This window comes from Trifolium pratense, linkage group LG3 (genome assembly GCF_020283565.1).
Source record: "Trifolium pratense cultivar HEN17-A07 linkage group LG3, ARS_RC_1.1, whole genome shotgun sequence".
NCBI classification, from domain to species: Eukaryota; Viridiplantae; Streptophyta; class Magnoliopsida; order Fabales; family Fabaceae; genus Trifolium; species Trifolium pratense.
In genome coordinates this window covers 2297596-2585953 of record NC_060061.1, presented here as the reverse complement: position 1 = coordinate 2585953, position 288358 = coordinate 2297596, and the positions used below count along the sequence as shown (strand labels likewise).

General features: G+C 32.8%; 22 protein-coding genes, 2 long non-coding RNA genes, 2 other non-coding genes and 2 pseudogenes across 40 annotated transcripts in view; 13 read left to right on the top strand and 15 right to left on the bottom strand.

The window, feature by feature from the left end:
• LOC123917589 (cytochrome c oxidase assembly protein COX11, mitochondrial) overlaps window positions 1-1600 on the bottom strand; it is a 5910-nt gene extending 4310 nt beyond the window's left edge. The window contains exon 1 of the mRNA XM_045969351.1: window positions 1305-1600. The gene's annotated coding sequence lies outside the window, so the exon portion shown is untranslated. The remainder of the gene's footprint in view (window positions 1-1304) is intronic.
• A 42022-nt stretch (window positions 1601-43622) lies between these two features.
• LOC123916595 (transcription repressor KAN1) lies at window positions 43623-50319 on the top strand. 4 transcript variants are annotated; one of them, XM_045968088.1, is made up of 6 exons: window positions 43623-45226; window positions 45578-45654; window positions 46361-46406; window positions 46859-47003; window positions 49223-49322; window positions 49874-50319. In XM_045968088.1, exons 1-6 carry the CDS (start codon window positions 44305-44307, stop codon window positions 49988-49990), a joined length of 1407 nt encoding a protein of 468 aa, XP_045824044.1. In that variant the 5' UTR covers window positions 43623-44304; the 3' UTR covers window positions 49991-50319. The 4 variants fall into 4 exon arrangements, with proteins under 4 accessions (XP_045824044.1, XP_045824041.1, XP_045824043.1 ...); XM_045968085.1 differs by having other exon boundaries at window positions 43669-45226; window positions 46850-47003; XM_045968087.1 differs by having other exon boundaries at window positions 43679-45226; window positions 46850-47003; window positions 49226-49322.
• A 3375-nt stretch (window positions 50320-53694) lies between these two features.
• On the top strand, window positions 53695-55488 carry LOC123913545. Its single transcript, XM_045964324.1, has one exon. It carries the CDS (start codon window positions 53695-53697, stop codon window positions 55486-55488), a length of 1794 nt encoding a protein of 597 aa, XP_045820280.1.
• Window positions 55489-63675: 8187 nt separating this feature from the next.
• On the bottom strand, window positions 63676-65629 carry LOC123913544 (protein MAIN-LIKE 1-like). Its single transcript, XM_045964323.1, has 4 exons — window positions 65331-65629; window positions 65207-65246; window positions 64390-65106; window positions 63676-64251 (listed from the first exon to the last, which is right to left on the bottom strand). Exons 1-4 carry the CDS (start codon window positions 65627-65629, stop codon window positions 63676-63678), a joined length of 1632 nt encoding a protein of 543 aa, XP_045820279.1.
• A 516-nt stretch (window positions 65630-66145) lies between these two features.
• LOC123916673 (60S ribosomal export protein NMD3-like) lies at window positions 66146-68841 on the top strand. Its single transcript, XM_045968190.1, has 2 exons — window positions 66146-66360; window positions 67078-68841. The coding sequence occupies exon 2, from the start codon at window positions 67089-67091 to the stop codon at window positions 68655-68657; it is 1569 nt and encodes a 522-aa protein (XP_045824146.1). The 5' UTR covers window positions 66146-66360; window positions 67078-67088; the 3' UTR covers window positions 68658-68841.
• A 1172-nt stretch (window positions 68842-70013) lies between these two features.
• On the top strand, window positions 70014-71911 carry LOC123918365 (uncharacterized oxidoreductase At4g09670-like). The gene is made up of 2 exons (XM_045970389.1): window positions 70014-70539; window positions 70963-71911. The coding sequence occupies exons 1-2, from the start codon at window positions 70069-70071 to the stop codon at window positions 71581-71583; spliced, it is 1092 nt and encodes a 363-aa protein (XP_045826345.1). The 5' UTR covers window positions 70014-70068; the 3' UTR covers window positions 71584-71911.
• Window positions 71912-72030: 119 nt separating this feature from the next.
• Window positions 72031-77932, bottom strand: LOC123918364 (importin-5-like). The gene is made up of 10 exons (XM_045970388.1): window positions 76646-77932; window positions 75227-75430; window positions 74120-74230; window positions 73751-73833; window positions 73428-73494; window positions 73267-73333; window positions 73039-73175; window positions 72727-72818; window positions 72564-72630; window positions 72031-72198 (listed from the first exon to the last, which is right to left on the bottom strand). Exons 1-10 carry the CDS (start codon window positions 77930-77932, stop codon window positions 72031-72033), a joined length of 2283 nt encoding a protein of 760 aa, XP_045826344.1.
• An 18488-nt stretch (window positions 77933-96420) lies between these two features.
• LOC123918825 lies at window positions 96421-105551 on the bottom strand. Of its 2 annotated transcripts, XM_045970979.1 has the most exons (15): window positions 100966-101041; window positions 100746-100873; window positions 100374-100482; window positions 100214-100280; window positions 100041-100117; window positions 99895-99951; window positions 99621-99785; window positions 99058-99153; window positions 98726-98811; window positions 98566-98632; window positions 98404-98473; window positions 98170-98312; window positions 97029-97120; window positions 96845-96911; window positions 96421-96753 (listed from the first exon to the last, which is right to left on the bottom strand). In XM_045970979.1, the coding sequence occupies exons 2-15, from the start codon at window positions 100811-100813 to the stop codon at window positions 96667-96669; spliced, it is 1251 nt and encodes a 416-aa protein (XP_045826935.1). In that variant the 5' UTR covers window positions 100814-100873; window positions 100966-101041; the 3' UTR covers window positions 96421-96666. The 2 variants fall into 2 exon arrangements, with proteins under 2 accessions (XP_045826935.1, XP_045826934.1); XM_045970978.1 differs by lacking the exons at window positions 96421-96753; window positions 96845-96911; window positions 97029-97120; ... (8 more) ...; window positions 100214-100280; window positions 100374-100482 and adding exons at window positions 102034-102087; window positions 102183-102248; window positions 102466-102570; window positions 103409-103612; window positions 104443-105551 and having other exon boundaries at window positions 100966-101040.
• Window positions 105552-107831: 2280 nt separating this feature from the next.
• Window positions 107832-116466, bottom strand: LOC123915727 (ran-binding protein 6-like). 5 transcript variants are annotated; one of them, XM_045966936.1, is made up of 19 exons: window positions 114514-116466; window positions 113724-113930; window positions 113275-113385; window positions 113006-113071; window positions 112737-112907; window positions 112290-112364; window positions 111995-112222; window positions 111834-111900; window positions 111633-111739; window positions 111497-111553; window positions 111253-111411; window positions 110324-110419; window positions 109718-109803; window positions 109553-109619; window positions 109393-109459; window positions 109151-109275; window positions 108407-108498; window positions 108178-108244; window positions 107832-108108 (listed from the first exon to the last, which is right to left on the bottom strand). In XM_045966936.1, the coding sequence occupies exons 1-19, from the start codon at window positions 115909-115911 to the stop codon at window positions 107980-107982; spliced, it is 3375 nt and encodes a 1124-aa protein (XP_045822892.1). In that variant the 5' UTR covers window positions 115912-116466; the 3' UTR covers window positions 107832-107979. The 5 variants fall into 5 exon arrangements, 4 of the variants coding, with proteins under 4 accessions (XP_045822892.1, XP_045822893.1, XP_045822894.1 ...); XM_045966937.1 differs by having other exon boundaries at window positions 113724-113927; window positions 114514-116461; XM_045966938.1 differs by lacking the exons at window positions 111633-111739; window positions 111834-111900 and having other exon boundaries at window positions 114514-116343.
• Window positions 116467-118503: 2037 nt separating this feature from the next.
• On the top strand, window positions 118504-124085 carry LOC123917411 (annotated as a pseudogene).
• Window positions 124086-125428: 1343 nt separating this feature from the next.
• Window positions 125429-134083, bottom strand: LOC123914391 (DNA-directed RNA polymerase 1B, mitochondrial-like). Its single transcript, XM_045965522.1, has 19 exons — window positions 132841-134083; window positions 131974-132219; window positions 131757-131893; window positions 131594-131660; window positions 131280-131338; window positions 130918-131035; window positions 130705-130818; window positions 130349-130480; window positions 129833-130252; window positions 129183-129233; window positions 128791-128861; window positions 128219-128303; window positions 127817-127969; window positions 127664-127738; window positions 127496-127585; window positions 127281-127328; window positions 126722-126836; window positions 126488-126591; window positions 125429-126183 (listed from the first exon to the last, which is right to left on the bottom strand). The coding sequence occupies exons 1-19, from the start codon at window positions 133597-133599 to the stop codon at window positions 126073-126075; spliced, it is 2955 nt and encodes a 984-aa protein (XP_045821478.1). The 5' UTR covers window positions 133600-134083; the 3' UTR covers window positions 125429-126072.
• A 7196-nt stretch (window positions 134084-141279) lies between these two features.
• Window positions 141280-143758, top strand: LOC123913532 (annotated as a pseudogene).
• Window positions 143759-143929: 171 nt separating this feature from the next.
• Window positions 143930-148423, bottom strand: LOC123915845. Of its 3 annotated transcripts, none has more exons than XR_006811989.1 (3): window positions 147059-148422; window positions 146883-146953; window positions 143930-146458 (listed from the first exon to the last, which is right to left on the bottom strand). It is a non-coding gene; the product is annotated as an uncharacterized LOC123915845 (long non-coding RNA). The 3 variants fall into 3 exon arrangements; XR_006811991.1 differs by having other exon boundaries at window positions 143930-145461; XR_006811990.1 differs by having other exon boundaries at window positions 143930-146953; window positions 147059-148423.
• A 3334-nt stretch (window positions 148424-151757) lies between these two features.
• On the bottom strand, window positions 151758-160395 carry LOC123917343 (ran-binding protein 6-like). The gene is made up of 19 exons (XM_045969035.1): window positions 158953-160395; window positions 157477-157680; window positions 157080-157184; window positions 156832-156897; window positions 156579-156749; window positions 156125-156199; window positions 155923-156041; window positions 155599-155710; window positions 155443-155509; window positions 155178-155347; window positions 154927-155085; window positions 154659-154754; window positions 153479-153564; window positions 153311-153377; window positions 153128-153194; window positions 152937-153055; window positions 152318-152409; window positions 152137-152203; window positions 151758-152045 (listed from the first exon to the last, which is right to left on the bottom strand). Exons 1-19 carry the CDS (start codon window positions 160393-160395, stop codon window positions 151956-151958), a joined length of 3375 nt encoding a protein of 1124 aa, XP_045824991.1. The 3' UTR covers window positions 151758-151955.
• Window positions 160396-161721: 1326 nt separating this feature from the next.
• On the bottom strand, window positions 161722-165628 carry LOC123918068 (zinc finger protein 4-like). The gene is made up of 2 exons (XM_045970007.1): window positions 165212-165628; window positions 161722-162775 (listed from the first exon to the last, which is right to left on the bottom strand). The coding sequence occupies exon 2, from the start codon at window positions 162683-162685 to the stop codon at window positions 161915-161917; it is 771 nt and encodes a 256-aa protein (XP_045825963.1). The 5' UTR covers window positions 162686-162775; window positions 165212-165628; the 3' UTR covers window positions 161722-161914.
• An 8966-nt stretch (window positions 165629-174594) lies between these two features.
• Window positions 174595-174675, top strand: TRNAL-AAG. The gene has a single exon. It is a non-coding gene; the product is annotated as a tRNA-Leu (tRNA).
• A 4123-nt stretch (window positions 174676-178798) lies between these two features.
• Window positions 178799-180822, top strand: LOC123913563 (U-box domain-containing protein 21-like). Its single transcript, XM_045964346.1, has one exon. The coding sequence runs from the start codon at window positions 179325-179327 to the stop codon at window positions 180636-180638; it is 1314 nt and encodes a 437-aa protein (XP_045820302.1). The 5' UTR covers window positions 178799-179324; the 3' UTR covers window positions 180639-180822.
• A 698-nt stretch (window positions 180823-181520) lies between these two features.
• On the bottom strand, window positions 181521-184860 carry LOC123913565 (glycine-rich cell wall structural protein 1.0-like). Its single transcript, XM_045964347.1, has 3 exons — window positions 184710-184860; window positions 184162-184626; window positions 181521-181655 (listed from the first exon to the last, which is right to left on the bottom strand). Exons 1-2 carry the CDS (start codon window positions 184786-184788, stop codon window positions 184184-184186), a joined length of 522 nt encoding a protein of 173 aa, XP_045820303.1. The 5' UTR covers window positions 184789-184860; the 3' UTR covers window positions 181521-181655; window positions 184162-184183.
• A 3038-nt stretch (window positions 184861-187898) lies between these two features.
• On the bottom strand, window positions 187899-196686 carry LOC123918384. The gene is made up of 3 exons (XR_006812758.1): window positions 194440-196686; window positions 192827-193876; window positions 187899-188464 (listed from the first exon to the last, which is right to left on the bottom strand). It is a non-coding gene; the product is annotated as an uncharacterized LOC123918384 (long non-coding RNA).
• Window positions 196687-201011: 4325 nt separating this feature from the next.
• On the bottom strand, window positions 201012-201948 carry LOC123913528 (protein TRI1-like). The gene is made up of 3 exons (XM_045964298.1): window positions 201767-201948; window positions 201442-201616; window positions 201012-201088 (listed from the first exon to the last, which is right to left on the bottom strand). The coding sequence occupies exons 1-3, from the start codon at window positions 201902-201904 to the stop codon at window positions 201012-201014; spliced, it is 390 nt and encodes a 129-aa protein (XP_045820254.1). The 5' UTR covers window positions 201905-201948.
• Window positions 201949-207009: 5061 nt separating this feature from the next.
• On the bottom strand, window positions 207010-208388 carry LOC123916833 (agamous-like MADS-box protein AGL80). Its single transcript, XM_045968395.1, has one exon. The coding sequence runs from the start codon at window positions 207905-207907 to the stop codon at window positions 207167-207169; it is 741 nt and encodes a 246-aa protein (XP_045824351.1). The 5' UTR covers window positions 207908-208388; the 3' UTR covers window positions 207010-207166.
• A 3378-nt stretch (window positions 208389-211766) lies between these two features.
• Window positions 211767-212637, top strand: LOC123916718. The gene is made up of 2 exons (XM_045968233.1): window positions 211767-211928; window positions 212029-212637. The coding sequence occupies exons 1-2, from the start codon at window positions 211808-211810 to the stop codon at window positions 212334-212336; spliced, it is 429 nt and encodes a 142-aa protein (XP_045824189.1). The 5' UTR covers window positions 211767-211807; the 3' UTR covers window positions 212337-212637.
• Window positions 212638-218179: 5542 nt separating this feature from the next.
• LOC123913634 (nicastrin) lies at window positions 218180-227078 on the top strand. The gene is made up of 16 exons (XM_045964435.1): window positions 218180-218483; window positions 218571-218684; window positions 218795-218909; window positions 219353-219435; window positions 219533-219609; window positions 220047-220124; window positions 220956-221027; window positions 221123-221196; window positions 221769-221901; window positions 222024-222095; window positions 223315-223434; window positions 223594-223677; window positions 223833-223973; window positions 224867-224951; window positions 225062-225503; window positions 226567-227078. Exons 1-16 carry the CDS (start codon window positions 218420-218422, stop codon window positions 226829-226831), a joined length of 2019 nt encoding a protein of 672 aa, XP_045820391.1. The 5' UTR covers window positions 218180-218419; the 3' UTR covers window positions 226832-227078.
• A 1778-nt stretch (window positions 227079-228856) lies between these two features.
• LOC123917420 (NADH dehydrogenase [ubiquinone] iron-sulfur protein 1, mitochondrial) lies at window positions 228857-235472 on the top strand. Its single transcript, XM_045969125.1, has 5 exons — window positions 228857-229745; window positions 230229-230475; window positions 231922-232216; window positions 233557-233931; window positions 234260-235472. The coding sequence occupies exons 1-5, from the start codon at window positions 229325-229327 to the stop codon at window positions 235157-235159; spliced, it is 2238 nt and encodes a 745-aa protein (XP_045825081.1). The 5' UTR covers window positions 228857-229324; the 3' UTR covers window positions 235160-235472.
• On the bottom strand, window positions 235422-236924 carry LOC123917421 (centromere protein V). 5 transcript variants are annotated; one of them, XM_045969128.1, is made up of 2 exons: window positions 236811-236924; window positions 235422-236147 (listed from the first exon to the last, which is right to left on the bottom strand). In XM_045969128.1, the coding sequence occupies exon 2, from the start codon at window positions 236136-236138 to the stop codon at window positions 235725-235727; it is 414 nt and encodes a 137-aa protein (XP_045825084.1). In that variant the 5' UTR covers window positions 236139-236147; window positions 236811-236924; the 3' UTR covers window positions 235422-235724. The 5 variants fall into 5 exon arrangements, with proteins under 5 accessions (XP_045825084.1, XP_045825085.1, XP_045825082.1 ...); XM_045969129.1 differs by having other exon boundaries at window positions 236816-236870; XM_045969126.1 differs by lacking the exon at window positions 236811-236924 and adding an exon at window positions 236620-236749.
• A 715-nt stretch (window positions 236925-237639) lies between these two features.
• Window positions 237640-237712, top strand: TRNAV-UAC. Its single transcript has one exon. It is a non-coding gene; the product is annotated as a tRNA-Val (tRNA).
• Window positions 237713-251980: 14268 nt separating this feature from the next.
• Window positions 251981-257256, bottom strand: LOC123913526. The gene is made up of 2 exons (XM_045964297.1): window positions 254114-257256; window positions 251981-254011 (listed from the first exon to the last, which is right to left on the bottom strand). Exons 1-2 carry the CDS (start codon window positions 257222-257224, stop codon window positions 251981-251983), a joined length of 5142 nt encoding a protein of 1713 aa, XP_045820253.1. The 5' UTR covers window positions 257225-257256.
• Window positions 257257-262667: 5411 nt separating this feature from the next.
• LOC123913525 lies at window positions 262668-275501 on the top strand. Its single transcript, XM_045964296.1, has 4 exons — window positions 262668-262887; window positions 273804-274022; window positions 274218-274592; window positions 275176-275501. Exons 1-4 carry the CDS (start codon window positions 262668-262670, stop codon window positions 275499-275501), a joined length of 1140 nt encoding a protein of 379 aa, XP_045820252.1.
• Window positions 275502-288358: the final 12857 nt, after the last annotated feature.

The window sequence follows — 288358 nt, the reverse complement described above, 5'->3', positions numbered from 1 at the left end:
CGAAAGCAACAAAGAGGGAGTGAAGGTGAAAGGCTAGGTGCCTATGCTAAGAAAATTGGTATAGGGAGTGCTTATTTAGAGCTTTGGGGTATGTATGAGGGGATGGGATTTCGAGCTGTAGATATCAAAGTGGATTCTAAGGTCTTAGTGGAGGCTGTCAGTAGCGGAGCTAGACTATAAAATTGGGTGGGACACCAAATCAAATATTCAAATAATATTGTACTACAAAAAATTTGAAGTTGTAATAAGCACATACTTGATCATTAAAAAATTAAACTACATGATTTAAAACACCTTAAAATTCATTGCTTGGTCACTAAATCTACAATTAAACTTAACCCAAAGGAAAGACACATAAGATTTGATCTTAACCCAATTGAGAGGCAAAACAAAGATTAAACATGATCTTGTCAAGATAATCTCAACAAAGATGATCATACACCTTATTGATATCCAACTTGAGAACTATATCCCCCTTCAAAGTTCAAACCTTTTGTTTTTATATTAGATAGTGAACTATGTCACTGGCAATGACAACATTATCCACAATCAAAGCCTAGTTTTTTTGCCATCAAGCTACCACTATGGTGGTACATAGGCCAACCCCAATTTCCAAAGTTCAACTGCCTTATTAAATTAAATTATGATATATTCCACATTAAGTTTAGTTGTAATCCTGTTTTACAGGTATAGACTCTATTCATGAAAAATCAGCAAGTTTGTGATCACAATGAAACCCATGGCACAGACACTGAGGACACGACACGGGTCGACACCCATAATAATTTGAGAAAATGACATAATTCAGTGTAATCATAAGTGTCGGTATCGTGTCGGTTTCCCGACCGACACCGGGACACGCCTAATCTAGGAGTGTTCGTGCTTCAAACAAGGGCTGGCTAAATGAAAGTGAGTGCAATATGTGAAGTGATTCTTCCTTCTTTCTCTGCTCTATGCTCTTCCATTCACTCTTGTGCTTATTTCACTATATTTTATTTTATACCAATCCATCCAATAATGAAATTAAGATCTCTGATTAAAATTCCAATTAAACTAGTACTAAAAATTCTATCGTTAGAATTTTTCATAGGCAATTAATTGACAATAAAAATCAGAAAACTAGTCATAAAGTGTAAATTTCTCATAAACTTATTAACCAAAGCTACCAAAACAAAGAAAATATATCAAACGAAACAGTAAAAATAAATGAAATCAAATTCAAACCTCACAATCAATTAAACTCACAATCACATTTCAGAAATCAATAACCTCACATAAATCAAATCAAGAATGAAGAGTCTGACCTGTTATCGAACTCGAAGCGAATCAGTGATGGCGAGCGGCAGAGCAAGGTGAGACGCGAAAGAGAAGAGCTGGTGGTGCAGCAAGGTGATACGCGAGACTGACTGCTAGAGAGAACCAACGGCGGCGGAGTAGGGAGGTGAGCGGTGAGATGAGTTCGAGACGGTGAGAGCCAGGTTGAGAGAGAATCTGAGAGAGGATGGGATTTTTAGGGGGTTTTTGTAATTACCCAAGAAGTATTATACTCCTCGTAAAACAATCATTTTTTCTTCTTCAAATTAACTTTTAGGCTTTTATCATTTTCTTAGGGTCCGGTAAAAATAAGCTATAAGCTAGCTGATAAGCTAGCTGATAGTTGAAAAGCTAGCTTATAGTTGATAGCTGAAAAGTTAGCTAATTAAAATTAAAGTGTTTGGTAAAAATAGCTTTTGAAATGGTTAATAAATATAAAATGACATAATTGATAGTGGGTAGTTTATTTTTTAGAGTGGGTAGTTATTAAATTAAAGGGTAAAAATGGAATAAAGTGTAAAAAGCTATAAGCTATAAGCTTAAACGCTACTTGAAATAGCATCTGAAAAAAAACTATAAGCTAGTAAAAAAAGTTTGTTACCAAACACCTCTAATTTTTTGAAACAAGCTTATAAACTCATAGAATAAGCTATAAGCTAGCTTATTTGTGTTACCAAACACACCCTTAGTAAAAAAATTAACTTTTATTCTTTTAATTATTTTCTAAAAAATAATATTGTTTAGTACAATATATATTTATAATGAAAATAGATTTCTATCATTATCAAAAAAAGAAAATTGTCTACTATCCATTTTTTTTAAAATAAGCTAAAATAATAAATTGTTAAATATGGACCGAACCAAGGTCCAACAAGTCTGGGCAGTTGCACGGGCTTTGGCAAAAAAAATTGTATTTTTTGGAGTTAGTTTAAGGCAAAACTAGATTTTTTTTTGTTGAAAATATAAATTTTTGGGGGTTAGTTTATGACAAAACTGAAATTTTTTGTTCGGCTATGTCACATGTGAAATTTTACTTATACTCTGTAAATTTTCTGTCTCCACCACTATTGTTAATTCTTCTAATAACAATCTCTTTCTATACAAATTACAAGACGGTCATTTAACCACCGACTAATATTTTTTTAGATAGTTGACTCTTCACAAACGCTATTGGAATTCGGCCCTCCCCGTTTAGGCTTGGCCAGCTTAAGCCCGCCTAAAAACGGGACGAGCCGAGCCAACTTAGGTGGCCGATTCTAAAGTCACAGCTCGCTCTGTTTAATGGCAGACAAGCACGTTGGCGGGCTGACCCGCCAAATAATTTTTTTTGTTTTTTATTTTTATTTTGACACTTGTGTTGTTACAAAAAAAAATGCTAATATTATTTTTAAAAAACAGAAACAAACAAATTTGTGAGAAAAAACTAACTTATGAGACAAAATCATCAAAGAAGTATACTATAAAGTCCATTAATTATATACTTATAAACATGTATGTAGTCACTCTAATCATCGAAGAAGTATTTGGCTATGGTTAAGGTAATGAATCGGGAAAAAAAATATAAACCACGCTGTATGTGATGTTGATTCAAGTAACAAAATAAAAACAATAAGTTACATTAGAAATCTGGTGAAGAAGAAGAACGAGTATGAAGAGACAAAAAGAGCAAGAGCTAACAATACAATAAGAGAGTAAAACGACGTCAACTAATCCGAAATTTGGCACCGGTTTGTATGAATGAATAAAAAAAAAACTAAATTTACTTTATATAAGTGTTATATTTTATTAGGTTAAGCCTTCTTATACTATTCCTTACTAAAAAAATATTATACTTTTATGTAACTCGCGGGCCGGGCTGGCACGTGCTCGCCCCGCTTTTTAAGCGAGTTTGGCGGGGCGGACCAACTAAAGGGGTCGAGTTCAAAACTTAGGCTCAACCCGCAAAAAATGGCAGAGTAAATGGGCCGGCCCAGTGGGTTGGGCCCATTAATTTGCCACCCCTATTCATAGCTACATACGTTTCACGCAGTTGCTACCGGCAAGATTAAAGCCAAATTCAAAAGCTTATAAACCATATCAAATGTGTTGCACTTATTTATTTCAACAAGTTTTGTACAAAGATCTAAAAGTATGAAACATCACACCGAACATTTTTAACTTTGCATATTCTATTTTTTTTAGTATATATATTTATATGTATATAAAAAAATTCAAAAAAATCTGGAGTGGCTTTAGCCACACCATGTCCTTACATGCATCCGCCCCTGGTTGACACTTGATATTTTAGAAATCATTATCCCTTGTGTAATTTCGTTGTAGTTTTCTTTCCTTTGGAGTTTGGACTGTTATGCCCTCTTTGTAATATATATAAAAAACTTGATACACCATTTAATAATAAGAATAAATATGTTTTTGATCCCGATATTTTACTCGCTTTTTAACAATATTCCCTACATTTAAAAACCTTATGGTTTACTTCTGTTACCAAATTTAGTGCATCTGTATGATTTCTTAGATGGAAAGATAACGTGTACCCGATTAACTATGATTATAATCCCTTTATGTTTACGCGTCCCTTGCAAGTACAAAGTTGAAAGAAAACTTATTTTGAAGTCATAATGTGTGTTAACGCATAATATGGTTGAATTATAGTTGTATGCACGATTCAATTATTGTTTGTTGCAATATTTTGTCGTGTTGCAACTGTATTGAAGGTTTGCAAGGGGTTGATTATTTATAAGGACAATTTTGAGAAAAGATAATTGTCTAAATATAGAAGGAAGACCTGTAATTATCACTAACAAAAAGTGAAAAAAAAGTTGAATGACAGTGTTGTTGCCAATTTATAGCTAGCAATGACAAACTTGGTGTTGCTAAGTGTTGGTGAAAAGAAGACATCAAAGGAGATATGTGATAATTTGATAAAATTATATGATGTCAAATCACTTCATGACATAATTTTCTTAAGAAAAATCTTCTACACGATACTCTACTTGATATCATTGGTGCAATTCTTGAAGAAGAATCAAGACACAAGAATAAAGAGAAAAGGTCAAAAAATTCAAAGCAAACCGAAGAATTGAACAATGATAACATAGAAATCAACGAAGCGTGACCCCAGTTGGAGTCAAAATTATGGTAAATTAAAATCCTTAATTGGGTTCCAAACCTTTGGTGGGAGTATGTGAAAAATGAAAGAAAAAAAAAATTGTTTATTCTGCCTTAGTCCAATATATAAAGAAAATTTCCCTTGTAACCGCATGTTTCTTTTATATCTCCTAACTGACGTTTTTGCCCTTGCAAGGTATTTTGATTGTTACAAACTGGTTTTTTTTTTTCATCGTTTAAAAATTTCGGTTATTAGAAACCAATTTTTTTGCTTAAATGGGTCCCACTTTTTGCTACATCTATGGGTTTAACCGTCCTTTTCTCTTACCTGTTTCTTTCACGTTTTCATGAAATTCATCCCATTTAGTTTTCTTTTGTTCTTCCAGTTTCTTCATAGGCAACAATTAAATGGTTAAAAATCTCAAATTTTGTCTTCTATTTTTTGTTAAAGCAGTAATTTATTTTCCATTTCCCCCAACAGGCATCATCACCAATGTTGTTCAAAGGACTACGGTGGTTTTACGTGAGTTCTCCTCTATAATGAATGAAAATTAAATAATCAAGATTTTAACTTTTCTCTATTTTTTTAATCAAATCATAGGAAGATGTAAAGGGGGAAGGGACATAATCGATACACAGAAAATGAAAGGAGGAAGATTACATCAGAATTTCGTCCATTGCAACCTTTCAATTCCATGGCAATAGCAACAACCAACGAGAAATCGATGCAAGTCTCAACAAATAGAAAATTTAATTGGAAATTTTTAGTGACATAACTCTTATATGAGATGGATTTGAAGAATGGAGAAAGGAAACTAGGAAGAGTGGTGTGAGAACAACAAATATGTGTAAATATAATAATGAAAGACTTAATGCAACAATAATGAAGATAATAATTTCGGTTATCATAAACCGAAAAATTTTGTATTCCAATTTTTTCGGTTTGTAAAAACCAAAATTTGGTGTTCCAATTTTTTCGAATTTTGAAGGGCAAAATGGGATTTTCAGAAGAGAAATTTTCATATACAAATCCACTTCTAGTACTATCATTATTGGGCTCATATATATTATCTACAGACCATAATAGATCTTTTTTTCTTCTTTTGGGCCATTTTCTCTGATAGGCAGTAGATACACAAGGTTTTAGAATTTTCAACTTTGTACTGGACTTTGACTGAATACCCCTCCCATCAAACCTAGTGAATTTACTAAATACTAATTTCTCACTATTATACGAAAGCTTTTATTTCATTTTCAGTAGTAGTTCGACAAACTTAACTTATTTCATTGATCATTTGAATTTTTTAATATAAAAAAGATATACTCAAATAAACATCAATTAATCCAAAAATTGGTTACTTTAACTAACTTATGAATAACTAAATTCACTTGACGCTTAACAAACTTCACTTCAAAATTAAAATATAAAACTAACAAGTTCTTAATACTAAAAATCAACAAACTAAATTCGGAATTATCAATGTGATTAGAATGGATTGCTCCCACTACAATCTGTAAATCACTCTAAAAAATATTGTAGTAAAATTGATTAACTGTTACTCTATTTGTAAATATATATTCCTTCATAAAGTAAAACGTGGATAACTTGTAATTAAGAAAAAATGGATAACAGAGTCACATTGAAAAAAATACAAAATTGTAGTTCCCAAATTAAAGAAAGGTAAAAAATAAAAAATAAAAAAATTATGAAATATTTATGAATGTGAGAAGGACTGATCAGAACGATTCCTTATATGCCAAAACCCTATATGTAGTTATAGGTTTCTATCAACAGGGACCATTACTTCCGGTGCACCCTAGTCCCAAGGGCCATATATTATAAACCAAATAACAAAAATAAAAAGACAACAATTATTTTGGTAAATGAGTACGTGTGCTTAAATGTATCAAACTTATAAAAGTATATTCATCAATATATGGGTTAATTAATTTGGTGTTCAAATATGTCTTTCCAATACACAATATCACTTAGATGAAATGACGTGAATCTCTTATAGTTTAATTAATGTTATAGGTTCGATTATTGACTTGAGTATATAGCAGTGTTAAAATTCTTAAGGAAAATTTGTCACTCATTTACGTCCAATAAAGCTTAAGACATTAGTCTTCGCAGTTGCGTGAAAAGGTCGCCGTTTATGCCAAAAAATAATATCTTTCCAAAACGAAGTTTGGTTGTCAAGTGTGTCATTCATTTATTATTACTACTTTATTTAATAATATTACTAATGGAAGACAATATTTTACTAGTGAGCTTGGATCTAGTGGAATGGATTAGTCATACAAAATAAATTGCGTTTGATCCGATAAAAAAAGAAAAAAAGAAATTGAATAAGATAATTTAATTTGTATTGTATTTAATATTAAAATTGTTTATGGAACTGAACAACTCGGGAGAAAAGAGACAAAATAAAAATAAAATACAAAAATAATATTTTATTCATAAAATATCGTACAAAACAAAAAGTTATTCAATATTTTAAAAATTTATTTAATGTTTAACATTATTAATTAATCTTTGCAAATCAAATGGACCAACAATATGGTGAGCAAAGTTTCAAATAGAATTATTTGTTGCGAAATGAAAAGAAAAACACACATTATATTTTTTAGTTTTGAATACATTTAGAACTATAGTGACAACAAAATTGTCTCGTTCATTTTTTTTTTTGACGCAAAATGTTACCAAAATGAATATTTACTACATACAAAATTAAAAGAGTTAGGTATTGCTAACGAGTATCTCAAGTCACTCTTTAACCATTCCCCCAATGAGTTGATTGTTTCATGCCTTATTCCATTCTCTTATGATCTGTAATTGATACATTGCAGTCCCCTTTCTTGACCTTATTATGTGGTAGACATAATGCATTGTTGATATTAAATTTTCCAACAATTTGAGGGTAAGACACTAAGTAGAGACATAGAGTATAATTTAGAGATATACCCTTTATTGGTATATACCATTACCAAGGACAAATCTCACTCTATTTAAGATGACCCCTGCAATATAGCTACATTCAAAGTAATAGGGACTGATGAATATTAATCTTTGATGGCTAGTGTAGTGTAGAAATTCTAAGTCCGTTATAATTGTTGGGTCTGAGTCCAACGCTAAATTGGACCACCCTATCTGTTCTCTACATACCTTGTTGGTCCCAATTATAATTTTTATATAGTTTGGTTTAATAACAAGGTGTGAATACAAAATTAAATTATTTATCTTTTTTTTATGCTGAAGGTTTTTTAATGAGAAAATAATATATTAAAAAATAAAGGAGTATTAAGAGCAACAAATTACTAGAAGTACTAAAAAAAAGAGCTAATCAAGTAGAGAAAAAAACATCAATAAGAGAAGACAATAAGGGAACAAAAAAATACTAGAGAACCCATGAGCATCTTAGTGTTGAGAAAAGCCACATGGAACAAGTAATCACCCAAACCAAACACCAAGAGATCCATCTTATATATTTTTAAGAGGTTGAGTGCACAAATTTTAAGATTTTTTTTTTATTATATTTGTTGTTTCTTTAATAAGTGTCTTATAATTTGTTAGCATTTTTCTTATTTAAATTATGACTAAATTATATACTACCTATTTTCCTAAATACAAGACTCCTTTGAGAAAATTATGGATATTAAGAAAGATGATTTATATTTGTTGACAATTGATATTATTTGTACAATTTTATTATTTAAGATAGAGAATGTGTTAATGTTGTTTTTAGAATATTTATTACAGATAATAGAAAAATTCACTATAATTTAGTCTTAAAGAATCTTTAATTTGAAAGATGTCTTATAAAAAAGGACTAAGAAAAAATTCAAAAGAGTCTTATAATTAAAGACATGTATTTTTATCGATTAAGTCTTTTTTTTTATTACTTCAATAGCTTTTTTTTTTTAATCAAATATAGTAGTTTAATAGCTAGAATTCCACGAAAACTTACTTCAATGGCTTTAATAATGTGGAAATTCGCATGGAAAATTTACTCCTATATATAAAAGGACATAACACACATAAACATGTGGGAAATGCTAGCTACTTTCTCAATACCATGGGCAGTTGGGCCTATGTATAGTGAGAAACATAAAAGAGAGGCCAAGTCTAATACAATGGGCGATAGTGTTATGTTATCAATTACTTAAAATAAATTCAGTCTTTAATTCTTGAAGAGAAAGGCATAATAGTTTTTTTTTTTTTTAATCAAGTAGTTTAGTGGCTAAAAGTCAACATTTTTGTTTCTGTGAACTTAACTCAGTTGATAGGGATATCGCACTATATGTGCATAAGCCTTTAAGGTGAATTTTCTATCATGTCGGTTTTTTAAAAGTATACTAATATATTGCATTTAAATTAAGGGTCATGTTAAACAGTGCACCTGATGCACTTGTTAAGCATACCAAAAATAGAAATAAAACATAAAATTAATGTCGATAAAAATAACTTTTTACACTTCCAATGCATTGAATGCACGAATTTCAAGACAAAATTTCCTTTTTTGTATGCTTAACTAGTGCACCGGGTGCACTATTTAACATTTTCCTTAAATTAATAATCAAAATATTCAACATAAAAAAAACTTCATATATATATGCCTTTTATAATAATAAAAAAAACTTCATATATGCTGAGGTAGAAGAGTCCAATTGATAAGAATCCAATCAAATCAAACATTCCATAAGAATTTGTGTTCGAATCCCACCGCCAATGAGAGTATCTCGTTGGTTGATACATAATACTCCCTCCGTTCTAAAATATAAACAAAAATTTGTCAACAAATGCAAATGTATTTGTCGAAATTTCGAACCAAATGCATTAAGTTTCTTTTTCTCATTTTTACTTATATTTTATGATGGAGGGAGTAATTTGTAAATACCTCAGGCAATATTCTATAAATCTTGGAACTCATCACAACTTAACGAATTTATGATATCCAACTTGTTTAAACTTTAAATTATAAATAAAAATAATTTAAGTAAAATTTGAATTAATAAAAAAGTAGGTAGCATTGTTTGTAGAAAAGAAGTAGTACTAGTATTAATATGTATTACATAGAAATAGAAATTCATTGAATAAGTTGGGTTTTGAAAAAGAGTGGGTGGGTAGAGAAGTCATTATCAATAGAGCATAAAAGATGAAATATTGATAGAATGGTATGTAGCAGAGAAGTATATGAGAGAGAGAAAGAGATGAAAATGTATATAAGGCACAAAGTTACAAAGAGTTGGACATTACAGAAACAGAGCGCGCTTTAAATACGGGGCAGACAATAGAGTCAGCCACTTTCGTCAAGGACATTGTCACACTCCCTTCTTAGGGCCCTTAACATGCCATGATGTGAAAGCTCAGTCACTTATAATATTCATTTATCCCTTTCATTCTTTTTCTCTCTCTCTCTCTCTCTATCTATCTATCCCTCCCACACACATGTGTGTACATACGCTCGCAATACGGATCTCGATTTTTTATTGTAGAGATTATACGTAGTTTTGTGTTGTACTGCATTTTAGCCATTGATTTTAAATCGGATAGTTCAGATTGTAAATTTAGTTATAAATTAAAAAACAATTTTGACCGTTGATTTGAAATCATAAGACTCATATCAGTTACTGTGTCATGCAGTAACATTAGAAAACCAAGTTTGCTCTCAATACATAGTCACTTTTTTTTTTCACTAATTAATTTTGTGTTTGTTAATTAGAAATCCATTATTATCAAATCCAACGCCAATTAAAGATTGGAGTACGTATTAGTAATTTTTTTTTTGTTTTCATAACTGGTATCCGACCTACTGGACCGCCTACTTTGGTTTGAAATCAATTTTAACATCAAGTGGTTTTAGTCTCCTCCTATCGCCAATTAAAGATCGAGTAAGTATTAGTATTTTTTTTTTTTTGGTTTCCACAACTGGTATCCGACCTACTGGACCGCCTACTTTGGTTCGGAATCAATTTTAACATCAAGTGAATTCAGTCTCCTCCTAATCACAATTGTCTGAAATTAAACTGTAATTCTCTCTATCAAGTCCAACGCTAATTACTATTGTACCAAGTAACTATTGGTAAGTATTACTAGTATTACTCCATCAATTGTTTTAGTAAAAGGAGTAATAAGAAGAAAAAGAAAAAATTACTACTCCAAGAGAAAGCATATAGTAGCAATATTATGTCCTTTAGAGGCAGAGTACAAAAATGTACAGCATGCATTAAAACAAGCCAACTAAACCTCCATGCATGGACTGTATTGTTGATCATATGGTCATCATAACCTCATAATTAATTTCTGATCACTTTTCTTGATATGTCAGAGTTGAAAAAAGTAAAGTTAAAAAATAAAGAGCTCTTAAAAAAAGGAACTTTAATTTTTCAATTCTCTCTCTCTTTCTTTATCTCACTGTCATATTGCACGCTTTTTCAATGTTCATCAATCATAAAGCAATCGATTACAAAATCATTTCCTCACCTCTCACATCAAGGACTTACATTTCAGTTCTGCCAAAGTAGTACTGTATCCTTCTGGCCCTTTGCATTTATTATTCTCCTTTCGAGGAATGGGCCATTATTGTGTAATCAACCACCCCACTTCAAAAAATATAACTCTACTATAGTACAGTACATTCATCAATTTATATTGAATTTTTATTTTCAACAAAAAATTAATTAAAGTTTTAGAAGATAAAAATTTTGTTTTAAAAGTTTAGAAGATTAAAAATTTGGAAGATACAAATAAAAGTTTGATAATTTTTTTTGGTATTAAAGTTTGATAAATTTAGAAGATAAAAAATTTTGCAAAAATTTAAACTATAAATTAAGTTAATGAATATTGTCATTAATTTTTACTTAAGACATGACACCGAAAAAAAAAAAGATTTACTTATGAAAAAATAGTAGTAATAAGTGAGAAAATTAGCAATGGAATAATGTGTATTTTCATTGGGCTCAAGTGGTTAATGAGCTCCTCTATAACAAATTGTTCGGAAGAACCTGCGTTTGATTTCTGGTGGAAATAATTATTGGACAGACTTACTTACTTCCCGACCGAACTTTGGATTACTGCGGTCTCATTCGCTTGAAAAACAAAATTTTTACTTAAGACATGACACAAAAATAAAAGGTTTAATTATGGAAATAGTAGCAATAAGTGAGAAAATTACCAATGGAATAATGTGTTAATTTTCTACAACAAAAAAAAAAAGATAAATTCAATGGTCTAAATTTATACTATATAAAAAGGAGTATATATAGCATGTCACTAATTTTTAGTGACCGGTGAGAAAAGTATCAATAGAGAAATTTTTACCATGCCTAAAAAATTTGACCTTTCTTTCTTGGGAAAAAGCCCTAGTGAAATAATGTTGACCAACCTAGGTACATAGTTGACGACAGTGGGAGTAGGCAACATCAATTGTGATTTCCCCATGCAAGTGATTTTGAGCAATGAGACAGATTCTCCATCATGTCACAATGAAGGGAAAATTAGGGGTTTATTTATGGGGTTATTCACTAGTCACTATATGCATGGGAATTTCCAAATAGCTCGAGAGTTTATAGGTGAGGGAAAGCCATTGATGTAGGGGGCTAATAGCATTGAGTCAAAGCTGGAAAGTAACTTGAATTCAGTGGACAAGAAAGTGGCAGGGCTAAAATTATTAAAAAGTGAAATCAATTTATTTAACAAACAGTATACTAGTATCAATTACAAACACTAGTAGCATAAAATTTTAATATTGGTTATGAGTCATGTTAACTAACGGGTAAAAATGCCGAAATTATTAGGTCGGACATCGTGATTTAGGTTCGAACGCAAGATCTCATTATTATCTGTGAGGTTATTTTCAGTAGATTACCACTTCATTCAAGACAAAAAAAAAAAACTAGTGTTCCGCTGATACTTGTTAAAGAAACATAAAAATCATATTATTGTAAATTTTTTTTTTTAAAAAAAAAAATATTGATTACACAGATTTTAAAGATAATTTTTTAATTTAGGTTTCTTTAAGAAACACAAATTTTAAACACAATTTTTTTTTAAAAAAAAAATATTGATTACACAAATTAGATAATTTTTTTTTTTATTTTCCATGTGGAGGACGTCATGAAACCATTTGGGCAACCACTAAAGTGAGGGCGGGGAAGTAACGAGCCATATCTCGCTAAAATAATTTCTCTCCAAATTCTCACACCCGAAATAATCCTCCAACCAAGAAGTGACAATGGCAACCTACAACTAAACAGTCCAAGAAACATTAATCAACCAAGAACAAATCTAGCAACTTATGTGTAAAGAAAAACCCACAATAAAACCATATAAATAAAGAGAAAAGAGGAAAAAACACATCAAAATTATTTAGCTAGTTCGACCCAAATTGGCTTATTTTTGGAGGAGAAAGCAACTCTCTAATTCAATTAATGAGTTTTTTTACAAGATATACCAAAAATTTAGAATAAAATAGCTTCAAGAGTTTTCCAAGAACAAGCCATAAATTTTACGATTTTCTCCCAATCTCTCAAACAAAAAGACAGGTATAAAAGTAATAAAGAATTTGCTCTCTTGCTCAACAAGACCAATCCCCAATTTCTCTCATTTTCTCTCAACCCATCAAATTGATAGATTTAACTTAAGAACCCATTAGAGAAAAATTTGATCCTTCCTCCATTTATTTCTAAGCTACCCACAATATTTCACAACTCTAAAATCTCTCCCAAGAGGCACCAATCCTTAGCCCTAAAGGATCACCCTTTTGGTTCCCTTAAGCATTCTTATAAAAAAGATTTAAAAAAATAGTTTTTACACTCGATTGCGTCAGGAAGGCTTGAATTTATTATATCTTGTGTTGGAGGACTGCTGCAAATACCTGAACAGTAAGAAGATGAAGTTGGACATGATGATGATGGCACAAATAAATTCTAAAGTGTGTTAACACACTAAGTGTTAGGTTTGATTCTCCTCCGGTAGTTTAAGTAAATCAAATATCACTACAAAAAAACTTTCTAATGGCGGCAAACTTTTGCGGCGGTTATTTGAACCGCCGCAATTAATTAAATAATTGCGGCGATTTTGTAATGCTAACTGCGGCAACTACAAACTGCCGATAAATATAAACCGCGGGAAAATGCTCTTCCGACACCTATTCCAACGCTTGGTTCTAATCGCCGCGAAATACTTACGACGCTTAAATTTCGGCAACAAAATGCTTTTAACGGCATTTTTAACCGCCGTAATTAGCAAATATAACCGCCGCAATTTTTTCTATTGGTTGTAGTGTATGGAAATGGATAAACCACCAAATCCTATTGAGGAAAGTTTGACGAAATTTTTACATGAATTGCACACTTATTTCAAACATATCAATAAATAATATTTTACAACATAAAATTCCTTTAATTATTCTCGTGCACTAGAGAAAAGAAGAAATTAAATAGAAATATTTTAACATAAATTTGTCTCCTGAAGTCGTGTTCTTTGTATGCCTTTAGAGTGTCTATATTTATCGATAAATTCATGTCATTTAATGTAAGAAAACTAACTTGAAATATTTTCTGCAATGTTATAGTCTGAAACAATACCTATAATTGACCAAGAGACACATTGTTTCGAATTAATAATATTCTATTAAAATAACCATTGTATCATTTCAAATATATTTTAAAAATTCTACAAAAAAAAATAAAAATTCACCCACCTTGTTGCTTGAATTTCGCAAAGCTGCGAAGTTTACCCGCAAGACTAAAATTCTCACAAAAAAACCCGTGTTTACACATAATATGTGTGTACACATATTTTTAATGTTAGCTAGCGTGTATGAAACTCCAATAGCTAAAACAAGCATATGCACATACTAAAACAATTACTACTAGAGGACATGAAGGTCACATTTTACGACTATATAGTATCCAGGTATTTGACTTTGTAAATCACATTTCGCACGACAATGATAATTATGGTCCCTGTTAATTGTCTTTCTTGGAGAATTAACAAACCATATTATACTCTTTGTTGATTTTAATTTCCAGCTTTAGTAATTGGGCATTGACATTCGTGTTATGTTGTCAAAATAATAATAAAATGATGTAAGTGTAACCCAGAGAATATTGGGAATGGCTAAATCCATAAAAAATTATTTTATATATTGCCACGTGAAATCAATAAAAATGTCACAAATTTTATAGACATCCCTGCCCACTTCTTTACTTTCATATTTTAATATCCCTACTTTCTCCTTGATCAAATTTTTTTTCTTTATAGGTGAGTTCGAGATCAAACTTGTGATCATTTGTTTAAAAAGTCTAAATCTACACTTGAATTAGTATTTTGTTAATTAAGATATTATTCTCTACGGATCGTTTGGAATCGTTTGGAAAATACGTTTGCACTACAACATTTTTGCTTTTCAGCAACGGTTGAAAATTGTAGCCTAAACTACGAAAAATGTTGCCTATCTCTTTAAGCGACAGTTTTCAACTGTTTTGTAAGCGAGCGTTACCTATTTTCTTAGGGAACAGTTTTTTTGCTTTTGGGGCACAAATTCGATTCATGTAAAAATGATTTTTGCTCATACTTTAGTTAACTCGCGACCGAACTCTGAATTAGTGAACTGAATTTTCTTTGCCTAGAAACCAAATGTTTATAAAAATAAAAAAAATAATCCATTGTTGATCACATACATTAGTTATGATGTGTTGATGGTATAATTTTTTTTTTTACACAAAGTGTGCATATAATGTAGTCGTTTATAAATTGTACTAATAATTCCTTTTTTTGGTAATAGTACCTTAGACAATTTCAAGTCATCAACATCAATTTTGTCCTTTAATTTTTAATGCATGCCAGTATATTGTCCTAGATAACAAGGGTACATTCTGTAAGTGACCAAATCCACACATGAGGTGTTTATTTTATTATGGCATGCAAGCATGGGCGCATATATTATTGATTACAGGATCAGTGGTAAAATATTTATGTATCATACTTTTTTTTGACGAAAAAATATTTATGTGTCATACTTAGCTTCTCCTTTTTTTTTTTTTTTTGGTCAGGTTAGCTTCTCCTTTTTTTTTTGGGTACAAATTAGCTTCTCCTTTTTTTGTTTTGTTTTTGGGTACAAATTAGCTTCTCCTCTTTAGTGATTGATTCTTTTAAAATTTTAGTTGGAATGCCAAAACTTCAATTCTTAATGCTCTAAAATTAGCAAGATGCTCTCCTTAAGATTAGGAAGCATAATATTCGATTTTGAAATCATAAACACAGCTCAAATCATAAAACTGTCACGTACGACCAAGTCAAATATTTTTTTTAAATCTTATCGTTAACTACAACATAGCCAAATTAACTAATTTTTGTTCTAAATAATTTAGGAGTAAATGTAATACATTCTTATAGGGAGTCTTTAGCTAGTATTGGATGGTCGTTAGATTATCATACTATTTTTTATGAATCTCCTTTCTAATCAAATTAGACATTTATTAGATGCTGAAGGTACGAAGATTACTACGTTTTTTTTTTTTTATTTCCTTTTTTTCGGGTTTATGCCTTCTTTTATATATATAAAAAAAAAGAGTTTATGAGTAAAACTAACATACATAGTCCCGGGAGAAGTGAGAAATTGCGAATTCAAGTCTTCGTTGCAACATATTAAATGTCCTTTTGCAACATTTCATTACTATCTGAAATGTTTTTACGTGACTTGATAAATTATTTATTCAATTGTCGTAATTTTTTTTGTGCACGCCTCTTTTATTTAGCAGATAAACTTTAAATTTAATATTTGGGCCGGTGAACATTGTCCAACATTTTTTTGAAGAAAGAAAAATATATCATATACTACAACATTTATTGTCTCTAACAACATTTGAAAATAGTTGCCAGAACCAAAAATGTTGCATAAATGTTTCCAAAGACCAAAAATGTTGTAGTGATACATATAAGAAGTATATTTTCTTTTTGTGGGTAAAAAAAGGGAGTAAAAGAAATACTTCAATCCATTTCAAGAGAGAATTATTGACAAAAATTATGTTTCTAACTCTAATATTAGTCATAATAACTTTCCTAGCAATGCATTCAAAACATGAACATCACTTAAAACAAACTTTTTTTTGAGTGAGTTTCTACACATACAAATATAAAATTTCACTTGTAATAAAAAAATATATATAAAATTTCACTTCAATTAATTGAGCTTTAACCTAATCAACTTTACCAAACAAATTTATACAAAAACATGTTTGACTAAAGTTTGCCCAAACATACAGCTAAAATTTTAGAAGAGGAAGCTATTAATACTAGGTGGTAATGTTTCCTAAAAAGTGTGCCTAATGGATGTTATAATGGAATTTCTTTTAAAAGAAAGTGGGGAGAGTACTAGTTTACCCAAAAATAAAAGTAAATTAAAGTTGGGACTTTTAAAAAATTATTATTGCTTGACTTGTTACTTAGGCATTTTATGCGTAGTATTTAGCTTTATCACACATGCAGAACAAAAGACAGATTGAAAATATTCCCCCATGCAAAAGATTAAAAGTTAGATACATCAAATGTTGAAATAAATAGGTATATAACTTTAGCCTTTAGGGATAAGAAAATGACGTGAATTAGGTAGCTTTTGTCTTAGTGGTGGCTTGGTAAGCAATATTTATGATTTTTTTTTTTTAATCTTATCTCTCTAAATTTTAGTTATTAACCATTTGATTTTCAGAAGGGAGTTCGAGTAATTCATAGTTCGACGGCGAGATAAGTAAAGTCTTACTAAGAATTATTTTTACTAAAAATCGAACTCAGGTTCTCCCGAACAATTCATCTTAGAGAAATCTCATTAACCACTTGAAACTAATGTCTTAGTTTTATCCCTCTAATTTTAATGAAAAGGAGACCATGTAAACCTAATTTCAGTCGACAAATTAGAATTTAAATTCGGATTCTCTTAAACAATTTATTCTGGTGTGAAACTAATTACCTTAAATTACACACACACACACATATATATATATATATATATATATATATATATATATATATATATATATATATATATATATATATATATATATATATATATATATATTTTCATTGTCAAAAGAGGAGGCAGGTAAAGAATAAGGACCTTCCTATAATGCACTTTGGTTTTGGGAATTATATTAAAGCTCTTTAGTTCTCTTTCATTGTTTTTTTATTTCTTTAATGAATGAGAGGAAGAGAGCACAAGAAGCAAAGTTATTTCCAAAGTGACATTAAGAAACAGGACAAATGTAGGACCAAAATGAAAAGTGAGTATAAATTACTTAGAGATTGGAATAGAGACAGCTGTTGGAGACCATATACATGTGTGACTTTCAGTTCATAAGAACAAGAATGTTGAATTGAAATTCTTTTATTATATGAATATTTTGCATTGCATGGAGAAACACAACACAATGGATTGGAATGGAGTATTGAATATATATTTCTCTATCTATGCTATATGCTATTAATTTCAAGTTGGAAGAGTCAGAAGGTAAAAGTAGGGTCCGGCAGAATCATCGGAGACTTTCATTCCCCAATATATTCTTTTCATCTAATTTCTTTTTCTATTTCCCTCTCAAGATTTGAGACATATTAATACTAATAATTTTAAATCTAACATTAAGGCATTTGTCATACCACAACTAAAGATTAATACTGTTAGATGATGAGATGACGCATATGTTTTTTTAGTTTAATCAAGGTCATGAGTCTGACCTCTTCCAGGTTTGGGTTAAAGTAGCATTACAACTCTTAAGAAGTATTTGCCGTTTATTTTATGTCTCACGGGACTCAAGTGATTACTCTCTACAATTGCGATAAGAGGATATCTAGTTTACACAAAAAAAATTAAATATTAATTTGTCAAGGCAATATTGGCTAACCTTGTTAAAACTCTGAGAGCGTTGAAAGAAACATCTATCTATGAGATTTCTACACCAATAAAAAAAGTTGAACTCGCTTATTTACGAAATATGAATTAATTCTTTGTCAATTGAACTAAGTTTTATTGGTTTTATACAATTAAATTTGAATGAAGATATATAAATTAGGGGTTGTTTATTTTGTGAAAATATTTTCTGTTTTCATTTTAACTTGTAAAAATAATAAAATCAATATTTTGACATTTTTATTGTTTCTTAAAAATGCACACAAGAGTATAGTATCTCTTTTTTGTTAACAAGTAAAAATTAACACTAATTTTAAGAAATGCAAATAGAAAACATTTTCATAATAATGTAATAAATGAGTCCTTGTTTATTTAAAAAAGTTTAAGTGAGTTGAGACTCAATGATTCACCAAATAAAAGTAGATCTCAAGGATAAAAAACACTTAAAAATATAGTAATTATAAATTATCCACTAAAAATATCTGCATTTACTGACAGTGGTCGAATAAACTATCCCGGATTCGAATTTGGATCACGATGTCCGGTCTAACAATTTCGACATTTTTTCTCAATTGAGCTAGGACTTATGAGATTTTTTGGTACATTGGTGAATATTTATTTATCCACTTAACATTATGTTAATGATTGTTAATACAATGACATTATAGATTTTGTGACCCTTTCTCTTTCACACATGACTTCCGGGAATCTAGCTTCTCATCAATCTTAAAATCTATTAATTCTACCCTTACTATAAATATGATTCCTTATGTCTTTAATTAATTTTTATTAAACAATTTGTCCTTCCAAACAACACTGAAAACCATCTTTCTTTTATTCTTACAAAATTCACTACACATTCTCATATCCCAACAAACAAATACAATTCTCTTTTCCCTTCTTTCTTTTGACTCTTATTCTCATCATCACTCAATTATTACTCTCTCTCTCTCTCTCTCTCTCTCTCTCTCTCTCTCTAACACAAAAAACAAACACAGTCAGCTAGCATTCGTGTTCAGCTTTACTTTGTTCTGTTTTTGTACACTTTATTTCCTTTTACATAATGTTTCCATAAGCACTTTCTTGGAACAGTTATTTTTCATTTGTGGATTCATATAATACATGGTAAAAAAGAACTCATCCTTTTATCAATTTTGGACTATTGTGTTTGTCACACACTTTATTTATTTTTTATCCTTTCTTTCACTTCATTAGTGCCTCACATGAGGGGACCAATGTTAAAATTGGGTTACTTTTTTTTTCCTATGCTATACATCATATTCAGAATGTGTGTCTCTGTGACCTTTGTTTTTTATTATGTCTTTGATAGAGAAAGTCAATTCTTACCTATACAATGGTTTCATTAATTTAACAGTTGCTTTCCATTAGTACATTCATTCATATCTATAAATGAAAAAAATAATAATACACTTACTCTCTTATAATAAGTTAATAACATATTTTTTTAATGGCAAATCCATAATATAAAGGCGTACCAGAAGTACACCATGCCAACAACTTGCGGGGTTTAAAACCCCCAAATATGAAGGAAAAATTCTTAAGTTTGTGGGTCATTTTGTAGTATACTGGGTGGTTAAACGTGGTTAAAAGGCAAAAATTTTGTAGTGTAACAATCTCTAAAAAAGACACATATCTCTACAAGAAGACACATCCAAAAGCTAAACACTTCTAACCCACTGCCACAAGAAGATCCGAGGACTCCTTAGAGAGAGAGACAAGAATCAACGATCAAGAAGCACAAACACAAGAGGCCTCCAATCAACCAAGCCTCACGAAGACCCAACTCAACATTCCGGCAGACTCTACCGATATAACTAGTTATAATTAAAGTCAAATATTTTTAATGATTTTAAGAATTAAGATTGACTGACAATATTATTGTTTTACACCGACAATATATATGAAAGAAACTCTTTAATATTGATGTGTTGTATGGATAAGTCTTAGAAATATATTTTCTTATTCTTTTTCTTTTCCTATTCAAATTTGTAACATTGTTTCAATTATAATTTTTTGTTCTCAAATAATTGTACTATAGAAACAGTAAATATCTAACAAACTGAAAACAATTACTACAGTTTTATAATCATAAGTAAAAGGAGGAATTGAAATTAGAATGATTATGATGTTGTCCCAATATAAAAAGAATGAAGCATATATTCAAATTTACATTTAAGTCATTGAAGTTGTACCATGTATGAACATAATTTAAAAAAGTACAATGTACAATGTCTAATTGAATTTAGAGGATGAAAATACAGCTCAAGGAGACCCATTTTAGTAATGTAGATTCCAAACTTGTCAATGGTGGCATATAGTATTTATCCTGACCATTAATGTCTTATATGGGGTCCATTATTGTCATTTCAATAAATTATGCTTTCTGCGTGTCTCAATTCTGTAATTCCACATTTATTTTTGTTTTTTATATCTAAGGTTTTTGTTGCTCTTAAACATATTAATAATGTTCTGAGGAGTGTTAGCAACACATTTTTTAAAAAACATACTTTAACACACTTTCTTTTATTGGTTAAAATTTATATGGGTCCCATAAAAGTTATATGGGTTCACATTTTTTTATGGGACCCATGTGAATTTCAACCAATAAAAGAGAGTGTGTTGGAGTGTGTTTGTTAAAGAGTGTGTTGCTAGCATTATTCATAATGTTCTTCCAAGCGTAGCCCAGTTGATTGGAATATCATATATATTATGCAGGAGTTGGATTTGTATGCAAAACAATCCATTTATTTATGTTTAAAGTGAAATTTCTAGTAAAAAAAAAACATGTGAATAATACTAAATCCTCTCTCTTATACTATATAAACGAGTTGACTTATAATTTTTTAAATGTCTTGAATTAAGATGTGATATTTAATTTATTTATATAAAACTACTAATGCCCAATTAAAATCGCCACAAAATACCTATACCATTAGTTAGTTTGCCTTCGAAAAAGAAACGTCGGTAGATCATACAACGGCAGTTCTGAACAATCGATGCAATAACCACCAGCATGCTTTTAACGGCAAATTCATTGCTATTTGCGGCAGTTTATGGTTGAAGTTCCAAAACAATAAAAACTTTAGTGGCGGTTACAAACCGCCGCTGTTTTCTAGAATTTCAAGTTGCATTTTTATGATGATTTGCACGCACACACATGACCTAACATGCTCAACCATAGACCACCGATAAATAGGAGTAGTATATTCTTCACAATGTTCCAAAATGGATATTACTCTCTCATTTTAAAAAAAAAAAGGAGATTTAGAAATTTTTATTAATTCAATTGTACTAATGATAATTTTACTAGCACATCAAGTGTATAAGAAAAAGTAGAATAAAAAAATTATGTATTAAAACAGGAGTGATCATATTTCTACTAAATAATTAGCTTAGTGTTCTGTTCAGATTCTCTATTAATTTTGCACCTTAAAATATCAGAAAAATAAAATAAATTTGGAAAAGTCTATGATTAATTATGGGCGTCTAATAAGGACCCTATTAAGGTTCACCTAAAATCATATACATGAATTTTCTCCAATGCTTAAATTTCTTTAAGCCGCCAAAGCTGTATTTGTATTATTCCAAAATGTGAGACCCAGAAGATTTTGTATTTTACAAGATTTTGGATATAAAATTTGAGCACTCTCATAAATATAAGACAAGGTAGCAAGACAAAAAAAAAGTAATTGTATAATACGAATTTTCTTAAATAATTAAATAATATGCGTCAAAAAAAAATTAAATAATATGTATTTTTTATATTTGTCTGAACAAATCCTGTATCATTTTTTTTTTGTCAATTCAAGTTTTTTTATTTTGTCAATTTAAGAATATTTTTTTTAGCCACTTGGATCAACAATAGTATATCCATAAAAAATCAACTACTTAATCTTTACAAATGAGAAAAATCATGCAGCCCAACAACCTCATAGTATATTCATTGCACATTTTTACCCCTTTGATCAATCAATGATATCAAAAGGGTAACATATATATACCGTTGAAATGCACGATGGTTCACTATCACTATGGGGGTAGATTTCTTTTGGGCCATATGAATATACACATACACATATATATTGCAGTGACATATCATTAATTTGGTTAACATATGCCATAGAGTATTGGGACCCTTTGCAGTATAATTCCCCTTAAGAAAAGAAATATCTTTAGACTAATGTCCAAAACTTAGAATTGGACAACTCCTGATATTATTATCATCAATAGTACTATTATATAGTGAATGTCGTGACTATGAAATTATACAACTATCAATTTATTTATTTTTAAAAAAAGGACACATATTGTTCATCTTCTTTGTTTTCTTTCTTAATTTTTCTCAATTTTTTTTTCTTATTATATGTATGTACTAGTATTTGTTATGGACTTCTTGTAAAAGTCAATGGTTGCATGAATATAGAAAGCGAAAGCTCTAAACTAAATTGGTGGTGGTTGGATGTGGGGTTTGCATATATATTGTTTTTCAATTATATATATTTTCTAAATCACATGTCTTCATAAGATTCAATTAGTCATATATTCAGACATAGCATATGCTTAATTATACTAAAGCTTAAAATATATACAGTACTACGTCGTACAATCAAAAAAATTTAAAGCTTAATCAAAATATTTTAAATTCCGTGCAGAATTAATGTGTATTTAATCAGCATATTATTATTTAGCCAGCGCAATACAAATTCAAAATTGATAAAAAAATGAAAAATGATGAACGTGCGAATAAATTCACAATACTCACATTAATATAATACAACAGAAAAATCCCTACAAATATAACAAATTTATAGCTTATAAATATGACGGAATTGAAGTGCATGAAATACTCATGCATCCGAGTTCGCAACGTTGATTACACCAAAATCATCGATTGAATATGCGTTGGAGTTCGATTCTTTGTCAATCTGAGTCGAACAAAAACTGCCCCATGCTCCAAAAGGGGAAAACAAAATAACGCCGTATCAAGACGATGATCATCAACGTCACACAAAAATGACAAAATCACGAAGAAAAAACTATTAAGTGGGTGTAAATTAGCAAATGAGTGCACCAACATTTAATAAAATTTACTTAACTAACCCTCAATTTTCTAGTGTAAAATAACTAAATGTCAAGAGTGAAAATGCGCACCTTGCTAACTTAGACCTTCATGTTTTTAGGTGGGACTAAAGTATATATGAAAATCATTTATTTAAATAAAAGAAAATAAAAAACTATTTTAAGGGGTAATTTCGAGTAAGAACTTAACTTTAGAGTCAGAATTTGGCCTTAAACCATTCCTCGTAATTAGTGGATGAAGATGAAGAAAAAACTGAGGTTAAAAAAACAAGGGGACGACGGCTGTGTTTTTAGCTAGCAAAGTTTGTTGCATACAAAAATAAGTTACATTAAAGAGTGTGTTGTACACATAAGATTGATTCTCTTTTTTCAATCGACCCACAATAACCAAGATTACATAAATCAAATATTTTTACATGTAACTGCAGAAATTAATTACTCGAATCTTATGGGACTCATATAGACAGTAAACTCTTCCTCAAAAATTTAACATTGTTACATATCCAAATAAAAAATTAAACCTAAAATTTTGATTAACCTTGAAGAGACCCGCAACATCTCTTCTAAACTCTATTAAGTAAATCGTTGTTGTTTTGTTCATACTTTGTCGGCACATTTTGATATATTTACATAGTTGGAGAATCTAGATATCCAATTGATGCATATGTGGAGTCATTATCTTATATCATTGTCTACAATTAATCAGTCAGTCCTATTCTAAAAAAATTTAATCAACCAGTCTTTACTTAAATGTTGATTGTAAATATTAGTGGATTTCTTCAAATTGAAATTCGAGGTATATGATGTTGGCTCAAATTTGACTTTATAACAAACACCATACTTTTTAATTTATTTTATAAGATCAAACAGTACTATACTCCTTAAATTATTCTGCGCGTAATGCGGATACAATAAATCCATTATGTTGTACAACTACAAAGTATGACTCGAGCTTGAATGGTCAATACAAAGAGCTTATATAGTCTAGTCTCTAGTCATCTTACAATCCCGTTTGACTCAGTATTTTTAATTTTTATTTTATACTTATTAAAATTAATCTTTTATTAAAAAAAAACTACAAATAAAATAAAATAACAATAGCTATCTTTTTTATGACTCTTGAAATCATTTTTAATTTTCTATTGTTTTTATAATATTTTCTTTTAAAGAATTAATACGTTTTTCCGTTTAAAACATACATATAAAAGAAATATGCACCGATACTATAAAATAATATCCAATAGAAATTAAACATTTCTCCATGTGCTTATAAAAAAAAAAAACCGTTTCTCCATGTCAGATAATTGAAATGGGGTGTGGTGGGATCATTAGATAGAATACACGATTGTTATTGAATGACCGTGTAAAATGGCTTGAATTTGTCTTCATGTTGTTTTTGATATTTTGGTGATGTTATTGTTCTCAGGAAAATGCTACCCACTACCTCTAGAAGGGCACTAGTAAAGGAATTTAAAATAGTAAATAAGTCTCCAAACTTGTATTTTTACTTTATAAAAGTATAAATAATATTTATTTGAATGTAAAAATTACTACTATTAATTAGTACGTTGATGACACTAGTTAGCATGACCCTTATTCTAATTGTCCACAACTTTGATTGTTGATATCGATATTATTTAAATAGTGGTTTGCCCCTGACTTCTGCCACTAGTGGTGGCGATTGTGGTGGCTCTGTTTCAAGTTCAAAAACCTTAAAGATGATGGTGGGAATATTGTTTACCGTTGCACTTATAAGTTATGTCGTTGCTAATCCAATGACAATTTTTGTAGGAAATAGATGTAACTTGTTTTCAAGGATAAAGACTTGACTGAACTAGGTTTGGGATACATTATATTTTCAAAATTTATTTATGGTATTAATAATTAAGCGAGCTGAAAATTAAGAATATTAAAATAAATTTTCATTAATACGGTTGAAAGTAAAGACATCATAAGTATGTTTCTCTCTTCTGTCTGCTAAAAATGTTTTGTTTAAAAGCTAATCAAAATAATTATTTAATTTTCAACGTAAAAATAAATAAATTACACATAAACATAACTGAAACATAAAAAATGATACAAATAAAAAAAAACAAATAATTTCCAAAGATTTTTTTAAATGGCAACATATACTAATATAAGATGTGAATTCATATAAAATAAAGAATCTAAAATATACAAACCCTAATATGATTGATGTAATAAATCATTTTCAATGATGTTTGATTCATATAAAATTTATATTTAAAGAAACATGTGAATTACTTGTGGCTAAAAAATATCACTCTACGCATTTTTATAGAAAGCTATATATTTTTAATGTATGAAATTCCAATTTTTTTTCTACATAAACAATATTTATAGCCATGGTTAAGATGTCATAAAGAATTTACTCATTCAACACAACATAGTGATGGTGGTTGGGAGCGCATTTGAAAATGAAGAAGGTACGAAACTAGTGACGTATATTACATGGCAAAGGAAAAAGAAAAAACTCTCAAGACTGAATCAAGGAATTAGATTAGGCTTAATTAGTTTTTTTGGTCCCTTAAAGATATTTTAGGTTTCACAATGATCCCTTAAAGAAAAAAATGTCCGGATTGGTCCCTTAAAGACACATCCGTTTCTCAATTGGTCCTTTTCGTCAATATTTTACAAAAAACGTTAGTTTTAGTCGACTGAATTGTGGATGTCATTAAGTGTAAGTGGTCCACCAAAAACCTTATTAATTTTTAAAATTTTAACCATTGAAATTTTTTGTTATATTTGAAGTTAAAATTTAACGAAAATGACCAATATGACAAACATATATGTCTTTAAGGGACCAATCAGGGTCTTTTTCTTTAAGGGACCATTGTGAAACCTAAAATGTCTTTAAGGGACCAATAGACTAATTAAGTCATTAGATTATATTCCGTCGGTCAGTGGTTCTAAGTTGTCTGATTAAAATTAGACGGTTCAAATTTTAAGATAATTTTTTATTTTTGTTTAATATAAAATTCTCGGATGACATCTTAACCGTTCAATTAAGATTGAATCGTCTGAAACTTATTGACGGTATGACTGCACCTGTTCTTTACTACATAGAATCCGGGTTCATGAATCAATTGCATAGTCTAAAGATCCTTTAGAAGTACTTTTCAAGAACGTAAAGACCATCATTTGTAAAAGGTAATGCCATTCTAAGGATGTAGGAAAAGGTAGATGGGGGATCACCAAAAACTATATTTAAAGCATGAAAAAAGCATTAACTTCTTGAGATGAGACGTTTCAGAATGAATTTTTGCCAATTAAAGAGAGAAAGATGGATGTTAGTTTCATGTGGTTTGGTTGCTCATATTAAGCTTCAAAAAGGCATAATGATATATTTCTCTCTTTTATACTCCTTTTTGAGTTGGGGTTGATTTAAATTTGTTCAAATCACAAATTTGGGAGAGCATAGGGGCCAGATGACCATACTATAATTCAATATTTTCTATTTTTGTAGTGTTGATTTTATGTGGCATAAGTTACTTGGAAATCGATCTTACCCTTTCTTTTTATTTCAATTCTTTTAAGTTGTCAACTCCCACAAGAAAATGTGGATGCCGAAAGACACACATAAATAACCTTTTTCTTAATTTTAAGATGTACAAATTATTCACATATAAAAATGAATTCCATGTTAACTCGAAACCGGCATGAAAAGCGATTAAAGAAATAGCCGAATCAGGCGTCGTTGACACACAAGGAAGCCGAATCTTTCTCAAACCTACCAAGGTTCAATATGATCACCAAGACTTGAGACTTGGTTGCTAGAAAGGCAGTGGGACTTAAGAATTAAGCGTTATAATTGTTCAAAAATTCCAACATTTGTTGCCGTTTATTATTCTATCATAATTAATTTGTGTCCAATAAAATAGCCACAATTTTTTTTCCTTCAAAAAATTGACATTTGTAATCATTTATTCTGTCACAAATAATTTAGCCACGGTAACATTTGTGTTGAATAAAATGGACAAAAAATAAATTGTTAGAAATTTGATATTTATGGCCATTTTTAACGTCATAAATTTCTATTACACTTCATTCTTCTCCTCTTTCTTCATTTCTTGCTTCTGTATGAATTGCTGCAAATGTCTTCACTTAGAAGAAAATCAATTATATACATTTATATGGTCATTTAATATTATTTTTTTTTTGACAATTTATGGTCATTTAGATGGCCACAAATCCTTATTTTTATTGTACCGAAAAGTGAATATGTGTCAATAGAGATTGATAAACTTTATTAAGAAGTAAGAACTATAATGTTGTATGTACCCAAAAAAAAAAAAAGGATTATAATGTCGTTCTATAAGATCTCAACAACATTATAGAATTGCAACATTCCAAAATATTATACTAAATAAAGAATATAAAAAGGAACTATACATGGACCAACCCAAACTCTAGACAAGATGAACAAAATCTTTAATTAACTAGAAAGACAACTCCTATTACGAAAAAGTCTTAATTGAAATTTCAGAAAAATACAATAAAAATGAAGATTTGAATTGTGTTAGATTAAGAAAAACTTAAAACATCTTATTTAGGAGTATTTTCAAAATATGCTAAGATAGATATTGAATTTGAAGAATCAATAAGTATTTTAGCTAATAAAAAATACCACAAACAACTAGATGCGCAAGAGAGAGCCGCCACCCCCTCCACCCTCAACCCTAGTTTTCTCTTTTGTTCATCCACAAAGGAGGAGTGGTTTTAGGATCAATTTTTTATCCAAAATCACCCATCTTAATTATTTTTTCTTTCATTTTCATTCAAATAAGTAATTATCCACACATATCTACCTCAACTCATTACAGATCTGATGAAGACTTGGACGTCAACGTTGCAGATCTGGGAGTATGAAGATTCCGGTTACTTTTATTTTGTCATATTTGTAGGCACTTTCATGATGTCGTTGTATGCTATTAACCTAGGTGTTGCAAGATTGTTTGTGGACTCACCTTTTTCAGTTTTTAGCAATCTTGAATTTGTAATAATCGATGTACTTTCAATTTGAATGGATGAATCCATATTTTTTAATGAAAAAACTAGATGCTAAATTAGTTTAGGTTTTGGAAACTTAAACTGCATTTTTTTTGTCTAATATAATGACTAGAAATTTCACTTTTAAGATGAATAAATTGAGTGTTTAGAGTTCGAATTTTAACCTCTACATATATAATACAATATACCAATCAACTAAGTTAAGTTCACTCGAACAACTTAAATTGCATGTCAATTATATTTTGAATTTCACATTTTGCTTTCATCGTGGATAAGTAAATCTTATCCCATTTTATGTTAGGTGGGACCCTGTTGATCAAATGGTCTGTGATTGTTGAAGGAAGCAGCAAAGCATCGTTTTAATTGTGTTGAGTCTGCACCGAATACTAATTAAGTTCGATGGTACAGGCTATTCCATATTCTCCACCATACATTCTTGTCAACCTGACAACCAATAAATGTCAAGCATGTGTGGAAAAAACATGTTATTACTATAGATAATTATGATGTAACTATATTCTTAGAATTTTGAGTAGGATATATGTCATTAATTCAAAATTTGCTCGTAAGATAAAAATTGTCTTTACTTATAAATTTATAAGTTCACCTTCTAATGTTTAATAATATTGTGTTTGGTACATAAATATAAATGATGTGTGATTTAATAGTGAAAACCTAATAGTAAATGCAGAATATTACACGCCGATCTTAGAAAAGACTTCATAGTATCTTAGATTTTTTGAGTGAATTGTCAAATATCCTCATGAAATTTTAAAATTTGTCAAATACCCTCTGAAATTTAGAAATAGGCAAATACCCCATGAAATTGTAAAATGTCAATCAAATTGCCCACTACTTCGTTTACTTTGTCTATTTTCAGCCTTCAAAAACATATTGTTTGACCTTTCAACCTCCTTGCAACCAGGTGAATAACAAAGAACCAAAACAACAAAACTATCATCACCAGAATCATCCTCATCATCATTATCATTGCTTTCAAAATCAGAACCAAGATGTTTTAACCACTTAATAGACCAATCTAAGTCATTAGATTCAGAACCAGACAAGAAACACCATTCATCAACATCATACTATTTATCAATTCTTGTCTCATCCATCTTTTTCTCTCTTTTCTTCATCAAAATAGACAGAGTAAACGAAGCATGAGGCAATTTGATTGACGTTTTACAATTTCAGAGAGTATTTGCCTATTTCTATATTTCAGGGGGGGTATTTGACAAGTTTTGAAATTTCAAGAAAGTATTTTGCATTTCACTTTAGATTTTTTGTTATATCTAGCTAATGCAATCCTATAAAACTAAGTTGTAAAGTAAAAATTGTTTTTGCTTATAAATTATAAACTCATTGACATCATCTTACCTATGATGTGAAAGTCTTAAACAATATTAAGAATGACATATTTATGAAAGATAATACTAGTATTACGTTTCTTTTTTACTATAGTATTCGTATAAAAAAAAATCTTTTTTTCTTACAAAAAAAGTGCTCATAACACTTCATTAATTAATATATGTTCAATACGAATTAGTATAGTACTAGTTTATAGATGTGTGTTTGATTCACAAAATAATAAGCACCGGATAAAACAATACATGACAGAACAAAAATCTCATGTATAAACTAGCCGATAATATAGCCATCTTAACAAATTTATGGACAACCTCATTTACTTATTTCCGCACAAACTCTAAGTTTCTATAATAGCAGGAATATATCTTTCTTACAAACTAATCATGCAATTTGTCAAAGAGGATCGAAGTCAACAAAAAGCTAACATTCCTATAATTCTTTTATAACCTAGCAAATTTGTTGAAAGACGCAATGATTCGACGGAAACCACAAGTTCGAAGAAGGAAAGGTCAAGAGAAGTGGTTTGGGCCATAGTGCATTCTCCATATGAATACGAATAGTGGAGAACGTGGTAATTAAACACATGGTGAATTGAAGTGCTGCAATCTTTGGCTTGTCACTGAAGTGACTGTCACTTAGTTTTCTAAAATATTTTAACGGCTTGTATACGGTGTCTAATTAGGTGATGTCAATTTTTGTATTTTTATTGGTGTTCCGTTTATATACGGTATCTTTGTTTTGTAATCTTTCTTTTATGGATTTTTATCTGTCTCGTGCAGATATCTGATTATTAATAATAATATATTTGTCGTTCAAAGAAAAATTAACGACTTATATTTTTTAAAGAGAGTGTGGCGAAAAAGAAGTTGTTGCGAGAGAGTAATAAAAGTATATCCTTTTTTTCATCAAATTCTTGTAATTTCTTTTAGGCTTAATTAATAAAATGGTCCCTTAAAGACATTTTTGGTTTCATATTGGTCCCTTAAAGAAAAAAAGATCTAAATAGGTCCCTTAAAGAAAAAAAGGTCCGAATAGGTCCCTTAAAGACATATCCGTTAATCAGTTTGGTCCTATTTAGACCTATTTTTAGGGACCAAACTGATTAACGGAGATGTCTTTAAGGGACCTATTCGGACTTTTTTTTCTTTAAGGGACCTATTTGAACCTTTTTTTCTTTAAGGGACCAAACTGAAACCAAAAATGTCTTTAAGGGACCATTTTATTAATTAAGCCTTTCTTTTATGTTAACTCTCTGCTTCTTATAAGGGAGGGGTACAGTAACTCGAATATGTTCCTTAAAGAAAAAAATTTCTAAATATGTCCCTTAAAGATATCTCCGTTAATCAGTTTGGTCCCTTAAAGATATCTCCGTTAATCAGTTTAGTCCTCAAAAAAATGGACGGAAAGGACCAAACTGATTAACGTAGATGTCTTTAAGGGACCTATTCGGACTTTTTTTTTTCTTTAAGGGACTATTTTATTAATTAAGCCTAAAAGAAACAAGAAGTATATCTTTTTTTTCATCAAATTCTTGTAATTTTTTTATGTTAACTCTCTGCTTCTTATAAGGGAGGGGTACAATAACTCGAAATTCGGCCATGAGGTAAGTAAAGTCTGGGTCTGGCAAGTAAATGTTTCACCTAGAAATCAAACTCGGATACTTCCGAACGATCCGTCATTTAGTAAAGTTCATTAACCACTTGAGTCTAATGGACTTTTTTATTTAATTAGGTCATTTATTTCTTAAACATGCAACCTTTAAACCTTCCTGTTACGATTGACAGTGGTTTATTAATACTAAGAAGTGATATTTTTGCACTCCAGCAGAATTGTGGGTTCTCACTTAACAAGTTTACGATTGCTTCGAATTGAGGGTTTAATCGGCATATTTGACAAAGGATAATCTAGGTGTATATGAACTTGAAATTAAATAACAAAAAAGGATAAATTGCTGAAATGTAAATTGTGTTCATACATCAATCGAGAGTTTATAGTCTATGTTAAGAAGTATCCTTATGGATTTTGTGTGTTAGCGTGCATATGTTTTTCTATTTTAGACAGTATATTTCTCTTTTAGAAACGAATTGAACTCCCTAAAACAACTTAAATTTCTCATATTTATAAGAAAACAAGAAAATTCGAGTAACCACCTTCGATCCATGCATGTATGCCAGGTATGATGGTAACATGAATTGGGACATCACAAAGAATTTGAAGAAAAAACCCAAAAGAAGGCGATTTTTTTTGGAAAAATTGCTCCACGAGCCATCAACATTGTGGCTTGATTTTTAGCTGCCAGAAATTGAAGATATTATAACATAAATCATATATATAAATAATATAACATTAATCGAAAATCATTTGATACGTCAATGAGATACATCAAAATTAGCTCATTCTTTTGGGTAAGGTTTGATCCCCCATTATAATTTCACTTTTATGAATACTTGATAGAGGATTATAAAACACAGGTTCCAACATAGTTGGGATGTCTTCTGTTTTTTTTTATTATGTCATTTTGCTCTTAGTTCAAAAAAAAGGTTGATATTGTATTTATTTTATCACTAATTATGATTTAAAATGCTAGTATTTTAGTACAAGTGTTTTGAGAAATAATATTTTTAGTTGAGTGAGTAAAATAAAATAACCATAAGTGTGTACTAGTGATTGGAGGGTTTAAAAATAAATAAAAGTGGGTTTGGCAAGCCCAAGTGTGGAGTTACCATAAGAAAAATAATAATATAAAATATCTAGGTACACACAAGTGAATATATAGTAGCTAGCGGAGAACAATGAACGTGAACAGTAGAAGGGAGGAAAATAGGTTTCAGTGCCGATCAGCTGTGAAATAAACTTTTTCCGTTTTATTCCAAATTTTAGTATGAAGTATCTAGTTCGAGTTAAAGTCCGTTTGGATTAATTTATTTTTGGGTTTATACAATTAGCTTATGCAATATAAATTAGATTTTATGTTATTTTATAAGTTTACATTAGTAAAAATTGTATTTTTATAACCTATTTTATCCTAAACTACCTTGACAAACTCAAAAATTGCATAAGTCATTTGCATAAACTCAAAAATAAGTTAATCCAAACGGGACCTTAGTGAATTTAATTTATTCATTTGATTTTTTTAGCCATTCTATTATCTTTTTCAAAACCTCTATTTTCTCCATCGATGAATTTCACTTTTTTGCTCCGTTCTTTCTTCACTGTAACTCCAATTTGAGTGAAACCAACTCATAATGACTGCAATATTTTCACAACTAGGAGTAGTGATAAGCCTCCTTTCGAAAGGGTCATTATCGTATCACACTCTAGAGAATCGGCATACTTTATCAAATTATTCAAATATTTCTCCTTAGGAGAGCACTCGTCACTCTTATACAAGACTCCGAAGACACCGCAAAGTGACCACGAGACCAAATCGTGTGGAAACGATCAACACAACGACGTCCGCTCACAGTTGTCCCATCTTCATCCAAAGGAGGCATTGTGCACAAGAACTTGTTGGTCCTTTAAGTTTTTTAAGTTACAAATAGGTTCTTTAAGTTTTATGTTGATATGTCCTTTAATTTTTTTAAGTAACAAACAAGTCCTTTAAGTTTGAAATTTGTATCATCTAGGTCCTATTTTTTTTTTAAAGAACTATTTGTTACAAATGTAAAATTTAAAGGACCTATTGGTAACAAACCTAAAATTTAAAGGACCTATTTGCTACTTAAAAAACTTAAATGACCTATCTCATACAAACGTAAAACTTAAAAAACCTATAGATGCATTTTGCCTTTTTTGAGCCTAATAAGACCAACTTTGTCTTGAATTAAGTCGCAATCTTCTCACTTTAAAATTATCATATATATTTACAAAAAGAAGTTACATATAGATTTTATACCAATATATACCCGTTTTTTTAGTAAGTTACACTCCTCTCATTTGAGAGATACTTAAATCACACTATTTTTCGCTCTTATGTTACATATCAATTTATACCTTTTTTTCTTCTTTGAGTAAATTACACTCCCCTAGCTCCCTTGAGAGGTACTTAAATCACACTATCATCCTCTCTTATGTTAGAATATAAATTCTCCTAAATTGCATTATCCTCTTTTGATAGAAGTTTAAATTTCATTCTTTTCCTCCTTATATTAAAACCTACATTTTTCTCCTTTAATAAACACTTCTCTAATATAATCAAAACTTGTATGTTTTCATACTTTTTTACTCACATCATTATCATTAACATGTAGTTCTAAACGATGTCATAAGCTAAAAAATACTTTAAATTGAGCTTTATATTCTAAAAAAATCATATCATTAATAAAAAAAAAGTAAAAAAAAAAAATGAAATTTTATTTCTTAAATGATAACTCAAAATTATATTGACTTAAAATAGTGGTTTAAAGTTAATTATTATCACAAAAATATTTATTTTTACTAAAATAGACTAAAATGTATATTTTAATATTAGATGAGAGGGAATTGTGTAATTCAAACTTCTGTCAAGGAGGGGAGTGCAATTTACTCTTTTTCTTTTTTACACTTCATTAAATAAGGGGTTATTTTTGTATTTTCAATCTAAATTATAATAAAACATAATTATTATAATCATTATTTTTTTTGTTTTTTTATACTAAATTATAATTAAATAATATTATTATAATCATTATATTCTTTTATACATTGCTTTTATATATTTTATTTCTACTATTTTTACGAGATCTATATTGTTACTCACATATTAATAAGGTTGTCTATTTTTTTATAATTTTTACGAAAATTATATTTATACTCATATATTAATTAATACGAAGACCTATTTTTTTTTAAAAAAAAATTATGATTTCTACGAGACTTATACATATAAGGGTGTGTTTGTTTGGGGGATTAAAATTATAATCCTAGGATTATTATTCCTTGGAATATTATTGTTGGGAATATTATTCCTATCAATATGTTTGGTAAATAAATAAAGTTCCTTGGAACATTTTTAAAATAAATTCAATTAATATTTTAAAATATTAAAACAAAAAAATAAATGAGTTAAAAATAATGGGAGAGTGGGGAGTTATGGGTGGTTACCTCTTATTCTCATGGGAATGTAAGATTCCCACCATTTAACATGGGAATAAAAAGTGGGAAAGTCATGTGTAATTTATATTCCAAGGAATAAAAAGTTCCTAGGCATAATTTTTTAAAACTTGAAACAAACATAGGAATTAAAGATTCCCAAAGTCACATTCCTGGGAATAAATTTATAATCCATGAAACAAACACCCCCTAAAATCAATCCATATATAACATTCTTTGAACACTGCGACCTGTACATAATCACATGTATTTTTATAAGAAAATAATAGAAAACAAATAGATATATTTGGTTTGTTAAATCGTGTGTTCTGGGTGATTTTATTTTATATACTGAATTTTTGTACTTGTGTTATATTATTGGTACATCTTGCATTTTTTTTTTGAAGAAGCTAAATTAATCAATTCAAATTGGTATTAGAGAAAATCGAACCTTAAACCATAAGAAGGAGCACAACTCTAAGTCCCAAGCCAATACCACCGGACCAACCCAAATGGGTACATCTTGCATTTTGAATAGGTTTTAATGAATTTCAATATATATGATTTTTCTAAACAAAATAATACATACATACATTGAAAATGGAGGATGAAGACCTTTCACTAAATCATCAACAATACGAAGAGTACTATGATATAAGGACGGGTCATTAGCTATGAATAGAAGAACTTCTATAGCAAGCTCATGTGGAATCACATTTTTAGTATGTGTACATGACCCCATGTCGATACAAGATAAGGCTACTAAATAAATCACTTTAAACCTTTAAAAATATAAATTTTTACTTAATAAACACTACAACAAAACAGGGCCTTTAATAGCGCTTGTTTTGACTTTTAATAGCGCTTTAAAACGCTATCACTGATACCGCTATTATAGGTATGGTGCCTATAATAGCGTTTTAAAACGCTATCAAATATTAACCTTTAATAGCGGTTCTGTAAAAAAGCGCTTTCGTATGTACACTTACGCGACCTACAAGGACTATGGAAACGGGTTTCTATATCGCTTTATTATGAAAACGCTATTATAAGTCAGTTATTTAATAGCGCCCGAGTGTAAAGCGCTATTATAATTCTTCAAGCAAACAACTTATAATAGCGCCCGTGCTCAGAAACGCTATTATAAGTCCATTTTCAAATAAAAAAAATTCCCTTTTTTGTCCATATCTTCTTGTTTTTTTTTTTTTGACAATTTGTCCATATCTTTTTAAATTATGCTTTTTTTTTTCTTCTTTCTAAACAGAGAGCTCAGAGGCATATTTTTCACAATTATGCTATACTTGGATAAGGAAAAAAAACTAAACAAATTTTATTAATCATAAAATCAAACAACACATAAGAAATAAGTTACGTGCACTACAATATAACCAAGTATATGCAATTCTACATAATATATAAAGTCCCCTAAAATGTCTACACATGAGTGCAACTTGGACCATTTCTTCCCATTTAACTAAGTCACTCTCCCATCAGATCTTTATCTACTATTTGATTTAATCTTCTCGCTAGGTGTAGAGCGTCTTAACCTGAAAGTTATTCAATTCACAGTATTCAATTCAAGTGTTAAATTATTTTTAATACCAGTGAAGTACTCAAGTGAAAAAGAGAAAGAGATACCTGCTGGCTGCAATTTGATTCTTGACTCCCTAGGGATTACAATTGAAGAAAAATCATTGTCACTGAAACAATGTTGACATACCTCTAAAAAATTGTAATACAATTATGAGTACCTCTAAAAAAATGTAAAACAATGTTGACATACCCCTAAAAAATTGTCATTGAACTACCCATAAAGAATTACATCAAATGTCATTTGACCTTCATCACATCAAACTAATTCTTTGAAAGCTATAAGACAAGCTTGTAACTCTTTTCAATAACATCTAATTTGAAAACTATTACGAGTACCTATTTATGTATGTGCAAACACAAGTATTTATTGACAGCTTGGTTAATTTGTATGTTGCCATGTACTCTAGATATAATCCAAGGGACCTGCGATTTTAGGAACATGTTTTTCATAGCATCTATATAGAGAAATAATAAAAGGTATATTGATGTTCAAAATCAAATGAAAGAAAAATAAGGGAGTGTATCAAACTAACTATATGCATAAATAGTTCTACAGGAAAATCCAAACAATTAACTTATCCTCAACCAAACCCAACACGATGCATGCATACCATGTCTCTTTGGTCCAAGCTAAACAATCAAACAAATTTTCTCTCTTTTTGATTTTTTTTTCCCAATTTTCAATAATCCAAAATTTTGAAACTAGCATGCTTTGTCCCTTTCCAATTGAGTAACTATAGCACAACTATACTAAAATACATGCTTCACAAGGTTAGATACTACATCATTAATAAAATAAGACCAAAAACAAAAGTTTAAATATTGCATGAAGCAATCAAAACAATCATTTTCATTTTCAATAATCACAATTTTATTCTACCATCCTCACCTTCTCCAGCTTCAGTAACTCCCAATTGTAATGGATAATCCGACATACATTCAATTATGGATGTTTTAAGTTTTAACCACCAAAAAACACAATTATCCTTTATCCACAATGACAACTTTTGGGTTGTCGTATATATTTCCAATTTTAACATGCTACATAACAAAGTCAATTCCTCAATCTAACAAGGCATACATTACTAACTTAAATAAATAGAATTATTAATTTAAATAAATTGAACACCACTAGCCAAATAGCAAACAAACAGTAGTAGAAGAAAGAGAGACTACCTACTCTATCAAACAGAAGCTCAAAACAAGCTTTGCGATAACCGATGATCATAGCAACCGTACCAAAAGTTAGAACAGAAACACCGTACTCCTTCCTTGCAGACACAGATCAAAGACACAAATGCTACTAGAAATAAACCAAAATAAAGGCAAATCGGTAGCAAAAACTAATAACAACTGTATAACTAACCTTAGTTAAGTATCCACAGCAAAAGGCATCACGCCGAATGACTTGTTCTTCGATTCCAATTTATGAATCAATTTCTCCCCAATTTTCCAGATCGAATTCTTTTCTATCAAATTTAAGGTCTATGGCTTATGACTGACATGTTTACATGCACATTCAGACTACAAGACAACCAAAATGTTAAGAGTTAAAACATATCAATAGGAGAGAGTTCATTCAAGGCCGCCATTTCATAATAATCATGTCCATATATAACACTGATCATAGCAACAAAGTCAGATGACATTTGAAGTAATAGCTATTGAATTGGACAATTACCATTCCAGTAATTCAATACAACAAAGCAAGTCAATTAAGAAAAATAAAATAAATATTAGAGAGATCATGATGCCTAATTAAGATGCAGCATTGTGGTCTGAATCTGGTAAAAGTCTTCTATAGTAGAAGCATAATAATATTATATCAAAGGTATCAAATCCTGAAAAAAGAATCATTCACTTGTTTGGAATGTAGACAGAACAAAACCAATTATACATATCTAAGAATCAAGTTATCTCAATTGAATTCATTTATAAATTGTAGTTCCCAGTTTCCACGCCATTAGATATAATAGCATGTTAAAATGAGCTTAAGCTACACATCTAATTTAAAGTTAAACTAGTGCAAATAAACCTTTAATTTTGATTCACTTCACTTGTTATTCAATCTTTCATCGCCTAACTACAATTTCAGATTGATTTCTATCATGTATACCAGTATTAGAACCTTATTATTAATTCTTGAACTAAACAATAAAAAAAGATACCGCGCGCGCAACTAAATCAATTATATACTAGTCATAGACAAAATATCATACCAAACTAATGCCAACAAATCAACATCAGTGACACCAAATACTATGATATTAGTAATTATACACTCTCTTCAACCTACATGTTATCCATTTAAGTTAAACGTAATGGACATGATACATGCATCATCATTGCCATTTAATCTTTTCAATTTACTACAGTTGAAAAAATCATAGCTGAATAGCCAACACCTAAAAACAATTTTGTCTTCTAACTTAAATCAATTTTGAACTTATAAATACATCCTAACAAACAAAAACCATAAGCTAATAGACAAAAACATTTTGAACAACACCCAAAACAACTTTGTCTTCTAACTTAAATCAATTTTGTAAATTAATTTTTCTCAAACATTCCTAAGCCTACCTTCATGATGGAGGTTTGAGTTGTGATGAGCTCGGCGAGGAACGAGTTGTGATGACCAAGGCAAAGAACGAGCTCGAGTACGACTTCGGACAGTTAAATTGCTAGGTTCTGGGTTCACAATATGGTGGAGAAAACAGGATTTATGGGATTCACAGTGATTTCTGGGTTCTTGCATATTAGGGTTCACAACGATAGGAGAAGGAAATTGATTGCAGGAAATCAATTGGAGGAGAGGAACGATTTATGGGAAACGATTGCTCTGAGTTGAATTTCTCTGGGGAAACAGTTGCACCGAGTTCGATTGATTTGAGTTTGATGGGAGAAGAGGAACAATTTCGTTTCTAGGGTTGTTTAATTTGCTGGGAATCGATTGGTTTGAAGAAACTGTGATTGCGAGATTGGGTTTGAAGAAACCGTGAATTCAGAATTTTGCATCGTGGGTTCAATGTTTAATTTCTCTGTTTTTATTTTGTTTTTTGATAATTTCTGTTTTTTATTTTTAATTTTTTTTAAAAAGAAAGAAAAAAAGGTTCAAGGGGTCAAGTGTTCGATACTCACCCACCACCCTTTTTAATTAATTTCAAGCGCGCGTGTTATCCTTTAATAGCGTTGTTTTAAAAAGCGCTGTCATAATGCTTTGCGTTTTGGGATTTAATAGCGGTTTTTTACAAAACGCTATTATAGTATTTGCTGGTTGAAGGCTTTAATAGCGTGTTTCATAACAGCGCTATTATAAATGCTGCAGTTTGAGTTTTAATAGCGCTTTTTAAATAAGCGCTGTTAAAAGGGCGCTATTGAAACTCATTTTTGTAGTAGTGAAACATGGTTTAATATTCTATTTTTTTTAAAACTAAATTTAATAAAATTAAATCATATTTAAAATTAAAATTGTCTTAATAAAGATTGATCAATGGGACTTTGTTATTAATATTTTTTTGTCAAATAATTTAGTTGTTATAGATTTCTTATTTCAGGTGTTTACACTCAATGTTTTTAGGCCTAACATTCGGGTTATGCCGGTGGTTATTGTAAAAAAAAATAAAAAAATTTAAATGCAAAATAGGTACAAATTTCTCCTTTCATTTTCTATTAAAACAAAATTTCATATTTTAAATTAATTGAATAACTGATATATATAGACTATAAACATAAGTTTATTTTATTTTTATGTTGCTCTTGCTATGATTATTTTACATATATTAATATTTTATAATATGTTAATGACTTTTTATCGAAAACTATATGTTATCGACAACTTGTGCTGATAGTTTTTTTAATGATAAAATCTATATATTATAAATGAGAAATGAGTAAAAAGATGTTTACACCCAATTCAGAAAGAAAAGTAAAAACTAAAGAATAAAAAGAACATCCCAACCAAAGGGACACCAAAAAGAACTTAAAACACCAATGTAAAGAGAAACAGACCAACAAATCTAAAAATAATATATTTTTTTAGGTCTATAGAAGAATTAGAAATGACCTTAACTTTTTTTTTGGTAAAAGACCTAAGCCCAAATAACCTTAACTTCTTTGTTATGAAGTAACTAGTCGACTACCCGTGCGTTGCACGGGTTCGACGGAACGCCATATATATGTCAATCATAGACGTTGTCAATCATGAATATTGATATTAAAATACTTATTAACAAAGTTATGCTACACAGTTATATGAGCAAAACCCGTGCATTGCATGGGTTCGACGGAACGCCATATATATGTCAATCATGGACATTGTCAATCATAGATGTCGATGTTAAAATACTTATTAACAAAGTTATACAAACCCAAATATATGAGCAAAGCCCGTGCGTTGCACGGGTTCGACGGAACGCCATATATATATGTCAATCATGGACGTTGTCAATCATGAATGTTGATATTAAAATACATATTAACAAAGTTATACTACCCAATTATTGAGCAAAGTGATACATTAATCAAATTTAACACGCGAATGAGTCTCATCATATTCAAAGACCAACAATGGAATGGTGATAAATAAATGAGATGGAAAGTAATACGGAAATGATATAAGTTAATCGTAAAACATAAGTTGGAATGATATAAGGTAATCATAAGTTTGCGGAAATCAAATTCAATTTGTGTGGTGAGATGGGTCATTGATTTCCAATAATTATCATTTTTCTTTTATTTTACAAATCTAATCACCTCTTGTAAGAAAATAGTATTTAGATAATAAGGCGAAAAACTTAAATTCTGTAACTAAAAATATGGAAAGATTTAGATAGAGATAATTTAGTTTTCAACCCTCCCTAAAAAATAGCCTTCATAATTAGTCCCTTAAAAATAGCATTCATAGGGGTACATTTTTTTTTCTCTCTAGGGATATTGTCATATTAATTATAAATAATTGATCATTGAGTAATTGGTATAGCATTCATAAGGGTACACATTTTTATTTTTATTTTTTAGGATTAAGGGTTGACACAACCAGCTTGAAATTTTTTTAAAGTCAATTGATTTATATGGAAATTAGTTATACAACCTTGATCTGATAAGGGGAGAAGCACCTTGGGCTATTTGTTAAAGCTCAAAGGCCAGGATGGCGCGGGTGCACGCTTCTACCATAGCCGCACGTACACCAGATCTAGTCCCTGTAAATACCCAAAAAACCCAAATTTGCTCATTTTCTCTCTCTTCTTCTCTCTCTAATCCGAAAACTCTTTCCTCTATCTTCTTTCACCTTCACCAATTTTGTTGTTGTTAAGTTTCACTAAATCATGCTTAGAAAAACATATATTATTACAACATGTTTATCACATTTCTTGATAGTGCTCTCAAGTTTAAACAAAATAAACAACATTTATAAGTATTTTAATCTCATTTTCTTCAAAATCAATCTCTTAAACAAAGTGCTTGAATCATCTACTTTTTCTTATAGTTGCATGATTTTTGCTCTAACTTAATGCACCTTAAATAGATGGGTTGCTTGAGCAAGCCCTTAAACAAAGTGATTGAATCCTCTACTTTTTTTTTTTTTTTTTTGTAAAATTTTTATGTAAAAATTTGTGTTGTTGCGGTGGTGATGGTGGTGGTTTTGAGAATAAGATGAAGATTTAATGTGATGTAGGTTGTGAAAGAGATAAAAAATTGATGTGTGTGGTGTGTGTGGGTGAGAGTGGGGGTGATGAATGAAATGTTAAGTTAGTGTGTGTATTTGATTGATTGAAATGAGTTTATATAGAGTGTTTGAAAGTGAAGAGGATAGATGGATGCTAAGTGAAGCTTTTAAAGTCAATGAAATTCTTACACTTGCAATGCAATGAGGATATGTGAGAAACATAACAAATAGTATTATGCAAAACTATAGATGGATAGTAGAGAAGAAACATAACAAATGGTATTATGCAAAACCATGGATGGATAGTAGAGAATGAAGTAGAAGCACTACTCGTCACCTGATTAAAATGTCATTTGGCTTGAAGAAGATATATGTGGTCAATGCATGCATGATGGAGGTTCCAAAAGCTTCTTGAGTAATTATCATGACACAATTGTCACATGAGTATTGGACTTATTGCATCACATATGACATAAGGCACTAAGTGCAAAGATCATGACACACTTGTCATATCACTATTGGACTACACATGATAGGCTCACACATGCTTATAGGTGTCAAGAGATGGTTGGTCATGATGGATAAGGTTTTTTAAGGAGTTAGGATTTTCAATGACAACATGTATATATGGTGTCATTCAATTAGGGTTGCAACTTCAATCCATCACACATGACATAAGGCACTAAGTGCAAAGATCATGACACACTTGTCATATCACTACACACATGATAGGCCCACACATGCTTATAGGTGTCAAGAGATGGTTGACCATGATGGATAAGATTTTTTAAGAGTTAGGGTTTCCAATGACATCATGTATGATGTCATCCAATTAGGGTTGCAACTTCTATCTTTTATAGTAAGTAAAGAAGTAAAGATAAATATCGTTGACCAATAGATTCTTTTTTAGTGTGTAAAAAAAAACCAATAGATTCTTTTTTTTGAAATATAATCACATGTCATAATATCTATATTCTAATTTTTTCATAGTTATGAAGTCATTTAATTACCTCAAGAAAAAAATAATAATGTCATTTAATATATAAAATTAAAGATTTCGTCTAAGTTATGACCCTACTATATAAATTTGGTGAGTCCTTGACTACCTATAACTCAATTCAATTAAATTTATTTACAAAAAAAAAATAATAATTAAATATCACATACATGTTTATAAAATTCAAACTCCATCTCTCTCTCTTATTTTATTTGGATTCCTATCATATGTACAATTTAATATATATATTTTTCTAAGATTGTAGTTTACTAATTGTCAAAAAGAAAAAAGAATGTAGTTTATTAGTCTTCATGATTCTAACTTATATAAAAAAAATTATAAAGTCTTCTTATCCTCTAAATTCTAATGGTCTGATTTGTAAATATTATTAATATTCCTAAAACATTTAAAAAAATGTTTGTTTGTTTGTTTATCATTCATACGTCTCACTAGTGTCATTTTCCAAGATATACTCTCGAGGAAAACAAAACTCAAATCCACCTGTTTTCTTTTCCATACCTTTCTGGAATATTTTAATTCTTTTCCATTTCATTTCTTTCTCACCAAAAAAATAAATAATAATTTACTAATTTCCTTCCCTTCCATTCCTTTCCATCCTTCTTCTCTCCCCTAAACATTTCCACAACACTAGTCTCCTCTCTCTCTCTCTCTCTCTCTCTCTCATCAAACTTTCTTTCACTGTCTCTTCTTCTTTCTCTTGACTCTTTCTCTTTTTTTTTTTATTTGCTAAACATTGCTATGACATATTCTTCTTTTTCAACTTAACTTTCTCTCTCTAATCTTGTTTTTTTTTTTTTGCTTCAAATTTTTCTATCTTATTTTATTCAAAAGCTATAGCACAAGGTTTTCTTCTTAGATATATATTATATAGCTAGAGAGTTAGCTAGCTTTCCAGATTCTTTCCAAAGGAAAGCCTAAAAAAAGAAAACAAAGAACAAAAAAAGTCCTTATTGTGTGTGTTGAAGAACAAAAACAAAAGGATTGCATAGTTTCTTGCTTGTGAATATTGCACTTTAATTTCTTTCTTTTTTTTTTTGTTTATTTTAATAAAAGGAAGAAAAAAAAAAGCTATTGTTTTTCATCTATATATATTTTGCAACCATCAAGGTAGAAAATTGTTTCTAAAGAAGATGCCCTTGGAAGGGATTTTCATTGAACCAACTTCAACACCACCTGATCTTTCTCTTCATATAAGTCCACCAAGTACTTCTTCTTCTTTGATTTGCAACAATAACTCAACTCATCAACTACTTAATTATGATGCTCACAATTCATCAAGTACTAATTTCATTTCTTCAAGAACTTTGGCTCAAACTCAGGCTCAGGCTCAAGCTCACACTGAACTATCTCTTGGAAGAAATTTTAGCGGCGGTGTTGGTGGTGGAGCTCAAGAACAACCACAACCGTCACCACAACAACAACCACATAACCCTTACTTTCCTCACCTCCAACATCACCACAACTCTACAACTTCAACAACAACACCAATTAGTACAAGTCCTAATTCATCTCACATGAATCACATAAATTATGGTGTTTCATTGCTTGATATGTCATCATCATCGGAAGCTTTGAGACCAATTAAAGGGATTCCGGTGTATCACAACCGTTCATTTCCTTTTTTACCGGCCATGGAACATTCAAGAGAAAAAGATCCCAAGATGTGTTTATATCACCATATGCCTAATTCACCAACACCGTCTCCTTCTTCGTCTTCTTCTCCTCTTTCCCCCTACATCACTCCAGGAGGTTTAGATCCTATGTCGTTTTTAAACTCTAGTGGCTCTGCAGCGGCTTACAGAGCCGCTGTAGCCACAAGGTTTAATAACGAACCTTTCAAATCACATCAATATCCATTGCACCATCATCATCATCACCATCACTCACACTATGGTAGTGTTGGACTTGGAGCCTCAGAAGCATCTATGATGAGATCAAGGTTTTTGCCAAAGTTACCTACAAAGAGAAGCATGAGAGCTCCAAGAATGAGATGGACGAGTACTCTCCATGCTCGATTCGTTCACGCTGTTGAGCTCCTCGGCGGTCATGAAAGTAAACATTTCTTCTTCTTTTTTTCTTCCTTTGAGAAATACAATTTTTTTCATTAATAATCTGACATTAACGATCATTTTACAATTGATTTTAACTCAAATTTTTTAGAATGTTCTATATTATTTTTTTTCGAAAAAAAAGATTTAATTTTGTTAACATTCTTTTAATGAAAAAAATAAATAAAGAGTTTTTGTTTGATATACTACTAGTATAAGTACTAGTTAAGAGAGTGAGACTATTAGGTGGGTGTTATCTTATCTTAAAAAAAAAAAAAAAAATAGATTTTTGTTTTATTGTGTTTGATGATGTTATAGGCATTTGGGCTAATGTTATTTAGATGTTGAATTTTAGGAGCAACACCAAAGTCAGTATTGGAACTAATGGATGTGAAAGATCTCACATTAGCTCATGTAAAAAGTCATTTGCAGGTAAGGTTTTGTTTCTCTATCTTGGTGTATAAATTGAATTAAAATGAAGGGCACAAAAGCCAATGAATTATAAAAGCAGTGAATGAGTGAATGAATGAATGAATGTGTTGGAGTGGATAGTAATTAAGTATAGTAAGCTATGAAGAAGACTTTATCATCTGAGACGACCAGACATGACACAGTCTCTGATTATAGTCATAGAAAGAAAGAAAGAAAGAGAGAGAAACTGACAATAACAAAAAAAAGTCATCATTTTCCAATAATGCAACAATCTCTTATTATAACCTTATTATCAAACCAGACAATCCATATGAGATAAGATGATGGTGAGACCTAGCTAGAGAGAAAATAACATGAAAATTTTGGGATCTAAATGTGATTTATTTAATTTATTTATATTTTTTCTCTCCGGTGAAAAATAGTATTCCTATAATATTTCATCTGATTTTAAATATAAGAAAAAGTTAGATCAACAGAAATTCATATATCAGGTGGTCCAAACTTTGGACCAGATGACAGATGTAACGATTTTTGTTAGACAAAATTTTGCTTACAGACTAATATAGGTTCATAATAATTTTTGGATATATGTGTATGCTAATTTCATGTGAGTTTATTTCATGTTTTGCATTGTGGAAATGGGTTTGTAATTAATGTATACTATGATGTTTTGTTAATTTTGTGATTTGTTCTTCTTAATTAACAGATGTATCGAACTGTTAAGACAACTGACAAACCTGCAGCTTCTTCAGGTAATTCGTATTGCTCAATCTTCAACCATTTCTTTCCCTTAATTAATCCTAAGTTGGTATTAATTTCTATCTTTTAGTCAATTATTTTTTTCTTTAATTTCTTTCTTTTTTATTTAGGAGAATGTCATCACTTGTGACTTACTACCTTATTCTTTTCAGACCTTTTTTTTTTCCACGGTTACTTTTTATTTTACCGTAAATACCCTTCTTTCTATGCTCTCTGAATTACTTACCTTTAAACTGTTCTTCTAGTATATGGTTAACTACTTTTAAGGCTTTTCCCTTAGACATATAAACAAAAACTTAAAAAAAAAATTAAAAATTGCTCTAATTTTTTTTAAAAAAAAAAGAAATTACTAGATGTGTGTGCATGCATGTACTCTAACTTTCAATTAAATAAGTTAATTTTGGAATAATTATAATTAAATTAACATTTGGATTAGGCTTTTCAGATGGATCTGGAGAAGATGATGTGCCTCAAATTGGAAGCAATGGTGGAATTCGTCAATTTTCAGACCAAAGAGGATTAACAGATAGGCCATTACAACAAGATATGGATTACTCTTCCACCACTACTTTATGGAGTAACTCTTCAAGGTAACATTATTTTCCAATGTTCCAATTTCTCTAATGTGCTTATATAGATAATTAATTGATTAATTTAAATTTTTAGACACCGACTTTGTTGATTTCTATCAAGCACAGACGCAAACACGACATCAAAAATAATTTTAATAAAAATGACATAATTCAATGTTTATCGTGCATGTCAAATACTGAAACATGTCTAATCTAAGGAGTGTGTGCGAGTTGATCGATTGATTTACTTTTGGTTTTGCATGAATCACTTATTGAAATCAAATCAATGCAAACCCACGTCCACAACACTCTTTTTTATGAAGAATAAAAAGGGTTCTTGTGGCAGCTTTTGCTTTAAACTTGTGTGTTTCATTTTCTTCTTTCTTTTTTCTTTGTACCTTAGAGAATTTTTTTCAACTTATTTATATGTTACACCTTTGGTGGATTCATATAACAAAAGTATGCTACAAGACATAATGAAATCTTAATTAGTTAAGATAAAAAGGAAAGCAACCCAAAGCTTCATAATTCACTTTTTTTTTTCTCTTCTCCCTTTGACTTATGTGTGTATGTTTGTCTCCTTCTACATATTTCAAATTTCAATGCTTATTTGATTTATGTTTTTGAGAAAATGCTTATTTGATCATAATTAACCATGATATTGTTAAATATATATAGCTCTTGATTTCTGCACCCGTTGATTACATAAAACCCAAATGATTAATTAAGTCCTTCATATTGACCGTGTATTCCTCCAAGTTACATTGTTATTAGCAATATCTATAAGAGTAATAGTATATTTTGATAATACATTAATTGCTATACACTTGTATATTTTACTGCCACTCATCAACTCTCTTACTTCAGACACCAAGTCGATCTTATAATATGTTAGATCTCATATATAAATAAAAATTTATTTTTTAGATTTATTCGATAACTAATATATATTGATTTAAATTATATATAAATTAAATACATTAGTTATTAAATGAACCAACAAAAAATTCTTATATATAAAACTGGAAAGAGTGTATCTTAAATTTCACGGTCATGGTTCATAGAAAAGACATAAGCAAACAATTGTACTTACAATTTTTCTTCCAAAGGAATAAAAGCAAAATATTGATTTAAAATGAAATGGGTAAACAAGTTTAATTAATTTGAAATAAAGTAGTATGTAAATGTTATTGATTTAATTTATTTTGTCCTCAAGCTGCTTTATGTAAAAATCTTACTTATTGTTAACTATTTTGATGTTGACACTCGACATTCTCTGCAATAATCTAAGTTCATATGCATGTCCAGTTCTACCTTTATGGTAAATTGGTAACCATGATTTTTGAAAAATTGAGAGGCATGTCTTTCACTTATTTGGTAATTAATTTCTGAATATATTAAAAAATTTATTAACACATATTGGCTACTTTCTATCATGATTGAAAAACATTACCTTAAGTAAACATGAAATATCTCATTGTTACTCAAACAAATTACCACTTACAAGTCTCATTAAGTAAACAATAGTGGTAGTGCAATTGGCAATTTGGCATGTGACTTGCCTAACCATATTAATATTATAATATGAATGGTTTTTTTCATTCTTCACCAAACTAGAGATTAAAAGAATAATGACTCGTTTATTTTAATTAGAAAGAAATGTATAGTATGTTAATTTGTTTGATGCCATTGCAACTATATATGTGGAATGTGACTTAACTATTATGTGAATCAACTTAAATTGTATGATTTCATGATGGAAATCAATAAATTATTATAATAATCAATTCCTTTTATTTTTAGCTTTTTCTCTAAATTCTGAATTGTGATCCTTTCTCGAACTGGGTCATAGTTTATCGGATTTGGGTTTAGGGCCGTCAGCAATTTAGTGACTGCAATGCAGTCGGCCATGTCCAGTCCGTCTGATTAAGATCAGACAGTCCAAAGTTTAAGATCAGATTTTATACTGAGCCGTCTGATCTTGATCGGATGGTCCAGATTTAGTGACTGCAGTGCAGTCAACTTCACAGAATTGTTGTTGAGAACTTGTGATATATAATGGAGTTTCTTTTCATTGCCATCAACGCGTGTTAAATCACTTCTCTTTTTGCTTGGCTTTGTTATTCATCTTGTTGGTATTCGTCGTTGCAAAAAAAAAAAAAAAAGATACGGGATATTGAACTGATGCAATTTTTCTTTTGGTTGTGTTGTTTTCATCTTAATTAAATTATGACCAGTAGTAGAGAACCATGGCCACCAACTAGTTCTAACGACGTAGAAGGTTTCAGACCAACTATCTTCCAATCGCAACCTATATCAGGAGGGCATCAAATTCAGGTATAAATAATGGATTTAGTCTCGTTGTTTCAATAAATATTTTCATATGTGATTTTCATTTCTATACATTGTGAGTGTTAATTAAGTTGTTTTGTATATGCATTTAATTATGTATATGCCACTTCATTAACGAGTATAACAAGTTATGATTATGAAAGAATTTGGATTCTCTACAATCGAGATTTCCCACATCATGGATTTGGGATATCAGTGATTGCTCGATCAAGATTGTATTTAATTCAAGCTCAATTTTTTTGAATTATAAGAGAAAATGTGAATTTGTATATTTTGGACTGGCTACCAATGTTCTGAATGCGTTAATGCTAAAAATCTCCGACAACAGGAAATCTAAGTTCGTTATAAAGTTTTTTTTTTTTTTGGTACAAGTTCGTTACGAAGCTTTATTCATGAAATAATGTGACAATATATATATTAAATAATTAACAAATACATATGTAAATTAGTATTTTAACACTACCAATTAATGCATATACAAGTTAAATTATTTTTATATATTATATTTGATTTACAAATGATTGTTTCCTTTACAGGAATGTGATTCAAATCAACTGAAGAACAATTTGTCAGGATCTAATTTAGAGTGTAAGAACCCAAGCTTGGAGTTCACATTAGGCATACCAGATTGGAATGGCAAAGGACAAGCCTAATTAATTTCCTTTGTTTCCCATATTAATTAACTAGTTGTCTCTATTTTACTTTTGCATTCATTTAATTACAATCCACAATATGACATAACTTCATCATGCAGAGATGTATTAGCTATATATAAATTGGTGTGAAGGAGAAGAAGAAAAAAAAAAGCCCTACATAGTTTCTACTAAGTTCCATAATTTCAGAAGTAATTTTCTGAGTTCATGAACAATTTTGTTTAGCTTTTTTCTTGTATTTATTTTTTATTTATTGGTGAGGAGAAGGTGATGATGTAGCTGCATATGTAGTAGAACAAGGAAGAGAGATATAAAGGAGGGGAAGAAAATTAATAGTAAACTTTTATTTTGGTTAAACTAGTTTTATCATTTTCCTCTTGCTCTATCAATTACTACAATTTTGCGTATATACTATCTCTCTTTGCACTTACTATACTATTTTCATGTAATAAATAATCAAAACTTCAATGTAACACTCTGAAAATAAAAGTATCTCCAACACCAAATTCTTACTTGGTTCGTCTAGTTAAGAACCTATTTTTGATTAATAATACTACTCCCTCCGTCTCATTTTATAAGAACTCATTTGACTAAATGTACTATTCGTATGACTTGTTTTGATCGTATTTTTATAAAAATATATAAATGTAAATATTATCATATAATTTGTATAATTTTCAAAATATCAAATTTCTATAATTTGTACTAATATACAATTAAAGATATTCGTAATCAAAATTAAGTATTTGTATGTGTGCAGTTGTCAATTAGTCCTTATATTTTGGGACAGAGGGAGTATTATACTAGAAAGGAGATAATTAGGATCTTAATTCTAATGGTTAAAAAGAAAAAAATTGCTAGTGTTGGACGCCATGATTGGAGTTCGAACATCGGTCTCTCCACTTTGTGTATGAATTTTCAATGGCTTTGTCATTTCGTCTATGTAGTATGGGAGGCCGATCAAAAGAAAGTTACAATTTTTTACAATAATAAAAAGAAATTAACAATAACACATGGGATTTTTTACAATTTTTTACTATTCTAAGAAAAAATTAACAATAACATATGGGATTTGTTACAATTTTTTAGTTGATGTAGCATGGAAGGTCGATCAAAAGAAAATTCAGAATATTGCATAGTTTTACTATTGAATACTCCCTCTGGTCCTATATATAAGAAACACTTTGGAAAATTTTTTTTGTCTTTTTTTATAAGAAACACTCTTTAAATTTATTCTTTATTAAATAGATAATCCCTTATATATCCTTATTAAATTGTGTAAAATGCAACATATTCCAACGTTATGCATTAATTACACAAACACATTCTCAAGGTTAATTTTGGAATAACACATATCATTTTAGAAATTTTAATAAAAAAATAAGTCTCCTTGGTATGTGTGTTTTTCTCAATGTGTTCCTTATATATAGGACCGGAGGGAGTATTATGTAAAGATATGACCTAATTCTTTGTGTTTTTTTTTTCTTTTTTTCCCACCAATAAACATCATATATTTCTTTATTTTGGTCGCCTTTAATTATCTTATTAATACTATTGTACTCTGAAGAACCAATAGTTAAAATGGCTTAATTAATATGTACCGTTACGTTGATATGTGGTTGCATGTATCAAAGGAGTATTCCAATTGTTTTAAAAAAAACAAAATTTCGAGTACGTTATCGAGTACGCCATCTGATAAACCACGGATATGATTATGATCATTTATTTTGAACGACTCACCAATCTCCGTAGCAGTTTATTCTTGTTGTTGGAAGCATATTCAAGTGGTTACGTTACTTCTTAGTAAAGTCGGTTTACTTGGTCATTCGTCAGTCCACAACTGATAAGCTGTTTTTCTCTTAAGATGAAACATGGTTACTCCCAAAAGTGTGGAAAACGTGAGCCCATTTAAAAGTTGCGGTATTCTCTTGGAAACTTCTTCAGGATAGGGTGCCATTACATATGTTGGTGCTTACATTTGTGTTTTATGTGGTTTAGAGTTTGAGTCAGTTGATCACTTGTTCAGTTCTTGCTACCAAATCTCATTTGTCTAGCATGATATCCTTAGTTGGTTGGTTGGTTGTTGAGTGAGTGTCTCCATGTGGTATCCTAGGTGTTTTGAGGTTTTCTTGGGCATGTGTATGAGTAGGAAAAATAGACTGGGGTGGATGTTAATCAACTATTGTGTGGACTATCTGAAACTTCCTGATAAGTGCTAAATTTCAGTGATTTTACCTATACATTTTAAGCACTTATTGACTTATTTTATAAGTCATTTGATGTAAAACCTCCAACTATTTGTAAATATTAGTCTTTACTAGCAAATTAGTATTTTAGCTATTTTCACTTATTAACTTAAATATATTGATATATCTCCTGATGTATAATAGATACTATATTTTATTATATTAGTTATATTTATATAACAGGTTTTAAAAAGAAAAAGAAAGAAGACACAAGTGGCTTAGCTAGAGACCAAGAGCAAGAGGCGGTTAACTAAGTCAAGTGGCACAAATTCTTAATGACAAAGAAAGTAAGAAAAGAAAATGGGTAACAACATAGCAGTCAAGTGGCAGCATAGCAGTCAAGTGGCACCACTTTATGAACCTTATGTTTCTTAAACCAAGTGACAAGGCACGGTACTATACTTAAGTGTGAAGTTTTGAAGGCTTATAAAAGGGCAACACATCGGCCATCCAATTCATTCTCACACACACACCAGAGAACAACACGCCCAACATTAGAAGAAACAGGGGAGGAGAGCTTAGCGCGTAGCTTCAGGGAGTGAAGCTCGGAACGACGGAGGAAACTGCGGTGGATGCACACCAACTGTTTGAGAAATCAACCGGTGTTGTTATTTCATCTCTTTTCTTCTTATTTGTGTAAAACTATCATGGTAATGAGTAGTTAAAGACACTTTTGTTGGGATTAGGTGTAAATTACTCTACTAGTATGTGTTTCTATTGATATGGTTTTATATATGGTTTTAGTTGTCTCTCAATATTGATGTTATCTTTGTTTTCATTGTTTTAATCTTTGATTTGAATTGTTATAGACATATGCCTTTTGAATCTAAGAACTAGGATAATATCTATTGAACTCTAAATTCTAGACATAAATTTAGGTTTAATATTCACTTAGAGTATCGAATCTTAATGCTATTGTATTGATTGACGATCCGAGACATCGGAGGTTAATAGATGCAATAGATATCTCGGCGTTATCTGGACACGGAAACGTTCGACGAGCGATACGTGATAATATTGATAGATGACTAGAACCTGTGTAACTGATTAGGGGAATATGTATGAATGAGTGATTGAAATCTAATCCCAGCAATTTAATCTCTCTGTCAAATTAATCATCTTTACTATTTTTATGTATTCGCAACTTTCGTAATTAACCATCTTTGAAATCCTTTACTTGAAATTATATTAATTGTTGAACGGCATCGATATCGCATCAGTCCCTGTGGAGACGATAAAAACATACTTACTTTTGTACTTTCAACAAAATGGCGCCGTTGCCGGGGACTGGCGTTTAGATATTGGAGTACCGCAACAATTTATATTCTTTTAAGTATTTGTACATATTTGTTTATATTGTATATAATCTGTGTTTTTTTTTATCCTAACCCCTCTTTGCTAGACAAAGTAGTTCTTGTTAGCTATTTCTATTTCAGATTCTCCAAAGTGACATAAACCATGACTGACCATGGTTATAACAACAACAAAGGTGGTGGTGTAATGCCTTGTCACAACAACCCAAGACGGCTAGCCCACATTGTCGGACCTCTGAAAAATACCAGACAAATAGAGATAAAACCTGGACTCCTTCAAATCTTATATACTAACCCTTTTGCAGGTTTAGACCATGAGGATCCATACAATCATCTTGTCAAGTTTTATGAGATCGCTGATACGCTCGGAGTAACTGAAGCGGAAGAAGAAAATGTGTTCATGAGAATGTTTCCTCATTCACTGACCGGGAAAGCAAAAGATTGGTACTTGGACCAACCGGCTCAGATTATGACCGATTGGAACGCACTTGAGGAAACATTTCTGAACAGGTTCTATCCACATAGTAAGTTCATGGAAGCCAAGATCGCTATTGTTGTATTTTCCCAAGGGTCCAATGAAACACTTTGCGAAGCATGGGAGCGGTACAAGTCTATGTTGAGAAGATGCCATAACCATGATTTCAATGATCTTACTCAAATTCATATGTTCCGCAACGGACTTCAACATCAATCAAAACTTTTCTTAGATGTAGCTGCTGGTGGTTCCTTAATGTCAAAAGGTGCTGAAGACGCAATAGCTATTATTGAAAAAATGGCACTTAGCGATCGTCAAGGTGAATACAACATGAATCCATCACAAAGGAAGCCAGGAATCCTTGAACTTGATACATCGGATGCTATGTTGGCTCAGAACAAGCTTCTTACAAACACTGTGGAAGAACTTTCAAAGCAGATGTCTAAACTGATCACCTTGCAGGAAGGATCAAGTAAAGCCAAGCAAGTTGCATATTGTGAGCCGTGTACGGGAGACCATCCAACAGGTCATTGTCCTCCATCAAATGAGGAAGTGAACTTTATGGGAAATCAGCAGAGACATGGACAGTACCAGAACAACACTGGTTATCAGAGATGGAATAATTCAAATTATGACCAGGGGTGGAGGCAAGGTGCTGGACCGTCTAACATGCAACATCAGTATGAGAACTACAACCAGTATCCTCCGCAACAAAACCAACATTACCATAGTTGCAATGATGCCGCAATGAGAAATGTGGAGAATCAACTTGGTCAGATGGCTAATATGCAAGGAGGAACATTTACTGCCAACACTGAAACTAACCTGAAGGAACGCTGCAAATCCATTTCAACTAGGAGCGATAAAGTGATTGGTGACAATTTAGAAACCGAGACAGATGATGTTGTTGAGTTGAAAGAAAAACCAGAGGGGGAGAAAGAAGAAAGTGAGAAGGAAATAGAAGAAAAGAATAAAGAGGAAGAATTAGTTGAAAATGAAAATGAAAAAAAAGCAAATGTTGATAATGGAGAGGAACAAGGAAATGAAGAGGTGTTTGAACACAATGTGGAGAAATTATTTAGTGAGGAAGGAACTTGTATGAATAGTCCTTATAAAATAAAGCTTCCTGACCCACCTGCTCCTACCAAGAAAATAGTCATTGAGGAGAAAGTCATTGAAGAAAATGAAAAATTAGAGAAAGTTGTTGTTGAGGTGAAAGATCAGGATGAGGGAGAAGAAAAAGAGAAATTAGTTGAAAAAGAAGAAGAAAATAACCAAGAGAGGGTTAAAGTTAACAAGGCCGAAATTGATGAAGTCGTAGAATCCTTTCGTGCCTTGTTCAATCAAAATCAGCTCGGGAGGACATGGACTCCACATCATCTCTACTTCAAATTCATGGAGTTCCTTCCGAACAAATTGAAGACTATGGATGATGTTCTTTCCGTTTCGTTTTGGCCACCCTAACATATCAGGCGTCGAGCTACCGACGTTAACCAAGCGCTTATTGGGAGGCAACCCAATTTTCTATCTTTACTATTTAAATTCTGCAAATTATAATTTTACTGCACTTAGGCATATTTTGAAAGGTTTTAAAAGATCCAAAAATTGGAACCATTACTTCTGGTGTGAAAGTTCTATTTTTTTTTGTCATGTGTGTTGCATTTGCTAAGCTAAATTTCCATGGCTAAGTGAATTGTGCAATTCTGAATTTTTAAAGCAGCAACATTCATAGCTTCCACATTAGAACATTAAACCACCTATCCCTTTATCTCATTTTCTGATTTCATTGATATTGAAGGCATTGTGAAGTTTTGTTGCTTATCTAGGAAACACCATGTTTATGAATTTGAGGTTGCTGCCTTTAAGCAGATTTTGAAAGTGTATTATGCTTCAACTGGTCTTTGTTGATTGTGGAAATATGCACTTATGACAGGGTTACTTTCACTAAGCTGGAATGTTGATTTGGTTGCTTTAACTTGTGCTATTTTAAAGTTGAATTTGACAAATTTCTTTTGTGCTATGTCTTGACTTTCATGAGTTATTTTAAAGGCATGGATACAAAACTCTTAATCTTGAACTGACATTAGAATCATGTGACAACTGTGTTTCATTGTTGCTTATTTGAACATCATGTTTGCAATTCCTAAAAGACATGAACTGTTAAATCTTAACTTAGTGGTCATCACTTGTTGTCTTACCATTATTGCTTGTTGAAGTTCATGACTTTACTTTCAGTAAGCTCATAATTGCAAATCTTTCTAAGCTTAAGGGATGTGGAAGGTAAGTGTGTAAAGAAAGTGCCCTGTATACCACTTGTTGACTTCTTAAAAACTGTTATAGAAACATAGAATGCAGTATGTGCAAATTCTTTTTCACCCATTCTGTCTGTAAATTTCGCTAAGCGAAATTCCTGTGGCTTAGCGAAAGTACCAGTTTCTGAATCTATTCTGCTGTGTTCTTGAGAGACATGTGTGTGGTGTTATTTGCTATATTAACATTTGTTTCAGAGATGGCACCAAAGAGGCATTTGATACCTGATTAGGAATGGCCTATGGAAAGGCCATTTTACTTGGAGGAGGTGAGACAGGCTGTTGTTGGTACCAAAGAAGTGGAGAAGATCAAGACAACTGACAAGAGAAAGATTGACTGAAAGCTCTCCAAAACTCTGTGAACTTTATTTTAATAGCTTTCGGTCAAATTTATGTTTTTTTTTGTGAATATCTTAATATATGTTTCTCTTGTGGTCTGAACATGTTTGATGGTTAAAAAAATGGTTCAATTTTTTGATTTTTGAATATCATGTGCATATGAATTGAAAAGCTTAGGTTTGTGATTAATCAAATTCAAATGCATGATTAGAATAATTTTTTTCAAATTGCATTGTTTGAGGTCAAATTTTTGTGATTATCTTTGAATGATAGGATGAATTTGAACTAAGTAGCTTTATTCAATTTGATTTCATCCATTCCTTTTGAACATGATTAATTGATTATGAATCACTTAGACCTAGCCGGGTGAGATTGTGTGAACCTTCCATTGTATATATATTTGAGAGCCGACAATTGTGTTTAACTCTGTTGATTTTAACTGAATCTTGCTATTACTTGATGTGTTTGAAGTCATGGAAATGATCAAGGCCATGTTTCTATTTGAGTGCAACTACTTAAGCCAAAATAACCTACCTTGTGAGTTAGTGTGATCCTTTGCTACCCCCCTTAAGCCAAAAAATTTGAAATTTTGTTTGATTTTGAACCCTTGAATCACAATAAAGAAAAACAATGACTTAACCCTTGTCTTAGGATGATTGAGCATTGAGTTTAAGTAGGGTTGAAAACAAGTTGGGGAGAAAGAGGTTATTTGTAAAAAAAAAAGAAAAAAGAAGTTGAAAAATATGAGGTGTTGAAGATGGTGATTGAAAAAGAAAAAGAAAAATATTGAAAGTCATTTGACACACAAATGAAAATCAAATAAAATGTGTTACAAAAAGAAATGAAAAGAAATTGTGTCAAAAGAATCACCAAAAGTAAAGAATGGGAAAAGTGAAAGCGGATGAATAGCTTATGTAATGTGATGAAAATTCTCAAGAATTATGCTCTCTTATCCTTAAGGCTTTTTGAATCCAAAGAAAAACAATGATTTCTTGTAGCCTAGCCCCATTACAATCTTACGAAAGACCTTAGTGATCCATGATTGATAACATGTTTTGTGATTATGTTGAGATGCATGTTTAAATTGATTTGTTGCGAACACATTGTTTGGATTGAGAGAAACACTACACCCTTGAGTTGAAACACTTGTGAGAATTGTGATTCTAGTTGATTGTCTTGTTGATTTGGAAAGTTTGAAATCTTACTTGAATTTTGAAACTATTTCACATTCATGCTTTGATTCTTTGATGATTATGAATGATTGATTTTGAACTTGCAATGCATTGAATTATGCCAACTTGAAATGATTTAAATCCAAAGTTTTTGATTGATCATAAATCTTGATTGAATCATGCACCAATGAGGTTTGAACCATATTTTGAGACTTTTGTTTGAGGACAAACAAAGTTCTAAGTTGGGGAGAGTTGATAAGTGCTAAATTTCAGTGATTTTACCTATACATTTTAAGCACTTATTGACTTATTTTATAAGTCATTTGATGTAAAACCTCCAACTATTTGTAAATATTAGTCTTTACTAGCAAATTAGTATTTTAGCTATTTTCACTTATTAACTTAAATATATTGATATATCTCCTGATGTATAATAGATACTATATTTTATTATATTAGTTATATTTATATAACAGGTTTTAAAAAGAAAAAGAAAGAAGACACAAGTGGCTTAGCTAGAGACCAAGAGCAAGAGGCGGTTAACTAAGTCAAGTGGCACAAATTCTTAATGACAAAGAAAGTAAGAAAAGAAAATGGGTAACAACATAGCAGTCAAGTGGCAGCATAGCAGTCAAGTGGCACCACTTTATGAACCTTATGTTTCTTAAACCAAGTGACAAGGCACGGTACTATACTTAAGTGTGAAGTTTTGAAGGCTTATAAAAGGGCAACACATCGGCCATCCAATTCATTCTCACACACACACCAGAGAACAACACGCCCAACATTAGAAGAAACAGGGGAGGAGAGCTTAGCGCGTAGCTTCAGGGAGTGAAGCTCGGAACGACGGAGGAAACTGCGGTGGATGCACACCAACTGTTTGAGAAATCAACCGGTGTTGTTATTTCATCTCTTTTCTTCTTATTTGTGTAAAACTATCATGGTAATGAGTAGTTAAAGACACTTTTGTTGGGATTAGGTGTAAATTACTCTACTAGTATGTGTTTCTATTGATATGGTTTTATATATGGTTTTAGTTGTCTCTCAATATTGATGTTATCTTTGTTTTCATTGTTTTAATCTTTGATTTGAATTGTTATAGACATATGCCTTTTGAATCTAAGAACTAGGATAATATCTATTGAACTCTAAATTCTAGACATAAATTTAGGTTTAATATTCACTTAGAGTATCGAATCTTAATGCTATTGTATTGATTGACGATCCGAGACATCGGAGGTTAATAGATGCAATAGATATCTCGGCGTTATCTGGACACGGAAACGTTCGACGAGCGATACGTGATAATATTGATAGATGACTAGAACCTGTGTAACTGATTAGGGGAATATGTATGAATGAGTGATTGAAATCTAATCCCAGCAATTTAATCTCTCTGTCAAATTAATCATCTTTACTATTTTTATGTATTCGCAACTTTCGTAATTAACCATCTTTGAAATCCTTTACTTGAAATTATATTAATTGTTGAACGGCATCGATATCGCATCAGTCCCTGTGGAGACGATAAAAACATACTTACTTTTGTACTTTCAACACTTCCGAAATGACATGTTCTTTTCGGAAGAAACTTTTTATGTTGAGTGGTTGATCGATAAGGTGAAACTTTCATCTTGAAAATGGTTCTTAGGTAAAAACTCTGACTCCCTCTGTTCCTTACGAAGATGGGTACCATAGTACCCTACTCATCATTATCCCTAGGCCAGTAGAGAAAGGGAATTGTGTGCCCCTTAAACAATTTTGATTCCTTTAAACACGTGGTCAAATACCCGATTTTTGTCTCTTGTGTATGAAGTAAATTCAGTTGAAAATTGATAACTCACCTCGAATATTCCACATCCTGACAGAGATTAGTCACCATTAATTAATAGTAAAAACTTCGTATAATTCAAAATTGGCTTAAATGCAGTTTTACCCCTCCTGTTTTGAAAAATGCGGAATTTTACCCCCCCTATTTTAAAATGCGGAATTTTACCCCCCCTATTTTATAATTTGTTGGATTTTGCCCCTTACCAAAATTTTGCACAAAATCTGCTTCTGAGCCTCAAGTTCAAAGCTTCTCACAGAACTCAATTTGGATCAATAATTCACTAAACTGGTACCGAAACGACCGAAATCGAGTTAGTTTTCCACAGAATCAAACTCCACTAAATTTGGAGTTACAGAGAGAGATTAATTACCTTTTTAGTGAAGGTCTGTTCAAATTAATTATCGTATGAAACTACTACTGGTATTTTTGTCATGCCTCTCACCCTGTAGCTCATTTTTTAATACTATTTACATGTATGGAAAGCTAACGAAATTACCCTTGTTGTCATTTCAATTTCGTCGAATTTGGAATTACGATGCGTTCGGTAGACGATGTTGAATTTGAAGATCACAAATAGATTTCTGCATAATTAGTAATTGGACAGACCTTCACTAAAACGGTAATTAATCTCTCTCTGTAACTCTAAATTTAGTGGGGTTTGATTCTGTGGAAAGATAACTCGATTATGGTCGTTTCGGTATCATTTTTGTGAATTATTGATCCAAATTGAGTTCTGTGCGGAGCTTTGAACTTGAGGCTCAGAAGCAGATTTTGTGCAGAATTTTGGTGGGGGGCAAAATCCAACAAATTATAAAATAGGGGGGGTAAAATTCTGCATTTTAAAATAGGGGGGTAAAATTCCGCATTTTTCAAAACATGAGAGGTAAAACTGCATTTAAACTTTCAAAATTAAAAAGGAAATTGAAATCCATATCAACATATAATCAAACAAAACCTAATAAGATGGAAATACTTTCTAATAATATACTCAAAAATTTTCCGGTGTTAAAAACCCTCCACAGAAAATAAGGTCGCAAAAAGCCTCAAAAGCTCTAACACACCAAAACTTTTTTATTTTTTTAAAAATTGTTTTTCCATTAAAAAATTACTTTTCAAATTATTTTCAGATAATGACTTGCTTCCCACCTACTGCTGCTTGCTATACACACTCATTGCTATTTGGAAATTGTGAGTATTTGTTGGAAAGTGAATTGTTCTTTGTTATCATACTTGAAATTCATTGAATTTATATTATTCTATACGAATCTGTTTTAAAATTCTGTTTTGGTGTAGGTTTACTTGTTTTATCCAAATTTTCTCTTGCTGCAATTCTACAAATACTGCAGGTATAGTAGTTAAATTGGATCAGTTTTAAAAATTCTACAGTTCTTATTTTGACTGAGTTATTCAATCAAATTTATGCAATTTTGTTTTGAGTGAATTGAGTTATGTATGCAGTTTTGATTACTTTGCCTCAAATTATGAGATAGGAAGATCAAAGAAAGGAAGCTGCAATTGTGCAATTATTGCTGCCCAAATTGGTATAATTTTTATTATTAAGTTAACATTAATTGGCTATTTTAACAATTATGTATGATATATTTGATTTTAGGAGTTTAATAGTTGCATGTGTATTTTATTTATTACAGAAGGTGGAGGTAGATTGTTGGTGAACTTGATGAGGCAAATCAAAGGACTATTTGTGCCTTTGTGGATTGCATTGAGCATGGTGGATTACTAGATGTTTGTCTTTTTCAATTAAGAATTTGTAACTTATTAGTAATTACTCTTGATGTGGGTGTAACTAAAGTCCCCTAGACTGTGTGATCAAGCCCAAGCAGGTGTCCACATCCTCTTTCTATGAAGGATTGTTATTAATCATGTACAATTACTAATGATTATGACATTATGTAATCCTTTATTATTATTATTATTATTATTATTATTATTATTATTATTACTATTATTATTATTATTATTATTATTATTATTATTATTATTATTATTATGTTTTTAAGTGGCTTAATTAATAAAATAGTCACTTAAAGATATTTTTTGTTTCACATTGGTCCCTTAAAGAAAAAAAGGTCCGAATAGGTCCCTTAAAGAAAAAAAGGTCTGAATAGGTCCCTTAAAGACATCTCTGTTAATCAGTTTGGTCCTTTCCGTCCATTTTTTCGAGGACCAAACTGATTAACGGATATGTCTTTAAGGGACCAAACTGATTAACAGAGATGTCTTTAAGGGACCTGTTTGAACATTTTTTTCTTTAAGGGACCTATTCGGTCTTTTTTTTCTTTAAGGGACCAATGTGAAACCAAAAATATCTTTAAGGGACCATTTTACTAATTAAGTCTTTTTAAGTTTAATCTGTTTGTTATGATAGTTTATAAAATTTGACATGATTAGAATTTTTTTATAGGTTTCGGCTCAACCCATTTTTAAATTTGACAGGATTGTTTTTTTTTTTATGTGACCCAAAACCGAGTTAACCCATTCGGTTAACCCGCAAACCGTATAAACTGAAACCCGGTAAAACCGAGCATACAGTTGGGCGGAATTGGGCCTAATAATTGTATGTTCGGTTTCATGTCACCCGACTTTTTTGGACCCGAAACCGACCGAACCCAGCCAATGCTCAGCCCTAATAGCGCAGCACACAGCAGCAAAACACCATTTTCCATTTCGCATTGCGCATGGCGCAAGAACCACTGTGCATGGCGCAGCTCTCTGTTTTTCATCCCCTGTTTTTCTGCTTCTTCCATTTTAAAGGCAATTCCAACAGAAGGCATAAAACATTCGGGTCCTAAAACCCGCTCGCTTCCTGCTTCGGTTTCTGTAACCCGAAGTTAGCCTATATAGAAAGTAACCCATCATATCTTTCATCACTTCCAGTACTTCATCACCACACTACCAAAAGTGATCCACAAATCAAATCTGTTTTTCCCTCAATTCATGGCTTGAAATCAAGATTGGAACGTATGCTAAGGGTTGGAAAGCGATTTAAAGCTCAATATTACGGTAATCTTTCGTTTAATTTCGGTTATTTCCTTGTCATAGGTGCTAGTTTTCGTAGGTTTTCTGACACCTACGAAAGATCTGTCGAAGCCATCCTTGCTAGCCTTGTCCGTCCGGAAGATCCAAACTATGTTCTCATTTGATGTGTTATAACTATTTGATTCTGATGTGATACTTAGTTTTCGTTTATCGTGTTTAGTTTGTCTAAGTTTGTTTCAATGTTAGTTTTTTATGCATGCCGAAATCTTCTAATTAATATATGTGTTTGTGGATAAGAATTAAAAATAAGTGTCAAAACATATCGATTTAATGAAACAATTTTAATAAATTTTAAGTCAAAATCATATCTCTTTCAATAAACGTAGGAACGCAAAAATCGGTTCACATAAACCGAAATCCTTTATTCGGGTAGTAAAACCCGAAACAATTGAACGTTTGATTATTTCGGTTAGTATAACCCAAAATAATTCAGGTAAAAATCAGGCAAGTCAGACACTGACTTGCAGCACCACCTCATCACATTTGAGGTCCAAACCTGTTTATTTTTGTTTTTGTGCACATTTGAAATATGTCATAACACAATTGAGTATTTTATATATGTCAGAACATGAACATTAAGATTGAATCTAAAAGCATTTTAGCGAATAACAAAAATGTAACAACCGGTAACAAATTACGAATTGAAAGATACTAAAATACGTAGTCAAATACATCATATTGTCATAATCAAATTACATCAAAATGCTATACAAACGTCAAAGTTACTAAACATCCACATCAAGATCAAAGTTACAAAATTATCAAAGTCTACCCCGAGTGTTGTAGCGTGTCCCCCACCCCCGCTTAATTCCCTTATACGCAAGTATCCGATTAAGCACATTGAGAATCTGCCGTAAAGTACCATGAATAGGAGTTCCTTCCACCGCCTCACCTTCGCGAAGTGCCCTTTCGACCTCAACCTTGATAGTCCGGCAAACGTACATTAGATTAGGGTCATTCTTGCTTCCGCCGCCTCTATTAACACCTCTAAATTAGGTGGCCTTGGTGGTGATCCAGGAGCTTGTACGGATCGCATTATTGGATGCGACACTCTATAGAACCATGACATATATCCAGGTTCAGTGTCCCGAAGGCTAGCAACAGGCTGACCCCTCATCTCTTCATCAAATATCCTCAATTCCAACTCTTCCATAAACACACAATCTATCTCACACAAGTTCATTCCCGACGTTGCAGACGTATTCGGGTATATTGGAATGCATTGCACATGTTGAAATTGCCTCAGCACACATTCCGGCAAATGCTTGCATTTCAATTTACCACACCTTAACCATCCAGAAAACCAACATGCATTTATCAAAGATCGCACTTGTCGGTGGGCATCATACGGACTGAACACACAATCGTAAGTTTGAATGTTATCCAAACTGCTTCTATATACAACTGCATCCTTATGTCCTTGCCCAGGAACAACCTTTGCATTTAGTGGCATGTTCTCTGCATAATTAGGAGCGTCCACCCACACACTAAGTCTCGGAAAGTGCGCAATTATCCATCCCTGAAAGTATGACAAACAAGCTTCATTATAGGCAAACATACTTATGTAATATATGTCTATGTGACAAATTAGACAAATACAAATAATATCTTATATAAAACAATTGAATAATTATGGTAAACACTCATATATTTTTACCTGAGGAAATGACATGTAGCCAGCCATCTGAGTCGTGCTCACCGCAGACCCGTGGTCCAGATAATGTTGCAGATGAACAAGAGCAGCAGCACCCCAATTCCATTCATGAACGCATGATAAATCATGAAAATACTGCAGATAAACAACATCCGCGTAATAATTGCTCTTGTTGTTGAATATGGTACAACAGACCAAGTGTAGCATAAAAGCCCTTACGCTCCTCTCCCTGTAGAGCTTAACCACATGCATCGGCTTATTTTCAGCAATCGCTTTTTCGGCAAAAGTCTGTTTTTCTTTATAAATAGTTTGCAGGAAGTTATCCTTCAAATGTACCTCGTTGGTGGCGGCGAATGTAAGGTCAATCTCTTCCCGGACAACTCCTAGATATGAACTAACCATGTCAGCCCCTTCTTCCCTTGACATCTTCGTATGGTTCAGAAACTTTCCTTGGATTGGAAGATGTAACAGACATTGGGGATCGTCCAATGTGATGCCCAGCTCACCTAATAGAAGGTGGAATGTACTTGTTTTTGGATGCCATATTTCAACAAATGCCCATATAACCTCATAGTCAAGTACGCTAAAATTGACACGGGTAAGCAGCTCCAATCCCGATGCTTCAAGTGGATCCCAAAACCACCTCTCACTACGAGGCAGTTTGTGGATATTTATAACCTTCTTCCTGCTAGCTTGGCAACGTAAATTCCTCTTTAAAACCTGAAAAATTCCAACAACACAAAACGTTGTAAAGTTAACATAATCACGATATTTAACACAATTAATACATTTAATAAAATATGAACATACCACTTGGTACCTCGTGATCATTTTCTGCTGCATCCCATATCAGAACCACCCTATGATTTTCGTATTGTGTTAATAAGGACATATCACTTGGTCCTCCTCCGTAACCCTCATTTGCTGCATCTCGTCGTGGTTACTGTGGTGGTTGTTGTGGTGGCTGTTGCGGTGTTTCAGGTTCGCCATACTCGACATCTTGATTTAGAAATTGATCCGCGTCAAAATCATCTTCAGCATCAGCCATCGGTGCTTGGCCTAAACGTGACCGTGATCCTGTATGCGAACCACCCGCCTCAGCATCATGTGTTTGTTGCGCCGGAGTTGGTCCTTGCTTACTACGACCTCGTTTGGCAGGGCGAATTGCATCAAACTTTTTACGAGCGGAAGCATTTACATTGCTTGCCTTTCCATGCCTACCTCTCCCAATATTTTCTTCCATATCTATCTAAACATAGAAAAATATTTTCACAATCAATACAATCTTATAATATATGATAAATTCAAACTATAATTCAATCAACATTTAATCCTAATACCTATGGAAATATTATTCGTATGGAAGCACATTTAATTTAACTTAGACATTTTGTCAAACACGTAGTGAGGTTGAAGTTTTCCTCAAAATTGCACAAGAGAGGTTGAAGGAGTAGTGTTGTTGGTGTTTAGAACAAAATACGTAACTTATATCAGAATTTGAACTTCTGTTTCTATATCAGTTAACTTCGGTTAACAAAACCCGAAGGTAAAGGCGAACGAGTTTTATTAACCGATTTTTTATAAACTTCGATTCGTATAACCTGAAACACCGTGCAGGGGCAAAAAAGTCAGTTAGGAGGGTGTAAAAGATTCGTGGGGGGCCTAAAGAGAAAACATCATCCCTTGGCAATCAGAAAAAATTATTTGATTTAAATTTTGAAGAGGCCCATAAAAAGTATTTTTATCCTGAGCCCAAACCATACGAGGCGGCCATCATAATCATTCACTGAAGACAAAACAAATAAACCCATTTTTACAATTACAATTTAAAACTCTAATTCAACAAAATCAAGCAGCTCCATCAAAACCACAAAGCTGGAATCGCACCGTTGCCTCTCAGAAACAAATTGGAGTCTCACCGACCTCTACTCGCCGGAAAATCTAACCGGAGTTAATCGTCGATCGCCAGAAACAGTGAGAAACTTTTACAACTTTTCCTTTTCTAATTTTTGTTTTTACGACTTCAATCAATGTTCAAAATCATGAAAAACTTAGAAATGATAGATGGAACCGCTGTAATTTTTGTTGTAATAACTGTTCATACTTTATGCTATAAGATTGATGTTACTGTTATGCATATATATGAATCATGAACAATTAATTTTATGAAAATATCAATTAATTTGATATTTTATGAAAATATCAAATTGTTACAAATTTCATGAACAATTGGATGATACCTAGGAATTATGTAATAAGGGTCTGTTTGGATTGTCTTATTTGAGCTTATCTACTAGTATAAGTTTTCTGAGCCTGTTTGGAAGAACTTGTAAAAAACAACTTATGACAATTTTCATAAGTTTGTTTCAGCTTATTTTTATAAGTTCTCTGGTATAGCTTATGGAAACAGCTCATAGTACATATAAAGACAAATTATCTTCATTTTATCTTTTGCGATAAAAATAACCTATATAATCTTATACATGAGAGTTTATCATAATAAGCACTTGTGTTATTGAAATAAAATATTGGTTTAGGTATGAGGTTTGTATTTATGTATGTAAATCTTATGCATGATTTTACATCCTGATGCATAATTATGTTTTTTAATTTGATTTTTATTTTTTTTGCTTCTTTATACTTTCTGACAGTGGAATAATTAATACTATTTTCTGTTCTATACCATGTCAGGTATATTAGGGATGGCACAAGATGCTGGTATGTTCACGGTTCACCAAACAATTGGCAGTGTTTTGTGTTGCAAATGTGGGATACGAATGCAACCAAATGCAGCCAATATGTGTGTGAAGTGTTTGCGCTCAGAAGTTGATATTACTGAAGGGTTACTGAAGCGTCTGGTGCTTGTTCATTGCCCCGAGTGTGAAAGTTACTTGCAGCCACCGAGAACTTGGGTCAAACTACAGTTAGAATCAAAGGAGCTGCTGACATTTTGCTTGAAAAAATTGCAGAAGAATATGAATATCAATAAAGTAAAGTTGGTAAATGCTGAATTTATTTGGACCGAGCCCCATTCCAAGAGGGTGAAAGTCAAAGTAAGTGTTCAGAAGGAGGTTTATAACGGTGCAATTCTCGAACAGTCTTACCTTGTTGAGTATGTTCAACAGGATCACATGTGTGAATCTTGTTCCAGGGTTGCGGCCAACCCTGATCAGTGGGTTGCTGCTGTACAACTCAGGCAGCATGTCTCTCATAGGCGTACTTTCTATTATTTGGAGCAGCTAATTCTGAGGCATGGTGCCGCTGCTCGTGCTGTCAGAATCAAACAGATGGATCATGGTATTGACTTCTATTTCTCTAATCGTAGTCATGGTAACAAGTTTGTTGAATTTATAGGGAAAGTAGCTCCTGTAAAGAGTCGCAGTGATAAGCAACTTGTTTCTCATGATTCAAAGAGTAATAACTACAATTATAAATACACATTTTCCGTTGAAATCAGCCCCATTTGTCGTGAGGATTTAATCTGTTTGCCTCCTAAAGCTGCTGCAATTTTGGGAAATATTGGTCCTATTGTGGTTTGCACCAAGGTTACTAACAGCATTGCTTTGCTTGATCCACTTACCTTGAAGTTCGGTTTCTTAGATGCTGAGCAGTATTGGAGGACATCCTTCAAGTCTTTACTTACCAGCAGACAGTTAGTGGAATATATAGTGTTTGATATTGAACCTGTTTCATCTGAGATTACTGTCGGTGGCACGAAATATGTTTTAGCTGATGCTCAAGTGGCTCGTGTGTCTGATTTTGGAAGTAATGACACACAGTTTTCTATCAGAACTCATTTGGGCCATCTTTTAAAGCCTGGTGACCATGCTCTTGGTTATGACTTGTATGGTGCTAACACCAATGACATGGAATTGGACAGGTACAAAGGATATATTCCTGAAGTGGTTTTAATAAAGAAGAGTTATGAAGAGAAACGCCAGAAGAAACGCGCGAAGGCTCGTTCATGGAAGCTTAAATCACTTAACATGGAGGTTGATGATAAGATTAAAGTTGATGAAGATAAGAGGGACGCAGAATATGAACATTTCTTAAAAGATCTAGAAGAAAACCCTGAACTGCGATTCAACATATCATTATACCAAAATAAAGACTATCAGCCATCAGAGGTGGCATCTGTAACTGAGGATGATGGTGAACCGATACCTTCTGTTCCAGATGATGAGTTGCTGGCTGCTAATTTGCTGGCTGCTGAGTTTGACGATCTTGATCTGATTGAGGATGGTGATGGGGAGGATAACATGGTAGAATAAGCAAAAGTCACTTCTATCCTAAAATAGAAATTTATATGTTGAATCTCAGTTTTGTTGATGTCATGGGTACTCCTTTTTCGTTTGTGCTGTTTTAATTTTCAATCTGTGTTTTTATTTACTGCAAGAATGATAGAATGGTTGTTTTTCAGATATAGTAATAATTCATATAATTATTTTATTGTGCTAGCTGTTGACGCTTTTATCAATCTTCCACTAATTCTAAGGTGTTCTTGTTTTGTAGTATTTTAGTTTTGAGTAATTTATGCTTTTGTTTCTTAAATTAAAACAAAAAAAAAAAAAAAAACCATTGTTTTCATGGAATGGACTGGAGGATTACCTTGATAATGCTTAGCCTGAAGGTTAATCGATTAATCTTTGTGCTACCATTTTTGGCATGCAGTTTATAATTCAATCTTTGCTGTCTGCATCTTAGTCTCGTTTATAATTCAGTTTGTAAAATTTTCATTACATGGCAAAAAATAGATAGTAAGATGCAGAGAAAAGAGATAAAACCAAATTAATGGTGATGCATCAGTTGTGTTGAAGTTGGTGTATGACTTCTCTTGATACACCAATAATCTATCTTTAATGATCTGTTTAGGAACAGTCCAATCATCATCTAGCTTTTTCAAATGAATATATAGACGATGCACAGATTGTGTCAAACTTTGGGCAAATGAAACCATATTTATTAGGATGGATTTCTCAGTCTCTTCGAGTTTCAGTTCCTACATACTGAGTGCAATTGTTAGACATTCACATAATAATATTCATAATAATGGAATTTTTTAACTCATCAATGCTTTGCTTAAAGCTCAACAATTTGTAGCAAGATTAAGGCCACGTTCATTTTGTTTTGTTGAATTTTCAGAGACTTCTTGAGAAAGTGATATTTGTTGTATACTTGTATGATCCTGAAACTGCTATGTGAGTGATACTGATGAACATCCATTACATATACTATATATTGTCCCTATTTATAATAAATTTTATTTTAAATTAGTAGATATAATAGTTATTCTTTTTTCTAAATATACCCCTAGTTAATATTGATATATAGTATAAACAACTTTTCCACACTTAAGGAGTCTAGTCACTAGACTTCTTTACTACAAAAAAAAAAACCTACACTATTTACATCTAGTTAATATTGCTCCTACCACTTGGGTTGGTCTGGTGATATTGGCTTGAGACTTGGGAGTATGCTCCTCCTTGAGGTCTCGGGTTCAATTCTTTCTGGTGTTAATTTTGATGAGCTAATTTAGTTTTTTCAAAAAAAAATATTGCTCTTGCCACATGACTTTTGGTAGTAGCTTAATGAGTAGGGCCTATCTTATCCACAAACAACTGAATTATTGATGATAAAAATATGTATGGTTGCTAGCTTTTCCAAAATCTCAGTACTGATAAAATGGCCAAGAATGATACGGTGCGTTTTGGCATCTTAGGCTGCGCCAACATAGCTAGAAAAGTAGCAAGAGCCATTTCTCTTTCTCCCAATGCCACCGTCTACGCCATTGCAAGCCGTTCCATACAGAAGGCGGAGAAATTTGCCACTGAAAACAGTTTACCGGCGAGTGTGAGGATCTATGGTAGCTACGATGAGGTTGTGGAGGATTCAGGTGTGGATGCAGTGTACATTCCTCTCCCCACCAGTCTGCACGTGCAGTGGGCGGTTACTGCTGCGAGTAAGAAGAAGCACATTCTGGTTGAGAAACCGGCCGCTCTTGATGTGGCGGAGCTTGATCGGATCTTAGAAGCATGTGAGTTAAATGGTGTGCAGTTTATGGATGGTTCTATGTGGTTGCATCACCCTAGGACTGCTCATATGGAACACTTGCTCTCTCTTTCTAATTCCACTGGTATTGGACCCGTTCATTTTGTAAGTGGAACACTCTTTCATTTTTAATTTTCTATTCCAATTGACATAGTTTTCACAAAAAAAAAATTAAAAATTAAAAAATTAATCGACTTATGTCATTTTTTTAGTAGTAGTATATTCACCAGGTATATCTTAATCCTCTTCTGTTCAACTGATTAGTCTATATAATTCAACACATATAATACTTAATTTACATCAACAACAAAAAATACTAGGTAAATTACACGAGTGAAATACAAACGGCAACAAGCTGCGCTGGTATCATTTATCATTTGAAAAACAATATTTAGGTAAATTTGAATATAAAACTGAGTAGTATTAGTATAGAAGAATAATTTATAACTTGATATTTATTCGTGTGCTAGATTCAATTTATATCTATATTTATGAATTTTCCTTTGCATAATGTGCTGTGTTTTGAAGATTCATAGCACATCAACAATGCCAACAACACAAGAGTTCTTGGAGAATAACATTAGAGTAAAGCCAGAGTTGGATGCTCTTGGTGCACTTGGTGACTTAGCATGGTACTGCATTGGTGCATCCTTATGGGCAAAGGGCTACAAACTGCCAACCACCGTCACTGCGCTTCCCGACGTCACCCGAAATGCGGCTGGAGTCATATTGTCAATCACAGCTTCTTTGCAATGGGACCAACCAAATCAAACAGTTGCAAATATTCATTGCTCATTTCTTTCTCACACGTCGATGGATTTAGCAATATGTGGTTCCAATGGTTCTATGCATCTTAGGGACTTCATAATTCCATATAATGAGACTAGTGCAAAATTTGACTTCACATTTGGTGCAAAATTTGTTGATCTTCATATTGGATGGAATGTGAGACCAGAGGAAGTTCATGTGGCTAATAAGCTCCCACAAGAAGCTTTGATGGTACAAGAGTTTGCTAGGCTTGTTGCAAGTATTAGAGATTGTGGGTCTCATCCTTCTATCAAATGGCCTGAAATTAGTCGAAAAACTCAAGTGGTAGTTGATGCTGTGAAGAAGTCTTTAGAGCTTGGCTGCAAACCTGTTGCCTTGTAGCTAGGTAGCTGCAAAATCATTGCACAATTTATAGATATGTATCTAGATAAAAATTGATGAAATATACAAAGTGTATGTTTGGATTCGTAGTGCATTTGACAAAATCATAACACGGTGACGCTGTGATTTTGTTGAAACTCCAAGGCGTAAGTTATGGCAAAACCAAATGAGTCGCCGCGATTTTGCCAAATTTACGGTGATGAGAGTATTGGATGAAAAATCAGGATGAGTTAATGTGATTCTGTCAAATTCACGGTCAATATATATTATGTGTACAAAACAACAATAGATAACTATTACAAAATAACTTGCAAACAACAATTATCTTCGGTGGTCGATAAGTTGCACGGTTTCTAAATCTTAGTAAAGTAACAAACACAAGCCCTGTTTGTAGCAGGACTTATGTACTGGTATGGTATATACATACATGATACATTGGTACTAGAACTAGAATGATGATACAAATGGCAATAATAATTCTCGTTGTTGAGGATTCAACGACAGTAAGATCGTCTCAAACACACTAGGAGGAATGTTCTGACCAAACTGTCTCAGCAAATTATTAATATGGTTGATTGTTTGTGTTGTAGCCAATTTGTCACCCTTCTCAATAACCTGAAAATATGTAAAAATTCTAGCAGTTACAAAGTAGCACATAAAGTTACCAATATTCATTAAAATTTTCAAAGATAAGCTCAACTCAATAACATTAAAGCATCTCTAAATCAACAGAAAAATGAGATGGTTGTTCTTTGCCCCTCCTGAATTGCTCACACTAGAAAACACGCTAACGGAAGATATCTTTCGGTAAAATTTACACTACCGGAGATATCTCATGGTAAGATTTACACTGCTGGGAGATATCTCCCGGTAGATGGAGGGGACACGGAGGGAATTCTGATCAATTTATGTGGGGCGAAGAGCAACCATTGAAAATGATATAATTCCGACAAATAGGCCTATGGATGTGGATAACTTACTTCAAGAAACACTGTTATAATCTTAACAAGGTTTTGATTTCCAGGTCCTAAAAGATCCTTATCTAACCTGAAAAGCATAAATAAATCATTCCATTAATACAGCTGCATGTTATCCTGAAAAAACTTAATTATAATTCAAAAAGATTTTTTTAAACTTCCTTACCTTCCAACCATCAAACATAGTTGATCATGCATTATTTTGGCTTCAACCAAATCATCTTTAAGTGGCAAGAAACTTAACCAGACAGGAACAATCTGCAAGAATGAAATGCGTAAAAAAATTCCATCATTTTGTAGCTGTTGTCACCAATCGAAATATGGTTAAGATTATAAATTGCAGTCCGCAACAGAAATTGCAGCCGCATATCAAGGATTTTGAAGTCTCTGCATCAGTTACATTTATCTTCATTTTGGCGTACTATATAGAATATGCATAGGATCCATACACCAATACAGATTAGAAGGGAAATGTTACCAAAGAGCGATCGATGCTATCACGATGGCATTCACAAATTCTTCCTATAGCAGAAACTGCAACATCACATGCTTTTGCATTCTCTGAAATTGATCGACTGGGATCTTTCATTAAATTGCTGAGTTCCGACAATATCACTGAAAACCACAAAAAAATAATAAAAGATTTAGTTGTAAAATTATTATTGATAATTCAGTGGGAGAAAGAGATACAGAGAAAACAACATACTATTGATAAAAGGCTTGAAACTTGGTGATCCCAACTCGGCACAAATTCGAATTCCCCTTGCTGCCTCCTAAAAAAAGCCAAAATAAATAATTTAATTATTATATACAAAAATTGCATTAAGAATGAAATCAAGCGGTCAAAAAAGATATGAAGAAACAAACCTCTTTGATTTCAGAACTTCTGTCACTGCATGCTTCCAGTAAGATCAGAAGGTAATTTGCAAAATACCTACCGAACAATGAAAATTGAAAAATTAAATCAAATATAAACTTTAAATGTATTATCGAATACACGGTGATGGTACTACATTGCAGTTCATGGCCATAATTGTGGCTGCAGTATAACGGTTTTAAAAATCCCTGCAACGGCATCACAATTGGAATTGTCCGCATTTTAGCACAATATAAAGATTTGCAGCACAAACGCGATCTAAAACCATGATTGATTGTACAAGAGGAGAGAAGATGAAGATCAAAAAGGTTACTTGTGAACTACTTCATGACATCGTTGTGCAACTAAATTAAAAGTTGACAAAGCAATACTTCTTTGCTTAGCATTTCCTTTATCCTGAAAGCAAAAAGATGAAAAATATTATGAGGTAATGCACTCTGGTTCTTATTAGAAGAAAAAATTTGCTTTTTAAGTTCATAAATGTTTGATGTATTTAGTCCATATCATGAACCAGATACATCAAACATTCTATGAACCTAAAAAGCAAACTGAACGAAAAATCTTACAAAGAAAATGTAGGTATGACGAATTTCTGACCAGGTTAGTATATACTAAAATTATGTGGTATCTTTTCCATGGATATATATTGAAATCCAGCATATTATAAGAGAATAATTTTTACCTTAATCATTGATAACAATTTGTTCATTAAAGTATCCACATTCGGGAATAATGCTAGGCTATCTGGAAGAGTATTCTTTAGAAAGAATAACATTGCTGAGGCAACTTGTTCCTAGAAAAGAAACATAAGATTATTCAATTTCAAGACATGTTTGAAAATGTGTTAAAGAAAGACACACATGACACATGTTTATCATAACATTAATATTGTGTTTCCCTGGGATTGAAATGTAAAGAAACAAATAGGTGGGAATTGAAATACATAAGTAAAAATATCTAGATAATGTTTACAAGTTCAAATCAACGTTGTTAAACAGTGACCAATGTTTTAAATTCTGCATCCACAATTGCGGCAGCAGTATTGCTGATGCAGTAGCCTCTGAAACCACATCAGACGATTTCAATCGTGTTTGTTCAAATTTTCTCACAAAAACAATAAAATTTATAAACCTCAAATCCTAATTTACGTCAAATCTAATGAAAAAACTTACTTTTAACAATCTCTCAATCGTGTATTACAAGCACCTTTGAATTAGTACTTATGGAATAAACTAAAACTTTGCGATGAAGGGTAAAAAGTGTAGTGGCATAATGGTGTCATTTTATATAATTTGTGAAAATCTAAAATGATTTCACGCTTCAACTGCACGCTGTAGCAATCACAATGACCACAATCGCAACGACCGCAACCACTATAGCATCCGCGACCGCAACCGCAATTCATGGTTTTAAATTGTGGTAGCCACTGCAGCGCACTACAATTGCGGTGTGATTTTCAATCACATGTATGACTGCAACATACCCGTATCAAGAACCGCATCAGATGATTTCGAGCATATACGTTCAAAAGTTCCCGCCAAAAATTAATATTTCTGAACCTAAATCCCAAATTAGGTAAGATTTAATGAATAATTTCGATCACAAGTCACAACCCTTCTCCCTCTTTTTATTATAAAATCCACTATTTGACTAAAAATGTTAAAAGTTCACAAAGTAAACAAAACAAATCTGTTGGAGGTGAAGAAACTATTTATGGATTATGGAAGTTCTATTGATTAAAGGAAAAAACAGGATGTGTATGTTATCAGTCAGTTAACATCTACTATACCTTCACTTTATTGTCCTGATCACTACCAAGTGCAATGGTAAAAGCATGCACAAACCTATGATGATAAAGAATTTGAGCAGCTTGGACAAAGTTTATAGGCATCTCCATCAAAGTAAAAGCTGCCAACCGAACTTGAACATGGGAGTCTTGGAATAGCTTCAAAATTTTGGTTACTATTTCACCTAGAAAATTTTCCATCAATACCTGCACAAATGTATGTAATATAGTCAATATTCCAAAGAATCAACATACAATTCAATTCATCCCTCGATATAGGACTACACACATTTCAAATTCGAAACTGCATCATAGGAAGCGACCGCAATTTAATTTGGTAGTTTCCATAACGCTCTATAAGCTATAGCGACGCAATAGCGATATAGTGTAGCTGAATTTGAATAAATCATTATTGTTCAACAATACATTATTCAGTACAAAATATTGTCAAATAGCTCTATTGCGTGACAGAATTTGAACAAACTGCTATTTTTTGTAATCCGTGATTCTCACAATATTGATTGCATTTATAAATTAGGGAAAAATGTGAATTGCAGCGTCTCAACATAGTGGATGCAATGGCAGGATCTGACCTCGATTAGTGATAATCTACACAAATTTTTTCATAACTTCCTCTTTTTCTATAAATTTATAATGTATTTTAAAGGGATATATGTGGTTTTTAAGATAAGTAATAATAATAATAATAATATTTGATCGAAATCAAGACATTTTTCATAATAATATTTTGATGCAAATAAAATATAAATTCACACTATAACGATAGTAATATGAATTACAATTGTCACAGCCGCCACAAAGTGGATATGCGATAACTTAAAAACAAAGAACAAAAATATTGAATCGAGTATGTTTGGATGAAGGATTTTGAAAGAGAAATTTGCCTTTCTTATTTAAACTAAGCAGTCTATCAAATATTTTTTAAAAATCAAGTATGATGAAATGTTATATGATCATCTATAAGACTATAATATTATTATTTTATGTTGGCGAAGGCATAGGTCACCCTTAAAAAATTGTGGTATAAATCCAACAACTAATGAGAATTAGTCATATAAGTAAATTTACAAGTGGTGGTATACCTATAAACAAACTTTTACCCCGCTTACAAATTTGCTTATAAGACTAATATGGTTGTTGGGTATAAACTAACCATAATTCTTTAAGCATAACTTAAGAAAACCGGAAAAACCCTTCTAGGGTTTGTAAAAATTAAAACATACATAAAATATAAACTTACTTCTCTAAAACCCTACATCTAAATATATACCCTAACTAATGCTAGTGCAAGAACTATGCATAAAATTATGTCCTACGTCTTGGTGCAAGAACTACTAGCAAGTACACTATCAATATCACATGCATGATAATAACAAGAGATTATAGTTAAAATGAAGTCACCATTTCATCAGAGATCTCTTTAGCAATCACAGTAAGCAATGTAATCCCTGCATGTCTCATTTTCCAATCTGCTGAATCCAAGTAATGTTTCATCAACAATTCATAACAAACATCCACAACTTTTCTCTCTTCAAATGAAACACAAAGTTTCTTCAAACACTTTATTCCAAATTCATACACATCATCATCATCATCAACAACCTTTTCATTCTCACCATCTGTAACACCTTTTCCTTTCTCTTCTTTATCGAATTTATCTTCAACCGACAAAACCAACGTCTTCACCGGAACAATAAATAACCTAACAACCGTCTCATAGGGCAAATTCATCATCATCTGATCACATTCCTTCAACTCCGTCATCGCCATAACCAATTCAAAAGCCAACCGACGTGTTTCATCGCTAACACCATTATTCTCGGCGATCTGAAGAGAATCAAGAACCATATCACTCATATAAGGCTTCAACAAACCAGGTTCAGCAGAAACAAGCTTAATCAATTCACCAAACGCGGTTTTGAAATAGCTTTTTTCGTAACCATGCAACAATGAAAACACAGCAACCATCATCGCTCTTAAAAGTTCGTGAAAAAGCGAAGGTTCAGAAAAAAATTGAATCAAATTCACAACTGCACCAAACGACGCAACTTGAACGTTAGGGTTTGTTGAATTCGCAAGTGAAGATAAAAACGATGAATGAAGAACTTTAACGGCGTCGTTTAGATATTTTGATAAATTTAAACGGCAATCTTGTGAAAGTGAAGCGAAGACTAAAAGAGAAAATTCTAGAAGCTTCTCGTCGTTAGAATTAACGGAAGAGAAAAGAAAATCGAGAATTTCTTTCCAATGTTGATGATGATTTTGATTTTGATAAATAACGGAAATCGTTTGTGAGAGAATTAGTGACGCAAGTCGAAGGACTTGAATTGAAGTTTCTGACGTAAGATATTTTATGAAATGGGCCTGGAGACGAGATTGGGCCTGAGGGCGAAGTTTGGGCCAGAGATGGGCCGGGTTGATGAAATTAAGAGCGCGTGCGGCGTTTGTGCGCGTGGGGATTTGTGGGGAAGAAGTTAGAAGGTAAAAAAGTTTGATCATGAGAAGATCAGGGTGATGGTGTTTACAACATTGGAGAAATGTGAGTGATTTAGATCGGTTTTGATTTTGGTGATGTTGATTGTTATTGTTGTAGAGGTTTGTGAAGAGAGTTTCCATGGCGGTGTCATCGTTGGAACTTAGGACTTTGAATGTTTCGGATTGTAATTCCAGTGGGAATTCAGATTCCATTTTGATGGGATTAAGGTTTTGGGTTTGTTCTCGTTTGTTTGTTGTACTTTTGTGGTAATGTTGTAACGAAATATGGCGGCTGTGATGAATGAAGAATGATAACAAATAACAATGTTGGAAGTTAAGTAGTATTTAATTTATTCATTTTGATGCTAAAAGTGCGTTGCTTTCAGATCGCTATACAACTCTCAATGAAAATCTTGTTCACATAAATGAAATTTATATTTTTGACTAATTTAAATAAATGAAATTTATAAACATCCTTTTCAGATTATCTTAATCTTAATACTATTATTTTACGGTCTTATTAATTTGTGTTTTAAAGACATACGAGTATTTTTTTTTGAAGACATATATGTTAAAGAATTTAAAATAAAAATTTGTATTAAAAAAGTAATATTATAACTTTTGAAACATATTTTTTACATTTATTTAATTTATTAAAGTGTGCACTTAGATACTCCTTACGAACATAAATATAAGCAAAAAAATTGTTTACGCGGTGTTTAAAAAATTTAGTTAAGTGTAAAAGTGTAAAAGTGAAAAAAATGCCTAAAATAAAATAGAATTAAATAAGATATATTAAGAATAGTAGTATTAATTAGTTTAAAAGTAGTTAATTTTTGCTTATAATAGTGACCAAAATTTGAAATGTTTTTTATACTTATATTTGTGTCCAGATAGAGTAATTGTTAGCATTTGTCTTTTTTGATAAAACAAAGGTCATTCTACTAATAACAAGTCCCGTTGTTATCTCATATTTTAGCTCAAGGTAAAATATGTTATAATCTTTAGTTCCAAAGACATTTATTATTATAAAAACCTGTTAAATGGCTTTAAATAGCCTCAGGCTTTAATGTCTTTAAGAACAAGAGAGTTCTAATGGAAAAAACTTCATATTTCAAGACTGAAGAATGTTTCGATGGAAGCTAATGAATCGAAGTAATCAGGAATTGTGGACTTAGAGTATGTTTCATTATTTAAGTGTGATTCGACTTCGACGGTTACAACGGTCTAAGGCCTTGGTTCAGTTCAAATACAAAGGACGCGTGGCCAAATTTAAGTAGTTTAACGTTAAAGTTGCAGTTACTTAGTTTTCTATAAATAGAAGTCTGTATAGTCGAAATAGTGGTCACAATTCATTTACACAAACTCTCAAACACTCAAAGTATCCATGTTAAGGCGAGAAACGAGTTACTCGAGAAAGATGTATGAATCAGTGAACCTTTATACTTTCTTTGTAATTTTTACATTCTAAATGCAAATTTACTTTCCATAAGTCTTTATTTTCTAAAGCATTTACAAATTCTGCATTTTATTGGTTCTCTCGTTCGAGTGAACTTACTTTTGTTCGTATTTAATATATGTTTCAGAAACCAAACATATTGTTCTTTTGCAAAATAAGGATGTCTTTAAAGATAAACTTCCAAACTTCTTTTAATAAAATGCATGAACAATTGTCCCAGGATTTACTAGTTGGTCCTTCAAGTAATTAATTTAAACTAGCGGTTGTTTACCAAAAATCAGTGTAAACAAATTGGCACGCCCAGTGGGACGGGTTGTTTTGTGCAATTTACATTTTTGAAAGAAGTTTATTTTCTAAAAATCCTTTTACAAATACTAAGACAGTTAGTATTTATAGTTTGTGTTTTGATTTTGTATGCATTTGAGAAGTGGTAAATCTTTACCAAATTTAACTAGTGTTAAATCTAGATCAAAAATGGTTAGACCACCAAATAACAATCAAAACAATAACAACAATGTCCCAAATCCTGAAGGACAGCCAACACAAGCGTCAATTAGTAACGCTACTATCATGGCTCAAGGCTCTGGAACATCTGCTTCGAGCGTTCCTTCAGTCAGTTTTGGGAATATAGGGGTAACAATGCCCTCAACGAGTTCGACTGTATCGGGGTCGATATCTTCGTTAGTATCACATGGTATAGGGGGCAGTCAGCCTGGTGCTGAAGATGTAAGGAGCCCCATTCGATCATTTCTGTTGAACCAATCAGGATTAGGAATGCCAGAATCTTTAATGGCAGGCTTACATAATTCTAATCAAAATCCTGAAAGGAGTACCATGCCTTCCCCAGCAGCCTCTGTTGTGGGAAATAGGACCAGAGACATTGCCTTACAAAATTTAACCAATGTAACTATGATGTCCTTTCGACAACAAATGGACGAGAGTAATCATGAAATGGTTAATACTCTGACTTCGCAATTGGGAACTATTTTGAATCCCTTGATCAATAATACAAATAACAACTATCAGTTGTTAGCCCATCAGATGGGGCGAATTGCAGATTTCTTTGGTACTCCTGCAATGCCTAACCAAAACCTTCAGCCCATTCGAAACCAAACACAGGTTCAGAACCAAGGGTTTCATGTGAACAATGAAGTTCCAAACAATCAAGTGCCACAAGTGGTACAAGAGGAACCACCGGCTCCAGTAGCGAACCATGTGCCAGAGCCTGAAGTAATTTTGGTTAATAGAAATCAGAATGCTGACGAAGTAGTTAGAAATGTGCAAAGAAATAATTTTGCGCAACAAGATAACTTGGCAAATTTAGTCGAAACTATCTTAACTCAAAATGGTTTCAATGTTGGCCTACATAGGCCTAACTTTATTTCCCCATTATCTGAGTATGTACTACAAACTGAATTGCCAAGGGGATGGAAAATCCTCAAATTCACAAAGTTTGCTGGGGACACAACTGAGTCAACAGTGGAACATGTGGCAAGATTTTTTGCTGAAGCAGGAAATTTGGCAGATAATGAAAATTTAAGGTTGAAATATTTCCCAAATTCCCTTACAAAAAATGCTTTCACTTGGTTCACAACTCTTCCCCCTCGTTCGATTCAGCATTGGACTCAATTGGAAAGGGCTTTCCATGAACAGTTTTATATGGGCCAATCTAAGATTAGTTTGAAGGAATTGGCCAGTGTGAGGAGAAAGACACCAGAGTCCATAGATGATTATTTGAATCGATTTAGGCTACTCAAGGCCAGATGTTTTACTCAAGTGCCTGGACATGAGTTAGTCGAAATGGCTGCTGGAGGCCTAGATTATTCAATTCGAAAGAAATTAGATACACAACATCTAAGAGACATGGCACAATTAGCAGATAGGGTAAGACAGGTCGAACGCCTTAAAGCTGAAAAGGCTAGATCGTCAAAGTTTCAAAAGAGGGAAAAGATTGCTTATGTCGAAACTATGGATGATGATGATGAGGAATATGTAATAAACTATGGAGACATAGAGGATAATGAAATTAATGTGGCCGAACTAAAACCTGGCCCTCCTTATGTCTGTAAATTACTAAAACCTTCAAATGGAAAGAATCCTGTCGAACCAAAGAATGATAAATTTGTTGCTAAAACTTATTCATTTGACATAACTAAATGTGATGAAATATTTGATTTATTGGTTACTGATGGCCAAATTGTTGTCCCAAAGGGATTGAAAGTGCCTCCCCTTGAACAACAAAAGAAAAGAGGTTTTTGCAAATTTCATAATTTTTTGGGTCATAAAACCTCACAATGTGTTCTTTTCAGGGATTTGGTTCAAAAGGCTTTGAAAGATGAAAGGTTGAAGTTTGGAGAGAAATCCAGACAACATATGAAAATTGACGAAGATCCACTACAAATATCATATGCTTCCTATGTGGAACCGGTCGAATGCTTGATGATCGATGCCATGGACTTATCAGGAGGCGCTCAATTGGTTTCTATTCCAGAGAATGAATACTACGAGAAAATGAAAGTAGTATATCCTGGGGCTGAAGAGGAACTGATTGACTTTCTGCAAAGGTGTAAGCTTAACAAGTCTGAAGTTATGCTTTGCCCAAGGTGCAGTGTTGTATTCGACAAGAAGGCTACTGAGGGCCTTAACAAGTTTATACCATTCAGAAGAAACAAAGAGAATTGGCCAAAGTCAAGGCCAATGAAAAAACAGAACATGGCGCATGCCAAACCAATACATCAAAGGTTGGGCAACCCAAATACTTTTGTGCCATCCAACAACTCACCAATGAACAAATGGGTTCATGGTCATGCATCAAACTTTGTCAGAAATTATGTTGACAAGGGAAGTTCAAGTAAGAATCATTCGAGTCATTCTGTTGATTCGAAGAAGTATGCTTACAGAAACAATTACATGGGAAAGAATCCCATGACCCGCACACAATGGCGTAGGCATCAGCGCCAACAAAGACTCTCCCTTCAAGAGGCTCAAAAGACTGAAGACAACAAAGGAAAACAGGTTGTCGAAGTGACCAGAAGGCCTCTGAAAGAAAGATTGTCTCAACCATTGGCTGATCAAAATGTTGATGACAAGATCGAAGAGGAAAACTTGGAGGATGAGGATCTTCTTGATTCAGATCCTGAGTTTGATGTGCTGGTGAACGTAGTTTCGATCCTCCCTGCTGAATATGACGTGTGGTCAGAAGTGACCGAAGGGGAGGATGAGTTAGATGAGTCTGAATTGGCTTTGCACAAGCCAATGTGTTATTATGTGATGAATAATGGCTGTTTAGAGGAATAGATGGCCAATTTTGAGAGGCCAACTGAGGGAATGAAGAATCATTTGAAACCCCTCTTCATTCAGGCCAAAGTAAACAATGTGGGGGTCAACAAAGTGTTGATTGATGGAGGAGCAGCAGTAAACCTGATGCCAGAATTCATGATTACCAAGATTGGTAAATTTTCTACTGACTTGCACCCTCACAACATCGTTCTTTCGAATTACGAAGGTGAGACTGGTTTCTCACTGGGGGCAATTCAAGTCGATGTGGCGGTTGGCAGCACTGTTAGGCCAACTCTGTTTTTGGTTGTAGCATCGAAGGCCAATTATAATCTGCTTCTAGGAAGGGAGTGGATACATGGTGTTGGAGCAGTGCCTTCGACTCTCCATCAGAGGGTAAGTATTTGGAGAGATGATGGTGTGGTAGAAAATATCGAAGCCGATCAAAGTTATTTTAGGGCTGAGACACACCACATAACTAAACATTCATTTGATAAGAAGTTGGCGAATATATCGCCATGTACTGAACAGGGATATGCCTATGCCCCTGCCGATAATGTCTACCATTCTGTCAAATTAGATCCAACTCATGGATTTATTTGGGAGAGAGAGGAGATAGATGATGGTCCTTATGAGGATGAAGGCAAATTCCGCCCAACTGGGTGGGACTTCGAAGAGGACCACAATGACTAAGCCCAATGCTTGGGCCAAGATTTCGACTTACATGGCCGAAAACAGAATAAATATGGCTTTAGAAGCCACAATGCTGCAAGAAAATATGGCTGTCGAAGCCAATAACTGTGAAAATGGCAAATTATTGCCAATGACTCAAAAATTGGACTGCATCTATGATGAAGAACCATTAGGATTTGAAAAGGATCCTTCCAGTTCCAGTCAAAAGATGCAGGCCCAAGACCCTTTGGAAGAAATAGATATTGGAGATGGCTCGATCAAAAGGCCAACGTACATAAGTGCTAATATCCCAAAGGACTTGCGTGATAAACTGGTTGAACTCCTTAAAGAGTTCAAAGATTGTTTTGCTTGGGATTATAATGAAATGCCAGGTTTAAACAGAAATTTGGTCGAACACAGATTACCCATTCGACCAGACAATAAACCAGTTAAACAATCACCAAGAAGATTTGCACCAGAAATCCTATCTAAGATCAAGGAGGAAATTGAAAGGCTGCTGAGAAGCAAGTTCATCAGGACTGCCAGGTACGTCGAATGGTTAGCAAATATAGTTCCTGTCATTAAGAAAAATGGTTCTCTTAGAATATGTATAGATTTTAGGGACTTAAATAATGCTACCCCTAAAGATGAATATTCGATGCCTGTAGCAGAAATGCTAATAGATTCAGCAGCAGGGTTCGAATATCTTAGCATGTTAGATGGGTATTCTGGATATAACCAAATTTTTATCGCTGAGGAAGATGTGGCAAAAACAGCTTTTCGATGCCCAGGGGCTTTGGGCACCTATGAATGGGTCGTAATGCCGTTTGGATTGAAAAATGCTGGAGCCACATACCAAAGAGCAATGAACTCAATTTTCCATGATTTTATAGATACTTTTATGCAAGTATATATTGATGATATTATTGTAAAATCATCATCACAAAATGATCACTTGGTTTGTTTAAAAAAGTCATTCGAAAGAATGAGGAAATATGGATTGAAAATGAATCCATTGAAATGTGCTTTTTGTGTACATGCAGGAGACTTCCTTGGATTTGTGGTGCATAAAAAAGGCATTGAGATAAACCAAAACAAGACAAAAGCTATTTTGGAGACTAACCCTCCAACAAACAAAAAGCAACTTCAATCCTTGTTGGGAAAAATCAACTTTCTGAGAAGATTCATTTCGAATCTAAGTGGTAAAGCTCAAGCTTTTTCACCATTGCTTCGACTCAAGAAAGAAGATGTTTTTACTTGGGGGCAGGATCAGCAAGAAGCATTTGATGAAATCAAAAAATACTTGTCTAATCCTTCAACTCTGATGCCACCAATTAGAAATAAGTTTATGAAGTTGTATATTTCAGCATCTGATACCACATTAGGTAGTATGTTAGCCCAAGAGGACGAAAATGGCGAAGAAAAGGCCATTTATTATCTAAGTAGAGTCCTTAATGATGTTGAAACTAGATACAGTAGTATTGAAAAGCTTTGTCTTTGTTTGTACTTTTCTTGTATGAAATTGAAGCATTATATAAAGCCTATTGATGTTTATGTTTATTCTCATTATGATGTTGTTAAACATATGTTGCTAAAACCAATTTTACATAGTCGAATTGGAAGATGGGCTTTAGCTCTTTCTGAATACTCACTTTCATACAAACCTTTGAAAGCAATTAAAGGCCAAATAGTGGCTGACTTTATTGTTGATCATTCAGCAATCGAATCACCTCAGAATTATATTGCTCTAGAACCATGGACTTTGTATTTTGATGGGTCTAGACATCAACATGGTACTGGAATAGGTATTTTGATAATTTCCCCACAAAAAATTCCTACTAGGTTCAAATACAGGATTAATGGTATTTGTTCGAACAATGAAGCTGAATATGAGGCTTTGATAGCAGGTTTAGAAATATTGTTGAGCCTGGGGGCAAAAGATATTAAAATAAAAGGTGATTCAGAATTAGTTTTGAAACAATTGACAAAAGAGTACAAATGTATTAAAGAGCATTTGATTTGTTATTTTGTTATAACGAAGCGGTTACCTTTTAAATGCCATGACATCATCAGTTCGAAATAAAGGGATGACGTTTGGAAATGCGGAGGTACTTTAAAAAATGCTCATCTCTTATTTCATTCGAATCATTCAAATCGAAATAGGCATTTTTGGGGGCAATTTGTTATCCCATATTTTAGCTCAAGGTAAAATATGTTATAATCTTTAGTTCCAAAGACATTTATTATTATAAAAACCTGTTAAATGGCTTTAAATAGCCTCAGGCTTTAATGTCTTTAAGAACAAGAGAGTTCTAATGGAAAAAACTTCATATTTCAAGACTGAAGAATGTTTCGATGGAAGCCAATGAATCGAAGTAATCAGGAATTGTGGACTTAGAGTATGTTTCATTATTTAAGTGTGATTCGACTTCGACGGTTACAACGGTCTAAGGCCTTGGTTCAGTTCAAATACAAAGGACGCGTGGCCAAATTTAAGTAGTTTAACGTTAAAGTTGCAGTTACTTAGTTTTCTATAAATAGAAGTCTGTATAGTTGAAATAGTGGTCACAATTCATTTACACAAACTCTCAAACACTCAAAGTATCCATGTTAAGGTGAGAAACGAGTTACTCGAGAAAGATGTATGAATCAGTGAACCTTTATACTTTCTTTGTAATTTTTACATTCTAAATGCAAATTTACTTTCCATAAGTCTTTATTTTCTAAAGCATTTACAAATTCTGCATTTTATTGGTTCTCTCGTTCGAGTGAACTTACTTTTGTTCGTATTTAATATATGTTTCAGAAACCAAACATATTGTTCTTTTGCAAAATAAGGATGTCTTTAAAGATAAACTTCCAAACTTCTTTTAATAAAATGCATGATCAATTGTCCCAGGATTTACTAGTTGGTCCTTCAAGTAATTAATTTAAACTAGCGGTTGTTTACCAAAAATCAGTGTAAACAAATTTTTGTTAACACCAAAATTATAAGATTTATGGTATTGAGAAAGTCTTGGTGTTTGAATTTAAAAGAAGGAAAAAACTAATTTCGATCGGCATGTGTATTTCGACTAAGATTAATTTATATATGTGTACTTGTCGAATTATTGGTTTGAGGTTCCAATTGCCAAAATGTTAATTGATACATGCATGCTATCAAGTATTAATCCAAGTACATATATGTTATTCAAAAAAGTGATCGAATTGGTATATTGTGTTTCACTTTAATCCATTGTTAATACCACAAATATATATATATATATATATATATATATATATATATATATATATATATATATATATATATATATATATATATATATATATATATATTTGGTCGAAAAAGGTTAAGATATATATAATAGAAGTTATTAAGTTGGGAGGAACGTGGCAGCATGTTAATGCCATGAGGTCGAATTCTATCTTGCTCTTTCTCAATTTAATACAGACTTATATATATATATTGGTTTAAGTTGAAAAATATAGAAGTTATCAACGTGAAGCAAGGCAGAAGCATGCAAGTGGGAGTTATCTTTATTTGTCTTGTAATTATGCCAAGTGTAAGGCTACTATTAGAAGTTATTTCCTGTTTTAACTTAGACCGTAGGATCTAGTGGTAGTTTTTCCTGCAAGGTCTATATCTTTTATATTATAAGCTTGTATATCCAAGCAAACTCTAAACCCTAATTTGTTTTCCCTGTTTTCCCTCCATTTTATCTTGCAATTTTTATTAAAAAATAATACAATTTTGTCTTGACTAGGATTCGAACACACGACCCTTCAGTGAAAGGCAATATTTTCAACCACTATGACAAGTATACCAATTATGAGTAAAATTATGTGCAATAATTGATAAGCACCATCGATTTTCATAGGAAAAATTTCATACAACAATTAAACACCATCAAATTACGTTGCACAGTTTAAACAATTAAAAACCGCTAATTATAAATCTAGCAAATCATCAAATCATACATTTTCTTAGGGTTTTGTTTTTCGAAAAAATTTACATTTTTTATCCTAATTCAATATTTTTTTACTAATTAACTAAACATGTTAACCATTTTCTTGGTGTGTTTTTTTTACGGAAAGAAAAAAATCATTGGACTTAAAAGTTACTTTTTTAACTAAACATGCTAAGAAAAATATACTTTTTTTTTATATCTTTCTGAATTTAAAAGTTTGTTCATGTTGAGGGGTATGGTTGATCGTATTACTGCAAATATATCAAGGTGATATTTATGCAAATAGTAGTTGACTCCAAATATATATCAACGTGACTATATTATTAATTACCAAAAATATCACAGATTCACATTTGATTATTTTGCTAACAATGTATCATAACCTTTCAGGATCAAAGAAGATTGTTTTCTGAATGAGTTTTGGTGTTGACGATGGAGAAATTGAAGATGACAACAACGATTATTTAGAACTTGACATTCCATAAGATTTATTGATTCCAAATTCAGGTGATACTCTTGCTTCTATCGTTGAAAGCACATATCCCCAAATTTTACAAAACATAACGTGTTTCCAAAATAGAGTTATATTCGCTCCTAAAAATTCAATAGTCGACACAATAAATGAATGATTATATGTTGGAACATATTTGAGTTATGATAATTCACTCGCACAGAATGTATATGGTCAAACAGTGGATGATGTTCATACTCCCGAATTTTTTAACATGATTTCTACGTCGAAACTCTCAAATCACAAGTTGAGACTTAAAGTTGGAGTTCCTGATATGCTATTAAGGAATTTGAATAAAAAATTAGGATTATGCAATGGAACAAAACTTATTATTACCAGATTTGGAAAACGTGCTCTTGAAGGAAAAATTATTTCTGGAAGTAATATTGGTGATCATGTTTTCATACCTAGATTTTCTCTAACACCATCTGACGTAAGAATTCATTTTAAATTTCAACGGAGATAATTTTCTTTAATGATTTCTTTTGTGATAACTATTAATAAGAGCTATGGACGATCTTTAAAGCATGTTGGGATATATCTTTCGTCGCCAGTGTTTTCACATGGTCAGCTGTATGTTGCGATTTCAAGAGTTACTTTTAGAGAAGGATTAAAAATATTGTCATCGACGATGACGGCGAAGATACGACTAAGACTTCGAATGTGGTCTATAAGGAAGTCTTCCGTAATATACATTTATTTGTATGAATATTTATCCAAAATTATTGTTGAACTATCGTTTAATGTTACTAAAAAAATTTCATATACCTTATATTATTACAATTATCATATCGTAATTTATAATTACATATCTTACGGTTAATTAGACCCATGCACTGCACGGGTCGATGTTCTAGTATATATATATATATATATATATATATATCTGTTTGTAATAAGAACAAAGGGTTGAATCCTATTTTATGAAAGTCTTGCAACACCCACGCCGCGGTGGCAAACGGGTTCAAGGGACGGACATAGATGGATTCCAACCACTATTTACATTCAAATGCAATTTAATCTTTCAAGTCCTTTAAAGTTTCTGCACTTTATCATTTCATTGCAATTTATCTTCAGGTTTTTAAACTTTTATTTGCAAATCATTTAACAAGTTTATGCAAATTTACTTTAATCCTTTTTGTATTTTAATTTGATCATTCGACTTCGTCGAATCAGTTTGTTTTTAATGCATTTAATGCAAATCAGACAATAAATGTTCAAGTAAAAGATGATGAACATTCATATTTTTCTAGAAAATAACACACAAATATGTTCCGAGATTTACTAGTTGATCTCTCAAGTAATTAATTTAAACTAGCGGTTGTTTACCAAAAATCAGTGTAAACAAATTGGCACGCCCAGTGGGACTGTTTTGTGTGTTATTTTCTTTTTGAAAAATTTTACAAAGATTGAAATATGAAAAGTTTTAGTCTTTGAGTGGCCTCTAATGATTGATCATGGTGATTTAATTTCTATGGTTAACAATTATTATGAGAATATTGATATTTTTGGGCAAATTGCGAATCAAATTGTGGCTATAAAAAGCGGTTTTCGAAACCATAATTTTTGAGAGGCCATATTATCTTAGCAATTTGAATTGTTTACGTTCATCATGTAAAGGTTGAATTGCTTTTAACTCCAAGTGGTATGGAGAAGTTTTAATAAAATTAAATTCAAGAAAACAATGATCGAAATTGTTTTCTAATAATTAATGTGTATATACTTCATTTCATGAATCAAATTTGGTTGGGTACGGTTAAGCCAATATTTAGAAGATTCAAATTAAATTTTGAAGAAACACTTTGCCATGCATGATGCTAACATGGAAGTTGTTTTAAAATTGGTAAAGTGGTCAAAATTTTGTTGATCATATCAAGTATGAAAAGATGAGTGAAATATTGGTCAAACACGGTTCGAGGGATGCCGTAAAACTGATTGAATTTTTATATTTTATCTCATTCTAAGAATAATGTTCTCGACCAAACATTTTATTAAGATGTAGACTCTATTGTTGACCAAAACAATGGTAAAGTATTACCATGTTTCTTTCGACAAAAAATAAAAAAAAATGTGGTGATGATGTCGGAATCATCTTCTCTAAAATTTGGTCATGTTTCTTTTAAAAGAGGTCATTAAGTGTTTTCTCTAAATTGGTGACATGATTAAAAATGTTATTCCTCTCATTTCATTCGAGAAACAACATTTTTGGGGGCCTCTGTTAACACCAAAATTATAAGATTTATGGTATTGAGAAAGTCTTGGTGTTTGAATTTAAAAGAAGGAAAAAACTAATTTCGATCGGCATGTGTATTTCGACTAAGATTAATTTATATATGTGTACTTGTCGAATTATTGGTTTGAGGTTCCAATTGCCAAAATGTTAATTGATACATGCATGCTATCAAGTATTAATCCAAGTACATATATGTTATTCAAAAAAGTGATCGAATTGGTATATTGTGTTTCACTTTAATCCATTGTTAATACCACAAATATATATATATATATATATATATATATATATATATATATATATTTGGTCGAAAAAGGTTAAGATATATATAATAGAAGTTATTAAGTTGGGAGGAACGTGGCAGCATGTTAATGCCATGAGGTCGAATTCTATCTTGCTCTTTCTCAATTTAATACAGACTTATATATATATTGGTTTAAGTTGAAAAATATAGAAGTTATCAACGTGAAGCAAGGCAGAAGCATGCAAGTGGGAGTTATCTTTATTTGTCTTGTAATTATGCCAAGTGTAAGGCTACTATTAGAAGTTATTTCCTGTTTTAACTTAGACCGTAGGATCTAGTGGTAGTTTTTCCTACAAGGTCTATATATATATCTGTTTGTAATAAGAACAAAGGGTTGAATCCTATTTTATGAAAGTCTTGCAACACCCACGCCGCGGTGGCAAACGGGTTCAAGGGACGGACATAGATGGATTCCAACCACTATTTACATTCAAATGCAATTTAATCTTTCAAGTCCTTTAAAGTTTCTGCACTTTATCATTTCATTGCAATTTATCTTCAGGTTTTTAAACTTTTATTTGCAAATCATTTAACAAGTTTATGCAAATTTACTTTAATCCTTTTTGTATTTTAATTTGATCATTCGACTTCGTCGAATCAGTTTGTTTTTAATGCATTTAATGCAAATCAGACAATAAATGTTCAAGTAAAAGATGATGAACATTCATATTTTTCTAGAAAATAACACACAAATATGTTCCGAGATTTACTAGTTGATCTCTCAAGTAATTAATTTAAACTAGCGGTTGTTTACCAAAAATCAGTGTAAACACCTGTAAAGAAAATAAATTGTTTAAGACATATATAAAAGTAATATAAATTTTAAAGAGTGACTCGATGGAAAGAATTATACCTGCAAAAATCTTGAGAAAGGAAAAAGAGTAAACCAACAACGAAAACATGACAGATTTAAGTAAGACTAACAAATCATCCATTTATAAATGTCTACCATTCCACCTAGATAACCTCTTTCGAATTCTCTCAGTCAAAGGCAACCATAAAGAACGACGACGAGAAGACCAAGATAAAATTAACAACCAAAGAAGTATCAATCAAACAAGCATGCGCCACCATCAACATTAACTCCCACCAACATACTCTTATGAAAATTACTCTTCTCTCCACAATCAAAATATCATCCGTCAATTACAAGTGAGAAATGCGAACCTGAGAACCTGGATTATCACCAACTAAATAACCCTTAAATATAGTCGCCTCAACAGAAGCCTTCAACCCCTCGACAACTAACCATAAAAAAAAAAAGGAAAGGAGAGAAGATTCCCCTTTTGTAAGCTTCTACCAAACCTAAACATGTGTACACATCGGTCAGACTACCATTTACCAAAACATAGGTAGATGTAGAACTCACACAATCTGTAATCCACTGTCGCCATTTAACAGTAAACCTCATTTTAATTATCACTGACTCTAGATAACCTCAGTCAACAAAATCATAAGCCTTTTAAAGTCGACTTTTAACAATATCATCTCTTTTTTACTTCTCCTGGCATCATCCACCAACCCATTTGCTATCAAAATGTTATCCAAAATTTGACGGCCCTTCCCAAAAGTAGATTGAGGGTCATAAATAATTTTACATATAACTCCATGTAAGTTATTGGCCAACATTTTAGCTGAAACCTAATTTAAATAACCAGCCAAAGAATGGGTCGAAAGCCAGACATCCTCACCAGATTCGAAATCTTCGAGATCAAGACTATGAATGTACAATTCGATGCATGAACTAATTTACCATGAGAATAAAACTATAAAAAATCTCATTAAATCGCCCTTAAGTTCTAAGAAAAGAATCTTTCACAAATCAAAAATTAACACCATCTGATCCAAGACTTTTAAAGTTGTCGCAGTCGCTAACCGCTTGTTTTCACCTCTTCATCAGAAAAAAGTTTCTCCAACTCAGCCGCATCCACAAAACTAAGAGATTGAGACTGCAGATTCTCAATGTCTAATCTATCTACATTAAGTGCCTGAAAATGACTTTCAAAATGATCAAAAATGGAACCTCGAATTCCTTTAACCGCCTCCACCTAAGCTCTCTCCACCACAAGGTTATGAATAGTGTTGCCACACTTCCGATTAGACATTGCACCATGAAAAAATTCGGAATCAACATTGCCGGCCATCTCGCATCAACCTCAATATTTGTCATTGGTTACTACAATGCAATTTGGAAAAAGACAACGCTTAAGAGGATAAAAAACATATTTCCTCCTTGTCTTCATCATTAAGACCAAGGTAATTAGAATCGGAATGGACATTGAACCGATATGGTTATTGGTTAAAGGTTCAATTGATTCAACTGGGTTCATCCAGTTGGACCGTTTTTAATCAAATACATTTTTTATTATTATTTTCTTATAATATAATAATAGATAATTAAGAAAAAAAATTGAAAAAAAAAATGTTAATGTGCAATTAAGCATCCATATACTACGGTTGATGTAATTTTTGTTTTTTTTTTTGACACAAAGTAATTTTTGTTTTAGAGCTATAACTTTTTGCAAAAAAAGAAAAAGTTAATATTCTAAATAAATAAAAAAGATGTTTTTCTCTTCCGACCCGAGAAAAACATAGTAGAAACAGAACCTCCAATTTCAGATCCGAGGTGTTCGGCGGCAATGGTGCGGTGGGTACTTTCTCCAATTTCAGACCCTCTTCCCATTCAATTCCTCTCTCACAACAACCTTATCATCGTCTTCAATTATCTCCTCATCAATTTCTGGTCCTTCTTCTCTCTTTCTCTCTATCTCTATCAATTTCTTTCACCTGTTTTTTCATTTTTACTTGTTATTATTATTTTCCAGAAATTTCTTCCTCTGTTTCTTTTTCTTCTATGTTTCTTAATTTCTGCTTCTTGTTGTTGCTATGGTGGTTTTGATGGTGCTGTCGGAATAGAAAGAAAACTATCAAGGTAAACTTCGGTTTGTAACCGAAAAATATAAACTTCTGTTCGTACAAACCGAATTACCCTAATTGGAAAAAAAATTGGAATTCAAGGGTAGAAAAGAAACACGGAGTGTCGGTTGAGAAATCATCAATAAAAAATTAACATGGGCTGCTTGATTTATAAAGCTCAACTCATCAATAAAACCATAAATTATATTTATCAAAAAAATAAAAAATAAACCATAAATTATAACACTAAACACTAAAGTGATATGCAACAGTCTCCTTCCAATATTTTCATCTCCAGACTTCTCACTCTCTGCTTCCATTGTTCTTTCTCTCATCTTTTTATTTTCTCCTTCCTTCTCTTGTTTTTTTTTTTTTTTTGCAAACACAAACAATGTGAATTTCCCTTTCTTTTCTTTTCTCCCAATCATTCTACTTCTTTTGCGATTTCGATTATTAAACCTAAATCTTATAATGTCAACATGACAAAACACACAATGCCATTGTTAGTGTTGGCTTGCACGTATGAACTAAAAACATATTTTATACTAAATGATTAAAATTTAACTTTAAATAATATTTTACCCTAAAAGAATGTAACTTGTATGGAGTAAAAACATATTTAACCTTAAAAAACGTGATTTTGTAAGAAGTAAGAACTAAAAAAATATTTAACTCTAAGTAATTCAAGCTTAAATGTAAGATAACATAAAAAAAAATCATTAGAAAACCCATAAGATGAAGCTTAAAAAATCTTTTGACCAAAATAATTAAAAAGCAAGTCTTTAAAATTTTAATTGAAAATCATCTTTTGACCAAAATTAATTAATAAAAGAATCTTTTGACCAAAATTAATTAAAAAAAAAAAAGAAAGTCTTTAAATTTTAATTGAAAATCAAATCTTTTGGTCAAAAAAAGTAAAAATAAAATCTTTTGGTCAAATTTTTTTAATCGTAAGGTGGCCATAGTTATTTTAGTAGCATTATAAATACAACTTACGCCTATTTTTTTTCCTCATTCATTCATTCATTCATTCACTTCACTCTCTTTCTTTTTACCTTTGTGAAATCAAAATCATGGCATCCACATAGTTATGATGGTGAGGCCTTCAAGGTCAAACAAGAAGTTGCATTGGAACAAAAGCATATGATCGAGGACAATGGCGTCGACGACACTGAAATCGCCATTGTCTAAGTTCATCAGCTTCAGAGAGTTTATCTTCGAAACTAGTAGTCTCAACATACTTCTTACATTATCCAATTATCTTCGCCAAGATCGTGCCAAATGCATTCTGAATAGGGATTCCGGTGTCATCGGCACAATTATCATTAATCATAGTTTTGATTGTTTGTGATTCCATTGCAACCGCCAGTTTGACCTCAAAGGTCTCACTGTCGTAACTTATAACCACAATGTGCCTCTAGATTATTATTATTTTTTTAAAAAATAATGTTTTACTTTTCATAAAAGAATAAATAGCTTAGAGATAGTTAAGAGACTAATGTTTTATATTTCATCAAAACATTAATCTCTTTTTTCTTTTGTTTTATTAGTCTCTTAACTATCTCTTAACTATTTATTCTTTTATTTTTTATGAAAAGATAACATTATTCTCTTAATTAAATCTAAAGTCATATTGTGGTTACGAGTTGAAATAGTGAGACCTTTGAGTTCAAACTAGCGGTTGCATTGGAATCGCAAACAATCAAGCCCATAATCAAGGATAATTGTGCTGATGACAATGGAATTCCTATTCCGATGTCAACCGGCACGATCTTGATGAAGATTATTGAGTAGTGTAAGAAGCATGTTTAGGCTGTGAGTTCCGAAGATAAACTCTCGGACGATGATGAACTTAACAAACGGGGATTACAGTGTCGTCGGCACTAGGAGTGACAATTTAATCCATCATTCATCCACTCTAAAATCATCCAATCCATCCATATAATAAAATGGATGGATTGATCTATCCAATAATTTTTAAAAATCCAATGGATCATTCCATTCCAGATAATTCGTTGGAGCGTGCCACTGTCCACTATAGCTCCGCCGCGTCTGCCGGATCTCCTTCGTGCTGGCCACCGGTGGGCCGACGTTGGCCGTCGCGTTGACCATCAGTCCTCCACCATCAGTTTTAAATATTTATTTATTAAATTATATAAATAAATTTTGTTATTAGGATGGTGTAGAAAGAAGGTTTTTTGGGCTTAGTAGAAAAATAGTTTGGGCCTAGTTAAAAATTGTTTTGGGCTAAACTATACACAAATTCAATCTGGATATTTTCTCTTTAGGCCCCCCATGGTTCTTTTTCACCCTCTGGATTTTACTTTTTTGCCCTTCAATAAAAACTTCGGTTTCTACGAACCGAATTTTTTTTGCCTTGAAAAAAAATTCGGTTTCTGTTAACCAAAATTTTCCTGAATTTGAACTAGAAAAAACTTCGGTTTCTGCGAACCGAAGTTTTTATCAAGGGCAAAATTGGAATATTTGGGGTATAAAAGATACATCGAGGGCCCGAAGAGAAAATCTTCAATCTGTTGTTTTTAAAATTATGTTTTAGAAAAAATAGTTTGGGCTTAGTAGAAAAAATTATGTTTTTAAAATAATTAAAAAATCTGTTGTTTTTTAATCAATTAATAATATGTTTTAATTTGTTTTTAAAAATCATTTTTTTGTCCCCATGGCTGTAGCCTGTAGCTCAATTGGTATATATTTTAATAGGTGGATCGGATGAATCTCCATCCATTTAAGATATCCTAATGAATGAATTGGATGAATCATATGTTTAATGGATTGATTGAATATTTTAAAGAAATTTTAGTCGATTTAGTATCCAAATTTATCCAATCCGTCCATTTTGCCATCCCTAGTCGGCACAATTGTGCTCGATCATATGCTTGGACGTTTGCGATTCCACACGTATGTTTTTTTAGGCATTGGCCATTTTGCTTCTGATCTCTTTCTATTACAATTCTTGTCATGCCTAGCCCTTTGGCCTTGAAGCATGATAGAATTTAACTGTAGAAACCAATCTTCCTTTTGCTCAACACATGCCACTATTGGTCAGTGGAAAAATACCTAAGATATGGAACGGGGTATAAGGAGCATGGCCATGAAAACTCACCTAGGGCATTGAGGTCCTATCATAGAGGCATAAAAGGAGAGGAAAATATCAACAACCTATGATTACGAACACTGTCGACAAGGTCTACTGATATATCCAATTCAGGAACAAAGATAATAGATGTTAAGAAGTGTATTGATACCACTCTTCAAAAACAAATCCTTATAACAAATTATCTTTTGTAAATTATAGGAGACGAAGCGGTCCTTGCAAAAGAAAAAAACACACATGAAACATAGTATAAGACTCAATGCATTTGTATTGTTTATATATGTGAATGTTATTGTACCTTTACATTACACATTGAAATTTTAATCTTCCTTTCTTATTATCTACTGTAAAATTCAATGAATTAACAAGAGGTTACACATCACATTATACTAATAATTCTGTAGGGAAGTTGAATCCTAATGATTAGAGGAAGGGTATCATGTAGAAATATATACATTGTGGTTGATGTCATGTGTGCTGAATCAATGTTGAGCTCTCATTCCATTCCACCATGTTGATTCATGAACTCAGTCAATTGATCAATAGCTTCCTGATCTCTCAGAAGGTCGGGTTCAGATACAATCTATAAAAAAAAAGAATTTTATATATAATGTACCAAGATAATTAAGATAAATCTACATTTCAACAACATAAAGAAAATTGGTCCTACTTACTTCTTTTACGACCGAAATAATCTTGTTCAGATTATCGTTTGCATTTCCAAATAGGTCTGAATCTGACCTGATCGATGGATACACACTTTTGATTAGCCCAGTATGTTTACCAAAGTATGAATGAATGTAATAATTTAGATATACAGTACAAAGTGTTCAAAAGAATAATTAAGAAATTTAACACCTTCTTATCAATCTAGAAAGCAGTCCATGTGCAGATCTTGCTGCATCGATATCATGCTTCAATGGCAAAAATTCTAACCAGAGTCGAACTACCTGCTTAACAACATTGTGAATGAGAGTATAATAACAAATAATAAAAAAGGAGCAAAGCAGTAAACATTGCAGATAAACAGTTGACAAAAGGAATGTTGATAAACTAATCAAATGGAACAAAATCTATTCTATCTAAGATAATAAATTTATACTAAACTGCAGTTTTGAATAAATAAAGCAATAACAGTGAGCAGTAATGTAGTAGATGTTTGAGAGAAGTTTAACAATTAATCAAATTACAGATTCTTATGAGGAATTATATGTAACATAATACTTTATAAAACTTGCACATAAATATTAGTTTCATATATTATACGTAATTTTAAACATAAGCGGAACTTACAGAACCTGTTAGAAATAAGTATTTCTAACAGAACCAATGTCCCGGTCCTGTAGTCTGCTTCAGATGCAGATCCAAATATTTTTCATTTACTTTTAACTTAAATTTTCAATAATTCTGAATATAATAGCTGCATTCTTTCCAATATTTCTGCTCCAATCGTTTGATCCTCCAATAAAATGTCCAATAACAGCTGCCCTTGTAGATAAGATTTTAGGTTCTATCTTAACCAAGACATATATACTGTCAACAACATTAATTTCTGTAAGCATCTTAATAATATGCATTTCACCTGTGTAGACCCTGCTGCATATCTATATGCACTAAAGGCTCAATTTACAAAAGCTATATAGACTGTGACAGCAATTTCAAACTAAAGTCTGTATACAGGTTGATTTATACTCAACACATATTTCTTTAACTGTTCTCTACACCCTATTGCTATACCACACTAGCTTAAAAATTAAGAAGAAAGAGAAAAAAAATCCCTCTCCTCTTTTAGCCATGTAAGGTACTCTCTTAAAAAAATTAAAATTAGATTTTTGAAACTGTAAAATAACTAGTACTAGTACATGAACTTCTCAATAAATATGACCTCGATTACAAAAAAAAAATAGAAATCTTTTAGACAATGAAAAGAGCTATTTAAATTTGAAAATATTGGTTTCTTTTTCTAAGGAAGACATCATTGGTATTTGGAAGATATTACCTTAGAGCCTTCAATCTTGTCACGATGAAATTCACAAATTCTCCCAAGAGCTTCAACTGCTGTATCACATGCTGCTACATCTCCAGATTGTCCGCTAATTGTAAATCTTTTTCTCGCCTCATTGTATAGTTTGGAGACAGACACTGCATAAAGCCTATTACTTGTTACCATATTCAAAAAAGCATGTGCCTATATATTTGTGCATTTAAGTTAAGAAGAGCTTAAAGAAGTTACCTTTAGCAAGATGGGGACTGCATTGATCTTGTCCAAACTCAGCCCAAATACCAATTGCCCGTATAGCATGCTGGAAGAATCATTATCCAAATACAGATCTTCATAATTCATAAATAATACATAAATAAGTAAAGAAAAAAAAAACTTTTGATTTGCAAATACCGGCTGAGAATGAGGAATATTGTGCTTTAAAGCATGACAGGCAGCTACAATATATTTGTTATGATTTCTGTTCAATTAGCACACAGACACAAGATATATTATTAATGGGGTACTTATCACCACAATTTAAAACGAAGTTGATAAAAGAAACTAGATTTACGGTGGTAAATTTTCTGGGAATTGTGGAACCAAAATGTTAAAAATGGAAATTGCAAAAACGATCACTCTATCTGGCATGTTAGTCTCCTGTCAAAGATCATACAGAAGCAATAATGAAATTATGAGAAAAATAGCTACCAGAGACTAATTTTAACTTAAGATCTGTAAAGTTTTCAAGTTTGTTGATTATAACAATCTTTGTTTAAGCTCGCAAAAAGAAAACAACACAATATTTTCAATAAATACAATCTTTGTTGTTTAAAAAACATCCAAATGGGAAGAAATAGAAAAGGATAACATACATGTACCGGAAAAAAAGGCTAACATACTTACCAAAAACAATGCAACATTGTTCATGAGGCGATCAATATACATCAATAATCCGTCTTTAAATGTTTCAGTTGCTGTTGCTATCAAACAACCTGCATCCTGTAACGAGTGAAAAGAGTTAGTTATAGTTAGTTCTATATAGATCAATAAATATGTAAATGAAAAGTTAGAGCATAAAATAGTGTAAATAAATTTTGCAGATATATTCAATTATTTTAATTTTAATATTTTATTGAGTAAAGAAGTCATAAAAAACAATATTTTGTAACCATGTTAATGACGCAAAGCATGAACTAGTATTCTGGTTATTAAGTTGGTATTCTGGTTGATAAACTAGTCTGCAACCAAAGCATGAACTGATAAGAAAAGTTAATCATTTACAGATAATTAGTATTCTGGTTAACACACAACAGACTAGTGTGCACTTTTGCGCACATATAATTCGAGATAATTTATAACTACTCTTTAGCGAGTGTAAGTTAGTAATTATGATAAGTGAGCATAACTTGTATAAGTGACATATTAAAGTCAAATGCACTAAAATAAGAGAGAATTTAAAGTATAACCTCAATTGTTTCTTGTGTTGGTAAAAAATCACCTTCCTCTTTTGAAGTTCCAGCTTCTCTTACTCTCTTTATTTCATTTTCCATTATCTTCTTTAGTGCTTGGTCTATCCCGTCGACAATAACACTTAATAGTTTAATCTTGTGAAAAGAACCAGAGGTCTGCATCTGTGTTATTTGCATGAGAAGAATAATGCTGATTAGTTCACAATAGTACTTAATACTGATTAGATCAAAACATAACACCAATATATATGTTTGCACAATTTTAGTGTACCTTAATGCATTTGGGAAGTAACCTAAACATTCTTTTAGACAGATCATTATCCGTTTCCTGCATGTATTACACAATGGCAAGAAATAATTAAGGCTTCCCTAGGGCTTAAACTGATAAATTTAAAAGTAAGGACAATGATCAAATACCTTCCCTAGGGCTTCAATCAGAGATACCGTAACATCTATTCCACTTTCTTTAATTAAGGATAGTAGTTTTGGAAGAGCTAGAAACAGAAAGTGAATTATTTTATCAAAAATGCATCAAACACTAAAATTTCAAGAGTTTTATTTGAAATCAAATATTCTAAATTTATATTTATCTAACACAAGAGCCTTGCGAGTTTCAAAACTAGAACAACCAATCCATCTCAAAAAAGTTTTAGCGACCTAAACATTTGAATATTCACATGTTTAGTCGAATATTTGCGTTTAGGTAGAATCCACTATGCAAATCAAAATCATCGGATGCATTAGACCAACCTCGACAGCATTGGGGGAAAATTTTTCAGCAGATCGATCTGCACAGCATGACAGTACATTACAAGCCTGAACTCTCACCTTTTCAACCAAATGCTTATCATCATCTAGTCTGCAAATGAGTAATCCATTGGTTAAATTGAATAGTTTCAGTTTCACAATATCATCACTTGAAAAGATATTGCTTGTTTCCAACATTCATCAATTTCTTGGATAGAGACATGCACAGAGACAAATATCATTGCTGTTTCTCATTCATTCGCCTTCATGTTATTTATTAAGTGGTTTGTCTCACAACACCGTGAAATATTATACATTCAATCAAACCTAATGGAAATTATTTTAGCATTGTAGTACTAAAATATAGAGTCAAACCTCAAATCCATGGGCATACTGGTTGTTAAGTCAAGATCAAGTTGAGCATATCTAAGCAACATCGGCATAATTTGATTGATAAATTTGTCAATATTCACTGTTTGACACTCACAGAAATGATACAGTGCCTGTAAAGTGGTCATTTATTTAGGAATACAAACATCAAACTAGCATTGCCATATGGGGGAGATAAATGATCTATCATAGATTTCAAATATACCTTTAAGATGACATATCATGCTAAGTGGTCTGTATTGCTTACTTTTCCTTCGATTGATGTAAGAGATTTCACAATCTTCAAACGTTACAGCATGAATTAGCATATATTGAATTTATTATAATTATTTGACAGTCTTTAATGTAATTCTATAACAAGTTTAATCGAATTTGAATGATATGTAGCAAGATCATATATAAGATACATACAAGATTAATCTTGAGCAATTGCAAAAGTATCTGTATGACCTCTAAAAGTGTATCTTTTAATTTATAATGCTAACAAATCAAAGTTTTAACATTGGTTTTGACAATACATTCTATATGATTTGAACCAATTAATCCATTGCATTAGAGATACAAATAAATTCAAGATTTATTCACAGATGCTTTAATTGTAATCCTAAAATACAAAGGAAAGTCTTCTTATCTATTTCACACTGTAAACATATCAGTATTTTTTGCGATCATTCTAGAAATTGTGACAGTGCATATATTTAAACTATCATACGCAATGATTTATTCATATTCATGTACCATTTAAAAACCAATGAGGGTTGAGTCCAGTTGAAGGGGTTAGTTAGTCACCAGTAACTTAGGGGATCATTGTTAAATTCATTGCTAGGACGTACACAAATATTTAATTCCCAATGACTTAAATAACATAATTGTCTCTGGTAAGAGGAGAAAGGTGATTCACCCAAAAAAGAAATTAGCCATTTAAATTTGTCAAATCTGCCCAGAATTCATTTTTCTGATCTATTTGAATCAAATATTGTTTCTCTTCAAATAAAATTATTTGAAGTGGTATGATTTTCTATTGCTTTTTAGATCCTAAAATTTCAATCTTTCTTAGGTGATTACTACTGATGCCTTATATGAAAACAGCTGTGTTAAATATTCATGGTTTTGAAATTGTTGTTACTATTAAAAAAAACAATACGTGTGTTGTGTATACCTCAATAAAATATTGTTATTTTAACTATATATATGTAGTCGGTATGTAAATATCTGTAAGCTTGAAACAACTTACAAGTTTGAAATTTAAATAGGAATTAGCAGAAATACTCACCACAAGAACTTCATGTTCTTTGAATTTACCGCAATGATTTTGACAAAAAGTTACCTGCATGGAAGAATTGCACATCAATTCATATTGGCATTATAGTTTACTGCAATCAAAACCTACCTAATTCTTCGATTTCAGATTTCAAGATATACCTGCATTAGAACTGCAACTGATGTTAGAGTTTCAATAATTTCTTCTTGTAACTTCTGCTTTTCATGCTGGAAAATTCAGAAAGCCCATTATTCAGCTTATTGCAAGTACATAAAATGTTAAACAATACAAAAATAAAGGGGTGAGACTCCAACAATTAATACAGTGCTCCAATATTTAGCAACTAGCAACAATCATAAAGATTACAATTATTTGCAATGATTGTATATACAGGCACAGTGTGTAAATGAAAAATTGTTATAGTGAAAACTGCATGCCGTGTACCTTGAGAAGTTTAAGCAATAATACTACAATATCTTCCCCAACAGCATTTATTTTCTCTAAGCCACAATTTGAAACCAAGAAATGAATGGCAATAACAGCATATACCTACAGAAAATATGAAACGGTTGAATAAGTAATGAGGTAACAAAAAAGGGATATCAGATAGGTATTACACAATTAAGTAAATAACACTTCAATGTATACTTGTTCAAAAAACACTTCAATGTATATAGAGAAAATTTTCATGTTAATTAGCTTCTAAGATTATTACTTTTTCCAGAATTGAGGATTGAATCTTTATGTACAAATTTTGTTATGAGTAATTTTTAGAAAGAAAACGTATAAAACATACTCCCTACGGTCCTTAATATAAGAAGAAATTCACTTTTTAGATACATTAAAAAATTGATGTATCTAGACTATATTATAGACTAGATACATTCATTTTTTAATGTATCTAAAAAGTCAACTTCTTCTTATATTAAGGACTAGAGGGAGTATTAAAAGTTAGATAAGTAGGTCCAGATCTCCTGTGCAAGTCCACAAGTATCAATCTATCAGATATGTCAGTTTAGTATGAGAAAACATGTTCTGCTTTCACATTTATTGGCGAAACTCTTACGAATTAAAAAGAGGAGATAGTTTTACAATTAAATATGAAATGAAAACAGAAAATTTATTCAAACCAAATAGACACTAGTCTCTGTAAATGATAATCATTGTATAAAGTAGTTATTGTGTCTCGTTGTATACAATGCAATAAGAGTCAATAAATTATCACTTGTGAACTGTAATTCAAGCAAGAAGGCTGATTTGGAAGCAGAGTACACACGCGGACAAAGGCTAATTTTAATGATGGGAAATAAGAAAAAGGACCTAACAAAGAAAACAAACAACTTTACATTATAACAGATGTGAGGGAGCAGAATTAATCTGTTTGTACCTGTACACGCAGACAACGGCTAATTTTAATGATGCCAACTAGTTTATTCAAGAATTTGAGATGATAATTGCAAAACTTTAATATTTCCTTGTATTCACTCAAACACTTAATTGCATGCATAGTAGCCCAAAGTACTCGATGATTCCTATCATTCAGCGACTTATGGACAAGGGTCACGGCTCGATCAATGTACAGAATCATGTCCTATGATAGCATAAGAGAATGTAAAAGAAAGAACTACATATCAATAAAATTGTTAGCATAGAAAAAGAAGAAAAGATATATGAATAAAATTAACAAAAACAGCACATCATATTGAAGGCATTGAATATACTAAGATATGATATAGGCTTTTAATTTCATAATGATCAACTTGACGCACAGGAATACAAAGATGGTCCATTAATAAATACTGTATTATCGATGACACAACTATATACAAGTAACTGACCAACAAGATTTACAAACTAAGTAGCCAATCTCTGGAATTTGGATTTATTTTTCTGATCCTAGGAAGCGCCCCAAGGTATCTCTATGGCTTAAGCCGTTTGTGCTCAGTATGAGGCTAATCCTGGAGTCGGTGGCGGAACAACCAGTTTCTATTACCAGGTCTGGACGACTTCAGGAATCGAACCCATGTTCTTTTCCAGGAGGAGAGTCATGTTGCCAACGCTCCCAACATCATGTTGGTCTGGCATCGAGATTTTAATTTGTTAAATATTATTGATATTGATAAGAGAGTCCACAAGGGATTTACCTTAATCTCGCATAACAAAAATTTAAAATACAGGAGTGTTTAAATGTTATGGGTAAAAACAGCCACGGTTATCACAACATCACACAGGTCAGATTTTAAGAGTAAATTTTTCAATCAGTTAGTCAACATCTAATAATATTACATGAGAATCATGACATCAAACAATTTCCTCAAAACAAATGACATGATTGAAATTTCTATAAGGTAATGCATCATGAAGAAAACACTTCAAAGTTCAGAATTAAAGCTTATTGAATATCAAATCATATATACATACCCCTTTGAAGTTCCTCTCAGCAATTGCGGCAATGGTAAGCATTGCTGCATAACGTATCTGCCAATCACAATGAATTGCATATTTATTTTCCATCATCTCAATTGCAACAGGAACGAACACGCATTCATTTCCATCACAAGATAGCAAATTGAGCAAAAACTTTCCACGGTTATAATTCTCTGTCAACCCCGCATATTCACAAATCTTATTATCAATATCATACCAAACAGGATCATCCACAACACATGACATCATATCCATAGCAACAGAAATTACTCTCCTCATTTCCTCATTCCCAATTTTTTTTATCACACTCTCCATTGCATCAGAATTCGTTTCATCAAGCTCCTTGATAACAATAACTGCAGCGCACTTTAACTCATCGCTCGCATCTTTTCTCTCCACAATTCGAAGCATACACCAAAACACATCACCTTCTTTACCATTAAAGGTTTCTTCGATGTGAAGCCTTACCAAATCCCCTAAGCACTTAACCATATGCAACAAATCCACATCAAGCAGATCATCTTCTCCTCCATACTGAAGATCAATCAACGAAGCATTAAACGTTAACTCGCGCAATTTCCTCAAGAGAGAATCACAAACGTCGGTTCTCTCTAAACCCCTCGACATCTTAATAACAACCAACGAAGCATTAAACGTTAACTCACGCAATTCCTGATCCAGCGAGTTAACAAAATTCAACAAATTCTTAAAGAGAACATCATAATACCCATAACCTAACCAGAATTCCCTGTTTTCAACAACTTCTTCTGGAAGTTTCGCTAACATTATGAGCGCTTTCATATGATTCAGCTTCGTAGTTCCGGAGAAGCAATCACAGACATACTGACGAAGCTCTAACCAACCGCCGAGAGAAAGTTGATACAGCCTAGCAGCAACGAGACCGATTATTTCGCAGAGAGGACGGAGTATCGATTTGTTGGATTCAATCATGAGTGAATTGAGAAGAGGCTCTTTAAGTGATATAAGCATCGTGGTGGAGTTCAATTTATCGGATTCTTTGAAAATGTTAAGAAGAATAGAAACGGTTTCGGTTCGGATTAAGAAATCAGGGTGAAGATTTAGGAGTTCCGCGAGCTTGAAAGCGAATTCGTTAGGGTGATGGTGTGCTAGGGATTTGAAAATCGTTATGAATGAGGGTTTCTTGGAACTGATGAAGTTTGTGATTGTTTCTTGAAGTGAAGAAGTGCCGTTGGATTCGAGAATCTTTGTGACGTGAGGTTGGAGATCGAAGCTGGTGGTGGTTGGTTGTGAAGTAGCTGGCGGTGACGAGGAAGGTCTCTCGGTGGCGGTGGAGGTTGACGCCATTGTTGAGGAGGATTCAAATTTGGAATGCGGAGTTTGGAGGGAAATGTAACGGTTAATTTCGTGGATTCTCGGTCCACGTCAGCAATTCTTTTGTTTTCTGTATGGTTGAGAAATGAGAATCCTATTTGAATCTCTAGCTACTAAGTTGAGAATGAGGATGCTCACTTTTTTTCTTTTTTTTTTTTTGACTAAATGAGAAAGCTTTAAGTCATAAAACTCCCAACGTAATTGCTCATCAATCCTTTGTGAGTGGGCTAATAATCAATAAATTTTTTTTGTGTCAGTTGGTTTTTAGGGTTCCAATTGAAGGAATTATATATTTTTTTTCTTAACGCCTTAACTACAAATTTGATGTCTTACGTTTATTTTAGGTTTTAGTTTCGCTTTTTATGTTTAAAACATATTAATTTGGTCCTTTACGTTTTTACCATTTGCATTAATTAGTCCTTTATGTCAGTTTTGTCACATGTGGCAACCATTTTGCATATATGGACATCCACGTGGACACTTTGATACACTGACATGTGTATAGTTCAAACGGTGTTAGTGACAAAATTAACGGAAATGACTGAATTGAAACCTAATGGAAACGTAAGAGACCAAATTGATATTTTTTAAGCGTAAGAGACTAAACTGAAACCTAAAATAAACATAAGAGATCAAATGTGTAGTTAATTTTTTTTTTTTATTAATCATCTGATTTCTAAGAAAAAGAGGTCACAGTAATACAGAGTTCAGTTGCGAGGTAAGTAAAGTTTGATCAAAAAATTTTCACCAAGAATCAAATTAGGATTCTCCAGAAAAATTCGTCATAGAGGGAGTTCATTAACCATTTGATCTTAATGTCTTGATTTAATTGAAGAAATTTTAAAGCATATAAAAATTTAAGTTTTTAATTATTATAAAACTTACATGAATTTTCATGACGTGATAGACAACTTTTTGTCTCAAATATTAGTTGTCTAAACTCTATCTAAATGAAAAAGATAGTCTTTTGGCCATCAAATATCAGTTGAGATCTATCAAGTGTGAGTTAAAGTCTTACATTGGTTGAAAGAGTTGATGTTGAACAACATATAAGGTAGATGACCCATAAACTCAATGCCTTAAGGTTTTGGGTGAACTTGTGGTGTCAAAGTCACTTGTATAGTGTCTAGAAGTCCTAGCTCAACTTACAAAAAATGCCGAAATTGTTAGGCTGAACGTCATGACTGGGGTTCGAACCCCAGCTCCTCCACTTGTGTTTGTGAGTTCATAATAGCTTTGTCATTTTGTCTATCTACCAAAATAAAAAGTCACTTGTATGGTTGCTCAAAGCTAAATATGTTGATCTAGTCCAATGAAACTCGCCCTACGATCCAACTGTGGTATAAGAGTTTGGTCGATTGAGAGACTTACACTTAAAGAAAGGATGTTGAGATCTATCAAATGTCAGCTAAAGGGCGAAAGTGTAGTGTGAAAGTGACTTATATGTTGAGATCAATCCAGTGAGCCTCCCCCATCGGCCATCACAATCCAACAAACAACATCGTAAAAAAAAATGTTCCATGCTTACAATGGCAATTTTTTTCTTTCCAAAACAAAATCCATTTATCAGAGACCAATATTTGCTGGTGTTTTACGAATTAATTACTCGACTCCTTGTATACAAGGTTTCAGATATTTTATTAATGTTGCCGGAATACCAACCATCCTTAGTCTATCATGCTTTTTTAGACTTTTTAAAGACAATAATCAACAAAACTAGATACCCAAATATGAACCACTACTAAGCCACTCAAATTGTAAATGTATGATTGAAATTTGAAAATCAAGATCGAACTACATATGTACACAGCCAGTTCAGATTGGAAAATACCACAGCTCTTTATTTAAGGTGCTCCTTCTTAACTGAATCATTTACCTATGCTTGTTATCTGATCCATTCTTCTCTAAGTATGTGAAAATATTTTACTGAAATGCAAATGCTTTTATCAATACAAATCCTCATGTCAACACTTTGTGTTTTATAATTTGTTACAAGAGGAAAATCTCAGGTTATCCACAAGAAGGCGTGCTTGCAGAAAATGAAAATCATATCTGAAAAATAGAGTTTAAAAACTACTATACATTTGTATTATTTGTACGTACAAATGTTGTTGTATTGTAAATTTACACATTGGAAGACTGAAATCTTCTTTCCTTATCGTCTACTGTACAATTCAATTAGAAGACGATGAATGTTGTACCTCTTGTACCTCCTAATTCAATTTCCATCCCACCATGTTGATCTATGAAATCAATCATCTGATTAATAGCTTCCTCAGTTCCAATACGGTCAGGTCCAGATAAAATCTAAAAGAAAATATATTAGTTAAGATAAATCCATATTTTAGCAGAGGAAATAAAATTGCTTTGACTTACTTCTTTTATGGCGGAAATGATCATGGGAAGATTCTTGTTATTGCTTCCAAATAGGTCTTCATCCGAACTGATCAATGCACACAGTGTACAACTTTTGGCTTAGCCCAATATACACATGTGCCAAAGTATGAATATAGTAAAAATATTGATATAGAGCAAAAAGTGGTCCAAAGGAGAATTTTTTTTTTTTTGAAGAAGGTCCAAAGGAGAATTAAGAACAGTTTAACACCTTTGTATCAATTTAGAAAGCAGTCCATGTGCATATCTAGCTTCATCGTAAGCATGCTTCAACGGCAAGAAGTTTAACCATTTTTGAACCACCTGCTTAAAAGAATTATGATTGGGGAACACACAAAAAAATGTGGCAAGGCAAAGCTAGCACTAGCAGTAAAAACTACAGATAAAAAAGTAATCATTGCAGATCAACAGTTGCAGTGCAGAAGTCATGTTGACAAAGTAATAATAAAAGGAACACGGTTGTGAGTCGTGACTCTCACGATCATTCTATGTATCAATTCATAAAAGTTAACAGTTTGCATCATGCATAGGTTTTATACTTTGTTACAAAATTATAGTCACAAGGACAAAGGTGTAATAACTGATATTGGTGTAATCTAATTGTAGACTCTGATGATGAATTATTGAATTATATGTTAACATAATACTTTCTAACATCTAGTTGCAATCTGTTTAAAAAAAAAAAAAAACATCTAGTTGCAATCTAATTTGTATATTATAATATGAAGCATAAGAGGAACTTGTGGAACCAATGTATTGGTCCCTGTATTCCTGTGTGTGATGCTTCGGACGCATGAAAGAATAATAGTTGTCGCAGTGAACCAACTATTATTTCTCATCTAACTAATCTTATTTTAATAATTATTTTCTCTCCTAAATAAACTAAAGTCATAAAAACGGGAAAATATTAAAGGCAGATAATCTAATTTCTATTGATATTTTGGAAGATTATTACCTTAGGGCCAATAATGTCACGTTGAAACTCAATGATTTTTCCAAGAGCTGAAACTGCGGTATCATATAATAGTTCACTAATTGAAAGTCTTTTACTGATGACTTTGTATAGCCTTAAGATACACACTGCATAAAACCTATTACTTGTCAAGTTGTCACATTCCAACATAGCACTTTAGTGCTTTTAAGTTTAAGAGCTTAAATAACCTTTCAAAACAAAAGTTAAGGGCTTAAAGAAGTTACCATTAGCAGAGGATTTAAATTGATCGCCTCCATACATAGCACAGATACCAATCGCCCGTGTAGCATGCTGGAATGATCATTACCCAAAAACTAATGTTCATTTTTCTTATATATAAATTATTGAAGAAACAAAATTAGTCACTCATATTTGATATTTTACCAGCCCAGAACAAGGATAATCTCTCTTTAAAGCAAAACAGAAGGCTAAATTATATCTGTCATGATACCTGTTCAAATAGCACACGGGAACAACACATATTATATTAATGTCGGCATTATTATTGCTATAACTTTAGACGAAAATGATCAAAGAAACTTGATTTACGTCGGCAATTTGTCTGGGAATAGTGGAAAGGTAACGTTAAAAATGGAAATTGCAAAAGCCACCAGTCTATCTGGATTGTCATCAGCCTGCCAAAGATTACATAGAAGCAATAATAAACTTTATGAAAAAAATCAGCAGGAGCAAAATTTTTACTTAAGATTATTACGTAGAACATATAGCGCTGTAGATTATAACATCCCGTCTAATTTGAATATGAATATTCCCTAATTTATTAGTGGTCGACATCAGAACAGACGTTTCTGTGGATTGGATTTAATCAATTTTTCGTAGAAATGGTTTAGATTGGATTTATTTTTCCATTTCTTTTTAGAAAAAGATAAAAATGAATATAAAATATTAAATATACAAATTAATCTATCTTATCAAACATCACATTCATATATTAATATAACTCTAACCATAGTTCAAATATGAATTGTAAGTTGAAAATAATCTTTTTTTTTTAATATTTGCAGAAGGTTGAAAATAATCTTCTCCTGATCTATATTACTCTTGTTTGAAATAAGCAGATTTTCTAGCACGATGATTATAACAAGCTCATTTAAAGAAAATTGAGATGAGAAGAAATAACAAAGGAGAACATACCAAAAAATCAACAACATTTGACATGAGGTCATCAACATGTAGCTTGCATCGGTCTTTAAATGTGATGATTGTTGTTTCTATTAACTGAACTACCTCCTGTGATGAGTGAAAAAATCTGATTATCATTCTGTTAGGAAACAATCATTTAGTGTATGTTTTCTTTTACTTTTGGAGGAGGCCAAATTAATTTTAAAAGTATAACAATTATAGGAAACAATCATTTAGTGTATGTTTTCTTTTACTTTTGGAGGAGGCCAAATTAATTTTAAAAGTATAACATTTATTTGTTCACCTATTTAGTTGTCCTAAATTATTTTGCAAAAACAAAAAAATGTACTTAAAAGTCAAATTGATTTTGGCACCAAAATTTAATTTAAATCTAGAATTTCGAGTTTTTGCCTACATAATTATTCTAAAATTTATTGCGCAATTCATTTTTTTTTTTTGTATTAACCCTCTAGTTTCTAGGCGAAGGGGGCCTCGGTAATCCAGAGTTCAGCCACGAGGTCAATAAAGTTTGGCCAAGAATTGTTCCCACTAGGATCAATTAAAATATATTAAAATATAAATAGCTTGATATTCAACAGAATTCCAACCAAAATCAATTTTAAAGGTGCGAAAAATCAACTGTGCACATTTATTGAATTAATGCATGAAAAACTAATTATGTCCAATATACATATTAAATTCATGATTGCTCTCTCATACACACAGACACACACAAATATAAATATATTTAATTAAAAAAAAATTCTTTTTTTTAATAACAAAAGTTATTTTTCCTTTAATTTATCTTTTAAATCTTTTGAATATTATGCACTATACAATATAAATAACTTTTTAATATTTGGCATAATGCATATGTGTATTCAAAAAGGCAAGATAATTCCTCATCAGAAAAAAATGGCAAGAGGATTTATAGATACAACCTGAAGTGTATCTTCTGTTGGTAAAGATTCACACCCACTTTCTGAAGCCACCACTTCTTCTGCTTTATTTATTTCAGTATCAATAATCTTTTTTGTTGTATCATCTATTCCATCAGCAATAACCTTGATCAATTGGTCACTGAAAAATGAACTAGAGGTCTGCATAATGAACATGTGTTTACTTATATGATGAAATATGATCTAAACATATCACCAATATGTATTTTGCAGAAATGTATTCAACCTGAATGCATCTGGCAAGTAACCTCATTACTATTGTATACAAATCCCTATCTGTTTCCTGCATGTTTTTTACAATGGCAAGAAATAAGTGGATCCATAAACTGATAAATTAAAAAGTAAGAACAATAACCAAATACCTTCTTCAACGCTTCAATCAGAGATTGCACAATGAAGAAAGTAAAACCTCTTTTAATCTCCATATTTTTGTCAGCTACTTTAAGTGAGAGTAATAGGTTTGGAAGACCTAGAATTATAAAGTGAATTATTTTATCAAAAATGGCTTAATCACAAATTTCAAGATTTTAAGTTGAACTCAAATAACTTGAATTTATATTCACCTAAAATAGAAGCCTTTCGAATTTGAAAACTAGAACAACCAAGCAAGCGTGTAAACATTGTATTGACCTAAACAATTAAATACATGTTTAATTAGTTGCATGTTTGTTTTTAAGGTAGAAACCTCTACATAAACCACAAATATCGGATTTATCAAACCAACCTTGCCAATGTGGGGGGGAAAGCTTCTTGATGACCGAACAGCAAAATATGACAATATATTACAAGCCTGAACTATCATAGTTTCAACCAAATCCTTTTCACCATCATCCTTGAGCTTATCGACCGTTAAGTCAAGATAGTGTTGAATGGACCCAAGCAACATTGGCATAAGTTTATCTATAAATTTGTCAATACTCACTCTTGGGCATCGGCAGATTTGTTCTAGAGCCTGCATAATGTTAAATCAATAAGGAATATAAACTTGACTCTGACATTATCATAGTTTTCAAATATACCTGTAAGATGATACATTTTGCAAAGTATCCTGTATTGCTCAATTTTCCTTCAAGTGATATTAGAGATTCCACGACCTTCAAATGTTACGAGATCAATTAGCACAAAAAGAAATTAAATTTTCCTTCAAGTGATATTAGAGATTCCATGACCTTCAAATGTTATGAGATCAATTAGCACAAAAAGAAAACTCATAATTATTTGACAACCTTTAAGATATGAGTTTGTCACAAATTTAACAAAATTTTGAATGATGTATACCAAGATCACAATGTGCATCATGATTATTGTTGAACGATCGCAAAAGCACTTGTATGACCAAAAAATTAAATATTTTCTAATCCCCTTTTAATTTAGAATTTCTACTTATCTAAATTTTAATTTTTGTTTCAACAATACATTCTATATAATTTGAGTCAATTCAAAATAGAATTAGCAGAAATACTCACCTGAACAGCTTCCTCCTCTTTGAAACTATCTGGCCCAACTTTCCTAACAAGATATATCATACATTCTAGACATTTGGCAAAGATCAACAATGCAGGTGAACTATGCTTATTAAACACAATGACTTTCAGTGTTTCCATTGTTGTATCGTAATAATTTTGACGAAAAGTTACCTGCATGCAACAATTACACATCAAATCACATCAGGGTAATTATTTACCGTAATCAAAACCTACATCATCAACTCTAGACCTCAGATGTTAATGTTTACCGGCATTGAAACTGCAAAAGATTTCAGGGTATCAATAGCTTCGACCTGTAACTTCTGTTTATCATGCTGAAAACATAGAAAAACCAGTTAGCTTATTGTAACTACATAAAACATGAAACCATAGAAAAGTAACGGCTGAGACTACACTAACACGATGTGGAATATGTAGAAACAATCATATGGATTATGTACAGTATGCAATGATTGCATATAAAACCACAATGCATGTGTAAATGAGAAGTTGATAGTGAAAATTGCAGACTATGTACCTTAAGAAGTAGTAGTACAAGTAATGATGCTACCATTGGTTCCCCAAAAGGTAATATTTTGTCTATGCCACAATTTTTTACCAAGGAATGAATGCCAATAACAGCATATAACTGCAGAAAATAGTAAACAAAGGATATCATTTATAAAACAACTTAATAAATAAAGCTTCAATTATACATGAAAACTTCAGTGAAATAAACTTTTAAGATAATTACTATGTCTAAAAATTTGGAATAAAATTATGATAGTGAAAATTGCAATATAATAGAGTCAATCAATTGTAACTTGTGAATTGTAATAATCAATCAAGAAGCAGCGCTAGCACTAAAAGCTACCTGCATTGCTGCTATGTTGTGGTGTCCATAAGTAAATAGAAACATAAATTGAAACAGAGAAAACAAGCAACTCTTTAATAACAGATGTCAAGCTGCAGCATTTATGTTTGTACCTGTACACGTACACAAGAGTTCCATCTAATGATGGGAACTAGTTTAGTCAATAACTTCTTGTGATAATCGCCATGCATTAGTTGTTCCTTAAATTCACTCAAACACGCAATTGCGTGCATAGCAGCCCAAAGTACCCGGGGGTCCAGATCATCCAGTGACTTAAGGACCAGACTCACCACTTGGTCAAAGTATTGTATCATGTCCTGCTGTAGCAAAAGGGAATAGAGAATCAGATATGAATGAAATTGTTAGCATCACAAACAACACGATATGCACGAAATCGGAAAAAATAGTAATAAATTAATAATTAATAATAATAATCATTTTCTAGCATTGTGCGTCCTCAGACAAAACTTGCAGTTGCATAATGGTCAGCTTCTCGCACAAGAATGTATGGTGCAAGCGTATGTATATAAATACCATTCTATTGACCAAATGGAAAACTTATTTTGCAGAAAGTTACACACAATCACACATCTTAACATACATATATCATGACCAAGGTTTTAAAAACTGGTCTGCAACTGTATTTGTGGCCGCGATGTAATTTTTTTTTCCTTTTTCCTACAGCCACATCGCAACTCTGCAATATTTCATAATAGTAAGGATCACGTCACAATACAGCTGCAGGCCTCATTCACATCCTTGATCACAATTTACCTTAGTTTGCATGATAACAAAATGATGTGAAAAAAATTGCAATGCTTGTCTAGAAACACATACAAGCTTCTCAAAACATGACATGACACACACACAGACACACACACACACACACACACAAATGCATACCCCTTTGAAGTTTCTCTCTGCAATCCAACCAATGGCAAGCAATGCTGCATGACGAAGCTGCCAATCAATCTTTGATGCATATTTCACTGTTATTATCTCAATTGCCGTGGGAACAAACACACCTTCATCCCCATCTAAAGAGAGTGAATTGAACAAGAAAATCCCAAGGTAGAAACCATCTGTCAACCCAACGTTCACACTGTACTCATAGTCAACATCATACCAAAGAGGATCATCAACAACACACGACAACATGTTCATAGCAACTACAAGGACTCTCTTCATTTCCTCACAAGAAACATTCTTGATCACATTCTCTTCATAGAGCTCCTTGATAACAGTACACGCTTTAATCCTCAGTTCCTCGCTTGCACCTTCTACCTCCGCTGCCCGAATCATGCACCAAAACACTTCGCCATATTTCCCCTTAAAGAAATTTCCATCATCCAATGAAACTAAATCACACAAACGACTAACCCTATTAACCAGAACCTGTTCATCTCCATGCTGATCAATGATATTCAACAAAATCAACAAGAGAGAATCATATAAATCTGTTTTCTGAAAATTCTTCGACAATAACATCAATGAAATCGATGAATCGTATGCCAGCGCCTTCAAATCCTGATCCATCGAGTAAATAAATTCCGAATTCTTCAAGACAACGAGATCAAAGTTCCCTTGATTCAGCCAGAACTCTCTGTTTTGAAAAGCATTCACCGGAAATTCCACAAACAACGTAAGCCCTTTCTTATTGTTTGATTGCGAGTCAGCAGAAATGCAATCACAAGCATACTGAAGAAGCTCCTCCCAAACAAGAGAGGATCGGTACAACCTATCAGCGAGTAAACCAATCGTTTGGCATAGCACAGGAAACAGAATTTCTTCGGATTCTACCTTAACTGAATGAAGGAGAAGGTTTCTCATTGCCATAAGGATTTTGGAGTGGAGAAAACTCGTTGGATTCTTTTGAATTGAATGAAGGATAGCAACGATTTCAGTTCGTATTTGAAACGGAGGATGCAACTGGAGGATTTTAGCAAGCTTGAATGAGAATGAATTAGGGTAATTAAGTTCGAAAGATTTGAAGATCGTCAACAACGATTCATCCTTGGTTTGAGCGTATTCATCAATTGCTTCTTGAAGCGACGATAAGTCGTTGGATTCGATGAAAATTGCAGTGTGATCTTGAAGTTTATGGCCATGAATGAGTGATTTATCTTGATTATTTTCGATGAATCTTCTCTTGACAATTCTCTGTTCAAAGAAATTGCGATGTGGCGAATTTATATCTGGATCAAACGGATTTCGTAGGGAAAATCCTGGCGGTGGTTTTGGTGGTGGTAGCGGTGGTGACCAAAATCTCGGAGTTGAGTTTGATTCAGAGGTTGACGCCATTGTTGGGACTTGAGAGCTGAGAAGATTCAAATTCAATCGCTGATTTTGGAGGGAAATGTAACTGTTTTTCTGTTGTGGCAGTTGTCCACGTCAGCTTTTATATTGAGTTGAGGAAGCGTATTTCTTACATTTGGGCTTAATGTGATGATGGGCCTCTGAACCCTGAAGCCCATTAGAAGCTTCTCGTCTTCCAGCGTCTTTTCTTCTTCGATGATTCTCCTCCGATGGCGTCGAGATTCTCGTCATCTTCATTAGTGGTTTTTGAGATTTTGATTGATTCCATGCTTCTGCTTCTGCTTCAGCTTTGATTCCAAAACCCTAGCTATGTACTATTTCGAGATTTAGATTAGATGATTTTATTTGACACTCTTTTATTTCTGTTTTTTTTTTTTTTGTAGAAATTGATTCCATGCTTCTGCTTCAGCTTTTTTTTTGTAGTGGATAAGATGAAGACGAAATGAACGGGTAATATGAAAAGTGAAAATTTCACATGAATCGATCTAGGCATGCATCTAGCAGTTGGATATTCGGGTCAAAACTATCCGGTAATGGCTTGGTCCACTTCCATTTGAAGTTTTTGTTAAATAAGGGGACAATAAGGAAAATTTTAACATGAGGGAACCTATTTTACCCGGAACCTATGTTACCCAGCTTAATACAATTACCTTATGTTTTTAGTATTGTGTTAAAATGCAAAGTGAATATATTGTATCTAATAAACTATGTATGTTGATAATATGATTTAATTGTGTTCTTATGCAATTATTTTTTTATGTTGTGTGATGATTATAAAGGAAAAATATTAAGATTGAGGTATCTTAATAAAGAAGTAAGTTGAATTATATTCACTTAATAAATGAAGAGTTATATGCTGGCTAAATGTGAGTAAATTCATGATATACATCAAGATTATCAAAACCGGACCGGACTGGCCGGTCGGACCGGTCAGACCGTGAACCGGTCATGAAAATGGTTCGGTTTTGAGCAAAAAACGGACAGGAAACCGACCGACAAAAAAACGCGTGAACCGGGGTCGAACCGGCCGAGCAGTTCAAGCGGTTTTGCAGTTTTTTTTTTAAAAAAAAAAAACAGCGCAAGACGACGTCGTTTTACCTTTTTTTTTTAAAAAAAAAAAACTGAAACAAACCAACGACGTCGTAGGAATAGGAAATGTTTTTGTTTTTCATTTGGTTTAAATTATAAATTTTATTTTATTTTATTTTGACTTGCGATATTTTATCTTTTTAATGTGTGAAATTTTGAAATATTGAGCAATTATTCATATATTTTTATTTATATATTAATTAAAATATATATATTTAATTAAAAACGGTTCGACCCCGATTGAACCCGGTCCGACCAATTGAACTTTGAACCGGTGAACTCGCCGGTTCGATGACCGGTCCGGTTCTGACAACCTTGATATACATACATGCGTTCATGAATCATATAGGATATTGGATATTCCAATAAAGAAGTATATCAGATTATATTAATCTGATAAAGAATGATATTAGAGGTGAGATACTCTAATACAGAAGATGGTACCACATGCATTAGATGTCATCGCATAAAGATGAAGCATTAGATTGCATTAGGGTATGTGTACATTGTGTGATAATTGGTATATGACACACACTTTGCTAAGTGTAATAATTGTTATGTGACACTTATGTTTGGAATTTGTTGATAATTGTCTATTTGTGATTAGACTTGCTTAATATGTTAATTGTCCAATAATTATAAATGAAATTGGTTTCAATCTCTTGTGCACTATGAATAATGTGATATGACGATGTATATTTATGATTTATGAATATGCATGAATTGTGATGTAGTGTTTAAGTATTATTACTTACACTTGTATATTTGATTATGTTATCTAACTTTCATGCTTTGTGTTATGTGTTGAACCGTTGGGGGTTCAGATACTCAGGTTCAGGATCCGGCTCAGAGTTAGAGGAGTTGCTCGTGCTTAGTGTAGCACACTTTTTGGTGAGGAGTTTAGCTTAGACTACTCCTTTAGATATATATCTTTTTGATGGGTTGTATATAATTGCCCTGATTAGGTGTAATACCGTGTCGGGATATTCGCTTGATTTGTATTCACGCCCGTGATGACTATATTTGACCTTGCTAATCCTTTTTTGTTGTATAAATGTAATATCCTTGTTGATGATATGACTTGGAGCCTTAGGATATTATATGAACAATATGGTGAATGTATGATATGCACAATGAAACTATGTTTACTTTTAATTTTCGTTGTGCGAGCATGATAAATAGTTGTCGTGTTTTCGTGTATGAAGCGTGACGCCTTTATTTCTTAAGTGTTTTATTTATTTATATTCAATAAATGAGCATTAAGGGTTTGGGTGTTACATTTCGTATGAGTATTGTCTAACTCAAACTCGTGATTTATTTAAATCAGACGTAGTTAAAACTAGTGTATCCAAAGTTGTTGCAATGTAACTTACTTTTGGGCTTAGTTCCTCCATTTTTTAAAAAAGAAAAAAGAAAGAAGATATTAGTATTTTAACTTAAATGTTTTTATTTAATTTTTAATAATTAATTTAGAGATTATTTATTTGATCTATGTAATTTAGGAATTAAGAGAATGGTATTTAAAATTATTTTTTATCCACCCCACATAACAATTCAATTCCAAATACATGTCACTATCACATTCCACTTCTTCTTCCAACCACCACTGTACATTGCTCAAACTTTGCTGCCAAACCCGCAACCTCACCAACGCAAAAAAACTCCATTGTCACATTATCAAATCCATTCCAAACCCAGAAACCTTTCTCTTAAACAATTTCATCAGCTCCTATGCAAATCTCGGCTCAATTACCTATGCCCGCAGGGTGTTTGATAAAATGCCTCACCCAAATCTCTACTCTGGGAACACCATTCTTTCCGCTTACTCTAAACTGGGTCGTGTTCATGAGATGGAATACATGTTTGATGCAATGCCAACACGAGATGGGGTGTCGTGTGGAGTTCACTTATCTCGGGTTATGCTGCTTGTGGTTCTATTTATCAGTTTGTAAAGGCTTATAATTTGATGTTGAGTGAAGGGTCATTTAATTTGAATCGGATTACGTTCTCGACTTTGCTTATACTTGCATCAAAACGAGGTTGTGTTCAATTGGGTAGGCAGATTCATGGACATGTAGTGAAGTTTGGTTTTATGTCGTATGTTTTTGTTGGGAGTCCTTTGGTGGATATGTATTCAAAGATGGGAATGATATCTTGTGCATGGCAGGCTTTTGATGAGTTGCCTGAGAAGAACGTGGTTATGTATAATACGTTGATAACAGGATTGATGCGGTGCGGTAGGCTTGAAGATTCCAAGCGATTGTTTCTAGATATGCGAGAAAGGGATTCAATTTCTTGGACATCGATGATTACAGGGTTTACTCAGAATGGATTGTACAGAGATGCAATTGATTTTTTCAGAGAGATGACACTGGCAAATCTACAGATGGATCAGTATACGTTTGGAAGTGTTTTAACCGCGGGGGTATTATGGCTTTGCAAGAAGGCAAGCAAGTTCATGCTTATATTATTAGGACGGATTATAAGGATAATATATTTGTCTCCAGTGCTCTTGTTGACATGTATTGCAAGTGTAAGAATATAATATCAGCAGAAACTGTTTTCAAGAAGATGACTTGCAAGAACGTTGTCTCTTGGACTGCAATGTTAGTGGGTTATGGACAAAATGGCCATAGTGAAGAAGCTGTTAAAATCTTTAGTGATATGCAAAAATATGGGATTGAGCCAGATGATTTCACCCTCGGAAGTGTAATTAGCTCATGCGCAAACCTTGCAAGCATAGAAGAGGGTGCTCAGTTCCACGCCAGAGCTCTCATTTCTGGCCTAAGTTTATTTATTACTGTTTCCAATGCTCTGGTTACATTGTATGGTAAATGTGGAAGCATTGAAGACTACCATAGATTTTTTAGGGAGATGAGGTTCAAGGATGAAGTCACATGGACTGCACTTGTTTCTGGCTATGCTAAGTTTGGTAAAGCCAATGAAACAATCAGGTTATTTGAAAGCATGTTAGCGTATGGTTTAAAACCTGACAAGGTTACATTTATCGGGGTTCTTTCAGCTTGTAGTAGAGCAGGTTTAGTGGAAAAAGGAAATCAGATATTTGAATCGATGATTATGGAACATAGGATTGTACCAATTCAAGATCATTACACTTGCATGATTGATCTCTTCAGTCGAGCTGGGAGGTTAGAAGAAGCGAGGAATTTTATAAACAAGATGCCTTTCAGGCCTGATGCAATTGGTTGGTCAACGTTGTTAAGTTCGTGTAGATTCTACGGGAACATGGACATTGGCAAGTGGGCAGCCGAGTTTCTTATGCGAGAAAGGGATTCAATTTCTAATCAGCCGAGTTTCTAATCAGCCGAATTAGACCCACATAACACTGCTAGCTACGTCTTACTTTCAAGTGTATATGCTGCTAAAGGAAAATGGGAGGAAGTTGCTAGATTAAGAAAAGGTATGAGAGATAAGTGTCTGAGAAAGGAACCGGGATGTAGCTGGATCAAATATAAGAACCAAGTGCATGTTTTCTCTGCCGATGATAAGTCAAATCCATTTTCAGATCAGATATATTCTGAGCTTGAAAAGTTGAACTACAAAATGATAAAAGAGGGTTATGTGCCTGATATGAATTCTGTTCTGCATGATGTTGAAGATTCAGAGACAATTAAGATGCTTAATCACCATAGTGAAAAGCTTGCAATTGCCTTTGGGTTGTTATTTATTCCTCCTGGTTTGCCCATACGAATAGTTTAAAATCTGAGGGTTTGTGGGGATTGCCACAATGCAACTAAATATATATCTAAGGTCACCCAGAGAGAGATTCTTGTAAGAGACACAGCCCGGTTCCACTTGTTTAAAGATGGAATGTGTTCATGTGGAGACTTTTGGTGATTGTGTATTGAAGTCATTGCACATGAGGTAGCCTCTATTTTCTTTTGTATTTATTAAACTTCTTCATCACCCCCCATTAATTATTTATTTCTCTTAGATTTAGGCCTAAATCAGCCTCTCAAAACTAGCATTTAGGATTAGAGATGCCCATTCTTTATAAACACTTTTCGAGGCCTTATCTCTAGTCAATGTGGTAATTGAGTTTTTCCAATAAGCCCCCTAACCCCAACGCTATTGGGCTTTGTGCTTGAAAATATAGTGGGTGGTCTGATGGATCTAGTATAGGCTATGATGCCAACTTAAATTTGAGTTTAACCCCACATAACCGGCTTTAAGGTGAGTGGTACTGATTCTCTATAGACTTCTTATTTAGATCTTATCTCTAATCAATTTTTTCAACTATCAAGTGCATCTTTGGAAATAATGATTTTTTTTTTCTCTCTAAATAAGACAATATTTCATATTCAGTTACTGTTTCCCTAAACAAATCTGTATCATTTACAAGCTTATGAATAATACATAAAAGTTTATTTATTTTCATAAGTTGTTTTGTATAAGCTCAAAAATAAGTCAATCCAAACGGGCCCTATAGAAACAGCTTATGCCATGTTCATAAGCTGTTTTCAACTTATTTCTTGTAAGCTCTCCATGAAAGCTAATGAAAATAGCTTATGGCTTATATGAAAACAGTTTGATTTTATTCTATCTTTCTATTGATGTAGAAAAAACTTATACATAAGTACTTATATGATAAACGTTTTTGAAGTACAAGTAAATGTATACTGCAAAAATACATATTGGATCCAAATTTGCTTTTGCTTATGAGTATTTATGCTTAGAAACTTCGATAGAGTTTTCTATGATTTCACTTATCATGAAAAGTGGATAAGTTGAATGTTTTAGGCTACTTGATTTTCAGGTGATGTACTTTCTGGAACAACTTCATCTGGAAGTCATCATTTCGGTGTACTTGAAGGATGGTTCGGTGAACACTGGTCGACTGGGCGTACTTTTGTTCTTCTTGTGACAACCCTTGTTGTATTTACTCCATTAGGATTCTTTAAGAGAATAGGTACAATTTTATACAATAGAATAAATTCAAGTATGCTACATGATTTACCTCATTTAGTAGGTGAATAATCAATTATTTATGTGCCTGCAGATTCATTAAGATATACTTCTGGTTTAGCAATGGCTTTGGCAATTGTTTTTCTTGTCATAACTGCAGGAATCACATTTGTTAAATTGTTCAATGGAAGTATAGAGAGTCCAAGATTGCTTCCTAATATTACTGATATCACATCTATTTGGAATCTATTCACAGCAGTTCCGGTTCTTGTTGTTAACTACACAGTCAATCAAAGAGAGAAATAGAAAGAACAAAAGAGGCTAGGGTTTCATTACATGAACAAAAACTAATATGTATAAGAGTTACCTTACAATATATATAGTAAGACTTAGACTAGTACTTAGAAACTTAAAGCCCAATAACTTATTATCTAACACTTGTCACGGCATTTGTTTGTCATTACAATGTGTTCTTGATAACAAATTTTGACAACAATTTGGATGGTAAGATGGTAAATGCAGTTCAAGTATGTGTTTATTACGTTTGGTTGATGATTAATGAATATAAGATAATGTGACAACTCACAACAAATTAATCATCGATTGAACGTAAATAATCATGATTTTGAACATCATTAACCAAGATTTTCCAGGTGTTCAACTATACATGGTATCCGTTAAGTTAACCATCGAAATTGTGTTCCAATATACAATGATATCAACTAACCACGATTAATGAGTTGATTAAAGTTCTAAATTATATATACTTGAAAGTTATGGTTAATGTCGTTCTTATTTATGGTTAATTGTGTTCAATATGGATGATTAATTTGTTGCGAGTTGTCACATCTATTTGCTTTGACTGAAAGTAATCTTTTTGCAAAGATACAATTCACACAAAAACGCTATTCTAATATTTGATTTATCAAAATCAAACAATAGTACTAAGAAATTTGAAGTACTTGAAGAATATATAAGTTTCCCTAAAGTATTGTATTTTGCAGTGCATACAATAGACAATGAACTCGGAGACTCTTCACCAATACAACCAGTTATATGTGCATCATTGGTTCTATGTTCTGGCATATACATTCTTACAGCTTTATTTGGATTTCTACTATTTGGCGAAGAAACTCTTGGTGATGTACTGGCCAACTTCGATACTGATCTTGGTTCTATGTTCTGGCTCTAAGGTTTGTTTTCTTACTTTTTTTGTAAATTTCAACTTGTTCATTTTTTTTGGACAAAACTTGTTCATTTTTTTTTTCCAAGTGTTTATAGTGAATGAACCTTTATGACTTGCTGGTTAGTTTATAGTTCCAATTCAATCCTAGTATTACAGCAGCGTTAAAACTCTTGGGGAGAGCTTTGTTGTCATTTTGTGGTTCTACCTATCTTGAGGGACTAGTCCTTGTAGTTGCGTGCAGAGAATACTCAATTTACACACAAAAAAATCTAGAGACATTTATCAACTTTGTGTTGTCTGAGTAGAACTGAGGGACTTTGGATCACATAAGTAGGGTTTCTAGTTCAAAATTTTTAGACGGAAAAAACATGTTTGAAAGTGAAGACTCCGTTAAAAGTGGTTAGTTAGGTCTCCCACCATAGATCAGTTATTGGAGAAGTGGAACATTTTTTGAACATTGTAAGCTAGTAGTAACTAAAAAATGTAGAGGTTTTTCCCATTTTGACCTTTAATTTTGATGTTTCAGGGATCCACAGAGCATTGCTACTAAGAGGGACAAAATTTTATCCATTGTGATGATTGTTCTTTTCTTGCTGTCTTTGCAAATGCCGTTGCTATATACAGTAATGCTGATGCTTTGTTCAGAAAACAACAAAGTAAATCAAATTGAAACAAACACTTTTCTTGGCCTATGAAGATCCAGCAACAGTTTTAATCAGTGTTGAAATTGTCCAAGGTTTCAGTAGATCAAATTGAACAAGTGAATGAATGAGACCATGTTTCTTGAGATGATTTGAAGAACATTTGAGAGATATACAGAAGAGTTGTGAAAGGAAAAATATAGACATATTTATATATGAAATATTATTTTTTTAGAGTATTTATGAATGGGATTGGATTCATTTTGGAGAGCAAAGTCAGTTTAATAAGTCATTCAGTTTTATTGGTTTTCTTATTTCATCATTCAATTCTCTTAGTTCCGAGATTCGAGCACACCACTGTGCCATTATACATTTACATGTGTTCGTGGTTTATAAATTGAACTGAATTGAACCACGTTAACAGTTTTGTTCAGTTTTTGAAAATCACTTTGATAAAAATGGTTAATTTTTCAAACTAGTTCCAATTTTCTCAAACCAGTTCCAATTCGGTTTACAGTTTCAAACCGGTTAATTCAATTTAAAACTGATTTTTTGTGCATATGCCCAACACTATAGATACAAAAGGTTCACATAAAAATGATGAAATCAAAACAAAGCGCAAGAAATAAAACTCGCCTACCCAACGCCTCAAAAATTTAGGCGAATAACTAAACAGACCAAAGGGTTAACCCACCACAAATTCAAGTAAAAAAATAACAAATTCAAGTTAAAAAATAGTCTTTTTTACAAGACTTCAACCACCACCAAGAAAGAGTTCTCACCCTGTCAAAAATCATCTAAACCGTTGCATGAATAATTTGTTATTTCTTTCTTTCTAGATGTTACAACAACTAATGAACCAAACACCCAAAAGGGAGGATCACACATAACCTCTCGGACGTTTGGCTGCACAAAAACATGATCCAAAACAGCACAACACTCCCTCACCAACTCTTCTTCCCAAGCAAAAGACGACGGTGCCACCACTCAAACCAACACCCATCCTACCTTCTTACTAATATTATTCTCAAACCACTTGTCAACACTCAAACCAACACCACCCTAACTTGACAAACACCCTTCCACCACCGAGACGCTTTTCAACCTCCTCCCAAAATTCTCCCATCCTCTACACCATACTTAGCTACCAAAACCTTAAAACCATGATCCCTCTTGCTACGTCAACTCCATTTCCCTAAGAAAGCTAAATTAAATTCTCTAACCGGACGCATCCTTAAAAATAAATTTCAGTTATAAAAATAAATGTATATAATTATATTTAAAAATATAGGTATGAAATTCTAAATGCAAGTTGGTACAAGAGGTTAACCATATATTTTGCACACCCATATTTCTCAGAGATCTTCTTATGGATTTTATGTTTCATTCGAATAACACTAAATCTCTCATGACTAAACCATAAAATTTGGTCAAATTGTTTAAAGAAGCTATAACAACAATGACATGTAATAATTTTTTTAAAAAGTAAAATAAACCAGAGAAGGAGAAATTACAAGTCATATTAAAGTGGCACTGGAAATTTGAACTCAATAACTTAATATAAATCTAGGGTAAACAAAAACTCAATAATAGTTGGAAAACAAATTATCATCTAAAGGTGGATGTCATGACTTTATCACAGCTCAAATGATAGGAAATGAAGAAACAAAAAAGACAGCACAAGGTTTGACAACTTCAGGTATTAATGGTTTTTATTGGTATTATTTACATTAAATATATGTTATTTCAAATAATTGAAAAAGTTTGTAAATAAATATTACAGTAACATGACAGAAAAAGACAAAAAAAAGTCTAGCCACTAAGCTACTTGACAAAAAAAAAATACAACTTATACAAAAAGCAAAACCAATTTTAGCTGCTTTACAAGAGCTTAGTGTTCACATCTGAGAAAACACCTTATATAATTACCAATGCTTCAACCCTTTTTATTATAGTCTATGTTGCACCAACCATATGGACAAAAACAGATTGGCTGCTGTATATTCTGAACCTTCTTGCTTTGCAACTGATCCAATCAAACTTCCAAATCAATCTGTAATGACAAATGTGGATCCCTCTTTAGTCTTTCTTTTCAATGACAAGATTGCTTTTCATATCTTTTATAGTGGCTTTGGAAACAAAGTTGCAGTTCCAGCCAAGAAATCTTGCTTTGAATGGTTCTTGGAGCTTTTGCAATCTCATGCAAAGTAGATATCTTACAAATTTCATCATATTGTAACTTAACTCCAATGGCTCGCATTTGTAGGTAGTGTGTTAGATAAGGAACATGAGATTTTGTGCAGTCTAGTTGAAAAAATAGGGAGACTTCAAAACTTCTTGAAGATCGAATTCTCCTCGTTCTGGTACAGGAGGAAACTTCAATTCTGGAAAAGTCTTCTCAAAATACTCCAATAACTGCATTCAGGATTAAACAATGAACTCTCATAAACAGCCAAATCTCATTTTTAATGATAAATAAAGTGAGTCAATTGAAGAGCAACATGCATCAAAAAATACAGAGAGAAAATTACGAGGCCAGTGCAATGACTGATTTTGTCAAGTAGAAAGTTAGGTTATGCAAACACAAAAAGTATAAAAAAAAATCCCACAAAAAAGGAGAGTTTGACTGTATATGATAAAACACAAATCTGTATAAACAGGAGTATAATGTGGCATTTAACTAAATCGAAAAAAGTTTGTCTAAATGAAGATACTTTACATTTTCTAATATCGGAGCCTGATAGAGTTCAACAAACTTTTCCCTGAGTATCTTGTTCATTTCATCGACATCACATGCATGTGTCCAATAAGAATCATGCACCCCTGCAATTAAGCATTGGTTTACAAAACTTGAATTCATAATACAAACAAGGAAACAAGAACACAAAAACAATAAAATACTTTATCTTGATGAATGTGTTATATAAATATAAATAAATAAATCAGTGCGCACCTGCAAAGCTCATCCCTGCTTTTTTACAAGCAACTGCAGTCATCATCATGTGACAACCATCAAGAGAGTGAACAAAATTTGGAGGAAAAGCTGTTCTCTGCCTTTTTAACATGACCTGCAACAAAAATGTATGAAATGTGCTCTTTAGTTTAAACTAAAATTGTTCTCAATAATAATAAAAAGTTCCAAGGTGTTTTTATTATTTATTACTTTAAATATCACTTATCGTTTTTTTTTTTTTTTTCCCCTTTAAGCCTCTGCCTAAAGGGGTCGGGTTGTGTTAAAAAGTTTGTAGAAAACACATAAGTTTATCAAATTTAGATAACAAGGATTAGTTTTCAAGTGAAAGATCCACTATATCGACTTGGGTGTAGTGAAAATTCAGTGAAGGAACTGATAAAGAAGTTAGTTAATGGGTGTAATTTTCATTTTGGAACTTCAAATTTAGGCAAATAAAAATGGGGCGAGTCCGATCCTATGCTGAGATACATAATCATTATGTATCTTACAAAAATTATATAAATCAAATAGAATCATACATAAATCAATCAGTAGTTACCTTATCGGTCTCCCGTTGTAATGTCAATACCTGAAGGGATGTCTTGATCTGCATTAAACCCAATTCGCAATATTAGTGATGTAAATAATTTCACAAACATCTACCAAAAAAATAATTTGCAAACTAACTACATCTGGATTATTCGACTTGTAAAAAAAAAAAAAAACAGAAAGAAAAAAGAAAGATAAAATTTAGGCTAGTGTTACGAAAATTACCAGATGTCTTCCAAATTCTCGGTAAGGCTGTACTACAGGAAGCCCAAGGGGAGTGACCCATCGCACTGCTTGGTTTGTGGAAGCTATCACCTACTCCATGTTCAAAATTCAAGCATTACAATGACTTAGCCAACTCATTGTAATGTTATATAACAAAATTATTCATACCTTTGCACATTCGCCTAGCCAATTCATAATATGTTTTGCATCCTCAAACACCTCTTCTAAGGCGTTGCCAGTGATCTAAAAAACGGTGAATAATAAGTAAAATGATAAAATATTTAGAATTGTCCAAATTCAACTCCTATCAACTTCTCTTACTTTTGCAGCATAGCAGGAAGCAGCAAACAGATCATTATCATCCTCAAACACACGACGCTCCTTAAGCTTCCTCTTAATCTGGTCTCGGGCCCCAATATATGTCACTCCATAGACCGATGTCATCACTGTCTGCTTCACCAATTTTCGGTCCACCTAATGTTGCCATTTATGAAAAATTTAGTTGATATAAGAATAAGACCGAGGTTGACAAATGAATATGCTTACATATCCAAAAAGAAAAAAATAAAATAAAACACTTTGTATACAACACACGAACAAGTCAACGAGATTATATATCGTAGCTCTAAAATTCCCTCTAGTACTATTTTCCAGTATACCACAGGCCACAGCAAAACATAAATAAAAGAACTGATGCTTTGAAACTCAAAAGTTAAAAGAAACCTGGCTGATCAAACGTCTAGCATGCAATGCGTGTGGATAAGATTTGGGATCTTTCAATGCATCATATTTCATGATTTCAAGTACTCTGCATCACAATACCAAAGTTAACGACATCAAAACAGTACCCCTAGAACAAATTTTAATGATGGTGTCAACATAAAAATTGGTTTTGGGTGGAAATACGCAATTCAGTGCTAAATGCAACAACTTATATATAAGCCTTTAGGTAATATTCACTTATCAATTAAGCACTTAATTATTTATCCATAGGCCCCCCTAATATATTTTAAAATACTCTGAAGATCTTTGGAGATATTCTAATACTTGGTTTGGTTTCACTAGGGTCAAAATTAGAAGGCAGCAAGAGTCACTTGCTTTTAATTCAAACATTGTTCAGAAGAATCAGCTAGTAGCTTTTAGCCTTCACTATCATAATCCATTTTCATTGATTAAACTTTATTTATTTGATTAACAATTTATAAAGTCTTGCCATAAAATAAAACAGGTGCCAACTTGTTCACAGTCATGTATGTATAATGCCCTCATGCACATGAATGCACCGTGATAACTACCTGGCGGCAATATCTGAGTAAACATCAGCAGGCTGGTCTCCACCAACAAGATTGACTGAAGTAGCTCCCAACTTCAAACAGAAAAATTTCAGCAAATTTTTATAATGCAGAATAGAGATATATAGTATAGAATGAGAGATAGAGAATAAGAATACAATTTTTTCAAGTCAAAAGTGCATAAGATAAGTTCACCATATGTTAGAGCATATATGGTTTTTTGAATGAAAATGATAAATTCAAAAACAAACAAAACAATGCATAAAAGATTTGTTTTTTTTACGTAAAAGACATTCCAACTAAACATTTATCAAACTCAAAACTCCCACCGCTGAAATAACAAACAAAGCAAACCAAAACTCAGAAACAAATAAAAAACGAAAGAAAAGTATTACCATGTCTCTACCAAGTGCTGCATAGTGTTGTAAGCCATTGCATGAACCATCCTAGCAAGTATGAAAAAGAACAAATTGAAATGAGAAAGAAATACTAAAAGCATGGGTCGTGCTCAATACCTTCAAGTATCAACTTTATCAATCACGCATCATGGTAGGTGACTAAGAAAAATCAGAGCAATATTAATTTGCAATACAGTTCAACATCTTTACTTTAATAATTTCTTTATTTCAGTAATTTATAAATAAATTATTTCTTTACTTCAATAATTTCTAAATAAAAAGTATACAAACTTTGTTGAGTTCCGCAATCGAATACAGGTATAATATATAAATATAATAAATATACAAAAAAAAAAATTAAAAATCTCACAACAGACACTTGAGTAACACACATATAGTATAATATTACAGGCGTTTCTCACAAAAAAAATAAAATAAAGAAATACATGCTTCATCCATATGAACATGTCATCCAAATATAATTCAAATTAAAAGGCCTTCACTTTCTTGCTAACACGTTTAGTTCTGCAAGAAATGATTTAATTGTTTTCCTATTTAGATGAAAAACTTCAACTAAAAATGGTGTTTGTGTGTGCGTGTGTGTGTTTATCCCCAAATATCTATTTTTAACATCACTGCAAAAGTACCTGGTGTACAGGCATATGAGAAAGGGTAGTCTCAGGAGTGGGGCTTCTCAACGCTTCAGCGAGATTGATACATGCTGCCAAGCACTGAAAAGGATCCTCTGCTTCCAACCACCACTGCTTTCCTTCAAGAGGCCTGTCTGCCGAATCGAAAATATCATCGAGGTGCTTCTCAGTGAATGCTATTCGACCATCAAAACTTAACTTGTCCACACCACCAACAGCATACAAATTTGCCAGATGTATTTTCAACCAACGCAAGCCTGACTTCCCCAGAGGACGTCCCTCTGCAAACTCAAGTATGCCTCGACATAGGTCAGAGCCAAGATGGTTCAAATATGGGTGCATAGGATAAGCACGCCCTCGGAAATCAAGATTGTGAGGAAAGTAGAAGCATTCTTCTTCTTTCATCTTTCGTGCAACCTACAGCAAAAAAGCCAATACAAAAATAATATAAGCAACTTCTTACGGAAACCATTGGATATAACTCAGTCTATTTAGGATTAGAAGGCTTCTTACAGCAAGTTTAAGTTCTATATCACATCGCTGTGAATGTCTCTCATTATTCTTCTTTTTGTCATTTTTAACTTTCCACTTCCATTTTCGGATTTCTGCTTCATCTTCTGTGTCTGGTTCCTCTGGGAGGGGAAGCTTTAGAAGAAAAGGACAGTCAATCAAAAAACAATTGGAAATGAAGAGGCATTAATGAACATGACCTAGATGGAATTCATTTGCTCACTTCCTAGACGGGATTATAATTTTTTTTGTCGAAGATAATCTAGTTGAAGATGATTTCTTTAAGTAGAATGGACTAATTTTTTAAGGAAGGTAGAAATTCAATAAATAACTTAGCAACAAGTTTGTTTGGTACTCACATCATCACGATCCACTAAGCCAGCCAGGCGGCCTCCATTAGCCCATATTTGATCAATCACGCTGAGTACACTTTTGTTCACCCTCCATTTGATAGCGCCAAGGGTATTAAGGGCCTGAACACAATAAATCTAGAATTAATTTCAAGAAGTATAAAGTATTAACTTGGAACCATGAACTGAGATGCAAATGCACAGACAATACAAAATCCAAACCTCAAAAACAGGGTCAAGTTGGTTCTTGGGAGCCCTTTTTACAGCATCACGTTGCTGCTTTGCTCCATGTATTCTCATAATGTATGATGGCAAAAACAAGTATGCTCCTTTGTCATACCTACCAAGAAAATTGCAATATTATGGGAAAACAAACAATTTAAAAAAAAAATAAAAATAGAAGAACTTCGTCACAACTCATTAGTAGAATTTGTATGCCAATATGATCCGATTAAAAATTAAACTTAGTAAAACATTGGAACAGCAAAGTAATATGCTTGAACATATTTTTAAGCTAACATACAAAAAATTCAATGATTTAAAATAAATTGAAAGAGAAAATATTTGAATAATATGCGTCATACCCTGTCCAGGAGTTCGGTGGAACCAACATCGGCATGTACGGGATAACCATGTGCCTGGCCTGTTAAAGTAAACACGTTTTGTGAATAGAGCCATAAGAAAGCAAAAAATTGCTTGAATGTATAGCAGTGTTGTTAAATAGCGGCGCTATAGCATAGCGGAATCTGAAGATATTGCTACTGCTATTTTCCACAATCTAAGATTGTTAACACTGATGTATAAAGCCATCAAATTTTTCTAGTAACTTACTATAGGAAATGTGAACATGAATTTAAGTACAAACAAATCCTTGGAGGATAATAGGTAGATGACTTACGGTTTTTTCAAGGCCCTTCTGTATTATAGGGTCACATTCAATAACGCCATATCTCCTCCTTCCATTGCTAATCAAGCAAAGAGACTCATTATTATTTAATAAAGTAAAAAAAAAAAGTTTAAATTTACAGATAATGATTGTGAAAGAGTAGTATCAATCTCACGGTGCATTAGCTGAAACTGTCTTCAACGTATGCTTAAATGCAGGGTAAATATGTGGTGGATCACCATCTCCAAATTGATTGGCAGGTGGTTGTAAGTAAGCTGTTTCTATTAACAGTTGTATCAAACGAGAACCAACCTGGAAAATGCAGTAACTATATCTCAACAAGAAACGAATAAACTTTCCATGTTCATAGGTACAATACAAATATTACAAACCTTTACTTGAGCTTCTTGTCCCCAAGGTTTCGCCTGATCTCTTCCCCGAACTATCCCCATAGCTTCGTGTTTCTTCTGCCTTTTTATTAAATTAGCAACTATTTTCCTAATTCTTTTCTCCTCTTTCTTAAGTTTCTCCTTCTCTTCAGCTGTCAGGTTTACAGGTGCAGGAACAGATTCACTATCAGACTTCTCAGTGGTTGTTTTCTTCACCTCTTTCTTCTGCAAAAATCGGTATATCCTACCCTAATCCACATATAAAGGTAGAGTTTCAGTTAATGAACACTTGGATATTGTGAATTCGCTCTAATAACATCAAACTTGAACAATAAAAAACTTGTAATTGACCACATTATTTACTAAACATAAATCCCATTAACCGCACAAGATTACTCGTAGGATCCATATAAATTAGCTTAATTAGATGATATATCATTTGTTTCAATCAGAATCAAATGCTTAAGATGAAGCACTTTTGAATTAATTCTAACATGAAGCTATGATTTATAGCCTTTTCCTCCAAACGTGATTTTTACACTCAAATTTATTGTTCAACTCAAATTCACATGAACATATCCAAACATAAATCATTTTACCTCAAACTCACATTTCACTAAAATTAACTTAATCAAAATCTTGTCACCATAGAACCAAACACTCACTAAAGCAAATGACAAAGGAAATATATATATATATATATATAAATATAATATAAAAGCATAAAACTATTTATTATATTGAACATAATAGTATATAGAACAAAAGGTGCATATAATAATTGAGTTCGAGCAACCGATTCATTCCTCTTTGTTCAATTTATTCTATTAACATTCACATGTTATTTATACACAAAAGCATAAACTATACCTCATGTTCAATGGCTTCACCTATTTGAGAAGCAGCTTGAATAACTCTAGTACTACCAACACCATTACTATTGGTCATCAACAAACCCATCAACTTATGCATAGTGATAACAGCCATCATATCAGGTGGCAATTCATTGAAATAAGGAGCATGACTCAACCTAGTCCTAATATCTTTACAAAGCTCTTGATCAGCCTCAATTGCATTCTTCAATGGTTCAAACCAACCAAGAAACAATGATTTCATATAAGGCAAATTAGGTGAAAGTTTCTGTTCACGCATATCTTCTAACAATTCTTGATACTCTTTGGCTGCTTCTTCCCATGCTTCAGTCTCAATCTGTATCTGTCTCTTCCTAAGCATTTTATACTTGTAACTATTATTCTTGTTCTTAGGTTTATCTAATTGAGGCGGCTTTTTCTTTTCTTCTATCACTAATTGATCTACCGAACAACAATCATCTTCTGTATCAGTTGATTGAATAGCTTCAGCAGCAGCACTACCGTAAGTTCTAAAGTGATTCAATGACATTGAAGAAAAACCAAAAGGGTGTTGACAAAACGATAAATTGGATCGACCCAGTTTGTGTTCTGATGAAAAGATGCCAACTTGACTGAAAATAAAAACTGGATGCTTCGTTTTTTGGGGCAAAATTTTCTCGGGAAAATTGGGGTGGTCAGAAAATCTGAGTGATGTAGATGATTGGGAAGATGAATTGAATTTCTTTGAGGAAGCTCGTTTGGCTAATTTGGACCACATTTTTGGTGATGCAATGGAAAATTGAGATATAAGAGAAAATAATTCGGGATTTTCCCGAGAAAATTTGAGGCTATGGAAGATTTGAAGGGTTAGTAGTGGTAAGTAGTAGCAGCCGCCATGAAAGTAAAACCCTTCATAAACCTATGTTGTTTGTCGTGTCGTCTTGCTTTCGATTCTGATCCGGGTTTATTTTTCGGCTTTTTCTAAAATTAACAACCACTAACGGTTTAGAAATCAAACCGAACCGGACTGAACCGGCAGTAATATAATTTATTTGAAGACTCGGCAAATGAAAGCCCTAAATCCCCAATTTGATTTCAGTTCCTCTTCAAGTTTCATGCGCTTACTTCTTCAGTCGTGGATTCAAATGAAAATTGCACACGGAAACAAAGGAGAAGAAGAAATTAAAGTTGCAGCAGCAGTGATGTTTTGAGGAAGAACAAACCGCAGAGAGAGATAAAAGTTTGCAACATGTTATAAAAAACAATTGGGTTTTTCTTGCACAACCCGGCTCATTAATACTCACAAACCAATCTTTTTTTTTTTTTAAAAGAATCACTTTTTTTTAAAAAAAAAAATTCACTTTAAAGAATATTACATCCGTTTGTTATAGCTTTTAAAAATAATCAGAATCTAAAAATAATCTAAAAATTAGAAGCTGATAAAAGTAGCTTCTTAAAAAATAGATTCTTTTTAGAGGAAAGCGAAAACAATGGTCAAAAGGTAGAAATATTTTTTAGACAAAAATATCCTTACATAAATTTTAATATTCCAATAATATCCTTGTGTTACCCTAGTTCTATATAAGACTTCCCGCCTTAGGGGGTGTATTGGATTGAGATTTTAAAAGACTTTTTTGGCAAAACAAAATCCTAAAGATTTTAGGGGGGTGTATTCAATTGAGATTTCAATGGATTTTAAAAGACTTTTTTATGATTAAAAAGTCTTGTGGTATTCAATCAAGACTTTTATAAAAGTTAAACAAATCTTGTGGTATTCAATTAAGACAATTATGATTTTTTTTTTAAGGCAACAAAATCTGTAGGTATTCAATTGAGATTTCTCATACTTTTTAAAATGTCTATTGGTATTCAAAAGTCTATAGATTTTTATGACTTTTTTATGGAATGGATTTTGATAGACTTTTTTGTTCAAATTACACGTAAAATACTTTTCCAACAATCCCACTCAAACCCTTGAGACTTTTCAGAATTTTCCAAGACTTTTCTCCAACCGTCAGGACTACCATCATCAGGTTCTTTCTTACAACTTTGATCAATTTTTTCATACGGATCTGTCTGAAATTTGTTCATGCTAGAATTTTTTCATATGATGATTGATTGTGTTTTTTTGATCAATTTGATATGATGATTTTTTCATACGATGCTAGAACTTTGATTGATTTTTTCATAGAGGTTCTTTCTTAATACTTTTTCCAAAAAATTTTCATATGATGATTGATTGTGTTTATTATTATACTTTGATTGTGTTTATAAGGGATTGGAAAAAAACACTATATGAAAAAATATGCCAGCATTGTTACGGTTCTAGAGACAACTTTTCAATTTTTTCATATGATTGATTGATTATGTTTATGCACTTTTTATGTTACGGTTCTTTTTCTTTTCTTTTTTTATATATCATTGTTATTATTTTGATTAAAAAAAAACACAATCTTTACGGTTCATTGTTTTTATTTTATATATTATTGTTATTATTTTGATTCAAAAAATCACTATTATTACTTGTCCTTTCATTACAATGTTATTTATTAGGTTTGATTTTTCTATTAAATTATATATTATATCGGTGTATAGTTGTTATTACACTTTCGACAATTAGAAAATCAGCTATCAAATAATTAGTTTATTATATGTATATATATTAGCGATCAAATGGGAGACTCGCAAGAAAATAATAGAGGAAAAAGTAAAGACAAAGATTATGTAACTTGGACAATGGAGGAAACCAATGAGTTGTTACATCTCTTGGTGGATGCTATGAATAGGGGGATGCGTGATGCTAATGGATCACTTAGCAAACAAACTGTAGAACGGTTAATACTTCCTGAACTAAATGCTAAGACTAGGTTCCCTAAAACTTATAGTCACTATTTGAGTCGGATGAAGTGGTTTAACTTTTAAGAACCAATATAACATGATGTCAATATTTATGCGTCACAACTCTGGTTTTGGATGGGACTCAATTTCAAAAACTTTCACCGCTCCTGAGGAAGTATGGAAAGATTACTTAAAGGTGAGCTAAGTTCACAATCTTTTAAACATATCTAATAGTTACAATTTTAGTACTTTATAATATTTGCAGTATATTAACAATGTTTTTTTTTTAGTCACACCCAAGTCACAACAAACTTCGAGGAAAGACTATGATTGATTATGAGAATTTAAAGATTGTTGTTGGGGGGTGGAGTTTCTACCGGGAATAATTCCATAGCGGTAGATCCAGATGATATAGATGCAACAACTTTAGAGCCAGAAAATGCAACAACTTATGAGCCAGAAAATAGAAGTGTTGGGATAGAAGAATTTTCATATGATCCTAATAGTGACACATTTGTACCTCCAGATAACTATGAACCACAATATCAAACTTCAGAATTGCTATAAAAAATTTCGTTTTTATTTGCTTTATTCAAACTTTAGAATTTATTTATGTAATAAATAAAAAGTTAGAATTATATGCACCAAAAAAAAAGTTATCATCCTTTTTATTCACTTTTGTAATTTTTTTTGCTTAAAATTCAATGAATTCTTCAAAATCTTAAAAAATTCAATTAGTTATTCGAAATCATAACAATCTATAAAGTAGTTTGAAATCTGAAAAGTCTGTATTGTAAATCCATCAAAATCCTGTTTAAGAATCTTGATTATAAAAAGTCATTTAAAAAAAGTCATTTACAATCCCACAAAATCAATAAAATCTCACGAAATCAATAAACTTTAGAATCAAGATTTCAATAAAATCTCACGAAAATCAATAAACAATAAATTCTAAATGACTTTTTACGTGGAGAAAAGTCTTGGAAAATTCTGAAAAGTCTCAAGGGTTTGAGTGGGATTGTTGGAAAAGTATTTTACGTGTAATTTGAACAAAACAGTCTATCAAAATCCATTCCATAAAAAAATCATCAAAATCTATAGACTTTTGAATACCAATAGACATTTTAAAAAGTATGAGAAATCTCAATTGAATACCTACAGATTTTGTTGCCTTAAAAAACAAATCATAATTGTCTTAATTGAATACCACAAGATTTGTTTAACTTTTATAAAAGTCTTGATTGAATACCACAAGACTTTTTAATCATAAAAAAGTCTTTTAAAATCCATTGAAATCTCAATTGAATACACCCCCCTTAGACTTCCCGCCGTCTTCTCTGAAAAGTGTTCCTCCATTGATTCTTGCAAGTTCTGAAGATTAGCAATTCTTTGCTTTTCTATATCATTTATTGCAGCATTCTTGTATATGTCGGTTTCGGTTTGCACTGTAAATTTTATTTTGCAATGATTAATACCTCGTAGTCTTGTAGACCATGGGTTATGTGTTATACTGGTGTGTTGGCCTTGCCCTTTGTATGATTCAGTGCTTCTATTATTTGGTCTGTAATATGTAGTTGCTTACCCACTTCATAATACTGTTATCTAATAAAATATTTGATGCATTCAAAAGAAAAAAACTAACACTATGTTTTTAATTTTGTTCTTGTGACTGAAGCCTTGTATATGTTGCAGTTTTGTTTATGGTCAGGAGGTAATGGTAGCTGCTATTTTTGTTTTGTTTGGTAGTTTTGAGTGATTTGGTTTTCGATGTTTTGTTATGAAGTAGGCTTGTTGTGTTTTTGTTTATTGCGTGGTCTATGGTTTTGTAGTTATTTAGAAGGTTGTGGTTTTGTTTATTTTTAGGATGTTGTGACTTTTGTATATCACACTACATTAGTAATGTAATGTGCCAACGATATCCACTAGCTGGATAATGGATGCTTATATGCTTATCAACACTGAAATCTCAATCTACTGTCTATACTATTCTTATTCTTTTTATCTAATAAATTGTGAGTTATGTTTATGTTTGATAAATATTAGAATGGCACCCAAAAAGGATTTAAGAGGTTCCGAGGGAGATGTAAAAGTTTCTGCAAAATGGGATGACCGAGAGAAACTTCAATGATGGAGATGATAATAGTGTACCTCAATATGATGAATGGCAAGATCCAACACAGGAAGACATCAGACACATAGAAGAAACAAGAAATGTCATTAGAGATCAATTGCCTAAAAGAGGACAACACTAAAATTTTATTTGTTTTCAGGAGACAAATACAATACGATTATAATTTGTGTTGCTCTTTTTATGATTTTGTGTCCTTTCTGGTAATTTTGTGATGAAAAATCACATTTATATATGTTGTATCCGAACAAATAAAAAATATTTTTTTTATAAAATGTAATTTTTAGCAAGGTAAACAAACACAAAATAGCTTCCGATTTTTTATAAAATCTCTAAAAATAATCTCTAAATTATTTAATGTCAAAATCACTTATTTTTTAATCTATAACAAACAGGCTCAAAATCCGGTCTGGTCAAGCATGAAAACCCGGGAGCACACGAACCGGAAAAAAACCGAGCGAATTGGCGCCAAACCGGAAAAAACAGGTGAACCGGTCATGTTTGGCGGTTGAACGGTTCTACACTTTTTTTTTTGCTCGTCAAAACGATGCCGTTTAAAATATTTTTTTAATCGAAAACGAAATCGTTTTACTTTTTTGCAAAAGATGAAGAATTGGAAAAGTTTTTGTTATGTTCAATGTTCACAGTGTTCACAGATTTCACGTAGTAATATTTAAAAAAAAAAAAGAGAAGTTAAATCTGAAAAATCTATCAAAAAGGAGGAAAGGAAAGAAGGAAAGGATAAATCATTTTCTTTGTTGACTTCTAAAAGATTTGTTTACATAACATTTTAATCGATGGACAAAACTTATGGACAGTTCCTTAAATGCAGTTTTTGTTGTTCCCCAATTAAAAAACAACACTTGTATGGGCTTAGAAAGAGATAGTAACAATGAAAGAAAGAGCAGCTGGTCTACATTAGAGGCGGCGACCGGAAAAATGAAAAGGAGGCTTTCAAAATATGTATGGGCTTTCACAATTACTTCCTTTTATTAATTTAAATGGCCCTTATTGTTTCAATAATTAAATTAAATAAAACAAATAAAATGAACCGTGAATTGCATAAATGGTGTGAATTTTTTTGAACAATTTTTTATGTTTTTTATTAAGTGTGAAATTATAAATATTTTTTTTAATAAAAAAATTATAAATATTATTATTATGTAACTATTAGTTTTTTAACTATTTTTTGTTTTATTATAATTTTAAACATCAGTTAAATAATTAAAAACGGTCCGATTCGGTTGAACCCCGGTCTGATCAATTGAACCTTGAGTCGGTAAGCTTGTCAGTTCGATGACCAGTCCAGTTCTGACAACCTTGCTATACATAAAGATGATACAAAAAATTTTGGTGTGTACTTTTCATAATACCAACAATATTTTTGACTTTTTTTTTAGCAACAAAAATCTTTTATTAACAAACTCACCATAACATAATGTATGTCTTTTTTTTAGCAACAAAAATTTTTTATTAGCAAACTCACCATAACATAAGCCATATCTTTTTTTTATTATTTAAATAAGTTTGCATAATAGACACATACATGCGCGGAACGCGTCTTGTCAGATCGCTAGTAACCAATTAATTTAGTTGTATATATTCAACCATCCAACAAATAAGTGGGAAACGAAGTGGGTTAGAGAAGTTTTTTTAATAATGGGTTAGAGAAGATTCAATTTTTTTTTTTGAAGCATAGAGAAGATTCAATTGAATGCCACGTAAACAAACTCTCCAATTGAATGCCAACAAAGTGGATTAGAGATTTTTTTTTAATAATGCATTAGAAAAGATTCAATTGTTTTAGAAAAAAAATCTTTGTTTTAATATTTTTTTTTAATAATGGGTTAGAAAAAGATTCAATTGTTTTACAAAATAATAATAATAGAAGATTCAATTGAATGTCACGTAAGCAAAATCTCTAATTGAATGTTACCTAAGTAATTTCTATTAAAAACTAGTTTGGACACTCGTGCCATGCACGGGTTAGAATTTCGTCTAAATTAATTATTTAAAATTATTTTAACTCATCACATAGTATATTATCTTTATCTATAAACTTTTAATTAATGTCACATATTGTCGACATATTTTATTTTTATTTTTTTTTGGTAAACTAAAGGTATACTCCGTACGCAACTGCAGAGACTAATCTAGTCGAAGTAACTGTGATTTATTTAAGAGACTGACATATCAATCTCAACAAATATTTCTACATATGCACCCACCGGGAACCACATACTTTTTTTTAACTATAGAAAAATAACATTTAGACAAACTTAAGACATTTGTAGATTTTATAAGAATTGAGCCGAATTTCCTAAAAAAGTAGAAAAAGAGGGATGAATAATTTAAATGATAAAAAATGAGGGTGAAAAATAACTCATTTGACTGTCAAATTGTATTACAATAAAACAAACACTATTATACATTATTAAAAACCTCACTATAAACTACATTAGTGGTCTCATTGCACATTTGATTTTCTTCTTCTAATATCAACATCTTCAGACCCTTCTTTGATGTGACTCTATACAAAGTGATGTATAATTGTCCATAAGTGAATGTCGCTTTAGGAAGATATATGCCGACATGAGAAAGTGATTGACCCTGACTCTTATTTATTGTAACTGCAAAACGTAAGGTCAATGAGAATTGTCTTCTCGTAAACTTGAAAGGTAATTCAGGGTCTCTTGGTATCAAATTCAATCTCGAAATAATGATTTTATCACCCACATTTATTTCCAGTAATGAAGGTTGCACCAATATAATATATTCCAAGAAAACTGATGATTAGCCTAGTCTCATTGCACCACCCAACATTCTCATCAATATTCCTCATCAACATCACCGAACATTCAATTTTAAATGTCAATTTGTGATTTGGAATGTCAGAACACTTAATAATATCATTTAAGAAATCGGTTGTGAACCAATATTTTCATCTGATTTACAAACTGAATCATGACTAATATATTCTTGCTCACTTATGGAACCAACGATAAAAGATAATCATTAACACGCTCGACTGCATCCAAAGTTGGGGCAAATATACCACGCTCTTTAAAAAAACCAGATTTCTTCACATTTTCTAATATATATATATATATATATATATATATATATATATATATATATATACACACACACAAAATACGGGAACGCAATGGATCGGCTAAATCTTGTATTAACAGATCATCAGGAATATTCAAACCAATTTCTCCACTCTCATTTGCATATCTATTTCCATAACCGATTGAAAGCGTTCATTCGAAAAATATTTTTATTTCTTAAACGCATATTTTTATTTTTTTATTTTTTGGTTTGAAAACGCATATTTGTTGTAAGCTTCAAAACTTTGCAATGATTCCATAGCTTGGACGAATTGACGGCGGCTGCCATTATGTCAGTAAGTTTAACAGTTGCATATAAACACACTGTGAATATAAACACATAGCAGAAATACACACCACCATCAGGTATAACCTTTCTATGGCACCTGATGCAAGCCACGTACCACCAATCAGACCCGATGTCAGTAAGTTTAACAGTTGCATACACAACATTCAATGAATCCTGATGAAAAAATAATTGTTAGCAATATGTTAAAGAACTTGGAAGTTTTTGCAAATTTAAATTATAAGTATTGCTTTTGAGACAAAAGTTTATATATATTAAGTTCATTAGCATGTGCCCTTAGAGAATATGTTTTTCATTTTCTTCGACATTAAAAAAGTTAAAAAATAAATAATAATTACTTACCACAGGAGAATTCAACAATTGAGAAACATAAGATATACATATTGATGAGATCCAAAAGATAATAACCTCTTCTTCAGTTCCATAACATCGCTAATTTCAGGATTGAAGACTATCTTGGTAGCATTTTCTATGGTAGAAACTTTCTTAAAAAAAATTGTGATGCACGAAAATAATAATATAATTGACTTTAAAAATTATTTAAAATTGAAACAATAATTATATGAAAATTTAAAAGAATTAGAATTATTTGAATTTGAATTGTTTCCATTATCCTCTCTCATACAATGGCTTCTATGAGTCATATCTAGTATCATCAGTTTATTCAGCTAATGATGTTCCAATCAATGTAACCAAACACTTCTCCTTCCTAGATTTTAGCAAATGCAAAGTTCTCAAATGAAAAGGGTTCACTTCAAATTCCAATTGAATCACAAGAAACAGATATTCCTTTCCAATTCGTTTGTTAGATCCAATTACCAAAACACCAGCTTCTTTTCAAACCACCTTTTCTTTTCAGCTTAATAATTTAACTACTAATTCTGATTTAAGTGATTATGATGGTGATAGTGGACTTACCTTTATCATTGTACCTGATGAATTCACTGTTGGAAGGCCAGGACCTTGGCTTGGTATGCTTAATGATGTTTGTGAGAACGATTATAAAGCGGTTGCAATTGAGTTTGATACGCGAAAGAATCCGGAATTTGGTGATCCAAATGATAATCATGTTGGCATCAATTTAGGTAGCATAGTATCTACAAAAATTATCAATGTTTCTGATGTTGGAGTTTCACTTAAAGATGGTTTTGTTCACCATGCGTGGATCGATTATGATGGTCCACGAAGGAGAATCGACATTCATTTAGGACTTGCGAACGAAGAAGTTTATCCTATCAAGCCTATCTTCTCAGAGTTTATGGATTTGTCACCTTACCTGAATGAGTATATGTTTGTAGGATTCTCAGCTTCAACCGATAACCACACACAAATTCACAACATAGTCTCTTGGAACTTCACTTCAAATAGCCAAGCTTTTCTTCGCTACCCTTCATCTGAAACATGCCAAGGTAAGATCATGCTTGAGAATACTACAGGAACAACAGCAGCTACCGATAAGAACTCTAATAGGAACAAAATTCCGCGAAGCTTTTTGATTTTTGTGGCTGCTGTAGTGTTGGCTTTGGTTGTTTTAGTTGGTTTTTACTTTATCAGCAAACACAGAAGAAGTGTTTCTAAATCAAGGACTTCTATAGAGGAAGATATTCATAGGCCAAGGCCTCCTAACAAACCACGTCGCTTCGCTTTCTCTGCAATTTCCTCTTCGACTAGATCATTCAGTGAGATATAAGTACTTGGAAGCGATACTAGAGGAGTATACTACAGAGGAAAGCTTAGTAATGGAAGCCAAGTAGCTGTGAAAAGATTCTCAACTGAATTTCTCAGCACACACGGATCCGATAAGAAGCTTGTTGAAAGAAATCAAAGTCATTAGTCATGTTCGTCACCCGAATTTGCTTCCAATAAGGGGATGGTGTCAGGACAACAATGAAATCATTGCAGTCTATGATTTTGTCCCCAATGGAAGCCTCGATAAATGGCTATTCGGAGCTGGTGTTCTTCCGTGGACACGCCGGTTCAAAGTCATCAAAGATGTAGCCGACGGCTTGAGTTTCTTGCACAGTAAACAACTAGCTCACAAGAACATGAAATGCAGCAGTGTGTTTCTAGATGTCAGCTTCCGAGCTGTTTTGGGAGATTTTGGATTTGTGCTATTGGGAGCAGAATCAAAACAGTTTGAGGCAGTAGTGTGTAATGGTGCTGATGTGTTTGAGTTTGGTGTGATTGTGTTGGAAGTGGTTGGTGGAAGGCCAAGGGTGGAGGAAACAAATGAAGGAAATTCGGAAGAGAGGAACCTATTAGATTTTGCATGGAACTTGCATGAGACTGATGAGTGATGAGAAAGTGAAGCTGGTTGATAAAAGAATGGGATCGTTGATCAATTTGCATTATTATTCTTGGGGGAGTGTAAAGATAGGTTTGTGAATATGGGATAGTGCAGGAGAAATGATGATTATAAAGTTTTCATTATCAGTATGCTTTAGCATTTCTTTGGAACCTTCTTGTTATGTTGTGTTATTTTGTAAGTGAAAATTGGTAAACAAGGGAAAAGAAGTATATTCTATTCTTCTTTATGATGTTTGACAGGAAAAATGAGCCTGATATGGATCTAACTCAGAGAATATAAACTAATGATGAATCAAATTAGATTCTCTTTGAAAACATGGTGTATTCACCCCGAACAACATGCACTTAATCTCCAATAAAAGGAGACAAAATGTCATATTATATGGCAAATGTGCACAAGTTAAGAAACTAAAAATAGGAAAATAATATCATTGTATTGTATTAAATAATCTGTTTTTAAAACTATACTTCAAATTTTATTGATATGAAGCATCTTTAAATACAAAAATTGATAACAATCTCCTAAAACAGAATATCTTAAATTCTTAATCCACTACTAAAACACTTCATTATATTGGTCTCTTTCCATAAAACACTGGATTGTTGGAATTTAACTACTATCCACATAAACACTTGAACATCTTTTAACAACTTCCTAATCCACAATTCTTCATTAACTGCTTCAGCTGCTGCTAGGAACTCTTGCCTCTGCTGTTAATTGAGAAACAATATCTTGCTCTTTTTAGCACCATGAATACATTCCAGAACCAAATGAAAAACAGTAGCCAGAGGTGCTAGGCATATAATCGATAGATCCAACCCAATCATTATCTCAGAAACCATGAATATCTTGTAATTCCATTGTTATTATATCTCAACACTCGTTGCTACATTGAGAAGCTCCTCACTAGCATAATGCAGAAATCTTGAAAGGATGCTAACAGCCTGACGTAAGGCACCTTAATTAAGCATCCAACTAAGCGTCGTCCATATTCTTCTTCAACTCTTCTTAGGCGTACTTTTCTCGTATAGCAAGAATCGAGCCATTTCCATCAGGGTCCTATGTTCTTCCTTTTACTCACACTATTCTGCTGCAATGAGTATGGAGCAGTGAGTTGATATGTAATTCCACCCTCTTCACAATGCTAATTGAATTTTTGAGGTTATTCAATTCCATTATCTGATCTTAACACTTGAATTTTTTGCATCCACTCTGATTTTCAACCAAATTTTTGAATTTACAAAAAATATCAGCAACTTCAAATTTCAAAAATTAAATCCAGCATAACCTTGTAAATTCATACATGAAGAGTATGTAATATATGCTGAAGATCTGTATGTATCAACTGCAACCTTCTCTGCCTGATTAAAATGGCACATACTCTAGTGCCAAACTTCGGTATCAGAAATTGATTTTAAAACAGCAGCTTCCTCACATTGCAACAACTCTAATGAAAATCTTTTTACCTTCATCGGTATACTGAACAATTCTTAGGCATCAGCAGATTTAATCACACACATACTATTCTTAAAGATAATGTATGACCCCTTTTCAAGTAACTTCCTACACTTAATAAGTTTTGATGGAATTATTTTCTGTTAGGGCCAGAGATAGATATTTCTCTGTGTTGGACCTTTCCTCTGGAAGTAGCTACTAATAGAGAGATGTTCTACTACTATTTTCCTTTACCATAATATACATATTTGTACCTCAAAGGGATTAAAGGAAAAGGGCTCAAAGGGGAAGTTGATCAATGAATCTGACTAACAGCCTGATTGAAGTATGTTAATTAAGAATCCAACTAAGCTTCTGTAAGCTTCTTCAACTCTTCTAGACCCATTTTCTTTGATAAGCTTCTCATTCTCATCATGGGCTTGTTTTTGCTCATATTGAACTTCTTTAGGATCTCATCATCTCAGCATACTTCTTTTGACATATAAGGATTCCTGCAAATAATTTTGCTTAAGCCTACATTACCAAGAAATATGACATCTCTACAATATCAGTCATTGTAGTTAGTCTGTTAAGCAAAAAACTTCTAGGCATATTTTTCTCATATAGCAAGCATCTGCATCACGGTCCTAGTATTACTTTCACTCACCATTCTGCCGCGATGAGTAGGGAGCAGTGAGTTGAGGTGTAATTCCAACCTCTTCACAAAGCTAATTGAATTTTTTTAGGTGTATTCAATTCCATTACCTGATACTTAAATTTTGCATCCACTCTTATTTTCAACCCAATTTTTGAATTTACAAAAAATATCAGCAACTTCAAATTTCAAAAATTAAATCAGCATACCCTTGTAAAAGTTCATACATGATTAAAATGGCACATCCTCTAGTGGCAAACTTCAGTATCACAAATTGATTTTACAACAGAAGCTTCCTCACATTGAAAGGACTCTAATGATAATCTTTTAAAGATATGAACAAGTCTTAGGCATAGCAGATTTACTCACACACATACTATTCTTAAAGATATTTATGAACCCTTTTCAAGCAACTGTCCTACACTTAATAAGTTTTGACAAATATTAGGCCAGACACCAGAGAGAGGGTAGGATGGAAATATTTTCTGTTAGGGCCAAAGATAGATATTTCTCTGTGTTGGGGCTTTGCTCCGGAAGTAGCTGCTAACTAGAGAGATCTTCTACTACTATTTTCCTTTACCATCAATAATATACATATTTGTACCAAAAAGGGATTAAAGGAAAATGGCTCAAAGGGGAAGTTGATCAATGAATCTGAGCACGCAGACTCTCATATTTGTATCTCTATAAGTCAAGGATTATAGCTTGCCTACATATTATTTATAACCATTAAAAAGGTTAGTGCTGGAACAGAATCCTTGTTAATACTTGAGGGCTTAGAGATCACATGGGCTCCAACCGAATCACTCCCTAGCTTAATAAAAATCTGAATGTATCCGAGACATGTTTAACATCTGAAGCAACCAATAAGTAATAAATCAATGCCAGTAAGAAATACAAATTCAAGGACAGAGAACATAGAAAGAGTTTATATAATATGCCGAGAGCAAAAATTTCAATTTTAATTGAGGAAGAAATAAATACTTAGGTATACTGGTTTGACATAAAAGGACATGATATTGAAGCTAGAACATATGTAAGCAATGTATCCCATTGAAAACTTCAATAACGAGATCTAGAATCAGTGAGAACAGAATCCTTGTTAATACTTGAGGGCATAGAGATCACATGGGCTCCAATTGAATTATTCCCTAGCTTAATAATTTTTTTTTAACGTATCACAGACTTGTTTAATATCTGAAGCAACCTAAAAACATTAAATCAATGCCAGTAAGAAATACAAATTAAAGGACTAAATCATGAGGAAGAACTAAATACCTAAGTCACGAGGAAGAACTGTTTCCGATATGATTACCCTCTCAGCCTCTTATAGTATCTTCTGCTCCTTTCTGTTTTTTGTTTTCAAAAGAAAGTGAGTAACAAAAATGAACATAAGAGAAGTAAGGCAACCAAACACAAATCCATATAAAAACTGATGCACTTTCCATTACTACCTCTAATGACCTGAAGAGACAAGACTGATTTTTATCCTACACAAGCTGTAGTACCTGCATTGACTCTGACAATCAAGGTAGTTATGGATTCAAACAAACAAAAAAAAATATATCTTCTCTCCAACATATCATTAATCACAATTGCATAATAAAAGAAAATAGAAACTCGGTCAAAGCTGAAACAGTCGAAACTAGGAAGAACTTGACGAAAGTTTTGTTTGGTTAGTACCATCCATTGGCGGGCGGTGTCAAACCTCCACAAACCCGATAAAAAAAATTACATACCTACCTCCATAAAATGAAACCTATATAGATCACCAACAAATTAGTCAAAAGTCCAAACACCAAAACACAATCAAGAACATAAATCATCAACAAAAAGAATACAACAAATAAACAAAACCCACAATTTCTGAAACAAAAAAAAAAGAAAAAAGAAAAATCAAATTACCCAAATTAAAACGACATAACTAAAGTATCAATTTTTATAACCTAAAAATAAGAAAGTTTAAAACTTTATACCTACCTGAGATGTTCTCCTTCTCCCCCCAACAGAACAGATCATCACATCAGAATTTCATAATAAAATAAAATAACAATTGAAAGGAAGAAATATCTCACCTTTGACTTACCCATATAGAAAGCATCTATATATTATGTCAAAAAATAACAATGGAATATTACCCTTTTTCCTTAAACAAAAAAGGGTAAGTTTTTATAACCCAAATTAAAACGACATAACATAACTAAAGTATCAATTTTTATAACCTAAAAATAAGAAAGTTTAAAACTTTATAGAAATGAAATTGAAAACTAACGAGCCTGAGAAGGAGGAAGTGGCAATGAACTCACCTATATCCATATATAGAAAGCATCTATATATTATGTCAAAAAATAACAATGAAATCTTACCCTTTTTCCATACCCATTTTGATATAGAAAGCATCTATATATGTCATATCTGAAAAGGAATAATAAGAGAGAAATAATTGTGAAAGGGTTACTATAATCATCATCATCATCGAAGTGACATCAAAATTTTGATTTTTCTCTTTCTCTCGTTTTCGATGAGTTGAGCGGTGTTCTGATTCCTTCGATACTCAAGCAACCACAATTCACCATCTTGAATGATTCGATCCATTAAGCGTAGCATCGGGGTAGAATATATCATTCGTTGGTTATTGCTTTTTTTGGGTGCACGAGGAGGTGAAGGAGTTACCGACGACTGGGACGATGGCGATGAAATCGGAGTGCGCGGTGATTCCATGAAGAAGAAACAAGAATCAGAGAGAGCTTTCAGAAAAGAATGAGATTATTATTATCAGAGAGAGAGAGAGAACAGAGCAATGAGAGAATGAATAGTTAGGATTCCCGGATTTGGGCGCTGGTTATTTATAAGGATAAGGACGTGAGATGCACGCACTCAACAACGGTAATATTTTTTTTTTGTAAGAATAAAATTTAGCAATTACTTAGGCGGCGTATATTTTTTAAAAAAAACATTAACGTTTTTTTTTTTAAGCAAAAAAAAAAAAAAAAATTAACGTTATACTAAATAAAAAGTAGTATTGTATTATATTCCTGTAGACTTAATAATTTATAGTAGTATTTTTGTAAAAAAATATAAAATAATTTATATTATAGTATTGTATAAGATTCCTTAAAAATTAACGTAGACTTAAATGAATTTTTTTTTTTTATAAAGTTTTTTTTTTAACCAAACAAACTTAATTCATATCATTAATTAATATGTTCAATATATAAGAGAATAATTTCAAATCTATGGAAACTAGCTCAAACATTGGCCACCCTAGCAAGAGTATGAGCAACCAAATTCGTTTGTCTCCTAATAAATTTAACCTCAAAGTTTACATAAGAAGATGACATAAGAAGAATAATGTCGTTCACAATTAAACTAAATTCCGAACTGCCCCGTCTTCTCGAATGGATAGCGTCAACCAACAACTTTGAGTCACTTTCAAATTGAACTCGCTCAAATCCTCGATGGATAGCCTATTTCATAGCATGTAATAGTGTCAATGCTTCGCCTTCCACTATGGAATAAAAAAGGCTACTACCATTGAGTCAAGTCAGCCACAAAATGTCCATTGGTATCAGAAAAGCAAAGACCCATATAAGTAACATTTTATCCATAATACAAACGCGGCATCAACATTACATTTTCTCCCACCGAACCGGCCTAGGATCCTCAATAGAAACAACGTTATGACGCTGCAGTTGGTGGACAGTAAACCACTCATTCCAGACGACGAACGCCATGCTTCCAACTTTGCTCGATGACTGAATATTGTCATTCCAGATCTTGTCGTTTCGATTGTGCCAAATGCACCAAAATAACGATGCAACCCGTCCTATCATTGCACTGACCTCGTTTCTGCACATTCGAAATACCCTGTCTGCGATAGTCCCATGCTGGTAAGCTACATTATGCAGCAACTGTGACAGGCTTGCGACCGACCAACATTTGCAAGTTGCTACACATCCAAAAAACACATGAATATCATCTTCGACCTCAACATTGCACACAGGACAGCTTAGTTCACATTCTACATAATGTTGTCTCAAGCGAACTCGCGTCGGCAGACACCCCTACACGACCTCCATAGTAAGTGAGGCGTTTTGTGAGGAGATCGAGCTTTCCAAATATCATTCCAAATTTCCAATTGCCCTCTACATGGTGCCTATCTCATGGCTAGATTGTAACCAGATTTAACTGAATAGCACACATTCCATTCCTCCTCCCAAACCACGTTATCCTCTTTAACCGAACTAATAAGAGGGGTTGCAATAATCTCTTCCGCTACCCGACCTGTAAACAAGTTACGAGTCTTAGCTATATCCCACGCTCTATAATTCTCAAGTAACAAGTCTTTAACAACTAAATGATACACATCTTCCACTTGAGGTGAGGACACCCAGCGATCATCCTTTCCACGCAGTCATGGATCATACATAACACAGATTCTGTCGCCACTACCAATCCGCCACCTACACCCATGTAAAAGAATTTGTCTAGCCTTCCAAATACTACGCCACGCAAAGCTAGGATTATAACCCAAAGATTCTTCGAGTAACGATGAGCGTGAGAAATACCTTGCTTTAACAAGTTTAGCCGCCAACAAGTCCGGATTTTGAATGATGTTCCATGCTTGTTTTGCCACCATAGCCATATTGAACGCTTCAAAATTACGAAAGTCTAAACCACCCTTCGTCTTAGGGCATGCAAGTCTGTCCCAAGCTAACTAGTTGATCCCTTTATTGTTGTTACCTCCGCCTCCCCACCAAAAGGCATTCAACATTTTCTTGATATCGTCAATGAGTGAGGAAGGAAGGATAAACATACTCATAACATATGATGGGATGGCTTGAAGCATAGATTTTATCATAACCTCCTTACCGACCTTAGACAATGCTCTTCCCCTCCAAGAAGTCATTTTCTTCCAGATACGATCATTGATGTAAGAGAATATTGCTTTCTTACTCCTTCCTATAATAGACGAAAGACCAAGATATATAACTGTTCCTAAAACTTTAAATGCAAGATATAAAATTTTAAATGCAAGAGGTTCCTTGACATTTAGGGAGGAGTAGTATTGGAATGTCTAGCTACACATTATTTTAAACCTCCCATCCACCTTATACTAACTTGAGCTAGTATTTGCAGAGACAGCTCCACCATCGTATATCATCTCCTCCATGAATTTTAGTCGAAACCTCCATCAACAGAGCATTTTCTTCCATCGACTTATACAAATCACTAGGACTTGCTCTATAATTTTTTTATTAATCTGAGTTATGAACAAAACAATTGGCTGTATGTAGATTGACAGACATGAATGAGAAATGCAAAATGCTATAATTGTTATAATTGTAAGGTACTGCAACATGAAGTTGTGGAAGGAAGGAAAATAAATGAAGGTTATTGAAGCTCGACTTTGATGATAGACATCAATAAAGTATGCAGGTTGTAAAGAAATTAAATAAATTACAAATATGCACAGACATAAAATATTTAACTAAATATATATAGATCTGGTTAAAGTTATCATCAAAATGATCAAATAAATTTTTTTTAGTGTTGAATGTACAACCAATAGCATATAACCTGATTCAGTAGTACGATTAATGAATTTTGCAGTAACATGAGATGTGCTGATTAATTTTCATTTGTTGATAGCTTGGATAAGACATTTCAAAAAATCATCCTAATTGCTCAACATAATTTGTAAATTTTAAATAGAAACGAAGGGACTTGATAAATATATCATATGCTACAACTTAAGTTGCTGTCAAAACAACTTGATAGGTTATTGGGCTTATTGGAAAATGCTTCTCATACACAAGCAACATCCAGAAAACCATTATAGATAAAGTTTTGAAAAATGCTTCTCATTTTGGCTTGTTCAAAAAAAAAAGTTTTGAAAAATTCATTTGAATATCTGAAAATGCAAATCATTGTTCCCTTTAAAATATAACATAAAATAACACACAGCAGTACACTATGACATAGTTCACAATATAGTATATATTAAAAAGAATACTTCTATCCTGCAATTTGTGGTTAAATTCACAATTCTATTCCACTCAACAATTATACTTGAGCGATTAATTACTCATGAATCGAAAAATATACTTTTATCAACACAAATTCGCATATCAAAAGTTATGTTTTATAGTAATTTGTTACAAAAGCCACATCTCATGGTATATATACTCAATGAGGGGATTATTGCATATTTGTATTATTTGTATTTGTATGTACAAATGTTGTCTATTATACAATTCAATTTGAAACCAGTAACTCATGCACCTCCTTCAGTTCCAATTGAAGCCTAATATAATTAGAGGGAGGTAGTTGCGCTTGATGCTTCCGCAGTTAAGATTTCCATGCACGATGTTTTTCCACGAAGTCAATCATCTGAGTAATAGCTTCCTCAGTTCCCAGGCGGTCAGGTCCAGATAAAATCTATAAGAAAATATATATTACACATACAAGAAAATATATTGATTCAAATAAATCCATATTTCACAAAGTAAAGAAAATTGTTTCTACTTACTCCTTTTACAACGGAAATAATCCTGGGAAGATTCTTGTTATTGCTTCCAAAAAGGTATTCATCCGACCTGATCAATGCACACAGTTTACAACTTTTGCTTAGCCCCCAATACATGTACGGAAGTATAAATATGATACTAATTTGAAATTGGTCCAAAGGAGAATTAAGAACAGTTTATCACCTTTGTATCAATTTAACTAGCAGTCCATGTGCATATCTAGCTTCATTGAAATCATGCTTCAATGGTAAGAAGTTTAACCATTTTTCAACCATCTGCTTTAAAAACATTATGACATGAGGATAACAAAACAAAAAAGTGGCAATGAAAAACTAGCACTAGCAGACATAGTAAACATTGCAGATCAATAATTGCAGAAGTCTAATTTACTATCGTAACCCTCATGATCATTCTGTTCATGATAAATATTTTTTACATTGCATTCATAAAAGTTGGCATCAAAGTCGCCAGGACAAGGTGTAATGACTAGATATTGTAGATGCATTCATGAGTAATTTCTAACACCTGCACAGAAATTTTAATTTGTATATTATAATTTGAAGCAGAAGAGGAACTTACGGAACCAATGTCCTAGTCCTGTATTCCTGCTTCGAAAGCATGAAAGGAATCTAGCTAGTCCTCTCTTTTAACCATCTAGTATCATCTCTCATCTAAATATTCTTAATTAATCATTATCCTCTCTCTTAAATAAATAAATAAATAAACTAGTTATACCAAAGTTGCCAAATATTGAAGGTAGGGAATTAATCCATTTTGTATTGATATTTTGAAAGATTATTACCTCAGGGTCGCTGATACAATCACGATGAAATTCATAGATTTTTCCAAGAGATGCAACTGCCGTATCACATAATGTTGAACGCCCGTTACTCATGACATTATATAGTATTAAGATACTACCTGCACAAAACCTATTACTTGTCATATTCCAAAAAATTAAATTAAGTTTAAGAGGTTTTCAAAAAAAGTTACCTCTTGCAGAGGCTTTAAATTGATCTCCTCCAAACATAGCACAGATACCTATTGCCCGTGTAGCATGCTGGAATGATCATTAACCAAAAACTAATGTTCATTTTCATTATATATATATAAATACGTAAAAAAAACTGGGAAAAAAAGAAGTAAAGAAACAAAATTATTGACATTTGAAATTACCAGCCGGGCACAAGGATAATTTTTCCTCAAAGCAAGATAGGAGATTGAACCATATTTTCCATGATACCTGTTTGATCAATAGCACACAGGAGTAAGGTAATGTTATCGATAGAGACATTTACTAATGCTATAACTTCAGACAAAACTGATAAAGGAAACTAGATTTACTGTGGCAATTTGTCTGGGAATAGTGGGAAGATAACGTTAAAAATGGAAATTGCAAAAGCTATCTCTCTATCTGGTTTGTCATCGGCCTGCCAAAGATTATGCAGAAGCAATAAAAGTTTATGAGAAAGATTATGCAGGAGCACAATTTTTACTTAACACTATTTAACAATCTCGACCAATTTGAACAGGTGGTTGTGGATTGGATTGAATAGATTTTGCAGAAAAATGGCTTGGATTGGATTATCAATTTTCCAAAGAAAAAAAAGAAAACTAAATATGAAGATAAATTATTAAATATACAAATTAATCTATCATACCACACATCACATCTCAAATATAACTCCAAAGTTCAAACATAGATCAAATATAAATGGTAAGATGATAATAATCTTTTTTATTTTGACAAGAAGTTGAAAATAATCTTAAAATATATCCCAGCAGCCACTGCTAAATAAAAGCCGTCATACTTTGGCCCGGTGAGCAAATCTGTCCTAACAATCCAATCAAACGGTCTAACAGCTTCGGTCTGATCCGACATCGACCGCACTACTAATGTTCATGATCTGAGTATTTTCCGTGTTATTGTTTAGGACTCTCCACCACCACTACTACTAATGTTCATAATCCGATCCGACAACCCGTTATGATCCTAGCTATTTAGAGCCCGTTGATTTTTTTCCCACTGAATGCTAAAACTCACACACTGAATGATTTATAAGTAAATAATAGTTCTATTTTTAGCAACAATCTAACAATATTATGTAAATGATTTATAAGAAAAACATATATTAAGATAAATTATAATATTCATCCCTTGCATGATTTTTTATTAGACTCTCTTCCTGAATGAACTTTCTTCTAGAGTTTATTATTAGTTCATTTAATAATTTAATTTTTGTTTGCAGTTCGAGTCAATCAGTTCTGAATTTTTATCCTACATAGACCAGTTCCTAATTAAACTTGTAAATCATCCAAATTTATTATGTTTGAGATTAAAGATTTGGTCAAATCAAAATTTAGCTTCTCTTGTGATCTATACTAATCTTGTTTGATATATGCAGGTTTTCTAGCAAAGTGATTATAACAAGCAGGTTTTCTCTTGTGATCTATACTAATCTTGTTTGATATATGCAGGTTTAAAAAACATTTAGATGAGAAGAAATAACAAAGGAGAACATACCAAAAACACCACAACATTTGACATTAGGGTATCAACATGCAGCATGAATTGGTCTCCAAATGTGTCAATCGCTGTTGCTATTAATTGAACTGCTTCCTGTTATGAGTAAAAAAGTTGATTATCACTCCTACTCTATAGATCAATTAATTAATGTAAATGAAAATTTACGAGTAGAATGATTATAGATCGACTGTGTAATTATGTCCTACACATATATCCATGCATATTATGACGTGTATTCAATAGCAAGTGAATTTAAAGATATAACCTCAGTTGGTTCTTCCGGTGGCAAAGGTTCATCTAAATCTTCTGAAGTCCCCTCTTCTTGTGCTTTTTCTATTTCAAATTTAATAATCTTTTTTATTGTATCGTTTAACTCATCGGCAATATCCTTGATCAATTGATCAGTGAAAAATGAGCTAAAGGTCTGCATAATGAACATATGTTACTAATATGATCAATATATGATATAATATAAACAAATCATCGATATATATATTTGACACAATTGTATTGTACCTGAATGCATCTAGCAAGTAACCTCAATACTAGTGCAGACAAATCCCTATCAGTTTCCTGCATGTGCTTCAAAAATGTAACCAGAGCTTGCACAATGATCAAAGTCGTTTCTCTTTTAGTCTGATTACTTCTGTCACCTACTTTAAGTGAGAGTAATAGTTTTGAAAGACCTAAAACCAGAAAGTGAATTATTTTATAACAAAATGGTTTAAACCCAAATTTCAAGATTTTAAGTTGAACTCAAATAATTTAAATTTATATTCACCTAAAATAGAAGCCTTGCGGATTTTAAAACTAGAGCAACCAAGCAAACGTATAAACATTTGAGTGACCTAAAAATTTAAAGTTTAATCAGTCACATGTTTGTTTTTTTAGGTGAAGCCTCTACATAAATTACAAATATCAGATCTATCAAACCAACCTTGCCAATGTGGGGAGAAAAGTTTATAGATGACCGAACAGCACAATATGACAGTGTATTACAAGCCCGAACTCTCATAGTTTCAACCAATCTTTTTTCATCATCATCTAGGCTGCAAATGAGCACATCCATCACTTAATAACAAGGGAGTATTAGTTGAATGGTTTTATAATATTTTTATTTGAAATGTGATATTTGTCAGTTTCAACATTCTTTCATTCCTTTGCGTAAAAAAAATTGTTCATTTCATAAATGGGGGACATCCACAAACACATATCATTAATGTTCCTTCCTATCAAACTATGTGATTTATCTTTGTAGCGCTAAAATATAATGGCAAACCTATCCTCATATGGCTTATCATCCACAAGCAACATCGGCGTGATTTTATCGATAAATTTGTCAATGCTCACTCTTGGGCATTGACAGATTTGTTCCAGAGCCTGCAAAATGTTCATTCAGTTAGGAATGTAAACATTAAACTAGCATATAATGGTAAATGGCCTATCATGGATTTCAACTATACCTTTAAGACGATACATTTTATTAAGTATTGTGTTTTGCTCAATTTTCCATCAAGTGATATTAGAGATTCCACGACCTTCAAATGTTAGACAATAAATTAGGACAAAAAGGAAATGTGTCATAAGGTACATGAATCTATCACAAATTTAACATTTTGAATGATATATACCAGGATCATTTCATCATAAGGTACATCAAAACTATTCTTGAGCTTGTACGGCCTATAAAATTAAACCTTTTATATTCCCCTTTATATTTCGAGTTAATACTTATCTCACGTATTCGGTCTTAACTCGGGTCAGGTGTGTTTTAGCTTGTCCAGATACATGGCATACTTGGATCATGGAGTTGACTTAGAGATTTTACTTCATGTGCTAACTCGGAAAAAACCCTATGACGGTACACATTCTGTATAGTTTGAGTCAATTCAAAATAAAAATAGCCGAAATACTTGCCTGAACAGCTTCCTCTTCTATGAAATTATCTGGCCCAACTTTTCTAACAAGATATACCATGCATTCTAGACATTTGGCGCGGAGAAACAATTTGGGTAAACTATACTTATTGAACACAGTGACTTTCAATGCTTCCATTGTTGAATCGTAATGATTTTGGCGAAAAATTCCCTGCATGCAACAATGACACATTAGGATAATCAAAACCTACTTCTGTCCTAGAACTCAGATATTAATGCTTAGCCTTAAATACCGGCATTGAAACTGCAATGGATTTCAGGGCATCAATAGCATCTCCTTGTAACTTCATTTTTTCATGCTGAAAGCTCAAAAACAATTTAGATTATTGCAAGTACATAAAACATAAGAAACCATAGAAAAATATTGGTTCAGACTACACCAATACGATATGTAAATATGTATAAACAATAACATACAACATATAAAAGCACAATATGTACGTAGATGAGAAGTTGATAATGAAAATTGCAGACTATGTACCTTAAGAAGTATGAGTAATGATGCTATAATTGGTTCCCCAAAAGGGGATATTTTGTCTAAGCCACAAGTGATTACCAAGAGACGAATGGCAATAACAGCATATGACTGCAGAGAACAGTTATAAAAGAACTTAATAAGTAAAGCTCCAATATGATCATTGATTAAACTATGTTAAAAGAAGCAAAAAGATAAAGCATGTTAAAAGTAAGATAAGTTGGTCAAGATCACTCGTGAAGCCCTCAAGTATCAATCATTGTGCAAACTAGCTAATGTGTTTGTGTGATAATATGCAATATAAGAGACAATCAATTGTAACTTGTGAATTATAATAATCGTCAAACAGAGAAACATATATAAATATAAACTGAGAAAACAAGCAACTCTACATTAAACATACCTGTACACGGGCACAAGAGTTACATTTCGCGATGGGAACTAGTTTCTCCAAGAACTTCTTGTCATATTGAGTATGCATTAAGAGTTGCTTACATTCACTCAAATGCTTAATTGCATGCATAGTAGCCCAAAGTACTCGGTAATGCAGTTCATCCAGCGAATTGAGGACCAGCATTGCAACTTTCTCAAAGTGATGAATCATGCCCTGTGGTAGCAAAATGGAAGAGAGAATCATATGAGTGAAATTATTAGCATCATAAGTAATAATATAAATAAGCACAAAATCGGAAAAAATAATAATGAAAATCATTTTATGGCATTGTGTATACTCAGAAAGTTGTAGTTGCATAATGGTCAACTTTGCGCACAGCAATGTATGGTGCAAGCGTCAATTAATAAATAAAGTTCTAATGACACAATTTTATTGAAACATGGCACAAGGAATGCCAGTAGTACAAATCTTACGAGAAAGCCATCCTATGCAAAAGCCAACACAAAACAGATAAGAGCAACTACCAGAACTCCAAAACCCTTATAACAGGAAACCTGAAACAATTCTAATCCCCTTTCTGGTACAATTTTAATGACACTAACTAACCAAAATCTTCCTTCCTGATGCAGACACAAGGACAAAAATTAAATTAGCTGCAAGACAAATTGCAGATAAAACATTCAGACAAACTGACTTGGCCAATAAAAGACCACCAACAACACACAGCAGAATATCAAATAAATAGGACCACTAAATGAGATTTGGATATCTCGGGATCTCACTCCAGATTACTAGTAACTTACAGACACCAGCAGAAACTGCACCCTACATGGCAATTTCTACTAATCCGAGGCCTCACAAACAAGGATTTTGAGATGCTACCGAAATATCACGAACAAGGATTTTGAGATGCTACCGAAATATCACGAAATCAACAGATAGCTCCAAGTCTCGGCACTAAATATTTCTACAACAACTATCTTTTGATACCTGAAATGTCAGGTCTAAATTCAGTCTCCATCGACTAAAACTATTTAAACTCCGCGATGTCATTAAAATTTAGGCTTGTGTAAGAGAAACCAAAATGCAAATGCAAACCCTTCATCTGCATGAAGTTACACACAATCTCACATCATGACATATACATATATAAAAATCGTCTGCCATCAACTATAGTTTTGGCCCCGACGTAAATGTTTTCCTTATTCCTGTAGGCACATCACAACCTCAATTACAACAATTTTCTTAAGTCGCATTTAACTACAATTTTCTTAATGTCAAAGATTGCGACACAATGTGACCGAGGACCTGATTCAAATCCTTGATCAAAACACGGTATACTAAAGATCAGACATAAATCATGCAAAATTTGAAGCTTCCCATGAGAACCTTTTAAAGTATCAACTAAATTTTCATGACATTGCATGATGGCCCTAAATTTGAATATCATATAACATATTATATCATATCATTTTATATACATACCATCCCATTGAAGTTTTTCTCTGCAATTGAAGCAATGGCAAACATAGCTGCATGACGTAATCGCCAAAGCATATCAGATGCAAACTTCGTTCTTATAATGTCAATTGCCGTGGGAACAAAAACCCTATCAACCCCATCTAAACAGAGGCAATTCAACAAGTATTGCCCAAGGTTAAAATTCTCTGTGAACCCAGCACTTTTACAATCATCATTGTCAACATCAAACCAAAGAGGATCCTCAACAATGCACGCCATCATGTTGATAGCAACCTCAACTACCCTTCTCATATCCGCTAGAGAAAGATTCTTTATCACACCTTCCATCGCAGTCACATTCTCCTTATCAAGCTCTCTGATGATATTAACCGCTTCATATCTCAGTTCATCACTCGCATCTTCTATCTCCGCTACTTGAATCATGCACCAAAACACTTCACGGTGTTTTCCCCTCAAGATATTTCCATCGTCCAACGTAACTAAATCCACTAAACGCTTAAGCTTACTCACCAAACCCGCATCTTCTTCGTGCTGATCGATTATATTCAACAACATCGGCAAGAGAATTTCGGATACATTTGTTCTCTGAAGATCCTTTGACAATAACATCAAAGAAATCGCTGCATTGTATCCCAATGCCTTCGATTCATTATCATCCGAGTAAACTGATTCCAAAATTTTCGCACAGACAAGATCAAACCTCCCATCATTCAGCCAGAACTCTTTATTTTGAGCAACATCCACCGGAAATTCTGTTAACATTATAAACCCTTTCTTATTATTCAATTCCGATTCGCCAGAAAGACACGTGATAAAGTACTGAAGAAGCTCATCCCAACCGCCAAGAGAATATAGATACAACCTTTCCGCGACTTGACCGATCAATTCGCAAAGCCAAGGAAACATAATTTCTTCAGATTCCATCATGAGTGAATTAAGGAGAGGATTTTTGAGTTGTAATAGGATAGAAGAATTCATCGGCTTGTTTACCCCTTCGTGAAGAGTGATTAGGAGAAAAGTAACAACTTCGGTTCGAATTTGAAGCGAAGGTTGGAGTTGGAGGATTTTAGCGAGTTTGAATGAGAACGAATTAGGGTAAAGACGTGCGAAAGATTTGAAGATTGTTAGTAACCTTTGATTCTTGGTTTGAGCGTATTCATCGATTGCTTCTCGAAGAGGAACGAGACTGTTGCATTGGAGAATTCTTGCAGCGTGTTCTTCTTGAAGTGTGAAGCCATGGATGAGTGATTTGTCTTGCCTTTGTTCGATTTTTCTTCTCTTGTTGGCTATTTCTTCTATGTAGTTGCGCGGTGGCGACTGTATGTCCGGCTCGAACGGATTGCGTAGAGAAGATTGTGGTGGCGGCAGTGCTGGAGGAGGCGGTGGAGGAGGTGGCGGGGGCGACGGAGATCTCCTAGCTGCGGCGGAACTAGAGGTTGACGCCATTGATGAGGAATTAGCTGCGGCGGAACTAGAGGTTGACGCCATTGTTGAGGAAGGTTGAAATTCAATCGCTGATTTTGGAGGGAAAAGTAACCGCCAATTTCACGCAATCTGTGAATTTCTGTTGTGGCGGTTGTACACGTCAGCTTTTGTATTGATTTTCACAAGAATGACAGTGGCATTATCGTAATAATATGTGAGGAAGCGTATTTCTATTTCACACACTTTAGGCTCAATGTGATGGGCTGAAGCCCAAGCCCATCACTAGCTTTTATTGTCACCCGACCAACTTCTTGCTCGCACTTCTAGTTTTCTATTTTACCTTTTCACTACTTAAGTAGCAGATAATATGAAAATGAATTTGAGAAAAAAAAAACACCCCATTACATGAAAATATCAAGATTTTACATGTCTGCTACTTAAGTAGCGGACATGAGTATTTTTGTAATTTCGTAGGGTGAGCTAGAAAATGTAGGGTGCCGAAATAAATTTTGTATTTCTTAGTAAAATATTGCTTTTTTTGTTTTTTTTTTCATGGACAAACATCACATAACTCTCACACACAACTGTAAGAGAGCGGGTTTGAATCCGAATGATGTTTAATCTTATAATATCGACATTGTGAATTGAATTAGGCATTAAGAGCAACTATTTTACCTAATGGTATTTCAATTTTTTATTTGGAGATATGTTATTTCAAAATTTTATACCATCAAAAAGTACACTTTCAAACAAAACATGTCGTCCGGAAATAACATTTTTAGAGACATCTCTGAAGTTTTAAAAAATGCGGAGCGGGGAACTAAATGAGTTAATTAAATAGTTCATATGTACATATTTAGAAAAAGCTAAAATTTAGTGTCGTCTTAAAGTACACTTTTGAAAAAAAATGTTGTGTGAAAGTATATTTTTAAAAACATATGTACCTTTTAGAAATGTAGGGCGGATAAAGTTATTTTGCTTAACTAATTGGACTAGCTAAATAGTTAATATTTTAAAAAAGAGTGTTCCTAACAGTTCTCAAATTATAAATTTTCAAATTCGATCGGCTCCTCAATTTTTCTACACCTTTCATTCTTCTCTAATTCTCTTAATTTCACTCTCTCTCTTGATTTGTTTATTATTTTCCATTGATGAGAGATTGAAATTAAGAGAAAAATAGAGAGGACGGAAAGAGATGTAGAGAATTTGGAAAGGAGAATATCCAAGTCCTAAATTTGATGTCGAATGAAAGTACACTTCTGAAACATTCCTTAAAATATCTGTAGTTTTTTAGAAATGTGGAGTGGAAAAAGTTGCTTCATTTAACTAATTGGGCTTACTAAATAGTTCATTTGTCAATATAATCCAAAATATAAACAAAAAGATACAAATAAATTACACGGTGGAACCTGTGTAAAGTAATTACAGCAGACATACATAGATGCTCTAAATTTGTTTTCCCAAAGTTCTTATACAACAAGAAAAATAGAGTAAAATAACAAAGCTGGGATTTGTAAATAGCATTAACCCTTTCAAAGTTTCAAAGTTTCAATGTTAATTCGGGTGCTGAATTAAGATCTATATTATCAACCAATGGTTTCACATTCACCTCAGTAAAACACAGATTTGAACTCTGACGAGTATTACTTTCTCTGGGGTCAAAATCACTTGTGTGGTTGCTCAATGTCCGATGTGTTGATCCAACCCTTCCACCCTCGGTAACCTGATGGAAACTACCTTGCCAGAACAGTTCTGTCTCATCATCTTCCAATAATATCGGATGACCGATACATCCTTGTTTGAATCTCACATTACTTTTTATCTCTTGAACAGGCCTTATTGTTGGTGGCGAAAAACCATGGTGTAATGAAGAGTGTGTCTTTATACCTAATGACCTGAAAGAATTACCATTTAGAGGGAGAGATGCTAAACTTGTATATCTCTCGGCAAATAGTCCCATTCGCATAGCCCGTTTCGCTAATGTTCGTTCTCTCTTGTGTGCATTTTGGTGTCCACCGAGTGCCTGAGAGCTATAAAATTTGCGCCGACAGTAATTGCAAGAGAAAACTCTTGGGATGATAGGTTCATTGCTACCCTCACTGGTGCTTGAGATTGAGATTCCTGCTGAATCTCTAGCAACCAAGTCATTGTTGATGTTGAAATTAAGTGATAAGTCTAGTGAGATAGGATCTGAATGGGGATTAAGCTCTGTTGGATTTGTGAGAATGGAAGAGTTGGGAGAGGTATTGGAAGCAACATCAGATTCATATTCCTCTGTGGCCTCTACTTCAAGATCGAAAATCGGTCTCATGATAAAAGCTAATTCACTAAATATTTCCAGCAATATATACCATCAGAATATGATCTGTTTAAGAGCTTGCAGTGAAAGAGATGTTTGGTTCTGCAATGAAAATCCATCAGTTTATGTTAGTAAGCATCAAAACAATAGAACAGACTTAGATAATAAATGGAAAATATGCATGATTATAATTAAAATTTGATGATATTTTGATTTGTGAAAGAATGTTAATATTGAACCGGCACGGGGAAAAGAATAACCAACCTATGTTTTACGGGTCTATTTGGATTGAGTTATTTGAACTTATCTAATAGCATAAAAGATTTGTGAGACTGTTATCTAGAGCTTATAGAAACAGCTTATGACATGATCATAAAGGGATTTGGATTATGTGCAGTCACTGACTTCGTGAAGTCGTGCAGTCACGACTTTCTAACCGTGTGATCTTAATCGGACGGTCCATAATAAAGGGATGTTTTGATTTTATAAGATGTGAATTCGAAGTTTCAATCTTCAAATTTTAGACTGAATGATCGAGATCGAACGGTCAGAAAGCCGTGACCGCACAAAATCCAAATCCATTCATAAGTTTTAAGCTTATTTTCATAAGCTTTCTAGGATAGCATTATGAAAATAGCATATAGCTTATATCAAAACAATATAACTTTATTTTATCTTTTGTTATAAAAATAGTTTATACATATGCACACATAACACTAATTAAGTCATATTTTTTTTCTTTCTGGAAGCTAATTAGTCCTGGCAGGCAGGTACAGTTACAATTGTGAATTGTGATTCAAGGTCTTGATAATTGAACTTTCTGTTGCAAAAGCATTTGTACTAGTTAGGTTCTTGCTTTGCATGTTCTGCTATATGTTGGCATACCTAAATGGTAAAAATAGTAAGCACTAAATAGTTGAATTATTAGAAATTTGGATTATACAGCAAAAACTATAGGCACCTCACTTTGACCACAACCTTATAATGATACAGATTTATATAACATTTTTTCATGTAGTCTATCTTAAGTTTGTTTCCTAGTGTGGATGAAGTAGTAGTTATATTTAACACCTGATTTCACTTATGGTAGATCTAAAAGTGATACGGATTGAACCTAACTCCATCATCTGGTTCAAAGGGGAGGATTGTCTAATTTTATATAAACCCTCACACCGGGTTCATGACCTCTGATGTGGAACTCTAAGGTAGGTTCATGAAGTCCAACTTGCACATAGAAATCAGTAACAGAAAGTAAATGGCCAAATATTTTCTTTATTTTTCTTTTTCAAAATAAATAAAGCTCATTTATCCTTAGAATTTGACTTGGAGACTAGATATTAGTGGATGCTATAGAATTAATTACATTCTTGAATATTTGTAAGCAAAGTTTCAGATCTTTGTTTATGTTTTTTTTAAGAAGCCACAAACAGCCTCCCCAGCACAAGACGTGCAGAGGTAGACTACATAAGTTTACACAGAGTCAGAGAGATAAAATCATAATCAAATCATACAAGGCCCAAACAAAGCAATGGATTAGACCACTAGCTATGGTAGTTTGAAGCTAACGTAATATTCGTCGTCTTCAACCACCTAAATGAGAAAAGTTAAATCTTGTCCAATAAAAGAAGAGGTGTGCCTGGTAAACCTTTGAACAAAAGAAGATCTTTGTTTATGTTGTTATTATACATCTATCCTTACTCCTTAGTCTATTCTTCTTTTTTGACTTCTCTATAGAAAATAATCAATAAATCAAGAATCCAATATATGGACCACTAAACCACATAAATTTTAAATGTATGATTAAAACTCAAGGTTGAACTATATGGTGGGAATTTTTCTTGACTGAATCACCTATATTTAGGACCATTTTTAGTAAGAATAAGAAAAACTTGAATAAAGTGGCAAGAAACATGCCAATGATGCCATCATAAAAGTTGACCAATAATAGTAGAGTTTTCACATTTATCTTGGCCAAATATATTAATGATCCAAGAAACCAAATCCCAATTAGTGTAAGTAATAACTTACTTTTGATCTCAAATGAATCTACAATATATATGAATTATTTCTTCCTAAATTATGAGATTGAGGGTAGATAGAGTGAGTTAGCAAACAAACATGAAAGCACAAAATTAAAGACAAAGAAAAACATAAATATGGAGAAATAACAACATCTGCACAACCATCATTGGATTCCAAGTGATTAATGAGCAACGTTTGAATCGAATGGAAATTCGAGTTCGAACTTTGACTAAAACATTTATTGGTCAAGCTTAACTTACCTTCTGGGCGAAATCCAGATTCCCAGAGCTATTTTTCCCTAGGAATCGGAAGGTTAAGCCAAAAATATTATTGCATGCAAATACATAATTCATTGCAAATTCTAGGTGGAAAGGAATTCTTCCATGTGTTGGTTCAAAGATGAAAATATAGTTTAGTGGTGGTGCAAAACTAGAGCATGAATGAGATGATGAAAATCTAGTGATTTATAAGTCCTAACTTGTCTAGAAACCAAGAAAGAAGAAGAGTTTTACATACCCTCTCTCATGGTTCAAGTCTAACTGATGGTAGCCTGCTTTTGAGATCAAACTATAAACTGATTTGGAAATTGGAGACATGTATCTCCATTGTTGTTTCTCTTTGGAATGGTTGGTTATGAGAAGACAAAAGAAGCATGTGTGGTCTTATTATTTATGTTATGCTAAAGCACTAATAGAGGGTTAAATGAGAGCTAATAGTTCTTTATGTTCTAATTATTAAAAAACATTTAACTGAACAAGGTATAAAAATAAAGGAAGGGTAAATGGAGAAAAGGGAGAGGGAGAGACATGTTAGATGGTGGGCATTGATGTTTATTTATGGGAAAGCAAAGGTAAGATGATGTGAGTAAAGTGTTGGGGGACAAAGAAGTCAGGAAAAAAATAAAAAGAGGACGACGATGTTGTATACGATTGTACAATTTAGACAACTGCAAAACGTTTTAAAGAAAATGACATATTCTGCGACGCACTAATAAATTAAATTAAGAAAATAATAAGAGTAATAATAATCTTAGATTTGGGAGTTGAGTCTAACTCAACCCTTCAATCCTACAAAACTGGTTTATAAAGTGAGAATTACGTCTACTTATAAATGCATGTTCAAGTCATCTCACATCAGAGTATTATGTACGTAAGATGTTTATGTTCGATTTGATTTCTGCTACTAACATTTATCAGTCTCTTCAACATACTAATCACTGACATTTGACTAAGAAATAGTAAATAGTGAGAAGATATGATAAAATATGCTCTTCTTTTCAATGTCTGTGGCATTGTACCACCATTTTATTTTTAATATTTTTGGGTAGAATTTTGAGCTTTTTAATGAAAGAAAACATCTGTTTCTGTTACATGTACAAAAGGTTCAAATCATCAACTAGGTTAGGTTGATTGAACATAGTATGAGAAAAAAGCAAAAATAAGCTAACAGTTTTTCTTTAGTCATTATTCCCCACCTAAGATTCTCTCTACTCTCACTTTTTCTTTCTCACTCACTTCCCCACTTCAAAAGATAACTCCATAATGCATAATGCATTGAGTCAGCTTTTATTAGTTTCATACTTGGTTCCATACATCACTTCCAGCATATACTATATGCTATAACATCATTTTCTAATACATTCTTAACTTATACTTTCCTTAACTTTGCTAGGTGAGTTGAATGAGTTTTAAAGTAAGATTCAGAGGGTATTTTCTTTGGACGGAGTTTGATACTAAATTTGTTTGATATGCATCATAGAAAAGTAAAAGTCTTTGCTATAAATATCACATACAAAGTGTTCGAAGAAGAGGACGAGTTTTACTGGGTTTGATCAATATATGAGGCCAATAGTAACAGGTGAGTTTGGACACCACATTTTCACTCAAATCTTTAAGATATTGGAATTGCGGGGCATCTCACTTGTATATTTTTCAACTTCACCCAAAACCTTGATACCTTGAGTTTATGTGTCATATTCAAGGAAATGGATGTTGTTGAAAATTTGGTACAATCGGGCAGTTTAGAGTTTTTACTTTTTAGCTGTCCGATTAAGATCAGATGGTCTAAAAACAGAACATTTAAATTTTATTTAATTATTTAAAAAATACTTCCTTTAAAGTTGGACCGTTCAATCTTAATCAGACTGTCCTTAATGTATGACTGCACGTCATATTGACCGCATGCATCCAATTCAGGTTCCATATTCAACCTCAACTTTTTAATACAATATGAGACTCCACATCTGTGCTCCAACGCCATCATCAATCTCTCTCGCTCCCCCATTACGTTGAATTGAACTTTGATACCTTGGGTCATGAGGAGGAGTCTCATTGATTGGATCATCACATTAGATTATGAGCAATCATACAAATAAGTTTGACAACACATCGATCATTACCAAAAACGTTATATATTTAAGACATTGAATTTGTAAATCCACTCACTTGTATGTTATTCAACCTCAACTTTTACATTTGATATCATAATTTAATTTCTACATGACATAACACAACAAATATTTTGATCAATTCAATAATTGGTCTCATTTAAAAATATAGTGTTTGGTTGATGAATATGAAAACAATGTGATTAGTAATTTAGTGTCACAACAACAAATACAGTTGCCGGGTCTAATCTATTTCCTAGATTTTGATAACTCTCATTTCGAATAATTTTACATAGCAAAGCTCCATATTGACAAGATTTTAAACATGTGTCATTCTTTCTAGGAAAAGGACAATAATTTGAGACATCACATAGGATTAAGATTAGGAAGCTCCAAGTTACGTAAGGTAATTAACCCAAATGAAAAAGATTGGAGGGATGTATTGGCCCTCCTCAATCTCCGTCATTAAACATGACAGATTATGAATAGAGAATATAATGGTATGGTCCATTATTTCATGCACGGAATTATAAAATTATAATGAACATAGGTCCAATGTACTTGGTACTTTGTCAACTTGGGACTGCCACTTTTTCTTTCTTTGTTCTTTAAATTTAGCCACATATCCTATTCTTTGTATGGACTACTTTTCGGATTTGGATCGTCTGGAGTAATTAACAACATGTTCAGGTAGTTATGCGTTGTAGACTATCTCGATTGTTTATTTATGCAATCTTATATCATACCGTCAATAAATTAATTGTAAAATATTCCGACCATAGATTTAAAATTCGACGGCTAAGGTGTGTACTTTCAAGTAAAGTACATTTTTAATCGACACAAAATTGTCTTATTTCGGATTGGACCTATGGTAACAAGCCCACCACACTATCCCAACATTTCGATTGAGAACCTCATCTAGAACAAGAAGCACACTGATTACCATCACAATCGTATGTTAGGGGTGTCAATTAAGTTTGAATGTCTATTATAAAAAGAAAACTTATAAGATTTTTTTTTGTTGTGAGGAAGGGGGAGGGATACATAAATACATTACATGAACTGTATTTAGTGACATAATTATTCTTCACTTGTAATGTTTCAAGCTTCAACCATGCATTGGCCGAATAATAAATTGAAAATGAAACTCAGTGCATTACCATGTGAATATAAAAAGAAGGATTTTGTCAACGAGTGTTTTGAAACACTCTTTAAAAAATTTATTTAAAGAAATTATTTATTTAAAAAGTTAACTATATTAATTTCTTAAACATTACATTTCAATTTTTAATATATTAACTCCATATATTTTTATAAAAATTTATTATTTAAAATTTTTAAAAAATGTCTAAAAATATTCTATTGCATTTCTCTAAAAAGAATGAAAGGAAGAAAAAACTAGTATATATAAAGAACTAGATCTGTTATACAAAAAGTACTTTATAAAGATATAGTATACACACCATGCTTTTGGGTTGAAATGAAACAACCGAAGTTTAACAATATTTTAATGGTGCATTAGAGGCTTAAGCACATATTTAAAGGGGGTTAGTTTTTTTATATACATAAAAAGTACTAAGAGAGTATCAAAGTATATTTTCTATAGGTTTTGCACTTAAAAAAGTACTCATAGGCCGGGGATACCTACTAATTAGCTTATTAAGGTCTAAGCACATGATTTCACTAATAAAAAGATTATATAGTGATCAATAATTTAAATATTTTAAAAACCTGACAATGCATCCTCCACATATCATCTTATTCATTTGTATCTTTCTATCCTTAGTCCAATCAAACAATACAATACATAGTACCTTTTTTCTCTTAGGAATCTAAAGTACATATAATGTTATGAGCAACATAAGGAAAAGTTTTTGTCCTAAATAAAAAGAGAGAGGCTTATAAGTAGAGCTCTCAGAATGAGCTAGCCCGAATGAGGCGGTCCGCCAAGTTCGATTTTTTTCTGGGCTCGGACCTTGAAAATCCTAGCCCGAATTATTTCCGGGTTTTTTAGCCCGACCTGATAAAGCCCAATTAAAATATGGGCTAGCCCGAATGGGCCACGGGCGGCCCGCAAGCCCGAAAAATTAAAATAAAAAAATTAAAATTAAAAATAAATATAAATAATTTGTTTTGGTTGATTTGAACTTAGTTCGTAATATAAATTATAAAACACCGTCTGTTACTTAAGTAGCGGATGAGTAAAAATAAGGCACCCGAGAAACTCGTAGGTAGCGGATAAGTTAAAATAGGGAGCGCGAGAAACTCGTAAGTAGCGGATGACTAAATATAGGGCGCGCGAGAAAGTCGTAGGTAGCGGATGAGTAAAAATATGACGCACAAGAAACTCGTAAGTAGCGGATGAGTAAAAATTTATGGCGCGAGAAACTCATAGGTAGCGGATGAGTAAAAATAGGGCGAGCGAGAAACTCGTAGATAGAGGATGAGTAAAAATACGGCGCACGAGAATTATTATATATATATATATAATATAATATAAGTAGCAGATGATAAAAATAGGACGCGCGAAAATTATTGATCATATTTATAATGTTGAGTTTGAGCACTAAATGTAAAATAAAAAATAAAAAATAAATCGGGCGGCCCAATAGCCCGACAACCCGTACCGGACCGGGCTCGGACACTAATTTTGGTAGCCCGTTTTTTATCCGGACTTTTTAGCCCTGCCCGATAAAGCACGAAGCCTGACCGGGCCGGCCCAAATTTAGCCGGGCCACCCGTTTTGACAGCTCTACTTATAAGTCAATAGATTCTCCAACTTAATAGAGTAGTTTTAGATCCTATTTGAACAAACAATGTAGGGATATATACAGAACTTCAGTGCAAAAAAAAAAAAAAAACAAACAATTTAGGGCCAGTTTGTTTTGACATTTTTTAAAAATAATATTTATAGTGTATTTTATTTTTGCTAAAACAAAATTTAATAAAGATTTTTTTATAGAAGCTTCAAATGAAAAATCGGTTTAAATAGCTTCTTTTAAAATGTCGTTTTAAGTATTTTATCATTTTGTTACAAATTTATTTGGATCATAAAATTTCAAAAAAAAAATGCTATTTTAAATAGATTTTCATAAAAATCATTTTTGAGAGATACAATTTTTTTAAAATTGTGATTTTTGTTAAGTTAAAATATTTAACATGAATATTTAAGTTGTGGAATATCAAAATTACTCTTTTTATTCATAAAAGGATAAATTTGAAATAACTTTAACTAATTTTAATCAAAATATCATAAAAATCATTTTTGAAAATACAAAGAAAAAATCACTTTTTTTTAAAGTTAAAACAAACGTACCCTTAATCAAACCTTTATTATATATAAGTGTTTATAAGCTATTTTGATAACAAATGAAAAAATTATAATTTATTTTCATTGGACTGCCTTAAAGAGATTATGAAAATAAGTTGAAAACAACTTATGAACATATATGTTATAAATTATGTCTATAAACTCTTCAAAATAATTTTATAAGTATTATGTAAATGAAAAAATTCAAATAAATCTATCTAAATGGTTAGTTGGATTCTTCCTCTGAACTTATATGCTTCTAATATTTCTAAATTCACTAAGAGTTGAAATATCGATCGTTAGCGAAAATCGCCATAAACATCAACTCTAGTTCATGGTAAATTGTTATAGATTAATCTTTAAATTGCATATACAGGCGTGCAATCATGACAGATCTTATCGTTCGATTAAAATCGAACAATCAATCCAAATTTAAAATAATCATGCAGTCCAATAAATCTTCTTTTAATCTAAAAATGTCTGACTAGTGACTATGATTAAATAATTAGATCTATTGTGAATGCATGACTGCATATGCAACCATGTATCCTAATCTTTTTAGTTGAGCTATATATCTCATCTCATGTTATGTCCATCTTATTCTGTTTTCATTTACACAAGCATATAAATGGCACGTGTCAAAATGAAACTTCTCGTTTTTGGTCATGGCAGGAAGAGACAAGTCCATGTTTCCGCAGCTTAGTGCAGTTCCCATGACCCCGCTTACCTTAACCTCTCCGTGACTAGCAAATTGGTCCCCACTCCCCACCACAATTCCTGAAAATTTCTACGGTACATTAAAATAATTCGAATGTATTGGTACATTAAGTCGTTAAATTGATAAATTAACGATTATTTTTATTAATTGAGCCGATTATTGTATTTTAGAAATAATATGACAAGAAAAATCACAATTTCACTCATTATAAGCAATTCACTAATTTTTTTAAATTTTTCATTAAAAAAATTCAATTGACTATTATAAGGAATAAAAATTCAAAAAAATATCAAATTTTATATTTTTAACAATTTTGATAAATAATATTTGGTTATTATAATGTTCTAAATGATAGGAAAAAATATTTATATTAAAAATGATTCACTTACTTATCATTTTAATGACCTGATGTACCGGTACATTAGAAAGTATCTAATGTACCATAGAATTAACCTTCTGTTCCTACCTCTTACTATTACAATAAGGGTTTTTCTAACCTATAACATTGCACAAGATAAGAAGTCATTTAATGCACTACTTTATGGAATATTTTGTCCTTCTTCTCTCCTCTATTAACGACAAAACTGTAACATCAGTTTCTCTTTTTTCTCTCATTTGTTCTTCGTTCTCTCTCTCTCTCTCTTTCTCTCAATTCTCTAAACTGGCGATGGCTCCTCCGACGGTGGTGATGATTGTGAAACTTGGAGATAACGACGATTGTGAGGATGATGAGGTTGAGTAGAAGATAGAAGTAAGGTGGTGAAGCAAGAGATGATGAAATTCCAAACACAGTGAGTTTCATTTATTTGCTTTGGATTCAAACACAGTTGAGTAGAAGATAGAAGTGATACAAAATTCATATTCGCTTTTATTTATTAGCTTCTCTCTGTTTTGGAATTTCGGAATAATAATGAATGGAACTTACCTCCATAATTTTGTGGTGTGATATTGTTAGAAGGTCAACAAACAGATTGAATTTGTCGCTTGTTGTTAACTATATAGTCATCAAGATCTAATTTTAATCCCAAACACAGATCTTGGAGATAACGACGATTGTGAGGATGATGAGGTTGAGTAGAAGATAGAAGTAAGGTGGTGAAGCAAGAGATGATGAAATTCCAAACACAGTGAGTTTCATTTATTTGCTTTGGATTCAAACACAGTTGAGTAGAAGATAGAAGTGATACAAAATTCATATTCGCTTTTATTTATTAGCTTCTCTCTGTTTTGGAATTTCGGAATAATAATGAATGGAACTTACCTCCATAATTTTGTGGTGTGATATTGTTAGAAGGTCAACAAACAGATTGAATTTGTCGCTTGTTGTTAACTATATAGTCATCAAGATCTAATTTTAATCCCAAAACAACAATAATATCAGTGTCTCGCTATCTGATTTTGATTGAAGAGGAAGAACCAAAAGTTAGAGGTAGATTTTGTGTTGTCTTGGATGTTGAAGGAATTGCAGAAAATCAGATAAAGAAAGAAAGAGAACAGAGCGTGAGATGAGAGAGAGGGAGCGATTTAAGAGAGAAAAAAAAGAAAAAAAAATAGACATTAGTTGCTATGATATTGCATTAAATGACTTCTTATCCTGTGTAATGTTGCACATGTTAGAAAAATCCTTACAATAATAATTGCCTAAATGCTTAGTATAATCGGCACAAACATTATGCACTCCTATATGATATTATTGATTAAATTTAAATGCATTGCATATTTAATTTTAAAACCGTTTATGAGACTTAATAAAATTATAGTTTGAGAGTGAACAAAAATTGAAACTTTTATTTTTAGAAAATTATATTATACTAATTTTTTTGTTTTAAGTACAAGTTATCTATGTGTCAAAAAAAAGGTACAAATCATCTAAAATACTAAAATAATTTTTTATCTACTGCAAAACAAAATATATATTGTTCAATACCATAAAATTTTGTTATGTACTATATATATTTTGTCTGGTATTTAATGAAACTAACTATAAGACTTTCCCATGCTTCTTCACTTCACAATGATTTACAACACATGTGTAGTTGTAGTGCTGCTTATAGTAAGATAAGATCCCACCCACACTAGAGATCGACTAGGCTTAGTCATGACTCCCTCCCTCAAGATTTATAGTATGTTGAAGTTACATCTTTTTTTTTGGAGCCTGTAGTTGTTCTTTGGATGGTAAGAGTACCTCTTATATTTTTTCCATTGTAATTGGGGTTAGCAGTATTTCGTATTAAAAAAGAGCATCAATCAGATCAAATGGGGTAAGGATCGTCTCCCGTGGGTTTTTCCTCTAGTTAAATCTGGACCACTCTTTTGCTTTTTTTTCAGCAAGTCAGACTAATAATTTTTTTTTGAAGGGTGCAGATTTGCACTGGAATCCCTCCTGTGAGATTCTCACGAGAGAGGATCCATTCCCGATCAAATGATATGAAGATTCAATAGTAACATAAACTATACAATGCATATAGAATTTGTGTTGAGATTAGTGCAAAAATGAGAATATAATAAGACTATGTTTGGTAAGGCCAAATATTGTGCTTATAGCTTATAGTTTATAAGTTATAAGCTTTGTTTAGTAACAGTCTTAAAAAAAGAGCTTATAATTTATTTTTCAAACGCTATTTCAAGTAGCTTATGAGCTTATAGTTTATAATTTATCAATTTTTCTTCCAATTTTGCCCCTATCATCTTACTTGAAAAAAATTAAATATTAACTAAACATTTTTTTTATGTCATTTCATACTTATAAGTTAGTTCAACCGCTAATTTGATCAAACACTACAAATTCAACCAGTTAGTTTATGAGCTATCCGCTATAAGTTCATCCGCTATAAGCTAGTTTATCAGCTATTCGTTATTTTTTATCAAACAAAGCCTAAGTGACATGGACTCAGAAACATTTGTACTAAATGCATGTTATGGCGATTTTATAAATTAGGTGGAAAATTTTGTTTGGCCGTGTAGCCTTTCACACTAGTTATTTGAAAAACCGGTGTAAATAAATTTTGCTATTTAAGTAGCCGATGACAAAAAAAAACTAAGTTCAAATTCATTTTCACATGGTATCAAAATTTGGAAAATGGACGATTGAAAATAATTTATGAGGGGTTTTACCCTCATAAACTATTTTTGGTAGTCTCACTTGACAAAACAAAAACATAAATTTTTTGAGGAGTTAGCCCATAAAAATTTTAAATTTTAAAATAAAATTAATAATAAGTTTATAATTAATTTTTTATTTTGAAAATACTTCAATAAAATTTAACAATTTTTTATTAAAAATATACGAATAACATTAATTATTTTTTAACAAATAAATTAATCACATAAAAATTAAAAAACAAACAAATTAACAATAAACTTATAATAATATATACTAACACGTGTGTAAAAAATATATTAACATTACAGGAAATAAATAGAAGCATATATTCCTTTTTTAAACATTACGGATTATATTAATATATGTTAAATAAAAATATAAAGTTGAGATGGCCGAGTTGGTCTAAGGCGCCAGATTAAGGTTCTGGTCCGAAAGGGCGTGGGTTCAAATCCCACTCTCAACATATTTTTTTTTTAAATAAATTTGGAGAGAGAGATGAAATGAGATATTTTTATTGAAGCAAATGGTAAAAAAAATAATATATTCTTGTAGTATTGGGCCTAAAAAGAAATTGTATCAGTTGAGTCTTATTTGGGCTGCTTACTTTTAGCAGTTTCTAAACAATTGCAAGATGCATCCACCTCCCGTGAATCTTTTATACCCTCCAATATTTCAATTTTGCCCTTGTAAAAAGATTTGGTTCGCAGAAACCAAATTTTTACTAGTGCAAATTCAGAGTAAATTTCGGATTTTAGAAACCGAAATTTGTTTTCAAGGCAAAAAAAAACTTCGGTTTCTACGAACCGAAATTTTTTCAAGGGCAAAATTGGAAATTCAGGGGGATAAAAGATTCACGGGGGTGGGAAGAGAAAACATCTATTTTCTGTGAGTACTCTAAATTTGAGCCCAATTGTCATCTTTTACATCTAAGGTTGAAGCCTTCAAGGTTTGAAAATATGCATTGAATTTTGTATTTAATTAGTTTGAAACATTAAACTATAGTATGCCTCACATAGACTTTGTAAGAATGGGTTATGGGGTCAACAATCAAGAGTTGATTTTAGAAAAAAAAATAAATAAATTAAGAGTTGATAAATTAATGGATATGTTAGATGGTTTATACTTTACTATACTAGTTTGCTCACCCATACCCTACCTAATGTTGTCTCATAATGGTATGGTAATACCGTAGTACAATATTAAATGAGGTCAAAATTCAACATCTAGGTAGTGTGCCAGTAATAAGGACTAAGGAGCTAGACAGGACCATCTAAGCTGAGATTACATTGAATTAACAACCCCACATTCAACTAGATTTTTTAAGTTATAGGAAGAATTGATATGCTCTTGTGATGTTAGTATTTTTCTTCTTGTTTCTTTTAAATCTTCAATAATTCATTCATAATATCTTGTTCAATGTTCATAATTAATGTATGATTGTTCAAAAGATTTAAATGGGACAAAAAAAAAGATGGCTGATTACAACAACAAAAAAATAATTGATCTCCAGTGTAAGCAAATTTTATATAACCACTGGAATTTTAGAGTGATTTTTGCTAGGTGGTATGTATGCGTATGCGAATACGGTAGTTCATCACTTAATGAAAGCCTTATTTTTTATGCTAATTCAAATGTGAATTTTATCAAATATTATAATTTTTTCCGCTATAAACTAACTTATATATTATCCGCTAGCTATTGTTTGGTTATTTTTTAGTTAATCTTTTGTTCAAACTGATCAATAATATATCGCACAAACAAACACATGTTATATCTACAACTGTTTTAATGATGACAAATATTTGACATAGAACTTGTTTTTAGGTGAGTGTTACTCTTGACCACCTTCATAAGTGGCTAATTGTGAATAATGTGGTATGAGATTTTCAAGTGGTCAGGGTTGGTGATCGTGATGCCGTCAAATTTATTTTATCTTTATGATTATATGAGTGAGGCGACTTTATCTAAGAAGTCAAAAAATGACTTTAGGTTGGCGTGGCATTTGGTGTTATGGTCGATGTGGAAAGCACGCAATAATAAGGTTTTCAATAATATTGTGTTGGAACCTTTGGAAATTGTCAAGGATGTTAAAATAATGTCATGGAAATGGAGTGTGTTTCAACGATCGACAATATCCCCGTGCCTATATTATGAATGATCTTTGGAGCCCGGAATTTGTTTTAATAGTTGATGGATCTTTAGTTTTGGGAGAGTGGAGCTGCTGTGTTGTTTGGTATTTTAGCGTGGTTATGTGGGCTTTGGTTGAGTGCAAGCTCACACTTCCTGTTTGTATCTTTTTTGTTGCTTTCCTTTCTTGGCTCTACTTGTTCCTTGATAGTGGGTTAATAACTATTCAAAAAAAATTTAAAGAGTTGGAGGTCCAATATTTAAGTTCTTAACAAAAAAAACTAACATAAAAATTTGCCATTAAAATAAATTGTGAACCAATATAATGTTTAAAATTATCAGAAACTCTATTAACGATCGACAATACTCTTTAGAAGTAAAAATTCATGACTCTCAGCTTAAACTCTATGAAGTACATATTTATTTTTGGTTATTTTATTCAACTAGTAGTAATTAAGTTATTATCTCAATTATGTTAAATAGTGCACCCGGTGCACTAGTTAAACACATAAATTTTGTCTTGAAATCCGTACATTCAATGTATTGAAAGTGTAAAAAGTTATTTTAATCAACATTAACTTTATGTTTTATTTCTATTTTTGGTATACTTTTGTTTAACGTGATCTTATGAAAATAGAAAATAATTATTAACTCCTTCAAAAAAAATAATAATTATTATTATTAACTTATACGTTCAAGCATGTCGTCAATAAAATTTAAATATTTTTCAAATAATGGTCCACAATAAATCTCTTAAAAAGTTGGTCCGAATTTGTTTCTATTTCTAAGCAGCATCAATATGGTTGAATGTTTGAGTCAAAATTCGTCTTGATTTTAGTACTTTGACAAAATCAAACTATGGAGTAGTAATTAAATGAAGTTTTAGTAGTATTTCATTATTAAACTTAGTTATACTATGATGTAAGCAAGTTTACGCGCCACACAAAGAAGAAAGAAAGAAAGTATGACCTGCATGGTGAAAACAAAGAAAAGAGGCGTGTGTGCATCACAAGGACACGCCACACGGATATACCATGTTGGTGTTGGCCCCACACGCGCAAAAGTTACAAAGACTACAACTCACAACTCAACAGTGAAAGTTGATACCAGCAGGCACTAGAGGCTAGAATAAGTTACGTCGAGCTAAGTTTTGTCAAGCTTGAATCTGGCTTATGACTTATCACTGACTTAATTTTTAGGCTTGTATCTGGCCTTTTGAAAGATTAACGTGGACGGTTAGTCTGTTTAAAAGTTCATTTCATATGTATATTTTTAAATAAATAATTATATTTATTTAAAAAATTATTATATTTTAGAGAATTTGACTATATTTCAATTCTCGTTTATAATAATACATTTATATATGTTAAAAACTAATGTAGATTAATAAATTTAAATTGCTTAAAAAGTTAATAGATTTATAATTTAATTAAAGTACAAATTTTAATATATAAATTATAGGTTTAATTAATAAAATAGTCCCTTAAAGACATTTTTGGTTTCACATAGGTTCCTTAAAGAAAAAAAGTCCAAATAGGTCCCTTAAAGAAAACAAAGTCCGAATAGGTCCCTTAAAGATATCTCCGTTAATCAGTTTGGTCCTTTCCGTCCATTTTTTCGAGGACCAAACTGATTAACGGAGATGTCTTTAAGGGACCAAACTGATTAACAGAGATATCTTTAAGGGACCTATTCGAACCTTTTTTTCTTTAAGGGACCTATTTGGTCTTTTTTTCTTTAAGGGACCAATGTGAAACCAAAAATGTCTTTAAGGGACCATTTTACTAATTAAGCCTAAATTATAATTGTAGTAAAAATATTATTCATACTAACTTACATAGGCCGGCCTAGTAGACCTCAAAGACTAATTGTGTGACTACATTTATTCAAAATCGGACGGACACAAGTGAATTCAATTTCTTCTCCTTTAATAACTAATGTATCTAATTCGATAGTGTTCTGAACTAGGCCTAGACCCAATAGCTGAGCAAGCCCTTCTCCTCAACAGTCGAGCATGGCCCAACTGCGGAGTAGCCCAAGATTGTACGACTCAGGTCGATGGACACAATATCTCGCCATATTGTAACATCCGACATCAGAATGATGGACATTTATTGTACATTAAGGCTTCCAATCGTTTTTCGACAACCATTGATGACAATAATATGCCCATCAATGGTCTTGATCCAGCGTCGGGGGATATATATGCTCCTCATAGAGAGAAGTCGGGTACATTTTCTTACATTCTTAAAACTTTACTCCATTCAACGAAACATAAGAGGAGAACTACCGGACAAGGTCGATTCTAATCGTGATAAGATCAATTAGTATCATCTAAATAAATCATTTACCTCGTATTTAATAAAAAAATATATTCCCACCGTCCCCAAATATAAGCAAAAATGAATCAAAAAAATTTGATGCATTTAATTAAAAATTTGGACTAAATAAACTTACTTTTACCAACTAAGTTTTGCTTATATTTTAGGAAGAGTACGAGAATAATTAGCTTTAAATGTGAGAGTTGAGACCATAGGAAAGTACATCAATAACTTCAATTTCTCAGTCATACTCATACCCACGGACCACAAGAGAATCATTAATTATACTAAATCCAATAATAAAATCATTCACAACTCATATAGTTCTCCTCCAAATATTGAAACTTTCAACGGTCAACATTCAAATAGTAACCCCTAATCCCCAATATTCAGTCACCTAAACTACAATACAAACAACCCCAAAAAACTTAGTCCTTATTTGATTCCAATATTTAATTTTTTACTTATTCAACCACTCATGTTACCTAGCTTTGACCCACGTACCACACACCCTTCCCCTCCACATATATAACCAACCAACTCAACCTTCTCTTCATAAATCATTCACAACACAATCCTTCATTCAAACTTCAAACAAACAAAAACAAAAACACAAATTTCATTAAAACAAACAAAAAAAAAAAAAACATTTACATAAGAAAACATGGTATTGTCATGGACAAGAAGAAACATGTTCCGTCGTACCCACAAGGCAAAAGAGCAACTTTCCGGCGGCGATTTAACGGTGGAGGAGATAACAATCCCAACCCATTTCCGGTGTCCGGTGAGTCTAGATTTGATGAAAGATCCAGTAACTTTATCAACAGGAATCACCTATGACAGAGTAAGTATCGAAAAATGGATTGAATCTGGAAACAAAACATGCCCAGTTACAAATCAGAAACTTTCATCTTTCGAAATCACACCAAATCATACAATAAGAAAAATGATTCAGAGTTGGTGTGTTGAAAATATTTCTTATGGAATTGAAAGAATTCCAACTCCTCGTATACCTGTTTCTAGCTACGAGGTTTCTGATGTTTGTACTAGGTTGTTGTCGGGTTGTAGAAGTTTGGATGAGAAAAAGTGTGTTGAGTTTGTTGGAAAGATTAAGGTTTGGTGGAGAGAGAGTGAAAGGAATAAAAGGGTTATTGTTGGAAATGGTGTTTGTTCTGTTTTAGCAACGGTTTTTGATTCTTTTTCATGTGTTTCATTTGAGAAACATGTTGTTATTTTGGAGGAGATTTTGGAGATTTTAACATGGATGGTTATGACTCCTTTGGGCGAATCAAAATCAAGATTGTTTTCGTCGTCGAATTCTTTAAGTTGTTTGGTGTGGTTTCTTGATGGTAAAGATTTAGGAGCAAGACAAAATGCTGTTTTGTTACTTAAGGAAGTTACAAATGTTGAGGAATTATCAAAAGTTGAAAGTGTTGTTGAAGGTTTAATCAAGATTATTAAGGAACCAATTGGGTCAAGTGCTACAAAAGCATGTTTGACAACAATTTTCAAGTTGGTTTCATCAACTAAAAATAGAGTTGAAATTGGTGAAAGATTTGTTGAATTGGGTTTAGTTTCATTTTTACTTGAAACAATTGTTGATGGAGAAAAAGGGATAATTGAGAAAGCACTTGGTGTTTTAGATTGTTTATGTGACTTCAAGAAAGGTATTGAGGTTGTGAAAATTAATGCTTTAACTTTACCTCTTGTGATTAAGAAACTTTTGAGGGTTTCTCCATTAGCTTCTAGTTTTGGTGTTAGTATTGTTAGGAAGATATTATGTGAGAAAAAGGAAGAAAGTGTTTTGATTGAAGCAATTCAACTTGGTGCTTTTCAGAAATTGTTGGTTATGTTGCAAGTTGGGTGTGAGGAGAAAACAAAGGAGAATACTACTGAGTTGTTGAAATTGTTGAATGGTTATAGAAGCAAAGCAGAATGTGTTGATTCTTCATTAGATTTTAAGTATCTTAAGAACTAAGAAAATGTTCTAAATACTGATTCATGAGAATTTTTTTGATGAATACTATTCATGAGAATGAGATTCATTCTTTTTTTTTTGGTTTTTGTATAGGGTATATTCATTCATTTATAGAGACTAAATTCTTTGATGTATAAAGATACACACACATTAATAAAGTTCATAGAAATTGTATGCTCAAAAATTTATTTATTTATTTATTACTTTCATGGTCAATTTAATCTGGTTCGGATGTCAGTTCTGCCATCAAGTAGTTTCAGCCCTCTTCTGATCGTAGTTGCGGGGATCGAACCGTAATCCTCCCTATCAAGTTCAGCATCAATCACTATTGAACCAACTAACGATTGGTTGCTCAAAAATTTATTTTGATTCTTGGAAATTAGTTCTTTGGAAAATTGATATTAATTACTCCCTCCGGTCCTTATTATAAGGAACACTTTAAAAAAATCACACAGACCAATGAAGCACATTTAACATAGTTATTTTCATTTAATACTCTTATAAATTTTAATTTATTCCATGTATACCCTTATTTAATTACTCTTTATTCAACTAACTTACTTATTTTTAAATTATCTCTCATAATAAATAAGGGCATAAGTGAAATTGAACATTTAAAACATTTGAAAATTGGTCAAAGTTTCTTATAAAAAGGACCAAATTTTTTGCCCTAAGTGTTTCTTATAAAAAGGACCGGAGGGAGTATTTGCAAGGATACTGCAGTTCTCTTTGTAAAAAGCTTTTGAACCCATAAATAGAGTTTTTTTTTTTTTTGTGTACATATAAAGAAATCTATCTCTAACAAATTAATACTTTTTCTAACTAAATCTATAAATAGAGAAATATATATTTCATATCTTCATAAGTCTCTGTGAATCGATACTTTAATTAGGACGATACAACCACTCTCTTGTGTCGGCATATTATTATATCTATAACTATAACAAAATAATAATACTTTAAATTTGGATCCCTTATTTTACATTTATTATCATTTCATATATGCTTTGGCACAAATCTTTTACTAGTAAAAAGAAGGTTGAGTTGCTCATAGGCAAGCATTTTGATGATGTGTCATTCTAAGAAAATGTTTCTAATCTCTATTAAAATCTTTTACTTATTTCTTTTAACTTATTAAATTAATTATCTAAAAAAAACTAAATTAGCATCATCATAATTGTATGCATCCTTTTACATTCCTCCAAATATAACTTATGAAATGAGAAAGTTTAGTGACTAATAGGTTCACTCTCACTCTTTATAACCACCACCCCACATTCTTTTTCTACTCATTTCTAAATCTTAATATTTGACATTTTCACTCAATCTTTGAGTGTATTTCTACCATGGTGCTATGTATTGATATCCAACAATATTCATTTGTACTAATGTTTAGTTTTTGTTCTTCATTTGTAGGTTGAAAGAAATAATTTTTCACTACAAATAGAATGTTAATGGATGAAAATGTCGATATTCTCAATTACTCTTATTAAATTATATTGTTCATTCAAAAGTTATCTTTAAAATATTTTTTTTAGCATAACAATGATTGTAAGTAAACAATCTTATTTTTCTCATTTATTTATTGATATTGGTTGTTCATTTGTTATCGAGAACATAGAACGATTATATTATTTTAGTCTACTTACTCCAGATCCATGTGATAGAACCAGAGGAAGAAAAATGTATTTACTAATTTATAGATTTTTTGTTTGAGTCATCATTTACTTTCTCCAAAATAACTCTTGGGTACGTATTCTTCAACTTTTAATAATGTCTTATGTTCTTTTCTTACTTTTCATGTATACCTTCACTAATTTATTGATTTCTATGGCAGAATATTGACCAAAGTATCTATTGAGAAATTTGTAAAACAAATGGTCACTCATATAAGAATATCTTATCATCTATTGTATATTCAGTTTCACCCTTTTATTATTTATCCATTTTGTATTTCATATTCTTCATATATGTTAATCCATAATTTTTATGGTTGGATATCTATTATATTGATCGGCCAAATTATCTCTTGAAAATTGATATAACATCTTCTTTTACTATTAAAAGGAAGCTTGAATTGCTCTTAAGCCTTCTTTGTGATGATGTAGCACCTCTAAGAGAATTTCTTACAAAAGAATATATCAATAATGAAAAATGAAAAATTTAATTAAAAGTGACCAACTAATATTATAAGACCTACAAATTTATATCTCGGTTATGGTTTAGAGAGAGACATAAATGATACTATGACCATCAAATTCTCATGATTGTTGGAATTCTAAAATGAAATTATCACAAGAAGATATATCAACAAACAATTATGTATTCTTATATAATGTAATTGAGAAAAAACTGAATTGCGCCATATTGACATTTTTGCGTCCAACTTTACTAAAAACTTCTCTGATAAACAAAAAAAAAAATCTTCCTTAGGAAAAAAAATTAATAATATGTAATTTTACTAAAGTTATTGTATAACTATGAATATAATTTTATATTTGATACCAGACTTTTTACAAAAGATAATTGATAAATACGAGAACAATATGTCTATTATTAGTCCATAGAAGAAAAAATAATTGAAATCGGTTATGAGATTTATTTTATGCTTAATTGCAAATAATTGGAAACACCAATTAATAGTGTGACTTTTGATTATCTGCAAAAGAAACGACACACTAAAATGAAAAGAATAAAACTCCATGTTTTATTGTGGTTTTTGCATAAAAAGTTCTAATTTCTTATGTTATAAATTAACCTTTGCATAGTTAATTTGTAAAAATATAATGCAATGATAATTAAACATTCATTACAATTAAATCTTATGACCGTTGGAATGCTTCTCAATGTAACCATGGACCTTATATAACTAATATCTATTCACCTGTATCACATACTTTTTGTTTAGTCATGCTCTCTCATTTTTTGTATTTAAATTATTTTGTATGTGTATAGACATTTTAGCAAATTATGTCTATATATATTTTCAACAAATAAGTCAGCCACTATATATCTTTATCTTTTTAAGTATATATATATGAATGTTATTCTATTTTCAATATTCATTTTTCACCTTTTTAAGTACTGAAGTTTAAAGATTGTTTTATGGAATAAATGTGGTCATTGCAGTGTGATGATTGTGGAGCACGTCAATTTGATCGGAAGTTTTCCTTCTATTTAAACCATGGATTTGGTATGTTTTGTAAAAAAAAAAAAATATGTATGTCTCAACTACATTAGAAATAATTTGAATGTATATGACCTATGCAAAAGTTTAGAAGTTAAAGGTTATAATTTATTTTACGACATCTCTATGAGCGAACTTTAAATTGCTCTTATATCTCATATTTTCTTTTTTTTTTTTACCAATAATACAATGAAGAGGAGTTAAATAAGCTATTTTAATATCTATCATTTAACTATATGATATTATTATATTTATAATAATTATTATTTTTCATTTATAAAAATATTTTAATTATATATTTAATCGAACCCGTGCAACGCACGGGTTTACCCCTAGTACATCATAACAGTAAAAGCGTTTAGTTTTTTGTGGAGTCTTTCACCATGCTTGACAGCGCCCCTCTAATCTTTTCACTACTGTCCGCTTTTCCACCATATGTCATGTTTTCATCATCAAGAAGTTCTATGAAGTTTCCACCGCCGTCCCCTTTTCCGCTACCACCCTTATTTACACCACCGATAATTTTCTTAACATTTCCACCACCGGCGCCATTTCCCCCACCAGGAATGGGTTGGACTAACCTCCCTTTTCCCGCATTTTGACCGGCAATACTTTTTCCACCTTCCCACCATTCCGTGCCACGAGGCCTAACTTTTCCCCACGCACCGTCAGCATACCCCTTTCCACCGCCCCACCATCCAGTTTTTCCACCTTCGTTGCCTTTCCAAATTGCACCTCTACCCGGCCAATATGCATAGCTATCTACCCTAATACTTGCCTTTGATTCTTCTGTCTCCCCAACTGTAAATAAATGAAAAAACTTATTAGATATAAATTAAAGAAAAATAATTGTGCATAAATATCAACTATTAAAATTTGTATACTTTGTTTCACATCCTGAGAAGGCTCAATTGGCACAACAAAGTTAAGTAGTGCAAAAAAGATAAAATGTATCGTTTTCATCCTTCCTACAATTAAGTTTCTTTTGAAATATGAATACAATTAGCCACTATTTATAAATAGCTTTAAAGATAAAATATATTGTACACTAATTTTTGTTTTGTATATTGTACAATAAAATATATAAAATATAATTTTTGGCTAGTTGATTGCGAGAATAATTAGTCATAAACACCTATTGAGACATTTTAAAGGTTTACATTTGGATATATTACGCAACTGAGGCAAGAAACTTTCGAACTATGACATTTGACAACGAGAAAATTATTAAGATCTTTGTTAATTTATTTAATTAAAATCACATTCTCAATTTATTATACTATAAATATAATGTTTGGCTGGCTGATTGCAAGGATAAATGGATAATGGATCATCATCACCTATTGAGCCATTCAAAAGTTACATATGTTTGATAATTTGATAAATAAAAATGACAACTTTTATAAAAAAAAATTGTAGAAAAATGATAATCATAGTGAAGAACAATTTGTTCATTATTCCATATATATGATCTATAACAAGCCATATATATATTAATTTATATTCACTTAAACATATGAAGGTATAATCCCCATGAGTCTAGTTCAATTGGTAGAGATATCACACTATATGTGTAGGACCGGGGTTCGAACCTCGGACACTCTATTTATTCACCTTTAAGATAGAATTTCTAAAAGAAAAAAAAAGTAAAAAATGAAAGTGTAATTAGCAATAGGCACCATATTTTAAATTGGACATAAAAAATGCTTATAAAAAAAAAATTGGATAAAAAAATCATTGATAATATATTGAGGGTTAGTTGGGTAAATTTCATTAAATTATTGGCAGCTACTTTTTTTTTGTTGTCATTATTGGAAGCGGAAGATAATGATTGTCGGTGTAGACAAAGATTGAAAACCATTACAATCAAGATGGAGATTATTAGGGTTGATTGCAATGTAAGTCTCACATTGCTAATGAAGGAAAAAAAGGTCAACGAAATTATATTGGAGAAGTCCCACATTACTTAGAAAAAAGTGAAGTAAGGGAGCTCAAGGCTATATATAGAGACCTCAAGTTCCTTGTTTTAATAATGCATCAGTCTAGTACTGGCGGCCGAAGGAAGGTTGAGGATAGTCTATGTGTTGTAACAACTTTCAGATAGTGATATTTTTTGGTTGTCGGTTGAGACAACAGCCGTGGGTTTTTCTCTGGTTTTGGAGTTTCCATGTTATATTCATATGTTGTCATTGTGTTCTTTCATTTTCTCTATGTCTGTTATTTCCCAACAACTGGTATTAGAGTTTTTGGTTTGATTCAGAGTGGAGGGAGTTCCGCGTTAAGGTTAGATAAAATTGATGTTTGGCTTGTGGAAAATCAAGTCAAGGATGTGTTAATGCAATCAGGGTTACACAAGGTGTTTTGGGCATGAAGTTGTCCAGGTGGAGCAGTATGTGTCCTTATGGTATTTCCGCTATACCCTGTAAAAGGACAAGTTATTGCTAAGGACTCAGAACAACACACGGGCATTGGTTGACATTGATGCAAGGTGTGTGGTGAGTTATCTCGATGGCCAATGAACTTCCGAGAAAGCCAACATGAAAGTTGCACCATAAATTTTCAGCAAGGTTTCGGGATATTGAAATCTTGGGATGTTTGAGTTCCAAGTGACGCAAATTCTTGGGATGGTTTAGTTACAAGTGAAGAAAATTTTTAGGATGATTTAGTTCCAAGTGCAGTGTACTTTTTATGGTGAAGAATGATAATTTGATTTTTCGGTATAAACAATGAGAATTATGATTGTCGGTGAAGACAATGATTGTCGGTATAGACAATGGAAGCGGAAGATAATAATTGTCGGTGTAGACAATGAAGATTGAAGTCCATTACAATCAAGGTGAAGATTGTTGAGGTTGATTGCAATGTAAGTCCCACATTGTTAATGAAGGAAAAAAGGTAAATGAAATTATATTGGAGAAGTCTCACCACAATGCTTAGAAAAGTGAAACAAGGGGGAGCTCAAGGTTATATAGAAACCTCAAGTTCCTTGTTTTAATGCACTTGTTAGTAGCACTTTAAGCTTATATTCGACTTTTTTTTGTTTTTCTCTATTACTTTTTTGTTAGAGTGTTGTGAGATGTAGTTAGGTATTTGCTTTGGAGAGTGCGGGTGTACTGGGAGCCGAGGGAAGGTTGATGGTAGTCTATGTGTTGTAACAATTTTCACATAGTGATATTCTCTGGTTGTCGGTTGAGACAACAACCATGGTTTTTTCTCTGGTTTTGGAGTTTCGAGGTTATATTCTTGTGTTGTCATTGTGTTCTTTCATTTTCTCTATGCTTGTTATTTCCCAACAGTAAGAACCATAAAAAACATGAGATTGGAGGAAATCGAAACATAAGAAAGACATGTTTTCATCAAAATATGGTTTGAAGAAATAAATAATGGTTTGAGTAGTGACAATGTTTTCATCAAAAGATTGCCATCCGTGGTAGCATGAATGAATGGAACTCTAGGTTACGTGATTCGATTTTCACGGAAGGCAAAAACTCTACTGAGAGAAGAGTAGAGAAGATCGTGAGTCGCAGTGCTGGGCCGCCTACTATATAAGAGTAGGGGCCTGAGCTGTTACAGTAAACAACAGAAATGAGAAGCCACAAACGATGCAGAGAGGAGAGGGGAATGAGTCGTTTGCAGTCGTATAGTAGAAAAAAATGAGGATTTAGCGGGGGTTTTTGCATTGAAATTCCCAAATAAACCCGGCACGGGTCTAAAATTAAGGGCACAGGTCTTCTTTTGGCCAACCATGGATGTATGGCCGCTCTAACAACAAAATGCAGCACTTTTGGTACCGCGATGCTGGCTGCTATGACCACTACGCTCATCTGGGACGCACCAAAGCGTGCAGGGCAGAAGACATAGCTAGCAAAGCCTTTGACTGCAGTAAACAAGACTGAAACAATTCAAAAAATTTGAGCATAAAATAATACTACACATTCATCAAGATCAAAATGTTAGGAATTGCACCAGTATCATTATCCAAGAAAACGAGAAACTATATAAAAGTCTCACACAAGACACTGCACAACATATAAATTAGCACACATCCAATTTTCTTGGCTTGTCTGACTATTATTGAAGGTTTAGAAAATCTTAAGCTATTTTAGCCTTAAGACTCCATGAACTGAACTAAAGACAACATGCCAATGCTGATAAACTAAACCAAAGGAATGAAGATATGAGTGAAGTATCAATTCTCACTTCATTGAATTAGAAAGCAATACATCATTATTTATTATATTGATCACTTTCACACATAAATTAAATATTGGTAACCAAATTCAATGAATAACAATAGTAAACTAAGCATTGCCACACATGCCCATTCAGTTTCTTAACAACAGTGCATCTTAGAAATGTTGCAAATTTGCATTATGGTGAATACACTTCTCTTTCCACAAATGACCTTATTTTTAAGGATAAATCAAGCACACACTTACTTAGTAACAGTATTCAGTTTCAATTTAGAATGAGACATACCATCATAGGTGATGATGCGAGGCTTATATAGTCGAGAAGGAGGTGATATTGGGCTTGGAACAGCCCAACAGTCCACTCTAGAACACACAATATTTGAATTCATATCCTACAACCATAACTCTTGAGTTTTTTCTTCTTGGCACACATCAAAAAAAATATCCTACAACCATAAAATCAACATTCCAGTAATGAATCTAAAAGGATGCCAAATTAATCAACTTCAGTTTGTTTAAACTCTAACCAAATTAGAAAACATAAATAATGAGAATACCTCCAAAATCCAAATTACAAGAATTTTAAATTGTTGGAGCTTATAACTATATGGCGTTTTGGCTATTATCTCTTCCTTCTTTTGAAGAACTCCATCAACTACTTTGATGGCATAGTCACTAATTATTAAGTATATAGCCCCTCAATGTTGGCTGCTATTAATGTCAATCCTATCCGGTCTTACCACTTGAAGGCTCAAAACAAGAATAATAATTTCAACCAGAGACTCGCATTGAACACCGAGACTCGGTTTTATAATTGTTGAGGTGAGATCATACTACCATTTACATTATTAGATAATCAAGCAATAATAAGGACTGATAATCAAAGGGATATCTTTTTGCCATTTCACCATAGGATTTCTATACAACTTTTGGTCAGTATTTAAACAATGTTATAACTACACACTAACTTAATCTCAATCAGATTTGAGATTGATATTCAATAGCTCTTGGTTCCAACGCAACTAATTATCCATATACTTACATGATGACATAAACATTGTCATTTTTTAAATGAGACTTATGAGAGCATAAACCTATTAAAGTCCCGAGTCGCTCATCCTTGTAAGCCCCCCTCTTCAAAAATCCGAAATCAACCATACATGCCATAAAGTACCACTTTCTCTACTACTTATTTTCATGTAATTGATCAATTTTTAAATAAGCATTCAAAGCATATTATAACAGAACTTTCCGTCACACAACAACCATCATAATATAATCTTGTTATCTCATAATTGAATCTTGTATAATTTCAAATGAATCCAATGTTTTATTGTCAATATTATTTAGCTAATATGCATAAAATCTAGACTCCAGCACAAATTGTGGAAAAGCAGCGTGTCTTATAGGCTGAATAATTAAGTTCTCAAAAACGAAAATAGATTGCATTAAGCACCAAATCTCCCAAATACATAACATGATAAAAAATGTCCTCTTGTTAAGCTAATTATAGAGCTGTAGTTATATAGCAGCAACGTAAATTGCACAACGCGTAGTTAATTGACAGCAAGTGCTAATTGCATAAAGAAAAACACATCAGTACAGTCATTATACCATATGAGAAAAACACATCTATATCAGATTCTACACCATACATATAGGGGAAAAGGCAGCTCAAATCATAGAATTATATCATATTAAGAAAACTTATGAAAGCTGGGATTCAATAGAAAGTTCCCAGCACCTGTTACTGTTCCCTAGTTTCTATCCTACAACCAAAGCTTCAAGATTCTCTCCACATCTATGGGACAGTGGTCTCATAATGAATCTAAAAGTTCGAAAAGCCTACTATTACAGAACTTCACTAGTGTACTTTTATTGAACAAAGTTCCTCTATATATAAGAATATGTTGTTATATGAATCTAAATGAATAGCTCATTATCTAAGAATTCCTTCTCATCAGCTAGCGTTTACAATAAGGCATCAACCTGCATTTTTGGGCCATCAAGAAAATCCCTTACAAATATCATCTTATTGTTGAATTTGGAGTTAGCGGGCTCATGTTTTATCACACCACGCTTTATAGATATTGAAAAAAATTCATCTCGGTGACAATTTCACGATTAGGGTCATAAAAAGACAATAAATACCAACAGTTAGGGTCATAAATAATGCATTTTACTCTGAGGTCATTGGTAACTGAGACATCCATTCCTTACAAAACTTATGAAACATTAGGGAATGAGGTCATTATTTAAGATCCTAATTCAAAATCACTTCTAATTGCAGTGCAAGATTGAATTTAGGGACTAAGGGTCACCAAAGCACAATAGATATACATTCATAATTTTTTTGACTACAAAAGAGGACACCGATAGAGACAATTGCTTGAGTAGCAATTAAGGCAACAACTAGCTTTCACATTTTACTCTATGGTCATTGAGGCATCCATGATCCATCCCGTTACAAAATTTATATAACAAAGTATTTTCATCGATTCCAACAGTCAAATTTGGCGCTACTAGGGCAATATACTCCACCTCTTTTTTATATAATGAAAAAAGATTCTGTCACACGATGATTCACAGTCTTATAGGGTTTTTGTACCCTTTTAAATTTTGATTTACAAAATTGAAGATTCACTTTTTTCTCAATCAGAAGATTGAATGTTCTTGAATAATCAAAAATAAAAAATGGGCATCCCAACAAGTATCAATTTGGAATGACAGTTCCAAAATTACCGCATAGCAAACAAAAAAGTTAATCTTTCAAAATATTGGTATCAAATAGGATCTTGGGACAGAACATTGTTTGCTCAATTAAGGTTCTTTTATTATTCGCAAGCACAAGATTGAATGTTCTTGAATAATCAAGAATGAGAAAAATGGGTAACGCTGAACGTTTTTTTCAAGTAGAAGATTGAATGTTCTTGACTAAATCTAAAATGAAAAAAAATGGGTATCTCAACATGTACCAATGCAAATATATTGAAATCAAAGTTCCAAAATTACCTAGGCAAAAAAAAAGAGTAAAGTTAATCTTCAAAAATATTGGTGCCTAACAGGGTCTTGGGACAAAACACATTTGCTCAATTATTAAGTTTCTTTTGTTTTTATCAAGACGAAGATTAATGCAAGCATCCTTATATGAAATAGTTTAGACTCCAAAATATTGGTTTCTTTGTACTTTGCTTCAATTGATTCGTTTCTTCCATAGAGAATTCCTTTGAAACCCTTATCAGCAGGCTAATCAAACACAAGGACGCAATGCCTTTTGCATTTGCAAAATCAGTTCATATTGTAGTTGCAAAATTGCATTTAGGGACTAGGGTTATTAAAGAACAATGGATAATATCCATGCCATATATTATGAATGAAAGTTTATATTAAAATTGCATTTAAGGCAACAACTAGCTTTCACATTAAGGCATCATCCAACATTTTGAGCCACCAAGACAATCCCTTACAAAAATCAAGGAACAGAGTATATCCATCAAATATGGAGTTAGTCATCATATGTATACCATACCACTAGTGACAGTTTCACAATTAGGGTCATAAAAAGACAATAGACACCAACCACGTTTTGAATAAAATTTCATATTAAAATTGCTTTGTTTTGAAAGCCTCCATCCAACTTTTCCATTATGAATAAAGAATTCATAATTCAGTTTCCATTAAGGGACAAGGGTCATTAAGTTCATCCAACATTTTACTCTATAGTCATCGACACATCTATGATCTATCCGTTACAAAATTTATAACATAGAATATTCATTGACTCCGTAGTATCTCATCCATCCGTTACTCTATAGTCATTGAGGGTCATTAAGTTCATAATACAAGATTACTTCTAGTTGCAGTTGCAAAATTGAATTTAGGGACTAAGAGTCATCAAAGCAGAATATATATCCATTCATGCATTATTATGAATAAAAATTCATAATTTTTTTTAATAGAAAGCGGACACTAATAGAGACAATTGCTTGAGTAGCAATTAAAGCAACAACTAGCTTTCATATTCAGGGACTATGGTCAATAAGTTCATCCAACATTTTACTCTATGGTTATTGAGGCATCTATGATCCATCCATTACAAAATTATAAGACATAGTATATTCATCGAATTCCAACTTTCACATTCTCTTACAAAACTTAAATAAATGAAAAAGAAAAATCATCTCACTGACATTTTCCCAATTAGGGTCATAATAAGACAATATAGACCATACACATTTAGAATAAAAGTTCATATTCAAATTTCTTTAAAGGCCACCATCCAACTTTTCCTTTATATGAATAAACAGTTCGTAATGCATTTTACTCTAAGGACAGTGAAGCATCCATCCCTTAAAAAACTTATGAAACATTAGGATCTAGGGCGATTAAGTTCATAATTCAAAATCACATTTAATTGCAGTTGCAGAATTGAATTTCGGAACTAAGGGTCATCAAAACAGAATATATACCCATTCATGCATTATTATGAATAAAAATTCGTATTTTTTTTAATAGAAAAGCAGACATCAATAGAGACAATTACTTGAGTAGCAATTAAGGCAACAACTAGCTCTCACGTTCAGGGACTAGGGTCATTAAGTTCATCAAACATTTTACTCTATAGTCATTGAGGCATCGATGATCCATCCGTTACAAAATTTATAAAACATCGTATATTCATTGATTCCAATGGTCAAATATTATGAAGAAAAAATATATGAACTAGGAAGATTGATAAATGACAAAATTCAACAATATAACCTCCACATGAAATCAAAATATAAGAAGCTGAGACAGGAATCATATACCTCATTTTCAAATTTGAGATAGAAAGTTGCTCTAGTTCGTGCATGAAGCCACATCAACCTTTCTTTTACCCACCAGCATGCTTTCAAGTTTCAACACTAACAGTTCCATGAGATTTCGGTTTCAAAATCACCGTTGAACCTTGGGAATTAACCACCTTATTAGCATGCTGAACCTGAACACCGCTATGTTCACCAATAAAAGGTTTTGTATTTATCAAGTAGAAGATTGAATTATATTGAATGATCAAGAACCATAAAAATGGGTAAGGTTCTACCTTTTTCAGTTACTAAATACAAGATTTACATTTATAATTATCAACACAAATATAGTGCTATCTGATTCTTATACAAACACCCACCAAAATCAGTTCATTTTGTAGTTGCAAAATTGCATTTAGGGACTAGGGTCATTAAAGCACAATGGATAATATCCATGCCATATATTATGAATGAAATTTTATATTAAAATTGCATTTAAGGCAACAACTAGCTTCAAAATTAAGGCATCATCCAACATTTTGAGCCACCAAGACAATCCCTTACAAAAATCAAGGAACAAAGTATATCCATCGAATTTGGAGTTCATACTGCAAAATCACTTCTAATTGCATTTGCAGAATTGAATTCAGGGACTAGGGTCATTGAAGCACACACAATAGCAAATCAGTTATTTATTTGCAAAGCCAACTTTATCAATTCCGCAATAGGTTAATGTTAAATGATCCTCAATTAAGCAAATAACCCTCTAGAAATTATGGGTCGAGAGGTTAACAATAACTTAATATGCAAATGTTAATATACTCATCATAGTTCTTACGTAGAAACTTATGTCATTCTATGCTCCAAAGTAAAGTGTTATAATAACATCGCAACAAGGATAAATTGCACATGTATCCTTAGTCAGAAGCCTCAAATCATATACCTCATATTCAAATTATCGTGCACATGAGATAGTTCTGCTGCAGATATTTCTGAGGTTCCATCACTACATTTCAGTTCATCAGTAAATACTGTTGCAATCGAAAGGACGAATAATGGTCTTGATAGTACCTGGTAGCAGAGAGAGTATTAACCATCTGCTTCATATATAGAGCTGAATTTGGGATAGTATAAGGAGAAACTTGATAGAAAAGTAAGGGAGCTTGTTAATCAATTCCATTCTCCACTACTTAACCTTTACAGGAAAAAGGTCTAGGAAATATCATATTGTATATCTTATAATAGCCAAAGATGAAATAATACTGTAAGCAAGAATAGCCTTTTAAGAAAAAAGAATCTCACTGGTCAAAATAAATGGAATGTCAAACTTTACTACATAAAACAAAAATGAGGAAGAAGAAAAAGTATCATTTTACAACAAATTCAATAAAAATGTATGATGCATAGAAGTAACCCACATAAATCGTTCTGGAACAAAGATTGTCTAGGAGTACACAAATACCAATGATATAGCCATTTTTCTAAAGATTTTTAAATGATGCTGCTCCAAAATAATTATAATTCAACTTCATAGCAAATGGTTTTCCTGACATAACATATTTTTCTGCTTTGAAATGTCCTTCTATATAAACATAAATATGTATTGAAACCATATTGAATTGATAATCACAAACCTGCATGCTTTTGACCAAACCCCTGAAGGCAGCCCACCTCTGAATCCATTTAAATTGTGGTACGACAAGGATTTGTAGACTCTGCAGACCTCGACACACACATGGGCATCTTCTCTTGGAGAACCTCCTTACAGTCTCTAAAGCAACAACTTTAAGTAAAAAAAATAATGTGGCACGCACCACAGCATTGCTTCGAAAGTCACCATCCCCTAAATGAAACAAGGGGTTCACAATATCTTTGTGCAAAGCCTTTAGGACGCGATGCACTCATACATACCAGTTCGATATTATAAGAAATAATTTATACTCCAAAGAGTTCGTTTCTTTGTAATTTGTTCCTGAGAATTCCTTTGAAACCCTTATCAATAGGCAAATCAAACACAAGGAAGCACTTCCTTTTGCATTTGCAAAATCATTTCATATTGTAGTTGGAAAATTGCATCTAGGGACTAGGGTCATCAAAGCACAATAGAATAGATATTATCCTTGCCTTATATTATGAATGAAATTTTATATTAAAATTGCATTTAAGGCAACAACTAGCTTTCACAATATGACATCATCCAGCATTTTTGGGCCACCAACACAATTCCTTACAAAAATCATGGAACAAAGTATATCCATCTTTTCATCGAATTTGCAGTTAGCGAGCTCATGTATACCCCCTAGTGACAGTTTCACAATTAGGGTCATAAAAAGACAATAGACACCATCCACGTTTTGAATAAAATTTCATATTAAATGTCTTTCCTTTGAAAGCCACCATCCAACTTTTCCATTATGAATAAAGAATTCATAATGCATTTTTCTCAAAGGTCATTGAGGCATCCAACCCTTACAAAACTTATGAAACATTTGGGACAAGGGTCATTATGTTCATAATGCAAAATCACTTCTAATTGCAGTTGCAGAATTGAATTTAGGGACTAAGGGTCATCAAAGCAGACTATATACCCATTCATGCATTATTATGAATAAAAATTCATAATTTTTTTAATAGAAAAGCAAACACCGAAAGAGACAATTGATTGAGTAGCAATTAAGGCAACAACTAGCTTTCGCATTCAGGGACTAGGGTCATTAAGTAATCTATCCAGCATTTTGTGGGCATCAAGACATCCAATCACCTTTTTATCGAAGCATAAGATTAAAAGTTTCTATCGAAGCCCATCATCGTTTCCAACAGGTATTGATTATAAACCAGATGGGGCAAATATGTTGGAATGAAAATTCCAAAAACGTGCGAGACTACATTATTGTAACAAACAAAAAACTGTTTTTCTTAAAATATTGGTACCAAACATGATCTTGGGACAGCACACTTTTTGCACAATTAAGCTTTTTGTTTTATTTTTATGAATCAGAAGATTGAATGTTGTTCATAATGCAAAAACACTTCTAATTGCAGTTGCAGATTCGAATTTAGGGACTAAGGGTCATCAAAGCATAATATATACCCATTCATGCATTATTATGAATAAAATTCATAATTTTTTTAATCGAAAAGCCGACACCGATAGAGACAATTGCTTGAGTAGCAATTAAGGTAACAACTAGCTTTCAAATTCAGGGACTAGGGTCATTAAACTCATCCAACATTTTACTCTGCGGTCATTGAGGCATCTATGATCCATCCGTTACAAAATTTATAACACAGAGTATATTCATCGATTCGAACTGTCAAATTGAGGGTTACTATTAGGGATATATACCCTACCCCTTTTCCAAGGGACAATGATTCACAGTCTTATGGGGTTTTATACCCTTTAAAATTGGAAACCCACCATTGTTCCCAACATTTATCGATTATAAACAGATGATTCTTTTGGGACAAATATGTTAGAATGAAAATTCCAAAAACAAGTGAAACTCCCTTATTTTGTGACAAACAAAAAACTATCTTTTAAGATTCTTTTGGGACAAAACAGAACACCTTTTGCAGAATTAGGGTTCTTTTGTTTTTCTCATAAAATTGAATGTCGAAACATAAAGAACACCTTTGGTCAATTAAGGATTCTTTTGTTTTGTTTTTATGAAGCAGAAGATTGAATGAGAAAATGGGTATCTAAATAAATGAATCAACGTGTGGAGAGAAAGTTGAAAAATTTACCGTAGCAAACATAAGAGATTATTGGCAAAGCATATCAATCTCTTGATCCTTGAGCGACACACCCAACACCATAAATTCCACAATTCGTGTTTTCATTCTTTTCTTGTTTCTTGAAGAATAAAGAAAGAATGAGGATTTTTTTTATATTCTTTTCATTTCACAAATTAGCATAAGATTCAGAATGTGTCGTTCAAACGTTGCGTTTTGTTTTATTGATTCGCCTTTTAATGGGTCATTTGTTTTAGTATTTAAAAAAATAATTTTTATACAGTCAAATATTTTTTGGTCTTTATAAAATTATTAAATTTTTCTTATAAAAAAAAATTACTTTAAATTTCTATGAAAAAATATTATTTTTAATTTTAGAAATTTATTATGCACGTAGGTTTAGTCTCCACAAAAATGTGTATTTTTAAATGATTATTTTGTAAACATGTTTAGAATATTGTAAAAAGTTCTTCGAAAAAAGAAAAGGAAAAACTACATAAAAAATGATAATAATAAATTATATATAATAGACTAGCTTTATATGATTTAATTAATTTAGGGACCTATGAAAATTAGTTTAGGGACCTATTTATAAATTATATATAATAGATGAGTTTTATATGATTTAATTAATTTAGGGAACTATTTATAAATTATATATAATAGATGAGCTTTGTGAAACAATTTCCACATTTTTTTTTGTTACAACAATTTCCACTTTTTTAAATGCTATAAATGCTTATGAATAAACTATTTCCACAATAAAATATAGTCAAACTGTTTTCATATAAACTATAAATATTCGGGATCAAGATCATTTACCTTACTGCAAACTCGATGAGTGTCTCTCCTGACTTTAGATTTTGTGGCTCCAAGTACCAAACATCACAAACAACAGCCCACGATGTCATTAGCTTTAACATATGTGTAGTGAAAGATTGCCTGCAAATGCATGAAATGCAGAATCTCTATTACATCAATAAACAATGTACGTGGAATATGTAATCAGTGTTGCAATTCGGAAAGCCAAAAACCCTCCATAGAGTGTCATAGCACTGCCTAAAACCCTCCATAGCGATGGTCAATATTTGAAAACACTAGAAATAAATAGCAATTAACATTAGAAGCATCGATCTTACTTTCGACTATTCCAAAAAGTATCGACAAAATTTTTGTTGTACTACTTGATTGCAATTGGGAAAACTGTGCAGCCAAGTTCAAATGCACCCTAAACACCATTAAAAGTTACAAGGATTCAGGAAAGAGAAATCAATGTGTGCAAAATAACAGAAGAAGAAAAAAGAAAAAGCTATTCCATAAACATGTTCCCTCAGGAAATATGAGAAGAGGATTGTTGTCAGTTCCCTGGACATGGTCCCTCAATCTAGAATATGCAGAATCATATAAGTAAAGAGGAATTTTGAAAAAGAGATATATTATTTTCAAGTATCTTTACTTATACTAATTTTCTTGCCACAATTTCTCGATCCTTAGCCTCTAATCGATTGAACCAGATACATCCTACACTCTCCAGAATGGTGCTTTGCAACAATCCTGCACAAGTGATATATAATGTAAATAAAATTTATAAATAAAATGAAAACAAAATGTATGGAGAATGCTATATTTTCCCCAGAAGGTGAGGCAAAATGAATTGAAACCCGATAACAGATACTTAAAACCAAATGAAGCTAAAACTTTAAAGTTGTGACAGTACGCAAATAGAAGTACACAAGGAAATACCAAAATATGGACATAAACTTGGCAGAAAGAAATATAATCCATCCTATTGTTAACACAAGAGCTAGACCTGCAGGATCAATTAGGATATCATCATTTTGCCAGAACATATGACAATAAAGGAACTCATTAATATGAAAAGCAGCAAAGTAAGACAAATAGAGCCAAATACAACAAATGAATTAGATAGTGAAAAAGTCACAAGTTCAAATTACATCCTAAAAGTAACATTTTCCTAATATACTGTCAATCTTAATACTTACTAAGATAATCTGAAGGCATCTTTTGGCTCACCATGGCATCAATACCGCATGTAAATTCAAGGCATCTATAGTGACATCGAGGCATCAATATTTCAAATAAATTCAAGGCAGCATGGGTCATTGAGGCATCAATATCTAAATAATGCAGCTTCATTAGTTCAACCTATGTATCCAAACAAGAGCGCCAAAAAATTAAACCAATTATAATTTCATTTACAATTGAAATTATAATCAGCTTCAAAAAGCAAATGAGGCAACATGTCTTCTTTAAACTTCTTTGCAAAATAATCAATAGAATAAGAAATCCTGATCAATTTATCATACTTTATGCCACCTACATTAGGTCCCATTTAAATGTTAAAGGGCATTTTTTGTGTACCGAACTAACTTAATATAAAACCGACCTTATCGTAGTATGATGAGGGAAAATGACATGTATTCAATATGTAAAGATAATTGTACCAGACCTCATTGTTATTATTAGTAGCTTTTGTACAGCCACCAAAGATGAAAGAGGCGATGGATAACAACTGATGTGCTGTGACCCTCACGTGCCTCTTGCCCTTCTCCTCTTATAATTGAACATTCCCACATTTGCAAAGCTAAAAACAATGTAACATCAGTAAGTTTTAGCAACATAATATTTCCAAGTTTTAGCTTAAGACTTAGCTTTAAGTGGCATTGTCCAAAAAAGGCATTATGGAAAACTATGGAATTCGATATAAGCCAATACAATTGATGTGCAGCAGCTTAATGACGTTGAATTTTAAGAAACCACTTTTACTTGTAAATTGTGTATATTCCTAGTAAGCACTGGAGTGTCTACCCAGCACCTTTCACAGTAATGTCGTATAGGGGGTGAAAAGGAAAGTATCCAAAACCTTATTAAAAAAGGTCATTAAAGATGATAGAGGTATCCCCGGATTTGATGCACTTACAGATGTGATCCGTATGTCTTCAGATAGCAGTGATTCTTGTGCATGTTTCAGGGCAACCATAATCTGATCTGTGGCAGAAGAATCCTGCATTGATGTGGTGTTAGTCAGAAGCAGATTTGGCTGATGGTGGACACAATTATATTTATATAACACAGCTCATTTTATCCAACTAAAATAAATTTGAATACGGGGTTGTGCACATATTTAACTGATCGATCATCTCACCCTTCAGCATGAGCAAAAAAGTTTAGTGCCTAGACCTTGACTGAGACCCTTCGCAACAGAACCAATTTCAAGGACCTTTGAAACAACCCACCACAAAAGCATAAGTTAGGCAGTTAGCAAATCAAGTAATTCTTGAGGAGGCATTTATAAACAATCTGGCTCATAATGCGCATCAGGTCACCCTCCAATACTGCTCAGTGGTCATATTTACTAGAAAGATAGTATGCAGATAAACCATGGCTGGAGGACAAATAACAAACCTGAAGGTTGTTTCCTTTTATATAATCCCACATTCATTTAATGACGTCAGATCTTGATAATTCGCTTTCTCCAAGGAACTTTGCAATGGCATCAGATTGCTAAAGTGGAGCAAGAGAACCTTTTCCTTTCCTTTCGCCTCATCTGAATCTGTCATATAAGTAGGGTATAGACCATAGTTACATAATTCGCTAGACCACACGTGAACCACGAACCAGTTCGCCCGAACTGGTTCGCGGTTCTTTTTTGAACCCGGTTCGTGTAAATTCATATGGAATTCGCAGCAAACTACGTACCAAATTCGCAGCAAACTAAGCGAAAATGTACACCCCAATAAATACTGTAGTGGCAAATTACTCATAATTTATTATTATAAACATAGACTGCCACTGGACCCACACGTGCAAATGCTTCTTTTTGCCCAAATGACTGAAGGACTTATGCTATCACTTATTTATAGCCAGTTTTCCTCTTCATTGTTCCCAATCTCTCTGATGCGGGACTCCAAACTTCTTTCTTTCTATACATTATTGACAGTTCTCATGTTACTAACTAAAGATTTTTTATTCATATTCCTAAACTATATTACAACGTACTCCTATTAAACATATTAACTAACTATCTTATTCATATTACTAAACATATTTACCTGTTACTTAACTAAATTTTATTTATTTATTTATAACATACCAATTTATATATTACAACGTACCACGTACCGGACTAGCGTACCGACTATGTATACCCCCGGCGTACCGAATACTTTGAGGGTTGCGTACCGCGTACCCGAATTTGTACCACGTACCGAAGCGAATTGCGAACCAGGTGACTATGGTATAGACACAGAAAATATGGTATAAATAATTGGCTATTTTCATTTGTAAATATGTAGGCAGGTGCAGAAAAATTACAACCATGTACCATTAAGTTTCACTAAAAAAATAGTTTATCCATTAATTGCGTGTGAAATGATTTCTGATAATATAGAACTTATAATATGCATGAAGAGGCTGTGATCAGGTAGAAAAATAATATAGAACATTAACCAAATTAATTAACCATACAATCATCTTCTCTCTCTTGCTTGTTCTTCTTTTCCTTTGGTACTGACTTCTTCACCTGGACAACTATATCAAGAGATGATGTTCAAACAATAATTTTTTTTTTCCATTCAAAATTGTCAGCAAAGAATTTACTACAAAAATAAAACAGGTAAGCAATTATTTGCAGTGTCCTCGTATAAAAGTTAACATGTACAATTGAAAAATGTACATTAAATCAGCTCAAGTTCTTTTATAATGCAACAATATGTAAATGGGTCTGATGCGCAAAACAATAGTATAATTATATCAGGCTTAAAACCCCTACAATCACGCTAAAAATTACCATGAAAACTAACAATCTAAAAGAATATCCAACATCTTAATTTGAAATAACATAAAAAATAGTATGAAGGAAGGGCGAGGTTGTAGAAGTATACCATCATCAGAATCCATTGGCCAGATATGCTTTGCCAAAACTTTATTCATTTGGAACATATTGATGGAATTGACACCAAAAAGAGCACGCAGTGGTTCATCACAAATGATATTCCGCCAATTGTTTGGGTCTTGCAAATTTTTCTCCCTAATATAGGCCCATAATTGCTTAACAACCTAACGTTACCATTATAAATCGATGCTATAAGGCCAGAAATAGATTTACATTATATACTCACTTTTAATTGAATTATGAATATTCTTAACTGTTAGTATTGGATAAGCCTATCTCTACAAAAGGAGGAAAACAAGAAGAAAAAAGTATACCTCAGTCCTAGCCATCTCTGGTGCTCCAACGAATTCCTGAACATCCGGAGACAGGCTACATATTTTGCAAAAACCACCGCCGCCTTTTTTCTTTACTACCTCATCCATATCGCATCTAAAGTATTCATAATACTTCATATTGGGTGCCTTCGAGGCATTATGAATGAATTAAAATTCATATCAATACCACAATAAGGCAACTTTTAAATTTTAGTAAAGTATTCATAATACTTCATTTTATTAGGGTCATCGAGACATCAATATCGAGGCATCGATATCACAAGTAAACTCACTGCATCATTAGGGTCATTTAGGCATCAATATAGGGTCATTTAGGCATCAATATCTGAAGAATATTCAAGGCATCAGTAGGGTCATCGAGGCAATAATATTGCAAGCAAATTTAAGGCATCATCAGGATCACCGAGACATCAATATCACATGAAAAGTATTCATAATACTTTAGTTAAGGCCATCAAGGCATTATGAATAAATAAAACTTCATTTCAATATCGCAATAAGGCAACTTTTTCGTTTGAGTAAATTCAAGGCATCGTTAGGGTCATTGAGGCAACAATATAGCAATTAAATTCAAGGCATCATTTGGGTCATCATGGCATCAATACCGTAAGTAAATTCAAGGCATCTGTAGGGACATCGAAACATCAATATTTCAAATAAATTCAAGGCAGCATTAGGGTCATTGAGGCATCAATATTTAAATAATGCAGCTACATAGTTCTCACTATGTATCCAAACAAGAGCTCCAAAAAATTAAACCAATTATAATTTCATTTACAATTGAAATTATAATGAGACTCGAAAAGCAAACCAGGCAATATGACTACTTTAAACTTGTTTGCAAAATAAACAATCAATAAATAAAAAATCCTGGTCAATTTATCATACTTTATGTCACCTACATTAGGTCTCATTTAAATGTTAAAGGGCATTTATTGTGTACTGAACCAACTTAATATAAAACGGACCTTATCGTTGTATGATGAGGGAAAAGTACATGTATTCAGTATGTAAAGATCATTGTACCAGACCTCATTGTTATTATTAGCAGATTTTCCATAGCCACCAAAGATGAAGAGCGGTTGGATAACAACTGATGCGTTGTGACCCTCAAGTGCCTCTTGCTCTTCTCCTCTTATAATTGAACATTCCCACGTTTTTAAAGCTAAAAACAATGTAACATCAGTCAGTTTTAGCAACATAACATTTTCAAGTGTTAGCTTAAGACTTAGCTTTCAGTGACATCGTCCAAAAAAGGTATGAGACCAAAGTTGTACATTCTGATGCAAAGATCAACCAACTTGAGCAAAAAGCCACACATTTAGCATACTCTCTCTATTGACCAAAGTCTTCAGTTTAGTAGATCACACATAAAATCTGCCATAATAAAGAGTGTATGTATGTATATATATATATATATATATATATATATAAGAAAGATATGAGAAAGATAACTCACAAGTGTCTAAAATATGCAAATCCTTTAGCGGATTAATCCCATCAAGAAAGTATTGATAATACTTCTTTTTTTATTAGGGTCACCGAGGCATCAATAACACATGTAAATTCAAGGGATCAGAAGGGTCATCGAGTCATCAATAGCACAAGCAAGGAAACTTTCACATCATGACTAAAATATTGATATTACTTCATTTAGGGTCATCGAGGCAACAATATCACAAGCAGACAAAAGACATCATTTGGCAGTGAGGCATCAAATTCACAAGTAAATTCAAGTCATCATTAGGTTCGTCGAGGCATCAAAATTACATCTAAAGTATTCATAATACTTCATTTTATTAGGGGCATCGAGAGATCAATATTGAGGCAACGATATTGCAAGTAAAATGACGGCATCATTAGGGTCATTTAGGCATCAATATTTGAAGAATATTCAAGGCATCATTAGGGTCATCGAGGCAACAATTTCGCAAGTAAACCCAATGCATCATTTGGGTCATCGAGGCATCAATATCAATATCGCATCCAACGTGTTTACATTATGAGTATGAGCAAAGTATTCATAATATTTCATTTAGGGTCATCGAGACATCAATATCGCAAGTAAATTCAAGGCATCATTAGGGTCAACCAGGCATCAATATGGCATCCAACTCTTTACAGTATGAATAAAGTAATCATACAACTTCATTTAGGGTCATTGGGTCATGAGACATCAATATCACAAGTAAATTCAAGGCATCATTAGGGTCAACCAGGCATCAATATGGCATCCAACTCTTTACATTATGAATAAAGTAATCATACAACTTCATTTAGCGTCATTGGGTCATGAGACATCAATATCGCAAGTAAATTCAAGGCATCATTAGGGTCAACCAGGCATCAATATGGCATCCAACTCTTTACATTATGAATAAAGTATTCATACAACTTCATTTAGGGTCATTGAGATATTCAAAGCAACATAAGCACATTAATGGAACAAATAATATCCTTTCGGGTCACAAATAAGAACAAATATGCACATACAGTTTGCATTTAAGGCATCTTTTTCCATCATGATTAAAGGGTTTAATTCAACAAGATATTTCAACACAAACATTTTTTTAGGGCAATTCCGTATTAAGAATTTCAATCATGCCATAACAAATATCATACAACTTTCCTTTAGGGTTTTCAAGAATACGAAAATTGCAGAAGCTTCTTGGATTATCAAGATTCAAGAATGCAAAAATTGCAGAATAATTTATAAATCAATACCTTAGTAAAGAAACGCGACGCCGATTCGCTTCTCAATTCATCCCTCTTCGAGATCGTTTACGAAGAAACACCGAAACAATCATCGCTATAATTAACCGTCACACCAACGTTCGAGCGTTTACCCATTCGCCGGAATCTTTTGATAATTCAAGAAGCGAATGAATGAATCTGAAGAAAAGAGAAACTGGTCATGGTGAATGTGAGAGATCATAGAAAAATATTCAATTTTTATTTTTATAATTGAAAAGAGAATGATTGAATGTGAAGAAAAGAGAAACTTTCTTTCCGTTTTGAAATTTTTGAATCTTTTTCAATAATGTAATACTCTCTCCTTCTAGGGTTATTTATTGTAACGAATGTTGGGCCTCGCCCATGCCCATGCCCAAGCCCAAGCCCAGTAGTCGTGTTGGAGATTCTCTTTTAATAATTCTATTTATTTATTTATCAGTAAAAAAAAATTATATACTCGTATTTATTATCGGTTAGTTAAAAAAAATAATAATGTTGTTGTCCCCGTGAGTTTAACTTAATTGGTATGAACATTGCATTTTATATGTAATGTCGGTGTTCGAACTCTGGACACTCATTTTTCCATCTCAATAGTGAAATTTCATGCCACATTGTTTTAGTGTTTAGAAATTTTATCTGTAAAGTAAATAATTGGAGTGTATGAAATTCGAACTTCGGCTCTTATATATATTTTTTTTTTAAGGTTTCATCTCATACGTATAAATTGTGATATTCCTACTAATTAAGTTAAACTTAAAAAACCATGAAGATCTCTAATTTATCAATACCCAGATATAAGAACTTATATTTTGTCAACAAAAAAAAATAAGAACTTATATAAATTAAAAAAAAAAATTGTTTCTGACAATTTCCAATTAAACATCAATTGGACAAAACAATTTCCACTTTTTTTTTGTTTGCATTTTTAACATATCGGTAATGAAAATTTATGTTTAACTTGTCAAAATGATAAGTGGTTCACGCTTGTGTTAAATTGATGTTTAACTTGTCAAAATGATAAAGTGGTTCACACTTGTGTGTATGAAAAAAACATGATTGAATTTAGAAAGATATAATAATAGCTTATCTCATGTATCCGACAACTTTTAGATAAATAAATTCCTCTTTTTTTGAATTCCTCTCTTTTTGTGGAAATTATAGTGTTAAAAGTGGTTATAATCTATTGTTGAAAAACACAGGGAGGGCTACTAAAGCTTTACATGAGGAAGGGAAATGGAAGAAAATTTGGAAAGCTCATGCTGCACCAAAAACTAAAAACTTACTTTGGAGGATTTGTAAGGGATGTTTATCGACCTGAATCCGACTAAGTGAAAGGTTTGTGCCTTATGTAATCAACAAAATGAAGATGATTGGCATGTATTATTTGGTTGTAATGATAGCATGGCAGCGTGGCATAGTGCTGGAATTGGAGATGCTATCATGACTATTTGTAGTAATGAGGATGAGAAGGTGATATCCGCGTCTACATTGCACTTGAACCAACCAATAAGCAGTCTTTGCCACTATTGGTCGAGTTGTTGTTGATGTACCTTCGTGTTTATACTACTGGTGTGGAAGGTAAAAACTAGTGCAGGTTGGTGTGTTCGTGATCACACGGACAAATTTATTATGGTTGGTACATCATGGATCAAAGGAAGGTGCGCCATAATTTAAGGGGAAGCTTTGGCGTTGATGGAAGCTATGAAGGAGGTAGGTAGTCGAGCCATCAATCATGTCATCTTTGATACCAATTCCAAAAGAGTAGTAGATGCTTTACAAAGGCTACACATGGAAGCTTCCGAATTTAGTGCTATAATTTGTAATGTTCAAAATATGTTGTCTTTAAATTCTAACTTTAAGGTGAAGTTTACTAAGCGACAAGCAAACATGATTGCACATATGCTATGATGCGCGGGTACTCCATTTGAGGGAGAGTACCAGTATCGGGTACGTACCTGGTACACAAGTAACGAGTACATAACCGTACCTTAATTTTTGCCCATACACGTACATTAGTTTTCCTAAAATGTCTTACCCTGTACCGGTACCGTACCCGTACCTAGGCACCTAAGCTTGCTGGAGCTGTCATTTTTTGGGCTAATTGTTATTATTTTGAGTCGATACCTACATGTACTGAAACTATTTTGAGAAATAAAATATCTTAAGTTTGTGATTTTAAAAAAATAATAATAAATAAATATTAATCATTGCTAAACCATGATATATTATATCATATTTATGGGAAAAAAAATCATCAAATCATAATTTATGGAAGAAAAAAATCATCAAATCAAATACTAATAATGATATTAACTCACACAAAGAATAATCAAGATATCAATCGATGAATCTATAAAAGCGGAAAATTTAAAATCACCTTTTGATGTAAATCAAATATCAAATACAAATAAAAACAAGTAAATTACAAATTAAAAGTCACTCCAAAACGATATTTATTCAACTTAACAACACTTCAAGAAATTAAAAAAAAAAATATTAAATAAGATAGATCCAAAGTGGTGAAACAAAGAAAATAAACATGCATAACCTAGACCATAGATCATAAAGCCACAGTCTCTTATTCATAATAAAACACAATGATAGCAACAAGCAAATATAAAACAATGATAACAATCACACATCTCTTCAATGGAAAAATTGGTTTTGCCAAAAGCCATTTTGGTGATTATTAACATCACTCAAAGGAGCTGCCTCATCACCACCACCACCTTGATTCACCAAATTCATAAACCAATGTTGTTTTTGCATAGCATCCATGTTCATATCCAAAACATTATTACCATGTCCATTACTCCCTTGTCCATTATCTTCAATCTTAGCCACACCATTAATCGCCATTGTTGGTGCTACCATTTGAGGTTGACCTTGACCTTGACCTTGACCCTGACCATTCTTGGTTAATGATTCAATCCTTCTATTGATATCTTTTAAATATTGATCAATCAACCATGCCATATCATTCAAATCAACCATACTTATATTCGGCATAATTTTATCAGCACTAAGATATTGAAACATTAATTGGGTCATTTCCTTTTCTCTATTATCCTTTCTTTGTTTTGTTAATTGATCTTTCGCCTTTTGAATCCTCTGCCTCAAGAAACTCTCTTGATTCACCATCTTTTTACTTTGCTCCAATTCGGGCATTCTTCGAAATTTTGAAAGTACCTTTTGGACTCCTAATGGAGATGGCCAAACCTCTGGCTGAGGATCGTATGGACTATAAATTATAGCACAAGCATCAATTCCACAAAGAGTACTAAGTTCACTAACCTTTTTCATTAGACCTTTCTTCCTTTTCTTGAATGTCGCCTTCCTCGCAGAATCATTGATTATGAATGCGAGTTTCACCTTTTTTCTAGTCATGGCGGTGATAGACGAAGAAAAAGAACAAACAATCTCTTCTTTATATAGATCGATTTGAGATGATCAAATTTATTTGATAATAAGTCCTTGCTGGAAGGATTAACATGAGACATTCAATAACAAATATTTGTGCTATGAATTTAGAGATGTCAATTTAAATGTATACTATATGTGTTATGAATTGGAGATGTCAAGTTTAAATTCTAATATATGTGTTATAAATTGGAGATATCAAGTTTAAATGTCTTTCAAATCCATGGATGATAAAGATAATATTTTTGTCACTACTAAGATTTTTCAGCAAGTATTACGGATACTATACGTTACATATACTTTCTACGAACTTCAATAAAAGAAATATGAAAAATGCTAAATGGTGCCCCGGAGTAATAGTTAATAAAGGAAAAATTGTAATATATTTTTAGAAATAGTGCGTTCAATACACTGAAATGTTAAAAAAAAAATCTTTTTTATTAAAACTTTTTGCTTTTAAAAGTGAATATCCAAATGTTTCTTGACAAAATGTACGGTATTCAATTTCGTCTCTCTAAATAATTAAGTCTCACAGTGGCCCTCCAATATTACAAACAAAGAACATGTTAGTCCCTCTGCCCAAAATTGAAAAATATTAAATCGCTTATGAGAATTGTTAACTTATATAGTTTTTTTAATCATTTTATCAAAATAATCATATTAATATTTAGTTGTTTTGTTAATATTGATCAATCAACCATGAACGCCCTCTTCATTTTATTCATTATTATATGGCCGTTTGAATTGGCTTATTTTTGAGCTTGTGAAAAATAGCTTATATAAATAAATAAGATTTTATGTTAATTTATAAGTTCTAATTAACGAAAATTGTATCTTAATAAGCTATTCTTACATAAACTGCATTCACAACTTATAATAGTATATAAAAACTTATTTATTTGCATAAGTTGTTTCGCATAAGTCAAAAATAAATTAATCCAAACGAACATTATATGTATCTATATTTTAGTATTTTCAATAGTACGATTCATTTAGGGGTGTTTATGGTTCAATTTAGATCAGTTTTAAGACAAAAAATTATTTGATTCAAAGTTAAAATTATTCGCGGTTTATTGTTTTGTGGCAACTGTGTGAGATTTGACAAAATGTATGTATAGTGTGATGTGATTAATAAATAAGATATCCTTAAGTGATTGCTATGTATTGCGATTGCGATTGCGATTTTGAGTATCTTCTCCCCAGCATCAAGAATGCATAATGTTGAGTTTTTTATATTAATTATTGGAGAATGTTAACACGTGCATATATGGCACATGTTAAGGTAATAAAAATGGAAATTATGCTTTAGAATTTGTGCATTTTAACTTTTCAAGCATTAAATGTCTTGTATCATTAAATGCTAAATTTCTATATTAAGATACTTTATCATGTGTCATATATGCACATGTTAACAAGACCCTTAATTAAATTATTTAAAGTTTCGTGAGCTTAGCTCAATTGATAGAGATATTACATTATATATGTAGGGAGTTCTGGTCATCCCACTTATCCACCCTAAGGGTGGAATTTAAGTGAACTAAGCGAATAACGAAATTAAGTGTCCGTTTGGATTAACTTATTTTTGAGTTTATTCGAAACAACTTATACAAATAAATAAACTTTTATGTATTATTATAAGTTTTTCAAAGTACTTTATTAAAATACAAATTCAATTTTTGTTAGTGAAAATTTATGAATTAAATTTATTTGCATAAGCTAATTTCATAAGTCCAAAAATAAGCCAAATTCAAATAGACCGTAAAAAAAATAGAAGATATGACATAGCTGACATACCTTGTAAACCCTAATCTTTTGCCAAATGCTCATATATAAATAGCACAAGAGGGAAAATCATAAATAATCATCATGCTGAACTAACCCTCAAGAACCAAAATCGAAGAAGAAGAAGAAAAAGAAAAACGAAAAGGAAAATTCCTAAATAATCATAAAGAGGGAAAATCATAAATAATCATCAAGCTGGAAAATGAACCAACCGCTAACACAGACCGATTCCTGTATCAGTCCCTGTAGAAAACAACAACAAACATCAGGACTCTTTCGAGTCATACAGTCCAGTGTCAAACAGCTAATGAATCAGTCCTCCAACACAGAAACAAATTCAAAACCCGAGAACTCACAGCGACAACCAACATCAAGCAATTGTGGTCATTAGTATAGATAATAGATAAGTAAGAGTAAACTTAAAGAGACGTAGACTGATTTTGGACTTGCCACAATCGTGGCAGGCATTTTGTGCGAAATGGCTAGCTCCTAAATTGTCTGCTACAACCATTCCATGACACCACGGTTCGTGGCGGGCACCAGAGTTTGGTATTCTTGACTTCTTATTTCAGCTTTTAGTGACAATTTTTTATGACCATACTTGATTTGCATTGATTTTCCACCTTATCTTCATTAAGAGAGGCCTTTCACTACCATAAAATAAGTCTTGATCTTTTAAAACATCTTAATATTCATCAAAACCAATATTTTCTTCGTATTCCAATGATTGTGTAAAAAAAAAGTATAAAAATTTGAAAAAAAAAACAAGTAACTAGTTCGAATAAACTTTAATAAAAACTTATTTTATTTATTCAAATTACTAGTACTAAAAATTAAAAATTGGAGACATTATTCTATTTATTTTTTTCATTTTTTTTTTTTGAAATTAAAAATAGGAGACATTGTTGAGTGCACACGAGAATTAAAAATTATTATCTATTTAACTCTTAATGTACCCCATCCGTTCTTCCACCCCCTTTTATAAACAAAAAATCTCTTTTTAGGATAATTGAATCTTGATCTATAATATAGACTAGATAATAATTATTCAACCATAAATTTTTGCTTATAAAAAAGAACATATGGTATACTATTATAAAAAATACACAAGTGCTCCTATAATTATTAACATATAATATTATAAAAAAATTAAGTGTTTCTCTGAATATGATATTGTATTTATTACTAAGGTTTAATTAGTAAAATGGTCCCTTAAAGACATTTTTGATTTCACATTGATCCCTTAAGGGAAAAAAATGTCTGAATAGGTCCCTTAAAGAAAAAAAAATGTCCGAATAGGTCCTTTAAAGACATATCCGCTAATCAGTTTGGTCCTATTCAGACCTTTTTTAGGCATCAAACTGATTAACGGAGATGTTTTTAAGGGACCTATTCAGACATTTTTTTCTTTAAGAGACCAATCTGAAACCAAAAATATCTTTAAGAGATCATTTAATTAATTAAGCCTATTACTAATATGATAAAAATTGAACTTTTAAATTGATTAAAAATATTAAGTTTTTGAATAGTTAGGTTAGGTGAATTCGTCAAAAAAAAAAGGTTAGGTGAAAACATTGAAGTTTAAGTGATTTTACTGATTTTGTAGGGAGTTAAATTGTCTAAACATGTTTTCTCAAAATAATTTTAGCTACGATTTAACGCAAAAGTCGTATCTAAAAATATAGAATTCACGATTTAAAACGAGATTTTAACAACCCTACCTCAATCAACTAGCCAAACATCTATATATTATTTTATTTTATTGTATAATGTATTGAGAATTGTGATTTTGATTATAGAAACTAACAAAGATCATAGTCCCTTGATAGTTGTTATAGTTCAGAAAACTTGCTTGCCTCGGTTGATAAATATATCCAACTGTAATCCTTCAGGGACTTAATAGGTGTTGATGACTCATTATTCTCGTAATTAGCTAATCAAACATTATATTTTATATATTTTTTGTTGTACAATTTAGAAATTTTTTAATGTACAATATATATCTTATATCCGGTAAAGCTATTTATATTCTTCTCACATTATCTTGTCCAATGATCATTATAAATAGTGGACAATAGTATTCAGATGTCACAAACAAAAACAAAAAAACTTTTTGTTGTACCAAGGATGAAAACCAAGTATTTTATCTTATCATGCTTCTATGCATTGCTTCTGATATCTGTTGTGGCAATTGATCATTCTAAAGGTGTGAAACAAAGTATATATTTAAATATACGGTAGATATTGATGAACATTATATTTTTTTTTCTTTTCTTTATATCTAATAAAAAATTATGTATTTGTAGTTGGAAAAACAGAAGAATCAAAGACAAATATTCGGATAGATTGCTATGCATACTGGCCAAGTAGAGGTGCAATTTGGAAAGGCATGGAAAAGGGGGGAAATGGTTGGTGTGGCAGTGGAAAGATGGACGCCCCTACGTGGAGGGACAACCAACATTGGGGCACAGAATGGCGGAATGGCGGTGGAAAGAATCGCGGTACAAAAGGGCGTGGTGTGGGATACGTGCAACCTATTCCCAGTACGGGAAAAGGAGCCAGTGGTGGAGTAGTCTTACCCATTCCTGGCAGTGGAAAGGAGGGCGGCAATTGAATCAAATAATAATGAGATTTATGTTATATACGGACGTGGATCTCATGCAGTCAAAACATGTTGCAGTCATGTAGTCACTGCATGTGAACCCTTAATTTCATTTTGATCAAATAAATAATATAGTGTAATAAATTTGAAAGGCTGAGATTAACCTGCAGTCAAATAGTGATCGCAGGGAATCCATTTCCATTATATACATTAGACATAATTAATGTATTTCTCTTATCAAAATAATCATTGTTCTCGAACTTTGTAAGATCCTAAAATTTTCTTCTAGTGAATATACAAATATTTTATTTTACACTTTAGATTTTAGTTAAGTGATAAAAGTTTAACCCTACAACCTTAAAGGTACCGAAATTGGATTTCCTTGAGATATCTCTTATCTCTTATATTATAAGCTTGTATACACAAACAAACCCTAAACATAATTTGTTTTCCCTCAAATTTTATCTTGCAATTTTTATTAAAAAATAATACAATTTTTTTTTCTATAATTCTCAATGTTGTTCGATTCTAAATTTTATTGTGTGTTATTTTTATAGGGTGCAATGATGCTTTCGAAAATGTTTTCTGCTGATTTTTTAGATGAAATTTACCGTTTTGCAAAATTGGTTGATCCGTTTGGGAATCAATTTGAAGTATTAGTCGAAAAAATTAACAATATATATTTAACACATGGCTGGTATGCTTTAAAAGATTTTTACAATATTAGACCTACGGGGGCTTGGGTTACAATTTGGTATAATTTTACGCGATATGTTTCATGCAGTTATAGATCCACCAAAATTTGAACCTCCTATGAAATTCAAAATAGATAAATCACGTGTTGAGTCTGACTTCGTAGTTGGTCTCTCAGAAGATACGGATCTACTGTCGTATACTCATGAAATTTGTGTTGATGACATCACTTTCGAGAAAAAATTAACTGCTTATGACATTACAACAGGGTTTTTGGTAAGTTTTATAATAATGTATTTTATGATACAATGTGTTACATAAATATATTTACTCACACAAATTTTATGTTTTTATTTTCTTAAATGGTACCGTATGAAGAGTTTGGTGAGAAAGTTTTTAAGAAGAAAATGATTACACTTGAGATTGTTGATGACTGTGGGAACATATGAAATTGTATTCTCATATGTGGTTCTTTTCCATACAAGCATTGTAAAATTAGTGGCAAGTGGAAAAGATTGGTGGCGACACGGAGAATTGCTAGCTATTGGTATTTTCGCATGGTCAGTTATACGTTGTTGTGTCAAGAGTCACATCTAGAAATGATTTGAAGATTTTAATCGTTGATGATAACAACAATCTTACAAATACCATTTCAAATGTCGTTTATAAAGAAATTTTTCGTAATTTGTAGGATTGTTTGTACTTTCATATTTATGTAAGTTGGTGGAAATAAATTAGACAATAAATATTTTTGATTTATATGCGTATGAATTACTTTGTTTATTAGTCAAAATAGATATAATATAATTGATCTACATTTTTTGACCCGTGCGAACGCACGGGCATGGTGACTAGTCTCTTATCTCTTATCTCTTATATTATAAGCTTGTATACACAAGAAAATCTTAAACCTAATTTGTTTTCCCTCCACTTTTATCTTGCAATTTTTATTAAAAAATAATACAATTTTATCTTGACTAGGATTCGAACCCGCGACCCTTCAATGCAAGGCAATATTTTCAACCACTATAGCAACTTGGGAAGAATACCAATTGTGATTAAATTATGTGCAATAATTGATAAGCACCATCGATTTTCATAGGAAATATTTCATACAACAATTAACACCATCAAATTACATTGCACAATTTAAACAATTAAAAAGCGGTAATTAAAAATCTAGCAAATCATCAAATCATACATTTTCTTAGTGTTTTATTTTTCGAAAAAATTTACATTTTTTTTATCCTAATTCAATAATTTTTACTAATTAACTAAACATGTTAACCATTTTCTTAGTTTTTTTTTTTACGGAAAGAAAAAAATCATTGGACTTAAAAGTTATTTTTTTAAACTAAACATGCTAAGAAAAATATACTTTTTTTTATGTCTTTCTGAACTTAAAAGTTTGTTCATGTTGAGGAGTATGGTTGATCGTATTACTGCAAATATATATCAAGGTGATATTTATGCTAATAGTAGTTGACTCCAGGTATATATCAACGTGACTATATTATTAATTATAAAAATAATCACTGATTCACATTTGTTTCTTTTGCTAACAATGTATCCTAACATTTTCGGATCAAAGAAGATTGTTTTCTGAATGAGTTTTGGGTGTTAGCGATGGAGAAATTGAAGACGACAACGACAATGATTTATCACTTGACATTCCATCAGATTTATTGATTCCAAATTCAGGTGATCCTCTTGTTTTTATCGTTGAAAACACATATCCCTAACTTTTACAAAACATGAACGATATAACGTGTTTCCAAAATAGAGCTATATTAGCTCCTAAAAATTCAATAGTCGACACAATAAATGATTATATGTTGGATTTAATTCCTGGTGAAGAAAAAACATATTTGAGTTATGATACTCCACTCGCACAGAATGTAGATGGTCAAACATCATACTCCCGAATTTTTGAACACGATTTCTACGTCGAGACTCCCAAATCACAAGTTGAGGTTTAGAGTTGGAGTTCCTGTTATGCTATTAAGGAATTTGAATAAAAAATTAGGATTATGCAGTGGAACAAGACTTATTTATTACAAGATTGAGAAAACGTGCTCTTGAAGGAAAAATATTCTTTTTAAATTTCAACGGAGACAATTTCCTTTAATGATTTCTTTTGTGATGACTATTAATAAGAGTCAGAGACAATCTTTAAAGCATGTTTGGATATATCTTCCGTCGTTAGTGTTTTCACATTGTCAGCTGTATGTTGCGATTTCAAGAGTTGCTTCTAGAAAAGGATTAAAAATATTGATCATCGACGATGACGGCGAATATACGACTAATACTTCGAATGTGGTCTATAAGGAAGTCTTCCGCAATATATCTTCTTTTTTATGAATATTTATCCAAAATTATTGTTGAACTATCGTTTAATGTTACTCAAAAAATTTCATATACCTTATGTTATTGCAATTATCAAATCGTAATTTATAATTACATATCTTACAACTAATTAGACTCGTGCACCGCACGGATCGATGTTCTAGTTTGTAAAATAGTCCTTAATGCTGCTTGAATTAATTAAAAATTTTCCTTCTACAAAAAAAATAAAAATTTATTTTAATTATATTGCGATGGGATAACGGTAACATCTCAAGAAGTTGAACACTTCTATAGGTGTTCACATGTATGTGTGATCCTTTAAACCATTTCATCCAATTAAACTAAACTCGGGTTTTACCCGAATCCGTTCAAGTTTGATCCCAATCCAAACCAACCCGTTCAAATATGAAGTTGTTTGATGCAGGTACATGTTTATTATTTTTCAAATCCATAAAGCTGTGAATCCAACCCGTTTAAAAAAATGTTATACTCCCTCCGGTCCTTTTTATAAGGAACACTTTGAAAAAATCACACAGAACAAGGAAACACATTTAACATAATTATTTTCATTTAATACTCTTATAAATTTAAATTTATTTCATGTTTACCCGTATTTAATTATTTTTTATTCAACTAACTTACTTATTTTTAAATTATCTTTCATAATAAATACGGGCATAAGTGAAATTGAACATTTAGAACATTTGAAAATTGGTCAAAGTTTCTTATAAAAAGGACCAAATTTTTTTCCCAAAGTGTTCCTTATAATAATGACCGGAGGGAGTATATTTTAAGATTTTTATGCGTAAAAATATAAATCTTTTGTCATATTTGAAGTGTTGTATGTATATTCGGGTGTTTAATTTTTTTTTTCTTTTACCACCAGTTTAATTTGGTTTGGAGATCGGTTCCGACATCAAGTAGTTTCAACCTCATACTAATCACAATTGCGGGGATCGAACTAAAAAATATTTGATATATGTCTATGTGAACATCCATTCATTTATTTTAAAAGTGAATTTTTAACCACCGAACTATCATCTATAATCTATAATCTATAACAATAATAAAGGCAAAACTTTTCTTTTGGTGTAGCCTATTTTTCTTTCAAAATTACCCTTCAATACAATTACATTTATTCTTTTCAAAAAATACAATTACATTATGCCATGACAAAAACATCTATAACTTCCATTCGGTTTTTTTTAATCTTCCAACCGCCACTTACAATTTTTGTTTCTCATATTTTCTATTGTTGGTCTTTGATGTTGAAAACAATGAGATAAATGGTAGATTTCCACTGCAATGCTCTCACAATATAGGAAGAGAGACAAAATTTGAGAAGTCTCAATTATTTAAGTGTATGATTGATTGGACCAAATTGAATATTTATGCGTCGATCAATTATGCACTAGCACAACATGATAATATTGAACCAAAACAAATGGAAATAGAATATTTGTTTTCTTACTGTTTGTGAAAATGGAAATCAATTATATTGCACATTTTGCACCCTCATTTTGATTTTTCTTCATATGTTTCATTTTATTTTTCATTTGTGTAAATTCTTTCATGCACTTTGGTTTTTATTGTTCTTGCTTTTAATTTAATCATCTTTTTTTATTCCATGACATAGAGTAATCATAGAAAGGGTGAAGGGCACATAACACATTGTTAATGGTGACTAACATTGTAGCGTGACTATGAGTCTATGACTATGACTATGAATAAGTTCCATTCGTAATTATTTAATTGTCATGTTAGTTGAGTCTTCAATATTATGGTACATTTGATATTGAATCATATTCTTTTTTTATATATTATTTGTAATCATTTAATATTTTGATAAATGAATGATGTAAGCATGGTTCCATATAGATATGAGTGCTTTGTTTTGCACAAGAAAGAAAACAAGATATGTAATGAAAAATTGAAGTTGAAAGTAGAATTTGTGGCATTATCTAAATTTTTCTATTATTCTGTTTTTTTGAGGGAATATTATATATATACTGAATTTACAATGGTATATATTGTTGAGAGATTTTTTTTGAGTTGAATGTTTACAATTTTACAATTATTTGCCGGTGTTTATACTTTGTCATTAAATGTGTCATTTTCTTCCATACATCTAATCATGCATATGTACTTAATTTTGTTTGAAGGTTACATACAACATCTTTAATATTTGTCAATGAAATATGAATTTGCCTCTGTTCCCACCATATGTTTGTGCAATGTTTTGTACAAAGAAAGGAAGTTGAGTGATTTTCAAAAGAAATGAGGTGTGTCCATAGTCCATAAACTTCCATCATCTTCATACCTTTTATTTTACTCAAAAGATCGCTATTTGATTAAAAGTCTTTTTAATTTTTTTCTCTCATGGTTCCAATCATATATATTATTATTTACAAAATTACGTGCAATTTTTCTATTTTATGTGTAATTATTTATTTTTTAATTTTTGTGTAATTCTTTTTATTTTTCTATTTTATGTGTAATTCTTTTTATTTTTTATGTGCATACATAGATGTTATTTTTTGATTTTTATTTTATGTGTAATTCTTTTTATTTTTCTATTTTATGTGTAATTCTTTATCTAAGGTGGACCAATGCACGTAAATTACAATTTTTATTTTGTTGGAAACTAAAAATACACAAATTAATTTAAATAAAAATAAAATTTATAATAAACCACTGTTTACAATTTATATACGTTGACGAAATAGAAACTGTGGATCACTCAATCGGACACGGAACGTGCCCGTTTGGTCATTGGTTGACAATAAAAGTAACAAAAAAAACAATATTTTCTCTTTGAAATATTGGATGGATTAGTATTTTAGGCAAAAAAAAAAAAAAAAAAAAGTAAAACCAGTCCACCACGTTTGGTAACCGTATGAAAATCGAAAACATACAATCCGTTCGATCTCTATGAAATCATCATCATATCCATAATCATGCAAATTCAGAATCACAGAAGAACTAAGCTGAGTGAGATTCAGAACAACAACAGAAGATAACAAACAACACTCACAATCACTAGGGTTTATTCATCCATGGCGCTAATCTTCTTCTTCCTCTTCCTCTTCTTCGCTTCTCACCTCCTCTCTTCCATTTCTGGTATCATCATCATCATCATCATCTTACATTTTTACTTCAATTTTTTATTTACACTCATTTCTCACTTTTTTTTTTTGTGTTTCATAGGTCAATCCAGCTCCATGGAATCGGTTCCTGATCTTCAGAATACTATGTATACCGACGTTGATGGATATCCTTGTGTTCGTTTGTTGAATCTTTCTGGAACAATCGGTTGTTCAAGTGAGTATATCAATTTCAGCTTCTATTGCAATTTCATGATTAATTGCAATTTGAAGTTAAAGTTTGCGATTATGAGTTGTTTAATTGATTTTTTGTTGATAATTTCATAGATCCTGGGCGTGATAAGGTTGTGGCTCCAATTGTAAGGTTTGAAAATGTTGATGACGTTTCGGAGCTATCTACTATATTGGTGTCATTGGATGATTTTCCAACTCTCTTTACCAGGTATCAAATTTCAACATTTCTGATTTTTCAGCTGCTAAATTTTATTGCATTTTGGTTAAATTTAAAGTTATTGAAACTTATCAAGCACCGACACAGACACAGCATTGACATGTCGGCACCGATAATAATTTGAAAAAAATGACATAATTCAATGTAAACATAGGTGTCGGTGCTGTGCCGTCAAAAAAATAGGTGTCGGTGCCGTGATGCGTGTTCGACATTTGGACACGCCTAATCCGAGGAGTTTTTGTGCTTCATAGATTGAAACCTTTATGTTTGGACTTAAAAATGTAGGTTTGGAACCAACATATGGTTAGTGACAATGTGAATTCAAACTTGAATTAGTCCTTGTTTAGTGGTATTAATATTATAGTTAATGTTGCTTCATTTATGGCTTATGATTTTTTTTTTTTAATTTCCCGAATGTGTTTTCTCGCTGTCAGATTATCAGCTGATCCAAGCTTTGCAAGAAAAGTTGGTGGTGTACTAATTGAATCAGTTACTGATTCACAGAAGAAGTTAAATGGTAAATACTATTGGTTTGCTTTAAGGATAGATAGAGTAGTATTTTATTTTCTTTTTAAAGATGCTCCCATGATAACATTTTTTTATATCATATGTAGGATTTTCTCCAGATCAAAAGTTTCCGCAAGCTGAATTTGCTCCTTATCATAATATCAGCTATGAATGGAATCCAATTGTACGACATGGATTTACTTTTTCTGGGGATATTTATATCTCATGTCAACATAATTTATTTGTCCTTTCCTTTTTCTTCTCTTTGCTTGTTTCCGCCAATTATTTTTCAATTCTGATTCAGTCATTTTCTAGAAGGGAATTTGTAGCTCATAAGTGCTTTCTGGTTTCTATATAGTTCTTTATTTTTGTGGATGTACATTGTATCATTGTCGGTATTCAGTGTCAAGGAGATAGGATAAGAAAGACAAATAACTAGGTCAAGTATGTCTTGGATTAGGATCAGAAGCATATTTTGACATTATATGTATTAGAAAATATATGGTGGGAATATAACCAATTATCTTTTGGATATAATGCTATATTAGTCTTGAGACAACACAATCAATTACTTAGAATGCTTAATTTACTTGTGTTTTCTTTTTGGTTCAACATCTACAGGGTTCTGGTATTATGTGGAAATCTTACAGTTTTCCCGTGTTTCTACTCACAGAAAGTGGCACAAATACTCTTAAAAAGGTATCACATAGTATGATAGTATTTTCACGTTTTTTCTTAAACTTGCAACACAAGACACGAGTGATGGGCTATTACATTTTGAGATTGTAGTTAGATACGTACGTGGATACAAAATTTGGAAACATGGTTCTTTTGTTTAAGTGAAAAGGTTTGTATGAAATGCAAGTTAAGTGGAAGGCATACTAGTTCTAACTTAATGGTGAGGTGATCATACAAAATAATGGGAAAATAGAGATAAAACCATAGGTTCTAAGTTGGATAGCTGAAATAAAGGAGTGCTTTGCATGTAATTTGTGATAAAAAGTAACACTCAAGTTCAAATAACATTTTACGGCACAACTGTGAAATCTGCATTGCTGTACAGGATTGAATGTCGATTGGTAAAGAGTCGATAATAAAATAAATTTAATGTTTTACGGATGAGAATTTTACAATAGATTAGTGCACAAGCAAGGAGAGATAGTATTACAAAGAAATGCATTATTGTGGAAAAGTTGAGGTAAGGGTTAAGGAGTTGGAGGTCTAGGTTTCAAGTCCTGGCAAGGAGAAAAAAACTAACATAACAATTAACATACTAACAGTTTGCCATTCAAAAAAAAAAGGTAGAGGAATATCTAAATCTAAGCAAACTCAAGCAGAACCATTGGAAATATTTGGATTTAAATAATTTGTCTTTAGAATCTTAGACATGATTTATGACAGGGCATTCTAACATCATTTGATATTTTTTATTTATATACTTAGTTTCACTGATACTAATTTAACTGACATTAATTTTATAGTGCCCTGACATGAATATTAGGAAGATTAATTTTCTTTCTTGTTGTACAGTTTGTATTAAAGAGTGAGAACAAAAAGAAAGCGTATACTTCTAATGTGGCCGAGTTTGATCTGGTGATGCAGGTAGGGTCCAGATTATTGTTAAGAATTATAATTTTCTGGCTAATGAAGAACAACGTTTCATTATTTGTTTTTCTTTTTTGATTATTTTGGATTAGACAATGAAATCTGGAACACATGATTCAGAGTCTTGTTTAAAAGAAGGAACTTGCCTCCCTTTAGGTGGATACAGGTGAAGTTTCTTAGATTCTACTCTATAATAAAATCTGCAAAAAAAAATTGTGGATGTGACTCTTTTTGGGTGGGAGTAAACTTGGGGTTAAGGGTGGCCACCCCTCAGTTTAGAGCAGCTCTCCAGGGTTATTGTTTAGTGAATATGAGGTGTATGTAATGTAACATTCATAACGTTAATCGGCTGTTGCCTCAAAACTATATACAAGGTCGATCGTGCAAGATATTGAGCATACATAAAAAGTTCAGATTCCTCCCACAAAATCTGAGTCACAGCAGTAATCCTTGTGTGTGTGTGTGTGTGTAATACACAGTCAGCTACTAAATTATATTTATCTTAAGGAATGCGTGTTTATATACCAGGGAGGGAAAACACGGGGGGGGGGGGGGGGGGGGTGGGGGGATTATCATTTTGAATGTAGCTTCGCATGGTTCGAGTAGCAGAAATGGGTTGTCCTGGATCTAGATTAAGAATTTATTAATGTCACTCCCTTCTCATTTTGCAGAGAAATTCAAAATCTTAGCCTTGTTATGATTGTTGTTAACTCTGTGTTTGTTTCATATGGAAGACAGTGTTTGGTCGTCTCTTCCCCCAATCAACATTTCATCCTCGAAACCGCCTAAGCCCATTATATTGACAGTAGCCTCTATGGATTCTTCTTCCTTTTTCCGGGACATAAGCCTCGGTGCAGATTCCCCTATTTCTGTAAGTGCAACTGCATTTACTACAGTGTGCTGACTTCTTTTGGGGACAAAATAAAATAAGTGTTTAAATATAATGTTTGTTCCAAAATGAAAATATAGTCTAATACATCGACTACTTTACAGGGTTTAATTGCATTACTGGCAGCAGCTGATGCGCTTTCTCGTTTGGATGGCCTTGGTGAACTTAGTAAGCAGGTGGGTACAAAATAATCAATGAAGTTTTCAGCTGTTGGACTGTTCATAACTGAAGGTTCTTGGAGTCGATTAGTAATAGGAAGCGGCTTGATAAGGCTCTAATGTTCTGGCTCTGCAGGCCAAATGCTACTTTAGGAGAGGGAGTAAGTAACTTGTACACAACAAATTGAAGGGAAAGTTAGTGTGAAGAGAGAGAAAAATATCTCAGATATGTTTATATAGGAAAATTATGAGGAAAAGGGGTTATGGGAATTCCGTATCAGCTAAATTTAGCTTATAGGTTGGCGCCAAAGGTGTTCACTAAGGCTAGGAGAATTTGCTTACATTTTCTAAATTGTTCTTCCAGTTTTCACTTTGGCCAAAGGTGTTTGACGGGAACCGTTCCTACCAATAGCTTAATTTTGTTAATAGTCACAAAGCTTTGACTTATTATAAGTTTCCCTGTGTCTTTCTGGTTTTATTTACCTTGAAGATCTCTTTCGGGGAAAAGTATCCTGATTGGTCAATATTTCTTAATCATTGGTATCTTCGTGATGCTTGTGAGATAATTATCTACCATACTTTCCAGTTTCTTGTGATGGAATTCTGATTAAATTTTGTTGTTTGGAATGCAATAACTGCACCAACGGCAGGAAACCTTTTGCACTCCCCTTTTTTAGTTTCTACATAGTGAACTTCTAGTGTTTCTTCTCTCCTCTTTCTTGTGGGTTTCCTTTTAAGAAGAGCACAAATGTATTGTGTTTATCATTATTATAATATGTACTCATGTTACAGTTTCTATTGTGTGGTGCTTCATGCTTTCAAACCTACAGGTAGTTGTTCCCTTGGATTAATTGGTGCAAGTTTCCCATACTCAATGTATTTGTTTATACAATAATTATCAGGGTTGCTTTTTAAAACCCGTGTAGGATGCATTTGGATAAGGTTTGAAAATAAAAAGGACTAGAAATCACTTAATGATATATGCTTATAACTTTTCTTTTTTTGAATCAACTTATAACTTTTATTTAAAAGCTACTCTTCCTAGATTTTGAGAACAGCACTAAAAACATTGGCTTATAAACAATTTTAACATTTTTTTTTAATTCAGGAACATGTTATTTATTTTAAAACTGAATAAGCGGGCTTATGTTTTATAATACTCAAGAACCAAGTAGTTTACCGTGTTGTTACTGCTTCTCTGAACTTTATTGCTAACAGTTTCATAAACTCAATGCAGCTTGTTTTTGTAGTTTTCACTGGAGAGGCATGGGGTTATCTTGGAAGTAGGAGATTTTTGGTAGAACTTGACGAGCACTCAGATGCTGTCCATGGCCTTAATCACTCATTAATTGAAAAGGTACTCTGCATCCTATCTTTCTAGTAAATATGACCACTGAGCAGTATTGGAGGGTGACCTGATGCGCATTATGAGCGAGATTGTTTATAAATGCCTCCTCGAGATTTACTTTATTTGTTAACTGTCTAACTTACGCTTTTGTGGTGGGGTGTTTCACAGGTCCTTGAAATTGGTTCTGTTGGGAAGGGTCTCAGTCAAGGTCAAGGTCAAGGTGCTAAAAACTTTTTTGCTCATGCTGAAGGGGTGAGATGATCAATCTGTTAAATTTGTGCACACTAATGCCCTTTTTCAATTTTAGTTGGATAAAATGCATTGTGTTATATAAATATAATTGTGTCCACCATCAGAATTAGAGTATTGTGCCAAATCTGCTTCTGACTAACATCACATCATTGCAGGATTCTTCTGCCACAGATCAGATTATGGTTGCCCTGAAACATGCACAAGAATCACTGCTATCTGAAGACATACGGATCACATCTGCAAGTGCCTCAAATCCTGGGATACCTCCATCATCTTTAATGACCTTTTTAAATAAGGTTTTGGATACTTTCCTTTTCACCCCCTATAACGACATTACTGTGAAAGGTGTTGGGTAGACATTCCAGTGCTTACTAGGAATATACACAATTTACAAGTAATATTGGTTTCTTAAAAATCAACGTCTTAAACTTCGGAGTTTATAAAGTTCATTAGTGAAGTCCCTATAACTACATTACTGTGAAAGGTGTTGGCTAGGGAGCCCACCAGTGCTCACTAGGAATATACACAATATATAAGTAAAAGTGGTTTCTTAAAAATCAACGTCTTAAATTTCAGACTTTATAAAGTTCATTAGTGAAGTCCTTATTAAAGGGAAGGGTGTGGTGATTTGATAGTTCCCATATATTTTCTTTCTCTTAATGCATTACATTAACGATCTTTGTCTTTTAGAGTCACGTTTTTTCAATCTTCACCGTTCCTATATTACCATTTACAATTTCACACACATTTGCTTGAGATCAATTTGATGTAAAGCACACAGATTGTCCTTATTTGGATATGTAGACACCGAATGCAATCTTTTATTATACCTGTGAGCAACATCACATTTTGAACAGTGTCAATGTATTAACTCCATATTTAAATGGTGGGGTGCTATCATGGGCACACCACACTAACATGCTAAATAAAGCAACAAAAAGGAAACTGCTGCAGCTACATAAGTAAGCTGCACAACAGGTTCCTTAGACCGAATTCTTAATTTGCCATGTTGAATCATTTATTTGTATTGACTGTACCATGTTGAATCACATAGTTTATCAATGCACAATGAGTGCATGCATTAATGTACTATCTTGAATCACATCAATGGTATTGGCTTATATCGAATTCCATAGCTTTCCATTGTTCTTTATTTTTTTTCTTTTGTTCTTTCCTTATTTTATATCAGAATCCTGGAATCTCTGGTGTCGTGTTAGAAGATTTTGACTCTTCCTTTGTCAACAAGTTCTACCATAGTTATCTTGATGATTTATGTGAGTTAATCTATGAGCCTGACATTATTTTTTGCTTACTTGTTTGACATTCTAATCTTTCATGGTTATATCCCATGTCACATGCCTTCTCATTTGTATGATTAATGCAGCAAATGTGAACTCATCGGCTGTAGTTGCTGCTGCTTCTCTTGTTGCTCGAACCCTTTACATACTTGCTAGTGAAACTAATGATGTACAAAATTCAACTTTGGCTGCTATAAATGTAAATGTCACACTTGTTGAACAACTTATGGATTGCTTGTTGGACTGTGATCCCGGTCTTTCATGTGAGTTGGTGAAGAAATATATTTCACCCGCTTCAACCTGTGCGAGCAATTATGTCGGTGTTATCTTGGATGAACCTTCATCCACACCTTATCTAGGATACATTAATGATGTTCCTAGGTTCATCTGGAATTTTCTTGCCGACATAACTTCTATCCCAAAGGAGAATAATAGCTCAAGTTGTCAAAAGGGTTGCAACGGTAGAGATGAAGTTTGCATTAAAGCGGAGACTGATGGAAAGGGTGTTTGCGCTCTCTCTACAACTAGGTATTTTCTTGTCTGAATGTATATAGATTTAGTAAACAGATATGTTTCTTGGTCCTGAATTTGGGATACATGTTGCTGGTATTCGGTAGCTTCTCACTTTTTTATCTAAATGTACTTTACAGATTTAGTAAATGGGTATATGTTTCTTAGTCCTCCTGAATATAGTATATATGTTGCCGGCATTCTGTAGTTTCTTATTGGTATTCTTTTCCAGGACTAGGCATGTTTGCTATCATTTAGATCCTGTTTGGATTGACTTATTTTTGACCTTATGCGAAACAGCTTATGCAAATAAATAAGCTTTTATGTTAATTCATGAGTTTTCACAAATGAAAATTGTATTTTTATAAGTTGTTATTTCATAAACTATCTTGAAAAGTTTATAATAATACATAAAAGCTTATTTATTTGCATAAGCTGTTTCGCATAAACTAAAAAATAAGTCAACCCAAATGGACCCTTAATGTTGTGCTTCTACCCCTATAATTGAATTGAGTTTTATAGCCCGCAGAATTGGATTAGTAATGTATTCATTTTATTATGGCAACACAACCGAACCCATGTATAGAACGTAAAACGGCTGCACGTTTCGACCTGAGTCCAACTTAAGTTAAAATGAAACTTGGATATTCCACGGTTGTTTTCAGATTAGAATCATGTCTGAATCTTTTTGCCTTTTAAATTGAATATTTGATATTTCATGAAGCAGATTTTCAAATTACCTGTTTATTTTCTACACGTACATGTGCATACATTTTTCTAGATTAACCCAGTAGTTTTCCTGTTAAACTCAAGAGGTGGTGTCGTTCTCAATATGCCTCCTCAAATGGATTTTATTCTAGAATCCGTACCATTTCTAAGATTTATGTTACAATTTTGGAACCTTGTTAAGTATGCTAATGTGATTTACGTAGTTGGGTAGACTGCATCATTTTGATGGTTAGACTATTCACATGTTTATATGCCTGGTTTCATTTTCCAGGTACTGCACTTGTTGACTTGACATGATTAAATGACTATATTGATGCCCTGTAATTTTACCTTGATGTATAATCTTTTACAGGTATGTTCCAGCATATTCAACACGGTTAAAATTTGACTCCGGAGTATGGAGTGTTTTGCCCCCTAATTCCTCTGACAAAATGGGGGTTGTAGACCCAGTCTGGACAGAAAGCAACTGGAATACAATAGGCATTCGGGTCTACACAGTCCAAATTGCTGCATATGATCGGGTTGTTCTGTTTGGGGGAATTGCTCTTACAATCTTGGCATACCTTGCAATAACAGTTACAAGAACTTTCGTTGCTAAAGCGACAAAGAGGGATTGACACTATTAATATTGATGAAAACTAACTGCAAATTTTGTGAAACTAGGGCAATATTAAATATGTTGACAGGAAAATTCCTAGTTTCTGAAGATTTTCCCAAGGATGTGCATTATTTAGGCTGCATTCTTGTGCTTGTGAATTTATCTGCAACACAGCCTTGTTTTATAACTTGTAGTTAAGTGTTAGGAAATGTAATGAAAACAAAAAGTGCTAGGAAATGTAATGAAAACAAAAAGTTTAAAGCTTATCGTGTTGTGTATTTGTTAGTCGTAGTTAGGAACCAGCATCCTAAGTTTTATTTGGTTAGTTTCACTATTATTATTACCATGGCTGAAGGATTTCAATATATCCTTTGGCTTTGGTGTATGTGGTACTGCAATAGTTTTGTCGAAATAACTGCTTTGGGTATTCAGTGGACAGAGCTAAATACTCGCGGGGGTCCCCATTTTCCATTAGAGGGTGACTACCTCTACCTACAATTTCATTTTTGAGAACGTTAATGAGAAGCTTAGTTGGGGTGCATTTGACTAAATTCGTCATTTAAAGGTGTTAAGATGTTAAAGGACTCGAGTTCAAGTCTCAGTAAAGGAGAAAAGTACAAACATCAATAACAAATTACCGACTTTGATCTTTAATGAAAAAACTTAATTGTTGTATGTTACGCAATTGCAAACAAATTTGTTTCCTTTTTTTTTTTTTGAGGTTAACTTGTTGCCTTCTTTAGTGTGTGAAAAAGTGGATGAATTGTGCAAGAGTTTTATATGGGGTGATAAAAGATGTGGCTAGGATGTAAATATCAATGTGGGCCATGGTATTATTCCTCGTATTGATAGGAGGAAGCAAAGAAATAATTTTTAGCGTGGAATATGTTTTTGTTCCGATCCTTGGATTCTAAACACCGTTTATCTTATAGATGTGACAACATTTACAACAAAGTTGACGTAGTAGAAAGATGTAGGCATGTGACCTTTGCAAATGAGCTAGATTGTTGGAGTAAGAATGAAATTTGTCGTAAACTCCCTAGCATCATTATTGATTTAATTGAGGCCATTTCAGCTCTAGTGGTGGATAATGGGATGTTTCGGACTGAGTCAAGGTCCATTCCCAAACTGGATCGGGTCACTCGAAGCATACTTAGTTGAGCAGACTAAGCGGTGGACACACCTTAAAATCATATTTCGGGATTGAAGTACAATATGTTTTTTTGGAGTATTCTTAGACATTGTTTAGTGGTGTAGAAATGATCTTGTTTTTAGCGACACACCTTGCACGTATAATGAATTGAAAGTTCGAACTTCATAGGTTGTTCATGACATTAGGGATTGTTTGATGCAGTATAAGATGATTAGTCTGAACATTGAAAGTATTAAGAACTATGATCATATAAAGTTGATGCCTCTCAATGTTGGTACAATTGCATTGGATTTAGATGCAACAATGATTGATGCATGAATGCATGTACCTTGTGGAGAGGTCTCAAGAGATGATAAAACAATTTTTTTTTTTGAATATGCAACAAAGGAAGATGCTTGTATTGTTCTAAATGTAGGGCTTAGACAATTTTTTCACACTCTTCAAAATTGCTTGGAATAAAGGTTATTGAGATATCATAGTCTATTTAGAATCTTTGGTAAGTATAGTTCTTCTCATACTTCTTTTACACTTGTTTCTTAAGGGGAGGTGAATCATATAACAAAATACGACTTATTTTTATATTCAAACAATAAATTCTTTGAACAATAAATTCTTTGAATTTTATCATTTGTTTGTAATATCTTATAGACATGTTTCCTCTTTTCTTGGGGATTAGCCTTTTCAACAAAAATAAAATACATACATTATATTAAAGTTTTGATTGTATTGACAGTCTATATAAAAAAATTAAAATTAAATAAAAATAAAAATCACATGCATATTTATATACTCCTTCCGGTCCTTTTTATAAAGAACACTTTGGGAAAAAAATTGATTCTTTTTATAAGAAATTTTGAACAATTTTCAAATATTTTAAATATTTAATTTCACTTATACCTTTATTTATTATGAAAATGAATTTAAAAATAAGTAAGTTAGTTGAATTAAGAGTAATTAAATAAATTTAAATTTATAAGAGTATTAAATAAAAATAACTAGGTAAAATGTGTTTCTTAATCCGTGTAATTTTTTTTCAAATATTCCTTATAAAAAAGATTGGAGGAGTAGAATGAAAGGATGTAGTGGGAAAACAATTGACAAACGGGTCAGAATCAAACCCGAATCATAAATCGGATCAATTCACCCACCCATATCAGCAAATAAAATCCATTTTCTTCTCCCTTCACAACATCCCCACTCTCCACACAAACACACTCACATCACATTTCATATTTCCCAAATCAGTAAACACAAACCGAACATTCCATCTCCGATCTAACACCAATCTCCGTCGCAAATCACAAAACACCGTCGCAAATTCACAATTCACAACAACAGATACAAAACACAGACAAAAAAATGGGGTTAGGTTTGTTAGCTTCCAAGGCCATAAGGCCAACCACCCGGCTCATCAATTTTCAAAACCCTAACAACCTTTTCCTCCGTACAATCGTTTCCAAACCGGAGCTTCGTAATCCCGAACCTGCCGCAGCTCAACCGGAGCAACCGCTTGTCGATCTCTCTCCTCGGACTCCAGTTGGTGGTGCTAGAGTCCATTTCCCCAATCCTGATGATGCAATCGAAGTTTTCGTTGATGGTTTTCCCGTTAAAATCCCTAAAGGATTCTCTGTTCTTCAGGCTTGTGAGGTTGCTGGCGTTGACATTCCTAGATTTTGTTATCATAGCAGACTTTCAATTGCTGGTAATTGCCGGATGTGTCTTGTTGAGGTTGAGAAATCTCCTAAGCCTGTTGCTTCTTGCGCTATGCCTGCTCTTCCTGGTTAGTTTCTTTTTTTTTTTTTTTTGTTGATTTTGTTGTTGGATTTTCATTCGGGTGATGATTTTTATGCATGGATTTTGTTTATCTAAGAAAGTTGTGGTGTTTGTTTGTGATTTGAGGGATTCTTATGATTTGTTCAAGGGCATTGGTATCAAACATAGTTGATGATTATATTGTTGCTGGCTGTTATTTATGAATTTCTAATTTGTTGAATGTGTGATGAATTTTGATCAGTTTAGGTTATTTGGAAATTTTAGTTTGTAGAAAATGGTGAAACTAGTGATTTTCCATTTACTATGTACAAGTGAATATAAATGGATTGGTGGGTGGCCCGAAACGATAGACTCTGGTACCATCCTAGAATTAGGTGTTGGGCCTAACTCAACCCTACAAACATTCCTTGATTTTGTTTAAATGAGGTTTTTAACCAATTATTGTTTTGATTCTTGTTAAAATTAAATACTGTCATATGTTTATATTTAGGGATGAAAATCAAGACTGACACACCTGTGGCAAAGAAAGCCCGAGAAGGAGTGATGGAATTTTTATTGATGAATCATCCATTAGATTGCCCAATTTGTGATCAGGGTGGAGAGTGTGATCTTCAGGATCAGTCAATGGCATTTGGCTCTGATCGTGGTCGGTTCACTGAAATGAAGAGATCAGTGGTGGATAAAAATCTTGGACCTTTGGTGAAGACTGTGATGACTCGGTGCATTCAATGTACAAGGTTCATTCTTTTCCTGCAAACTTGATTATCTTTACTTACACTTTTTTATAACTATATCATACATTGGAAGTTAGACATTCGTTTTGACTTTTATCTTCTAAAAGAAAGTATAAAGTGCTCTGATAGTTCATATTAATATTATGTCAATGATATTCTTGTAAGGATTAAGGACCTTCTTGAGTTGCATAATTTTGTTTGAAATGAAGCAGTGGTCATTGTTACAGTGTGATAGTTACTGAGGGAGCCTAAGTGTCAACATCATTTTCATATGATTAAAATAACATTCTGGGGTGATAATTTAGTTTGATTGTATTATTATCTTACTAGTGTTTGTTTGCCGGATACACAATTTATTTCTGAGATTAAGTTTCTTGGGAATATAAGGTGGGAAACCTTCTTCCCAAATCCCAAGATAATAGACAAAACATTTTGGTTAATAGTTTAATTCTGAAAACTTTTTAAAAAATAATTCCAAGGAATAGCTAAAATGCGTTTGGCTTGGGATGCATATTCCTGAGAATGATCGATAATAATTATAAAAATGCCCCTACTGTAAATGCAGTAAAACAACCAACGATAAAGCTGTCAAAGCGTTCGACATAGTGCTCCTTAGCCTTGAGATTTCCAAACCCTATTCATGAAGATGTCTATAAATTATCTCTTGTCTTATAGTGTGCGTTATTTTCAATTTTTGATGGAAGCATTTATTCTTTGAATTAATTTAACATTTGTATAGTGGGAGAGTGACAGTATGTATTGGACCATGACCCAAATTGTTTCAAGACTAGTAGTTACTTTAAAAAAAGTAGATTATTAGTGTCAATTAACTCACTAAGAAACGATGGCAGGTAGACTTTGCCCAGAAAAAACAAGCAGTTTGCTGAAGTGAAGGGTAGGAGTAGGACTGGGTTTTCATAGCAGATCATGGTTAATGTTTCCTGGGTTTAGCTCAGTTGACAGGCATTGCATTATATATGCAGGGGGCCGGTGTTCGAACCCCGGTCATCCCACTTATCCACCTTAAGGTTGGAATTTCTAGCCACTAGGCTACTTGACCAAAAAAAAAAACTTGCCCACCCCTATCTCATGGGAATAATATTGACGAGAACATGTGTGTTTCTCTTTCCTGGGTATTATTTATTCTGGTTTCTTGTTTTCTTTTCATATATCAAACAAAGGAACATTTAGTTCCAGCCTTACAATCCCAGGAATATTTTTTGTATCACCGAAACAAATGCCCCCTTAACCTTTAGTTCCAGCTAGGTTTCTTTTAATTTCTGGTTACTGACATTTGGTAGCAATAGGTGTTAGCAATTTTGTAAAACCTAACCTCCGACATTTGGGAGCCATGCTCTTTTTGTTATTAATTAAATGCTATATGTATTGAAAAGCAATGCTATCTGAGTGCCTTAACGGATCTGGTGGAATATCACTTTCTTCCCACAGGTGTGTTAGATTTGCATCAGAGGTTGCAGGGGTTCAGGATCTTGGCATGTTAGGTCGTGGAAGTGGAGAAGAGATTGGAACATATGTTGAAAAACTCATGACAAGTGAACTCTCTGGAAATGTGATAGATATCTGTCCTGTAGGAGCACTCACTTCAAAACCTTTTGCATTTAAAGCCCGGAATTGGGAGTTGAAGAATACAGAGACCATTGATGTTACTGATGCTGTTGGGTCCAATATTCGAATTGATAGCAGAGGACCTGAAGTCATGCGCATTGTTCCTCGTTTAAATGAGGTTAGATTCTGATGGAAATGTTTTATCAAACTATTTGCAGTTGCAAAAAATTCAATTTTCCTTGTGGTTCTAAACATGATTTAACTTTTTGCAAAAAACTATTTGCAAGAAAAACCATGGTACCAAGTTTGCTGGTGCTTAAATACTAAGGAGTGTTGTCCTATGATATCATAGTATGAATTAATTTGGAAAATTTGTTATTTATTAAGTTAATCAATGAATTGATACTTACCAAAAGAGATGATACCAATGAATTCTGGCCTTGATATATTTATTTGGTTGTAGGCTTTTTCTTTATTAACTCTGCATTACAACAATACTATTATGCATGTTGTTTTGTTTGAAAAACTGATGTTGATTTTTGTTTTTTTCCTGATATCAATTTGGTTACTGTCTAACATTAGCAATAATTCAACTGATGTGGGTTTTGAAATTTAAGTAGAAAAAGACCAGAGCATCACAATAATTGTTATTATGCGACCAAAGGACCTTCCTGAGTAATTATGCAATTTATTTCTAACTGAATAGTTATACTTTCAAAAGCATACATGAAGATTTCCCTTGTGATTTAAAGGCTTTGATTATGGGCAGTTGCTTTATGGAGACCTTTCAGTAAACCAGTCTTTTTGAAGGGATGTCTGAAGGAAAACAGGGTGGTTTTAAGTGTTATTGGGCCCTTGCCCTTGGTCATGAATGGAGTAACTATAGGATATAGACTAGAGACTATATTTGCTATAAAATGCAGACGTGGGTTTATTTTTTTAAGTGTTTTAGACCCTCGGGCTATTTTTTCACAAGATAGAGTTGTGTCTAAACTTGAGAAATTGAAGACCATATGGACAGATTCCCACATCCCCTGTACATGGCCTGACAAATTTTACACTACAAATATTTTTGCTCCCAACTCCATATAAGTATTTAATTTTAAAAGCTCACTTCATTGAATCTTCATGTTTTGTGGTGAATCCACTTTTTATGAGCAACTAGTTAGGAGTCCCAGTGAAAATTAATCTTTTAGGCTTTGTTTGCGAGTTTGGTTTTGGAGGGTTAAGTCTATATTTTGATATTTATAAAAAAATTGAAAGAACATGATAAATGATGATATAATATGTCAATCACACTTAACTTTCATTTATAAGATCATTTTAGTGTCCTTACTTTCTCTGGGTTACATTTATTATGCTTAGTTTGGCAGATTATTTCATAATTTAAGTCTTCTGAAAAACCATGGTGCTTTTATTATGGAAGCTTTTTGCTTAGGTGTTTTACTCTTCGTGGAAGGAAATGATGGTTTCTCTTTGTAGTTTGTTATTGAAGCCTGTTCAACTTTCCCATTGCAGGACATAAATGAAGAATGGATTTCAGACAAAACCCGCTTTTGTTATGATGGTTTGAAGAGGCAGAGGTTAAATGACCCTATGATTCGTGGTCCTGATGGTCGCTTTAAGCCTGTGAACTGGCGTGAAGCCCTTTCTGTGGTAGCAGAGGTTGCACATCAAGTTAAACCAGAAGAAATTGTTGGAATATCTGGCAAACTTTCTGATGCCGAGTCCATGATTGTACTAAAAGATTTCTTAAACAGGTTGGGGTCAAATAATGTGTGGGGTGAAGGCATTGGCGTAAATACTAATGCTGATTTAAGATCAGGATATATTATGAATACTAGCATTGCTGGTCTTGAGAAAGCAGATGCTTTCCTGTTGGTTGGCACCCAGGTATATCTCTCTAATTTATTTTAGTGAGCAACTTTCTCTAGTTTTATGTTTTGGTTAATCAATGATTCCTGTTTCATATTGAATTGCCATTGTTTTCTAGCAATACCTTTGGGATTGCACTTGTTTGGGAGATTCTAATCAAGACTAATCAATAATTTGTTCAAAATAAAATAAAATTAAGACCAATCAAACAATGAAACTAATGAAAATTATTGTTGGATGTGCTATGCTGGCATCTTTTTTTTGGGGTCTTTAAATGCTACCATCTTCTATGCATTCATATCTGGTGTCTGTTTGACTTATCTGGTGTTCACTCCCAAATTTGCAGCCACGGGTGGAAGCTGCTATGGTTAATGCCAGAATACGTAAAACTGTCACGGCAAACCAAGCCAAGGTCGGTTACATTGGACCTGCTACTGATTTTAACTATGATAACCAACATCTTGGTACTGGTCCTCAAACACTTATTGACATTGCTGAAGGTCGACACCCATTTTCCAAGATTATTTCAAATGCCAAACACCCTGTTATCATTGTCGGTGGTGGGATTTTTGAGAGGAAGGATCAGGATGCAATTTTTGCAGCTGTTGAAACCATCGCAAAGCAAGGGAATGTTGTCAGATCTGATTGGAATGGCCTTAATGTATTACTTCTCCATGCTGCCCAGGCTGCTGCACTTGACCTTGGACTTGTGCCCCAATCTGAAAATAGCCTTGAATCTGCAAAATTTGTATATTTGATGGGAGCTGATGATACAAACTTAGACAAGATCCCAAAGGACGCTTTTGTTGTTTATCAAGGTCACCATGGTGATAAGAGTGTTTATCGTGCTAATGTCATTTTGCCAGCAGCAGCATTCAGTGAGAAGGAAGGTATCTATGAAAATACTGAAGGATGCACACAACAAACATGGCCTGCAGTTCCAACAGTTGGTGACTCCAGAGATGATTGGAAGATAATTCGAGCTCTATCTGAGGTAGCAGAGGTGCGTTTACCCTATGATACAATTGGTGGGGTTCGCGCCCGTTTGAGGACTGTAGCCCCAAACCTTGTCCAAATAGATGAGAGAGAACCAGCAGCGTTGCCGTCTTCGCTGAGACCAACCTTCACTCAGAAGGTGGATCCAACACCATTTGGGGTTGCAGTTGAGAATTTCTATATGACTGATGCCATTACCAGGGCATCAAAGATAATGGCTCAATGCAGTGCTATGCTGTTGAAGAAATGAAGCATGTATTATTTAATTTTTTTGGTTTAAATAAAAATGCAGATTCATGTTTTTCTTTTCATGACCAACCAAGACCTTGCTTGTGCAAAGCTTCTCGGACGTTGGAAGTGCTCTCTAATTTGAAACTAGGCTTTATCTGTTCCATTTGTTGTATTATCACGGTGTAAAAGCACCACGTTTTTGAACTGTTGCTATGTACAATTCGGGTTATCTGACTGATTGTTAAAGTTTGCCCGTCTCATAAAACGAAACATTGGAAACGTAAACAATCCAAAACTACATTCAAATATAATAATTGGTCTGTTTGCATTTATTTTTATTCGCATTACATCAGATATATTGAAGCCATTTTAGCAACAACACGAAATGTGTTGAGGGAAATATATGCTTCATGATAGAAATGCTGATGATATCAACTTATTTGTAGCCACTGATGTTATGGGCATTACATCAGATATATTGAAGCCATTTCAGCAACAACACAAAATGTGTTGAGGGAAATATATGCTTCATGACAGAAATGCTGATGATATCAACTTATTTGTAGCCACTGATGTTATGGGAATCACTTCTGCTCCTTTGAACGTGAAGAAATGCCCGACTCATTGTATGAGCGTTCCCAATTCTTCCCATCAAAATGCTTGATTTCAACGTGTGTCAATGTTCCGGAATCGACACACCTGAATGAAACTGCAACTCCATCTGGGTTTGAGCGTGGATAATAGAATGAAGTTATACCACATACTTTACAGAATGTGTGCTTTGCAGTGTGAGAACCAAACGTGTAAGTTGTAAGAAACTCAGCAGAATTTCCCAAAAGCTCAAATTTGCCAGCAGGTACAATAAAATGAACATTAGCTCTCATATAGCAGTTTGAGCAGTTGCAGTCCCATACTTCAACACTAGAAGGAGCAAGCACTCTCCACCTTACACTCTTACAATGGCAGCCTCCTGTATGCACCACTTTTTCAGCTTCCATTTCAGGATTCTAGACAATGATCAATGAAAAATTAAGTTAAGCAAGGAAGAATAATAGTTTCTGTTCTGCATAATTTTAATACTGAAGCAATAGAAAGGGGTGATTATGATTTACGAGTGTGACAAATATTATGTTGCCATTGAAATATTCTCACTAATAAAAGGATTATGCCTTTTGCAAATCAAAGTGAGGATGTGTCTGTCTCTACCTAGAGACAGAATATAATATTGTGTCTTTCTCTACCTAACAACACCTTAAGCTTTAAGCTTTTAGTTACCTAACAACACAATAGAGTTTGATTTTTGCTGTCACCCATTTTTCTAATCTAACTACAAAGTTGAGTTTCAGTAAGTGAATCTATGCATTTGATATGTTGCATGAGAGAGTTTATCAGACAACACATAATAACTTAAACTTTTAAAAATAAATGATTCATGAAATAAAGTTTTCTATTCTTTTGTGAATTGATGAAGATCAGTACCTAAGGAAAGTTACTGAGCAAGTTGTGTCATGTGTGGTTTTATCAATGTGCACAATATAAGGACAACAATTAAGAAGTAAATACATTTCTTGGGTAGGTAAGTTTCATACACCTAACAAAAGAAGCAGCTAATTAAAAATAAAACATAATTATAGGTGCTTTGACAATAATCAAAAATAGAAAGGAAATACCTAACCTTATCGGATGAGATGAGATTAGCTGGTAGAATTTGACAACTTATAGAGGAAAACTTCAATTTCGCATTTTCATTTATATATTATAGCCAATAACAATAATATAATACATTAATCGGTGCAAATATTTATTAATTAATAATTAATCTGGTATGTTTATTGACTCGAGTTTCAGTATATTGTTGTTTATTGTGAGTTTCAGTAAGTAAAGTAAGTACTGATGCGGTTGATATGTGTAGGGATGAATTTGAGCGGTGATGCATAAAAAATTTCTACATTGTTTACTAATCATAAATTATTACATCATTAATTAAAAGTATCAAATTTTGGTAAAGAAAAATAGTATCAAACTTTTTGTTCATAGGAGAAGAAGTGGTAAACATCAGTACACTATTAAAACTAACACATAACTGTGTAAATATTTGACCTAGACACGGTCAGTTGAGCTAAAATTTAAGATATATCAAAATTAATTTTATCTGTAGCAAAATAGCAAGCACCACATGAAAATTACGCACAATTGTCAAATTTTGAGTTCAAACTCGGATAAATACATTCAGTCTATCAATATCGAAATTATTAGTTAAGTCAAGTTTTATAGACTATAATATCAATTTTTTAATTATCTCGTGAAATTTTGGATCTCACTATTAAACTAGGACTTGTGGAGTAAAAGTATCAATTTTTTACCTCTAAGTCACAAATAAGATTATTTTTATGACTGGATGTTCATATTGAAATACATAATAATAATTGAATCTGCAAAATAACGTGAAAAAACAATGAAACAAATAAGTAATATTTAGAAGCTCGTTTAGCATCTGAAGTTGCTGTGGTGTAGTGGTTATCACGTCAGTCTTACACACTGAAGGTCTCCAGTTCGATCCTGGGCAGCAACATATTTGTTTTTTTTTTCTTCTCAAAAACGAATGGTCAAATTCAATTGTAGCCCACCATAGTAATTGGGCCTTCGACTCCACATTTTGGCCCACTATAGTAGTGCTTGAAAATTAAATTCTAAAAGGATAAGTATGTATCACATTAAAATTTGAACTTTTAAATATAACTTTATAAATAGTTTTCTATTTCATTTATATTATTAAGAGTTATAGGTATACGATGAGAGTTTTTAAATATCCCAACTTAATTAAATATCTACTCATTTCTTGATGTCTAGATACTCTTATCTTATAAAAAAATAATCTGTATTTCAAAGTAAAGTTCTGAATGAATAAGAAAGCAAAATCATAAAAATAGAAAGTTAAGAAAAATAGAGATACTATGGTTGAGATGAATAGATTAGATGTAATATAAGGATATAAAAGCAACCTTTCTAATTTTAACTAATTTTATTTTTCAATTGCACCGTCTTACTTTATTTTGTTTCACAAAAATAGTCCTATATATAATGACCACCACTCCTTTTCCCAACGGTGGTGACATGAGATAAGTATGGAGACATTCTATCATGTTTTGTTTTAAAGACAAAGCCATCATCATAGATTCTTGAGATGAAAAGATATAACATGTTACTATTTACTTAATAGAGATTCCCCTTTGATAGTTAGGCTCAACAATGTTTTTTTTTTTATTTTTTATAATGAGCTGGGGATCGAACCTTAGACCTATAACGTACTACCCAAATTCCTCACTACTAGACCAAACCTAGTGGCTTTTTTAGAATTCAAGTTTTCATAGTTTTTGTGAACAAAATACCATACCATAGCTTATACAAAGTGACAAATGCTAGTGAAAGACAGTTTTGGTGGAATATTAGCCTCTTTAATGATGCATTTGTACACTAATTTTGCTTAAAGAAAGTTGATATAGTGAAGAAGGAAAATAAATCGGAGGATAAAATATAAAACTATTAATGTATGAAAAATGTTCACTCAGTACTTTTTTTTTTTTGACAGGAATGTTCACTCAGTCCTTAAGGTTAAAACTAAGGTACAAACTATAAAACTATTAATTTTCAAGATGTTCAAAAATAAATACAAGATGTTCAACGAAAAAAAAAAAAAAAGGTTACAAACACTGCCAATTATTCACGGCAAGTTCAAACAATTGAAAAGGTTAGACCATCACAAATTCATATTATATGAAAAACTTTTTTTGAGACCTCATCCACCACCAAAATAAAATTTTCACCCTAGCAAACATAGCTTCAACCAAAGAACCTAATGTGAGCAAATAACTTCTTATTTGTATCGTTCCAAAGATTCCAACAACACACCAACCAAACGGGTCGTAAATCAGACCGGACATCCTTAGCAAAAACATAGAAATTGCAAAATTGCAAACCATGATCGTCAACAACTTTAGCTAAAGGACCAAATACACCTAACCAACTCAAAATTTTACCTTTTATATCGATTTAGAGAAATCACAATTAAAAAACAAGTTATTTCAACGATTCCGCAGAGAGAACTAGTGATCAAGAGTTACTCGATCCCTAACTGACATATTCGATGTACACTTTAACAAATCTTGAAGAGTCATTTCATGCCGCACTAAATTGTTCTTTGATGTAATCTATTTCTTTTATGTATCTAAAAGAACCAAAATCAGCATGAAGAGAGTACTTATTAATTAAAATTTTTGGTTAATTTTTGTGTAGCTCACAATTCACAAGCTTAAATTACATATACCGACATGAATAAATTTCTTGCTCAAGTAAGTTTTCAAAATACATGTCACTTTATAACTTTTTTTTATTGAAGAAACTTTATAACTTTTTTGTCAAACCAAGGTCCAATCAATCTTTATTATTAATTTCTCCTCTTATTTAGATTTCTACGTGTGTGCACTATATTTTTTTACTTAGTCTTCTATGTGTGCACCACTTCATTCCAATCTACACTTTCTATATTTTTTCAAAGTGACCCAAATTAAATCCTAACAAGAAAACGAAATGAAGGGTGTTGGGGAACAAGTCCATGTATCCTTTTGGTAAAGTGGCACTATGCTTTGAGGAAGATATGGAACAATGCACATGGAGACCCTAACAACTCCTAGTGCCACCTGAAGCTCTTATGGACCCCATAGTAATGAATTAGGGACCTATGATGGTTATTGCTTCTATAGAAGCCCACTCTAGGTCCTGAAAATATTTATGTACAACATTACAATTATTCAAGTTTGAGCTGGATTCACATGCCCAACTTTTCATTTGATGCCATTTTATTCAATTTTGATTGATCCTTTAATGTTCCTTGTTGGAGTTGATTGAAATAAAACATATATAATGAGTCCATGGTAAAAGAAGATGGAGTAAGGCTAATATATATTAACCCAAATTCTTTGATATAAAATGCGCGGGTCGAAGACACTTTGAGCATGTTTGTTATAGATTTTTTGAAAATAGATTCTTGTAGTGTTACATAATTTTGTGTAAAAAAAAATTACAAAGAATTCTTTTTATAAAAACTTCAAATGAAAATATGGTTTGAATAGTTATTCTTAAAATGTTATTTTAGGTATTTGATCATTTTATTGAAAAAAAATTCGGATATCAAAATTTCGAAAAATCACTTAATTTTGAAATACAGCTTTTTGAAAAAATTGTGATTTTGACTATGTTTTGAACTTCAATAATGTGTGTTTATGTTATATGTTCTCAAAATTAATGTTTCAATTTAGAAAAAACTTGTAATATTTTGAAAAACGGTTTTAGAAAATCTATTTTCAAAAATACAAAGAAAAAATTCATTTTTTAAAGCCGAAACAAAAGACCTTTTATCAATTTATATTTGGCTTTCTTCCTTTCTCTTATATACATTTATTTTAGAGTATTGCAAAAATGATTCATGTATTTGTTTTAAAGAATATAGGTGTGCACTGAGAATGTGGCTCTTAAGTGATGTTTATGTGTTGTAAATTTTTAAAAATGTAATATTGATTAATTATCATCAGATAATGGTTGTGATTTTTCTCCTATTTTAAAAGTTACAACATTATATCATTGTGTTGCGATTACGTTCATTAATTTCTTTATACTATTTTTTTTCCAATATCTGCATTCTGTCTCATTTCTTTGGAGGTTATGATAAAAGAAGGGTTAAAATATAGTACATCAGGAAGAGATTGTATCATGTGTAAATTTTCTCCATTGTAATTCTCGTTATTCATTTTTTTTTTTGTTTTGTTTTGCTAGTTGTTCATATATTAGTAAACATGAAAGGTTGAGTTGAGATGCACACAACATCCCCCAAGTAGAATTGTCACCGGAGACAAGGAAAATGGTAAAGAAAATGTATTATCCACGTTTTAAGTTCAAGTGTGCTCTTGCGTGAGGGAGCGTGTTAAAAATAATATAAAACCATTGATGTGACTCTATCCTAACAACTTAAGTTTTTGGGATAATAGGTTATCTGAGAAAATGGTAAAGAAAATGATCAATTAAAATATTATATCTATTCAACTATTATTTCTATATTCAAGTTATTTCACACCAATTAAAAATTGCCTTAATTAGTTAAATGGTCCCTTAAAGAAATTTTAGGTTTTATAATGATCCCTTAAAGAAAAAAAGATCTGAATTGGTCCCTTATTGAACATAAATCAACCAATACTTATTTGGTTTAAACTAATTTTTAGAAGGAAATTGAAGAGACAAACTGAGGAAGAATGAATTTTTGGGTTTGTTTGAAGGTTGATTGAAGATTTGAGTATATTTTTTATGATGTTTATGAAAAAGATGAAGAAGAATGGAGGAAGAAGATGAAGAAGAGAGGAGGAAGAAGATGAACAATGTTTTTTTTTGTACTATTTAACGCTTTTTGTCAAAAACTAACGGAAATGATCAAAATGACTAACGAAGATGTCTTTAAGGGACCAATCCGGACCCTTTTTTCTTTAAGGGACCATTGTGAAACCTAAAATATCTTTAAGGGACCATTTAACTAATTAAGCCTTAAAAATTTATGTCAAAAGGTTCTCGTGAGCTTAGCTCAGTTGGTATGAACATTACACTTTGTATGCAGAAGTTAAGATTCGAATCCTGAACACTCAACTAATTATTCACTTTTAAGGTGAAATTTCTAGCCACTAAAATTACTTGACAAAAAAAATCTGCCAAAGGAAAAACTAATCATTCTCTTTCTCTTGAGATACAATTAAATTAACAAATCTCTCAAACCATTCTCTTTCTCTTAAGAACTATTTCTCAATTAAATTATTTTTTTATGCATTGTACTAGAATAGTCGTTTTAATTAATATAATTCTTGGCTTATTACAATAAAACACAACTTTAGATCACTCATTCCATAATATACTACTACTACTACGTAATATATATAAAAAATCAATCTTCTAATACTTTCCTTTTTTTTGAAAAAAACTTTAATTTGGGCAACTCTCAAATAGATTACATTACAAAGTATGTTTAGTTGAGTGATAGATAACTATCATTGCGAGTTTAGAGTAACTATGTTTATTAATCTACATACAGTATATAGTTTGTGATCTAACATCAACAAGTGTCTTTGTTTGCCTTGAGGTTGAGGCTCACCTATAATAAATACTGACAAACGAGGTGTCAGATCAAATCATTTTTGTCTATAGATAAAATATCTTTAATAAGTTAGTAAATGACATTGATTGACCCCGGTCCACATTAGACCTAAGCAACGACTTAATTTAATTATTACTCCCTCCGGTCCTTTTTATAAGAAACAATTTGGAAAAAAAATTTGGTCCTTTTTATAAGAAACAATCATTAAATTTATTCTTACAATTCCATTTTTACCCTTATTAAATTGTATCCATTACAAAGTTATGCATTAATTAGAGTGATATATTCTCTAAGGATAAATTAATACACCAAGGTTAATTTTGGAATAGATTGTAAAATTTTAGAATTTTTATTAAGAAAGATAAGGTTTCTTGGTATGTGTGTTTTTTCCAAATTGTTTCTTATAATAAGGACCGGAGGGAGTATATTACACGTTTTAATTTCTATATGGATAAGCATTATCACTCACTAGCTCATATATATATATATATATATATAGGAAAATGCTAAACAGTGCCCCGAGACACTAGTTAAAGATATAAATATAGAAGTTTTATCTCGTAAATTGTGCATTCAATGTTTTAATGATGTGAAAAATTATTCTCTCTCATCATTAACTTTATCATTTGTTTCCTTTTTTAGTATGCTTAACTAGTGCCCCAGAGACACTGTTTAGCATGACCCATATACATATTATATACTTCTACTATTTGTGAAGATTATTGCATTGGTATATAAGAATCTTGAAATAAAGTGATCCAAAGAAATATATAACGATCAATTAACTACCATCCATCAACCGTTGGCTAACTTATGGAATACTTCAAACAAAAACCAAATTAACTATATATCTTTGGCTTTTCTTCCACCCTTTTATGATAGCAACTTAGCATGTGGGAAGAGGTCCAATATCAACTATAATATGGCCAATACAGTTGTGTGGGCCATTGTTTTATTTTCATCTGCTATAACTCATTCTTGTATTTATTTGAAATACATGTCTTCATCTAGAAATGGCATTGATCAAATTTCTAAGATTTTTATGTGCATTGATACTCCTTGACACTTATGTTTCAATAGGATTTTAAGAGGAAATTAATTTATCCTCTATGTTATTTATTTCTTGTCAATATGCTATCGAAATTAAAGTAAGACTATGGTTAGCCTTAAGATCAGTTACTTGATTTCCTTCTCTAAAGATGTGAGTGACAATGAAATTCATGAATTTTGCCAAGTGAAGAACATTTTTCCATCTGTTTATTCTTCATTCTTGAAGAATTGATCATGAAATGAAAAACATTACAAATTCATTACTAGAAAAATTATAAATAAAGAGAGTTGTTTTTCATACAAATGCACCTAAAATCCATCACCAACCAATTTAGTGACGAATTTAGCGACACACCAAAATCTGTAATGATTTTCAGCATTGCAAATATTAGTGAGGGAATAAATTTTCTTCCATCACAGTTGGTACAGAATGAATTCGTCACTAACTCTACCATATAAAAAGAATTAGTGATCATAACTTATATTTCTATCACTAATTAGTGACAGAATAACACCTCACTCTCTAATTATGAAGGGTTCATTCTATCACAACTCTGAGACATAATTTATTTCCGTCGCTAAATTAGATTAGTGAGGTTTTTGTTTCTGTCACTAATTATTGGTAGATTAGTGCAAATGCATTTGCTAGATATATTGAACTCTAGTACCCAATTTACATTGGTTAGGTACAGAATATTTAGGCAAAAAATTTAATATCATGTCATATTATCATATTAACTTACATATTTTTAAAAAAGATTAAATGAATTTTGTCTAAAAAATTAATAACGATAATATAAGTTTGGTATCGAAAAATTTACCTAAATAAAATCATCAATTGGGCTTTGTCCTCTTTTGTTAATTACTTTTTAAATTGTAATTGTGTTGATGAGTATCATAAATATTCATCACCAAAATACATAGAAATCATAACTAATACTATACTGTCATTGTTTTTTTTTGACAAACTATACCGTCATTGTTAAAACTAAGAGTTTACAACAAATTCACTTTCAAAACAACTATATATATATATTCCATCTGTCCCAAAATATAAGCAAAAATTGGTCAATGAAAGTTGATGTATTTGGTTTAAAATTTAGTCCAGATACATTCACTTTTGTTGACCTCATTTTGCTTATATTTTAGGACGGAGTAGTATTATATATATACATATATATATATATAGTAGTTTAATTAGTATTAACGTAAGTATTAGTTCATAGTGCATAATTTTATCATGATCAAATTTGGCTTTGTTTGACAAAAACAAAAAAATAGTGGATAACTGATTGAACATTTGAACTTGATTGAACGTTAATACTTAAACTACTGATTGAACATTTGAACTTGTAGTGTATTATCGAGTAAAATTAGCAATTGAACTAATGTATAAATATGAAATTTCATAAAAAATTATGTTAAATTAATATTTAATTTTTCAAGTAAGATAATACGGATAACATTAGAATAAAAAATAATAAGCTTATTAGCTAGTTAAAATACTATAGGCTCATGAAAAAAATGTTACCAAATAGGTCTTTTTTCGATATGAGTTTATATGCTATGAGTTGTAAGCTATGAAGCACTGACACCTCTATGATTAGGCATGTCGCGATGTCCGACACTCGTATGACACTCGTACGATGTAACGACCCAAATTTATTATTCACTATTTAAGTGTTTAATTATTTGGTGATGTGGTTTTAGGTAAGATAATAACTTTATGTTATTTATCGAGAGTTTTAGTTAACGCGCGAGTTAGTGAGAGTTAACACGAGTTGGGCCAAGCCAATTGGGCTTGAGGCCCAACGGGCCTTGTGGACTTGTGAGAGGCGCCATATGGTCAAGGGGAGGAGAGGAAACATTTCATTTTTTCTTGTTCTTGTGAGAGTTTAGAGAGAAGGGAGAGCTCAAGGAGCTAGGGCAAGAGCTTGGAGGAGGGATTCGAGGAGCAATCGTGGAGCTTTCGTCGATCCAAGGTAAGAGAGTAGATTTCATATTCGTGGGTGACTCGAGGAAGGGGAGAATGTCGATTTCTCCTCACCCGAACTTCCTCCACCCCATTTTCGTTTTAGCTTAGAACGGATTTTCTTGATGGAAATCGTTCCTAAGGTTCTTAATATGCTTAACATGCTTTTAACATGATTAATGAACGAAAACTATGGTAAAAACGAGTTGTATGAAAGATTAAACTCAAGAACTTAGTGTTCTTGAGAGTTTTGATGAAAAAGTGTTTAATCTCTACTTTTTCGATGTTTATGATGTAGATCGGTAAAATGAACTGTCCTTTTGTGTTTAGATATGCTTGTTGCACATGAATATAAACTTATTTGGGGTTTATAACATGAAAAATGGGATTTTTGGGTGATTTGGTGTAGAAATCGCAAGTTTTGAACTGTCCTGACAGGAGGCATTCGCTACGCCTTCGCTCAGCGAACGTGTTTGCCACCTGTTCGCTACCTGTTCGCTAATTGGATTTTGGCTCTGTGTCTGTTCGCTACCTGTTCGCTACGTGTTCGCTACGTGTTCGCTACCTGTTCGCTACAGCGAACAGCACTGTGACAGCAACTTTTTGATAGTTGTTTTAAGTGCAATTAGGCACTTGTAACATGGATTTAAGGTATCCTAACATGCAATTAGGTGTTTATAACCATGATTAATTGTATGGTGATGATAGTTGTTGATTATATGTGTGGAATATAATTGTTGTTGATTGTGTTGATGATATTTGTTTAATTGTCAAAGAAGTATATTAAGGTGTTAATCAACTTAATAAAGAAGGATATTAGAGTATGTTATTCTAATAAAGAAGTATATCGAATTATGTTATTCGATAAAGACGGATATTAAGGTATTGATTATCTTAATAAAGACGAACGTTGGATAGTGTTCCACGTTATTGTTGATGGGCTATATGCCATAATTGTTGATGGATATATTCATGAGTTTTGAGTACATGCATCATGAATATTTAGGGATATTGGCTTGTCCAATAAAGAAGGATATCGAACTATATTTGTTTGATAAAGAAGGATATCGGAGGTGAGATACTCTGATAAAGACGATGGTACCACATGCATTAGAGGTGTCTAGAGGACATAACATGAATGTGAAGCATTAGATTGCATTTAGGGATTATGTGTGCATTTTATAATAAATGATGTTTGACACATACTTGGTAAATGTTGATTGTTAATCTGTATGTGAGGAGCAGAGTCCGTCATGACTATAAAATGAACAACGCAGGGTCCGTCATGACCATAATCTGAACAATGTATGTGTTGATGTTTTGGTATTGTCCGAGACGACGTGAAACTATATGTTTGATGTATTTTGTGAATGATTGATTAGGTGATAAATGAAGTATATGCATGATATATGAATATGCATGAATGATAGTGATGTATATGTATAATGTATGATTATGCATGTTGTTGGGTTTTTGTATGATTGGCTACATTTTGCAAAAACATATTTTAGCCAAGTGTTGAGACAAGTGTGCTGACCCCAAGTGTTGTGACAAATGTTGTGACACTTTGGAACAACACCTGACTCTGTTCTGCGCGCGCCAGCTGGATGTTATTATTTTCTACTCAATCTTTTGAAGATCTGTTTGAAGAATTATATCAAGGTTTCTTACAGAAGAAGGCGCACGTGTTTAATGTGTTTCATGAGGCAGCTAAACCCTAGTTTTATTTTCCAAAAGAATTATATTTTTGGAAAATATATTTTTGCGGTTTCAAAAATATAACTATTGTTTTCAAAAATATATCACTGCTGCCGCAATTCTAGAAGCCCTAATTTTGTCTTGAAGCCCAAGTCGTTCTACTACTATAAATACGAAGGCAAGCATATGGTTTCAAGCATCTAAAATCGAGTCTTACAAAGCGTGTGTTTTTAGGGATTTTAGAGTGTTAATTGTGAGCCTTTCTTGTGTCTTATTGATGCAAGCTTAGGACCTGAGTGTTATTGAGTTGTAAGTGTGAACTTCTCCTAAGCTTTGAAGTACGGAGATTGTTCTATTGTGTTGTGTTGTTTACTCGCAAGCTTTTAAGCAAGAGTGAATCCTAGTTTCTTAGGAGTGTGTCTCCACCTGTTGTGTTTGTGTAAATTGAATAGCAGCGCTGTCTGTGTTGCTAAGGTGGGAATTGGGACGGGGTCTCATATCTAGGAGTTCCTAGGTAGAAGTGTCATTGGGTAGTGATTAAGTGAGAAGTTGTAAACGGGTGAGTTTAGCTTCGAAGTAATACTGCTGATAGTGGACTTCATTCCTGGATTGGTATCCCCCAGAGTAGGCTTTAGGCTGAACTGGGTTAACAACTCTCGTGTGTTATTTACTTTACTGTTTGTATTGTTTTATGTTATTTGCTCTGTTTATAGACAAGTGTTGGCGCACCAGTGACAACATCTGTCTACAACAGACAAGTGTTGCTACACCTTGAGCAACACCTGTCCACTGTGTGCCAGGAATTTCAATTGGCATCAGAGCAGGCACCCTGTTCTGAATTTTAGGGTGAGCTCCAGGGAAACTTTTTCTGGCAAGGATGGACAAAGAAGGAGGTTTTGTTACCAGACCACCTCTTCTAGTTGGTGCTTCAAACTATGACTATTGGAAGTCCCGCATGATGGCCTTTCTAAAACAAATTGATAGCAAGACTTGGAAGGCAGTTCTGAGAGGGTGGACTCCACCTGTGAAGATGGACAAAGATGGTAAACCAACTCTTGAGTTGAAATCTGCTGAAGAATGGTCCAAAGAAGAGGATGAGCTTGCTCTTGCAAACTCAAAAGCATTATATGCACTATATAATGGTGTTGACAAACACATATTCAGACTCATCAAAAAGTGAGTTTGTGCTAAGGAAGCTTGGACAATTCTTGAGACTGTTCATGAAGGTACCTCTAAAGTGAAGTTGTCTAAGCTACAACTCCTAACAACTAAGTTTGAGAATCTTAGAATGAATGATGATGAAACCATTCAGGATTTTCACATGACCATACTTGACTTTGACAATCAATTTGATGCCTTGGGTGAAAAGATACCTGAAGAAAAGCTGGTAAGAAAAATGCTCAGGTCTCTACCTAAGAAGTTTGACATGAAAGTCACAGCTATAGAAGAAGCAAAGGATATCACAGATATGAAGCTAGATGAACTGGTTGGTTCACTACAAACCTATGAGGTAGCTGCAAATGAAAAGATGGATAAGAAAAACAAAAGTATTGCCTTTGTTTCAAATGCTGAGGAAGAAGATCAACTGAGTGACACAGAGTCTGAACAAAGCATCTCTGATGCAATGGTTCTTTTGGGAAAACAATTTAATAAAGTACTGAAGAGAATGGACAAACGGCCTAAGACAGGTGCAGCTGACATTGGGCGCAACACTTACAAGAACTTCAGAAAACCTGTAACAGATGAAAAATCAGCTCCAAATAAAGGTGTTCAATGCCATGAATGTGAGGGGTTTGGTCACATTAGAAGTGAATGTGGTACCTTTCTGAAGAAACAAAAGAAGGGGTTAACTGTAACTTGGTCAGATGAAGATTCTGAAGGAGAAACTGATACTGCAAAGGCTATACATGTATTGACAAGTGTTTGCACATCTGACACTGAATCATGTGAAGAAGAACTGACCTTTGATGAACTGGCTGAATCATATAAAAAGCTGTGTCTGAAGAGTGCAGAAGTCTGCAGAGTCTCTGAAGAACAAAAAGAAACAATCACTAAGTTGCAAACTGAGAGAGCTGCTAATATGTCAAGAATCTCTGAATTTAGTACTAAATGGGAAGATAGTTTAAAGATCATTGAGGAACAGAAGGCAACTATCATCAACTTAGAAGCTGACAAGATCAAACAACTGACTGAAATAGCCCATCTAAATGAAGAGGTAACTGAATTAAACTCTCATCTTGAGAATTTAAAGAAGCATGTTCTTAGGCTATTCAAAGGAAGTGATCTAGATGAAATCCTGGAAACTCTGCCTGTTCCTAGCAAATCCAAAACTGGTATTGGGTATGAATACAAAAATGTTAATAGGATTATGGATTACAACAAAGAGGGGAAATATATGCCTGAGATAAGTAAACAACCACCTCCAAAAATGCATGACAGGATGTCGCCACACCTGTCTCCTAGACAGCAGAGACAAGTGTTGCCACATGTGGCACCACATCAGCAAAGATGGCAGAGACCTAGGTTTATACCTAGACCAAGAAGCAGGTACCATTCATGGAGATGTCATCACTGTGGAAGAAAGGGGCACATAAGGCCTTATTGCTACAAACTATATGGTTATCCAAGTGAAATTCCACAAGAATCTGATCAATCCATCACTAAAACAAAGATGGAATGGAAGCAAAAAGATGATACATGATCCGCTGTCGCGCACGGGTCAAAAACGAGTTTAAGAAAAAGGTAGTGTAGGGAAGCGACACTCGAGTATCGTATCACGAGGACTCTTTATCAATAATTAGCAGTATCAGATTCAAGCAAAAATTGTAAATTAGGGGGTTTCGGTTTGTGAAAACAGAGAGCAAAAGTGTGAAATTTAATAATAACAAAGCAATCAATCCATTGGTTACGTCAAACTTCGTTCATTATCTATCATAGGTTCACGGAAGAAATATTTCTTTTCAGTTTCTATCCTTGACTGATCATAAAACTAACTAATCAAGCGCCAATTGGTTTTATATGAATTCGGACTGTTTAAAAAGCTTATAACAGTGCGTATGATTAATTATGACAGAGCAAACAAGCGTTACAGAATCACAATCAATACTATGCAAACCGCGAATTCAATCAATCCTACAACAAGCGTATAGACTCTGTAAATTCCTAACCGAATTAAATTAAACAAGCGATAACTTAATTCGAATAACCTCGTAGAAACTTGCAACCGAATTACATACAATTAAGCATCAAATGATAAACGAATTGCAAGTCATAAAGCAAGAGAAAGGCAGCGAAATTTACAGAGAAAGAAATAGAAACATGAATTGAAATTGCATTAGAATTCAAACCTCAAGATAATGAACCAAAGTGTCTTAACCAACGGATTGATCTATAGTTCTTAGTTCTCCATTCAAAGAGGCTGGCTGCTAGGGTTTGTTTATTTCGTGAATATTGAGAAATTGATCAGCCCTAGGCTGATTTTTCAGTTTTTATACATCAAGTAAAACGGGCCGTAAAACAATTGGGCCGAAAAACATAAGTCATGTTGGAAAATAATTAAATCTTTGTAAGTCTGAAACTTGACGAGTAAATATGACTCCTTTGAGCTCAGAATTGGCCTTCGGCTTCAACATAAAAGTTGTGGCATTTTTACTTATCTTTCCAACGCATATTTCCGCGCCTCAATCCGATATCCGAAGCTCCAGTTATGATCTGTGCAAGGAAAAGTGTCAAATTACTGTTTATTACGAAAATAAATAGCAAAAGTTAAATAATAGCAAAACTAGACTCTAAATAGAAAACATTATAAAAACATTAAAATACTAGGAGAAGTTATAAAATTGCCATAGCATATGATGAATAAAAGTGCATTAAAAATGCACTGATCAAATTCCCCCACACTTATTCTTTTGCTCTCCTGGGCAAAACTCAAGAACAAAGCATGCTACAATCATCACAAGCAATCAACACATTCCAGGATTCAAGCTTCCAACCGTAGACTGTATTTCAAAGGTTGGCATAACTCTTGTATATCAGCTGTCAACGATAACCCTGCGTGTGTGTGTGTACTGCCTATTACTGTCAACCAGAGTCATGACATGATCCTTCTCGAAAATACACAGTCAGGATACTAAGCTAGCTCTTCCTTTCTTACAATTCAGAGTCTGGGTCCGGATTTCAGCTTGAGGGAAACTATTCTTTCATGTTCTCACAGGCTTTTTGATTTTTTATACGCAGGGACACTACTTAAGTTCATTTTAATTATGCTTTAGGTGCTACTCTACCTTTTCACCTGACGGGATCTCGTTTGTTGCGAGTCCAACCTGTTACTCCGAGTAGAGCACCCTACACAACATTTGTTCCTCCAATTTTAGGCACAGGAACTCCACATATTCATTATTGTTCCTCCAGTTTCGGGCACAGGAACTTATTATTATTGATTTTTTTTTTTATTTTCTAGTGTAGTGTCCCACCATTTAATCTAGCCATGATCCTACAATCAAGTAATCTAGTTTTTCCCCCAAGCTTAGTCTTAGTCAAACTTCTGCATCAAATTCAGTACTCAGATAACTTAGGCAAATGACTGTGTATTTTAAAGACTTATCAAGCCACTACTAAGTTTGCAAGTTTTCAGCAGTTGTGCATTAAGGTGCAAGGATCATCATATCTAGCATGAAAAACAAGAATTTCCAAAAATTTCACCAATCCACCAGCTATCTGCTCTAACCCTAGAACATGTAACTACTCATAACAATTGCATGCACGCTAAGACTTATTTATTTATTTATTTATTTTTTTAATTGTTTTATGAAAGAAAAACTAAAATTAAAAACAACTAAATGTAAAATGTTCCCCCCCACACTTAAATCAGACATTGTCCGCAATGTAAAGTAAGCATAAAGTGAGAAAAAGGAAGGAACACACCTGAGGGGCTAAGGTGTAGCATTTGGGGTGTAGGAAGGCTTCTCCAAGGAGAGCTCTTCAACATGTCCCTCTTCTTCAGGCACTGAGCTTTCATGGAACAGCTTCAGTCGCTGTCCGTTTACTTTAAACACCTTGTTAGTACCTGCACTTTTTATTTCTACTGCACCATGAGGGAAAACATTAGTAACAACAAAAGGGCCAATCCACCGGGATCGAAGTTTCCCAGCCATTACTTTTAGGCGGGAGTTAAACAATAAAACCTGTTGGCCCACAGAAAATTCCTTCCTAGAAATCATTTTATCATGGAAGTGCTTAGTTTTCTCTTTATAAATCCTAGAGCTTTCATAAGCCTCTAATCTAAGCTCTTCCAGCTGTTGTAATTGGAGTTTTCTTTCAATACCTGCTTGTTGCAACTCAAAATTACAACTTTTCACCGCCCAATAAGCACGGTGTTCTACCTCAACAGGTAGATGGCATGCCTTACCAAAAACAAGTCGATAAGGAGACATCCCAATGGGTGTCTTGAAAGCTGTTCTTTGAGCCCAAAGTGCGTCTTCTAGACGACGACTCCAGTCCTTCCTGTTTGGCTGCACCATTTTCTCTAAAACCTGTTTGATCTCCCTGTTTGAGACCTCAGCTTGCCCATTCGTCTGTGGGTGATATGCAGTAGAGACTCTGTGCACAACTCCATACTTTCGGAGCAAAGCTTCCATGGTGCGGTTGCAGAAATGAGTGCCTTGGTCACTGATGATAGCTCGCGGTATTCCAAACCTACAAAAGATATTAGACCTGACAAAATCTGCAACAACTCTAGAATCATTAGTCCTAGTGGGGATAGCTTCCACCCACTTTGAAACATAATCAACAGCAAGCAAAATATAAAGAAAACCAAATGATACGGGAAAGGGACCCATGAAGTCGATTCCCCATACATCAAAAACCTCACAGAAAAGCATAGGCTGCTGAGGCATTTCACTCTTGCGAGTGATGTTTGTGCCTGCTATTTGGCACTCTTTACAAGTGCGGTAAGTCTCATAAGCATCCTTAAAAATAGTTGGCCAATAGAAACCTGAATCAAGTACTTTTCTCGCAGTTCTTTGCGGACCAAAGTGTCCGCCGACTTGAGATGCATGAGAAAATTTCAAAATAGATTCAATCTCATTGTCGGGGACACATCTTCTGATTACCTGATCACTACCAAACTTCCATAGATATGGATCATCCCAAACATAATATTTGGCATCACTCTTGAGTTTATGAACCTGTGATCTCGATGCACCTGTAGGAAAAACACCAGCAACAAGAAAATTAACAATGTCAGCAAACCAAGGTGTAATACCATGTAAAAGAAACAACTGCTCATCAGGAAAATCATCCTGAATAGGAAAAGGATCTTCATCTCTCTCTATCCTGCTCAAGTGGTCAGCCACTAAGTTCTCAGCTCCACTCTTGTCTTTAATCTCTACATTAAACTCTTGGAGCAACAACATCCATCGGATCAATCTCGGTTTTGCATCCGGCTTCTTCAGCAAGTATTTCAAAGCTGCATGGTCAGTAAAAACAACAACCTTGGAACCTAGCAAATAAGATCTGAATTTATCAAGAGCAAAAACAATAGCTAGCAGTTCTTTTTCAGTGGTAGTGTAATTTGACTGTGCAGAATCTAAAGTCCTAGAAGCATAGTAAATAACATGGGCAGCCTTGTCAATTCTTTGTGCAAGGACAGCTCCAACAGCATAATTAGAAGCATCACACATAAGCTCAAAAGGGAGGGTCCAGTCAGGGGGCTGGATTATGGGAGCGGAGGTCAATGCTTTCTTCAAGAAGTCAAACGCTTGTTTGCACTTGTCATCGAAGCTGAAAGTAACATCATTCTTCAACAAGTTTGACAGCGGAAGAGCTATCTTGCTGAAATCCTTGATGAAACGCCTGTAAAAACCTGCATGACCAAGAAAAGAACGAATCTCGCGAACGCAAGACGGGTAAGGCAGTGTAGAAATCACATCAATCTTAGCAGGGTCAACAGAAATTCCTTTTTCAGAAATAATGTGACCAAGAACAATTCCCTGCCTAACCATAAAATGACATTTTTCATAATTTAAAACAAGGTTAGTCTCGATGCATCTTTCTAATATAAAGTTTAAACTGTTCAAGCATGCATCAAAAGAGGAACCATAGACAGTGAAATCGTCCATAAAGACTTCCATGCAGTTTTCAATGAAATCAGAAAAAATGCTAATCATGCATCGCTGGAAAGTGCCAGGAGCATTGCAAAGACCAAAGGGCATCCTCCTGTAAGCAAAAGTACCGAAGGGACAGGTAAAAGTGGTCTTCTCTTGATCTTCCGGTGCAATATGAATTTGAAAATAACCTGAAAAACCATCAAGAAAACAATAATGTGATTTACCAGCTAGCCGTTCAAGCATTTGGTCAATGAACGGTAAAGGGAAGTGATCCTTTCTCGTAGCCTGGTTCAATCTCCTGTAATCAATACAAACTCTCCAGCTGTTCTGAACTCTAGTGGGAACAAGTTCATTTTTTTCATTTTTCACCACTGTAAGTCCAGATTTCTTAGGTACAACCTGCACTGGGCTTACCCACTTACTGTCAGAGATAGGATAAATTATACCTGCTTGCAAGAGTTTGGTTACCTCCTTCTTCACAACATCAAGAATCAAAGGATTAAGCCTCCTTTGGGGCTGCCTTACTGTTTTGGATCCATCCTCAAGTAGAATCCTGTGCATGCACATCGATGGACTAATACCTGGAAGGTCGGCTAATGTCCACCCGATTGCTTTCTTGTGCTTCTTCAGGACCTGCAAAAGTTTGTGTTCTTGATCGAAATCAAGGTTAGAAGAGATAATAACAGGGAGTTTTTCATTACTCTCCAAGTAAGCATATTTCAGGTTCTCAGGAAGTGGTTTAAGCTCCAAGGATGGTGGTTGTTCTATGGATGGTTTTGTTGGAACAGTCGGAATGTCAAGAGTTTCAACTGCGTAAACAACTTCATTGGCAGCCTCATTGACAACTTCTCCTTCGCCCTGCAAATTAAACTCAGCACAACCAACACAGAGGTTAGTATCGGTACAAACATCACATGAGTAATCATCAGCTGAACACAAATCAGAATGAAATTCATCAACAATTTCAGAAAGCAGTTCTAATTGAAAAACAGAGTGCTCTTCTAAAGGGTATTTCATAGCATCGAAAATATTAAACTTTGCAACGATGTCACCAAATTCCATGGACATGGTCCCATCATCAACGTCGATTTTTGTCTTTGCCGTCTTCATGAATGGTCTGCCCAAGATGATCGGCGATCTGCTTGACTCTGTTTCTCCAGCCATGTCAAGGATGTAAAAATCTGCAGGGAAAATCAAGTCATTAACTTGAACTAGCACATCTTCCACCACTCCAACAGGGCGAGCATTGCTCCTGTTTGCTAGCTGAATAGTAAGACCTGTATGCTGCAAAGGACCAAGATCAAGATTGTTAAAAATAGAAGTAGGCATGACATTAATAGAAGCTCCTAAATCTAACATGCAATTTTCGAATTTTCTATCCCCAATGGTACACGGAATAGAGAAAGTTCCTGGATCCTTGCATTTCTGTGGCATGGCCTGATTGAGGGCCGAGACATTAGCTTTTTCAGGCTCAGGTTCGAGTGCAGCATTAGACTCAATAAGGGCTGAAACATTTCGGCCCAGATTAACTCTCTCATTTCCCTTTACTTTCCTCTTGTTTGTGCACAAATCCTTCAAGAATTTTGCATATTTCGGAATCTGCTTGATCACATCGAGGAGAGGAATATTGACTGCTACTTTGCTGAATACATCAAGAATCTCCTTGTCTTCTTCCGCCTTATTCTTTTTATTTTTCTGCACCCTTTGAGGAAAAGGGATTGGTGGCACATATGCTTTTTCAGTCTCAGCAGTCTCAGCGGTCGCAGAAGGTTCAGCAGGTTCAGGAACAGATGATGTTGCAATGGTTTTTTTTCTTTTCTCTGGAGCTGGAGCTGGTTCGGTCACTCTTCCGGATCGCAAGGTAATTGCACTCACATTCCCATTTGGGTTCGGAACTGATTGTGCAGGAAGGTTACCGGAGCCTTGAGCTTGTAATTGGCCTATTGCATTGGCCATTTGTCCCATCTGTGTTGTCAAGGTCTGAATGCTAGCATCGGTCCTTTGTTGGAACTGGAGGTTGTTCACGGACATTTGTTTAACAAGATCCTCTAAGGATGGTCCGGAAGGTGTAGAGGCAACAGCTTGAGGTGGATTCTGTTGTTGGCTGGTTTGTGGGTTTCCATATCGAAGGTTGGGATGGTTCCTCCAACTGGGATGATATTTGTTGGTGGATAGGTCAGGAGTGTTGTTGTACCTGTTTTGGTTGTAAAGGTTGGCTGCATAAGCTTGTGGCAGCTCAGTAATGGACTCGTCTCTCAGAATGGGACAGGTGTCGGTCGGGTGCTCAGGAGAGGTACAAATACCGCACAAAGTTGTTGTTTGAGGTTTTACTAATGCCAACTGCTTGACTAAGGTGGTGAGATCGTCAAGTCTGGTCTCTAGAGCTTTGTTGGAAGAAACCTGCATTTGATTCACGCTTTGAACAGAATTGTCTCTAGTGGTAAACTGTTGAGAATTAAGAGACATGTTTTCAATGAGGGCTTTGGCAGCGGCTGGAGTTTTATCGACTAGCGCTCCACCACTAGCAGCATCAAGAATGTTCCTGTCCATTGGTAACAACCCCTCATAAAAGTATTGGATGAGGAGTTGCTCGGTAATCTGGTGTTGAGGGCAGCTGGATACCAAGTGTTTGAACCTCTCCCAATACTCGGTCAGCGACTCATTACCTTGTCTAACGCCACAAATCTCCTTTCTTATTGAGGCAGCTCTGGAAGCAGGAAAATATCTTTCCAAGAACACTTTTTTCAGGGCAGTCCAGCTTGCAATTGAGTTTGGCTCGAGATAATATATCCAATCCTTCGCTGCACCCTGCAATGAAAAAGGAAAAGCTCGAAGTTTGATGTGATCTTCAGTGATCCCTTCAGGCTTAAGTGGTGTAGAACACACCACTTGGAATTCTTTCAGATGTTTGTGCGGATCCTCACCTGCAAGACCACTAAACTTGGGCAACAAGTGTATTAAACCTGATTTTAATTCAAAAGGAACAGCAGCAGCATCATATTCAATACACAAGCCATTATAATTCACATCAGGAGCAGCTAATTGCCTTAAGGTTCTATTATCAGCCATTTCAAAATCAAGTTCAGAATCCGAAGCAAACAAGTTATGCAAGTAGTCAGGTTCAGAATCAGATATAGGGTTAGAATCAATGTTACCGGAATGCACGCTATTAGCTCGGTTGAGCCTCTTGCGTGCGTGGAGTGTTCTTTCTATCTCAGGGTCAGGAAGCACTAATTGGAACTGTCCAGCAGACCTGGTCATGCAAGAAGTGATAAACAACAATTACGGTAATTCCAACTATGTCCCTACAACGAAAATAGGTGAGTAAAATAGAAAACAGGTCAAACTGAATGAGAAAAAATCTAAAAATACCACGAAAATTCTAATTAACTAAAATAAAGATGACACAAATTTTTTTGGATTTTTTCGAAAATACGAAATCAGTAAAAAATTAAAATAAAATAGAAAAACGAGGAATTTGGGGCTGAGAGGGTGGTGTCCCATATTTTGTCCCAAAATATGGGATTTTGAACCCTGATTTTTTTCTGAGGGAATGGGATGGTCAAAAAGCAGAACAGACGCAAAATCAGCCCTAATTCGTCTATTAATTTTTTTATACAGCAGACACGCAATAACAAAAGAAACAAGCAATTCTAGCAATTCTAATACTGAATAACACAATTATGAGTCCCCGGCAACGGCGCCAATTTGATCCGCTGTCGCGCACGGGTCAAAAACGAGTTTAAGAAAAAGGTAGTGTAGGGAAGCGACACTCGAGTATCGTATCACGAGGACTCTTTATCAATAATTAGCAGTATCAGATTCAAGCAAAAATTGTAAATTAGGGGGTTTCGGTTTGTGAAAACAGAGAGCAAAAGTGTGAAATTTAATAATAACAAAGCAATCAATCCATTGGTTACGTCAAACTTCGTTCATTATCTATCATAGGTTCACGGAAGAAATATTTCTTTTCAGTTTCTATCCTTGACTGATCATAAAACTAACTAATCAAGCGCCAATTGGTTTTATATGAATTCGGACTGTTTAAAAAGCTTATAACAGTGCGTATGATTAATTATGACAGAGCAAACAAGCGTTACAGAATCACAATCAATACTATGCAAACCGCGAATTCAATCAATCCTACAACAAGCGTATAGACTCTGTAAATTCCTAACCGAATTAAATTAAACAAGCGATAACTTAATTCGAATAACCTCGTAGAAACTTGCAACCGAATTACATACAATTAAGCATCAAATGATAAACGAATTGCAAGTCATAAAGCAAGAGAAAGGCAGCGAAATTTACAGAGAAAGAAATAGAAACATGAATTGAAATTGCATTAGAATTCAAACCTCAAGATAATGAACCAAAGTGTCTTAACCAACGGATTGATCTATAGTTCTTAGTTCTCCATTCAAAGAGGCTGGCTGCTAGGGTTTGTTTATTTCGTGAATATTGAGAAATTGATCAGCCCTAGGCTGATTTTTCAGTTTTTATACATCAAGTAAAACGGGCCGTAAAACAATTGGGCCGAAAAACATAAGTCATGTTGGAAAATAATTAAATCTTTGTAAGTCTGAAACTTGACGAGTAAATATGACTCCTTTGAGCTCAGAATTGGCCTTCGGCTTCAACATAAAAGTTGTGGCATTTTTACTTATCTTTCCAACGCATATTTCCGCGCCTCAATCCGATATCCGAAGCTCCAGTTATGATCTGTGCAAGGAAAAGTGTCAAATTACTGTTTATTACGAAAATAAATAGCAAAAGTTAAATAATAGCAAAACTAGACTCTAAATAGAAAACATTATAAAAACATTAAAATACTAGGAGAAGTTATAAAATTGCCATAGCATATGATGAATAAAAGTGCATTAAAAATGCACTGATCAATACAACAAATACCAAGGAGTATACAGCTGAAAGCAGTGGGAAAAGTTTGATTGCTCATACATCTCTCAGAGCATCATCAAAAGAAGATTGGTACTTTGATAGTGGCTGTTCCAGACACATGACTGGTGTTGAAAAGTATTTGAAAGAGGTAAAATCCTATGCCACAAGCTTTGTGACATTTGGAGATGGAGCAAAGGGGGAAATCAAAGGTATTGGAAGACTGATTGACAATGGTCTACCAAAACTTGAAAATGTTCTCCTTGTAAAAGGCCTAACTGCCAATCTAATTAGTATAAGCCAACTATGTGATCAAGGCATGAGAGTCAACTTTACAAAAAATGAATGTCTAGTCAGCAATAATGAAGGAAACATCCTTATGAAGGGTGTTAGATCAAAAGACAATTGCTACTTGTGGACCCCTCTTGAAGAAGCTAATGTATCTACATGTCTCTTAACTAAAAATGAAGAGGTTAAGCTGTGGCATCAAAAATTAGGACACCTTAACCTGAAGAGCATGAAGAGAGTCATATCAGAAGAAGCTGTCAGAGGACTACCAAGTTTACAAATACAAGAAGGCAATATCTGTGGTGAATGTCAGATTGGGAAGCAAACCAAAGTGTCGCACCAGAAGTTGCAACACTTGTCCACTTCTAAAGTTCTTGAGTTACTACACATGGATCTGATGGGGCCCATACAAGTGGAGAGTCTTGGAGGTAAGAAATACGTACTTGTTGTTGTTGATGACTTCTCTAGATATACTTGGGTCAATTTCATTAGGGAAAAATCTGAGACTTTTGAAGAATTCAAAAATCTTTGCTTACAACTTCAAAAGGAGAAAGATTGTGGTATTGTAAGAATTAGAAGTGACCACGGTAAGGAGTTTGAGAACTCTAAATTTGCTGACTTTTGTGCTGCTGAAGGAATAACTCATGAGTTTTCTTCACCTATTACACCTCAACAAAATGGTGTGGTTGAGAGAAAGAACAGAACCTTACAAGAATCTGCTAGAGTAATGTTGCATGCCAAAAATGTTCCTTACAAATTCTGGGCTGAAGCCATGAATACAGCATGTTACATTCACAATAGAGTAACATTAAGAAAAGGTACTGCTACAACACTGTATGAACTATGGAAGAATAGGAAGCCTACTGTGAAGTATTTCCATGTGTTTGGGTCAAAATGTTATATTTTGGCAGATAGAGAACCTAGGAGAAAATTGGACCCCAAAAGTGATGAGGGGATCTTTTTAGGTTACTCAACCAACAGCAGAGCCTACAGGGTTTTTAACTCCAGAACAAGAACTATGATGGAATCAATTAATGTTGTAGTTGATGATAGTGATACAACAAGTGCAGATCCAGCTGAAGAGACAGATGTCATAACACCTGTCCCAACACCTGATGATGATCAATCTGAACCTAAACCTGATCAACATTCTGAATCTACTACAGAGGTTCCTAGACCAAACAAGGGACCATCTACTAGAACACAGAAGAATCATCCTCTGGAACTTGTCATTGGAAATCCAAATCAAGGAATTGCAACAAGAAGATCAAAAGAAGCAATCTCCAATTCATGTTTCATATCAAAGATTGAACCAAAGAATGTTAAAGAAGCTTTGACTGATGAATACTGGATCAATGCTATGCAGGATGAACTAACTCAGTTCAAAAGAAGTGAGGTATGGGATCTAGTACCTAGACCAGATGGTATAAATGTTATTGGTACAAAGTGGGTGTACAAGAACAAAACTGATGAAAATGGTGATATTACTAGAAATAAAGCCAGACTTGTAGCACAAGGATACACCCAGATAGAAGGAGTAGATTTTGATGAAACTTTTGCTCCAGTTGCTCGCTTGGAGTCCATAAGATTACTCTTGGCTGTGGCATGCATTTTAAAATTCAAGCTATATCAAATGGATGTAAAAAGTGCATTCCTAAATGGCTATCTAAATGAAGAGGTATATGTTGAGCAACCAAAAGGGTTTGTAGATCCAAGCTTTCCTAACCATGTTTACAAACTAAAGAAAGCACTCTATGGATTGAAACAAGCCCCTAGAGCATGGTATGAAAGATTGACTGAATTCCTTGTCAGCCATGGATACAAGAAGGGTGGTAATGATAAAACCCTGTTTGTAAGAGAAGAGAAAGGGAAGCTAATGATAGCTCAGATATATGTGGATGATATTGTATTTGGTGGAATGTCGCGACAAATGGTGGAACATTTTGTGCATCAAATGCAATCTGAATTTGAAATGAGTCTTGTAGGTGAGCTAACTTATTTTTTAGGTCTTCAGGTCAAACAAATGGAAGACACCATATTTATTTCTCAAGAAAAATATGCAAGAAACATTGTGAAGAAATTTGGAATGGAGGGTGGTAGTCACAAAAGGACACCTGCACCTACACATTTGAAGCTTACCAAAGATGAGAAAGGGGTTGATGTGGATCAAAGTCTCTATAGAAGTATGATTGGGAGCTTGCTATATCTCACAGCTAGCAGGCCTGATATCATGTTTGCAGTTGGAGTTTGTGCTAGATACCAATCTGAACCCAAGATGAGTCATCTGACTCAAGTAAAGAGGATCTTCAAATATGTCAATGGCACATGTGGCTATGGAATTCTATACTCTCATGGTAATGATTCTACCTTAATTGGATATTGTGATGCAGATTGGGCTGGAAGTGCTGATGATAGAAAGAGCACCTCTGGTGCATGTTTCTTCTTGGGAAACAATCTAGTATCTTGGTTTAGTAAGAAGCAAAATAGTGTGTCTCTATCAACAGCTGAGGCAGAATATATAGCAGCTGGAAGTAGTTGCTCTCAATTGTTATGGATGAGACAAATGTTGAAGGAGTATAGTGTTGAGCAAGATGTCATGACACTTTACTGTGACAATCTGAGTGCTATAAACATTTCTAAAAATCCTATTCAACATAGTAGGACTAAGCACATTGATATACATCATCATTTTATAAGAGAGCTTGTAGAAGAAAAAATTGTTACACTTGAGCACATTGCATCTGAAGAACAATTAGCAGATATTTTTACTAAAGCTTTGGACGCAAGTCAATTTGAAAAATTGAGGGGCAAATTGGGAATTTGCCTTTTTGAAAATCAATAGCAGTTATTGCAAGGAGAGTGTACAACAGTTACTTTATCTTCCCTCCTACACTCTCTGCACGTTTACAAAGGGAAATCATTACAACATTTATTCTATTCCCAAAACACGCAACCAACTGCTCAACTTCTTGTGTTCGTTCCAAACACAAACAGAACTGCATCTTCTCTCGCTCAAAATCTCTCCAACTTCTTCATCAACTCTGTTTTAATCTTAACCTTTCTTAGAAAATCTTACTCAATAATCATGTCTGATTCTGCAAAATCCTCACCAACGAAGAATGAAGATGTTCCGTCACCACAAATGGTGATTAATGCTATTCCTCTCAACACCATACCTTCCACAAGTCCAACGATGAGGAGAAAATCAGTCGCAAAGAAGGAAAAATCATCACGAACGAATATAAATCCTTCATCTCCCTCCACTTCAATTAAGAAAACGAAGAAGAAGAGCAAGAAATCGCGAACTGAATCGAGAAGGGCCTATACAATGTCTGAACTGTATAATGATCCACTACCATCGACTGATGCTCCTACACCTGTCATTAATCCTGCAGAAGAGAATGCTGACACATCTGGTAAGACTTCTGTTAATTTAGGTCTTAATGTTGAAAATCCTGCTGAAACCCTAGGCTTAAAGGACCCTGCTATGTCTGAAAAATTGGGGAAAACTGTTCCTAACCCCCCTACTGTTGTTGATGCTAATATTGGTGCTTCCACTGAGACCAATGAGGCTGTTGCTGATGAGTCTCTCCAGAAAACTGTTCCTGAGACTCATGATGCGCCAAATGTTGCAACACATGGCGCTGCGCCAAATGTGGTGCCAGATGTTCCCACATCTTTGGCACAAGAAAATTTGGTTGACTATTCTGAGTCTGATGAGAGTCCCCCACCTAAGGATATTGATAAAGAAGCTGTTTCTGATAAAGTTGTTAAAACTCCTGAGGTCATCATTGTTAATGAAAATGAAACTACTGTTAGTGATAAGGCTATTCCTGCACATTCTGAAGCTAGTGTGGCTAGGAGGACTAGAAGTAGGGTTAATAAAGGTGTAGAGGCTGCTAGAACACCTGTCCAAACACCCAAACCCTCTAAGGCTGGAAAGGCTACTGGTAAAAAGCCTGTGTATGGACCTCCAAAACCTGTCAGTAAAGTGGTCCCTAGGTCAGAGACCAAGAAAAGAAAAACTCCTCCAACCAGTGATTCTGATTTTGAACCTGAGACAGATGTTGCTGCATCTGGCAGCACATCTAGAAAGAGTATAGGAAGGAAGAAGGTTCCTCAAACTGTTCCCTATGCTCCTTTAGATAATGTCTCATTCCATCTAGAAAATGGGTCTGCAAGATGGAAATTTGTGTATCATAGAAGGTTAGCTCTAGAAAGGAATTTGAAGAATGATATTCTTGAATGTCCAAGTGTTGTTGAAGCTCTTGAGTATGCTGGTTTGATGAAAACTGTTGTGGGTTTGGACAAGTGCTATGACAGGCTTGTCAAAGAATTTTTGATTAATGTAGCTGCAGATTGTAATGACCCAGCAAGTCCTGAATACAGGCAAGTGTTTGTTCGTGGAAAGTGTGTGAAATTCTCACCTATTGTGATAAACCAATATCTCCAAAGAAGCTCTGATGAAGTGGCTCCTCTAAAAGCCACAGATAATGAAATCTGCAAGGTCCTCACTGGTGGAAAAATTAAAGTGTGGCCAAGCAAGGCAAAGTTGTCTGCAACTTCCCTCTCACCATTCTATGCTGTTTTAAATAGGATTGCTGCCCATAATTGGGTACCTACCACCCACTCAGGTGATATTGCAAGAGGATTGGGCAAGTTCATTTATGCTGTGGGTACAAAAGCCAACTTTGACTATGGTGCATATTTCTTTCAAGAGACTCTGAGCCATGCCCTGACTTATGCTGTTGAGAAGCCAGTTGCTCTCCCCACTCTGCTATGCAATATAATACTTGAGCAACACCCAGATATACTAAGGAGTACTGATGTTCCTTGCAAAAGGAAAGGGGTGTTGGTTATTGAGCAGAGACTGCTGGATGGGACAAATGCTGCAGCAGGTGTTGGCACATCTGTCCAGGCTGGTGTACTCTCTAGGAAGCAGATGATTGCAGACTTGACTGAGACCAGCAGAGCTCTTGAGGCCAGGAAGCTGAAAATAGACCGTGTAATTGAGGCACTCAAGGCTGAGGAAGCTGCTGAAATGGCTGAAGGTGAGCTAGATGGACAAGAAGGAAAGGAGGCTAGTGAGTCTGAGGATGGTTCTGAGGATGTGATGGAGGACTCTGATGAAAGTTCTTCAATCTGATTTCTGATGTTTTTCTTATGATTTTTTTTTGATGTACTTTTGGGGTTTCTTTGATGTTCTTTTTGGGCAAGGCCCTGAATTTCTAGCACCTGTGTGTGCTCTATGGTCTGTAATAACTGCACACTGATATTCTCTATGCTCTGGTACACTATGATTTCCTATTCATGATGTTTGTCTAAATTGTGGCTAAAAAGGGGGAGTAGTGTGTGTGTGTGTGACAAGTGTGTGGTCAGATGTTCTCACATCTGGTGACTGTTGACTGTTTTTGTGCTAGTATCCGTATGCTCGTATTGAGGGGGAGTGTGAGTAATATGCATGTACTAAGGGGGAGTAGTAAATATTCTGGTATGTGTATGCATGAATTCAGGGGGAGTGTGAGTGAAATTATCTCTTGATCGCCTGAATGTATTTGATGACAAATGTTGTGCTAAGTGTTACGGCACCTGACTATTGAGTCCACTATCCACTATGACTGAGAATTTATTTTTCTCAGATGTTTATGGGAATTTATTTTTCCCTGTTGTTCTTATGTTGAAGAAATGCGCGTTAAACTATTAGGAGTTTATTTCTCCTACTTCTTAGCATCTACTATTGGGAGTTTATTTCTCCCTTGTGTTGTTCCATGAGGCTAGTTGTGTTTTATTCCGCTGTTGCATTGCCTCTGATGCTACTTGACTTTCTTGGAAGTAGTTTTTATTATGTGTTACCTTCTTTCCTAGTTGTGTGATCATGTTGACTCGAAGGAAAGGTAATACTGTATCTCTCTATATACTGGTCTAATATTGTTTTAGCCAAAATTTGCCAAAGGGGGAGATTGTTGGGTTTTTGTATGATTGGCTACATTTTGCAAAAACATATTTTAGCCAAGTGTTGAGACAAGTGTGCTGACCCCAAGTGTTGTGACAAATGTTGTGACACTTTGGAACAACACCTGACTCTGTTCTGCGCGCGCCAGCTGGATGTTATTATTTTCTACTCAATCTTTTGAAGATCTGTTTGAAGAATTATATCAAGGTTTCTTACAGAAGAAGGCGCACGTGTTTAATGTGTTTCATGAGGCAGCTAAACCCTAGTTTTATTTTCCAAAAGAATTATATTTTTGGAAAATATATTTTTGCGGTTTCAAAAATATAACTATTGTTTTCAAAAATATATCACTGCTGCCGCAATTCTAGAAGCCCTAATTTTGTCTTGAAGCCCAAGTCGTTCTACTACTATAAATACGAAGGCAAGCATATGGTTTCAAGCATCTAAAATCGAGTCTTACAAAGCGTGTGTTTTTAGGGATTTTAGAGTGTTAATTGTGAGCCTTTCTTGTGTCTTATTGATGCAAGCTTAGGACCTGAGTGTTATTGAGTTGTAAGTGTGAACTTCTCCTAAGCTTTGAAGTACGGAGATTGTTCTATTGTGTTGTGTGGTTTACTCGCAAGCTTTTAAGCAAGAGTGAATCCTAGTTTCTTAGGAGTGTGTCTCCACCTGTTGTGTTTGTGTAAATTGAATAGCAGCGCTGTCTGTGTTGCTAAGGTGGGAATTGGGACGGGGTCTCATATCTAGGAGTTCCTAGGTAGAAGTGTCATTGGGTAGTGATTAAGTGAGAAGTTGTAAACGGGTGAGTTTAGCTTCGAAGTAATACTGCTGATAGTGGACTTCATTCCTGGATTGGTATCCCCCAGAGTAGGCTTTAGGCTGAACTGGGTTAACAACTCTCGTGTGTTATTTACTTTACTGTTTGTATTGTTTTATGTTATTTGCTCTGTTTATAGACAAGTGTTGGCGCACCAGTGACAACATCTGTCTACAACAGACAAGTGTTGCTACACCTTGAGCAACACGTGTCCACTGTGTGCCAGGAATTTCACATGTTTTTATGAAGAAGTGTTTAAGTACCATTTACTTACACTTATATTTTGAGTATGTTGTCTAACTCTCTTTTATGTGTTATGTGCTGGACCGTTGGGGGTCCAGATTTACAGGTTTTGTGGTATTCGATGTCGAGTCGTCGGTGAAGCTCTGCTCTGATTGTGACACGGGAAAGGGTTGTATTTAGACTATAGGGTCTTTATGACTTTCGATATTTAATTGTAAAACTATACATTTTGATAAATGATTATTCTGTATAAACACTGTTTTTACTAATTAATTACATTAGTATTATTTTGATAGAGGAGTGTAATACTCGAACCGATATTCAATAGATTAAATGTGATTTTCCGTTGCGTATTTTGAAAAAGAATTTTACTTAAGGTAGAAATATATAAATAATGGGTTTGGGTGTTACAATTGGTATCAGAGCCCCGTTGTCTTCGGACTGTGTGGGTTATGTGTCGATCAGAGCAGGTCTGTGCAGTCAGACCAAGTGAGTGTAGTGTGTCAGTCGTGTTTGTCTAACAATTTTGTGTTGTTTGTTTTGTGAAATCATTCATGTTGTTCGTTTAGGGACTATGAGTGATGTGAATTGGATTAGATTATCCATTCTTCTTGTGAGTAGATGTGTGAGTATTGTACTTCTATGTTTATAATAGTTGTATATGCTTAGTGTTTAACCTTTGTGTAGTTTAAACTTGGTTGATTGATGCTTATTTGCTAATGGTTGATGATCCGGCATGATGTAAAACTGCATGTGACGATCCGGCATGATATAAAACTGCATGTGGTAATGATTTGAAATAATTTTAAAAACTAATATTATTTCTTGAAGATTTTGGTGAAAATAAAGAGTTATTTTCTTTTGAAAAAGTGAAAATTAATTTTCAAAATGGTGAGAAGAGTAGGATATTAATGTGTCCTGGTATGTGTTTGTTATATGTTTGTTTATAACATGTGCTAGATGATTACTAGGCATTTGAATTGCCATGCGTTTTATGAGTAAAAACATGAAGATCTCATAATTCTATGTTGTGATTGTTGATACATGATTCAAATTGTGCTTTCAAGTCTATAATGATGTTATATGCTTGATGTTTAGGATTTTGTGGATTAGTGAGTCGAGAAAACGAGAGTTTAGTGAGCGTAAGTTCAAAACCGTAGCAGAGCACCCAGATTTTTGGATGTGCTCGCTGGGCGAAGAATGAACCTCGCTGAGTCTCGCTAAGTCTTGCTAAGTCCTGTGAATGTTTGTGACTTGTCTCGCCGGGAGCTCGCTAGCTTTTGCTAAGCGAGGGAGCCAGACAAGAAATTTATTTTGTTGACGTCTTGTTCTGAGTTGATTGAATGTGAGTATGAATTATTGCTATGCAATGTTCGTTTTTCTTGTGTTGTTTTGATTTCCTAACTTTGAAAGTGAGGGAAGTATAGGTTACTTGAATGCTTGCATGAATTTGTGTTAGTGTTTAGGTATCGTGGGTTAGGTTTTGTCCCCTGTATGCGACATGCGTGTACACGATGTCGATACTAGTTTCTTCTTTTGGAAGAATATGTTTAGAGGAGATAGAACCGTTAGGTGTGAGCACCGGAAGTTCTAGTGAAAGAGTACGAGTGGGTTTGAGATAAGTGGGGGAGAAGGTTATATCCCTCCGAGATGTTTCGAACGTGAGAAGATTGGATGAGTAGAGATGTTCTTGAAGCGGAATATTCAGGAAGTGGTGACGTTGTTCGAAGTGGAATGGATGGGAACAACAAGTTGTGAGAAACTATTAGAAGAGGAGTTGTCGGACCAAGTGTTTCGCCGTGAGGCGTTAGTGAGATTGGTTAAGTGAGATGAAGAGTATTCGGAATGATTGGAGATCGTGTGTTGCACTAAAAGTATGGAGGCGTGTTTTGTGGACCAAAGTTGAAGTATCTGTTTGATCGAAATGAGTCGAATATGAAGGAGAGGGAGTGATTAAGATTCTTGAGGAGGTGATGATTTTGAAGTAAGTTGTCATCCAAGGGAATCGGATGTTGTACCGGATTCTTGAGTAAGAAGCTTTATGTGAGTCGTGCATATGGTAGTAGGTTGAATTGGTTGGACAATTTGGAATTCTAAGTATAGTGTGTGAAGTGATTTTCATAAGAGATTTGAGAAGCTTAGAGAAAGAGATGTGAAAATTAGTGCACCATTGGTGGTAATTAATCGAGGAAATTAAAGGAAGTAGGTTTTAAAATAGATGAGAATGGAATTGAGAAATATCATAATAGGATTGGTATGTTTGTTGAATCGTTGGAAGTAAGGATTGTATGAGTAGTCGAATTTATTCGAAGATGGAAGTAGGATAACGATTCAAAAGATTTTGTGAGAGGCTTGCCGAAGAAAGGGTAATTGGATTTGGATAATGACAGGGCAATTTGTGTCGAAGTTGAATGAGATCCTAGAAGTGGAGATGAAGCTAAAAGAGAGGTATCATTTTTGAATGATGAAGAATAAGAAAGTTAGCCGTTAAAGAACGTGCAGAGAATGAGTAGTATGAGGTCATGTTGGAAGTGACTTGTGTTAGGTGAGAATTTGCGAAAAGTATTATCGCACATGCGAGTAGATGTTGTGTTTGAGCACATATAGTAAGGGGTTGAAGGCGATGCCTAAAGTAAGTATCGGAGAGCATTTGGTAGTGCCCACCAGATAAGAGTGAGTAAGTATTTGCTAAGGAATTTGGATTCATGGAATGGAAGAGTCGGTAGAGACTAGTTTTGTTAGATGCATCGTGGATGTTGATGTGGTACGGTCACAATCGGCGACAATGAAGTAAAAGATTTTAAGTTGTTTCATCATGGATGATGGGACGGTAGTGATTTGGTGCATAACTGAAAATGTGGTTTGGACGAGAATTTTAGAAATTTTCTAGAGATGTCATATTGGGAGTAGACAAGGAGTCATTAGTAAGAGTACTAAGACAAAAGTCGATTAGAATTTGATGGATAGAATTAGATCGTATGGCGAATATTTGGAGCTTTGTAGATTTAATTCAAGAGTTTGATTTTGGTATCGAATGTACTAAGGAGGAGTTTAAAGATAGCTATCCAAAGAGAAATGATGATTGGTAGAGGTCGTAAGTGAATAAGAATTCGATGAGTGAATAAATGAAGAAGAGTATGCTTGTTGCAATGCAAGATGATGAGGAACATCGATAGATGGATTTTGGGCAAACTGAAGATGTCGTTTGGAATCAACGAGATAGAGGTTATCAATGTTTGGAGAACCAATTTTAGGCGGTAGCCTAATTTTGAAGTGGCGAATTGCTAAGGGATTAAGGAGAAGTGGTATTGGAAAATGTTTGCGTTAAGGAATGCAAATATTGGTTGAGAGATTACTTGGAAATAGAGTAGTCGTATTGGATTCGACTCAATGTGAGAAAAGGAATTTGACGGTTAGAGACGGTAGTTTTTAGCATGTGTCGAGGAAGATTTGAGAATGTGGGTCATCAAGTGATCGTTGGAATTGAACTATCAAGTGATAAGTTGGAATAAGATTCGAATATGAATAAGTGATGTAACACGGTTAAGTGATTCATGAGGGAATCAAAGGTTTATGGGAATTATGGAGTTGTGGAAGTATTCCACGGGAGTATCTTTCGGAGAGTTCGATTGGTTATACCTGTTTTAGGGTAGAGTTGTGTGTACCGTAGAATGTGAGTCTATGGATGTTTCGTGCGGAGTGGACGTTTTAGCGGTTTGATAGGAATGGTTTATGTCGATATCATGATTGTTGACTATCTATCGACAAATTGAGGAACTGGCCGTCCTTGATCTCTTGTTGATAAATGGACAAAAATTGTGTTGGATGGGATAAACTAATTTTGTCAAACTTGGTAATGTGTAGTGTTTTGAGCGTTTCGTTAGAGAGTCGGATACAGGAGTTATCCGGAGTTGTTTTAGTAGCGTAATTTTCGAGGGCGAAAATCTTCTAAGTAGGGGAGAGTTGTAACGACCCAAATTTATTATTCACTATTTAAGTGTTTAATTATTTGGTGATGTGGTTTTAGGTAAGATAATAACTTTATGTTATTTATCGAGAGTTTTAGTTAACGCGCGAGTTAGTGAGAGTTAACACGAGTTGGGCCAAGCCAATTGGGCTTGAGGCCCAACGGGCCTTGTGGACTTGTGAGAGGCGCCATATGGTCAAGGGGAGGAGAGGAAACATTTCATTTTTTCTTGTTCTTGTGAGAGTTTAGAGAGAAGGGAGAGCTCAAGGAGCTAGGGCAAGAGCTTGGAGGAGGGATTCGAGGAGCAATCGTGGAGCTTTCGTCGATCCAAGGTAAGAGAGTAGATTTCATATTCGTGGGTGACTCGAGGAAGGGGAGAATGTCGATTTCTCCTCACCCGAACTTCCTCCACCCCATTTTCGTTTTAGCTTAGAACGGATTTTCTTGATGGAAATCATTCCTAAGGTTCTTAATATGCTTAACATGCTTTTAACATGATTAATGAACGAAAACTATGGTAAAAACGAGTTGTATGAAAGATTAAACTCAAGAACTTAGTGTTCTTGAGAGTTTTGATGAAAAAGTGTTTAATCTCTACTTTTTCGATGTTTATGATGTAGATCGGTAAAATGAACTGTCCTTTTGTGTTTAGATATGCTTGTTGCACATGAATATAAACTTATTTGGGGTTTATAACATGAAAAATGGGATTTTTGGGTGATTTGGTGTAGAAATCGCAAGTTTTGAACTGTCCTGACAGGAGGCATTCGCTACGCCTTCGCTCAGCGAACGTGTTCGCCACCTGTTCGCTACCTGTTCGCTAATTGGATTTTGGCTCTGTGTCTGTTCGCTACCTGTTCGCTACAACGAACGTGTTCGCTACGTGTTCGCTACGTGTTCGCTACAGCGAACAGCACTGTGACAGCAACTTTTTGATAGTTGTTTTAAGTGCAATTAGGCACTTGTAACATGGATTTAAGGTATCCTAACATGCAATTAGGTGTTTATAACCATGATTAATTGTATGGTGATGATAGTTGTTGATTATATGTGTGGAATATAATTGTTGTTGATTGTGTTGATGATATTTGTTTAATTGTCAAAGAAGTATATTAAGGTGTTAATCAACTTAATAAAGAAGGATATTAGAGTATGTTATTCTAATAAAGAAGTATATCGAATTATGTTATTCGATAAAGACGGATATTAAGGTATTGATTATCTTAATAAAGACGAACGTTGGATAGTGTTCCACGTTATTGTTGATGGGCTATATGCCATAATTGTTGATGGATATATTCATGAGTTTTGAGTACATGCATCATGAATATTTAGGGATATTGGCTTGTCCAATAAAGAAGGATATCGAACTATATTTGTTTGATAAAGAAGGATATCGGAGGTGAGATACTCTGATAAAGACGATGGTACCACATGCATTAGAGGTGTCTAGAGGACATAACATGAATGTGAAGCATTAGATTGCATTTAGGGATTATGTGTGCATTTTATAATAAATGATGTTTGACACATACTTGGTAAATGTTGATTGTTAATCTGTATGTGAGGAGCAGAGTCCGTCATGACTATAAAATGAACAACGCAGGGTCCGTCATGACCATAATCTGAACAATGTATGTGTTGATGTTTTGGTATTGTCCGAGACGACGTGAAACTATATGTTTGATGTATTTTGTGAATGATTGATTAGGTGATAAATGAAGTATATGCATGATATATGAATATGCATGAATGATAGTGATGTATATGTATAATGTATGATTATGCATGTTTTTATGAAGAAGTGTTTAAGTACCATTTACTTACACTTATATTTTGAGTATGTTGTCTAACTCTCTTTTATGTGTTATGTGCTGGACCGTTGGGGGTCCAGATTTACAGGTTTTGTGGTATTCGATGTCGAGTCGTCGGTGAAGCTCTGCTCTGATTGTGACACGGGAAAGGGTTGTATTTAGACTATAGGGTCTTTATGACTTTCGATATTTAATTGTAAAACTATACATTTTGATAAATGATTATTCTGTATAAACACTGTTTTTACTAATTAATTACATTAGTATTATTTTGATAGAGGAGTGTAATACTCGAACCGATATTCAATAGATTAAATGTGATTTTCCGTTGCGTATTTTGAAAAAGAATTTTACTAAAGGTAGAAATATATAAATAATGGGTTTGGGTGTTACATACGACAGGTGTCGGATAGCTCATACCGGTGTCGGAAAAAACTCAATTTTTTCTTTACTTTGACACTCTTTTGATCGGTGTCCGACACCTGTAAGACACTCGTACGACACGTGTCGGACAAGTGTCCCAAAAAAAATTATTTTTCCTATGCTTATACTCTTCTTAGGTACATATCAGACATATTTACACGAGTTAAAAATGTATCGGAACAATACTGATCAATGAGGGATTGAAGACATTACATTTTGATTACAATATTTTTAGTTTTTTCGATAGTAGATGGATAAATAAAGGTAAAATATAATGATATCTTGTTTTAAAACTTTTTTTAATAAATAACTTGCTCAAATTAGATTTACATGTATATATTTTGATTCTCAACTTATATGTTTTATAAATATGTAGCGGTGTCGGTATCCTATATTTTTTATATTAGCAGTGTCGCGGTGTCGGTGTCGTGTCGCGATGTTCGTGTCAGAGTCCTTGTTTCATAGGTTGCAAGTTCAACATTTGATAATGCAAAATAGAGTCTGTGTAAAAATATAATTTTCATACTTAATTTATATATTATAATTGTTTTAGTAGTCCACCCAAATTATTTTTTTAGTTCCGCTACTGTATACATGTAACATGCATATAATAGTTATTTTTAGTTCCGCTATTTTTTGTCCCAAATTATAAGGGAATTTGTTGAAATTTGACCAATTTAATTTTGAAGTTCCAAAAATACCCCTTGTTATATTTTCCAAAGCAATTAATTACCAAGAGTCTAGGATTGTAGTGCTATTGTATTGAACCAAATAACATCAATTCTTGGTACTATTTTTTTTTACTTTGCCACTGATGAGTAGAAGTTGATGGGTCATTGTGCTTTTAAATGGAGTAGTGTACGAGAAGCACTTAGAAAGTAGGAGCAAGTTATTAAATTGTTTTGCTTTTTCATAGAGTAAGTTAATAAGGGTATTTTTGGAAACAAAATAATGTTTTTGATAGATTTTAGAATATTAAATGGATTTCTTAATAAGTGTGTTTTTTTTTTTCTTCCTTATAAATCGGGACGGAGGGAGTATATATTTTTCTTGCTACAATTATAACTCAAAGTCAATTATTCGTCAATTATTCGGATTCATTGTAAAAAATGATGTGATGGCTTATTTACATGAATTTCACACCAATGCCGTGCTTCCAAAAGCGATGACAGCCTCTTTCTTAGTTTTAGATCCAAAGAAGGATCACCTTCAAAATCTTTTTGATTATCGTCCTATTTGTTTAATAGGGAGTCTCTATAAAATTCTTTCAAAGCTTTTAGCTAATAGATTGAAAAGAATGTTGGGCAAATTGATCTCTAATTGCCAATCTGCCTTCCTGCCACAAAGACAGATTTTGGATGAGGTTGTCGTTCTCAACGAGATCATTGATTTAGCCAAGAGAAGAAAAGATGATTGTATACTTTTTAAGGTTGATTTTGAAAGAGCTTATGACTCGGTGAACTGGGGTTTTTTTGGAAAAAATGATGAGAAAGATGGATTTTTCTGAAGGCTGGTTAAAGTGGATGAGAGCTTGCATATATATGTGAGAGCTCAATGTCTGTGTTAGTTAACGGAAGCCCAACAAAGAATTTTGCGGTGCACAGAGGACTTCGCCAAGGAGACCCTTTATCTCCTTTTTTTATTCTTAATTGTTGCTGAAGGTCTTTCAGGTATGATGCGTAAGGCTGTCGAGATAGGAAGATTTAAGGGATTTCAAGTAAATGATAGAATTAATTTCCAACTTCTTCAATTTGCTGATGATACTATTTTGACGGGGAAAGGTGTATGGGATAATTTGTGGACTATAAAAGTGATGTTAAGAAGCTTTGAATTAGTGTCACGTATGAGAATTAATTTTGTGAAGAGCAAATTATACGGTTTAAATATTGATAGTAGATTGCTGGAAGCCGGGTCAACTTTTTTGTCTTGTCGTTCTGATATATTGCCTTTTAAATTTTTCGGAATCCTGGTTGGAGCCAATCCTAGAAGGAAAGAGACTTGGAAACCGGTGGTGGAGGCTATGTCTAGTAAACTAAGTATTTGGAGTAGTCGCCAATTGTCTATAGGGGGTCGCCTTACACTTATCAATTCAGTGTTGACAAGTGATCCTCTCTATTTCTTTTCGTTCTTTAAGGCCCCTAGTTGTGTCCTAAAACTTTTAACTAGGATCCAAAGGAATTTTCTATGGGGAAGGGGTGCTGAGGAGAGGAATGTGTGTTGGGTTAAATGAGATCAAATTTGCTTGCCAAAGGACAAAGGAGGTCTAGGGATTAAGAATTTAGAGTTCTTTAATAAGGCGTTGCTTAGTAAATGGAAGTGGAGGTTTCTTGTTGATAAAGAAGCGGTATGGGCTGATTTATTAAGGTTTAGATATGGTCATCTACCCACTAAAATCTTGGGTGGGGCCTTCCCTCGGATAGGAACTAAAGAATCTATTTGGTGGAAAGATATCATGGGCATTGGTATCGTCGGAGGAGAATTGGTTTAAATTGAATGTAGGGTGTGGTGATGGTAACAATATTGGATTTTGGAAATTCAAGTGATTGGGGAACACTCCCTTTTGTGACTTATTTTCTAATCTTTTTGCAAAAGAAATTTTTCATGATGTTTTGATTTCAGACAGGTTACGTTGGAACGGACAAAACCTTGAATGGAATTGGCAATGGTGTGAAGAATTACCTTCTGACGAGGATCATCAGTTGCATGAACTCAAGGATTTACTACAAAGCTTCTTCATTCATCCGGATAGACCTGATAGGTGGCGTTGGATACTGAGCTTCATGGGTCTGTTTACTGTTAAATTTTGTTATGACTGGCTGCTTCAATCTTTCGACACTTATGTTGTGGACTTTAATGTATTGAAGGCTATCCAACAGCTTTGGAAGAATAATGTGCCGTCTAAAATTAATATTTTTGGTTGGAGATTGCTCTTAGAGAAATCATAGAGGTATTTTGTTTAATCCACATCAGCTTCCGTGTATCTTTTACAACTGTTGAAGATTGCTCCCATCTTCTCTTCCACTGTCCTTTAGTTATAAGAGTGTGGAAAGCAGTTTATAGATGGGTAGGCTATGATGTTACGACGTTTCTAGAGGGTTGAAATCATTTTTTAAGATTCGGCACTTTGGTTAAATCACAAATTGGTAACGGAGTTCGACACTTGATATGGCTGGCTACCACTTGGTGTATTTGGAAGATGAGAAATAATGTGGTGTTCAATGGACTTATTCCAAACGATTCTCTATTGATCGATGATATTAAAGTTACTTCTTGGTTATGGTTTAAGGGTCGCAAAGGCCAGAACTCCTCTTTCTCATTTTATGACCGGTGTAGTAATCCTCTTATATGTCTCCAAAGCATTTAATCATATGCTTTGTATTGTAAGAGATTGAGTACCTCTAATACTCCCTTATAATAAAATTTTACTTATAAAAAAAAAAATTATTCAGATTCATTGATTAACCGATTTATTTAACAATATAGGTTAGATATATAAATAAACTTTTACGACCGAAAAGAATTTATGCATATAATAGTTGTCCCTATAGGTGGATGAGCTTAATGTAGCATGCAAGAACAACGTACTTGGTTGTCTTTTACAAGCACTATATTCCAAAAAAGAGCAGTTACAAAATATATTAAACATATATTCGAGTGTGTCGGAAAGATTTTCAAACGTATGCATTCAAGTTTAGGAGACATTATGTCATTATACATGTGTGAGCTGTTATATACTATAAATTTTAAAATGCAAGTAAAACAAAATCTTGTAGATGTAACAAAATATGCAATTGGTTTATATATTATTAAACTATGGATTTAAATTGAGACAAAAACTTGTTGCTTGCTCATCAATTTCAAATAGCATATATAAGACTGCCTCCTTTCAGAGTCATAACATGCATGCCAAATATTTTATGGGAGCTTCTATGGTGCATTCCAGCTTTGGAATGTATGGGTGCATTCCAAACTTTTAACCAATAGAATTCAATTTAATTATTGCCACATCAACTAAGGTCCATGGTGAGTTTCTTTTTCCTTAATAAACTTTTGTTTATTGCATATGAGTCCTCCATCAAATGAAAAATACAAATCAAAAACATTTTTAATTTCAATTTAAAATCATAAATCATTTACACTTTTTTATTTATCATTTTTAACATTATTATTTGAACAAATTAAAATTTAAAGTGAAAACCCTAAATCCCAAATTCCCACCTGTTCTCCATTTTGTTCATCCTTCTTCGTCCTTCTCCTTCTTCGATTGTTCATCCTTCTTCGTCCTTCTCCTTCTTCGATTGTTCATTCCTTTCTTCTTCTTCTTCGTCATCCATCGTTTTATTCTGGCCTCTCTCAGACTTCGTCTTATTCGTTTTATTTCATTGATATCCAACTAAAGCATTATCGACTTCTCACCCAATGTCGTATCTGGGTTCCTGGTCGTTTGTAATTCGCCAAAAACTAAAGCGTAATTTGTATCTGTCTTCACCCAACAACTATTTTCAGTGCAAGATTGTTCTATGGTTCCAAGCATCGTAGTGTACTTCACAGGTAATTGTTCGTATATTTTAGCCTATGAAATTATCAATTTAGGGTTTACATCGTTAATTGAAGTTGATTCAAATTGTTACCCTGTATCGATCGAATTGGGGATTAGGGTTGCATTTTTAATTGAAGTTGCTTTGAATTCTTACTGCATAAACCATCCATTTGGGGATTAGGGTCGTTATATATATTGTAGTTGATTTCAATTCTCAACCATAAAGTTTGGAATTGGGGATTTGGTTTTGTATTTATCAAATTGTTAAATTCTGTTTGTCAATTTTATTTGAATTCATTTGATTTTTGAATGTATATATGCTGATACTGTTATTTATGGGTTGGGAATTATGGTTTCATTTGAATTGGGGATTACGATTTGTAAGCCATTTTAATTGTGAAATTAGACTATGATATTATTCATAGGAAAAATAAGTATGGTATTGTGAATTTGACTGTGATATTAGTGTGGTATTTCCTGACTTATTGCATCAATTATTGTTCATATATACTGCAGTTAAGTAATGGATGACAATCTATTCACTCTGATCCCAATTGAGGAATACCGTGTTATCAAAATCTTAAAATTCTGAATTTGATGTCATTTGAGCTGGTGATTAGGGTTGAAATTGGACTGTGATATTATTCACACTTAATTAGTGTGCTTATGTTAATTTGAATGTGATATTAGTGTGCTATTCTGAATTATTTGATCAGTTATTGTTCACATATCATGCAGATAAATAATGGATGGCAATATTCCACTCTGATCCCAATTAAGGAATCCTGTGTTTACGAGGTTTGAACTGGAAAACAGACAATGTAGAAGGGCTTGAAGGGTAAACAAATCAAGTTTTGTAATGTTAAGTTTATAGTTAGTGATATGTATTTGAGTTGAATAAGCACTAGTTAATGATATGAAGTCATTGCTATATTTTAGCTAATGCTCAGTGTTATAGTTGAATAATATATACCAATTAAGCTGTAGTACAGTAACAATTTTCAAATTGAATATTGTAATCTTTTTTACTTGAGTAAAACATGGTACATTAACTTTTGGAGGCTATTCAATGTTACTTAATTTTTGATAAGCTATGATTTATGCAATGTAATGAGAAAGATGAAACTTTTTAAACAATTCCAATTAACTTTTAAAGGTTGCTCCAAGCTTAAGTTACCTAACTATTCATAAGCTATTATTTATGTCATGTAATGAGAAACATGCAACTTTTTTAATCTGTTCAATGTACATTAACTGATCACACAAGTCCCATTAAAGGTTGTTGAATGTACCTGATGTGAAAGATGTATAAGTTTTGTAAGTTATCATGAGAAAGGTGTAACTTTAATAAGTTTTGGTAACTTTAACGAAGATGATCCAACTTTTACAGAACAATGTTGTGTAATTTTGGACAATAACATTTTTGATATTGATTATCCAATTTTTAAATAGTTTTGATTAAATACATGAAAAATGTCTATTTCCAATACCAACTTTTGTTACAATGCCAAATGTATGTTTATTAGGTGATAATTACAGCAACTTATGTTTTATTGCAATTTGAAACAGGTTACATGAATATGCATGCAACATGGTGATTAGACTTGAAGTCAAAAATGTTAAGAAGGAAAGGTGATTCATATCAATTTTACATAGACATAGAACTAAGAGGTATGTTCCCAACATATATATATATATAATGTTTTGAAAATTGTATGAAACAAACAAATAAATCAAATAGTTATCTCATGTATTTAAGTCAAAAACATAGCATGAAATTGGATAATAGCATGAGATACCTACAGCTTAAGACAAACATATAATAAATCTTAAAACCGAATAAACCACAATCTCCAAAATATCCACCAGAATAGAACACTGTCAACTAAATTCAACAGAATATCCAAAATAAAACTTCAAACCGAATAAAACAGCATATCCAAAATATAAGACCATATTGTGCAAAATACAACCCACTGGTTAACAATCAACAGTACCAAAAATCAAAACAGAGAAAATAAACCAAAATATCCAATATAAAAATTCAATCTTCAAGCACACATCCCATAGTCTAAGAACCAAACTTGAAACTTCAGATATCAACCAAAGCCTTCCTTTTCTTGTGCATATCATCCCAATACTTTGCAGCATTTGCCAATAGTGATTGTAACAACATATTATTAGATGAATGACAGAGATATAAAGCAAGCTTCATCCTTGTGGCAGTGTTAACCTACATATAATGAAAAAACAGTGGATGAATTAGAAATTTGCTTAGATTGAAAAATGTTTTACAAAAAACCATGACATTAATTCAACTTACAGTTATGCCTCCATAGTTACTATTGTATGGACATTCAATCATCCATTTAGCAACCCACACTCCACAATCATTCCTATGATTATTCATAAAATTGCATTAGTACGACACTAATATGTAGTTTAAGTAAAATCATTAATAGAGATAGGGGTTAACAATACTTACGATCCAGGTCGCTGATGCGGGAGACACGTAGGTTCAATCCTGGTGAAGTTTGTGATTAGGTTATCATGACCAATTAGATTAGCAACATTAACAAAACAAGGAAGAAGCAGGATTTCCTCAAGCTTGACAATCTGCCACAATAGTAAATATAAAGTAAATATAAAATTTGAATTAAAAAATCGAACAATAAATTTGAATGTAAAACAAACTATAGATCACATGCATACCAATCTAATAATTGAATGATGCCTAGGATGATATCTTTCATCTGAAGGTAAAGAGTCCAACCAATAAATTTTTCTTTCGGTAAACTCAACAACCACCAAAAACCAATGTGCACCCCCATCATTCATAGGAATAAAAATCTGTAGTTATAGAAATCATTTTTAGTGGCATGAACTGATTTTCAGGTTTAAATCACACACTAAGCAGAATGTATAGAAAACTCACCTTTGAAACCACAGAGTTTGTTGGCATGAACTTATCCTGATATATTTTCCGGATATAGTCAGCTGTGTATTTGTCATCCAGAGCATATTGCTTAAAAAGTAATGTAGTTTAAGTCAGTGGTTATTACTCAACTAATGTAAATGTAAATGTAAAATAAATCAATGTTAGTTAGGTAATTACCGCAAAATATGTAGGCAAATACCAAACAGATTTCATTTTTCCTAACGATTCAACCAGCCAATTGCTTCGTGCAACAACCAAGTTGATAACCTGTATAGCCAAATGAAAACAACGTTATGTAAAATTTTAGTTCACTTTCATCTGTCATAGCCAAATAATTACAATGTTAGGTCAAAATATAACCTCTTGGTCCACATTACACCTAGGCATCAACGACTTAATTGCTTTCCTGTCCCCATGAACACCTGATGTAGATTTAATCAGAACCTCGCCACTGCAACAGGTAGATGTATGAATTGTTAGATGTATTCAAATTAAATGGGCTAAATAAATTTACAGTTAGGTTTAGCAAGATATATTAAAAACACATACCCATGTTTCTGCTCATCATCGCCCATAAAGGCGTATGCAATAGTGTAAGCGCAAATATCATTCAAATTCATTTTTGGGGATGGCCTAAATGTGACAGGCATCCACTGTAATAAAACAAACGTGGAATAAATATTTTTATTAGTACTAAATGAAAGTGTTGTATTAGGTTTAAATATAAGACCATTAAATAACTTACCTCAGGAATAGGGACTCCGGTGTCGAAAAATTCATATCCCATTGGTGTCGATGGATGGTAGTTAATGTGGAAATCATTGTCATCCTCCTCTTCTGGCTGACAGAACAGAATTTTGTTAATCTTCTTATATTGCCTAGCTTCAAGCAATGCAGTCCACTCCTTGATATCCTTCAATCTCGAAGGTGCCGATGTTGATCCCAAATTGTGACAGATTTTTTTGTTGGCTGCTTTTGTTTCTGTGGCAGGGTATTGTTTTTTTTTTCTCCTTTGCTTTTGGTTTTACAGGGGTTGATGCTGTTGAGTCACAATCTTTTGAATCTTCCTGGTCATTCCACCCTTGGGTGGTAGTGTGGTGACTGTTCAAACCATTTAACAAAATAAATTAAAATTACCTACTGGTATATACAACCATTAAGTCATATGTAGTAGCTGAAATATAAATTATTAAATAAAACAGTAAACTTTATTATATTTTTGTTGAAAATCATGATAGATTCAAACACACACATACACATACAAATCCAAAGACTGTTTCTTTATGAATGTTGATGGTACTTTTCGTATAAATTTGTTTAGAATCATCATAGATTCACACACACACACACAGACTGCTTATGAATCAATTATTAGATTAAAAAAATTAGATTCAGACACAAACACACAACATATAAGGTACTACAAATCTGATTGGTTATGAATCAAATATTAGATTCAGACACACAAACACACCTCATATAAGTTTCAGTCACAAACACACATCATATAAATATTAGATTCAGACACAAACACACATCATATATATTTCATGCGTGTTCACAATAAGAAATGAGTCAATACCTGGATGATATGTAAACAATCTCAGCTTTGAATTTCTTTTTTGTAGTCTCAGAATGCTGCTGAGTTTCAGTCTTCTCAGTCTTAGTGTTCTGAGTTTTTGTCTTTAGAGTTGTAGTGTTTGTGGTAGTGTTTGAAGTAGTGTTTGTAGCTTCTTTTCCTCTCTTACTGGTTTTTGATTTTCTTTCAGGCATGACGCGTTTTGTGCTTGGACTTGGTGGATCAGTGTTTATCATTGTGTTTTGTTTGCTGGATGATGAAGTTTTCTTAGAGTTGGACGGTTTTTGTGTTCAGAAAAGCAAAAGAGTATTATGCATGAGTAAAGTTAAGAGTTGGACAATTTGGGAGGTTGATAAGTATTGGAAGTTGTAGCTACCTAGGTATTAGTTTCAATAGGCTTTTTTAGTTGTAATAATTAGCAAGTGCAATGTGTGTAAGTAGAAGGCCAAGCATCACGTTTTTGTGTGCTCAATGTAAGCTAACCAACATGAATTAATGTGTTGTCCATAATATCAAATTGTAAGCATGATTTATTTCGTAATTGATTTTTTTCAAATAAAAAGAATACTAACCTATGGCCTTATATTTGTATGAGTTCATAAGTGTCGGTGTCGGTTTCGGACGAGGACACCGACACGTGTCTAACACGGACACGCCTAATTTGAGGAGTGTCGGTGCTTCCTAATTCATAACTCAAATATCATAAAAAAAAAATTAATAATTATAAAAAAATTATTAAATTTTGAATTCGTTATTTAATTTAGTTTTAAAATATCGACATGGAACCTTGTTTTTTTTAAATTAATAATAAATAGTAATCATTTTTTTTTTCGTAATTAATTTTTTTCAAATAAAAAGAATATTAAATTTTTATTTTTATTTTTAAATAAGTTACTAACCTATGGCCTTATGTTGGGCTATTGGTCGTATGTGATTATACACTGAGTTATATTTGTATGAGTTCATAAGTGTCGTTGTCGGTTTCGGACGAGGACACCGACACGTGTCTAACACGGACACGCCTAATTTGAGGAGTGTCGGTGCTTCGTAATTCATAACTCAAATATCATAAAAAAAAATTAATAATTATAAAAAAATTATTAAATTTTGAATTCGTTATTTAATTTAGTTTTAAAATATCTGTATTACTTTGTTTTTTTTTAAATTAATAATAAATAGTAATCATTTTTTTTTCGTAATTAATTTTTTTCAAATAAAAAGAATATTAAATTTTTATTTTTATTTTTATTTTTAAATAAGATACTAACCTATGGCCTTATGTTGGGCTATTGGTCGTATGTGATTATACACTGAGTTATATTTGTATGATTTCATAAGTGTCGGTGTCGGTTTCGGACGAGGACACCGACACGTATCTGACACGGACACGCCTAATTTGAGGAGTGTCGGTGCTTCGTAATTAATAAATCAAATATCATAAAAAAAAATTAATAATTATAAATAGTAATCATTAAATTAGAAAACTTGTTTTTACAAGTTTTTAATTGTCATTATAATGACAAACTACGAACAAACTACTAAAATACATGGGAGCCAAAATACATACAACATCGGCGGCAAACATCAAGTTTTCCAAAATATAATCAAAATACTAATGGTTACAAACTTTGAAATCAACTTAAGCTCCTCACATAAAAGGTATGGTCATCATATATGCTAGATGTGTTGAACAGTAGGCGGTCTCCAACTTTAAATCCGTTAATGGCAACAACTTCCCTCCATCCCCTAAAGATCGATACCACGAACGGATCCATTTGATACTCTAGCTCACACTTATGCTTTTCTCTGATTGTTCCAATAATGTAGATCTCATCCAACATCGTGTCACACAAATACTCCCCCATATCGTTTGGCAATATCTGCAACAGATCAAAGAAAATTTGATAAGCATCAATTTGTCTTAAATTCGGATAATCAATTTAAACATTAACAAAAACAATTGGATTGAGATACCAACCAAATATGGAACAATTTCTGGATCATCCTTCATAGTAATTTCGAAGGTAACAGCTTTCCGGAGGGCTCGTGATCGGGTATGCCAAGTAGGGAATTTATCAGGAGTAATTGGGTCCTCTTTGGGAATGATCTGGAACTGATCGTTCCCCAAATATTTGAAGAGAATTGGATGATGACCTTGAAATTGGTAATGTTCTCGTATAGTCATCCAACCGTCCGTAATTCTAAGGACATCATCATCATTGTTGAACTCTACGCAGAGTTGAAGACCTTTGGAATCAAACAGGTACCAAAATTGTCCCAACTCAGCCTTGCAGTTTTCGTAAAAACTTCGTTCAACCTCGCCCTGGACCTAAAAAATAAACAAACCGAAACTAAGCATAATTGACGAAAACAGACACAGGACTCAATTTGGCGAGTAACAATAACCTAACTCTAAATCAGTGAAACATTCATACTTATTTACAAACGGAAACAAATAAAATTAACATCACACATAACATGCTCTGTTTTTTAAATTTTTTTTACTCTAACTTGTCTAAATCAGTGTAAGATCTAGATCCAGTTTCAAAACGAAATAAAAATAAATAAATAAATAAATCAACATATAACATGCTCTGTTTTCTAATCTATGGTTTGAACATCATGCGATTTTTTAAAAATCATATTTGGCGACATGAACAGTCAAAAAAATCAACAAAGAAATCAACAAAACATACTATCAAACTTACCTCTCCTGCAACATGAACAGTCAAAAAATAATCCCTTGCTGGCTTTCGAAGAACATCGGCAAGAGTATCCACCATTTTTTTTTATTGATTATCGTCGCAGGAAGTTTGAAAGACGGCCGAAAGTTGAAGGAGAAGGAAGGGAAAAAGAAGAAAAATGGCGTGTGAGAGAGTGGAGATATGAAGGGACTGGTTCAGTCTTGGTGAGAGAAAGAAAAAATTTTTGGTTAATGATCTTTCTTGGGAGAAGAAATGTAATGGTTTGTAATGATGATTGTTGGTTAGCAAAATTAATTGTTGTGTTATTGGTAAGGCGCGATGAAACAATTGGTACTAGAAAGTGGGAAGTAACACTGTATCAAGTTGTAATTTGAATCGTTTAATTGGTTTGAGACTACAAACATTTACAGTGTCATGCAACACATGTTTTGGATCGTAGGATCAACATCGTTTGTCATCTAATGGTTGACATTAACAAGTTTACTTTCTGACTTCCTAAAATAATCACCTTCAGATTAAAACGAATCGACATGGAACCTTGGATGATGTAAACACGTTAGCAGTTGTTGCATTGGATACATCACTCGTTTTTTAGCTATTAATCTTAAAATTAATATTTGTTGATGTTTTATTTTTTAAAACCATTAATCCTTAATCAAAATCGGGATCATACATCTAAGTCTACTATTAGGGTTATCGGTTCTTAATTGAAATTTAAACTTACTACGAACAAATTTTTTTAAAATTTAAAGTAATTACTCGTTTGAAATTTAAAAGTCACCGATATATGTTGGATCAATAGATAAGGCCATTATTCGTTAATCGGAACCGGGATCATACATCTAAGTCTACTATTAGGGTTATCGGTTATTAATTGAAATATAATACGAACAAATTTTTAAATTTAAAGTTATTACTCGTTTGAAATTTAAAAGTCACCGATATATGTTGGATCAATAGATAAGGCCATTAGTCCTTAATCGAAACCGAGATCATACATCTAAGTCTACTATTAGGGTTATCGGTTCTTAATTGAAATTTAAACTTACTACGAACAAAATTTTTTAAAATTTAAAGTAATTACTCGTTTGAAATTTAAAAGTCACCGATATATGTTGGATCAATAGATAAGGCCATTAGTCCTTAATCGAAACCGAGATCATACATCTAAGTCCACTATTAGGGTTATCGGTTCTTAATTGAAATTTAAACTTACTACGAACAAATTTTTTTAAAATTTAAAGTAATTACTCGTTTGAAATTTAAAAGTCACCGATATATGTTGGATCAATAGATAAGGCCATTATTCGTTAATCGGAACCGGGATCATACATCTAAGTCTACTATTAGGGTTATCGGTTATTAATTGAAATATAATACGAACAAATTTTTAAATTTAAAGTTATTACTCGTTTGAAATTTAAAAGTCACCGATATATGTTGGATCAATAGATAAGGCCATTAGTCCTTAATCGAAACCGAGATCATACATCTAAGTCCACTATTAGGGTTATCGGTTCTTAATTGAAATTTAAACTTACTACGAACAAATTTTTTTAAAATTTAAAGTAATTACTCGTTTGAAAGTTAAAAGTCACCGATATATGTTGGATCAATAGATAAGGCCATTAGTCCTTAATCGAAACCGAGATCATACATCTAAGTCCACTATTAGGGTTATCGGTTCTTAATTGAAATTTAAACTTACTACGAACAAATTTTTTTAAAATTTAAAGTAATTACTCGTTTGAAATTTAAAAGTCACCGATATATGTTGGATCAATAGATAAGGCCATTATTCGTTAATCGGAACCGGGATCATACATCTAAGTCTACTATTAGGGTTATCGGTTATTAATTGAAATATAATACCCCACTTGAGTTGGTGCATTGGTATTGGCTTGGGACCTGGGAGTGTGCTCCTCTTGAGGTCTGAGGTTCGATTCTCTCTGGCGCCAATTTGGGTGGGCTAATTTAGCTTCTTCAAAAAAAAATTGAAATATAATACGAACAAATTTTTAAATTTAAAGTTATTACTCGTTTGAAATTTAAAAGTCACCGATATATGTTGGATCAATAGATAAGGCCATTAGTCCTTAATCGAAACCGAGATCATACATCTAAGTCCACTATTAGGGTTATCGGTTCTTAATTGAAATTTAAACTTACTACGAACAAATTTTTTTAAAATTTAAAGTAATTACTCGTTTGAAATTTAAAAGTCACCGATATATGTTGGATCAATAGATAAGGCCATTATTCGTTAATCGGAACCGGGATCATACATCTAAGTCTACTATTAGGGTTATCGGTTATTAATTGAAATATAATACGAACAAATTTTTAAATTTAAAGTTATTACTCGTTTGAAATTTAAAAGTCACCGATATATGTTGGATCAATAGATAAGGCCATTAGTCCTTAATCGAAACCGAGATCATACATCTAAGTCCACTATTAGGGTTATCGGTTCTTAATTGAAATTTAAACTTACTACGAACAAATTTTTTTAAAATTTAAAGTAATTACTCGTTTGAAATTTAAAAGTCACCGATATATGTTGGATCAATAGATAAGGCCATTATTCGTTAATCGGAACCGGGATCATACATCTAAGTCTACTATTAGGGTTATCGGTTATTAATTGAAATATAATACGAACAAATTTTTAAATTTAAAGTTATTACTCGTTTGAAATTTAAAAGTCACCGATATATGTTGGATCAATAGATAAGGCCATTAGTCCTTAATCGAAACCGAGATCATACATCTAAGTCTACTATTAGGGTTATCGGTTCTTAATTGAAATTTAAACTTACTACGAACAAATTTTTTTAAAATTTAAAGTAATTACTCGTTTGAAATTTAAAAGTCACCGATATATGTTGGATCAATAGATCATACATCCAAGTCTACTATTATACTACGAACAAATTTTTTATTTTAAAATAATTATAATTTTTGTAAAAAAAAAAAAAAAAAGGTTATAATAAACCAGCAAGATATGTTGCACTGATGTTAGTCATATTTGGGGAAAGAATTTTAATCGCAGCCCTTGGTCCATATTGGACGGACGTGATATAGCTTAGCCTAATAAATCTGAACCATTGATGTTGATCGTACTGTCGATACGTTTTCTCTATTTAGACTTGCTCTGCATCCTTTAATTATGCTCCCCCATCTAAACCAAAAATATATAATCTACTAATGTAATTCGAAAGACCCATTTCTTCTCTTCCCAAAACCCTAAATTCCCAAATTTTCTCACCTAGTTTACAGAATCACCTTCAACAAATAAATCGTTTGTGTTACTAATTCAACAATGTCTTCCTCTTCTGTTGCAAACTCCATGGCAGTCCAAATCCCAGAATGTGGTTGCAAAAAACCAATGAGGATGTACGTATCCAATACAACCGAAAATCCTAAAAGGAGGTTTTGGAAGTGTGCAACTCATGGGGTAGGTTTCGTTCCATACGATTTTGTAGAACTTACTTTTTTAATTTTTTAATTAATTGCTTGTCATTCTGTTTCGATTGATTTATAGTTGCTCTGTTTCCTGACAATTGAAAATTCGTTCAATGTTGTCTGTTGGTGTTGTTCATAGAAAGCTGGGAGTTGTAACCTTTTCGATTGGGATGACCTAATTGAAGGACACCCTCCCTATGTTCGTCCAACTGTTCGACCAAGCGAGCCTGAACTCAGAAATGTTCTGGGTTATAACGATTCAGATACAAATTGTGGAACAAAAATTTGTGGTTGCAGATGCTCAGAGTTGTTCAGAGACGTGGTTACCATTGTAAAAGAAATTCAATACCAAAAGGGAGAGAAGATGAAGATGAAACTACAGAATGAAAGGAAGACATCCAAAATGTTTAAGAACTTGTTGATCTTTTCCTGGATTTTGATCTATGTATACTTTAACATGTTTGCCTAATTAATCTAATTTATATTTCGTTGTAATGTTTAAATTTTTAAGGTATGAAGAATAATTTTTAAATTTTGCTCAATATAATTGTTTTGTTAAATCAACGATTTTCCTT

Bases quoted from the DNA above. Each gene is read 5' to 3' on its own strand.
- LOC123916595 (XM_045968085.1), top strand. From the start codon at position 44,305: ATGCCCTTGGAAGGGATTTTCATTGAACCAACTTCAACACCACCTGAT. The intron at 45,227-45,577 runs GTAAACATTTCT...GTTGAATTTTAG, and splicing joins GCTCCTCGGCGGTCATGAAA to GAGCAACACCAAAGTCAGTA. The intron at 46,407-46,849 runs GTAATTCGTATT...CATTTGGATTAG, and splicing joins CAAACCTGCAGCTTCTTCAG to GCTTTTCAGATGGATCTGGA.
- LOC123913545 (XM_045964324.1), top strand. From the start codon at position 53,695: ATGACTGACCATGGTTATAACAACAACAAAGGTGGTGGTGTAATGCCT.
- LOC123913544 (XM_045964323.1), bottom strand. From the start codon at position 65,629: ATGGAAGAAAATATTGGGAGAGGTAGGCATGGAAAGGCAAGCAATGTA. The intron at 65,107-65,206 runs GTACCAAGTGGT...GGAATTTTTCAG, and splicing joins CAGCAGAAAATGATCACGAG to GTTTTAAAGAGGAATTTACG. The intron at 64,252-64,389 runs GTAAAAATATAT...TCATACTTTCAG, and splicing joins GCTACATGTCATTTCCTCAG to GGATGGATAATTGCGCACTT.
- LOC123916673 (XM_045968190.1), top strand. From the start codon at position 67,089: ATGGCACAAGATGCTGGTATGTTCACGGTTCACCAAACAATTGGCAGT.
- LOC123918365 (XM_045970389.1), top strand. From the start codon at position 70,069: ATGGCCAAGAATGATACGGTGCGTTTTGGCATCTTAGGCTGCGCCAAC. The intron at 70,540-70,962 runs GTAAGTGGAACA...TGTGTTTTGAAG, and splicing joins GTATTGGACCCGTTCATTTT to ATTCATAGCACATCAACAAT.
- LOC123918364 (XM_045970388.1), bottom strand. From the start codon at position 77,932: ATGGAATCTGAATTCCCACTGGAATTACAATCCGAAACATTCAAAGTC. The intron at 74,231-75,226 runs GTATAGTAGATG...TTTCTTTTCTAG, and splicing joins ATCAGGACAATAAAGTGAAG to GAACAAGTTGCCTCAGCAAT. The intron at 73,834-74,119 runs GTAAAAATTATT...TTTTGCTTTCAG, and splicing joins AATTGTTATCAATGATTAAG to GATAAAGGAAATGCTAAGCA.
- LOC123918825 (XM_045970978.1), bottom strand. From the start codon at position 105,438: ATGCTTATATCACTTAAAGAGCCTCTTCTCAATTCACTCATGATTGAA. The intron at 102,571-103,408 runs GTACAAACAGAT...TATTTTCTGTAG, and splicing joins GCCGTTGTCTGCGTGTACAG to GTATATGCTGTTATTGCCAT. The intron at 102,249-102,465 runs GTACACGGCATG...TGAATTTTCCAG, and splicing joins TATTGCTTAAACTTCTCAAG to CATGAAAAGCAGAAGTTACA.
- LOC123915727 (XM_045966936.1), bottom strand. From the start codon at position 115,911: ATGGCGTCAACCTCTGAATCAAACTCAACTCCGAGATTTTGGTCACCA. The intron at 111,554-111,632 runs GTATTTGGTTAT...AAAAACATGCAG, and splicing joins TGATTGAAGCGTTGAAGAAG to GAAACAGATAGGGATTTGTA. The intron at 108,109-108,177 runs GTAAGTCAAAGC...ATTTTCTTTTAG, and splicing joins TCATTTCCGCCATAAAAGAA to ATTTTATCTGGACCTGACCG.
- LOC123914391 (XM_045965522.1), bottom strand. From the start codon at position 133,599: ATGTGGTCCAAATTAGCCAAACGAGCTTCCTCAAAGAAATTCAATTCA. The intron at 127,586-127,663 runs GTATGAATAATT...AACATGGAGTAG, and splicing joins GGCTAGGCGAATGTGCAAAG to GTGATAGCTTCCACAAACCA. The intron at 127,329-127,495 runs GTAATTTTCGTA...GGTTTAATGCAG, and splicing joins GAGAATTTGGAAGACATCTG to ATCAAGACATCCCTTCAGGT.
- LOC123917343 (XM_045969035.1), bottom strand. From the start codon at position 160,395: ATGGCGTCAACCTCTAGTTCCGCCGCAGCTAGGAGATCTCCGTCGCCC. The intron at 157,681-158,952 runs GTATGTATATAA...TTGCTACCACAG, and splicing joins AGAAAAACTTCAATGGGATG to GGCATGATTCATCACTTTGA. The intron at 155,086-155,177 runs GTACAATACAAT...TTCATTATGCAG, and splicing joins TACTTGCTAGATGCATTCAG to ACCTTTAGCTCATTTTTCAC.
- LOC123918068 (XM_045970007.1), bottom strand. From the start codon at position 162,685: ATGAGACCGATTTTCGATCTTGAAGTAGAGGCCACAGAGGAATATGAA.
- LOC123913563 (XM_045964346.1), top strand. From the start codon at position 179,325: ATGGTATTGTCATGGACAAGAAGAAACATGTTCCGTCGTACCCACAAG.
- LOC123913565 (XM_045964347.1), bottom strand. From the start codon at position 184,788: ATGAAAACGATACATTTTATCTTTTTTGCACTACTTAACTTTGTTGTG. The intron at 184,627-184,709 runs GTATACAAATTT...ATTTATTTACAG, and splicing joins TTCTCAGGATGTGAAACAAA to TTGGGGAGACAGAAGAATCA.
- LOC123913528 (XM_045964298.1), bottom strand. From the start codon at position 201,904: ATGAAGTATTATGAATACTTTAGATGCGATATGGATGAGGTAGTAAAG. The intron at 201,617-201,766 runs GTATACTTTTTT...TGGTAACGTTAG, and splicing joins CAGAGATGGCTAGGACTGAG to GTTGTTAAGCAATTATGGGC. The intron at 201,089-201,441 runs GTATACTTCTAC...CTCTTGATATAG, and splicing joins GCCAATGGATTCTGATGATG to TTGTCCAGGTGAAGAAGTCA.
- LOC123916833 (XM_045968395.1), bottom strand. From the start codon at position 207,907: ATGACTAGAAAAAAGGTGAAACTCGCATTCATAATCAATGATTCTGCG.
- LOC123916718 (XM_045968233.1), top strand. From the start codon at position 211,808: ATGTCACAAACAAAAACAAAAAAACTTTTTGTTGTACCAAGGATGAAA. The intron at 211,929-212,028 runs GTGTGAAACAAA...ATGTATTTGTAG, and splicing joins GGCAATTGATCATTCTAAAG to TTGGAAAAACAGAAGAATCA.
- LOC123913634 (XM_045964435.1), top strand. From the start codon at position 218,420: ATGGCGCTAATCTTCTTCTTCCTCTTCCTCTTCTTCGCTTCTCACCTC. The intron at 218,910-219,352 runs GTATCAAATTTC...TCTCGCTGTCAG, and splicing joins TTTCCAACTCTCTTTACCAG to ATTATCAGCTGATCCAAGCT. The intron at 223,678-223,832 runs GTGAGATGATCA...ACATCATTGCAG, and splicing joins TTTTTGCTCATGCTGAAGGG to GATTCTTCTGCCACAGATCA.
- LOC123917420 (XM_045969125.1), top strand. From the start codon at position 229,325: ATGGGGTTAGGTTTGTTAGCTTCCAAGGCCATAAGGCCAACCACCCGG. The intron at 229,746-230,228 runs GTTAGTTTCTTT...GTTTATATTTAG, and splicing joins CGCTATGCCTGCTCTTCCTG to GGATGAAAATCAAGACTGAC. The intron at 233,932-234,259 runs GTATATCTCTCT...CCAAATTTGCAG, and splicing joins TCCTGTTGGTTGGCACCCAG to CCACGGGTGGAAGCTGCTAT.
- LOC123917421 (XM_045969128.1), bottom strand. From the start codon at position 236,138: ATGGAAGCTGAAAAAGTGGTGCATACAGGAGGCTGCCATTGTAAGAGT.
- LOC123913526 (XM_045964297.1), bottom strand. From the start codon at position 257,224: ATGGCTGATAATAGAACCTTAAGGCAATTAGCTGCTCCTGATGTGAAT. The intron at 254,012-254,113 runs AACTTTATATTA...CACATTATTTCT, and splicing joins ATGCATGCTTGAACAGTTTA to GAAAAAGGAATTTCTGTTGA.
- LOC123913525 (XM_045964296.1), top strand. From the start codon at position 262,668: ATGTCTGAACTGTATAATGATCCACTACCATCGACTGATGCTCCTACA. The intron at 262,888-273,803 runs GTGCTTCCACTG...TTTGTTTAATAG, and splicing joins TGTTGTTGATGCTAATATTG to GGAGTCTCTATAAAATTCTT. The intron at 274,593-275,175 runs GTATTTGGAGTA...TTTTGATTTCAG, and splicing joins GGCTATGTCTAGTAAACTAA to ACAGGTTACGTTGGAACGGA.